General features: G+C 42.7%; 5 protein-coding genes across 10 annotated transcripts in view; 1 reads left to right on the forward strand and 4 right to left on the reverse strand.

The window, feature by feature from the left end:
* Positions 1–7768: 7768 nt before the first annotated feature.
* Positions 7769–18075, reverse strand: klf15 (Kruppel like factor 15). Of its 2 annotated transcripts, none has more exons than XM_014135694.2 (3): positions 17815–18075; positions 14417–15689; positions 7769–8869 (listed from the first exon to the last, which is right to left on the reverse strand). In XM_014135694.2, the coding sequence occupies exons 2-3, from the start codon at positions 15601–15603 to the stop codon at positions 8701–8703; spliced, it is 1356 nt and encodes a 451-aa protein (XP_013991169.1). In that variant the 5' UTR covers positions 15604–15689; positions 17815–18075; the 3' UTR covers positions 7769–8700. The 2 variants fall into 2 exon arrangements, with proteins under 2 accessions (XP_013991169.1, XP_013991170.1); XM_014135695.2 differs by lacking the exon at positions 7769–8869 and adding an exon at positions 12255–13864.
* A 24072-nt stretch (positions 18076–42147) lies between these two features.
* On the reverse strand, positions 42148–162852 carry LOC106566979 (copine-9-like). 2 transcript variants are annotated; one of them, XM_014135690.2, is made up of 21 exons: positions 162519–162852; positions 155415–155455; positions 114591–114637; positions 109651–109754; positions 93057–93096; positions 92840–92842; positions 91786–91862; positions 77904–77967; positions 68389–68492; positions 68075–68179; positions 67458–67499; positions 67293–67368; positions 65594–65647; positions 65414–65475; positions 65071–65117; positions 64723–64904; positions 49645–49772; positions 46009–46111; positions 45817–45874; positions 44786–44859; positions 42148–44434 (listed from the first exon to the last, which is right to left on the reverse strand). In XM_014135690.2, exons 1-21 carry the CDS (start codon positions 162596–162598, stop codon positions 44252–44254), a joined length of 1674 nt encoding a protein of 557 aa, XP_013991165.1. In that variant the 5' UTR covers positions 162599–162852; the 3' UTR covers positions 42148–44251. The 2 variants fall into 2 exon arrangements, with proteins under 2 accessions (XP_013991165.1, XP_013991166.1); XM_014135691.2 differs by lacking the exon at positions 92840–92842.
* A 6068-nt stretch (positions 162853–168920) lies between these two features.
* LOC106566978 (LHFPL tetraspan subfamily member 4 protein) lies at positions 168921–194540 on the forward strand. 2 transcript variants are annotated; one of them, XM_014135688.1, is made up of 4 exons: positions 168921–170002; positions 192485–192724; positions 193557–193585; positions 193809–194540. In XM_014135688.1, exons 1-4 carry the CDS (start codon positions 169597–169599, stop codon positions 193860–193862), a joined length of 729 nt encoding a protein of 242 aa, XP_013991163.1. In that variant the 5' UTR covers positions 168921–169596; the 3' UTR covers positions 193863–194540. The 2 variants fall into 2 exon arrangements, with proteins under 2 accessions (XP_013991163.1, XP_013991164.1); XM_014135689.1 differs by having other exon boundaries at positions 193557–193573.
* Positions 194541–207965: 13425 nt separating this feature from the next.
* Positions 207966–219344, reverse strand: LOC106566977 (SRSF protein kinase 1). 3 transcript variants are annotated; one of them, XM_045693310.1, is made up of 12 exons: positions 219139–219344; positions 213190–213290; positions 211741–211870; positions 211574–211661; positions 211181–211268; positions 210967–211073; positions 210659–210824; positions 210372–210448; positions 209850–209957; positions 209507–209576; positions 209294–209386; positions 207966–208566 (listed from the first exon to the last, which is right to left on the reverse strand). In XM_045693310.1, exons 1-12 carry the CDS (start codon positions 219189–219191, stop codon positions 208382–208384), a joined length of 1266 nt encoding a protein of 421 aa, XP_045549266.1. In that variant the 5' UTR covers positions 219192–219344; the 3' UTR covers positions 207966–208381. The 3 variants fall into 3 exon arrangements, with proteins under 3 accessions (XP_045549266.1, XP_013991162.1, XP_045549267.1); XM_014135687.2 differs by having other exon boundaries at positions 213190–213293; positions 219139–219327; XM_045693311.1 differs by having other exon boundaries at positions 208276–209087; positions 213190–213293; positions 219139–219328.
* Positions 219345–226508: 7164 nt separating this feature from the next.
* The window catches only part of LOC106566976 (plexin-B1), a 71530-nt gene continuing 9680 nt past the window's right edge, over positions 226509–288358 (reverse strand). The window contains exons 2-38 of the mRNA XM_014135685.2: positions 264716–264793; positions 263502–264618; positions 262425–262607; positions 261512–261640; positions 261126–261226; positions 260817–260952; positions 260567–260723; positions 260320–260428; positions 260124–260229; positions 258802–259800; positions 258198–258296; positions 257926–258048; positions 256712–256805; positions 256449–256615; positions 256199–256350; positions 255992–256097; positions 255747–255883; positions 255398–255574; positions 255069–255303; positions 254469–254711; positions 254169–254345; positions 253829–253977; positions 253609–253709; positions 253215–253432; positions 252880–253058; positions 252680–252746; positions 252443–252589; positions 252099–252267; positions 251762–251865; positions 251549–251633; positions 251197–251369; positions 250924–251084; positions 241175–241322; positions 240916–240980; positions 237233–237308; positions 231750–231824; positions 226509–231637 (exon numbers count right to left, since the gene is read on the reverse strand). Coding sequence (XP_013991160.2) covers positions 231533–231637; positions 231750–231824; positions 237233–237308; positions 240916–240980; positions 241175–241322; positions 250924–251084; positions 251197–251369; positions 251549–251633; positions 251762–251865; positions 252099–252267; positions 252443–252589; positions 252680–252746; positions 252880–253058; positions 253215–253432; positions 253609–253709; positions 253829–253977; positions 254169–254345; positions 254469–254711; positions 255069–255303; positions 255398–255574; positions 255747–255883; positions 255992–256097; positions 256199–256350; positions 256449–256615; positions 256712–256805; positions 257926–258048; positions 258198–258296; positions 258802–259800; positions 260124–260229; positions 260320–260428; positions 260567–260723; positions 260817–260952; positions 261126–261226; positions 261512–261640; positions 262425–262607; positions 263502–264608 — 6759 coding nt within the window. The 5' untranslated portion in view covers positions 264609–264618; positions 264716–264793 and the 3' untranslated portion in view covers positions 226509–231532. The remainder of the gene's footprint in view (positions 231638–231749; positions 231825–237232; positions 237309–240915; positions 240981–241174; positions 241323–250923; positions 251085–251196; positions 251370–251548; positions 251634–251761; positions 251866–252098; positions 252268–252442; positions 252590–252679; positions 252747–252879; positions 253059–253214; positions 253433–253608; positions 253710–253828; positions 253978–254168; positions 254346–254468; positions 254712–255068; positions 255304–255397; positions 255575–255746; positions 255884–255991; positions 256098–256198; positions 256351–256448; positions 256616–256711; positions 256806–257925; positions 258049–258197; positions 258297–258801; positions 259801–260123; positions 260230–260319; positions 260429–260566; positions 260724–260816; positions 260953–261125; positions 261227–261511; positions 261641–262424; positions 262608–263501; positions 264619–264715; positions 264794–288358) is intronic.

A 288358-nucleotide genomic window follows, 5' to 3' on the forward strand; every position in this document is an offset into this window, starting at 1 on the left:
CTATAACAGTTTGGGTCTAGAGTGCCCCCCCCTTTTGAAGAGGGGGATGACCGCGGCAGCTTTCCAATCTTTGGGGTTCTCAGACGATTCGAAAGAGAGGTTGAATAGGCTAGTAATAGGTGTTGCAACAATTTCGGCGGATAATTTCAGAAAGAGAGGGTCCAGATTGTCTAGCCCAGCTGATTTGTAGGGATCCAGATGTTGCAGTTCTTTCGGAACATCAGCTGTCTGGATTTCGGTGAAGGAGAAGGGGGGGAGCAAGTTGCTGCAGGGGTTGCTGAGATGTTGGCCGGGGTAGGGGTAGCCAGGTGGAAAACATGGCCAGCCGTAGAAAAATGCTTATTGAAATTATAGATTATTGTAGATTTATCACTGGTGGTGACAATGTTTCCTATCCTCAGTGCAGTGGGCAGCTGGGAAGAGGTGCTCTTATTCTCCATTGACTTTACAGTGTCCCAAAACGTTTTGGAATTAGTGCTACGGGATGCAAATTTCTGTTTGAAAAAGCTTGCCTTAGCTTTCCTAACTGACTGAGTATATTGGTTCCTGACTATCCTTAAAAGTTGCATAACGCGGTGGCTATTCGATGCTAATACAGAACGCCACAGGATGTTTTTGTGCTGGTCAAGGGCAGTCAAGTCTGGGGTGAACGGTTCTTAGTTCTACATATTTTGAATGGGGCATGCTTATTTAAGAGCAACCAGGCATCCTCTACTGACTGGATGAGGTCAATATCCTTCCAGGATACCCGGGCCAGGTCGATTAGAAAGGCCTGCTCGCTGAAGTGTTGAGTCTTTGCAAAAAATGTGCGGCACAAAACACTGCCCTGAATGACGTGTCACCACTGCATGAGAGATATACAATATTTTACAATTTCAATGAATAATAGGCTGCAATTAATTAGAAACAGGGGATTTGGAGTGGTTGGATGTCATTGTATAATACTTTGTGTGGTGCTAAGCTTTGTTGTGGTTGCTTGCTCCCATTTAGAATCAATGGAGAGTCTTCTAAGCCACTGGGAGAGAAAGGACAGCTTATACCAAACAACAAATGTTTTGTGATTTGGTCTCCTTCAAAGTCTGCTTTCCCCAAAGGGCTTCCAGTTAGCTGGCAGAGTTTGGGAGTTGACAATGCCTTGCTTTCACATTTTGTCCTTTTGTCTAATTCACTATGTTTGTTGTCTTTGCTCTCCCATGCTTTGACTTTATTCTGGGCAATCAGGAACCTACTGTAGTATTAGGTTTAGGGCATAAGACAAGAAGTATACTGTAAAGATGGTGATAACATTTATGTCTCTCAGGCGTTCCCTTATGGTTTCAGGTGTTGTTGTCAGATACACACTGAGTGTACAAAACATTAGGAACACCTGATCTTTCCATGACAGACTGACCAGGTGAATCCAGGTAAAAGCTGTGATCCCTTATTGATGTCACTTGTTAAATCCACTTCAATCAATGTAGATGAAGGGGCCAAGACAGGTTAAAGAAGGATTTTTAAGCTTTGAGACAATTGAGACATGGATTGTGTATGTTTATGTTTATGTTCTCATTCAAAGGAGGAATGGGGAAGACAAAAGATTTAAGTGCCTTTGAACGAGGTATGGTAGTAAGTGCCAGGCACACCGGTTTGAGTGTGTCAAGAACTGCAACAGTTTCCTGTGTGTATCAAGAATGTTCCAGCACACCAAAGGACAGCCAGCCAACTTGACACAACTGTGGAAGCATTGGAGTCAACATGAGACAGCATCCCTGTGGAACGCCTTCAACACCTTGAAGAGTCCATGCCCTGACAAATTGAGGCTGTTCTGAGGGCACAAGGGGGTGCAACTCAATATTAGGAAGGTTTTCCTAATCTTTTGTCCACTGAGTTTAGATATTTCAGTTGTAATAAAAAAATGAACATGTATTTAACCTTTATTTAACTAGGCAAGTCAATTAAGAACAAATTCTTATTTACACTGACGGCCTACCCCGGCCGTAGCCTAACCCGGGCGACGCTGGGCCAATTGTGCGCCGCCCTAAGGGACTCCCAATCATGGCTGGGGTCTGTAGTGACGCCTCTAGCACTAAGACGCAGTGCCTTAGACCGCTGCGCCACTCGGGAGCCCAATGAGGGATGTAATACAATCGCTGTGGCTGAGATATAACTCTATTTCCGAGTCTTCGATGAATGAAAACTGGAGGATGATGCGGAAGACTGGAGGATGATACCTCATCTCTTTCTATAACTACTAGACATAACTACACTCTAAGAGTAAGTGTAACTACAGTACCGGCCGGAATAGCAAGCTCCCCATATCAGAGGGGTGTCGTGTGCTATCAGCTGTATGTTATGCCCTCTCTCCCTTTCTCTTTCCAGGAATCCACCTGACACCATGGACAGCATGTTCCTAAGCACACTGAATATCAGGGGAGGGGGGTCCTTTAGTTGATGAGGGTTGGGCAGAGCCCCAGATGGTTTGGAATTACCAAGGAACTCAATTTAGCCCGTAATAGTTTTTTACACAATCTCTACCACCATTATTCTTTTCCTCCTATTCATCGTAACATTTATGTATGGTGTATTCTGGTCAGTTGGGACAGAGGCCATTTTACCACTAAATGTCCTCTTTACCTTTCTTTCCCACATTTAACCAATGTGTCTTGACATTAACAAAAATCCTAATTGAAACGGAAAGTAATGAATCGTAACTGTGGTTAATCAACGTTGTTTCCATGTCCTTTCAACTATAAAAAAACCAATATGATGACGTTGAATTGATGTGGAAAACGTATTGAATTTGCAAAAAGTTAACATTTCGTCTTTTTTTTCACCCAACTTTTAACCTAAATCCAATGTCATGGTGAAATGTTTTGTTGATTTCACTTTGAATTCACATTAGTTAACAGCTCAACCAAATTTAACTCAAAAGTAGACATTGTACTGGCATTTGTGGGAGAGCTATTTAAATTTTGTAAAAGATCATACTATTCAGGTTTCTATTTATGAAAAGGGTTCAATATCGCTTTCTGCTTTAGCCCCGCAGCTAAAGATGCCCTCTAAGAGCACTCATCTCAGTCCTTCTCTTTCTGTCTCCTCTCTTAAACACACAAACGCACACACACACACACTATAATAAACACACGTGCACCATTATACTTGGTAACAGTTATTTATAAATGACCTAGACTACCTGAATTCCACTGCAGATGGGACACTGCTCCTACCCCGTCCAATCCTCCTAAAATAAAGACTCATTAATCAGACCAGCAGTTGACTTTGGAAAGCCAAGGTGATATGCTGCCTGATTTATCACACTCTCGTGCACAGGTTGCCTTGTGGCTCGTTAGCACGCCCCCACAGTCCAAATCTAAACCCAGCACCGGAATATATTATGTGACCTCCATATCTATTTCACTCGCAGCAGTTTGATTGTGTGGTTATTCAACTAAATACAGTGTTTCAATGAAGCATCCATCTGTAACAGCATTATACTGACACATTTCAGGCTGGGCATGAAGCATCCGACACACTAAAATGAGTACTAATTATATGAGAGAAGCAAAAGCTGTGTATATTGCCATTAAAATCATGCCATTGATGTGGAGGGGTCATACCCCTAATTAGGTGCCTTTTGAAAAGTGTAATAAAGAGCATACGTTCAACTTAATAAAAATAAAAAACGTTTTCCCATCTCAAGAGGTTAAATAAAAAATGACTAATTGCCCATTAACTGCCAAATAAATTAACAGGGTTGACCGTAACAGGGTTGACCGTAACAGGGTTGACGATTTCTTCTTAAACAGCCATGAATCCCCTTGTGACAGGGGGAATGGAAACTTGTTGTGTGCAACAGGGATTGGCAATCGAATGCAAGCTTCACAAAAAAAATAAGAAATTGTACAAATATTTCTAGCCCGTCTATCTACGGGTAACAGTGTTGACGTGTTATGCTCAACCTGCTCAGTTTTTCACCACAAAACACCAGAAAATTGCCATAAATAGTACAACCAGCTTACTCTACTCTATGATTCGACTATTAGATTTAAAACAATTGTTAATAAAAAATTATTTTAGAAGAAATAGTTTCACCATATTAAAATGAGATTTCAGTTCACATAACAGGGTTTACCTTAAAATGAAGGACAGACGTAAATGAATCCCTAATCACATGGAATAAATACTAATCTTCAGAAATTACTTTGTTAAAGCAACAAAATAATTTGGGCTTTACAATGATGGTGAAACTTGGGAGAAATGTTGGGATTAAGTGGGTTAAAATCTTCCAAGTGACACAGGGTTGACGAAGGGACAGATTTATTGAATTCTCTATGTGGTCTATATTAAAGGACACTTCGTTTAATATAACATGCTTTTAAAATTCAATATTGGTGCATAATTTCTACATTAAATATCAAAGTACGCAAAAGGCACCCAGAAGTCTCCTATGCCTCAGATCAACACAGTGGTGTCTGAACATCAAGCAGAATGACAACACTTCCTTTGTATAGCCTGAAGACAGGAACAGGGCTGAAGATACTAGGCCTGAAATCAGAATGGCCCCCAAACAGATGTCTTGAATTAAGTCCTCCTGCATCCCAGAATGCCTCTAAACCATAGCGGCTCATAAATCAATGTGGGCTACATAAATAACAGCATCATATAGTCAGGCGTGCTCTCTGTTTATACAGAATGACTCAGCAAATGTGTGGCTGGCAAACGTGCCTGCAGTGAGACCCATCCAGCCTCCCATTAAAGAAGTAGTTAAATGCACATAGGGACAAGGAGAGAGAGCATGAGAGAGCGGGAGAAAACGAGCGAGTGCTCCATGAATGCTCGCCATATGGTGTACATCTTATTCTGGCATTCCTCGAGTTTTCCAGCTTAATACATTTTCTTGTCTAGCTTTAAAAAATGTTTTTCCAACCAACTCACTCGGAAGCAAGGATATCAAACAAACCTGAAAACAAAAGCATATTTGAGAAACCAAACGGTCCACTGGAGAGACCCATGGCCATAAAGGGTAATAAGAGCATATCACTGTACCCTTGTGTTGTTTGACTGTTTCCCCCCTGTTGGTAGTGTAATAGCAGATTATGATGAATGCTAAAGATAAAGAGTAGGCGTTACAGGGATAGAAAGCAGGGAGTCATGTAAAAATGGAATGACAACAACGGACCTTGTATCAATGGCCACTGATTATTTTTGGACAACAAAGCTCTTACTAGACCAAATATGGAAAAAAGGAACACCAAGCATAACTACTTTATGTTTTGGGTTTGGTTTATTTGTAAATGCATCTTACGTAGAACAAAGAAAAATATATCATATCTATATAATATATCATTAATTGTCATTATGTACACTTCTTTACATTTTTGCACTAGAAATTTACACAATCCCAGAAATGATAAGAATAATATTTCTGTTTCTTTTAGATGCATCTAGCGACAGTATATACATACATTCATGGGTTAAAATAACACCGTTTTTTTAAAAAGCCTTTCAAATTGAATGGAAGGAATGCATTCCTATAAGCATACTGTTCTCCCTATACCTCTTAGGTTCAGATATTGACAATACATAAAAGACATGCCATCAAAGAGTGCAGTTTTTGCAGAGGGAAAAGAAAACTCAAATACTGTGTTTACAATGGTTTTCGTTTTTTTCCCCCTACCTAAGCCAATCATGTGTCAGCTGTAGGTGAGGAGGGTGACTACGGCCACGTGCATTGGAGAGATTTCTATGACCATTTACTTTCATGTGTTCAAGAGTAAAGTAACTGATAAATAGCACCATGCAATTCCAGTTCTTATCCACCAAATTCAATACCTCAGGAGCCCTGGCTTACTTAGCGCTGCTATCAATTTGAAGTAGAAGTCACTGTTGGAAGGCTATAGGTTTGCTTCAGTACCATGTGTTGATGACATGAGTCAGACCATTGAGTTGATATTAAGGAGACAGTGAACTCAGGGTAGTGAAGCTAGAATCCCTAAAAAACATAGTTCAACTGTTTTACTGAAAACATTGATTACACCGACATTGATTTCATGGATTGGGTCCTTCATTGCTCCTACACCAGCATTGTATGGAACTGTACATTGATCGACTGTCACTGACATACACACATATGTTCTGATTGACATGCTCGTATTGGTGTAGAAGATGGCAGGGTAGACATTCAATGTTCATGTGCTATGGAGATTTTATACAGCCACCAACTAAGTGCTATAATTATGTTCAAACAGATCCTCTGTACTTAGTTGAGATATTGGCCCCAAAGGACTTGACTTTTTCCACATTTTTTCCACTTTGTTACGTTATTCGAAAAATGATAGAAATATTTTTTTCCCCTCAATCTACACACAAAACCCCATAATGACAAAGCAAAAAAATGTTATTAAAAAAATAAAGAAATTACATTTACATAAGTATTCAGACCCTTTACTCAGTACTTTGTTAAAGCACCTTTGGCAGCGATTACAGCCTCGAGTGTTCTTGGGTATGACGCAACAAGAATTGCATACCTGTCTTTGGGGAGGTTCTCCCATTCTTCTCTGCAGATCCTCTCAAGCTCTGTCAGTTTGGATGGGGAGCGTTGCTGCACAGGTATTTTCAGGTCTCTCCAGATATGTTCAATCGGGTTCAAGTCCGGGCTCTGGCTGGGCCACTCAAGGACATTCAGAGACTTGTCCCGAAGCCACTCCTGTGTTGTCTTGGCTGTGTGCTTAGGGTCGTTGTCCTGTTGGAAGGTAAACCTTAGCCCCCAGTCTGAGGTCCTGAGCGCTCTGGAGCAGGTCTTCATCAAGGATCTCTGTACTTTGCGCCGTTCATCTTTGCCTCGATCCCGACTAGTCTCCCAGTCCCTGCCACTGAAAAACATCCCCACAGCATGATTCTGCCACCACCATGCTTCACCGTAGTGATGGTGCCAGGTTTCCTCCAGACGTGATGCTTGGCTTTCATGCCAAAGAGTTCAATCTTGGTTTCATCAGACCAGAGAACCTGGTTTCTCATGGTCTGAGAGTCCTTTAGGTGCCTTTTGGCAAACTCCAAGCGGGCTGTCATGTGCCTTTTACTGAGGAGTGGCTTCCATCTGGCCTCTCATAAAGGCCTGATTGGTGGAGTGCTGCAGAGATGGTTGTCCTTCTGGAAGGTTCTCCACCGATTGCTCAGTGTGGCCAGCTCTAGGAAGAGTCTTGGTGGTTCCAAACTTCTTCCATTTAAGAATGATAGAGGCCACTCTGTTCTTGGGGACCATCAATGCTGCAGAATTGTTGGGGTATCCTTCCCCAGATCTGTGCCTCGACACAATCCTGTCTCGGATCTCTACGGACAATTCCTTCGACCTCATGGCTTGGTTTTTGCTCTGACGTTCACTGTCAACTGTGGGACCTTATATAGACAGGTGTGTGCCTTTCCAAATCATGACCAATGAATTGAATTTACCACAGGTGGACTCTAATCAAGTTGTAGAATAATTTCAAGGATGATCAATGGAAGCAGGATGCACCTGAGCTCTATTGTGAGTCTCATAGCAAAGGGTCAGAATACTTAAGTAAATAAGGTATTTCTGTATTTCTACATTTTGCAAAAATGTCTAAAAACCTGTTTTCGCTTCGCCAGTATGGGGTATTGTGTGTGTGTAGATTGCTGAATTTTTTTGTTGTTGATTTAATCAATTTTAGAATAAGGCTGTAACGTAACAAAATGTGGAAAATGTTCAGGGGGTCTGAATACTTTCCGAAGGCACTGCATTGTTACAAGGCCAGACACGTGGATGACATTATGATATTCAAATAGCATGAGCTTAAAGAGTCACGGACATAACACACATTCAACTAAATAAAAAATAACATCTCCTCCAGCTAACGTATACAAAAAGAAAACATACAATTATTCAGTACTGATCAAAAGGCCAGTCGGTTCACATATAAACAAAGCACCATAAAACAATGTGCGCATTTCCTTTTTGTTGTACGGCAGTTGGCCGTTCACTGTTAGCTGTTAACTGATCCACATGCCTTTTACCTGGCACGAGTCATCATAGTGCTCCTGTAATGAAAATAGGAGACAGCCTCCACATTTTGCCAGTAGCTTATAATGGCATGATCCTGATAATGATCAGTAGTTCAACATGAACGTTTGAGTATTAGTATAAATGTTTTGGTTTAAAGAACTACGTAGTAAAAGTTTAAAACTCCCTTGGCGATGAGAAGAAGGAATGTTGATGCATTAATTATAGGCAGGTACATCAACAACAATTAACTCAAAACCTCAGTGTAAAAATACTTGGCATAACAAAACTTGTTTTCAATTCTCAAATCTTATCTTTTAAAATTTGAATGACGACAAAACCCCCCAAATGAAAGAAAAGCTAGACGTAATGCACCTGTGAAGACGTCATGTCAAGTAAGAGTTTTTTTGTATCACCCAATAAATTACCACAGGTCCACCAACGTGCGTCACACAATCTTGCACAAACACACACACACACACATAAACAAACAAAACATTCAAACACTCTCTCTATTAACCGTTGTTTGAACGTTCAGTTCCACTGTCCCCTCTGCTACATGCCCTCTCCCACATTCATTCCTCCAACTCTTTCTCTCTCTCACAAATACCCTCTCCTTGTCTCTCTGTGTGTCACCTGACGTGGCCTCAGTCTAGCAGGATGGGGGGGTGGTGGTGGGGGTGACGGTTTGGTTGTCAGCAGGGTCAGTTTGTGGAGCGCACAGTCCTGCTGCTTCGTGGAAAGCGGTGGACTTTGATGTGTTTGGACAGGTGATCGCTGCGGGCAAACTTCTTCTCGCAGACAGGACACTGGTAAGGCTTCACTCCAGAATGGGAGCGCCGGTGTCTGGAGAGTTCGTCTGACCTCGAGAACCTGAGAGACAGACAAACCCAGAGCACAAAAGACATGAGTCCTATATCAGTGCAACTGTTTGCCATAACACCCTGAGATAAAAAAAAAAGTCCCCTCTCTCTGTCTGACTACACCAGAACACAACACAGGATAAAGGATCTTTCCAACACTCTTCAAAAAAAGAGTTCTACCCATATTATAGCTCTACCCATATTTGGGTTTAACACATCTCCACATAAAAGTCAAACAGATCTGTTTTTGGTCTTCACTCTAATCCCTGGGTAAAGGGTTAACTCATTACTTATGACAGACTCTCTGTGTGTGTGTGTGTGTGTGTGTGTGTGTGTGTGTGTGTGTGTGTGTGTGTGTGTGTGTGTGTGTGTGTGCGCGTGGCTGTTTAATCTGGAACAGGAGATTGATTTCCTAACACATCGCGAGCATGCCCTTTTCCCAGGAAGGTGTTAATTCCCAATGGTAACATACTGATTAAAGAGATTTTAAGTAATTCCTAGACATTCATTCCATTGACATTGACCATGAACCATGATGCAACTGTGCTATTGAGATTAAATAAAACGATCCCTGCAAGATATGTGGTAATATGGCTACATACACACATGGAATAGTAGGTGCTACACATACTGTATATAACATGGTAGTAAAATTGTTACGTATGACTAGGCTACATTAGCAACAGAGGATCGCCTGTATGGGCCTGTATGGGCAGAAGTAAATTTAAAACAAATACTGTATGCCACTGTATGTAAACTAGATAAGTGGTTCTGGGCATGAAGACCGTGAGGTACATTTTTCTTACTCTGACATTAGGAAACCTCATTGCAACACTATTCTATTACTTATGTACTATACGTTTTGCGTCAGTACCCTCTATACCCCAAAGCTGATATTGTTCTATAACTCCTTCATGTTGAGACATGATTGAGACAGTTCATTCAGTTGTCTCTGACCGAAACTCAGCCTCACCTTGTCCTCTAAGCTAATAAGCCTTACCTTTAGGACTGTAACTGAAGGGGCCACAAAGGGACCCAACAAACTATTATCTCTTCCTGGATGTTGATATGAAGTATTTCCCTGTAGGAAACTGTAAGGCTATTTTATATACAGTACAAGTCAATAGTTTGAACACACCGACTCATTCAAGGGTTTTTCTTTATTTTTTACTATTTTCTACATTGTACAATAATAGTGAATCATGTAGTAACCAAAAAAGTGTCAAACAAATCAAAATATTTTTTTGATTTAGATTCTTCAAAGTAGCCACCCTTTGCCTTGATGACAGCTTTGCACACTTCTGGCATTCTCTCAACCAGCTTCACCTGGAATGCTTGTCCAACAGTCTTGAAGGAGTTCCCACATATGCTGAGCACTTGTTGGCTGCTTCTCCTTCACTCTGCAGTCCATCTGGGTTGAAGTCGGGTGATTGTGTAGGCCAGGTCATCTGATGCAGCACTCCATCACTCTCCTTCTTGGTCAAATAGCCCTTACACAGCCTGGAGGTGTGTTGGGTCAAAGTCCTGTTGAAAAACAAATGATAGTCCCGCTAAGCTCAAACCAGATGGGATGACGTATCGCTGCAGAATGCTGTGGTAGCCATGCTGGTTAAGTGTGCCTTGAATTCTAAATACATCACTGACAGTGTCACCAGCAAAGCACCCCCACACCATCACACCTCCTCCTCCATGCTTCACGGTGGGAAAACCACATGCGGAGATCATCTGTTCACCCACTCTGCGTCTCACAAAGACACGGCAGCTGGAACCAAAAATCTCCAATTTGGACTCATCAGACCAAAGGACAGATTTCCACCGGTCTAATGTCCATTGCTCATCTTTCTTGGCCCAAGAAAGTCTCTTCTTCTTATTGGTGTCCTTTAGTAGTGGTTTCTTTGCAGCAATTCGACTATGAAGGCCTGATTCACCCAGTCTCCTCTGAACAGTTGATGTTGAGATGTGTCTGTTACTTGAACTCTGTGAAGCATTTATTGGGCTGCAATTTCTGAGGCTGGTAACTCTAATTAATTTTTCCTCTGCAGCAGAGGTAACTCTGTCTTCCTTTCCTGTGGCGGTCCTCATGAGAGCCAGTTTCATCATAGCGCTTGATGGTTTTTGCGACGGCACTTGAAGAAACGTTCAAAGTTCTTGAAATGTTCCGGATTGACTGACCGTCATGTCTTAAAGTAATGATGGACTGTCGTTTCTCTTCGCTTATTTGAGCTGTTCTTGACATAATATGGACTTGGTCTTTTACCAAGTAGGGCTTTCTTCTGTATACCAACCCTACCTTGTCAAAACACAACTGATTGGCTCAAATGCATAAGAAGGAAAGAAATTCCACAAGGCACAGCTGTTAATTGAAATGCATTCCAGGTGACTACCACATGAAGCTGTTTGAGAGTACGCTAAGAGTGTGCAAAGCTGTCATCAAGGCAAAGGGTGGCTACTTTGTAGAATCTCCCATATAAAATATATTTTGGTTTGTTTAACACTGTTTTGGTTACTACATGACTCCATATGTGTTATTTCATAGTTTTGATGTCTTCACTATTATTCTACAATGTAGAAAATAGTAAAAATAAAGAAAAACCCTGGAATGAGTAGGTGTGTCCAAACTTTTGACTGGTACTGTAACTGCTATATGAAACTACGTTATATAAGCAGTGGTTTGGAGGTGATGGAGGTTGGGCTTATGACAGTAAGGCTGCTTGTGGAGCTCCTGTGGGGCAGGGTGGGACACCCAGGCATGGGGAGGGGAGCCATGATTCCCATCACCTCCACAGCTCATTTAGGCTACACTCTGGCTCTGTTCGAGCTTGTCCCTGATCTCAGCCCTGTAGCATACAGTAATTACTGATAAGAGCTGGCAAAGGCCAAAAGGAGGGGACTTACTCAGGTGAATTACAAGAACTACCAGTAAATGTGTCCTAAACTCTTTCCTGTAAACATAATGTACAAACACATGAATGAACACAGATTCCAGTCCACAGTGAGGGACAGTCCAGCCACCCTTGTCATAGACTGTTCTCTCTGCTACCGCACGGACGGCAAGCGATATCGGAGCGCCAAGTCTAGCTCAAAGATGCTCCTAAATAACTTCTATAAGACTCCTGAACAGCTAATCAAATGGTTACCCAGACTATTTGCCCCCCCAGCTGGAATGCTGCTGCTACTCTCTGTTATTATCAATGCAAATTCACTTTAATAACCAAATGTACAAATGACCTCGACACCCTATAGCCCCGCTATTGTTATTTACTTCTCCTCTTTAATCATTTGTTATTCTTATCTCTTACTTTTTTTTAGGTATTTTCTTAAAACTGCATTGTTGGTTAAGGGCTTGCTTGTAAGTAAGCATTTCACTGTAATATTCACCTGTTGTATTCGGCGCATGTGACAAATAAAATTTGATTTGATTTGTTACAGTGACTCATGTAAGTCCACAGGGAGGGACAGGGTTACTGTAACTCATGTAAGTCCACAGGGAGGGACAGGGTTACTGTAACTTAGTGCATGAGTATGAAGGCTCCTCAATTTTGCTAAACGATAACAACTTCAGCTAACTACATAAGAAGTTCCAATTGCACACAACTATCCATCTCTTGGGACCTTCATTAAGCTACAATTACAGAATCCCGCACGCAGCAACCACAAAGCACTTTTGTTCAAAATTTGAAGAATGGACACTAAGGAACAATATAATCATATCTTCTTTTTTTTTTTTTTTTTTACTTTTTACTGTAAGTTGAACCGGGTACAAAAACAAGACAAACCCTTTTTTCAGAGCGTCATGGTGTTTTCACAATAAACGGTTTGGGTTCAAACATACTGTCCACTAGTAACCCCATACCAATGTTCCCCTGCAACTCTGTACCGACGTGAAAGTGTGAGTACAACAGCTTAAATGTGTTTGTGCCTATCTATGCTGGCCTGCATGCACGTACAGTATACATTGTGTGTGTGATAAAACACAAAAGGATCCACAGCTTTATAGTACATGTGTCATTTGGTTTTATGGACATGAAGAGAATCAGAGGAATGTCAAAAACACTTTCTTTCATTACAACACAAGCCACTCAAAACGCAGATGGCTGGAGGTGCATATTTCCCAAGCTCACTTCTATTTCCTGACCAGGACGACGGAAGGAGGAGGGTTCCCTCAGACAGAGAGCAGCCTCTGAAGGCCACACTGTGCCCTGAGGGAGGTGGGTGGATACAACAGGCCCAGGGCAGTCCTGTCCCAGGGCAGACTGCTGAGCACTGCCAATCTTATCAGACTGGAGAACCAGCTATTCTATGTTTAGTGTTTAGTTGTGCAACTGTGTCGGGTGAAGAAGTTAGATGAACTTGCTGCCCTTTGGTCTTAAATCCATGGTCCATACAATAGGTTGAACTTTGGTTGTTGAAGAATTAACTGGATGTTGGATTACATATCTGGCTGGTGAATGAATGATATGCAGGTTGACGTTTACTGTCATGAGTCTTGTCCTGAGTGATTTCCTCTTAGTTAGGCCAGCTGCAAAGTCAAAAATTGGCTATATTGTAAAAATTCATGAAAACAAAAATGTGTGTTTTGGTCTTAATTTAAGGTTAGGCATTAGGGTTATCAGTGTGGTTACGGTTAGGTTTAAGGTTTGGTTTCAAATCCGATTTGATAACTTTGTGGCTGTGCCAGCTCGTGACCACTCTGCAGAGCTGCCTCCAGAACAAGATTCATGACCAAAAACACTAAACTGTGAATAATATGGGACAAATGCACACCTTATGCTTGCTGAGTGAGTAGAAACAAAGAAACATGCTTAAAACTCCTTTGGCCACTTTTAGGTTATGGATTATAATCTAATTAGTATGCCAGTCAAAGTGCTGCTTGCTACCAAAACTTTTAGATCTTGATTTCTGCAAGTGTGCAACAGTGTGCAGATAGCGAGCAAACAGAGAGACAGCTACTGTAGAGGGAACAAAGTCTGCCCGCACTTCAAAGGCCTTAATCTAATCTCAAACTCTGCAAGAGAAGAAAACACACCGATATGAGACAACGAGAGAGCATGAGAAGAGAACAAATTATATATGGATTTTATATGAGGGAAACTAATCATTTTAGTTCTTCCTCATATCCAATCAAAATGACGTAAATCTTAATGATATTTTCTCGGAAGGTTCAGCTCTGTGTTTTGCAAAACAGCTGCAGGGATTGACTTTGAATGGAATCATATAACTCCCTGGTAATCAGCCAGCAAAGGAAGTTCATAATCATGTTAACTTCTGTGAAGAATTGACTCATCTCAGATAATACAGCCACAGTCAGAGATGGTTGCATACTCTGTTGCTTCTGCAACTAAAACATGGACTGGTGTCCCTAAACTGTCATACCTGGATGGACCATCACAACTGACAGCTGAACATCAACGCTGTTGCACTAACTGTCACTCCTGGACTTCACTTTGAACACACAGTGCATATAGTCACATGAATAACCCCACACTGAGTGTACCTATGAGCTCCACCTGTGAAGTCTGACTCGAACCCAACCAAAAACGTGCTTGAACCCACTCACCTCCATCCACAGCCAGGCCAGGTGCAGGCGAAGGGCTTCTCCCCCGTGTGCCTCCTCAGGTGGGCCTTCAGGTGGCTGCTCTTAGTGTACATCTTGGCACATCCAGGGAAAGTGCACTTATGCATTTTTATAAGGTCCGCTACCGAGCTCTTCTGGAACTTCTGTCCTCCCACCAGGATCCCTGCAGCCTGGCCACCTGCAAGCCCACCCTCCCCGGGACCCAGGGGCTTGGCGGCTATGGGTACGGGTGCGATGCGTACAAATTTGGAAGATGTGCCATGGAGATTAGCTGGAGACATCAGCTGGGGCACCAGGGCAAAAGTCTGCCCCTGGATGTTGACCAGGAGCTGGGCGACTTTGATGTCTGAGGTGGGCTGGGTGGTCTGCTGTGATACTGGTGTTGGTATCGCACCTGGGATTGGCTCTTGCTTAATCTGGATTGGTTGAATCTGCAGGATGACAGGCGGCACACCGGACCCCTCTACTGATGCTGGTGTCCCAGCACTGTCTTCCTGTTTAATCCCACTACAAATGTTGGAGTCTGTTATCGGGGATGTTGGTGTGTGTTTGGTCTCTGTGGTGAGGTCAGTAGCAACGGCAACAGGTACTGTTTGGTCTGAGTGCGCTAGCCCAGACACTGACCCTGTCACCTGACTGTTTACATCCAACATCCCACCCTCGCAAGCCTCATTCTTCAATGCCACCACCTCCATATTCTCCTCCAGGAACTCCTCTATCTCCTCCAGGGTGGGCTGAAACAACAGCCCTATGTGATCATCCAGGTCCGCTGGGAACTCAGGGAACTCAAAGCACTCCTCTTTGGTTGGCGGAGACAGGCGGTCCCTTTTTGACTCCCATGCTAGACCCATGGGGAGGATGGGTGGTACTGAGGGGGATAGAGAGGGAGTGACTCCACGTCTCAGTGTGGCCTGGGAGAGCAGGAAGTCCAGGAGACCGTCCTGGCTCTCTCCGCTGCTGCTGCTGCCGTAGCTGGAACCCAGCACCTGGGACTCAGGGCTGGAGCAGGAGCGAGCGCTGGACGAGTCACTCAGGTCGTCCTCGGAGAACGGGGAGGACAGCGCCTGGTAGACACCCGTATCTGTCACCATGTCCGATGCGTGATGGTCTGCCGGAGAGTTGGCGTAATACATGAAGGTCTCCTCGCCTATCGGCAAGTGATCCACCATTCCTGACCTGAGCCAGTCACAGCTCTGCTAGCTCCCCTCTGGTTTATGCTACTTATAAGTGTATGATTCAGTTTCTCCTCTTCTCCCTAGAAAAGAGGAATAGATGTTCATCATGTGTGCAAAATGGCATGGCAATGGAGAAAATGACAAGAAAGAGAGCGCATGTTATCCTCCGCTAACAACAATATCTCAAGAGTCATAAGGATAGTTATATAGCACTTCTATAACACTCCCTCTTGCACCAGAGCATGAGCCTGCCTGGGGGTTTAGAACAGTGTTTACCAACTCCAGTCCTCCAGTCCCCCCAAACAGCACACATTTTTGTTGTAGCCTCAGACAAGCACACCTGATTCAACTTGTCAGCTAATCATCAAGCCCTCCATGATCTGAATCTGGTGAGTTTGTGCAGGGCTAAAACGAGCATGTGTGTTGATGGGGGTACTTGAGGAGCTGTGATCAACTGGTTTAGACAGTAAATATTAGGTGGCCTGCCAGGAGTTAATGAGCTCTTCTTAAACCTCAGCTTGGGCATGGAGCAATGTCACTGAACTTTCTTTTTAATTCTTTTTTTCTTTTCGATTTTGAGTTTTTTTGATGAGTTGTTTTGCACGTCAGGAGTGTCCTTATAGCCGTTCCCATTTAAAGAGTATGTTTCCACTTTCACATGTGGTCGTAAACCAAGGTCGAAAATAGATGACCACCACAATTGTCAAAGCTTTTCTTCTAGATATACAGGTAACTGACAAAATAAAGGAAACACCAACTTAAAGTGTCTTAGCATTGGGCCACCACGAGCCAGAACAGCTTCAATGCACCTTGGCATGGTGGTGAAAAACTCTGTCTTGGCGCCGCTCCAGAATCTCCAATAAGTGTTTAATTGGGTTGAGATCTTGTGACTGAGACAGCCATGGCATATGGTTTACATAGTTTCAATGCTCAAAAAAAACATTCAGTGACCACTCGTGCTCTGTGGATGGGGGAATAGCCATGGTAGCCAAAATAATGGCCCAAATAATAGCCTTCCCAGCATTTTCATAGATGAACCCAAGCATGATGGCATATTAATTGCATAATTAAGTCAGGAACCACACTTGTGTGGAAGCACCTGCCCTTCAATATACTTTGTATCCCTCATTTACTCAAGTGTTTCCATTATTTTTGGCAGTTACCTGTGTATCATTGCAATACTAGCCCAGTGTAATAGTAGGCCTAGTCTAATTCCCATACGTTACTACAAGGCAGGCAACAGCTGCTGTCAACTTAACTTGTCGGCATTCAAATAATAGGCTTGCTTAACCACACATTTCAGTGCATTTTATCATCAAGTGATGGGCAACTTATTTTTCCACTATTCATTCAATAAGATTATTATATATGATAAGTGAGGATTTCCATGGTGTATTTCATCTTCCGAGTAATATCCGCTTGGTATTTTCCTTGGGCAAATGTAAGAACAAAATAGTCTGTAAAATCGAAGAGATTTTGTTGGCAATGATTCTCTGCCATTGGCTTTAATCATTATTAAAACTTAACTGTATTACACTGTACTAAATGTGGGTGCTTGAAACTAGTTGAGCGCCCCCTTCCGTAGGCCTAGAGCCTTCAGCGATTTGACCGATAATAACCTGCACATCATAAAAGCGTTGACAGCGTTGACTTGGCTACAACCAATACTTTGAATGGATCGGGCTGGGGTGCAATTAACTTCTGTCATACTAGTAGCCTATTTGAATAAACCAAAAGCATTATTTAAAAATAAAATGGTGACAACTACGGCGTAGGCAATGTTAAAGAGATGTACATTGTAGGCCTAACCACATTGATAACATGTGACGGTCTCCCTCATTCCCTTTCAGTGAGAAACCTTTTTCTAGTTGAATGCAATAACCCATGCATCTAAAATAGCCTATCCAAACTAGTGCCATTTTGATGCGCATATCCACGATGAAAAATATGTCCTTACACTATACACTGCGCATTATGTCCACATACTCAGCATAAGCCTGTTCACTCGACGTAGCAGTTTTCCCCTACTGTGTGCGCCCCATAGGCAGAAAGCATGGAGCACCATGCGTCCTCTCGACGTAAACATGTTGTAATGTCCAGCGCAGCGATGGCAGAGGGAGCGCACCGGAGGACGCACGCACCAATGCGTTTTCTACCATCACTTCCCACGTTAAACACTATTTACGGCATCAATGATGCACTTACCTTTATGTATCGAGAGAATTTTTGTCCTTTCACCAAGTCTTGGTAAGAGATCACTTCTCCGGTGGCGAGATGACGTCAATAGTCAATAGGGTTGTGGATAACCCCTTGAGAGGAGCTTCTCATCGCAATGCCGAGCGGTAGAGCTGGAGCTACGATCTACTGGGGTAGTAGTACAGCGTTACATGATTGGTGCTGTGTAGCTTATAAGTAAAATAAGGGGTTGGAAGTTGGTTTATGAAGGCTCGTCTGCTCTGCTCTTAGTATTGGTTGAAAACGCTTGGAGGCTGGGCTCCAAATTTGTCGTCAAACTCTCTGCAGACACACTCTGACCACGTTCACATAAACAGTTTTTATGATAGTAAAGTCATACGGTATATATATATATATATATATATATATATATATATAAAAAACACGACAGCTATGATGGAAACAGGAAGTGTCGGTACAATAATATAAATGCCGACAGATAATTAGTTTGTTCGACAATGGTTTTTAAATACATATTTGCGCATAAAGGCGTTTCCACCGCCATTTCTCGCAAATATTGATTTAATAACCATTGTATCAAAGTAAACTTGGAGTCATGCGATATGGTGTGTGTTTCTCCCACTACGACTCGTGAAACCCTGCAGTTTATTAGGCTACATATTAAATAAACGATGATGATGAACTTCACAAGGCGGTGAAAGTGCACGGTGATCTTGTTGCTCCTTTCCAATACATTATTCTGATGACATCATGATCGATGGTTGACTGACGTTTGACAAATAAAAATATTCTCGCTCTTATCCATAATAATTTCATCACGTAGACTAGCCTGCCTGCACAGCCTACGGGTACTGTATCTGCGAGCCGTTGGCTATAGCGGACGTGCCAAGACCAGAGTAGGCACTTTGCTATTTAGTGCAACAGTTTTTGTGAAAAAACTATTGGTTCATTCGTAAATGCATGGAAATATATTGAACTTTAGATTTTTATTAGGTACATAAACACTTAAATTAAGTAAATGTGTTCACTAAGTCATCACGTACTCTATCAATCAATCACATTTATGTATAAAGCCCCTTTTTTATCAGCAGATGTCACAAAGTGCTTATACAGAAACCCAGTTTAAAACCCCAAACAGCAAGTAATGCAGATGTAGAAGCATGGTGGCTTGGAAAAACGTTTTTGTTTGTTGGTAAGATGCCCAAATATAATTTTTGCATAGATTTTCTCATGGTGGAGCTAAATTTGGGTGAAAAGTTGCATAAACTAAGTTGAGTAAACTAATATTCAGTTGAAACAACTAGATTTGTTTTTACATTGTACATTTTAAAGTGCCTGACTGCTCCTTGAGGTCAGTGCCACATGTATGGCATAGTCCAAAGGTGTAATGAAAGAGTATAAGGCAGGCTATACTCCACAGTGGCCGGTCTATATTTCCCATACAGATTAGATCTCTCCTGATTAGTTAACCAGCTAATGGTATCTTCAGGGAGCACCAGATTACACATGGGTGATTACCGAATAACATGGGAGTAAAAGTCTCACACTGGTCGTTCTTTCTCCCACTAAATAAATTGTTTTGGACTGGTTAAGGGACATGTTGTTTCAATAGCCTACTCACAGATCCCTGCACATTAGCTTATTGATTACATAAGATATAATAACGTGTGATAACATAGCAATTGCGTGATGGACTTACATTTGAAATGGTAATCTTCTCTCTAGACAGGATTACTCTAATCTATATGTACGCCCTACATGTAAAGAAAGATCTACCATGTTGGTTGGATGTAAATAGAATAATGGCATATTGTGTATAGAATAAAGGCAGACAGGACAATAGAGCTTAGTGCTGGATACTGGGGACATGTTTACTGTCCATAAATGCATTGTCCAGCGCAACGCCAGCCCTTAAAGGGGGTTGGTGTGGTAATAGACAAGCCTGGTCCCCCATCACTCCGGTCCAACAGGAACTTAAACCTGTAGTGGCCAGGCCAGGCTGGGGTGTTGAGGTTTTTCTCCAAGCTTCTGGGTTAAGACAGGAGGAATTATTGTGGGAACTAGGGGGCAATTAGGGGAAGCGGGACACTTGACTTCACCGGCAGACAGATACTTCCGCCTAGACACAGAAAAGGATCTTTGCTGGATTGCTGTCAAGAGGTCTCACTCCCAACGAACAGTGTCAAATACAGTACTAAAACCTCTAGTTGAGAGCCCCTGAGAATTAAAAAACACAACACAGCCCCTCCTGGCTCTCCTCTCTGCCCCCTATATCTAATGCACTTATTAGACAGCTAAGAGGGCTTTTGTTGCATTGGGCTGTCACATCCTCTTTAATAGATTAGGCCCTCGCCTTTTGCCTACTTCCACACATGTTGGCGAGGATATATAGTGTATATATACATACATAAACCTGTGTTCACTTTTGCACCATTGGATTTGTGTAAATGTGTTATTGTAATTTAATGGATGAATGCATTTACTTCATGAATGGAAATTGAAATGTTGTTTGTACAGTCTAAAAGGCTTCTGATTATTACCAATACTAGGTGATTATTTTAGAGCACTTAGAGGACAATTGTGTACGATAGCAGAGTTATACCTAGACAGACAGACAGACAGACACACACAAAAGAGAGAGCAAGAAAGAGAGTGAGATAGAGAGAGATACAGAGTGAGAGAGAGATACAGAGACAAAGTGAGAGAGAGACAGAGAAAGAGAGAGAGACAGAGAAAGGGAGACAGAGAGTGTGAGAGACCTGACCTATATCCTTTGGAGGCCATGACTGAACTGGAGCTCCAACCCCAAAGCCCCCCACTTTGGAGGATTGTATGCTCTTTCTCTCCTTTCATTGGTATAACCCATAAAAATAGGAAAAGGTCATCACCTTCTCAAGGGCATGATCCCAATGTTGTGGTGAACAAATCTTAACAAATAAAACCGTTGTTTCCCCTCAGTTCATAATTCAGGAAAATAACATGATTTGGGGGGAATGTTTGTGATTTTGATTTCGAGGATGAAGGAGCAAAACACAGCTCCAGAAACTGGAGCGAACAGAACCATGAGTTAACAAGCTAACTGCTATGTTGGACTGCTAGAGAAAATCAACAGTTGTGACTTTTCTTGGGCAAACTGAATTCCTTCACAAAACACATTATGTAGTTTATGAAAGTTAAATCAGGAAGGCTGGTTTGAATGCTCGTTTAACTTAATCCAGTAAGCATAATATAATTCAATATCATTTCCTATTCTGTCCCGTGTGGCTCAGTTGGTAGAGCATGGTGTTTGCAACACCAGGGTTGTGGGTTCGATTCCCACGGGGGACCAGTACGGAGAAAACATTTTATGAAATGTATGCATTCACTACTGTAAGTCGCTCTGGATAAGAGCGTCTGCTAAATGACTAAAATGTAAATGTGTGGGAATGAATACTAACGTATCATCCTCTCCATAGCATCTTGTTTCTTCTCCTCGTTCCTATTAGCCAAATGCGGAATGTCATTTACCATATAGCCTATAAGCACGGCACAATAATGCACATTCCTCATGCTTGCTGTTCAACCGATGGCTTCATTGTCATAATTATCACCTTCCTCTCTCTCAACCAATGGGAGTCAATCTTGGGATGCATTTATGTCAACTCACCCATGTTCTCTCACTTTCGAAAACCATCCATCTCCCCACCACCAGCTATAATATTTTTATTTAACCAGGCAAGTCAGTTAAGAACAAATTCTTATTTATAATGACGGCCTACCCCGGCCAAACCCTAACTCAGACGACGCTGGGCCAATTGTGCGCCGCCCTATGGGACTCCCAGTCATGGCCGGTCGTGATACAGCCTGGAATCGAACCAGGATCTGTAGTTACGCCTAGGCTACAGTACATAAACAAATACATTAATAAAATGTACTACATATAATATTCAGATACCATTTGCAACAGCAACAGCTGGATAGGATAAGAATGTCAATGCGTATAGGCTCGAGGCATAGGAATTCAGCATTAGAGAATTCAGAACTACAATTGAAATGAGGAAGGCAACCCAAAATTAGATTTTGTGGGCAACCGCAACACAAAACTGGGGGGAAATATTTCACACCAGGGATGGCTTGAGTGAATATTCAAATACATTATCATAGGAAAAATAGAAAGTATAAAACCATACTGCCAACCATTATTTATTGAACTATAGCCTAACGTTCAACATGGTGTCACTGCCTTCAGGCCTAATTCTCATTCAACAAGTATCCAATATCCAACCTATTCATTGTAGACTACCTATTCATTGTACACTACCCGGCATGCTCATTGCTGTCTATCGGTTTGTCACAAAATAAGTCGTACTCTTCGGTGAAAATGTCAGACAGGAGAGCGCAGCGGAAGTGTGGACACTCATTCTTTTAATTGATAAATGAAAAAAAGCATCCACAGGGAAAACAAAACAATGACCGGTACTCACGATTTACACCAGTCTTGCATGCTATCTAAAATGCAGTGCAAAAACAATTCCCCACAACCCCAAAGACAAACACACACACCTATATAGGACTTCCAATCAAAGGCAACTATACACACCTGCCTTCAATTGGAAGTCCCAATCATCAACCCAACATTTAACAAACACAAACCCCCTGCCACATCCTGACCAAGACTAAGCAAAACGCCCTCTGCTGGTCAGGACGTGACACGGTTGCTGTCGGGTTAGCTCACGTAGCCCTACATCTTGATCAATTGTGACGATCCTGCTATGTCACGGTGATTGCCAAATCCGTAATAAAAAATGTGTCATAATCAATAGCCTACAGATAAGCCATTTTCTAAATAGTTATTTTTTTCAAAAAGCTAATATTCTTTATGGGAGAGTACATACAACAATGACTTCACAAGGTAAGGTAAGCTATTGTTTGCAATAAATTATTTGCATTTGGTTTTCCTGGCAAGTTCAAGCACTGAAGGTCCATGAGAAGTGCATCTACAGTCCTGGGAGGATACAAGCCAAACAGGCTAACCTGAGGCAGGAGCTGAGGCAGTGGCAGGATGAGGTGTACCCCACCTCCAGCAGAAAGGCTGTGTTCTCCCTTAAAAATGATCCAACATGGAGGAAAGATTCAATCCAGGGTGAGTGGCCATCAGACCTTCCATGACCACTATGAGCGGCAGGTAGCCTAGCGGGTTAAGAGTGTTGGGGCAGTAACTGAACGGTCGCTGGATCAAATCCCTGAGCCAACTAGGTACAAATTATGCTGATGTGCCCTTAGCCCTAATTGCTCTTTTAAGGCACTCTGGATAAGAGCGCCTGCTAAATGATGCAAAGGATGCTTCTCTGGGGCTTTTTTACTGTAGCCTCAGAGAGGTGAATCCTAACTTCACATTTTCACTGATTGTCCCATGGACATTAATGCTTGACTAAGTGAAAATTCCACTTGGAAGTGGAAGCTAGGATTTGCCCCAGAGACATTGAGGATAAGTTAATAACTTTACAAGTTATTGAATATGACATGTGACGAATAATGAAATTATGTCTGCTCTGAATATGACAATTGACGAATTATGAAATGATGTTTGCTCTGTTGTTTTCCAAGACCAGCAGTACAGTACTTAGCCACTGCTGTTTTCCAAGACAAGAGTATGTGTACATTAGTGGATTTGCTTATTTTAGCCACACCCGTTGCTGACAGTTGTATAGAATCAAGCGCACAGACATGCAATCACCATAGACAAACATTGTTAGTAGAATGGCCTTACTGAAGAGCTCAGTGACCTTCAACTTGGCACCGTCATAGGATGCCATCTTTCCAACAAGTCAGTTCGTCAGATTTCTGAGAGCTGCCCCGGTCAACTGTAAGTGTGGTGGTAGGCCACACAAGGTGGTAGGCCACACAAGCTCACAGAACGAGACTGCCGAGTGCTAAAGCACGTAGCGAGTAAAGATCGTCTGTCCTCGGTTGCAACACTCACTACCGAGTTCCAAACTGCCTCTGGAAGCAACGTCAGCACAATAACTGTTCGTCGGGAGTGTCATGAATTGAGTTTCCATGGCCGAGCAGCCGCACACAAGCCTAAAAACACCATTCTCAATGCCAAGTGTCAGCTGGAGTGGTGTAAAACTCGCCACCATTGGATTCTGTAGCAGTGGAAACGCGTTCCCTGGAGTGATGAATCACGCTTCATCATCTGGCAGTCCGACGGACAAATCTGGGTTTTGCTGATGCCAGGAGAACGCAACCTGCCTGAATGCATAGTGCCAACTGTAAAGTTTGGTGGAGGAGGAATAATGGTCTGGGGCTGTTTTTTATACTTCTAGCTAGGCCCCTTAGTTCCAGTGAAGGGAAATCTTAATGTTACAGCATACAATGACATTCTAGACGGTTCTGTGCTTCCAACTTTGTGGCAACTTTTGGGGAAGGCCCTTTCCTGTTTCTGCATGACAATGCCCCTGTGCACAAAGCGAGGTCCATACAGAAATGTTTTGTTGAGATCGGTGTGAAAGACCTTGACTGGCCTGCATAAAGCCCTGACCTCAAGCCCATCAAACACCTTTGGGATGAATTGGAACGCAGACTGCGAGCCAGGCCTAATCGCCCAACATCAGTGCCCGACCTCACTAATGTTCTTGTGGCTGAATGGAAGCAAGTGCCTGCAGCAATGTTCCAGCATATAGTGAAAAGCCTTCCAAAAAGAATGGAGGCCGTTATATCAGAAAAGGGGGGACAAACTCCATATTAATGCCCATTATTTTGAAATGAGATGTTTGACGAGCAGGTGTCCACATACACTACATGACCAAAAGTAAGCACTTAGAGTTGACTGGGGCAGCTCTAGCAGGGCAGAAATTTGATGAACTGACTTGTTGGAAAGGTGGCAACGTGACGGTGCCACGTTGAAAGTCACTATGCCCTTCAGTAAGGCTATTCTACTGCCAATGTTTGTCTATGAGTCGTGGCTGAACGACGACATTAAGAACATACAGCTGGCGGGTTATACACTCTATCGGCAGAACAGAACAGCAGCCTTTGGTAAGACACGGGGTGGGGGCCTGTGCATTTATGTAAACAACAGCGGGTGCACGATATCTAAGGAAGTCTCAAGGTTTTGCTCGCCTGAGTATCTCATGATAAGCTGTAGACCACACTATCTACCTAGAGAGTTTTCATCTGTATTTTTCATAGCTGTCTACATACCACCACAGACCGATGCTGGCACTAAATCCCCACTCAATGAGCTGTATATCGCCATAAGCAAACAGGAAAACGGTCATCCATAGCGGCGCTCCTAGTGGCTGGGGACTTTAATGCAGGGAAAAGTTTTACCTAATTTCTATCAGCATGTTAAATGTGCAACCAGAGGGAAACAAATTCTAGACCACCTTTACTCCACACACAGAGACAGCATTTTAAGCTCACGCTCACTCTCCTTTTGGCAAATCTGATCATAATTATATCCTCCTGATTCCTGCTTACAAGCAAAAATTAAAGCAGGAAGCACCAGTGACTCGGTCTATAAAAAAGTGGTCAGATGAAGCAGATGCTAAACTACAGGACTGTTTTGCTAGCACAGACTGAAATATGTTCCGGGATTTTTCCGATGGCATTGAGGAGTACACCACATCAGTCACTGGCTTTATCAATAAGTGCATCATGGACGTCGTCCCCACAGTAACTGTACGTACATAGCCCAACCAGAAGCCATGGATTACAAGCAACATTCGCACTGAGCTAAAGGGTAGAGCTGCCGCTTTCAAGGAGCGGCACTCTAACCCGGAAGCTTATAAGAAATCCCGCTATGCCCTCCGACAAACTATCAAACAGGCAAAGCATCAATACAGGACTAAGATCGAATCGTACTACACCGGCTCCAATGCTCGTCAGATGTGACAAGGCCTGCAAGCTATTACAGACTACAAAGGGAAGCACAGCCAAGAGCTGCCCAGTGACACAAGCCTACCAGATGAGCTAAATAACTTCTATGCTCGCTTCGAGGCGAGTAACACTGAAACATGCATGAGAGCATCAGCTGTTCCGGACGACTGTGTGATCACGCTCTCCGCAGCTGTGAGTAAGACCTTCAAACAGGTTAACATTCACAAGGCCGCAGGGACAGATGGATTACCAGGATGTGTACTCCGAGCATGCGCTGACCAACTGGGAAGTGTCTTCACTGATATTTTCAAACTCTCCCTGTCTGAGTCTGTAATACCAACATGTTTCAAGCAGACCACCATAGTCCCTGTGCCCAAGAACACTAAGGTAACCTGCCTAAATGGCTACCGAGCCGTAGCACTCACGTCTGTAGCCATGAAATGCTTTGAAAGGCTGGTCATGGCTCACATCAACACCATTATCCCAGAAACCCTTGACCCACTCCAATTTTTATACCGCACCAACAGATCTCTATTGCACTCCACACTGCCCTTTCACACCTGGACAAAAGGAACACCAATGTGAGAATGCCATTCATTGACCACAGCTCAGCGATCAACACCATAGTGCCCTCAAAGCTCATCACTAAACTAAGGACCCTGGGAGTAAACACCTCCCTCTGTTACTTGGATCCTGGACTTCCTGACGGCTGCACCCAGGTGGTAAGAGTAGGTAACAACACATCTGCCACGCTGATCCTCAGAACGGGGGCCCCTCAGGGGTGCGTGCTCAGTGCCCTCCTGTACTCCCTGTTGACTCATAACTGCACGGCCAGGCACAACTCCAACACCATCATTAAGTTTGCCGATGACACAACAGTGGTAGGCCTGATCACCAACAATGATGAGGCAGCCTGTAGGGAGGAGGTCAGAGACCTGGCCATGTGGTGCCAGGACAACAACCTCTCCATCAGCGTGATCAAGACAAAGGAGATGATTGTGGACTACAGGAAAAGGAGGACCGAGCACGCCCCCATTCTCATCAACGGGGATGTAGTAGAGCAGGTTGAGATCTTCAAGTTCCTTGGCGTCCACATCACCAACATTTACATTTAAGTCATTTAGCAGACGCTCTTATCCAGAGCGACTTACAAATTGGTGGATTCACCTTATGATATCCAGTGGAACAACCACTTTACAATAGTGCATCTAAATTTTTTAAGGGGGGGGTTAGAAGGATTACTTTATTCTATCCTAGGTATTCCTTAAAGAGGTGGGGTTTCAGGTGTCTCCGGAAGGTGGTGATTGACTCCGCTGTCCTGGCGTCGTGAGGGAGCTTGTTCCACCATTGGGGTGCCAGAGCAGCGAACAGTTTTGACTGGGCTGAGCGGGAACTGTGCTTCCTCAGAGGTAGGGAGGCGAGCAGGCCAGAGGTGGATGAACGCAGTGCCCTTGTTTGGGTGTAGGGCCTGATCAGAGCCTGAAGGTACGGATGTGCCGTTCCCCTCACAGCTCCGTAGGCAAGCACCATGGTCTTGTAGCGGATGCGAGCTTCAACAGGAAGCCAGTGGAGAGAGCGGAGGAGCGGGGTGACGTGAGAGAACTTGGGAAGGTTGAACACCAGACAGGCTGCGGCGTTCTGGATGAGTTGTAGGGGTTTAATGGCACAGGCAGGGAGCCCAGCCAACAGCGAGTTGCAGTAATCCAGACGGGAGATGACAAGTGCCTGGATTAGGACCTGCGCCGCTTCCTGTGTGAGGCAGGGTCGTACTCTGTGAATGTTGTAGAGCATGAACCTACAGGATCGGGTCACCACCTTGATGTTAGTAGAGAACGACAGGGTGTTGTCCAGGGTCACGCCAAGGTTCTTAGCACTCTGGGAGGAGGACACAATGGAGTTGTCAACCGTGATGGCGAGATCATGGAACGGGCAGTCCTTCCCCGGGAGGAAGAGAAGCTCCGTCTTGCCGAGGTTCAGCTTGAGGTGGTGATCCGTCATCCACACAGATATGTCTGCCAGACATGCAGAGATGCGATTCGCCACCTGGTTATCAGAAGGGGGAAAGGAGAAGATTAATTGTGTGTCGTCTGCATAGCAATGATAGGAGAGACCATGTGAGGATATGACAGAGCCAAGTGACTTGGTGTATAGCGAGAATAGGAGAGGGCCTAGAACAGAGCCCTGGGGGACACCAGTAGTGAGAGCACGTGGTGCGGAGACAGATTCTCGCCACGCCACCTGGTAGGAGCGACCTGTCAGGTAGGACGCAATCCAAGCGTGGGCCGCGCCGGAGATGCCCAACTCGGAGAGGGTGGAGAGGAGGATCTGATGGTTCACTGTATCAAAGGCAGCAGATAGGTCTAGGAGGATGAGAGCAGAGGAGAGAGAGTTAGCTTTAGCAGTGCGGAAAGCCTCCGTGACACAGAGAAGAGCAGTCTCAGTTGAGTGACCAGTCTTGAAACCTGACTGATTTGGATCAAGAAGGTCATTCTGAGAGAGATAGCAGGAGAGCTGTCCAAGGACGGCACGTTCAAGAGTTTTGGAGAGAAAAGAAAGAAGGGATACTGGTCTGTAGTTGTTGACTTCGGAGGGATCGAGTGTAGGTTTTTTCAGAAGGGGTGCAACTCTCGCTCTCTTGAAGACGGAAGGGACGTAGCCAGCGGTCAAGGATGAGTTGATGAGCGAAGTGAGGTAAGGGAGAAGGTCTCCGGAAATGGTCTGGAGAAGAGAGGAGGGGATAGGGTCAAGCGGGCAGGTTGTTGGGCGGCCGGCCGTCACAAGACGCGAGATTTCATCTGGAGAGAGAGGGGAGAAAGAGGTCAAAGCACAGGGTAGGGCAGTGTGAGCAGGACCAGCGGTGTCGTTTGACTTAGCAAACGAGGATCAGATGTCGTCAACCTTCTTTTCAAAATGGTTGACGAAGTCATCCGCAGAGAGGGAGGGGGGGAGGGGACGGGGAGGAGAATTCAGGAGGGATGAGAAGGTGGCAAAGAGCATCCTAGGGTTAGAGGCAGATGCTTGGAATTTAGAGTGGTAGAAAGTGGCTTTAGCAGCAGAGACAGAAGAGGAAAATGTAGAGAGGGGGGAGTGAAAGGACGCCAGGTCCGCAGGGAGGTGAGTTTTCCTCCATTTCCGCTTGGCTGCCCGGAGCCCTGTTCTGTGAGCTCGCAGTGAGTCGTCGAGCCACGGAGCAGGAGGGGAGGACCGAGCCGGCCTGGAGGATAGGGGACATAGAGAATCAAAGGATGCAGAAAGGGAGGAGAGGAGGGTTGAGGAGGCAGAATCAGGGGATAGGTTGGAGAAGGTTTGAGCAGAGGGAAGAGATGATAGGATGGAAGAGGAGAGAGTAGCGGGAGAGAGAGAGCGAAGGTTGGGACGGCGCAAACCATCCGAGTAGGGGCAGAGTGAGAAGTGTTGGATGAGAGCGAGAGGCAAAAGGATACAAGGTAGTGGTCGGAGACTTGGAGGGGAGTTGCAATGAGATTAGTGGACGAACAGCATCTAGTAAAGATGAGGTCAAGCGTATTGCCTGCCTTGTGAGTAGGGGGGGAAGGTGAGAGGGTGAGGTCAAAAGAGGAGAGGAGTGGAAAGAAGGAGGCAGAGAGGAATGAGTCAAAGGTAGACGTGGGGAGGTTAAAGTCACCCAGAACTGTGAGAGGTGAGCCATCCTCAGGAAAGGAACTTACCAAGACGTCAAGCTCATTGATGAACTCTCCAAGGGAACCTGGAGGGCGATAAATGATAAGGATGTTAAGCTTGAAAGGGCTGGTAACTGTGACAGCATGGAATTCAAATGAGGAGATAGACAGATGGGTCAGGGGAGAAAGAGAGAATGTCCACTTGGGAGAGATGAGGATTCCAGTGCCACCACCCCGCTGGCCAGATGCTCTCGGGGTATGCGAGAACATGTGGGCAGACGAGGAGAGAGCAGTAGGAGTAGCAGTGTTATCTGTGGTAATCCATGTTTCCGTCAGTGCCAAGAAGTCGAGGTGCTGGAGGGTAGCATAGGCTGAGATGAACTCTGCCTTGTTGGCCGCAGACCGACAGTTCCAGAGGCTGCCGGAGACCTGGAACTCCACGTGGGTCGTGCGCGCTGGGACCACCAGGTTAGAGTGGCAGCGGCCACGCGGTGTGAAGCGTTTGTGTCGCCTGTGCAGAGGGGAGAGAACAGGGACAGACAGACACATAGTTGACAGGCTACAGAAGAGGCTACGCTAATGCAAAGGAGATTGGAATGACAAGTGGACTACACTTCTCGAATGTTCAGAAAGTTAAGCTTACGTTGCAAAAATTTTATTGACTAAAATGACGAAGATGATACAGTACTGCTGGCTGGTGAAGTAGGCTAGCTAGCAGTGGCTGCGTTGTTGACTTTGTTTGAATGTGTAGCTGGCTAGGTAACCTATTTTTGTCGCGGGGGACAAAAATAGCTGGCTAGCTAACCTCGATAATTACTCCAAACTACACAATTATCAAACTATGACAAAGTCAACCAACACTGCACTAGTCAAATCGTTCCGTTGTAATGTATTCGTTTCTACAGTGCTGCTAGTCAGTAAAGGTTGGCTGGCTAGCAGTGGGTTTGATGATGACTAGGTGTGTTGACTAAGTCTGGAGTCTGGACAACGGCGTCGCGGCGCGGCTGGCTAGCTAACCTCGATAATTACTCTAAACTACACAATTATCTTAGATACAAAGACAGCTATGTAGCTAGCTAGCACTACACTAATCAAGTTGTTCCGTTGCTGGTCCAAACACACCAAGACAATCGTGAAGAGGGCACGACAAAACCTATTCCCCCTCAGGGGACTGAAAAGATTTGTCATGGGTCCTCAGATCCTCAAAAGGTTTTACAGCTGCATCATCGAGAGCATCCTGATGGGTTGCATCACTGCCTGGTATGTCAACTACTTGGACTCCGACAGCAAGGCAATATAGAGGGTAGTGCGTACGGCCCAGTACATCACCGAGGCCAAGCTTCCTGCCATCCAGGACCTCTATACCAGATGGTGTCAGAGGAAGGCCCTAAAAATGGTCAAAGACTCCAACCACCCTAGTCATAGACTGTTCTCTCTGCTACCGCACGGCAAGCGGTACCGGGGTGCCAAGTCTAGGTCCAAGAGGCTCCTAAATAACTTCTACCCCCAAGCTATAAGACTCCTGAACAGCTAATTAAATGGCTACCCAGACTATTTGCGTTGCACTAACAGAAGTTAACATAGCATTATTGTTTTCACCACTGGAATATATATTTTCTTAACCCCTTTTTCATGATATCCAATTGGTAGTTACAGACTTGTCCCATCGCTGCAACTCCCGTACTGACTCGGGAGAGGTGAAGGTCAAGAGCCATGCGTCCTCCGAAACACGACCCTGACAAGCCACACTGCTTCTTAACACACTGCTCTCTTAACCTGGAAGCCAGCCGCACCAATGTGTTGAGGTCAGTGTGCATATGCCCGGCCCACCACAAGGAGTTGCTAGAGCACGATGGGACAAGGTGTCAGTTCTCTCTACGAGTGGTGGGTGTGGAAGTCAGGCGCAGGAGAGGAGTAAATACGTAGAAAAGCGTATTTAATAAAGTTCATCCAAAAACATACAGGTACCGAACAAAACAAGTCCTTAAATCCACTAGGACAAAATACTAGTGAAAACACCTGAATGAAATAAAATGAACAAACTAACGTCACCCAAAATAACAGACAGAGAAACGCCAACAAACCCGCACGAAACAGAGTGGGTAGGGCGAGAATAAATACCCAAACTAAAACAACCTAAATAAGACACAGGTGAACAATCAAAACAGACATGACCAAACGAAAAGGAAAAAAGGATCTGTGGCAGCTAATAGACCGGCGACGACGACCGCCGCCACCCAAACAGGGAGAGGAACCACCTTCGGTGGAAGTTGTGACACAAGGACATCCCTGCCAGCCAAACCCTCCCCTAACACAGACAATGCTGGGTCAATTGTGCACTGTCTCATGGGTCTCCCAGTCGTGGCTGGCTCAAACAAAGCCTGGGATCGAACCCAGGTCTATAGTGACACCAGGTCTGTAGTGCCTTAGACCACTGCGCCACTCGGGAGGCCCCGGAATACATATTTTCTAACCCTTCAATCCACAAAGCTTCTAAGCTTTAGAGTTAATAAAAACAACAAAAGCTGTTTTATAAGCAAAGCAGTTTGAGGATGAGGTAAGTGGAAAAACAGAAAGGTGCGATTGTTGTTATTGGTAACGCAGCACATGGCTTGGTTCAGCTTCGTGTGCGTCTCCTTTTTGCTTGAAGGCTCCATTTATATTTGCCCAAAGTTTCCCTGAGCTAAGCTTGTCTGAACTATTACCCAAGCTCTGACAAAACCCGGTTTGTTTGAGTCTCTGTAAAAACGCACATTTTCGCCAGATGTTCCCCTTATTTCTTTCCACAGCCTCATAAAAATCTTTTTTAAAAAGGGCATAATTACATCAGGATATGCTTGTTGTTCTCCAGTCCTAACCGTTTCAAAGAAAGTAAATAGGTAAATGAATATGAAAACACCTTGAGGCAGTAGCTTACTTAAAAGACATCAATCCCCAGGTCTCGAGCTGCGTGTCTAATAGGTCCCCTGGCGTCACATTTCACCCTCGTAAGTCCCAGAGCCGCATTCACTTCCATTTCCTGAGATTACTCATTCTCCAGACCCTACAAACCGAGAAATACTTCCTTTGCTCAGGAGTCTGTTTGCCTCAAGGGAGAGACAGAGCTCTTTAACTGATTACATTTATTAGAATAACACAGCAAGAAGAACACTTGCAGTTCCTCAGTGCAATTGCAGCTATCTCTTTAATGTTACCTTTCCTCGTTGTATCTTCCCATTGCTATACAACACAACAATTAACACTCTCGGTCTCCATTCTTATTTTGACCTGTTGGTTTCTGTCGGTTTCTGTTTTCAACGCCAAGTCTCTCCTCTCTTTCCTTCCTGTGGTCACTGACCTCTACTCATGGTGTATTCCCCAGTACTCCCTGGCCGTGAAGAGGGAGGTGATTCAGAAGCTGTCCAAGATGGCCACCAAGGAGGAGAAGAGGCTGCATCAGACGGCGACATAGTGCCAATAATGATTGAACTACCTGTATTCAAATGACCTGTGTAGAAAAATATGTTGTTGTGTTCTGCATTCTCCCATTCTTAATCTTCCAAGAACACCTGAGAGAACATACTGTGAAGAATGCATGAATGCAAAGCACTTAAAATCTGTCAAATTTGAAACTTACTGTGTTTGTATCCAGGGAGCAGGAGACCGAGCAGCTGACCCAACAGATTGACATCATTACCCATGCTATCCAGAGAGAGAAGGACAGGGCTGGGAAACGTGAACTGTTCACAGACAGACAGCACACACAACTGCTTGCATTCATACAGTATGTACACACACATACACTACACAAAGTGAACACTACAGGGACAAAGTCATCATACAGTCCTAATCTAGGACAATGAGGTACAGTGGGAGTGTGAGGCAGTGAAAATTGAACTCACTCAGCCTCACATGGCTCTTGTACTGACGGACACCCATTAACCCTATGTGCAGGATGGGATATTGGAGGCCCTGGGCAGGAAGGTGGTGGAGGGATACAGGAGCTGTAACGGGAAGAGTGAGGCCAACCTGACCACGCTGCAGATGATGACCGACATCGAGGCCCGCTGGAGAACGTGGAGCTGGTTCCCAGGGGCCGCTAGCTCATGGCCAAGAGGGTCAAGAAGAAGGAGAAGAAACTCAGGTGGGTCAACAGTACATTCAGTCAGTGGTCCTCTGTAGCTTAGATGATAGAGCATGGTGTTTGCAATGCCAAAACAGTAGTTTAGATTCCCGGGGCCACCCATACGTAAAATGTATGCACGCATGACTGTAACTCACTTTGGATGAAAGCGTCTGTTAAATGGCATATATTATTGTTTAGCTAAAATATCAGGGTACATTTGCATGTGTGTACTACAGTAATTGGCCCACTATGCTGTAACTGTATAATCGACAGTGGTTGGCATACAGTACTATAGTTTTTCTAATTAAGTCGTCAGAGTGGAGTTAGCTATAGGACTATGGCTGGTACGGCTCTCCATGTGTTTGTATTTGCAGGCTAAGGCAGGAGAAGGGCCGTGTGCAGAAGATGCAGCAAGAGGAGCGCCTACGTAAAGCCCTGGAGAGAGCTCAGGCTGACATCAAGAGACCTGTGAGTGAAACACACAACAATACATACACAATACCAGGGTATTGTGTAAAACCACCATGACCCCCCAGTGAAAGTTGCGCACCTGCACAATACACTCACAGACAATACACAAAATGTTGGTCACACAGCTTACAAAGCGTCATACATGACAAGCCTTACCGGGTATAGGTGTATACAGTACCAGTCAAAAGTTTGGACACACCTCATTCCAGGGTTTTTCTTTATTTTTACTATTTTCTACATTGTAGAATAATAGTGAAGACATCAAAACTATGAAACAACACATATGGAATCATGTAGTAACCAAAAAAGTGTTAAACAAATCAAATTATATTTTAGATTCTTCAAAGTAGCCACCCTTTGCCTTGATGACAGCTTTGGCCACTATCTATTCACAAGCTCTACTTCTTCACATAGACCCACCATCCCCTCCTTCTACATCATCGACCTTGATGGATCTTCAGGACCTGATGTTCAGGCATTTTCAAAATGTGTTCTGTATGTTAAAACAAATGTGTTATGTATGTGCACATTCTACTTTATTGTGGAAAGTTGATACTTTGCCAGTGCATTTTCACTACCACAAGATGGCACCAAGATCCCTAGATCAAGAGTATGTAGAAGCTAAGGAAGACACCATGAACGGTCCTGTAAACTGAAAGTACAGGTCTTTAGAAATACTGAACACAAATAAACCCACACACTCTGGGACTTTGTTTGAAGTGCTTTAATGTAACCTGATGCGTTCACATAATGCTGAGTTAGGCTGGGATTCAAGTCAATCGAGGGTGATGGGCATCGCAGACCTTAAAGGCAATTCTCCATTGAGTCGACGTATGCAGCGTTTACTGTGAATGGGATCTTTGTGAACACAGGAACATTGCCTTTTAAAACCGCAATGCCTATAACCCGCGATCGGATTGAATCACGGCTTTATCGTAGGTGAAGCCAAAAACCACTGGAATGGGTTTCAAGACATTGGCTGACAGTGTGAATCTCAACACAAGAACCAAACCGTCAATTCATAGACATAATATGTGGGGAAAAAAGATTCCTTTTATAAGCATTCATTTTGCATTTTGCATTACTAAGGGCTCTCTCCTCATTTAAAATCACCCGACAGTTAACACTCACTGCACAATCTCTACAAATACGTTTGGAGTTTTCTCCCACCTTCTGTAGCCTATAAACATGTAATAACTGCTAAAATACAATCAAAATGATGAATATCCAATATGTCAAACTAAAGTTATTCAAATTAGTTGGCTGTCCTTGGTTGAAATACTGTACATTGGATAATAACAGAACCGGACATTGACAAATGCATAATCTATTTGACAGGAACAATAACTGATTACTATATGTATCGTTTGCAATCATGACACATCAAAATAAGAGGACAACCTCATAGAAAAAGTAAACCTCCAAATTCTAGCATATTACTGTAACAAGCTCTTCAGTTGATGTTCATATTACAATGGATGGACATTCAAATCCTATCAGTTGCATTATACATCTTCATTGAGATACCATTTACATGAATTTATCTATTCACATATGTTGTTCTAAACACTAACTAAATCCCATGGTACAAAACATTTAGCATTCTCGGTTTGGGGGGAAATATGTTGCTGAAAAGGAAAATGTTAAGTAACACAAGTTAAATGCATATTGCGCTGATGGAGATATATAGTTTTCGACATAGCTTTAGTGGACGGCGACGAATCGTAATCAACGAAACATTATAACCAAACACCAAAAAACAAGTATTGTATAATATAAGTCCCAGCATGCTAACTCTTGTCACTGTACAAGACAAGGTCTAACCAAATGGGGCCTACAGAGACGCACAACTAACTGTGGCACACAAATACATCCCTAGCCACACGGACAGACATGGCTTTGCAAAGTGAGGGATTGTAAAGGCCACACACCAGTCCCCATCTTAACCAGTATAGTTTGGGCCAGAGTCAACCTCACCTCACAGTACAGCAGAAATATCAACTGAACACATATCTACCAGGGAAGCATGTTGATCTGTAATATCCTTATACTGTGACTGCACTCTCTGCGGGTGTTTCAGGGGGAGTTGGAATATGCAAAAAGATACCTTTCCTATTCACAAGTACACAATAGGACAAGTATAAGCACCTAACAAATGAATATGATTAGACTCTCTCAGAAGTGCCTTAAACTATCAGTGACCACTAGGTGGTACCTCTAAGCCACTCTACAAAGGAGTCAGTTGAATTAATTATTGAATTATTGCTGCATTTTAGTGATTCATTCGGTTTCCATTCCATCTGATACTGTGCAAATACAATTAATAGTAGGATCTACAGTGTTAACTCAAAATTGGCAACGTCAAATGCTGTGGTCAACACATACTGGTGTAAAAAGTGCTTTGCCGTATTCATTTTAATGAACATTTTGAGAGCTGTCATTTGGCATATGGGGATTCCAGTATCCTGCGATGTTTTTCAAGACACTTTTTAATGATGTCACAACCAGGGGATTATTGACATTGTAATGCTGTGATGTCAGCTCTGATAGAACGTGAGTCAGAATCAAAACCATAGAAATCAAATCAGAACCATAGAAATAGAATAGGATTCTATTCCGATGATCAGAACTAAGCCTGGAGCTTCAGGTAGCAACAGGGTTCTAATTCCTAGTTCTAGCCTGAGTTCTCCACTGAATTATAATAACACAATTAGCAACAAATCCAATAAATCTCATCTCCCTCTCTCTTTCTCCTTTCTTTTCTGACAACCACACAAAAAAAACACAGGACCACTACTGTCCCACTCCTCAACCTCCCTCCCCTCCACCCCCTGTCTCCCTCTATCTCTGCAGGGGGGCACTGAGACTGGCATTTGTGTTCCAGCAGGGAGTAATGTGCGCCCAGCCTCAGCCCATGCTGGGCAGGATGGGTATGATAGAGAGCGGGATGTGACCTGGGCCCCATACCTGCCCTGTCGACACTCTCCTGGTTCACAACACAGGACCTGCTTCCTGCATCAGATCAATCAACAACAAAACAAACAACAAAACACTGAATGTCAAGTTTGTCAAGGATAACCTCTTCGTTCAACTCCCCACTGACAGTCAACTGTCTGAGCTCATGTTTTTGAATGTGGTTTGTATAATATGACTCTGTTTTTGTCATTTAGTTTCAGCAAAGCAAATAAAAGTCAAAGCATACAGATGTCTGATCTTAATTTGACCCATTTCATCCTAGGAGGAAAATAATCCTTAAACAGGATGATTTGAATAGTTTAAGAAATATTTAGAATTGCCACCAGGGGGCAGCTGGAAGCTGTGTTTGTATACAATGTAGTACCGTACCTACATTGTACACTATAAATAAAAAAGTATGTGGACTTAGTGGATTTGGTTATTTTAGCCACACCCGTTGATGACAGGTGTATGAAATCGAGCACACAGCCATGCAATCTCCATATTCAAACACTGTCAGTAGAATGGCCTCCTGTTAGAGCTGCCCCGGTCAACTGTTATTGTGAAGTGGAAATGTTAAGGAGCAACAACGGTTCAGCCACAAAGTGGTAGGCCACACAAGCTCACAGAATGGGACCACTGAGTGCTGAAGCGCATAGCGTGTAAAAAATATCGCTTCTGTCCTCGGTTGCAACACTCACTACCAAGTTCCAAACTGCCTCTGGAAGCCACGTCAGCTCAATAACTGTTTGTCGGGAGCGTCATGAAATGGGTTTCCATGGCCGAGCAGTCGCATACAAGCCTAAGATTACCATACGCAATGCCAAGCATAGGCTGGAGTGGTGTAAAGCTCGTCACTATTTGACTCAGGAGCAGTGGAAACACATTCTCTGGAGTGATGAGTCACGCTTCACCATCTGGCAGTCCGACGGACGAATCTGGGTTTGGCAGATGCCAGGAGAACGCTACCTGACCGAATGTATAGTGCCAACTGTAAAGTTTGGTGGAGGAGGAATAATGGTCTGGGGCTGTTTGTCATGGTTCGGGCTAGGCCCCTTAGTTCCAGTGAAAGGAATCTTAACGCTACAGCATACAATGACATTCTAGACGATTCCGTGCTTCCAACTTTGTGGCAAAAGTTTGGGGAAGGCCCTTTCCTGTTTCAGCATGACAGTGCCCCCGTGCACAAAGCGAGGTCCATACAGAAATTGTTTGTAGAGATCGGTTTGGAAGAACTTGACTGGCCTGCACAGAGACCTGACCTCAACCCGATCGAACACTTTTGGGATGAATTGGAACGCCGACTGTGAGTCAGGTCTAATCGCCCAACATCAGTGCCCAACCTCACTAATGCTCTTGGGGCTGAATGGAAGCAAGTCCCCGCAGCAATGCTCAAACATCTAGTGGAATTCCTTCCCGGAAGAGTGGAGGCTGTTATAGCAGCAAAGGGAGGACCAACTCTATATTAATGGCCATGATTTTGGAATGAGATGTTCGACGAGCAGGTGTCCACATACTTTTGGTCATGCAGTGGTTCAAGTAGCCTATGTAGACTATGTGCAGGTAACCGTGCATCCGGTGTGAATTCTTATGTGAATTATAATAAATGTACATCTTTGTCGGGGGTATATTTATTTTCCATTAGGGAGATTTTTTTCTCCTCTCTGCTGGTGAGTATTTTCCTCAGCTCATACAGGAGTAATAATAAAGGCCTAGTTCACTAATTTGGTGATTTTGCTATTTTATTTGTAAAAAATTTTTTAATATTGATTTGTTTTATATATTTTTTATCAGGGGAAGCTGCAGTACCGTCATCACCCCTACTTTCCGCGGATATGCCTTCTAATATCGTCCCCTTTTCAGACCCTGTTCATCTCTTCAATAAAAGCTACACAATTACAAATGGAGTGGGACTGCCACACTCCTGAAAAAATTCCTTTAAAGAAAGAATAAATAATTCGAATATAACAATTAGATTGTGAGCGCACGTCGAACATAAAACTGGATTATAAATAGTACAAGGTACAGTTGGCTAAATGAATTAATCGAACGTGTAGACCTAGCAAGCAACAATTAATGCTATGTTGTCTGATTCTACCATTGAAAGAGAAAACAAACAAAGAAATTGAAAATAAACTATGTGCTGAGATTCAGGTCAGAGATTTTGTGGTGGAAATTAAAACCGTCAGAGGACTTGTAAGTTTGTCCTTGGAGTTCCACCATTGGATCGAAAATGTGTCAATTCATTTAGATAGTCTATAGCCTACATTAGGCCCACAAGTTTATTGCATTTATTTCAATGTTTTCAAGAAGTAAAATGAATAGTCTGATCATTTACACATCAAAGAAAAGTGTCGCAGCTCAACGAAACCAAAGTCTTTCAAGATATTTTCCCCTCTGATTGGTATTATCATTGGAACAATGTAGTCCTTTTTGAAGACTAAGGGCGATTTATCTATTTGACAAGAATTCAGTACAATATAAATAACATATTTCCTTGTTTACCACGGCAAATTTACTGTGGCAATTTACCAGACACTTTGTATGAATAAAAACTAATGTTGGTTTAGCCAATTATTATTTTAGTTGTTTTCTATTTATGTTATCCATTAAATACAACTGTCTTTAAAATAAAAGCATCTGGTACAGTCATTTCTCATCAAGATCGGGATAAAATATCCCTGGACTGTCCATATTTGAAAGGTGTATCTAAAATCAAGTCAATCAGGGATTGACCCAGCTAACAACAAACGTAATGTTTCCAAGAGACCATTCCCTTAATGTCAAATAGAACTTGGAACGTTGTTAACATGTTCTCAGAACTTAGGATGTGAATGTTCTAGACGTGTTTCATGGGAACGTTGCAAGAACATTCATGTGTCCAGTTTTCTGTGGGGTAGGAGAATATTCTATCAACGTCCCACCAAACATACACAGAACATGGTTGCCATGTTCTCAGAATATAAGGTATTAATGTTCAAGACATGTTTCATGGGAACGTTGCAAGAACATTTCTGTGTATCTGTTGTCAGGACGTCGCCTGATGGTCCCAAGCCCATCAAGGCCCTGATTGGTGAACCACTGATCCATTCAAAGCTCTTTTTGTCTGTTGGCAAGGTTAGCTTGCATACAATGCCTTCAGAAAGTATTCACATACCTTGAATTTTTCAAATCTTGTTGTGTTACAGCCTGAATTTAAAATGTATTATATTGAGATGTTTTGTCACTGGTCTACACACAATACCCCATAATGTTAAAGTGGAATTATGTTTTTCGAAATGTTTACAAATTAATAAAAAATGTAAAGCTGAAATGCCTTGAATCAATAAGTATTCAACCCCTTTGTTATGGGAAGCCTAAATCAGTTCAGGAGTAAAATATAATAAATTGCATGAACTCTATGTATTTAACATGATTTTTAATGGCTACCTCATTTCTGTACCCCACACATACAGATTATTGTAAGGTCTCTCGGTCGAGCAGTGAATTTCAAACACAAAGACCAGGGAGGTTTTCCAATGCCTCTCAAAGGGCTTATTGCTAGATGAATACAAAAAGCAGATATTGAATATGCCTTTAATCATGGAGAAGTTATTAATTAAACTTTGGATGGTGTATCAATACACCCAGTCACTACAAAGATACAGGCGTCCTTCCTAACACAGTTGCCAGAGAGGAAGGAAATCACTCAGGGATTTCACCATGAGGCCAATGGTGACTTTAAAACAGACACAGAGTTTAATGACTGATAGGAAAAAACTGAGGATGGGTCAACAACATTGTAGTTACTCCACAATACTAACCTAATTGAAAAGAAGGAAGCCTGTACAGAATGCAAATATTCCTAAACATGCATCCTGTTTGCAACAAGCAACTAACATAATACTGCAAAAAGGATGGCAAGGCAATTTGGGGCAAATCCAATACAACACATTACTGAGTACCACTCTCCATACTTTCAAGCATAGTGGTGGCTGCATCGTGTTATGGGTATGATTTGAATCGTTAAGGACTGGGGAGTTTTTCAGGATAAAAAAAAAGTTAAATGTAATGGAGCTAAGCACAGGCAAAATCCTACAGGATAACCTGGTTCAGTCTGCTTTCCACCAGACACTGGGAGATGAATTTACCTTTCAGCAGGACAGTAACCTAAAACTCAAGGCCAAATCTACACTGGAGTTGCTTACCAAAAAGACAGTGAATGTTCCTGAGTGGCCGAGTTACAGTTTTTACTTGCCTGAAAATGCATGGCAAGAACTGAAAATGGTTGTCTAGCAATGATCAACAACCAACTTGACAGAGCTTGAAGAATTTTGAAAAGAATAATGGGCAAATGTTGCACAATCCAGGTGTGGAAAGCTCTTAGAGATTTACCCCCAAAAGACTTACAGCTGTAATCACTGACAAAGGTGATTCCAAGATGTATTAAATCAAGATATAGTGTTATATTGTTTTTCCACTTTGACATTATAGTATTTTATGTAGTTCATTGACAGAAAATGACAATTAAATCCCACTTTGCAACACAACAAATGTGGAAAAAGCCAAAGGCACTGTATTGTGAAGGCACTGTATTGGACATACCTGATTATATTGTGCATGTTCGTTTATACAGTAATTATTATCAAACATGTACACACCTGGGATTTGAACTCACAACCTCTTGGTTCATGGCATTCAGTTCTTCCTGCTACACCACCATGTCAGTTATCAGTTAATTTGACTATTCTCTCATCATTGATTTTATTTACTTATTTCAACACTTTAAGGGCACTCTGTATAGTTGTTTAATGTTGGTGGGGCATATTAACCTGTTTTAATGTTTGTTATTTGCCAGAAGGGAATGGGCCAGAATCGAACCCACAGCGACATGTTTGGTCTCTATTTGCACAGCCCTGACTGCTAGACCACCCCAGACTACAATTGAACATAATTTTGACAGTTGATTCATAACCCTCTTTTCGATAATATGTGACCCGATTCAGGAAACTCGGCGTATGTCGCAAGTCACGACTTCACAGGAGAGCTGTTTGAACGTAAAACATTTTTTTTTATCAAAATGCGTTTTTGGCAGAAATGCCTTCTTGAACATGTGAACTTTCATGTGCCTTAATAACAAACTTGTATGCCATCTGTAAATACAAATAAAATGGTTAAATTACAAGCCTTGTTGGATAAGCCACATAAAAAGACAGCAACCTTCCCACTAGCCATGATTGGCTGAGATAATGACTGGGCTTGATATGCCGAGAGATGAGTTCGGATTGGTCTGCCATGTAGAAGGCTTTGTCTATTTGAGCTGGTCAGTCTGTGTTGGTAATCCTGTCGAACATGGCTTTTTTGCTCTCCACTTTCTGGAGGATCGAGTTTTGAAATCAGTGGAATTAGAGTATGATAGCTAGAGACGAGAAAACACCTATTTCCGGATTATATCTTCAAACTAAGGGCATTTGTGGTATGGATCCGTGACAGGGAGACGCGTCCATCATGCATGATGATGTATACGGGTAAGATAGTCCAGCTAGCTACATTTTCAGATATTACACATTTCTAATTCTGACAGAAAGTGGTTTCATGCTAAGCTAAAGTGTACTGTTAGCTAGCGTTAGCTGGCTGGCTCCCTAGCTGACGTTAGGTGACGTGACATGATGTGTGTGATCTTACATGTTGTTTACCTAGCTTAATTGTTTACCTAGGTAGCTAGCTACATGTCTTAAGCTAAAGTGTACAACACCCGTTGAATATGGCCGGTGTCAGTAAACATCTGCAAAAAAGCATAATAAAATTATTGCCATCAGAGCTGGCTTGGTTGTTTTCATGTTATCCAGAGGTTAACAAATTATTGGCCAGAGCATCAATTGTGCACTCTGAACTCAAGGAGATGAGTGGAGCTAAAGTTTAAGAGCGTGTGAACGATGCTGAATGGGTGTAGACAAAGAAGAGCTCTCTCACAAAACACTAAATTGCCATTTTCTCAAGAGTGAGTTTACAAGTTTATCAACTTTCAAAGCAGAATTAATTTCCCATTGTTCCTCAAATGCCGTGTATGATATTCCATTTTGTAGCTCCGAGTCTCTATTTTTATCCAACATAAAAAACTGAAATTCAACTTCTGCTACATAGGAGCCAAATCCAGGTGGTGAGTCATATATATACTATACATAAAGAAAAATCATGGGCTGTTTTTTGTGTCTTTTTGGTTTTAAAATCAGTCGGTCACTTTCAAGTACCGTTGCGCTCCGTTCCGTAGGTTACCTCACTATTCTCAATTTCATCTTGTCTTTACAGCTGTTTTTATAGGCCTGTGTGTGAAATTACTTTTGATAGGCTACAGTAAGCTAGCCTAACGTACGGCCACATTTTGGATACACTTGTGTCATAGTGGAGAGCAATATCTATGTTGTGTTATTAAGCTATATAAGATGATGGTTGTTGATGTGTATGGATACATTTCAATGTTGCGGTAAAAGGACCTATAGGCCTACAGTAGCAGTAGGACATTTATTCATATTCTGTCTGGTGCTTTTAGCTTTTGAGTGAGTGAGGGATGATGATTTTGATAGCTGGCTATTGTCAGAATGATTTGACTACCCCCACATGGCGAAAAAGAGAACTGCGGGTTTTCAGTGAACATAACTGAATCACAAGGCTCATTTGAATGTCCTGATATGCAGGAACATTTTCTGTGACAAAAGAGTGATCAAATTAAGATCCAACATCTGCATGAAGTAGAAAGTCAACATAAATAAAACATATTGTTTGTTACATGAGAGCATTTATTCCTGTCATTCCAGTGGATAGGATACAGTAATTCAAGCAGATTTGATGTGTATTAAAAGAGTAACCTCATGTAAGTGGGTGTGGGTTTGGAGGTATGGGCTGAAAGCAATATATCAAGTTGTTTATGTGTTTTATCTTCAGTTGATGGCTAAGCTGCTTTGCATATACTGTATATATATATATATACACACTCCAGAAGCTGAAAGTGAAAATCTAATAGTCTTTTTGTTTCTCAGTTTCTTAGATATGTATATTCTACATCAGTAACTTTCACAGTCTGTAACTCCCCCTTCTGCATATGCATGTGAACTTTGTATTGTGTCACATCATGGCATAGTAAGTTATATTTATTCCTTCTCTTCAGAAGTCACTGTGCTTGTGGGTATTGCATTGGGTGCTATATCTACCCACCCCTATGTGTTCAAATACACAATGTACACATAGACTCATTCTATGTGTGTATGTACTGTATGTGTGCTGTAGAGTTAGGGAGAGGGGCCATCGACTTGCAATGAGATAGCATAGGGTTTGGAGAGATGAGAGAGATGTCAAGTGTGTGTGTGTATGTGCACAACAAATGTGTATAGACCCAGTTAGAGTGTTGAGAGGTGCTGTCCCACTACAGTGATAGGTATCAAATGTGCATGTGGAGCTTGGGCAGCTCTGATGAGGAGAGAGCAGGCCGGGGCTCGATGCCTCTGGTCTTCATGAAGCCCAGAAGCTGCTCGGGGATCTCAGCCAGCACGTCTTTGGCCAGCCGGGCCATGCTCAGGACCTGGTTCCCTGACTGGTCCATGTAGTCCCGGAAAGGAACAAACTGTGTGGGAGTTGGGGGATGGATGACAACAGGGACAGGACACACTACTGTAGTAGGGAACTGAACATATTGAATGTCTGGGAGAATAAACTTCTTGGTCCTACTACTGATCATGAGCATCAAATACACGAGATAGACTAAAGCAACAAATTCAAGTTTAATTTGGAGAATCTCAGTTGCATTTCCTTGATTCCTCTGCTGCTTCTCAAACCCCCTTGGATGATAAGGTCAGAGGGGAGGGACTGCTGACCTTTTCATCCAATGGCTTTTGAGAAGGAGGCAAGGAGAGAGGATGCGAGGAATCTATGATATGCAATTGAGATATTCACTTGTTGTTTGGCCACAGCCTACCTGCACAATGTCTCTTTCAGCAAAGCGCCCTCTGGAGGACACTCTGACCTCATCTCCATCCAGCTCCTCCATGGCTAGACAGAAACACAACATATGATAAGCTTTTCAGAACTAGCACTCTGGGGAACAGTTGAAGTCAAAACATCTACAGATACTAGAAGGAAAATGTTATGTGCTACTAGCAGTTATTTAAAATCGGACTAATCACTGCTAAGCACTGTGGACCCATTTATGCAGTAAGTGCTTTTGAAAAGAAAGGTCATTCTAAAAGGCTTACAGAATTCAGCTGGCTTATAGAAAATCTCATTGAGGACTCATCTCATTGAGTCTGATACTCGGACAATTCAACCCAGACATAAACAAGTATTCATAACTGCACACAATCCTGCCGCACTACAGTGCACAAACTCTTAGACACATCCACACGAATGCGCGCGCACACACACACACACACACACACACACACACACACACACACACACACACACACACACACACACACACACACACACACACACACACACACACACACACACACACACACACACACACACACACACACACACACACGAGTGCAGCAAAAGGAAAATAAACCAGACAACAAGCCTTGAAGCACACATATCAACACACATTTTCAGACATAGCTACTCCTGAAGAGTTTCTCTCCTGAAGTGCCATCAAGCGGTCTGAACTCATGACCTCTGCAATGCCTGACTGACTTCACAGCGTTCGATTGCCTAACCAAGGGGAAAATTCAGCAGAATCGAGCGCAGATGATGCCCAGAGTTACACCTCACTGGGCTGAAACAGAGATTAGCCTCCCTCCCTCCCTCCCTCCCTCCCTCCCTCCCTCCCTCCCTCCCTCCCTCCTTAAGGAGTCATTGATCTGAAGAGGGCCTGGATACTTGACACTCTGCAACACTGACTTTCTAAAGGAATACTCAAAGGAGAAAAGCACCTTAAAAATATAATAACAGCTGTGCAGGAGCAACTGTGCTTCTCTATTCTACCTTCAGGGGCGCCACACTCACCGTCAAACTTTGCAGGTCCAACCCCTACGATGATGATGGACATGGGGAGAGCAGCTGCCTGTAGGGAAAGAAAGAGGAATTACAGACAAACAGTAGTAGGCTATGCTTGGTTTGCAGATAGCCCTGACAGTGCACTGTCTGCAGATAAGATGGCCCTGCTGAAGGAGGAACTGTACTGTGTACTCCACTCACGTTGACCACAGCCTCCTTGGTCTGCACCATGTCAGAGATAACTCCGTCTGTGATCATCAACAACACAAAGTACTGAGAGCCATCTGTCACATCCTGTGCAGACCTGAGGGAGCACATGCACGCACGCGCGCACACACACACATACACACACACACACAAGAGCAATAACAAGCAGTGTTAGGAGTGTGTGCCTGAGTGAGATTGAGAGTGAGTGAGTTTATATGTGATGGCAAATGTTTACAGCCTCTCACTAGAGAGATACTGTAATTAAGGACCGTTATCCAGTGAACCATGACACTTTGACCTCTGGCATTACCCAGTTGGCACCTCTCATCTCAGAACGAGAGGAGCGAACAAAAACAAAAGAGAAAAATTACATTTTTTCCAAATCCCCTTCATTCCAATTTCACCAAGTGAGCCACAGGCACTGTGAGGAATAAAATGAACAACAGAGACAGTCGATACATTTCAGGCCCGATGTGTTATTATTTTAGACAAGCTCCAAGACGCGTCTCACAGTTGTTTGTCTGAGTCGGCGATGTTCTCCCTGGAGTGTCCTCCACCTGGTTTTGGCTCTGAGATTACATTCCTAATAAAGGTAAATAAGATGTTCCACCTGGCTGAGTGTAGCATCGATCCCTGTCTGAGACCAGAGCTATGGGGAAGTTATGACCACTATCCCCCCATGACCGAGGGATTTACTGTGCTCTGATATATCTAAAAGCCAGGCGTGTCAGAGACATATAAAGACCTACGGGATGTTAGACAGGTAACAGTGTAACAGCTGTAAGGGTAGTAGGATGACACAGGGACTAGTACACATCTCAAAGATCAAAATTGGTTGAAATTGGTTGAAAGAAGTCTTTTCAACATCTTTTCAACCCAAAATATGTACAGTACCAGTCAAAAGCTTGGACACACCTACTCATTCAAGGGTTTTTCTTTATTTTTATTATTTTCTACATTGTAGAATAATAGTGAAGACATCAACACTATGAAATAACACATATGGAATGATGTAGTAGCCAAAAAAGTGTTCAAGAAATCATAATATATTTTAGATTTTAGATTCTTCAAAGTAGCCACAGTTTTGCACACTCTTTGGCATTATCTCAACCAGCTTCACCTGCAATGCGTGTCCAATGGTCTTCAAGGAGTTCCCACATATGCTGAGCACTTGTTTGCTGCTTTTCCTTCACTCTGCGGTACAACACATCCCAAACTATCTCAATTGGGTTGAGGTCGGGTGATTGTGGAGGCCAGGTCATCTGATGCAGCACTCCATCACTCCCCTTCTTGGTCAAATAGCCCTTACACAGCCTGGAGGTGTGTTGGTTCATTGTCCTATTGAAAAACAAATGATTGTCCCCATTAAGCGCAAACCAGATGGGATGGCGTATCGCTGCAGAATGCTGTGGTAGCCATGCTGGTTAAATCACTGACAGTGTCACCAGCAAAGAAACCCACACCATCACACCTCCTCTTCTATGCTTCATGGTGGGAACCACACATGTGGAGATCATCTGTTCACCTACTCTGCATCTCACAAAAACAAGGCGGTTGAAACCAAAAATCTCAAATTTGGACTCATCATACCAAAGGACAGATATCCACCGGTCTAATGTCCATTGCTCATGTTTCTTGGCCCAAGCAAGTCTCTTCTTATTATTGGTGTCCTTTAGTAGTGGTTTCTTTGCAGAAATTCGACCACAAAGGCCTGTCTCCTCTGAACAGTTGATGTTGAGATGTGTCTGTTACTTGAACACTGTGAAGCATTTATTTGGGCTGCAATTTCTGAGGCTGGTAACTCTGTCTTCCTTTCCTGTGGCGGTCCTCATGAGAGCCAGTTTCATCATAGCGCTTGATGGTTTTTGCTACTGTACTTGAAGAAACTTTCAAAGTTCTTGAAATGTTCCAGATTGACTGACCTTCATGTCTTCAAGTAATGATGGACTGTCATTTCTCTTTGCTTATTTGAGCTGTTCTTGCCATAATATGGACTTGGTATTTTACCAAATAGGGCTATCTTCTGTATACCACCCCTACCTTGTCACAACACAACTGATTGGTTCAAACGCATTAAGAATGAAAGAAATTCCACAAATTAACAAGGCACACCTGTTAATTGAAATGCATTCCAGGTGACTACCTCATGAAGCTGGTTGAGAGAATGCCAAGATTGTGTAAAGCTGTCATCAAGGCAAAGGGTGGCTGCTTTGAAGAATCTGAAATATAAAATATATTTTGGTTTGTTTAACACTTTTTGGTTACTACATGATTTCATATGTGTTATATCATAGTTTTGACATCTTCACTATTATTCTACAATGTAGAAAAACCCTTGAATGAGTACTGTAGGTGTGTCGAAACTTTTGACTGGTACTGTATTTTCAACTTCTTGTGCTTATAGGGAGGACTGGTTATTATTCTGGTCACTTTACACAGTTGCTAGAATGGCCTTGCAATGCCCTGTTGCCCTGTCCTCTTCCCTTTGCAATCACATGGTGAGTAGCCTGAATGCTAAAACCGTTTTTCAAATTTTTTTCTTAGCCAGAGCTCTCCTGAAATTACAGCCTCCATGATTTGAGTAGCACCAAAAACGTCTAAATAACACTCTGGAGAAGACGAATGCTCTCAGTACACGTAGAAACATGCATACTACTCAGAGCAGAAGCTACAGAAGAACATCAATTGTCCGAAAGACACATTCTCCACATGGTGCTGTTGGCGAGATCCTACAATGAGCCCCAATAGACTCATACTGTATCAACCCTCCTCCAGCCAATCTGGTCCAAGACAATGTAGCACATTATCTATGCAACAGGAGTGTGTGCTCTATGTAAGGTATGAAGCCTGCCTGTACAGGGAATATTTAGAAGAATGAATAATACGTGCGCCAGCATTCTGCTCGTCAGAGGGAGAGCTTCGCTGCCTAGGGGAGAAAGAGCCTGGCAGAGATAACAGCTTCAAGTACATAGTATAGCCTTGCATCTCAAGGGGCTGTGTGTATGTGTACGTTCTAATCTAGTATAGGGGTGTACTAGATGAGACCCCTTTTCCAGCATTGGGGAAAATTCCGTGCCCCTCCACGGTGCGCGCAACACGCCTATTTCTATGGGCACGAGCAATGTTCCGGACACAAACTGTTCACACGCCTCTTGTTGGTGGAGAGAATTTTGCATGTTTAAAGCTTATTTCCTGCAATTCTATATATTTTGTCATGGGTTGCAAATAACATTTAGCAGTTTTCCATGTCTAATGTGTATTCATGTGATATTTGAGTGCCAAAAAAAAAATACAACAATATCTAAGGGCTAAAAAAACAAAATAAAAAAGGTTAGCTGACATGGGCTAGTTAATCTGGACATTTCTAACAAGTTATAAATAGCTCTCTAAGGTATGCAATGACTAACATGGCAAAAGGAATTGATGATGCACTACCCAATTTCTAAATTGCACCCTGTGTATTCTACTATTACAACTTAAAGCCAGCTTGGCTACCTACCGCCCATTAGATAGTAGTGTTGCACCTTGCATTCAAATCAAGTCCAATCCTGTATTGTCTACTGAGATCATATTATGAGTATGTAGTGTGTCAGAGGTTTCCAGAGGTCTAGTCCATTGTGGTCTCCTTACCGTGCCACCTGGTTGATGACTGGAGAGAAGTTGGTGGGTCCGTAGAGTTGGACCGTTCTGAGGCTCTGGAAGTATGCCTCCAGCACTCCCTCTATCCCCACACAGTTTGGGTTTTCATTGTCACCACTCTGCATGGGACAGGAGGAGATGCATGTCACCATGAAACAGTTGTCAGCCTTAATGTACTTAAAGACATTCAGTTATCAATAACTTTATGGTAAATTGTTTCACTGGTGATCAAAACCTCAAACAATCAACCTACCTTTATACATCCACTCCTTCTACAACAAAGCCCAGGAAAAGTAAGAGCTAAATGTGCAGCGTAATAACAATAAAACGACAAAACTGTGTAAATAATAAATAACGATCTTTTTATAATTAATATGGGACTTCAATATTCAACAGCCACTGGAGAACCAACCAGCCCAGTGTTCACAGTGCTCATGCGTTTGTTGTTTTTTTGTAGTTGTTTGGGAAGTAATGCTGCAGGTCAGAGAGACGGAGAGCTCTGTTGGCTTGACAACAGCAGCCAGTAGAGCGGATCCTGTGATTGGGGGAGGCTCCTCAGAAGGAAGTGAGGACGCTGGGAAGCCCCCCGCATGCCTGGGAGATAAGCCGGCTTCTGAGTGCGCGCGGCCAGCTGTGACCACGGTGATGAGACTCGGCCCCTGCGCCACACCCTGGTCCTCACTCAGCAGACAGAACGCTGTCACAGCTGCACTAAGACAATGAGTGGGCACGTCTACTGCTGGTGTTTGAGATGTGATGGAGTGACGAGAGAACACTCTGCCATCATACAGATAGACAGACAGCAGACACCCTCAGGGGTGACCTTGAGATGTTCACTTTTGGAAAATGTGTCAGGAAGCAAATCAGCTTTTCGGTTTGATGAACAGCAACTTTAAAGCAAGGCATACTTTCTCTGATTGATCATCTATTGTCACAATGTCCTTTTCTTCTGAATCTGAATGATCTGAGATAAATAATTTATTTTAGGCAAATGTTTAAGTGGGGGGAAAGGATATGAAGCCAAACAACGGAAAATTACTTGTATGTGTCTGCCAGTTGATTTGCGTGCTTGTTTACTTTTCTCATCATCAGCACATCTCCTCCTCATGGGGGAGAGATTCCCAGAAGCAGCGCTCCACATCCTCAAGCAGATGATCCCTTTCTCTCTCCCCCTCCCTTCGTGATGGAGGGTTGGATTCAAAAGTCTCAAATCAAACAGGCTGCATCATCACTGTGACAGCTACAGAAACACAGCAGGGGGGAGGGAAAGGTGTTCGTTCTTTCTCTCTCTCGCAGTCTTGCTGATTGGGAGAGCTTATCACTAAGCAGGATAAGACACACATTCTTACTCCAGAAACCCATCTTTTGATGAATAACAAACAAACAAAGAGAAAGAAGACTGCCTTCATTCCAATTGCTTTTTTCTTGCACAGCTGTGTGTTTGATATTCAAGTGCTGGGTGAGTCCCAGGCTTCTCTAGCTCTCAGAAGGTTCACCGCAATGCAAGGTTAACCATGAATAGCCGATAACAAGCCTCCCTGCTGACTGGCCTTGTCCACACCAACCAGTAATGTGCAGCATTACACAATATCCTGCTCTAATACAATGCATTCGGGAAAGTATTCAGACCACTTGACTTTTTACACATTTTGTTAAGTTACAGCCTTATTAAAAAATTTATTAAATATACACTACTGTTCCAAAGTTTGGGGTCAATTAGAAATATTTTTTGTTATTGAAAGAAAAGCACATTTTTTGTCCATTTAAAATAACATCAAATTGATCAGAAATACAATGTAGTCATTGTTAATGTTGTAAATGACTATCGTAGCTGGAAACTGACCATTTTTTATGGAATATCTACATAGGCGTACAGAGGCCCATTATCAGCAACCATCACTCCTGTGTTCCAATGGCACATTGTGTTAGCTAATCCAAGTTTATAATTTTAATAATGAATTATAATTGATCATTAGAAAACCCTTTAGCAATTATTTTAGCATAGCTGAAAACTGTTGTCCAAATTAAAGAAGCAATAAAACTGGCCTTCTTTAGACTAGTTGAGTATCTGGAGCATCTGCATTTGTGGGTTCGATTACAGACTCAAAATGGCCAGAAACAAAGAACTTTCTTCTGAAAGTCATCAGTCTATTCTTGTCCTGAGAAATGAGAAAATACGAGAAATTGCCAAGAAACTGAAGATCTGGTACAACGCTGTGTACTACTCCCTTCACAGAACAGCGCAAAATGGCTCTAACCAGAATAAAAAGAGGAGTGGGAGGCCCCGATGCACAACTGAGCGAGAGGACAAGTACATTAGAGTCTCTAGTTTGAGAAACAGACGCCTCACAAGTCCTCAACTGGCAGCTTCATTAAATAGTACCCGCAAAACACCAGTCTCAACGTCAACAGTGAAGAGGTGACTCCGGGAAGCTGGCCTTCTAGACAGAGCTGCAAAGAAAAAGCCATACCTCAGACTGGCCAATATAAAGGGAAGATTAAGATGGACAAAAGAACACAGACACTGGACAGAGGAAGATCGGAAAAAAGTGATATGGGCAGACGAATCTTAGTTTGAGGTGTTCGGATCACAAAGAAGAACATTCGTGAGATGCAGAAAAAATGAAAAGATGCTAGAGGAGTGCTTGTCAAGCATGGTGGAGGCAATGTGATAGCCTGGGGGTGTTTTGGTGGTGGTAAAGTGGGAGATTTGTACAGGGTAAAAGGGATCTTGAAGAAGGAAGGCTATCACTCCATTTTGCAACACAATGCCATACACTGTGGACCGTGCTTAATTGGAGACAATTTTCTTCTACAACAGGACAATGACCCAAAGCACAGCTACAAACTATGCAATAACTATTTGGGGAAGAAGCAGTCAGCTGGTATTCTGTCTATAATGGAGTGGCCAGCACAGTCACCGGATCTCAACCCTATTGAGCTGTTGTGGGAGCAGCTTGACCGTATGGTACGTAAGAAGTGCACATCAAGCAATCCAACCTGTGGGAGGTGCTTCAGGAAGCATGGGGTGAAATCTCTTCAGATTACCTCAACAAATTGACAACTAGAATGCCAAAGGTCTGCAAGGCTGTAATTGCTGCAAATTGAGGATTCTTTGACAAAAGCAAAGTTTGAAGGACACAATTGTTATTTCAATTTTTTTATTTTTATTATTTATGACCTTGTCAATGTCTTGACTATATTTCCTATTCATTTTGCAACTCATGTCATGTATTTTTTAATGGTAAACAAGGACATTTCTAAGTGACCCCAAACTTTTGCACAGTAGTGTATATTTTTTCCTCATCAATCTACACACAATACCCCATGATGACAAAGCGAAAACCAGGTTTTTATAATCTTTTTCAAATTTATTTTAAAAAAAGTATTCAGATCATTTGCTATGAGACTCGAAATTGAGCTCAGGTGCATCCTGTTTCCATTGATCATCCTTGAGATGTTTCTACAACTTGAAATTAAATTGATTGGACATGATTTGGAAAGACACAGACCTGTCTATATAAGGTCCCACAGCTGACAGTGCATGTCAGAGCAAAAACAAAGCCCTGTGTAACGCGGGTCGAATAAAGGGGACCAAGGCGCGGCGCGTAGAGTGCTCATACTTCTTATTTAATGAAACACTTAACCAACAAAACGACAGCCAACAGTTCCGTCAAATACACTTGACAAACAAAACAGAAAACAACTACCCACAAAAACCCAGGAAGAAAAACCCCTACTTAAATATGATCTCCAATCAGAGGCAACGAGGACCAGCTGCCTCCAATTGGAGATCAACCCCCAAAAAAACAACATAGAAATAGAAAACCTATAACACAAACATTGAAATAGAAAACATAGAAAAACACAAAACACCCCCTGTCACACCCTGACCTACTCTACTATAGAAAATTACATCTTACTAGGGTCAGGACGTGACACCATGAGGTGGGAGGAATTGTCTGTAGCGCTCTGAGACAGGATTGTGTCGAGGCACAGATCTGGGGAAGGGTATCATTCTTAAATGGAAGAAGTTTGGAACCACCAAGACTCTTCCTAGAGCTGGCTGCCTGGCCAAACTGAGCAATTGGGGGAGAAGGGCCTTGGCCAGGGAGGTAACCAAGAACCTGATGATCACTCTGACAGAGCTCCAGAGTTCCTCTGTAGAGATGGGAGAACCTTCCAGTTGGACAACCATCTCTGCAGCACTCCATCAATCAGGCCTTTATTGTAGAGTGGCCAGACGGAAGCCACTCCTCAGCAAAAGGCACATGACAGCCCGCTTGGAGTTTGCCTGAATGCCAAGTGTCACGTCTGGAGGAAACCTGGCACCATCCCTACATTGAAGCATGGTGGTGGCAGCATCATGTTGTGGGGATGTTTTTCAGCGGCAGGGACTGGGAGACTAGTCAGGATCGAGGGAAAGAGGAACGGAGCACAGAGAGATCCTTGATGAAAACCTGCTCCAGAGCGCTCAGGACCTCAGACTGGGCCGAAGGTTTATCTTCCAACAGGACAATGGCCCTAAGCACACAGCCAAGACAACACAGGAGTGGCTTCGGGACAAGTCTCTGAATGTCCTTGAGTGGCCCAGTCAGAGCCTGGATTTGAATCCGATCGAATATCTCTGGAGAGACCTGAAAATAGCTTTTTGACACTCCCCATCCAACCTGACAGAGCTTGAGAGGATCTGCAGAGAAGAATGTGAGAAACTCCCCAAATACAGGAGTGCCAAGCTTGTAGCGTCATACTCAAGAAGACTGGAGGCTGTAATCGCTGCCAAAGGTGTTTCAACAAAGTACTGATTAGTCTGAATACTTACATAAATTAGATTTTTTTTTTTTTCATTTAGCAAACATAAAAAAAACAGTTTTTGCTTCGTCATTATGGAGTATTGTGTGTAGATTGATGAGGGGAAAAAACAATTTAATCAATTTTAGAATAAGGCTGTAACGTAACAAAATGTGGAAAAAGTCACGGGGTCCAAATAAGTTCTGAATGCACTGTATATCTGTAGGCCTACTTCACAAGCATTGAAGCTGAAGGCCCTACTCAAAACCGCTCACAAAGTTATAGCATAACTTTTTTAAAGGTTGCCTATTAAGTGAACATTTAAGTGATAATGCCGGTGAAGATGTGACTTTGAGGATATTGGCACCATTGTTAGGCCAGAAATGAAGTGGAGGTTGTAAGTTCGATTGCAGATTGCTATGGCAAACAAAAACGGCTGCTATGGAGGCTTTCTCCCCGTAACTAACAAACATAAAATACCATAAATACACAACCACATATTTAGCCATGGAGCATGTTCTGATTGGCCAGTGACGGGCCAGTGAGGGGTCAGGCCTCGACACATCTACAATGCATTGATGTTGAACCAGCCTAGGGCTTGGGTTTTGAAAATAAGAAATGGAAAACAAGCAATTGTTACAGTAAAATAACTTATAAATACGAGGTTCACCGGTATTCACTGAGGTTCTCATCTCTCGATTTCATGATGAGCATGGACACATGTAGCCAACATCATGGAGGGGGTTTCCCAAAACGGGAGCTGCAAGGCTAAAAATATGTAGCCCTGCCTACAATACAGAGATAAAAATCGAATGTCAGCTCACTGTTTTGCTCCTCTCAAACTTGATATTTTAATAAAGCTTTGATGATTTAGTATTTCTAAGTCGTCTCACGAGCCAAACCCTTTATTACATTGGGTAAGACAAAAAAAAAGGCCTAATTGAAGACTAGGGGAGGCTGTCTTTGGTTTTTAATCGGAAAAAAACAATAGTTTTTTTTAATGTTTCTAAATACTAAGTATACAGGCACCAAAAGCTCATTACTCTTGTTCCATGTGCATATGGGCAGTGTGTGTTTTCTATTCAATACTACCAATTATATGCATATCCTAGCTTCTGGGCCTGAGTAACAGGCAGTTTACTTTGGGCACCTCAGTCATCCAAACTTCCTGTTGTAGAGAATCCAGGGACACAACTTTCACTGGGGACAGGGGGGGGGGGGGGACATGTTCCCACATTCTGAAATTGCATTTTTATCTCCCCCAGTTTTATCATTGTAATGTTATACAAAACGAGGAAATGGTGTGCTTTAGGACTATGCGGATGACTCCTAGCGGTCAGGTAGGCTGTTTGGAGTGTTTATCTGACATAATTATGTCCCCCCCACTTCCAAAACCAAAGTTGCGCCCCTGAGAGAAATATATTTTCAATAACCATCTAAACCCCTATGAAATATATTTTCAAAAACCAAAAGTATTGTATTTTCAGCTGTTTGAAACTGGTGTACAAAACCGAAAGAAAAAGACACAAAAACGAAACATGAGAACAGAAAGCATAGAAATAGCGCACATAAAACAGACCTAGAGTACTGCTTCTTAGACTTGCTTTCAAAGAGAATTACAGATCTATAATTTACTTTATATGTGAATTTAGTTGTGTCGCCCAAAAAGTTACATATTGAAGCTTTAAATATCCCTACCAGCACTGCCTGAAATGAGCACTTTGGATCATGTTTTTAAGGACACACCTCAAATATTTCCATCCCTCCCATCTGAGAGCAAGCGAGCTGACATAAGACAGGTAAATTACCAATCCTTGCGCAACAGTTTAAAAATAGCAGAGTTTGTGTTGGAAAGGAAAGGGTTAACACTGAAGACAAAAAACATCCAATCAGAAATTTTCTTTGGTGGTCTTTCAGGCCCTCAGCAGCTAGATAGAAAAGCATCTGCCATTCAACTGTATTAGGACAGTAGAATTATACCAATCACACTTTGACATTTTTTACAAAAACATATGGAAACTTTCGTCTTCTCAAAGGCCAACAGGTCACTGCGTAACAGGGAGCAGTAAGTTTTCCCATGGTCAAGCTAGCTTTTGTTGTAGGCTAGTGTGCAGCGGCTGCAGCAGGAGTCATCGAAAGGAGGTTATTGCTAAATTGTTACAGGGATTGAAACAAAAATAAATACCTTGACTGAAATTTAAGTCAATCTCAGATCAATTGTCTGCGGGGCAAAGTTAACCTCCCCTTTCATTAAAAAAGTAATGACCATCATGCTTTTAGGGAAAAGGATAATTTGAATGAAAATAATCTAAAATATAATTTCCAGCTCCACAAATGAGCTCAATAACATATTGGTAAACAATTATTTTTACATATTGGACCATGCATATAGCCTATGCATAGTCTATAGCAGGGGTATTCAACTCTTACCCTACGAGGTCCATAGCATGCTGGTTTTCTGTTCTACCTGAGAATTAAATGCACCCATCTGGTGTCCCAGGTCTACATCAGTCCCTAATTAGAGGGAAAGAATGAAAAAACACCCTAATACTGGCTTCGAGGTCTAGTGTTAAGTCTGAGGGGTCTGTAGTATAGTATCTATTAGCATCTCCAGAATCCATATGAGGGAACTCCGTCACAGTGATGGATAACTTTAACTCTGGAATAGCTTCGTCCTTTTCAAGAAAAAGTTACACTATATATTGAAAAGTATGTGGGCACCCCTTCAAATTAGTGGATTTGCTATTTTAGCCACACCCATTGCTGACAAAATTGAGCACACAGCCATGCAATCCCCATAGACAAACATTGTCAGTAGAATGGCCTTACTGAAGAGCTCAGTGACTTTCAACATGGCATCGTTATAGGATGCTGCCTTCCCAACAAGTCAGTTCGTTAAATTTCTGCCCTGCTAGAGCTGTACCGGCCAACTGTAAGTGCTGTTATTGTGAATTGGAAACGTCTAGGAGCAACAACGGCTCAGCTGCGAAGTGGTAGGCCACACAAGCTCACAGAATGGGACTGTTGAGTGCTGAAATGCATATCGCGTAAAAATCGTCTGTCCTTGGTTGCAACACTCACTACCGAGTTCCAAACTGCCTCTGGAAGCAACATCAGCACAAGAGCTGTTCATAGGGAGCTTCATGAAATTTCCATGGCCGATCAGATGCACACAAGCCTCCAAGCGTCGGCTGGAGTGGTGTAAAGCTCGCCGCTATTTGACTCAGGAGCAGTGGAAACACATTCTTAGGAGTGATGAATCACGCTTCACCATCTGGCAGTCCGACAGACGAATCTGGGTTTGGCAAATGCCAGGAGAACGCTACCTGCCCGAATGTATACTGCCAATAGGGATGTTTTTCATGGTTCGGGCTAGGCCCCTTCGTTCCAGTGAAGGGAAATCGTTACACTACAGCATACAATGACATTCTAGACAATTCTGTCCTTCCAAATTTGTGGCAACAGTTTGGGGAAGGCCTTTCCTGTTTCAGCATGACAATGCCCCCTTGCAGAAAGTTAGGTCCATACAGAAATGGTTTGTTGAGATCGGTGTTGCATATTAACGCCCATGATTTTGGAATGAGATGTTCGATCAGTAGGTGTCCACATACATTTGGTCATGTAGTGTCAGTTTAAAATGATCATCATCTAGTGAGTGGAACTGTGTTTTTATTGCAGCTCGCTTGCTGTCGTAGCTATCTCTTTGAAAATAACTTATCTGTGTGAAACACAGTTTCATTCAAACTTTAGATCACCGGTTACTTTGTGTGCGGAATGTGAAAAATATGTTTGCAATGGGAAGTAACAGTTGTACAGTTCTATTGGGAATTGCTTAGCCTAATGGTTGTGTTTGTGTATTCTTATGATTGGGACCTACTGGCTTATTATGTCTGAGTGGAATGCGCTGCGTATTACAGTCAGTGTCCTTTCAGTATCATGAGACTGTCACAATCGCATCCTTTGATCTGACACTGTTGTCACTGATAGTGGGATTTTTTATGAAGGGTTTATTGTATTATTAATGAATTTCATCTTGTAGGCTACACATTCACAGCTAAAATCTGAATTGTTGTACAGGCCTACAGATAAAGAGAAATACAGTGGGGGAAAAAAGTATTTGATCCCCTGCTGATTTTGTACGTTTGCCCACTTACAAAGAAATGATCAGTCTATAATTTTAATGGTAAGTTTATATGAACAGTGAGAGACAGAATAACAACAAAAAAATCCAGAAAAACGCATGTCTAAAATGTTATAAATTGATTTGCATTTTAATGAGGGAAATAAGTATTTGACCCCTCTGCAAAACATGACTTAGTACTTGGTGGCAAAACCCTTGTTGGCAATCACAGAGGTCAGACGTTTCTTGTAGTTGGCCACCAAGTTTGCACACATCTCAGGAGGGATTTTGTCCCACTCCTCTTTGCAGATCTTCTCCAAGTCATTAAGGTTTCGAGGCTGACGTTTGGCAACTCGAACCTTCAGCTCCCTCCACAGATTTTCTATGGGATTAAGGTCTGGAGACTGGCTAGGCCACTCCAGGACCTTAACGTGCTTCTTCTTGAGCCACTCCTTTGTTGCCTTGGCCGTGTGTTTTGGGTCATTGTCATGCTGGAATACCCATCCACAACCCATTTTCAATGCCCTGGCTGAGGGAAGGAGGTTCTCACCCAAGATTTGACAGTACATGGCCCCGTCAAATGATGCGGTGAAGTTGTCCTGTCCCCTTAGCAGAAAAACACCCCCAAAGCATAATGTTTTCACCTCCATGTTTGACGGTGGAAATGGTGTTCTTGGGGTCATAGGCAGCATTCCTCCTCCTCCAAACACGGCGAGTTGAGTTGATGCCAAATAGCTTCATTTTGGTCTCATCTGACCACAACACTTTCACCAGTTGTCCTCTGAATCATTCAGATGTTCATTGGCAAACTTCAGACGGGCATGTATATGTATTCTTGAGCAGGGGACCTTGCGGGGGCTGCAGGATTTCAGTCCTTCACGGCGTAGTGTGTTACCAATTGTTTTCTTGGTGACTATGGTCACAGCTGCCTTGAGATCATTGACAAGATCCTCCCGTGTAGTTCTGGGCTGATTCCTCACCATTCTCATGCTCATTGCAACTCCACGAGGTGAGATCTTGCATGGATCCCCGGGCCGAGGGATATTGACAGTTCTTTTGTGTTTCTTCCATTTGCAAATAATCGCACCAACTGTTGTCACCTTCTCACCAAGCTGCTTGGCGATGGTCTTGTAGCCCATTCCAGCCTTGTGTAGGTCTACAATCTTGTCCCTGACATCCTTGGAGAGCTCTTTGGTCTTGGCCATGGTGGAGAGTTTGGAATCTGCTAACCTACAAAGCATTACATGGGCTTGCTCCTACCTATCTTTCCGATTTGGTCCTGCCGTACATACCTACACGTACGTCACAAGACGCAGGTCTCCTAATTGTCCCTAGAATTTCTAAGCAAACGGCTGGAGGTAGGGCTTTCTCCTATAGAGTTCCATTTTTATGGAATGGTCTGCCTACCAATGTGAGAGACGCAGACTCAGTCTCAACCTTTAAGTCTTTATTGAAGACTTATCTCTTCAGTAGGTCCTATGATTAAGTATAGTCTGGCCCAGGAGTGTGAAGGTGAACAGAAAGGCTGGAGCAACGAACCGCCCTTGCTGTCTCTGCCTTGCCGGTTCCCCTCTTTCCACTGGGATTCTCTGCCTCTAACCCTTTTACAGGGGCTGAGTCACTGGCTTACTGGTGTTCTTCCAGGCCGTCCATGGGAGGGGTGCGTCACTTGAGTGGGTTGAGTCACTGACGTGGTCTTCCTGTCTGGGTTGGCGCCCCCCCTTGGGTTGTGCCATGGCGGAGATCGTTGTGGGCTATACTCGGCCTTGTCTTAGGACGGTAAGTTGGTGGTTGGAGACATCCCTCTAGTGGTGTGGGGGCTGTGCTTTGGCAAAGTGGGTGGGGTTATATCCTGACTGTTTGGCCCTGTCCGGGGGTATCATCGGATGGGGCCACAGTGTCTTCTGATCCCTCCTGTCTCAGCCTCCAGTATTTATGCTGCAGTAGTTTATGTGTCGGGGGGCTAGGGTCAGTCTGTTACATCTGGAGTATTTCTCTTGTCTTATCCGGTGTCCTGTGTGAATTTAAATATGCTCTCTCTAATTCTCTCTTTCTCTCTTTCTGTCTTTCTCTCGGAGGACCTGAGCCCTAGGACCATGCCTCAGGACTACCTGGTATGATGACTCCTTGCTGTCCCCAGTCCACCTAGCCGTGCTGCTGCTCCAGTTTCAACTGTTCTGCCTGCGGCTATGGAACCCTGACCTGTTCACCGGACGTGCTTGTTGCACCCTCGACAACTACTATGATTATTATTATTTGACCATGCTGGTCATTTATGAACATTTTAACATCTTGACCATGTTCTGTTATAATATCCACCCTGCACAGCCAGAAGAGGACTGGCCACCCCTCATAGCCTGGTTCCTCTCTAGGTTTCTTCCTAGGTTTTTGGCCTTTCTAGGGAGTTTTTCCTAGGGAGTTTTTCCTAGCCACCATGCTTCTTTCACATGCATTGCTTGCTGTTTGGGGTTTTAGGCTGGGTTTCTGTACAGCACTTTGAGATATCAGCTGATGTACGAAGGGCTATATAAATACATTTGATTTGATTTGATTGATTGCTTCTGTGGACAGGTGTCTTTTATACAGGTAACAAGCTGCGGTTAGGAGCACACCCTTTAAGTGTGTGCTTCTAATCTCAGCTCGTTACCTGTATAAAAGACACCTGGGAGCCAGAAATCTTTCTGATTGAGAGGGGGTAAAATTCTTATTTCCCTCATTAAAATGCAAATCAATTTATAACATTTTTGACATGTTTTTCTTGATATTTTTGTTCTTATTCTGTCTCTCACTGTTCAAATAAACGTACCATTAAAATTATAGACTGATCATTTCTTTGCCAGTGGGCAAACGTACAAAATCAGCAGGGGATCAAATACTTTTCCCCCCCACTGTAAATAAGGTAGACACAACAATTGTATAGATTAACAAAACAAAGAATTTGCTTTTAATTGTAATGGAGCCAGCTTCGGAGAGTTCTTTCCCAATGGAGTGTGCCCGCTTATGGCGGAGACTGGAGCTTCTGGAAAGTGGCAACCCACTGGAGTTAGGCAAAATTATTTGATGATGGTGATGCCAGATTATCGATGCCAGATGATGCAATTGGGTGGCTGGCTCTGATATTGTCCTCTGCCTCTGTAGCCTTCCTGTAGCCTTCCTATGATTCCAGGCAATGGAGATGGAGCTCAACCTCTTTGTAGCCTGGACTAAGTACTCCTCCACAACTAACGTGTATCATACGTTCCGGGATTCATCCAATGACATTGAGGAGTATACTACCTCAGTCATCGGCTTAATCAATAAGTGCATCGATGGCATCATCCCCACAGTGACCATACGTACATATCCCAACCAGAAGCCATGGATTACAGGCAACATCCGCATCGAGCTAAAGGCTGGAGCTGCCGCTTTCAAGGAGTGGGACACTAGAAATCCCGCTATGCCCTCAGACGAACCATCAAACAAGCAAAGTGTCAATACAGGATTAAGATTGAATCCTAATACACTGGCTCTGAAGCTCGTTGGATGTGACAGGGCTTGAAAACTATTACGGACTACAAAGGGAAACACAGATGTGAGCTGCCCAGTGACACAAGCCTCCCAGATGAGCTAAATGCCCTTTATGCTCGCTTCGAGGCAAGCAACACTGAAGCATACACGAGAGGACGAGCTGTCCTGGACGACTGTCTGAAAACACTCTCGGTAGCCGATGTGAGTAAGACCTTTAAACAGGTCAACATTCACAAAGCTGCGGGGCCAGACAGATTACCAGGACGTGTACTCAAAGTATGTGCGAACTAACTGGCAAGTGTCTTCACTGACATTTTCAACCTCTCCCTGACCAAGTCTGTAATACCTACATGTTTCAAGCAGACCACCACAGTCCCTCTGCCCAAGGAAGTGAAGGTAACCTGCCTAAATGATTACCGCCCCGTAGTACTCATGGCTGATCATGGCTCACATCAACAGCATCCTCCCGGATACTCTAGACCCACTCCAATTCGCATACCGCCCCAACAGATCCACAGATGATGCAATCTCAATCGCACTCCATACTGCCCTTTCCCGCCTGGACAAAACGAACACCTACGTGAGAATGCTGTTCATTGACTACAGCTCAGCGTTCAACACAATAGTGCCCACGAAGCTTATCACTAAGCTAAGGACCCTGGGACTAAACACCTCCCTCTGCAACTGGAACCTGGACTTCCTGACGGGCCGCCCCCAGGTAGTAAGGGTAGGCAACAACACGTCTGCCATGCTGATCCTCAACACTGGGGCCCCTCGGGTGTGTACTTAGTCCCTTCCTTTACTCCCTGTTCACCCACGACTGTGTGGCCAAACACGACTCCAACACCATCATTAAGTTTGCTGACGACACAACAGTGGTAGGCCTGATCACCGACAACGATGAAACAGCCTATAGGGAGGAGATCAGAGACCTGGCAGTGTGGTGCCAGGACAACCTCTCCCTCAATGCGAGCAAGACAAAGGAGTTGATCGTGGACTAAGGAAAAGGAGGGCCGAACAGGCCGCCATTAACATCGACGGGGCTGTTGTGGAGCGGGTCGAGAGTTTCAAGTTCCTTAGTGTCCACATCACCAACAAACTATCATGGTCCAAACACACCAAGACAGTCGTGAAAAGGGCACGACAACACCTTTTCCCCTTCAGGAGACTGAAAAGATTTGGATTGGGTCCCCAGATCCTCAAAAAGTTTTACAGCTGCATCATCGAGAGCATCCTGACCGGTTGCATCACCGCCTGGTATGGCAACTGCTCGGCATCTGACCGTAAGGTGCTACAGAGGGTAGTGCGGTGTCAGAGGAAAGACCAAAAAATTGTCATACACTGTTTTCTTTGCTACCTCACGGCAAGCGGTACCGGAGCGCCAAGTCTAGGACCAAAAGGCTCCTTAACAGCTTATACCCCATGCCATAAGACTGCTGAACAATTAATCAAATTGCCACCGGACTATTTACATTGATACCCCCCCATTGTTTTTGTACACTGCTGCTACTCTCTATTTATTATCTATGCATAGTCACTTAACACCTACCAACATGTACAAATTACCTTGACTAACCAGTACCCCCGCACATTGACTCGGTACCGGTACCCCCTATTGCCCCCTCAACCTATAGCCCCGTTATTGTTACTTTATTGTGTTACTTTTTATTATTTTTTAATTTAGTTTATTTGGTAAATATTTTTTTAACTCTTCTTGAACTGCACTGTTGATTAAGGGCTTGTAAGTAAGCATTTCACGGCAAGATCTACACTTGCTGAATTCGGCGCATGTGACAAATAAAGTTTTATTTGATTTGTTAGTGGCAGACCAAAGCGTGGCTCAACCTCAGGCCTGTTAGATTCAGTTGGATGCATTAAGTGATGCTACGTTTCTGTAATTTTTGTTGTTGTTGGTACAACGTGTTGGAAGATTTTGTTTCTCCCACTAGGTCCAATAGCCATCGTTCACCACTGCTGGTCTGATGAGACAGTGGATTGCGCAGTGAGATGGAAGAGTAAATAGGTTTTTCGCCGTCATAGCCTTAGCCGATGGTAAGAAGTGGAATAGAAACTGTCTGGAACACGGTTTTAACCAATCACCATCCATGATTAAACCCAGCCTTTGTATAATTGAATTCATAGACTTCACTGTGGTGCTGCTATGCTAAAGACCTCTTCTGCCGCAATGCCAGACTCCTTCCAGCACATTCCTAGCCCGTGATTGAGTCCTGCTTTGGCTCTTAGGCCATGATTGGCTGCACAATCAGCCCCAACCCTTGGAAGTAATGCTCTTATCCTTGAAATGCAGGAGCTGATTTTGAGTTAATAGGGCCCTGGGACAGTGGTCTCTAACCGCATTTGCTCCCACTCTCCTTTTTTTTGCCTCCCTTCTCTGCCTCTCCCCCACATGAAACACAGATTAGCCCACATATTCACACCTAAAGATACTAACACACATACACCTACTACTATAGTTGTATTAAAGGTACAAATGGGCACAAAATGGAGAAGCACACCATGAGAAAGTATCTGAGATATAGCTAGAGGTTTCTTACTCCAATCTGATACAAAATATGTGTATGCACTTCTGGGTTTGGATCTATCAGAGTGTGTCTAGTAGCAGTGTTTGTGTATGTGTGTGTGTGTCTAACCAGAGGGAAGGCGTGGGAGATCTTTCCGTCGGGGGGCAGCTTGGCTCCGAAGCCATAGGCTGGGAAAAGCTTGTCACTGTCATAGTCCTGGATGATCTCCCCCACAGCTTTGAGTGCCATGGCGTAGGCGTTCATCTGGTACGGGTTCATGTAGTGGAGGGAAGTGGGCTGAGACGGATTACCTGTCAGAGAGCACAGACAAACACACATAGAGACACAAATGAAATGAAGATAAATGAACGTCCACTCACTGCTGATTCCTGTCGTGACCTATTCCACTGTGTTATATAATATGTGCATAAATATATTTTTGATATGGCCTATGACAGCGCTAAGCTCCAGACTTACCATTAGAAGCAGTGAAGTCGATGGCTACTGTGAAGTTGAGTTGTGTCCTGTTGGGAAGAACATAAAATAGATCAACTTGATCCAAATTAGAATACTGGCGTCCGAGAGGACCAAACATCTTCGACCTGGACATTGATCAATAGTTTATTGAGTAGTTATATTACTCTGGCCCTGGTCCTATAGGCCAAATTGACTAACTGGTTAGATGTCGTAGTGTGGAGCAGTGTGAATGTGATGCAAATAACTCCATGTCCAAGACCTTTAGTCTGGGGGGGGTTCTCAAGCTGTTTATCCACATAGTGACGGGCCGAATTAACACTGGGCTAATTAACATTCAACTCACCCGCCTCGGATGAAATCCACAAATGTATACTCTGACTCCACTTTGAAGGACAGCAGTGTTACCTGATGATCGTAGTGAGGGTGGGGGGGGATGGGGAGAAGGATAGTATGATAATAATAATTACCCCTATGAATCAATACAGTCGTGAAGCTGACAGGCAGATATGAGGAAGGTACTTACCGTGCCAGAGTTGATGTATTTCTTTTTCCTGCCCTTCTTTTTTGGATTTAGAACCTGGTTTGTGGAAAATAAACGAATGGATAAGAAAACGATTACAGTCAATTATTAATGCAATATGAACTGAAGATGCTTGTGGTAAATATTGTGCATAATGTGGATGTACATATCTATTCAAGGGACAACTGAAAGGATATGCCTGATAATAGTAATCACACACAGTATATACACTGCCATTCAAAAGTTGGGAGTCACGTAGAAATGTCCTTGTTTTTGAAAGAAAAGCACATTTTTTGTCCATTGAAATAACATCAAATTGATCAGAAATACAGTGTACACATTGTTAATGTTGTAAATGACTATTGTAGCTGGAAACGGCTGATTTTCAATGGAATATCTACATAGACGTACAAAGGTCCATTATCAGCAACCATCACTCCTGTGTTCCAATGGCACGTTGTGTTAGCTAATCCAAGTTTATCATTTTAAAAGGCTAATTGATCATTAGAAAATCCTTTTGCAATTATGTTAGCACAGCTGAAAACTGTTGTTCTGATTAAAGAAGCAATAAAACTGGCCTTCTTTAGACTATCTGGAGCATCAGCGTTTGGGTGTTCGATTACAGGCTCAAAATGGCCAGAAACAAAGCCCTTTCCTCTGAATTCGTCAATCTATTCTTGTTCTGAGAAATGAAGGCTGTTCCATGCAAGAAATTGCCAAGAAACTGAAGATCTCGTACAACGCTGTGTACTACTCCCTTCACAGAACAGCGCAAACTGCCTCGAACCAGAATAGAAAAAAGAGTGGTAGGCCCCGGTGCACAACTGAGCAAGAGGACAAGTACATTAGAGTGTCTAGTTTGAGAAACAGACGCCTCACAAGTCTTCAACTGGCAGCTTCATTAGATAGTACCCGCAAAACACCAATCTCAATGTCAACAGTGAAGAGGCGACTCAGAGATGCTTGGATTAGTTAACACAACATGAAATTGGAACACAGGAGTGATGGTTGCTGATAATGGGCCTCTGTACTCCTATGTAGATATTCCATTGAAAATCAGCCGTTTCCAGCTACAATAGTCATTTACAACATTAACAATGTGTACACTGTATTTCTGATCAATTTGATGTTATTTCAATGGACAAAAAAAGTTATTTTCCTTCAAAAACAAGGACATTTCTAAGTGACCTCAAACTTTTCAACGGTAGTGTATGTACACTGAGTATACAAAACATGACATAGACTGACCAGGTGAATCCAGGTGAAACTATGATCCCTTATTGATGTCACTTGTTAAATCCAGTTCAATCAGTGTAGATGAAGTTGAGGAGAGGTTAAAGAAGGATTTTTAATCAATGAGACAATTGAGACATTGATTGTGTATGTGTGCCATTCAGAGGGTGACAAAATAATTAAGTGCCTTTGAACGGGGTACTCTCAGCAGTTTCCTGTGTGTATCAAGAATGGTCTACCAACCAAAAGGACATCCATCCAACTTGACACAACTTTGGGAAGCATTGGAGTGAGCATGGGCCAGCATCTCTGTGGAAAGCTTTCGACACCTTCTAGAGTCCATGCCCCAACGAATTGAGGCTGTTTTAAGGGCAAAAGCGGGGTGCAACTCAATATTAGGAAGGTGTTCCTAATGTTTGGTATACTCAGTGTATATGCTTCTGAAAATACACAAACATTTGTGGCTCACCTCATAGACATTAAACTGGTTTTGTCCACGCGAGAAATCTCTGTAACTTGTGGTAAACTCACCGATGAAATCATGGCTGAAGGGAAGAATAACTGAAGGTTTGACACACATTCACAAAGCCTTCCAGACATTCATGTGTTCATCAAAAAGAGCACAAAAAAGTACCTTCCATCTCTGTCCCAGTCATAGACATCCACTTTAACCGTTCTAGTAGGGAAGCAGAAAAAACAATTCAAGAAACGTATTTAATTTGTTCAACATGACCTTAGACACAACCACCACAGACCTACTTACTCTAAGGAAAAAGTGTCATGCTGATACATGTCCAAGAGAGGTAGGCTGATGTCCTGTCAACAGTACACACTGACTCAGAGACTCCGTCAGCATCGTTGACATTGATTGGTGTGAAATGTAGTGTAAAATCCTCTGAGTCAATTCCAATAACACCAGTGCTGGCCCCTGGGACACCACGGCCGACTGCTGGCATTATTCTGAATGCCCCAGTGACTGACAGGTGGCGTCATCATCTGGCTTTGTACTGTAGAGCAGGTTTCCCAAACTCGGTCCTGGGGCCCCCCCTGGGTGCACGTTTAGTTTTTTGCCCTAGCACTACACAGCTGATTCAAATAACCAAGTCATCATCATGCTTTGATTATTTGAATCAGCTGTATAGTACTAGGGCAAATACCAAAATATGTACCCGGGGGCCCGAGGACAGAGTTTGGGAAACCCTGCTGTAGAGGTTCCCCATTGGCTCCCCCCAGACAGTGTCTTTCTCTAACCTGTCATAGTCCCCGTTACACAGGGCCCTCACTGCGATGGTGAAGGGCTGCCAAACAGGGTTCAGGGTGTTCTTAACCACCTCCGTCTTATGACAGATAGTGAACCTGGAACAGAGTAGTAGAGAAAGTTACAGAGAGGAACTCACAATGCACGTATCTGTGAAACTAGGAAATATCACAAGCATTGAGAGAATCCCAAGAAAAGGGGATACTGAGAGCTAGATACTCAGTCCAAGTACATGACAAACTGTGGTAGAACATTGAAAACACAGATGGAACTAGACATTGGATGTTCCCTCGGCAGGTACACTCACGTTCCATCTTCGTTACTTCGGTAGAATACCAGGAAGGGGTCAGACTTCCCAAAAAAGTCCTTCTTGTCCAGCTTGTTGGCACACAGCTGCATGGTAGCAATGTCCTAGAGAGGAACATCAACAGAGAACTTTTGGATAGCTTCTCACTGTAGCACATAAATCAACATATTACTGTAGTCTAACCCTAAGGCAGGTTTTTCTTTTTACTTTTCTTGCCCGGGGTCCCCCACCCAGGCAAACCTGTGACCCAGGGAGCTCCAACCTATGTTCGCACCAAACATTTGACATCTCGTCTTATCATCAGGTGAATGATAATGGCAATTTGGTAGACAGTTTCATTATTTTGACCTTCCCATTTTGACCTTCCCAAAGTTCATTGGAAAAGGAAGTGTAACCTTTAACATAGTCTATTAGCTAGAAAGGTATCTTGGCAGTGTATAGAACATTTTCTATTAAAGGTATCTTTACTTTTACTCAAGTATTATATTTGAGAACTTTTTCCACTACTGCCTACTCTATGAATTCCTTTCATTAGCCATAGATTCTAGTTTTTTATTTTATTTTATTTCACCATTATTTAACCAGGTAGGCCAGTTGAGAACAAGTTCTCCTTTACAACTGCGACCTGGCCAAGATAAAGCGAAGCAGTGAGACCCAAACAACAACACAGAGTTACACATGGAATAAACAAACGTAGAGTCAATAACACAATATAAAAGTCTATATGCAGTGTGTGCAAATGAGGTAAGATTAGGGAGGTAAGGCAATAAATAGACCATAGTGGGTAAGTAATTACAATTTAGCAATTAAACACTGGAGTGATAGATGTGCAGAAGTTGAATGTGCAAGTAGAGATACTGGGGTGCAAAGGAAAAGAAAAACAAATAACAATATGGGGATGAGGTATTTGGATGGGATATTTACAGATGGACTATGCACAGGTGTAATTATCTGTAAGCTGCTCAGACAGCTGATGCTTAAAGTTAGTGAGGGAGATATGAGTCTCCAGCTTCAGTGATTTTTGCAATTCGTTCCAGTCATTGGCAGCAGAGAACTGGAAGGAAAGGCGGCCAAAGGAGGAATTGGCTTTGGGGGTGACCAGAGAGATATACCTGCTGGAGCGCGTGCTATGGGTGGGTGCTGCTATGGTGACCAGTGAGCTGAGATAAGGCGGGGCTTTACCTAGCAAAGACTTAAAGATGACCTGGAGCCAGTGGGTTTGGCGATGAATATGAAGCGAGGGCCAGACAACGAGAGCATACAGGTCGCAGTGGTGGGTAGTATATGGAGCTTTGGTGACAAAACGGATGGCACTGTGATAGACTGCATCCAATTAGCTGAGTAGAATGTTGGAGGCTATTTTGTAAATGACATCGCCGAAGTCGAGGATCGGTAGAAGTCAGTTTTACGAGGGTATGTTTGGCAGCATGAGTGAAGGATGCTTTGTTGCGAAACAGGAAGCCGATTCTAGATTTAATTTTGGATTGGAGATGCTTAATGTGAGTCTGGAAGGAGAGTTAACAGTCTAACCAGACACTTAGGTATTTGTAGTTGTCCACGTATTCTAAGTCAGAACCGTCCAGAGTAGTGATGCTAGATGGGCAGGCAGGTGCGGGCAGCGATCGGTTGAAGAGCATGCATTTAGTTTTACTTGCATTTAAGAGCAGTTGGAGGCCACGGAAGGAGAGTTGTATGGCATTGAAGCTCGTCTGGAGGTTAGTTAACACAGTGTCCAAAGACGGGCCAGAAGTATACAGAATGGTGTTGTCTGCGTAGAGGTGGATCAGAGAATCACCAGCAGGAAGAGCAACATCATTGATGTATACAGAGAAAAGAGTCGGCCCGAGAATTGAACCCTGTGGCACCCCCATAGAGTCTGCCAGAGGTCCGGACAACAGGCCCTCCAATTTGACACACTGAACTCTGTCTGAGAAGTAGTTGGTGAACCAGGCGAGGCAGTCATTTTAGAAACCAAGGCTGTTGAGTCTGCCGATAAGAATGTGGTGATTGGCAGAGTCGAAAGCCTTGGCCAGGTCGATGAACACAGCTGCACAGTATTGCCTCTTATCGATGGCGGTTATGATATCGTTTAGGACCTTGAGCGTGGCTGAGGTGCACCCATGATCAGCTCAGAAACCAGAATGCATAGCAGAGAAGGTATGGTGGGATTCGAAATGGTCGGTGATCTGTTTGTTAACTTGGCTTTCGAAGACCTTAGAAATGCAGGGTAGGATAGATATAGGTATGTAACAGTTTGGGTCTAGAGTGTCTCCCCATTTGAAGAGGGGGATGACCGTGGCAGCATTCCAATCTTTGGGGATCTCAGACAATACGAAAGAGAGGTTGAAAAGATTAGTAATAGGGGTTGCAACAATTGCGGCGGATAATTTTAGAAAGAGAGTGTCCAGATTGTCTAGCCCAGCTGATTTGTAGGGGTCCAGATTTTGCAGCTCTTTCAGATCATCAGCTATCTGGATTTGCGTGAAGGAGAAGCTGGGGAGGCTTGGGCAAGTTGCTGTGGGGCGTGTAGAGCTATTGACCGGGGTAGGGGTAGCCAGGTGGAAAGCATGGCCAGCCGTAGAAAAATGCTTATTGAAATTCTCAATTATTGTGGATTTATTGGTGGTGACAGTGTTTCATAGCCTCAGTGCAGTGGGCAGCTGGGAGGAGGTGCTCTTATTCTCCATGGACTTAACAGTGTCCCAGAACTTTTTGGAGTCTGTACTACAGGATTGTTACATTGGGTGGGCGTTCTATGTGCATTTTTCTATGTTGGTTTGTTTCATTGATTTTGGCCATGTGGCTTCCAATCAGGCACAGCTGTAGAGTGTTGTTGCTGATTGGGAGTCACACATAAGAGTATGTTTTTCCTTTGGGTTTTGTGGGTAATTGTTTCTGTTGAGTGTTTTGCACCTGACAGGACTGTTTGGCTGTCAGTTTTCTTGTTTTTGTATAGTGTTCACGTTGTTCAATTAAAATCTCCACTGCGCCTTGGTCTACTCTCTCTCCCGACAGCCGTTACAAGGATGCACATTTCTGTTTGAAAAAGCTAGCCTTTACTGTCCTAACTGCCTGTGTATATTGGTTCCTAACTTCCTTGAAAAGTTGCATATTGCGGGGGCTATTCGATGCTAATGCAGTACACCACAGGATGTTTTTGTGCTAGTCAAGGGCAGTCAGGTCTGGAGTGAACCAAGGGCTATATCTGTTCCTGGTTCTATATTTTTTGAATGGGGCATGCTTATTTAAGATGGTGAGGAAAGCACTTTTAAAGAATAACCAGGCATCCTCTACTGATGGAATGTCAATATCCTTCCAGGATACCCTGGCCAGGTCGATTAGAAAGGCCTGCTCTCCGAAGTATTTTAGGGAGCGTTTGACAGTGATGAGGGGTAGTTGTTTGACCGCTGACCCATTACGGACGCAGGCAATGAGGCAGTGATCGCTGAGATCTTGGTTGAAGCCAGCAGAGGTGTATTTAGAGGGCAGGTTGGTCAAGATGGTATCTATGAGGGTGCCCGTGTTTACGGATTTGGGGTTGTACCTGGTAGGTACATTGATAATTTATGTGAGATTGAGGGCATCTAGCTTAGATTGTAGGACGGCCGGGGTGTTAAGCATGTCCCAGTTTAGGTCACCTAACATTACGAATTCTGAAGATAGATGGTGGGCAATCAATTCACATATGGTGTCCCGGGCACAGCTGGGGGCTGAAGGTGGTCTATAACAAGGGGCAACGGTAAGAGACTTGTTTCTGGAAAGGCGGATTTTTAAAAGTAGAAGCTCGAATTGTTTGGGCACAGACCTGGATAGTATGACAGAACTCTGCAGGCTATCTCTGCAGTGGATTTCAACTCCGCCCCCTTTGAAATTCTATCTTGTCGGAAAATGTTATAGTTAGGGATGGAGATTTCAGGATTTTTGGTGGCCTTCCTAAGCCAGGATTCAGACACGGCTAGGACATCCGGGGTGGCAGAGTGTGCTAAAGCAGTAAATAAAACAAACTTAGGGAGGAGGCTTCTAATGTTAACATGCATGAAACCAAGGTTTTTACGGTTACAGAAGTCAACAAATGAGAGCACCTGGGGAATGGGAGTGGAGCTAGGCACTGCAGGGCCTGGATTAACATCTACATCACCAGAGGAACAGAGGAGGAATAGGATAAGGGTACGGCTAAAGGCTATAAGAACTGGTCGTTTACTGCGTTCGGAACAGAGAGTAAAAGGAGCAGGTTTCTGGGCGCGAAAGAATAGATTCAAGGCATAATGTACAAACAAGGGTATGGTAGGATGTGAGTACAGTGGAGGTAAACCTAGGCATTGAGTGGCGATGAGAGAGGTTTAATCTCTAGAGACACCATTTAAACCAGGTAAGGTCACCGCATGTTTGGGAGGTGGAACAAAAGGGTTGCTGAGGCATTTTGAGCAGTACACAGACTTCTTTCTAATCCGTAGCCTACAATTGTGCTACAATGATGAACATCGTTGTTCAGATGTGAAATTCCACATATCTTGTGTACTGTTCTCCACACCTCAATACAAGTGTAAGACAATTGGGTTTGGTAGTTTCAACTGACCTCTCCACTGTAAGACTATGTGACTGAATATCAACAGGGGTGAAAGGATAACTTAGTTCCCGTTCTATTATTATCAAATACAAACCAGCATCCCCTTTACCCCAATGCTTCGCCAATTTAGACATTTCAAATGGTAAATTGTACAATTTAACATCTGGTAAAGCCAAGCCTCCTACATCACTTGGTGAGCACACCTTCTTCATATTAATCCAGTTTTTTTCCTGTCCCACAAAAAAGTATTATAGCCTCGTTATTGTTATTTTATTGTGTTACTTTTTATTATTTTTACTTTAGTTTATTTGGTAAATATATTTTTAACTCTTCTTGAACTGCACTGTTGGTTAAGGGCTTGTAAGTAAGCATTTCACGGTAAGGTCTACAGTTGTTGAATTTGGCGCATGTGACAAATAAAGTTTTATTTGATTTGTTAGTGGCAGACCAAAGCGTGGCTCAACCTCAGGCCTGTTAGATTCAGTTGGACGCATTAAGTGATGCACGTTTCTGTAATTTTTTTGTTGTTGGTACAACGTGTTGGAAGATTTTGTTTCTCCCACTAGGTCCAATAGCCATCGTTCACCACCGTTACTATAGGACACTGGAGATTGAATTTCAATATTGAAACAATGTTGCAAATATCGGAGATACAGTACAGACAGCAAAGTTGATACAAATATCTGCTGTTGAAAACCAAATGCTAGTCTAAATGAATGAGGATATCATGTCTAGATGCGTTTTTACAGCTTACAGTATCAATTGCCTGGCTGGTCTGATGAGACAGTGGATTGCGCAGTGATATGGAAGAGTAAATAGATATTTCGCCGTCATAGCCTTAGCCGATGGTAAGATGTGGAATAGACACTGGCTGGAACGCGGTTTTAACCGATCAGCATCCATGATTAAACCCAGCCATTGTATAATTGAATTCATAGACTTCACTGTGGTGCTGCTATGGCTAAAGACCTCTTCTGCCGCAATGCCAGACTCCTTCCAGCACATTCCTAGCCCGCGATTGAGTCCTGCTTTGGCTCTTGATTGGCTCTTAGGCCAATCAAGGGCATGATTGGCTGCACAATCAGCCCCAACCCTTTGAAATGCTGCTCTTATCCTTGAAATGCAGGAGCTGATTTTGAGTTAATAGGGCCCTGGGACAGTGGTCTCTAACCGCATTTGCTCCCACTCTCCTTTTTTTTGCCTCCCTTCTCTGCCTCTCCCCCACATGAAACACAGATTAGCCCACATATTCACACCTAAAGATACTAACACACATACAGCTACTACTATAGTTGTATTAAAGGTACAAATGGGCACAAAATGGAGAAGCACACTATGTCCCACAAAAAAAGTATTTATTTAGTTATTATGTCATATAGTTTAAAATATCGGTCTGGAATATTCATAGGTAACATTGCAGAGATATAATTAAATTCTGGGACCACAACCATTTTAATCACGTTGATCTTTCCGCATAAAGAAAGTTTTATCTCTTCCCATTTTTCTATATTGATCTTAATCTTGACTAGCAGTGGCTCAAAATTTAGTCCCATCACTTCCTCCAAATTTGAACTAAATTTAGAACCCAAATCTTTCATCCCAGTAGGAACCCATTTCACGTTAAATGGGGTAACATTTCCAGAGTAACATATGGCATTAATTGACAGTGCTTTCGACTTATCCCCATTCATTTTGTAGCTTGACAAACTAGAATATGATTCAATACAAGTAAGTAATTGTGGAACAGACTGAAGAGGATCAGAGACCAGCAGTAGAATATCGTCTGCATACATAAGCAGCTTGTGTTTTTTTCCTCCTCCATGGACACCCCCAATTTCCGTATCTGTACTTGTCATTGTCGCAAGAGGCTCTAAAACTATGGTAAACAGGAGAGGGGAAAGAAAGCAACCCAACCTTGTGCCTCTAGAAAGACTAAAAAAAGGACACATAATTCCATTTGTAAGAACTGTTGCTTTAGGATTGGAATAAAGGACCCTTATCCCTTTATAAAAGTCAGGACCAAAAACACATTTTCCTAGGGTTCTTAGGAGAAAAGCCCACTCTACCCTATCAAATGCCTTCTCAGCAGCTAAGGAGACGGCAACGGTAGGAACTATATTTGAGCGGTTTAACCACATGAGGTGTAAGAGCCTACCTGTTCATAATAAATCCTACTTGGTCACTATGTATGATCTTAGGTAGTGCCTTCTCTAAGCATATTGCAAGTGCCTTAGTCAGAATCTTACAATCCACAATAAGAAGGCCATCCAGACCAGGTGACTTCCCTGCTTTCAAAGATAAAATGGTGGCTGTTCCTGTTCTTTTATAGTACAGTCTAGGTCCTCTACTTTGCTATCTGATAATCTAGGTAATTCTATACCAGATAAAAAAGTATCCATATCTATGGGGCTCGCTGAACAGGAGGATGTACTGTATATAAATCTTCATAAAAACATTGAAACATTGTTTATCTCTTTGGATGATGTCACCATTTTATTGCCCTTCTTAAATGCTGGGATTACGTTAGAAGTGTTCTGCATTTTTAGTTGTCTTGCTAGTAGCCGGCCTGTCTTCTCACCTCCCTCATAAAAACTGGTTCTAAGCCTAAACAGCGCATATTCTCTCTTTTTTGTTATACATTTTGTGCAACTGAAATTTCAGTTTGCAGGCAGTTTGAAACGTGCTATCTGTGCAATGTATTGCCAAATCCCTTTCCAATACACATGTCTCTGTTTCTAATCTTTTTACTGCTTCAGTCCCTTCCCTCTTCTTTTTGGACGCATATGCTATTATTGTCCCTCTAATATATGATTTAGAGGTTTCCCATACTGTGGAAATCCTTTCAGGTGAGCCTACGTTGATCTCAAAAAAGGATCTAAGATCATGTGCTAGTGATTGGCTAAATATCTAATCTTGCAATGGTGTTGAGTCTAAATCTACCCGTCCTTACATTTTCAGAGTTTATATCAATATGTAACTCTACTATAGCATGATCTGTTAGGGCGATGGGCCCAATCTTGCAATCAATCACATTATTAAACATGAAATTAGATATTAAGAATACATCTATTCTGGAGTGTGTCTCACGACAGTGGGAGAAAAAAGTATATTCTCTATCATTAGGATGGACTAATCTCCATATGTCTGTAAGGGCCATATCTTCTGCTAGCATATGTATTGCAAGTCTATCTTTTGGCGTGGAGTTACCTGTAAATTTACTTCTATCAATCATATTGTCCATCACTTGGTTAAAGTCTCCAGGAAGGACAATCTTCCCCTCCATATTTCCCAGTAACTTTGACCTCATGAAAAAAATCTGGGTCCTCCTTGTTGGGAGCATATATGTTGCATAACACTACCTTAATCCCATTTATAAGAGCCTCAACTGCATAAGTGTTGCTAATGCTCTCCACTTTCTGGAGGACCGAGTTTTGAAATCAGTGTAATGCTCGTTGGAAATAGGGGATATATCATCCCCTATTTCCAATGAGCATTACATCTAAGGAGATGGAGAAAATACAGCCGTTTGATTGAAAATAATGTGGAGGGAGTTGAAAATAGAACACACAGTAGAAGGCTGTTGTATAAAACACCTGTCTCTGAGATTATATCTTCAAACTAAAGGCAACCATGGCATCCATGACAGAGAGGGAGAAGCGTTCATCCATGTATACAGGTAAGAGAGTCTAACAAGCTACATTTTCAGATGTTATACATTTAAAATATTTTCAGAAAGTCGTTTTCATTGCAAGTTAAATCATACTGTAATGAAACAGGCAGAGAGCAGGCCTCGAACCCTCAACCTTCTAGCCTGAAGTCCAGGGCGCTATCGTGTGAAGCTAGCCGTTCAACATGTGAAGCTAGCCGTACAGCATAATAACCACAGAAAACATGTTTAGCTTTAATAGTGACATCGAGCCAACCCCTTTTACCTCGAGAGGAAATTAAAAAACAACACCGTACAGAATTCATCACATGGAAGCTATTATTCAGTCTGAGGGCTTAACAATATGTATGGCTGTTTATGGTCTGTCAGTGGTTGCATCCATTGGTTGGTCCGCTGCTCTGTTTTGGGTAGAAGGACTAGTAGGACAGGTCCCTGTGGAGACGCCCCGGGACTGAAGCATCACGCATGGAGCAACTGTAATGAGCTCGTCTTCTCCAGCGCAGTGCAACGCAGGGGCAGACTCAGAGGTGGCTGATAACAGGAGAGGGGCATCATGGGAAATCTCTTAGCAGCCAGTTCCACAGTGACAGAGTGGCGAGCTCCGCCCACGCTCATCTGAATTTCTAAGCATTGTCTCTCTCGCTCTCTGAGAAAAATCCTCTCAGTTATTTCTGGGGTAAACAAACATGGAGATCAACTCTCCCTCTCCTTTCTCTCCTAGTCTTGTTTTTGTAAGAAGTGTTGACATGCTGAATGCACTGAGGTGTCTGTTTAAACTACTAGCAACCAGCTCGGACACCCATGCATACCCCACAAGACATACCACCAAAGGTCTCTTCACAATCCCCAAGTCCAGAACAGACTATAGGAGGCGCACAGTACTACATAGAGCCATGACTACATGGTACTCTATTCTACATCAGGTAACTGATGCAAGCAGTAGAATCCGATTTAAAAAACGGATAAAAATATAACTTATGGAACAGCGTGGACTGTGAAGAGACACACACACACACATGATAAGACACGCACTCTACACACACGTACACAGGGATTTCGTATTGTAGATATGTGATACTAGAGTAGTGGCCTGAGGGCACATACTTAATGTGTTGTGAAAAGTGTTATGAAATGCAGTTTCATGTAATATTTTAAATTGTATATACTGTAACTGTTGCTGGACCACAGGAAGAGTAGCTGCTGCCTTGGCACAACAATGGCTGAAACATAAGCTGACTTTCGTGGCCCCAGAGGGGAAAAGGTGACTTGTCAGGTACTGACCCTACAGTTACTGAGCTCCTCCGCCGCAAAGATAATGGCCCCCAACTTCTTCCCAGGAATCCCACTGTGAAAGAGAAAAAGAGAAAATGATGGAAGAGAGAGGGGGAGAGGGAGAGTGACAGAGAGAGAAACAGAGTGAGATATCTTGTAATACTAATGACAATATGATACATAGTCATATAGCCACAGTCCCGCTTTTCCTCAGAATATTGAGTCAGAATTCATTAACCATGCAACACATACTGCATAGCACGTTCACACAGCCATCTTTCCTATCTTGTTCTGCTTTAATGCAGTTGCCATCACATCAAGGTTAAAGCGTTTGTTTTTACTTCATTTAAACTTACTTTCACTTTGTCGATTCAATTTATTCCAATTAAGGCACGATTCAATGAACTGAAAGGATAGCAAGCGAGAGCGAGGGTAGAGAAAGCCAGAGCAGACAAGCCGAAGAAGTGCGAGAGAGGGTGAGCAAGAGGCTGTGTGACAGTAAGGGGCTTGCGAGGTCAAACCTGCAAGCTGGTCAATTACTGTGCAGTGGGTAAATCTGGGTAACTCTGGGCCAGCTATAGCTCGCTCCACTCCCCTCCTCCAGTCATTAGTAGAGTGAACTCCTGGGGAGAATCTCAATTGCATTGCTCTGATTCCTCCCGTCCTCTCTCCTTGCCTCTTTATCAAACCCCATTCGATGAGAAGGTCAGAAGGGAGGGACCTCTGATCTTCTCATCTCATGAGGTTTGAGAAGGATGTGAGGAATCAAGGAAATGCAATTGAGATTCTCCCGTGGTGCAGCTCATCCTCTCACCACATCCAGCACGTCACTCTCTCTGACAGGGGCGACCTCCTAGCACATCACCTTATCACCTACACTGAGCAGAGGCCTTGTCTCACAGTGGTACAGGGTGCTGATGGGTCACCTATCCAGGTATCCACCATGTCTCATCTTCCACCTTGACACACATTTTTCTATTGGTATTTCCTGCATAACAGAGCTGTCCAATCAAACCATGTCCAATCTCATAGCGTGCTCACTGAGTTACAGAGGTGGTACCGTGCAAGACTATTACAGTGTGCAAGTCTTACTGCGTTTGGGCATCCCTCATAAAACCCTCTGTTTTTACTATAAGGTGTTATATCTAGGGTTGCAAAGCTATCGGTAATTTACCAAAATGATCGTAATCTTTTGTAATTTTGGTAATTAATAGACAATCTATGGCAATCTATGATAACTTTGGTCATTTATACATGAATAACTTTTACTAAATGTATTCATATATAGTATACATTTTTATATCCGTATCCATATTGTCCATGAGTTTCTAGTGGATAGACCATAAGGTTCAAGAGAAAATAGCGTAATTAATATAAAAAAAACATCTAATGAACAATGACATTATTTGTTATTAACTTTGCAACTCTTCCAACTATTGACTTTTTTTACAACTGCCACCAGTTTGATGCCAAAACATTGACAACAAATATATACTGACATAGTTAAATAAATAAGTGTGTAAAAAAAAATGTATACAAGATATTTCATGTTGAAATCCTCATATTAAACACCAATTGTATTCACTAAGTTGATGGTTAATATTTAGGATAATGTTTTATGGCTTTGATATTCAATATTTTATTTAAAAATCATCTTATTTAATTATTTCATATTTGTACATGTGATACAGCCACACAGAGGGCCAGATATAATTACAGAGACCTGTGGTAATCTGAAGTACCCCAAAAGGTCACTAGATCATCTTATAAATTTCCATATAAACCTTGAAAGTGACCAAAACTCTGGTAGTTTACTGGTAAACTTTGAAAGTTTCCAGTAATATACCCTCCCTTTTGTAACCCTAGTTATAGGACACATTGTGAGTAATCACAGTAAATTAGGGAGGAAATGGGAAATGAAGTGGAAAACAGAGTTTCCGTCTTCACCATCCTGAGATAATATACGATGATGTTCTGGACATGGAGAGAAAATAACAAATTACTGTATGTTTCCTTGGTAACTGAAGTCACAGTATCAGCAGCAATCAGGACACGTCGTCTAATTACGTCATAGAAACAGCCATCGAGGCCCTTTAGCAGACAACTTGAGCACTAGGGCAGAAATCCTGTTAGCTAGAGGCCCACTACGTCTCAATGTGATTAGACCTTGGAGAGAAGGATGCCCTTCAGAAACCTTTCTCCTCCCTGTCACTCCCCTCCCCTGTCTGCAGGCAAATGGGATGGCAAGAGTAGCGACAGGTAAGCAACCTATACTTGAGCTGAAGAGTCCAGAGATTTCTACACTATATATACAAAAGTATGTGGACACCCCTTCAAATTAGTGGATTTGGCTATTTCAGCCACATTCTCTGCTGACAGGTGTATAAAATCAAGAACACAGCCATGCAATCTCCATAGACAAACATTGGCAGTAGAATGGCCTTACTGAAGAGCTCAGTGACTTTCCAACAAGTCAGCTACCCTAGTCAACAGTAAGCGCTGTTATTGTGAAGTGGAAATGTCTAGGAGAAACAAAGGCTCAGCCACGAAGTGGTAGGCCACACAAGCTCACAGAACAGGACCGCTGAGTGCTGAAGCGTGTAAAAATCATCTGTTCTCGGTTGCAACACTCACTACCGTGTTCCAAACTGTCTCTGGAAGCAACATCAGCACAATAACTATTTGTCGGGAGCTTCATGAAATGGGTTTCCATGGCTGAGCAGCCGCACATAAGCCTAAGATCACCATGCGCAATGCCAGGTATCGGTTGGAGTGGTGTTAAGCTCACCGCCATTGGACTCTGGAGCAGTGGAAATGCATTGTCTGGAGTGATGAATCACACTTCACCATCTGGCAGTCCGACGGACAAATCTGGCTTTGGCAGACGGCAGGAGAACGGAACGCTACCCGCCCGAATCCATGCTGCCAACTGTTCCAGTGAAGGGAAATCTTAATGCTACAGCATACAATAACATTCTGGACGATTTTGTGCTTCCAATTTTGTGGCAACAGTTTGGGGAAGGCCCTTTCCTGTTTCAGCATGACAATATCCCCTGTGCATAAAGTGAGGTCCATACAGAAATGGTTTGTCAAGATCGGTTTGGAAGAACTTGACTGGCCTGCACAGAGCCCGACCTCAACCCCTTTGAACACCTTTGGGATGAATTGGAATGCCGACTGTGACTGCCCTTCCTCACCAATGCTCTTGTGGCTGAATGGAAGCAAATCCCCACAGCAATGTTCCAACATTTAGTGGAAAGCCTTCCCAGAAGAGTAGAGGCTGTTATGGCAGCAAAGTGGGGACCAACTCCATATTAATGCCCATGATTTTGGAATGAGAAGTTTGACAAGCAGGTGTCCACATACTTTTGGTCATGTAGTGTATTTCAGAGCTGCATTTCTATTGAAACGTATTGTGTATACCGTGCAGATCAAAGTTAAAAACATGTATTTGTAATAACAATGCACTTATAATAAGGGAATTATGGCGAAACAAAGCCCTATGTATTTTGAATTGCAGTCCACAAGAACTAGAGAATGACAGACAGATCTGGACACATTAGAAAGTAGCCATTAAAAGAAGAAAGAACACCTAGTTCATTATGCATGTATTTGGCTGCCTTGTTCTATCTTTGCAGCTGGCCTTACCAAAAGGGGTCGAATACAACATTCAGGATGTGTCAGCTCAGCTAGCGCCAACAGTCCTCAATATTTCAGGACCATGGCACAGATTCAGATGGGTTGAGCCAGAGGTGGAATAAAGAACAATACTGGAACAACTTCATGAGACAAAGATTCAGTTGGCCAGGCAGAGAAAAGAAAAGGGATGGTTCCTGCACTCTGTGTCTGACATGGAGACAGTGGGCCGTCTGTGATGCACTTTGGGAGAACATAGTTCCTTACCTTCCATGTACGTGACACATTGACAGCTGAGGAATTATTTATGACAAAAGTAAAATCCATCTTTACCCAGCGCTATTGTACTGTCTGGATTTAGACTGGACGAACCGCCCTTGCTGTCTCTGCCTGGCCGGTTCCCCTCTCTCCACTGGGATTCTCTGCCTCTAACCCTATTACAGGGGCTGAGTCACTGGCTTACTGGTGCTCTTCCATGCCGTCCCTAGGAGGGGTGCGTCACTTGAGTAGGTTGAGTCACTGACGTGGTCTTCCTGTCTGGGTTGGCGCCCCCCCTTGGGTTGTGCCGTGGCGGAGATCTTTGTGGGCTATACTCGGCCTTGTCTCAGGATGGTAAGTTGGTGGTTGAAGATATCCCTCTAGTGTTGTGGAGGCTGTGCTTTGGCAAAGTGGGTGGGGTTATATCCTGCCTGTTTGGCCCTGTCTGGGAGTATCATCGGATGGAGCCACAGTGTCTCCTGACCCCTCCTGTCTCAGCCTCCAGTATTTATGCTGCAGTAGTTTATGTGACGGGGGCTAGGGTCAGTCTGTTATATCTGGAGTATTTCTCCTGTCTTATCCGGTGTCCTGTGTGAATTTAAGTATGCTCTCTCTAATTCTCTCTTTCTTTCTTTCTCTCTCTCTCTCGGAGGACCTGAGCCCTAGGACCATGCCTCAGGACTACCTAGCATGATGACTCCTTGTTGCCCCCAGTCCACCTGGCCGTGCTGCTGCTCCAGTTTCAACTGTTCTGCCTGCGGCTATGGAACCCTGACCTGTTCACAGTGATTACTATTATTTGACCCTGCTGGTCATTTATGAACATTTGAACATCTTGGCCATGTTCTGTTATAATCTCCACCCGGCAAAGCCAGAAGAGGACTGGTCACCCCTCATAGCCTGGTTCCTCTCTAGGTTTCTTCCTCAGTTTTGGCCTTTCTAGGGAGTTTCTCCTTGCCACCATGCTTCTACACCTGCATTGCTTCCTGTTGGGGTTTTAGGCTGGGTTTCTGTACAGCACTTTGATATATCAGCTGATGTAAGAAGGGCTATATAATACATTTGATTTGACTTAGTGTCCTGAAAAGTCTGCCACAAAAATGTTGAAAATAAAATCCCCAAAAATGACCAAAGAAATTAACTAATGATGAGCTGTAGCCAAAGTAGCCCACAAAGTTGTGCTGTAGACATCCTAAACTGGCTGCGCATGACTGCGCATGACAGACAGGTGGTATCCTCCCAGTAACTAAATATCATCTGCTAGAGAATTACACTTCCCTTATCATCCAATACCTCCCATCTCCTCCACACATCTAACACCCCCCATTCCCTCCACACTTCCTACCCCCATCCCCTCACATCTGGAGACACACTGCTCTCCCAGGGAGCCTCTGAGCTGCCTCTGAGAGGCACACACAAACTACACTCACCCATAAACTCCACTCCCTGTAGCTATGGATCCAAAATAATGCATTGTTGTTTCATGAATACATGTAAAGCCGATGAACTAAAATAGATTAAACAAGAGCACAAGAACAGGAAGACACCCAAGTCTTGCAAACTGCTCATGACTGCTTAAGAAATACAAGAAGACTTGAGGAAAAGTAGCTTAGGCAGAAATTGGTAATGTCACAGCAGAGGTAGCTAGAAGGAACATATGGCACGTTGTTTAGTTGCACACTGCCTGCCTGCCAGGATCTCAAAACATTTATCATGTGAACCTTGATCGTGTATCGTTTCACACTTTTGACAGCATCGAAATGTGATCCTCAAGAGGTCTGACCATGTGGGAGATTTGACATTGAGCTGAAAGGACAGCAGAGCACTTACCGAAATGTGCATCTATACACAACCTGTCATATGACATGTGATTTGATTGACTGATGTCTGCAAGAGAAATCCCAAAGTGTAATTTCACAATGTGTGCCCTATACATTTCTAAAATGAACAATATATCACCCGTGACAGCTTATTTAGCTGTGTTTCCACCTCATATATCTCCATCTACTCTTGTGGCGGTTGCTTTGATAATGGACTGAGGGTGTATTTTCTATGTCCTCTATCTATAAACACTGAATCTTCTATGAGGTTTGACTTTTTAATTTCTCTCTCCGACAGCACATTGGAAAGGACTTTTGCTCCGGTTTTGTAGAAACTAAATGATTATTTTCAATATGGGCTGATTTGTCATAGCAAACTAAGAACTGGGTTTTTGTGTCAATCGACTTGAATTAGCTGGAGTCTCTCCCATTTAGTTTTATCACAAGTGAATTGCATGGGATGTTCAATATAGTAACACTATATTGAAGTAACACTATATTGAAGGTAGATGCTTCATTAACCTTATAGCAGAGAGAAAATAGCTCACCATGAGCTATTATGCATCAATAGCTATTAATTGCATTATAGGCAACCTATTATTTGCTCATAACACACTGCTAACTTACAGTATATCCACATGAATATTGAGTGAAATTGTGGAAGCATGAGTGAAATTGTGGAAGCATGGGGTATGCTCTCCACACCAAATCATACAGATAAAAATACGACCAGCATGCAATGTCACGTAGAGCACATATCTGATCTTCTAAAAGGGGAAAATTAAGTGTATTCACCCAATCATGCTTTTACACTATGGGAGAGCTTACAGTCCTTCTCAGTTACCATAGAAACCAACAGGTAAGTGGTAGAGAAGTGCTTCTTCCTCCACAGCATGATACCCCATTCTCAAAACAGTGACCTACAAAAAGACGCCCACCGCCGCGTGGAGGCCATCGCCAGGCATTTCGGATTGGCTCTCCTCCGCCTCTCACTCTAGGGGGTGTGTGTGGAATAAAGGCAATGCTGGGGGTATGTGTTTTTTATTTTAAACAATTAGTATGTGGATCAGCTTTAATATTGCAAATAGATTTTGGCTTCTATCAATCTAATAGTCTGCATAATTTCCAATCCAGCCATATATATATATATATGTTTTATAAATATATACACATATATATATATATATATATATATATATATATATGTTTTATAAATATATATATATATATATATATATATATATATATATATATATATATATATATATATATATATATATATATATGGCTGGATTGGAAATTATGCAGACTGTTAGATTGATAGAAGCCAAAATCTATTTGCAATATTAAAGCTGATCCACCTACTGATCCACCTACTATATTTTCCTTTATTATTTTCCCCTAACCCTCCCACCCCTCCCCTAATTGGAGTAAACTAACGGACAACAACACTTAGGCTTCTACTTCCAGCTTATACATACTATATAGTGCATTCTGACTTCTTGAAGTATTCAGACTTCTTGACTTTTCCACATTTTGTTACGTTACAGCCTTATTCTAAAATGTATTAAATCGTTTTTTTTTCTTAATCAATCTACACACAATACCCCATAATGACAAAGATATTTACTTTTTCAGAAATTTTTGCAATGTATTAAAAATAAACAAACTGAAATATGACATTTGCATAAGTATTCAGATACTTTACTCAGTACTTTGTTGAAGCACCTTTTGTCGTAATCGTCGTAATGATCGGACCAAATTGCAGTGGGGATGTGAATCATCTTCTTGATTTTTTAAAGAAATGAACACTGAACAAAAGAACGACGAAAAACAGTCCTGTAAGGTACTAAGACTATACATGGAACAACCACCCACAAACACAAGAGAAAATAAACCCACTTAAATATGGCCTCCAATTAGAAGCAACGATAACCAGCTGCTTCTAATTGGAGGTCGTTCCCAAAACTAACATAGAAATAGACAAACTAGAAAACCCACATAGAATCCCCACTCTAACCTCTCCACCCCTGCTGAAGGCTCAGGGCTGTAGCTCATCGCTGAAGGCTCTGGGCTGCGCCGGACTGGCGGGCGACTCTGGCTGCGCCGGACTGGCGGGCGACTCTGGCGGTTCCGGACTGTGGGCCGTCTCTGTCGGTTCCGGACTGTGGGTCGTCTCTGTCAGTTCCGGACTGTGGGCCGTCTCTGTCGGTTCCGGACTGTGGGCCGTCTCTGTCGGTTCCGGACTGTGGGCCGTCGCCGGAAGCACTGGACAGGGAACTGTCGCCGGAAGCTCTAGACGGGGCACTGTCGCCGGAAGCTCTAGACGGGGCACTGTCGCCGGAAGCTCTAGACGGGGCACTGTCGCCGGAAGCGCTAGACGGGGACTGCGCACTGAAGGCCTGATGCGTGGGACTGGCTTTGGAGGCGCCAGACTAGTGACACGCACCACAGGGCTAGTGCGAGGAGCAGGAACAGGACGTACTGGACTGGACAGGCGCACTAAAGGCCTGGTGCGTGGGGCTGGCTTTGGAGGCGCCAGACTAGGGATGCGCACCACAGGGCTAGTGCGAGGAGCAGGAACAGGATGTACTGGACTGGACAGGCGCACTAAAGGCCTGGTGCGTGGGGCTGGCTTTGGAGGCGCCAGACTAGGGACGCGCACCACAGGGCTAGTGCGAGGAGCAGGAACTGGATACACTGGACCTTGACTATGCACTGGAGGTCTGGAGCACACAGCCTGCACAACCCGTCCTGGCTGGATTGTTACTGTAGCCCGGCAGGGGCGGAGTGCTGGCACAGGGCGAACTGGGCTGTGCTGAGGCAAGATGGCTGCCGTGCGTAGAGCAGGCGCAGGGTAGCCTGGGCCCAGGAGACGCACTGGTGGCCAGATGTATTGTGCAGGCATACTTCTCCCTGGCTGGATGCCCACTCTAGCACGGCACCTGCGGGGGGCTGGTATCGCTCGCACCGGACTGTGCGTGCGGATGGGCGAGACCTTATGCACTTCCGCATAGAACGGTGTTCTCACCGCCAAACGCTCCCCATAATAAGCACGGGGAGTTGGCTCAGGTCTATTGCCTGACCTAGCCAATTTTCCCGTGTGCCCCCCCAAAAAAATGTTTGGAGTCTGCCTCTTGCACTTGCCACTCGGTGCGTATAACGCCTCGTAATGGCGCCGCTTCGCCTTGGCTGCCTCCAGCTCCTCCTTAGGGCACCGGTACTCCACAGCCTGGTGCCATGATCCTGCCCCATCCAGGATCTCCTCCCAGGTCCATGACTCCTTATACTCCTCCTGGTGCTCCTTCCTCCGCTGCTTGGTCTTCTTATGGTGGGTGGTTCTGTCATAAGCGTTGTAATTATCGGAACAAACTGCAGCGGGGATGTAAATCATCTTGATTTATTAAAGAAATGAACACTGAACAAAAGAACGACGAAAAACAGTCCTGTAAGGTACTAAGACTATACATGGAACAACCACCCACAAACACAAGAGAAAATAAACCCACTTAAATATGGCCTCCAATTAGAAGCAACGATAACCAGCTGTTTCTAATTGGAGGTCGTTCCCAAAACTAACATAGAAATAGACAAACTAGAAAACCCACATAGAAATAGAAGACATAGAACATAAACCAAAAACCCCGAAACACACTAAATAAACACACCCCTGCCACGTCCTGACCAAACTACAATAACAAATAACCCCTTTTACTGGTCAGGACGTGACACCTTTGGCAGCGATTACAGCCTCGAGTCTTCTTGGGTATGACGCTACAAGCTTGGCACACCTGTATTTGGAAATTTCTCACATTATTCTCTGCAGATCCTCTCAAACTCTGTCAGGTTTGATGGGGAGCATTGCTGCACAGCTATTTTCAGGTCTCTCCAGAGATTTTCGATTGGGTTCAAGTCCGGACATTCAGAGACTTGTCCCGAAGCGACACCTGCATTTTCTTGGCCGTGTGCTTAGGGTCGTTGTCCTATTGGAAGGTGAACCTTCACCCTAGTCTGAGGTCCTGAGCACTCTGGAGCAGGTTTTTATCAAGGATCTCTCTGTACTTTGCTCTGTTCATTTTTCCTTCGATCCTGACTAGTCTCCCAGTCCCTGCCGCTGAAAACAGCCCCACAGCATGATGCTGCCACCACCATGCTTCATCGTAGGGATGGTATTGACCAGGTGATGAGCAGTGCCTGATTTCCTCCAGACATGACGCTTGGCATTCAGGCCAAAGAGTTCAATCTTGATTTCATCAGAGCAGAGAATTTTGTTTCTCATGGTATGAGAGTCCTTCAGCGGGCTGTCATGTACCTTTTACTGAGGAATGGCTTCCGTCTAGTCACTCTACCGTAAAGGCCTGAATGGTGGAGTGCTGCAGAGATAGTTGTCCTTCTAGATGGTTCTCCCATCTCCACAGAGGAACTCTGGAGCCCTGTCAGAGTGACCATCGGGTTCTTGGTCCCTTCTCCAGATCTGTGCTTCGACACAATCCTGCCTCGGAGCTCTACAGACAATTCCTTTAACCTCATGGCTTGGTTTTTGCTCTGACATACACTGTCAACTGTGGGAACTTATATAGCCAGGTGTGTGCCTTTCCACATCATGTCAAATCAATAGAATTCTCCACAGGTGGACTCCAATCAAGTTGTAGAAACATCTCAAGGATGATCAATAGAAACAGGATGCACCTGAGCTCAATTTTGAGTCTCATAGCAAAGGGTCTGAATACTTACGTAAATGAGGTATCTGTTTTTTATTTTTAATACATTTGCAAACATTTCTAAAAACCTGTTTTCGCTTTGTCATTACGGGTTATTGTGTGTAGATTGATATATTTTTTAATTTAATCAATTTCAGAATAAGTCGAGGGGTCTGAATACTTTCCGAATGCACTGTACATTTTATGGACACAGTATATTATGCGTTAGTTATCTTCTTGTTATTTTTAGTCCCACCTTTCAGCTCCCATCAACCCCTCCAATCTATCACTGAACACCATCCAGTTTTGATTTATATTTGCCAGATATTTTTCAACTGTGCTGTGATGTTTCACAAGTTCTGAACCTTTCTATTCTCATAGTTTCTACAGACTGTAAATTAAAGATACCATTTTTTGCTAAGAGTATTATTATATTATTGATCGATTGTCTATGACTTTTCAGACCACCCAGCAGTGCTATTTGCAGAGTTAACTCCAGGTAAATGTTGCAGGGAGGATGTGTTTTTGGGTTTGTTTTGACAGCCATGTGAAACACACTAAACACATAGAGGAGTTGTCTCCAGGCTTTGTCATTACAGATGCCCTCTGGGATGGCAGGCTCTGTCTGCTGTTGGTTCTTCTGTACCCGTCCCCCTCTCACTCTCTGTCACAGCTTGCTACATGTCCCCCAGGAATGTGGCCTTCTAAATGCCGGAGAGTCAAGGAGGGAGAATGGCACATTTTGGAACAAAACCCACATCCCTTTCCTTCGATGCTCTCGGCATCTTTGTAGCTTCATCCATTGTCGGTTTTAAATAGCGGTCTTTTGAGTGACCAACCAGACAGGCTGAATGGCGATTGTTTTTATTGTTGAATGCAAGGATTTTCTTCAGGGTGAAGCATTTTTTTTAAGGCTTTTCTAAAGGATTCTCAAAATGATGTGTCGTGCAAATAATTGCTGTTTGAACAAGACTTTTAGTTTGTGATGGGGGATGCAACTTGCATGCTTTACTTTTCAGAATGTGGCGGTACAGTATGTGAGCAGGACCATTGGTGAGTGTGTGTGTGCCTGCGTGCATGCATGCATGTGCGCTTGTGCATAAGTGTGTGTGCACAGGCACAGGGGAAGGTAACGCTTCACTCTGGTAACGCCAAGAAGGCAGAGCACATTTTTATCTCGCCAATAGAAAAAGTGCAGCAGGCCCAAACCCAGTGGCATCCTCCAAAGGCTACACACATCTCTCTCTCTCTCTCTCTCTCAGCTCAGCTCAGCTCAGCTCAGCTCAGCTCAGCTCAGCTCAGCTCTGCTCTGCTCTGCTCTGCTCTGCTCTGCCAAGGCTATGTCATTTGAACTGGGAGATACACAGTGCTGGCTGCATGGGGACGATAAGCCTGAAAACGTATAAATAGAGAAATGGATGAAGATGTCCAACGGGATCTTTTATGGTAATCGAGAACATTCGCTCCCATGGTCATGTGTAAAGTCAATGACTGGCCTCTGTTTTAGGAGTCTGTTCCTGAGGAATAAAACATGATTGGTATTTACAAATATTGTCGCTCCTTATGCCCCCAAAATAAGAACATGCATACCTCTACACGAACACACAGACAAAAAGCTAAGGACACTCAGTCTGAGAGAAAATAGCGCTCAATAGTTCATCTCCGTTTCTGCAATTACAATATTTTCCAGCTGACGAACTCATAACATACATGCACACTGCACAAACAACACCTTATTGTCGATTTCTGAAATCGGTAGGAAATAAAAAATTATGCTTCACATTACAATTTCTGGACAAAATTACCCTATCAAGAAGTTGATTCCAAGATGTTACTATGTCGTGCACCAGAGGTGCTTTGGCAATCATTGTTTTTTCACTAGTTTCTTTCTGAGGCTATAGAGTATGGAATATTGCCACGGGTTTATACCATAATACATTCTCAACGTTTACAGCTCACCTACAGTGCTGTGCTCCGTTTCCAATCTACAGACAGATAGTCCCTCCCTCAAGACCAAACCAACATTTGCCAATCACATGGGCCATGACATCCAGCCAAAGCTTTTGATATGGTAAACCATTCCATTATTGTGGGCCGGCTAATGAGTATTGGTGTCTCTGAGGAGTCTTTGGCCTTGTTTGCTAACTACCTCTCTCAACGAGTGCAGTGTATACAGTCAGACCATCTGCTGTCTCAGCCACTGCCTGTCACCAAGGGAGTACACCAAGGCTCGATCCTAGGTCCCACACTCTTCTCAATTTACATCAAGAAATAACTCAGGCAGTAGGAAGCTCTCTCATCCATTTATATGCAGATGATACAGTCTTATACTCAGCTGGCCCCTACCCGGATTTTGTGTTAAATGCTCTACAACAAAGCTTTCTTAACCTTGTTCTGAACACCTCCAAAACAAAGGACATGTGGTTTGGTAAGAAGAATGCCCCTCTCCCCACAGGTGTGATTACTACCTCTGAGGGTTTAGAGCTTGAAGTAGTCACCTCATACAAGTACTTGGGAGTATGGCGAGATGGTACACTGTCTTTCTCTCAGCACGTATCAAAGCTGCAGGCTAAGGTTAAATCTAGACTTGGTTCCCTCCATCGTAATTGCTCCTCTTTCACCCCAGATGCCAAACTAACCCTGACTCAGATGACCATCCTACCCATGCTAAATTACGGAGACGTAATTTATAGATCGGCAAGTAAGGGTGCCATTACCATTCTGCCATCAGATTTGCCACCAATGCTCCTTAAAGGACACCTCACTGCACTCTATACTCCTCTGTAAACTGGCCATCTCTGTATACCCGTCGCAAGACCATGGTTGATGCTTATTTATAAAACCCTCTTAGTCCTCACTCCCCCATATCTGAGATACCTACTGCAGCCCTCATCCTACACATACAATACCCGAAATGCCAGTCACATTCTGTTAAAGGTACCCTAAGTACACACATCCCTGCCTCGCTCCTCTTTTCAGTTCGATGCAGCTAGCGACTGGAATGAGCTGCTAAAAACACTCAAACTGGACAGTTTTATCTCTTCATTCAAGACTCAATCATGGACACTCTTACTGACAGTTGTGGCTGCTTCGATGTATTGTATTGTTGTCTCTACCTTCTTGCCCTTTGTGCTGTTGTCTGGGCCCAATAATGTTTGTACCATGTTTTGTGCTGCTACCATGTTGGGCTTCTGCCATATAGTGCTGCTACCATGTTGTTGTCATATTGAGTTGCTACCATTCTGTGTTGTCATGTGTTGCTGCCATGCTATGTTGTTGTCTTAGGTCTCTCTTTATGTAGTGCTGTGGTGTCTCTCTTGTCGTGATGTGTGTTTTGTCCTATATTTTTATTATTATTATTAAATCCCCGCCCTCGTCCCCGCAGGAGGCCTTTTGCCTTTTGGTAGGCCGTCATTGTAAATAAGATTTTGTTTTTAACTGACTTGCCTAGTTAAATAAATAAAATAAAAGACTTACGAGAGGCTCTTCTCCAGCCGTCCACCCGTGGAGCCAATGATCTCCCCCAGAGTGCAGAAGGTCTGACCCAGGAAGTCCTGGTGCAGAGAGCCTGGGGTTAGTCATTTGACACGTCTGACAGCCAGGCAGTTCACAGTAGTACATTACATACAATGCTTTATCATACATCCCACATGGCAGGTTGAAAGCTAAGTGATACAAATCAAATCAAATGTTATTGGTCACGTACACATATTTAGCAGATGTTATTGCGAGTGTTACGAAATACTTGTGTTCCTAGCTCCAACAGTGTAGTAGTAACTAACAATTCACAACAATACACACAAATCTAAAAGTAAAAGAATGGAATTAAGAAATATATAAATATCAGAACGAGCAATGTCGGAGTGGCATTGACTAAAATACAGTAGAACACAATATATACGTACATATCATATACAAAGTGGCTGAAGACATTGCAAACTATTGTGACACTGAAACCTCAACAATTAAACATGGGCATACAGTGTGTTATCAAAAAGGTTAAAATACTCAAATCTAGTAGGTGTATCTTATAAACCCGATACATCTCATTGTCCAAAGTTGTTTTTTACCAAGCTAACATTTCAAGCTGGGGTTACATCTGTCCACACCACACAGAGAAGCAGGTGGGTACATTGAGAAGCACAGACATGGCAAGGCACATAAAAACACCGGCACAAGAACAACAACAGAGCTCTGTCTGCAAGTTCGCTCTCTGACACACACCATTATGCTGTTTCAAAAAGCAACTAGCCTACGGTAGCTTTGGCTTTGAAGTCGTCTCTCAAAGTGCTTTAGCTGAGCATTTGATATAATGGGATGGCTTAATGATACTATGGTTGACACTATGGTTGATTGGAGCAACAAAACAAAACACAGATATTGGACAAGTGACAGCAGAAGTACAGAAAAACACAACAATCTCACATCATGAATGGCTGTCTCTAAATGCAAATAAGGAGACGATACATAACATGCCATAATGACTGACATTACAGCTGTAAATGTATTTACTAGTTGCATCAATACTAACCTTCTGCGCTCCCGTATTTTGTTGAGCAGAAAGGCAATAGAACACAGTCAGAGGTCAAATCTAGAATATAATATTGTAGACTATTGTATTCATACAAAGACAACAAGCTTCCTTCTGATAATTATCCTTCATCTGTACTGTCAGTATTGAGTCACGATGGCATAATTAACAACACAACATTAACAGCATGTCTTACACTGTGTGGGGAGACACTTACAAATTTAGAAATATTTGAACTTCTGGAGTCCACATTGTATCTGCAAGAAACCAAACATAGTTAGGTATAAATCACTTAAAATGACAAAATCCATGTGAATAACCAGTGAGCTAGGGAGGTATGTCCTTACCTAACAGTTTAGGTATTGGATACTGTACGTGTCGTCCTGAACTAAATGAGCAAATCAAATTATCTCTAAATTAACCTTAACATTTCACAGGGCCGTTTCTGCATGAAGGAGGGATACACAGTAGAGGGGCTGAGAGTATTTTCTTTGGTTGCGTCCCCAAATGGTACCCTATTCCCTTTATAGTGCACTACATTTGACCAGAGTCCATAGGACTGTGGTCAAAAGTAGTGCACTATACAGGGAGTAGAATGCAATTTGGGATGCAGCACTTGTCTCCCAACACGAGAACATCCGTTGACTGTTGGACTAGTCAACATCCATTAACTGTTCCTGAATCCTATTCACTGTGGATATGAAGCCAATCCTCCACCTTGGGCTCAGGGCTTCGATGCTTGCTTAACCATTCCCTTGCTCAAACTTGCTTGTTTTCATTGGTTCAATGTTATAGAACATTATTGAGTCCCATCATTTGGGAGTTATCTGTTTGTCTGTAGCATGACTGTTATGCTGGAGTAGACTGATTGATTATTTGCCCTTTGTAAATTAAAAATGAATATTGACCCTCTTAACACCTGAGTCACACTCATTGTTTGTAAGAACTTTGTCACAGCGCAGAACAATTGTTTTTCCATGGCATATAATCAGACATTTCAAATTCATACAATGTCAATACATATTCACTACCATTCAAAAGATTGGGGTCACTTAGAAATGTCCTTGTTTTTGAAAGAATAGCAAATTTTTTGTCCATTGAAATAACATCAAATTGATCAGAAATACAGTGTACACATTGTTAATGTTGTAAATGACTATTGTAGCTGGAAACGGCAGATTTTTTACGGAATATCTACATAGGCGTACAGAGGCCCATTATCAGCAACCATCACTCCTGTGTTCCAATGGCACGTTGTGTTAGCTAATCCAAGTTTATTATTTTATAAGGCTAATTGATCATTAGAAAACCCTTTACGTTAGCACAGCTGAAAACTGTTGTTCTGATTAAAGAAGCAATAAAACTGGCCTTCTTTAGACTAGTTGAGTATCTGGAGCATCAGCATCTGTGGGTTCGATTAGACTCAAAATGGCCAGAAACAAAGGACTTTCTTCTGAAACTCGTCAGTCTATTCTTGTTCTGAGAAAGGAAAGCTATTCCATGTGAGAAATTGCCAAGAAACTAAAGATCTCGTACAACGCTGTGTACTACTCCCTTCACAGAACAGCACAAACTGTCTCGAACCAGAATAGAAAGAGGAGTAGGAGGCCCCGGTGCACAACTGAGCTAAAGGACAAGTCCATTAGAGTGTCTAGTTTGAGAAACTGATGCCTCACAAGTCCTCAACTGGCAGCATCATTAAATAGTACCCGCAAAACACCAGTCTCAAAGTTAACCTTGAAGAGGTGACTCCGGGATGCTGGCCTTCTAGGCAGAGTTGCAAGGAAAAAGCCATCTCTTTCCAGTATCTGTGTTCTTTTGCCCAATCTTAATCTTTTCTTTATATTGGCCAGTCTGAAATATGTTTTTTTCTTCACAATTGAAGAATAGTGGGACAACATTCCACAGGCCACAATCAACAACCTGATCAACTCTATGCGAAGGAGATGTGTCGCGCTGCATGAGGCAAATGGTGGTCACACCAGATACTGACTGGTTTTCTGATCCACGGCCCTACTTTTTTTTTTAAGGTACAGTATCTGTGATGAAAAAAATGCATATAGTGGCAAGAAAAATTATGTGAACTCTGGAAATACCTGGATTTCTGCATAAATTGGTCATAAAATTTGATCTGATTTTCATCTAGGTCACAACAATAGACAAACACAGTCTGCTTAAACTAATAACACACAAACAATTATACGTTTTCATGAATTTATTGAACACATCGTGGAAACATTCACAGTGAAGGGTGAAAGAAGTATGTGAACCCTTGGATTTAATAACTGGTTGACCCTCCTTTTGCAGAAATAACCTCAACCAAACGTTTTCTGTAGTTGCGGATCAGACCTGGACAATGGTCAGGAGGAATTTTGGACCATTCCTCTTTACAAAAACGTTTCAGTTCAGCATTATTCTTGGGATGTCTGGTGTGAACTGCTCTCTTGAGGTCATGCCACAGCATCTTAACCGGGCTAAGGTGAGGACTCTGACTGGGCCACTCTAGAAGGCGTATTTTCTTCCGTTGAAGCCATTCTGTTGTTGATTTACTTCTGTGTTTTGGGTCATTGTCTTGTTGCATCACCCAACTTCTGTTGAGCTTCAATTGGCGGACAAATAGCCTAACATTCTCCTGCAAAATGTCTTGATAAATTTGGGAAATAATTTTTTTGTTGATGATAGCAAGCGGTCTAGACCCTGAGGCAGCAAAGCAGCTCCAAACCATGATGCTCCCTCCACCATACTTTACAGTTGGGGTGAGGTTGATGTTGGTGTGCTGTGCTGTGCCTTTTTCTCTCCACATACAGTGTTGTGTGTTCCTTCCTAACAAAACTGTAGTGTCATCTGTCCACAGAATATTTTGCCAGTAGCGCTGTGGAACATCCAGGTGCACTTTTGCAAACTTCAGACGTGCAGCAAGGTTTTTTTTGTACAGCAGTGGCTTCTTCCATGGTCAATTAAGGTCACAGTTATAAAAACTTAGGACACTAAAGAGGCCTTTCTACTGACTCTGAAAAACACCAAAAGAAAGATGCCCAGGGTCCCTGCTCATCTGCGTGAACGTGCCTTAGGCATGCTGAAAGGAGGCATGAGGACTGTGCATGAGGACTGACTGCAAGGAGGCATGTCCCTACTGTGAGACACCTAAGACAGGGAGACAGGACGGACAGCTGATTGTCCTCGCAGTGGCAGACCACGTGTAACAACACTTGCACAGGATCGGTACATCCAATCACACCTGCGGGACAGGTACAGGATGGAAACAACAACTGCCCGAGTTACACCAGGAACGCACAATCCCTCCATCAGTGCTCAGACTGTCCGCAATAGGCTGAGAGAGGCTGGACTGAGGGATTGTGGGCCTGTTGTAAGGCAGGTCCTCACCAGACATCACCGGCAACAACGTCGCCTATGGGCACAAACCCACCGTCGCTGTACCAGACAGGACTGGCAAAAAGTGCTCTTCACTGATGAGTCGCGGTTTTGTCTCACCAGGGGTGATGGTCGGATTTGCGTTTATCGTCGAAGGAATGAGCATTACGCCGAGGCCTGTACTCTGGAGCGGGATTGATTTGGAGGTGGAGGGTCCGCCATGCTCTGGGGCGGTGTGTCACAGCATCATCGGACTGAGCTTGTTGTAACTGCAGGCAATGTCAACGCTGTGCATTACAGGGAAGACATCCTCCTCCCTCATGTGGTACCCTTCCTGCAGGCTTATCCTGACATGACCCTCCAGCATGACAATGCCACCAGCCATACTGCTCGTTCTGTGCGTGATTTCCTGCAAGACAGGAATGTCAGTGTTCTGCCATGGCCAGCGAAGAGCCCGGATCACAATCCCTTTGAGCACGTCTGGGACCTGTTGGATCGGAGGGTGAGGGCTAGGGCCATTCCCCCCAGAAATGTCCGGGAACTTGCAGGTGCCTTGGTGGAAGAGCGGGGTAACATCTCACAGAAAGAACTGGCAAATCTGGTGCAGTCCATGAGGAGGAGATGCACTGCAGTACTTAATGCAGCTGGTGGTCACACCAGATACTGACCGTTACTTTTGATTTTGACCCGCCTTTTGTTCAGGGACACATTATTCCATTTCTGTTAGTCACATGTCTGTGGAACTTGTTCAGTTTGTCTCAGTTGTTGAATCGTGTTATAGTCTTACAAATATTTACACATGTTAAGTTTGCTGAAAATAAACGCAGTTGACAGTGATAGGACATTTCTTTTTTTGCTGAGTTTATGACAACAGATTAAATAAATTAAGTAAAGTATCACGGGGAGAAAGGTGGAGAATGGGTGAGTTGATGAGCGAAGGGGAGAGAACGATGCATAATTATGTAATCACTAATTGTGAATGAAGAACATGGTGGGCCATTCTATTGTATTGATCTCGCTATTCTAATTATAATCTAAAAATAGTGTACCCTATATCAGTCCACTAAATCCAAGCAGTCTTATCAGTCTACTCTGGCCTACTTGGAGTATACAGGGAAAGTGTGCTTAATTTACAATGGAGAGAGGAAGGGACGACAAGCCGGTGACAATACTACAGGCCGATTATCAGCACAAAATGTCATCACAGAGAGAGCAGACCCTACATCTCAAGCAAAAAACTACATTAGCAACGCACTCACCAACTTTCGATGTTTATGTGACATGGACATGCTCTATAACTGATGCCATTGCATCAAGACGCACACCATGTGAGCACGAGCTGACAATAATTGACTATTTTTGACTGCTGTCACATTGACACTTCTATTCATTATAATGGCAGCATTGCTTTTGTGGTGATTTTCACTATTTATCAAGCACACTTGGTGCTTCTAATGATGTTTAGGCTGCTGATGTTTTCATCAAGTCTTGCTGACCATGCATCTTGGTGGTTGGGGTATTTGTGTGTGTGTGTGTGTGTGTGTGTGTGTGTGTGTGTGTGTGTGTGTGTGTGTGTGTGTGTGTGTGTGTGTGTGTGTGTGTGTGTGTGTGTGTGTGTGTGTGTGTGTGTGTGTGTGTGTGTGTGTGTGTGTGTGTGTGTGTGTGTGGGGGGGGTCGTTATAAAAATAAGCTGCTACCGCTTTCCGACACATATGCTTTCTATTTCATAGTTGTAACAAAGGCACTCCACTAATAAAATGTATTGAACAGTTAAATGTTGGTGATTTTAGTGGCTTTTTGTTTTTACATATAGCCTATATTAACATAAAGTAATGACAACGCTATTGTGTTATTTGAAGAAGAAAATAAAATGTATTCTAATGTTACTTAAGACCTTCATGAACACAACCAAAATTATTATTTTTTCGATAGCATACATGAAATGCATTAATTACACTGTTAGAACGTTGCAGTCAGAATGACTGCTCATTAGCTTGAAGGGGGTCCCTTGAGGTATAGCGGTTAGAGTGTTAACTAATTCGTTTCAATATAATTGTCCAACAAAGACCTGGAAAGAATGCCTGAAAGGTGCAAATTTTACGCTTTGCGCACATAACCCGCTTGCTCTTTTATGAACTCGGCAGTTGCTCATGTTTCTTTGACATTAATTTAACCAAAATCATTAACATTATTCACTGTATTTTATATGGTAGAATAAAAAGAAAAGGATAGTCGACACGTGAAGATATCATATTGCCCACATTGATAACACAGATTTTTCAATTCATAAATACATTTCTCTGTTATGAGAGAGAGAGAGAGAGAGAGAGAGAGAGAGAGAGAGAGAGAGAGAGAGAGAGAGAGAGAGAGAGAGAGAGAGAGAGAGTATGCAGTGCATGCTTACAATTTCAGCATCTTAGTCTGTATGACATTTTTTCTCTTCACATATTGGCCATTAAAATTCTTCCATCCCACTCAGGCCTTTGTAGCCTAACGGCTGGGGAGCATTCAAAAATAATTGTATGGAGCAAAGCAATCAGGATGTTGTCTTGTTCACTTGTCAGTTTGTTACCTAAACAGATCATATCTATAGTCTACCAATTCATGGGTTGTCATTTAGGCTGCATAGCCAATAGTTATTTAAGTGTTCATTCATGCTGTGGTGCTGTGATTGTCTTTTCAATAGGCATGTGAGTGAAGGTATTAACAACACATACAGTACCTTTTCTCTTCTGTGTCTTTGATGTGGTGCAGCATTCCATCGTTCACCTAATTTCAGCAGCCTTAACAGTTCCATTGCCCTATCTGTCGTACCACATTTGTTGAGAAGCTGTCCCGTAATCTATAGAATTTTTTTCATTGCCATTTCCACCGTTCTCCTTTTCCTGGTTATACAGGAATCGAGTAGCTTCTTTTGCTGATTTTAGAGTGATGTCGCTTTCCTTCCATTTAACCTGTAGCTATGCAGGGTACACCAGAGAGAACGGGATTCGTTTTTCACATAGCTTTTTCTTTATGGGGGTCGAATTCTCTGCGTTTCATGTAGTTACAGATTGTACACCAAATAATATGATATAACCAAAGATTTTTGTTATCGATTACTGGACTTACCAGATTTGCCTACACAAAACGTTGCCATAGATTTTTCAACTAACCTGGAATTGGCGATACTATCTTCGTTCTCGATTCGGCCAAACATGTATCTTTTAAAATGTCTGGGTCCAGTTGCAGGTGGTTCGTTTGAATTTAGAAAATGCTCTAATATTAAAATAAATGTTTTGCTCCATGAAGTAATCCAACAATGTGTACGCCGCCATCTTGTCTATTTAAAATCTTCTCTCATTGATTGAGACAGGTGGGTCCACCCCAAAGTGCCGCATGTCATGAAATAGAAGAGATGGCTGCATACACAATGTTAGATTACTTCATGGAGCAACATCAAACGAAACCCCCTCAACTGGACACGTACATTTTAGAAGATACATTTGGCAGAATCAAGAACAAAGATAGTATTGCCAATACCAGGTTAGTTGAATAATCTATGGCAACGTTTTGTATAGGTAAACCTGTAGTGCCCAGTAATGGATACCAAATATCTTGGTTTATATCACATTATCTGGTGTACAGTCTGTAGCTATGTTTCATGTAGAGGTCTCTGCTCATGTTGGCATTGATGTAGGTCCGATGGCCCTCATACATCAAAGGTCGGACTCCTGACTTTTTGGCTTGGATGACCAGTTGTAGAACTCCATCTTTGTCCCTATAGTTAAGGAACTTTGTGATGATGCCCCTTGGTTTGCTGCTCATGTCCCCTCTCGGGCCAACCGTTCAACGTGCTTGTTGGATTGTGGGACCCTGTGTGAAGTTCTCCTGTCTAAATAGTTGTGGTATTACCTTTTCCAGGAATTCTTCCATTCCGCTTGTTCCACAGCTTTCTGGGAAATTTTGATTTGAATTGCAACTGAAGTCTTCCATCCCGTTTAATCTTTCAGTAACGATGTATTTTTGTTCATCCGCGGTTTTGTTTACGCGGTTAACCCAGTTTCGGCCTCCACATTTTGAGGTTCAATCATACAATTATGCAGTTGTATAATTCTGCCATGAGCAGCAATGCAGATATTGGGATGAGCGAGATGTAAGATTTAGCTCTCACACAGCCACACAGTTTAGACGATGTTCAGTTTAGAAAGAAAAAAAACAAAGCCTACTGTATATCGTTGACTACATTAAAGCTATAATGGCACCTAAGTAATGTTTATCTAGATCTGGAATAAGATGTGGGGTGGCTTACCAGCAAAGCCAAGTGGATGTAATGACAGCACATAATCAATGTGATAAATTAAAAGGCTTGAGCTGGATCTATGATTGGCCAGCCCGTTATGGTGGCTCCCAGAATGACAACCTGTGAGAAGGACTGAGGGACTTGGCTACCCTGTGATCTGAAAAAATAACAAGGAAGCAAAGAAAATACTTGAAACAGATCATTATAAATTGGTCCTATGTATAAATTAAAGGTTTATTTTAGCTTCTAGCCTAGCCAGAATTATAATATTTTAATCAGATATGAAATTAGAAGATAGAATTGAATACAACATTACAGTATATAATTGAAAAGCATCAATCTGGTCGTTTTTACTAAAATATACACTTCTAGACACATGATGCCTACAGTGCCTTCGGAAAGTATTCAGACCCCTTGACTTTTTCCACATTTTGTTACGTTACAGCCTTATTCTAAAATTGATTAAATATAATTTTTTCCTCAGCAATCTACACACAATACCCCCGAATGACAAAGCAAAAATATATATTTTTTTTTTTTGCAAATTTATTACAAATAAAAAACAGAAATGCCTTATTTACATAAGTATTCCCTACCCTTTACTATGAGACTCGAAATTGAGCTCAGGTGCATCCTGTTTCCATTGATCATCCTTGAGATGTTTCTACAAATTGATAGGAGTCTGCCTGTGGTAAATTCAATTGATTGGACATGATCTGGAAAGGCATACACCTGTCTATACTAGGTCCCACAATTGACAGTGCGTCAGAGCAAAAACCAAGCCATGAGGAATTGTTCGTAGAGCTCTGAGCCAGGATTTTGTCGAGGCACAGATCTGGAGAAGGGTACCAAAAATGTCTACATCATTGAAGGTCCCCAAGAACACAGTAACCTCCATCATTCTTAAATTAAGAAGTTTGGAACCACCAAGACTCTTCCTAGATTTGGCCGTCCGGCCAAACTTAGCAATCGGGGGAGAAGGGCCTTGGTCAGGGAGAACCCGATATTCACTCTAACACAGCTCGATGGTCACTGTGACAGAGCTCTAGAGTTCCTCTGTGGAGATGGTAGAACCTCCCAGAAGGACAACCATCTCTGCAGCACTCCATCTATCAGGCCTTTATGGTAGAGTGGCCAGATGGAAGCCACTCCTCAATAAAAGACACATGACCACCCACCTGGAGTTTGCCATGAGAAACAAGATTCGCTGGTCTGATGAAACCAAGATTGAACTCTTTGGCCTGAATGCCAAGCTTCACATCACGTCTGGAGGAAACCTGGCACCATCCCTACGGTGAAGCATGGTGGTAGCAGCACCATGCTGTGGGGATGTTTTTCAGCAGCAGGGACTGGGAGACTAGTCAGGATCGTGGGAAAGATGAATGGAGAAAAGTACAGAGAGATGCTTGATGAAAACCTTCTCCAGAGCACTCAGGACCTCAGACTGGGACAAATGTTCACCTTCCAACAGGACAACGACCCTAAGCACACAGCCAAGATATTGCAGGAGTGGCTTCGGGACAAGTCTCTGATTGTCCTTGAGTGACCCAGCCAGAACCCGGACTTGAACCCGATCAAACATCTCTGGAGAGATCTGAAAATAGCTGTGCAGCAACGCTCCCCATCCAACCTGACAGAGCTTGAGAGGATCTGCAGAGAGGAATGGGAGAAATTCCCAAATACAGGTGTGCCAAGCTTATAGCGTCATACCCAAGAAGACTCGAGGCTGTAATCACTGCCAAAGGTGCTTCAACAAAGTACTGAGTAAAGGGTCTGAAGACTTACCAGTCACAGTACCAGTCAAAAGTTTGGACACACCGATTCATTCCAGGGCTTTATCTTTATGTTCACTATTTTCTAGATTGTAGAACAAAAGTGAAGACATCAAAACTATGAAATAACACATGGAATCATGTAGTAACCAAAAAAGTGTTAAACAAATCAAAATATATTTTATATTTGAGATTCTTCAAAGTAGCCACACTTTGCCTTGATGACAGCTTTGCACACTCTTGGCATTCTCTCAACCAGCTTCACCTGGAATGCTTTTCCAACAATCTTGAAGGAGTTCCCACATATGCTGAGCACTTGTTGGCTCAATTGGGTTGAGGTCGGGTGATTTTGGAGGCCAGGTCATCTGATGCAGCACTCCATCACTCTCCTTCTTCAAATAGATATGTAAATGTGATATTTCCATTTTTTATTTTTAATACATTTGCAAACATTTCTAAAAACCTGTTTTTGCTTTGTCATTATGGGGTATTGTGTGTAGATTGATTAAGGAAAAAAAAATATTCAATCAACTTTAGAATAATACTGTAATGTAACAAAATGTGGAAAAAGTCAAGGGGACTGAATACTTTCGGAATGCACTGTATGTGAATGCATTGCATTCAATGGGGGAGAGATTAGTGTCACAATATTGATGCCTAGAGATAAGCTTCACAGACATGATGCTTAAATTAATACATTGCATTCAATGGGGGGGAAGATTAGTGCCACAATATTGATGCCTAGAGATGAGCTTCACACGCATGACGCGTAAGTGAATACATTGCGTTCAATGAGATTGATGCATAGATATGGATCGAGTAGTTGACACAAGTCAATTGCATTCATGTCTGTCAGTTCTCTCTCTCTCTCTCTCTCTCGCTATTCTGTAATCCCCATATCCCTCTCTTCATCTCTCCATCCCTGCCCCTCTCTCTCTGTCTCTCTCTCTCTACCTCTTCTTTATCCCACCTCCTTCTCTTCTCTCTCCCTCCCTCTGCCTTCTTTCACCCCCTCCACCCTCTCCCACCTCCCTCTTCCCCTTCCTGTCGCTCTCTTCTAACTCACTCTCTACTTCTCTCTCCCCCTCTCTCTCCTGATTCTCTAATAATGCCTATCCCTCTCTCTCTCTCTCTCTTTCCCTCTATCTCTCTCTTCTCTCTTTCCCTCTCTTTGCCTCCCTTTGTCTCTCTCTCTACCTCTTCTTTATCTCACCTCTTCTTCTCTCTTCCTCCCCCTTCTTCCATCCCTTTCACCCTCTCCCCTCTCTCTCCCTCCTCTCTCTCTTTCTCCCTCCTGTCTCTCCATCTCTCTATCTATCTATTTTCTAACTCCCACTCTCCATCTCCCTCTCTCTTCTCTCTCTCCGTCCCTCATTCTCTCTCTCTCTGTGCCTCCTTCTGTCTCTCTCTCTACCTCTTCTTTATCCCTCCTCCTTCTCTTATTTCTGACTCCCACTTCCCTCCCTCCCTCCCTCCGTCCCTCTTCTGTTAATTATTTTACCCTCTCCCCTTTTACCCTCTCCCCTTTTACCCTTTCCCTATTTCCCGACTCACTCTCTCTCTGTGTCCCTCCTATCCCCCGCTCTCCCTTTCTTTCCATCTCTCTCCCCCTCCTTCCTTCACCCTCACCCCCTTTCTCTCCCCTTCCCTCACTCTCCCTGTATTACGGGGGCTGAGTAAATGGCTTGCTAGTGCTCTCCCATGTCATCCTTAAGAGGGGTGCATCACATCCTGCCAGGCTTTTTTCCTGCAATACTCAACTTGAGTGAGTTGAGTCACCGACGTGATCTTCCTCTCCGGTTTTGCGCCCCCTTGGGCTCTTGCGGTAGGGGAGATCTTTGTGGGCTATACTCCACCTTTTCTCAGGGTAGTAAGTTGGTGGTCTTTTGATATGCCTCTGGTGGTGTGCTTTGGCAAAGTGGGTGGGGTTATATATACCCTGCCTGGTTGGCCCTGTCCGGGGGTATCGTTGGACGGGGCCACAGTGTCGTCACAGTGTCGTCACCACCCCGTCTCAGTCTCCAGTATCTATGCTGCAATAGTCTATGTGCTGGTGGGGCTTGGGTCAGTCTGTCTTATCTGGTGTCCTGTGTGATCTTAAGTATGCTCCCTCTAGTCCTCCCATATCTTTTTCGCTTTCTCTCTTTCCCCTCCTGGAGGACCTGAGCCCTAGGACCATGCTTGATGCCAGCCCTAGGACCATGCTTGATGCCAGCCCTAGGACCATGCTTGATGCCAGCCCTAGGACCATGCCTGACGACTCCTCGCTGTCCAGTCCAGCTGGTCATGCTGCTGATCCAGTTTCTGCTTTTCTAAATGCGACTATGGAACCCTGACCTTTAACCGGGCACAGCCAGAAGAGGACTGGCCATCTCTCAGAGCCTGGTTCTTCTCTAGATTTCTTCCCAGGTTCTTGCCTTTCCAGTGAGTTTTTCTTAGACACCGTGCTTCTACATCTACATTGCTTGCTCTTTGGGGTTTTAGGCTGGGTTTCTGTATAGCACTTTGTGACATCAGCTAATGTAAGAAGGGCTGTATAAATAGATAGAATCAATCAATTAAATGTATCTCTTTCCCTCCTTCTTTTGTTCCCTCCCCCTTCCTCTCTCCCGCCCTCTCTATCTATTCTCTAATCCCCCCTCTCCATTTCTCTCTAAAGGAGGTAGAGCGAGAGAGACAAAGGAAGGAAAAGAGAGGTAGAGAGGAGGAGGGAGGGAGGGAGACAGAAAGAGAGAAGAGAGAGGGAGAGGGGGATTAGAGAATAGAGAGAGTGAGAGAAAACCGACAGACATGAATGCAATTGACTTGTGTCAACTACTTGATGCATATCTATGCGTCAATCTTATTGAATGCAATGTATTCACTTGGGCATCATGTCTCTGATACTTATCTTTAGGCGTCAATAGTGAGACACGAATATTCCCCCCATTGAATGCAATGTACTACCTTATGCTTCATGTATGTGTTGCTTATCTCTATGCATCAATATTGAGACACTAATTCCCAACTACTGAATGTAATCTTTTCACATAAGCATCAAGTTTCTTTATTCGTATTGTTTTGCAAAATGGCCGTAAGTGGGTCGTAACTCTACTACGTCCAATGTAAAATGTACTCTGCGCAGGACATAAAAATGATGACCGTTGCAGCACCTGGGCGTGAGCCCTTCAATGAGCTACTCCTGGGCATAGATTCCACGCCTAATAGGGAACAGGCAGAGGGTGTTAAATTGGGACCTTTTCATGACATGCACAGAAAATAACAGCAATCTATATTTTCAAAAGAATGTGAGCCTCGTGTTCATACAGTTGAAGTGGGAAGTTTACATACACCTTAGCCAAACACATTTAAACTCAGTTTTCACAATTCCTGACATTTAATCCAAGTTAAATTCCCTGTCTTAGGTTAGTTAGGATCACCACTTTATTTTAAGAATGTGAAATGTCAGAGAAGAGAGAATGATTTATTTCAGATTTTATTTCTTTCATCACATTCCCAGTGGGTCAGAAGTTTACATACACTCAATTAGTATTTGGTAGCATTGCCTTTAAATTGGTTAACTTGGGTCAAATGTTTCGGGTAGCCTTCCACAAGCTTCCCACAATAAGTTGGGTGAATTTTGGCCCATTCCTCCTGACAGAGCTGGTGTAACTGAGTCAGGTTTGAAGGCCTCCTTGCTTGCACACGCTTTTTCAGTTCTGCCCACAAATGTTCTATAGGGTTGAGGTCAGGGCTTTGGGATGGCCACTCCAATACCTTGACTTTGTTGTCCTTAAGCCATTTTCACCCTTTCTTTCTAAAATTATCTGCCGAAATTGTTGCAACCCCTATTACTAGCCTGTTCAACCTCTCTTTCGTATCGTCTGAGATTCCAAAAGATTGGAAAGCAGCTGCTGTCATCCCCCTCTTCAAAGCAGGGGACACTCTTGACCCAAACTGCTACAGACCTATATCTATCCTACCCTGCCTTTCTAAGGTCTTCGAAAGCCAAGTCAACACACAGATTAACGACCATTTCGAATCCCACCTTACCTTCTCCCGCTATGCAATCTGGTTTCAGAGCTGGTCATGGGTGCACCTCAGCCACGCTCATGGTCCTAAACGATATCGTAACCACCATCGATAAGAAACAATACTGTGCTGCCGTATTCATTGACCTGGCCAAGGCTTTCGACTCTGTCAATCACCACATCCTCATCGGCAGACTCAATAGCCCTGGGTTCTCAAGTGATTGCCTCGCCTGGTTCACCAACTACTTCTCTGATAGAGTTCAATATGTCAAATCGGATGGCCTGTTGTCCGGGCCTCTGGTAGTCTCTATGGGGGTGCCACAGGGTTCAATTCTTGGGCCAACTCTTTTCTCTGTATACATCAATGATGTCGCTCTTGCTGCTGGTGAGTCTCTAATCCACCTCTACGCAGACGACACCATTCTGTATACTTCTGGCCCGTCATTGGACACTGTATTAACAACCCTCCAGACGAGTTTCAATGCCATACAACTCTCCTTCCGTGGCCTCCAACTGCTCTTAAATACAAGTAAAACTAAATGCATGCTCTTCAAACGATCGCTGCCCGAACCTGCCCACCCGTCCAGCATCACTACTCTGGACGGTTCTTACTTAGAATATGTGGACAACTACAAATACCTAGGTGTTTGGTTAGACTGTAAGCTCTCCTTCCAGACTCACATCAAACATCTCCAATCCGAGGTTAAATCTAGAATTGGCTTCCTATTTCGCAACAAAGCATCCTTCACTCATGCTGCCAAACATACCCTTGTAAAACTGACCATCCTACCGATCCTCGACTTCGGCGATGTCATTTACAAAATAGCCTCCAATACCCTACTCAATAAACTGGATGCAGTCTATCACAGTGCCATCCGTATTGTCACCAAAGCCCCATATACTACCCACCACTGCGACCTGTATGCTCTCGTTGGCTGGCCCTCGCTTCATACCCATCGCCAAACCCACTGGCTCCAGGTCATCTACAAGACCCTGCTAGGTAAAGTCCCCCCTTATCTCAGCTCACTGGTCACCATAGCAGCACCCACCTGTAGCACGCGCTCCAGCAGGTATATCTGGTCACCCCCAAAGCCAATTCCTCCTTTGGCCGTCTCTCCTTCCAGTTCTCTGCTGCCAATGACTGGAACGAACTACAAAAATCTCTGAAACTGGAAACACTTATCTCCCTCACTAGCTTTAAGCACCAGCTGTCAGAGCAACTCACAGATCACTGCACCTGTACATAGCCCATCTATAATTTAGCCCAATCAACTACCGCTTCCCCTACTGTATTTATTTCTTTATTTTGCTCCTTTGCACCCCATTATTTCTATTTCTACTTTGCACTTTCTTCCCCTACAAATCTACCATTCCAGTGTTTTACTTGCTATATTGTATTTACTTTTCCCCCATGGCCTTTTTTTTGCCTTTACCTCCCTTATCTCACCTCATTTGCTCACATTGTATATAGCCTTATTTTTCTACTGTATTATTGACTGTGTTTGTTTTACTTCATGTGTAACTCTGTGTTGTTATATGTGTCGAACTACTTTGCTTTATCTTGGCCAGGTCGCAATTGTAAATGAGAACATGTTCTCAACTTGCCTACATGGTTAAATAAAGGTGAAATAAAATAAAATAAAAATATGTTTTGCCACAACTTTGCAAGCATGATTGGGATCATTGTCCATTTGGAAGACCCATTTGAAACCAAGTTTTAACTTCCTGACTCATGTCTTGAGTAGTTGATTCAATATTTCCACATAATTTTCCTGCCTCATGATGCCATCTATTTTGTGAAGTGCACAAGTCCCTCCTGCAGCAAAGCACCCCCACAACATGATGCTGCCACCCCCGTGCTTCATGGTTGCAAGCCTCCCCCTTTTTCCTCCAAACATAACGATGGTCATTATGCCAAACAGATCTATTTTTGTTTCATCAGACCAGAGGACATTTCTCCAAAAAGTACAGTCTTTGTCCCCATGTGCAGTTGCAAACCATAGTCTGGCTTTTTTATGGCAGTTTTGGAGCAGTGGCTTCTTCCTTGCTGAGCGACCATTCAGGTTATGTCGATATAGGACTTATTTTACTGTGGATATAGATACTTTTGTACCTGTTTCCTCCAGCATCTTCACAAGGTCCTTTGCTGTTGTTCTGGGATTGATTTGCACTTTTCGCAACAAAGTACGTTCATCTCTGGGAGACAGAACGTGTCTCCTTCTTGAGCGGTATGACGGCAGTGTGGTCCCATGGTGTTTATACTTGCGTACTATTGTTTGTACAGATGAACGTGGTACCGTCAGGTGTTTGGACATTTCTTCCAAGGATGAGCCAGACTTGTGGAGGTCTACAATTTTTTTCTGAGGTCTTGGCTGATTTCTTTTGATTTTCCCATGTCAAGCAAAGAGGCACTGAGTTTGAAGGTAGGCCTTGAAATACATCCACAGGTACACCTCCAATTGACTCAAATGATGTCAATTAACAGAAGCTTCTAAAGCCATTACATAATTTTCTGGAATTTTCCAAGCTGGAATTGTGATACAGTGAATTATAAGTGAAATAATCTGTCTGTAAACAATTGTTGGAAAAATGACTTGTGTCATGCACAAAGTAGATGTCCTAACCGACTTCCCAAAACTATAGTTTGTTAAGAAGAAGTTTGTGGAGTGGTTGATAAACGAGTTTTAATGACTCCAACCTAAGTGTATGTAAACTTCCGACTTCAACTGTATTTCACAACCTCCGCTTTTCAAGTCAATCGCAAAATAATACACTTGTGTCTGATCAGATATTAGCAAATGAATAGATGAGCTGCCACCTCCACGTATTTTCCCAGCCAGATCTCAAAGAACCAAATATACAGACGGAGATTCAATGAAACAAAAACAAAACGGTTGGATGACTTTGGTAGTTTCAGTAAGCAACATAATGATAAATGCCTACAATAGCATTAGCCTACTTAATTCCAATATTTTTGATATTCATTCCCACAGTAATTATTGATTGATCCATCCAGTTGTGGTTGAGAAAACATGCATGCATAGTGGTGGGCTTTGCAAAGTGATGGGACCTGCCTCGTAAAGTTTAGAACTGCTACAAGGATGGTAACAACCTAGTAATGTGCACTACCAAGCAACCATCATTATGAAGCATCACATCTCATGAACCCGCATTGCTTAAGCCAGACTTAGCTACTACGAGTCTTACTTTTGGTTGGTGCAACAGGTGTAAATTCTGATCCCAAAGTCAGATGAAGCTACCCCCGACCTAGCATTTAAGATCAATTTGTTTACACCTAACTGGTGCAACCGGCTCCAAGTGTCTAGAAGTAGGTATTTCCCAGTTGGCATGGAAACTGAGAGGTTGGTCACTTACACATCAAAGCGGAGGTTCTGCTTCTCTTCAAAGAAGAAGTCCAGGAAAAACTTCCGCACAAAGTTTGGATTCAGCGTGTTGTCAATCACCTCTGTTCTGCCAAACTAAAACAGCAGCCAGGGAAAGGAAATACAGAGGTGACAGAGTGACGCTACATGTGACAGAAGCTCCAATTTCTGTTTAATCCACCAGAAAAGACAGAACAAATATTACAACAAACATGAATGGTTAAACTCAAATATACTAATTGATACAAAACTATTATTTTTGGATATATACTACCGTTCAAATGTTTGGGGTCACTTAGAAATGTCCTTGTTTTTGAAAGAAAAGCACATTTTTTGTCCATTAAAATAACATCAAATTATCAGAAATACAGCGTAGATGGGCAAAAGAACAGAAGAACTCTGCCTAGAAGGCCAGCATCCCGGAGTCGCCTCTTCACTGTTGACATTGAGACTGGTGTTTTGCGGGTACTATTTAATGAAGCTGCCAGTTGAAGACTTGTAAGGCGTCTGTTTCTCAAACTAGACACTCTAATGTACTTGTACTCTTGCTCAGTTGTGCACCGGGGCCTCCCACTCCTCTGTCTACTCTGGTTAGAGCCAGTTTGCCCTGTTCTGTGAAAGGAGCAGTACAGCGTTGTACAAGATCTTCAGTTTCTTGGCAATTTCTCACATGGAATAGCCTTCATTTCTCAGAACAAGAATAGACTGGCGAGTTTCAGAAGAAAGTTCTTTGTTTCTGGCCATTTTGAGCCTATAATCGAACCCACAAATGCTGATTCACCAGATACTCAACTAGTTTAAAGAAGGCCTGTTTTGTTGCTTCTTCAATCAGAACAACGGTTTTCAGCTGTGCTAACATAATTGCAAGAGTCTTCTAATGATCAATTAGTCTTTTAAAATGACAAACTTGGATTAGCTAACACAACGTGCAATTGGAACACAGTAGTGATGGTTGCTGATAATGGGCCTCTGTACGCCTATGTAGATATTTCCTTAAAAATCTGCCGTTTCCAGCTACAGTAGTCATTTACAACAGTAACAATGTCTACACTGTATTTCTGATCAATTTGATGTTATTTTAATGGACAAAAATTAGCTTTTCTTTCAAAAACAAGGACATTTCTAAGTGATCACAAACTTTTGAACTGTAGTGTATATATATTTTTTACTGTATAATATTTGTAAATGATCTCATAAAAAGTTCTGGTGGAGTTATGTCACACATGCAGCTAAAAAAAATATATGGAAATGTCTGCTCTATCCAACATACAACCAACTGATTGCAGCATTACCGTAAAAATGTAGGAGGCACGTGAAAGTGGGAGAAGGTGATGAACTTTTCTTTATCCAAAATTGATTAAAGAATATTGTGATAAATAAAGAAGTTTACCTGTTTCATTTAAGGACCAAATGTTTTTTACAGCTGCGCCATACATGTTGCAAAATAGTTGGGAAGAGATTTCTGATGTACCAATTCAATGGCACAGGGTTTATGACCTGATACACAAAACATCACCGGATTCAAAACTTCTAGTTTTTCAATTGAAATAATTATACAAAATTCTTGCAAACCAATAGAATGTTATGTATATGTGGGATACCACCATCCCAGCTCTGCAGAATCATTACTAGATCACTTGTTTTGGTACTGCCCATATGTACAGTGCCTTGCAAAAGTATTCACCCCCTTGGCATTTTACCTATTTTGTTTCATTACAACCTTTAATTTAAATGGATTTTTATTTGGATTTCATGTAATGGACATACACAAAATAGTCCAAATTGGTTAAGTGAAATGAAAACCATATTTCTGAAAAGTGGTGTGTGCATATGTATTCACCCACTTTGCTATGAAGCCCCTTCGGGAAGTCACATAATTAGTTAAATAAAGTCCTCCTGTGTTCATTCTAAGTGTCACATGATCTCAGTGTATATATACACCTGTTCTGAAAGGCCCCAGAGTTTGCCACATCACTAAGCAAGGGGCACCACCAAGCAAGCGGCACTATGAAGACCAAGGAACTATCCAAACAGGTCAGGGACAGAGTTGTGGAGAAGTACAGATCAGGGTTTGGTTATAAAAAAATATCTGAAACTTTGAACATCCAACGGAGCACCATTACATCCATTATTAAAATATGTAAAGAATATGGCACCACAACAAACCTGTTTCAGTCTTCCAGAGATTTCAGGCTGGGACGGAGGTTCACCTTCCAGCAGGAGAATGAGCATACTGCTAAAGCAACACTCGAGTGGTTTAAGGGGAAACATTTAAATGTCTGGGAATGGCCTAGTCAAAGGCCAGACCTAAATCCAATTGAGAATCTGTGGTATGACTTAAAGATTGCTGTATACCAGCGGAACCCATCCAACTTGAAGGAGCTGGAGCAGTTTTTCTTTGAAGAATGGGCAAAAATCCCAGTGGCTAGATGTGCCAAGCTTATAGAGACATACCCCAAGAGACTTGCAGCTGTAATTGCTGGAAAAGGTGGCTCTACAAAGTATTGACTTCAGGGGTGAATAGTTATGCACGCTCAAGTTTTCAGTTTTTTTGGTCTAATTTCTTGTTTGTTTCACAATAAAACATATTTTGCATCTTCAAAGTGGTAGTCATGTTGTGTAAATCAAAAGATACAAACCCCCCAAAAATCTATTTTAATTCCAGATTGTAAGGCAACAAAATAGGAAAAATGCCAAGGGGGTGAATACTTTTGCAAGCCACTGTAGCTTGTTTTTGGTCGCAGGTTCAGGAATAGCTGAAGAATTGCAACATTTACCTGGAGCTAACTCTGCAGATTGCACTACTGGGTGACTTGAAAATCCATAGTCAATTGATCAATGATATTATAACACTCTTAGTGAAAATGTTCATCTTTAATTTACATTCTGTAGAAACTATGAGAATAAAACATTACAGTACAGTTGAAAAATATATGGCAATTAGAAATCCAAACTGGATGGTTTTTAGAGATAGATGGGAGGGGCAGATGGTAGCTGAAGTGTGGGACTAAAAACAAATAAAAAAGAACTCATGTAAATTATACTGTGTCCATAAAGTGTATATAGTATGTTTAAGCTAGAAGTAGAAGCCTAAGTATTGTTGTCCATTAGTTTACTTAAATAAGGGGAGGGGTGGTAGGGTTAGGGGAAAATAATACACATCAGGGATTGGAAATTATGCAGACAATTACATTGATAGAACCCACATTCTATCTGCAATATTAAAGATGATCTAACCCCTATTTTGTTATTTAAAAAATAACAGAACCTCAATCAAAACATAATCTCCGTGATAGATAATCATTTGATAATCAATGACACAATGTCACGATAAATCTAAGCATATGAAAGTTTACATCACTAGCAATAACTGCATATGTTATCTGCCTGGCAATCAGACACTAATCCCCATTGGGCAGAGTGTCTGGCTGGTATGCTCCTACAGCTCAGAGTAATAAACTATTGATCCCTGCACTGCCTCAATACCCAGCTCATGTCCTTAGTGCCCAGTGCACATCATCCCAGCTATCAACTCTGTCCCTCCCAAGCCATTATTTGGCCTGGGAGGGTAGTTTATTGTAACCCTACCAGCCTACCTGGTATCCATCGACCAAGGAACGTCCCATGATACACATCCACCTGTTCTATTTTGGGCGGCGTTCTTTGAGGTACAATTGGTTAACGGGTAGTGGAGCCTTGCTGGGAATGTTAGAATATAAATTGTGTTGTTAAGGGGAAAGGCTTTCAATTATTGTGAAGTGACTGAAACTAAGAGGTCTTAGTGACAGTAGGTCAACGCTACAGTACAGAGGAAACAAATAGATTTACTCAACACCATTTTAATCTTAGTTTACACTAACACTTAAGTGCGTATCTTTTTCAACCCTTAGTGTTGGTGTCTCAGTGTATGTGGTAGTGATCAGAAATAGAGAGAAGGGGAATCAGGCAAGGTGCTTTGGCTTGTGAGTCTTCACTAAATGAATGGCGCAAATATGTCTGCAGTTGGTTATAGAAAGTTTACTCTGCTGATTGCGTTACAATAATTATGCCCTCTCATTGATTAACCCTGCCGCATTGAATAAGCAGGTGGAAGACGTCTTGCTGTAAGGGGATCCACTCAGACGAAGCCCTTACTTAATGACATTTTTTGTCAAGCAGTGTTGACTTTGAGAGAGAGAAAGAGAGAGAGATGTTGTGGATGTGAATATTTAATGAGCCCCTCTAGAGCTCTAGACATTTGGGAAAATGAGGCTTGTTCACTACCTGAACCTATCTTATCCTGTCTGCTTCTTACCCCAGGCCATTCTACACTAATAAGAAGGATGGTAAAATCCATGCCAATTACTGATCATGGCTAGTGGTGCCTTATCCCACTAGTTAGTTAGGGAAATGTGCTGGACAGTGCAGAATGTTTGGACTTGTAGCATTCAGACAAGTGACACTAATGTCTCAAATGTTTTCTAATTAATTCTGCTCATTGATATACAAATGCAACCACCTTCGGCATACTTATGTGACTTTGGAACAATCCGAATAGAATAATATCAGGAAATAATTTCAGTGTCAGTGGCTCAGCTACCTACTGGGCACAGGGCGTCAGTTCAAAGTCTAGTTTTGATTGACATTTAGGTTCAAAGTTAGGTGAAAAAAAGACTAAATGCCTTTATGTTGATGACTTATTGCAAATCCAAAGAGTTTTCTACGTTGATTCAACATCATCACATCAATTTTGGGGGGTTGAAATGATGTGGAAATAACGTTGATTCAACCAGTTTTTGCCCAGTGGGAAAAGAAGATGGAACACATGAGTCTCACTCGGGAGGGTTCTTACATTTTTCCCCAATCATAGAAATCAGTACCTGTAAGTTAGCAGAACAGTAACTAAAGACCAAAATGCAAAAAGCTGAAAATAGAACTTAATTTTCCACTCACCTCCATCCACTCTTTGGTCCCGATACCCTGAACATACAGCACAACCACTGCATAGAAAGAGACAGAGTAGAAAGAAGGCCATAAGAGAACTTCTGAATGTAGAGTATTCAATAATGGGCCAGTCGTCAACAAACTAAAACCAAAATTTCAAAACATTAAATTACAAGAGAAAACTCATTTGGTAGAATAGGTTCAGGTTGGTCACATTCATTTAAAACAGCTCATCAGCGGTTGAATGTTGGGCATTAGTGGTATAATCCACTTCACTCTGGCTTCGTGCAGGCAATTAAAAAAAGGATCTCTTCTAATGACCAATTAAGAACATTGAGATAACCGCATCGGGGCAAGTGTCCGGGTACCTTGGCAACGTTACTGTATTTGCAGATGCTGTTCACTGCATTCATGGTAGGTTTGTCACGCTGAGGATTTTTGCTAGCTAATGCAACTAGAAATCACTTTGGCAACGATTATGCATAATTATGCCGACGAGCTGCCCAGATACAAACCACTTGTGAAATGCCACACTAGAAAGCAAAATATTTATTTTTATTTTTTATGAAACCTTTATTTAAGCAGGCAAGTCAATTAAGAACACATTTTCCTGTAGGGACGGGGGTTAAAAAATAAAATAAAATATGTAAGACAAAACGGACAACACAGACAGAAGACACTGGCAACAGCACAAATACAACAGGAAATAAACGTGGATTTGTGTGTGTGTGTGCGTGGAGGCATGTGTATGGTGTGTGTGATGTAAAACAACATGCTTCCTTACATAAGGCAACGCAAATTAGTGACATCGGGTGATACTAGAAACATTTACAGTACATGTCTCAATAACCTGTTCATCAATTTATGCTTTGAACTCCAGAACACAATTTCAAGACTAGGGGGCTGAGTAATGAAAGGACCTTTTTCCATGCTCGGTTAAAACTTTCGGGACTCTTAGTCTAAAACAAGATTGAGATCTGAGCTTGTATGTGTTTTCATTTCGAGCTGGAAGAGAGGATAGACAAAATGGCAATTTTCCTAAAATGGGCTTATAAATAAGAACGTACCAGTGTTTGAGCCTACATGTTGCTAGTGATGTCCACCAAACAGCACAGTAGAGATCACAATGGTGAGTTAGACATCTCTGATTGGTGACAAAAGGGCTGCATGATACACAGAGTCAAGAGCTTTCAGTGTAAAGCTTGAGGCTTGCAACATAAATAGTATCACCATAGTCCAATACAGAGAGAAAAGTACAATGAATCAACTCCTTTTTGGCAGCAAAGTAAAAACTAACTTTATGCCGGGAATAAAACCCAATACGCAGCTTAAGTTCTGGGTGGTGGAGCTCAACTTGTCATCCACCTACACTTGCTCTATAGAACGTCCTTCCAAGGTAGTAATTACATGGTTTTCTAAGAATTTAGTATTGGAACATTCAACGCATTTTGTTTTAGAGGAATTCAGAACAGGCTAGAAATCATACAGATTATGTTGAATGATGTTTTTGTTTTTTCAAAAGCCCAACTGCTGCCACTTGAATAAAAGAACAGTGCCATCTGGGTTCGATTTGACAGGTTTGACCAGTAATCCCAACGCACTTCAATCTCTGCACCAAGACATTATGGTCCACAGTGTCAAGTCTATGAAAACAGATAAACAATGCAGCTTCCTATCCAGGGCATAGTGAATATCATAGAACATTTTCAAAGTTTGAAACCCACCAAGCCAGTAAAGAAAACAGTGAGGAAATAAACTAGTGAGGCCATAGAGGAGTTAAACGGCTGCCTGGCCTCCACTGATTGGGCCATTTTTAAAGATGAAAACACCAACATTCACAATTACACAGACAGTATCACATCTTGCATCAGTGTCTGTGAGGAAAACTGAATTCCAACCAGCACTTTTTTTAAATTCAACAACGACAAACCCTGGTTCACTGCTGAACTCAGAGTACTGCGCTCAGCCAAAGAGGTGACACATAGGAGCAACAACAAAGAGGACTATATAACTGCTAAACTGCTGCTCAACAAGTGGCCAAAAGTCGTTACAACAATTCGCCACCAACGACTGCTTGTCTGTCTGGAAGGGTTTCTGAATGAGTTCTAATGAGTTCTAATGTCGTTTTGAATCACAAAGAGCCCTCAGCCATCAAGAGTCTCCTCAGCTATCTTGCCCCTCAGCTGACAACACCCTCAGCCATCAAGAGTCTCCTCAGCTATCTTGGCCCTCAGCTGACAACACCCTCATCCATCTGGACTCTCTCTCCCCGCCCTCCCCCGCCCCCTACCAACTACTTTCTTCCCTGTCACCCCGCTCCCTCCCTCCCCCCTTACACCCCCTCCCTCCTTCCCTCCTTACACCTCCCTCCCTCCCTCTAGCCTACCCCAGACTGCCCTCCTCCTTGTCATCACAGAAAAGGAGGTGAACAAGCTCTTCAGAAGGCTGCAGGTCCAGACTGGATTTCCTCAGCCACACTAAAGAACTGTGCTGACCAGCTTTCCTGTTTTCACGCACATATTCAATCAGTCTCTAGAACTATGCACTGTACCTGCCTGCTTCAAATCCTCCACCATCATCCCATTCCCGAAGAAACAAAAGGTGACCGGCCTGAACGACTACAGACCTGTAGCGCTCATGAAAACCTTTGAGCACCTGGTCCTGTTCCATCTCAAAACCACCACCGACGCCCTCCTTGACCCCATGCAGTTCGCCTACAGAGCCAATAGGTCTGTGGACGATGCCTTCAACATGGGCTTCTCTACATCCTTCAACACCTCGACAACCCAAGGACATACGTGAGAATACTGTTTGTGGACTTCAACTCAGTGTTCAACACAATCATTTTGGACCTGCTACAGCACAAACACACCAAGCTGAACATTTCGGACTCCATCTGCCGGTGGCTCACCGACTTCCTGACCAAGACTGACCAAGAGAACAAAGCACGTTAAGATGGGAAAACATCTTTCAGACTCCCTGTCTACCAGCACGGGGCGCCACAGGGTTGCATGCTCTCCCCCCTCCTCTACTCGCTCTACACCAATGACTGCACCTACAGCGACGCATCTGTCAAACGACTAAAGTTTGCTGATGACACCACACTAGTCAATCTCCGACGACGACAAGTCCAAGTACCATGGAGAGGTTGACCGCCTGGTGGCCTGGTGCAGTCACAACAACCTGGAACTCAACACAGTCAAAACAGTGGAGATGGTGGTTGACTTCAAGAAATATACGGCCAAGGTATTACAATTCCTGGGGACTATCATCTCCCACAACCTCAAGTGGGAGGACAACATCACAGAGGTGACCAAGGAGGCTTGGCAGAGAATGTACTATCTGCCCCAGTTGAGGAAACTCAAACTCTCTGACAATTCTGGTTCGGTTCTACACGTCCATCATTGACTTCATCCTCACCCCTTCTTTCAGCGTCTGGTTTGGGTCTGGGTCTGCCCGCTGTAAGGGCAAACTTCAGTGCATCGTCCGGTCTGCGGAGCAGGTCATCAGCTGTACCTGCCCAACATCAAGGACCTGCACACCTCCAAGATAAGGAAGCATGCAGGTAAGATCATCACCGGCCCTGCCCTCCCCAGACACCCCATCTTTCAAAGACACCGCTTTGGCAGACGGTTTAGGTCAGTCATGACCAAAAACGCTCACCACCTGAACAGTTTCTTCCCCCATGCTGTGGCCCTCATCAACCGGCTATCAGGGTCATAAGGGACTAAGTGACTTTGAATTGGGCCGATTACTGCACCTTGTAATCAATGACATCAAATACTAATCTGTATTATACTGCATTTACACTATGTACACCTCGCACAAAACTGTATATATTCACCATGGCAGCATCCCTCCCTTTGCTTATATAGAGATATCCCCTCTCTAAATGGTATATTCCCACTGAAACCAGCCTATACTGCAGAATGTTATGTTTTATGTTTCCTGTACTGATATGATATATTCTGTATGATATCAATGTGGACTTGTGTCTGTATTCTCTTTGTATATTGCATATAGCTGGCAGCACCTTCACAGTAAGACAAATTCTGGCTTTGTGTACTTGGCTAATAAAGGTATTCTGCTCATGTAAATCACTGGTAGTGCAATGAAGAAGTCTACCAAATAAAGTCTACCAAAGTTGACACTGTGTTTGTAAGCATGCCAGGTAAAGGAAGTGAGATTGAGACAGACAGGACAAGGCAGATATATGAGAGCTCCCAGTAGTGCCCTGTTGTCTGTTAAGTAAAATAAAAAGCTGTAATAAATGACTAAAATAGTCTAATTCCAAAATGCTACAGGGCCTGTTTGAGCACTTGTTAGCGCCTAGCAATGCAGCCCATCAAAAAAATGGAACTCTGTCAGGTATTTCCCAGTCTACAAAGTAAACAGCTTCAGTGGATATCAGGGGTGCCTTACAGAAACAGCCATTAAAGTTTGAACCACAACATGGAGCGAATCATTCTGAGAAGATGAGAAGTGCATCCCCATGCTATAGGAATCCTCCAGGATGAGAGAGAAACTAGTACTTCTTTAGATGAATCTAAATTTGGGGACAGATGAGAGAAACCCATAGGCTGGCTCCCAGCATCAGACGGATAGTCTGCTTTATGGAAAGTGACTGTTAGAGGATACCCCATCTGGTGGGAAAGTGCAGAGTCAAATCTAAAGGAGCTGCACGCCAACTTTTCTACTCTGGCTTCATGGCCAGGTAACCAGGTGAACTGAAATTAAATTCAATCAATCTTATACGCTTAGAAAAAAATATGGTATCTACAGTAGAACCTGGGGCACTGAGGGGGGCGCGTCGCTTCTTGCCTGTTCCTGCTCGACTTAGCTTTTTTATAGCTCTTTTTGCATTAATTATTAATTTGTTTTCTCAGAATGTTTGTGCAATCATTTCCTATGATCGACAAACACTTTTGGAACATGAATCGGAAGCTATACATTGATCTCTCAGCCGCCCAGATCTGGAATACTACATCTACTCCTTTGTTTCCCGCACAGCGGGCTTACTTGTTGCTCCTGACCGAGATGACCAAAGGCAGAGGAAGACAAAAGCTAGGCTGACAAGATGGGCTACACCTCCTCCTCTTACTAGTATCCTATGTTTTTTATATAAATTCAGCAAAAAAAGAAACGGCCCTTTTTCAAGACCCTGTCTTTCAACGATAATTCGTAAAAATCCAAATAACTTCACAGATCTGCATTGTAAAGGGTTTAAACACTGTTTCCCATGCTTGTTCAATGAACCATAAACAATTAATGAACATGCACCTGTGGAATGGTCGTTAGTTAAGACACTAACAGCTTACAGATGGTAGGCAATTAAGGTCACAGTTATGACATCTTAGGACACTAAAGAGGCCATTCTACTGACTCTGAAAAACACTTGCATGCTGCAAGAAGGCATGAGGACTGCAGATGTGGCCAGGGTAATAAATTGCAACGTCTGTACTGTGAAACGCCTAAGACAGCGCTACAGGGAGACAGGACAGACAGCTGATCATCCTCGCAGTGGCAGACCACGTGTAACAACACCTCCACAGGATCGGTACATCCGAACATCACATCTACGGAACAGGTACAGGATGACAACAACAACTGCCCGAGTTACACCAGGAACGCACAATCCCTCCATCAGTGCTCAGACTGTCCACAATAGGCTGAGAGAGGCTGGACTGAGGGCTTGTAGGCCTGTTGTAAGGCAGGTCCTCACCAGACATCACCGGCAACAACGTCGCCTATGGGCACAAACCCACCGTCGCTGGACCAGACAGGACCGGCAAAAAGTGCTCTTCACTGACGAGTCACAGTTTTGTCTCACCAGGGGTGATGGTCGGATTCACGTTTATCGTCAAAGGAATGAGCGTTACACCGAGGCCTGTACTCTGGAGCGGGATCAATTTGGAGGTGGAGGGTCCGCCATGGTCTGGGGCAGTGTGTCACAGCATCATCGGACTAAGCTTGTTGTCATTGCAGGCAATCTCAACGCTGCGCGTTACAGGGAAGACATCCTCCTCCCACATGTGGTACCCTTCCTGCAGGCTCATCCTGACATGACCCTCCAGCATGACAATGCCACCAGCCATACTGCTTGTTCTGTGCGTGATTTCCTGCAGGACAGGAATGTCAGTGTTCTGCCATGGCCAGCAAAGAGCCCAGATCTCAATCCCATTGAGCACATCTGGGACCTGTTGGATCGGATGGTGAAGGCTAGGGCCATTCCTCCCAGAAATGTCCGGGAACTTGCAGGTGCCTTGGTGGAAGAGTGGGGTAACATCTCACAGCAAGAACTGGCAAATCTGGTGCAGTCCATGAGGAGGATATGCACTGCAGTACAGATACTGACTGTTACTTTTTTCAGGGACACATTATTCCATTTCTGTTAGTCATATGTCTGTGGAACTTGTTCAGTTTATGTCTCAGTTGTTTAATCTTATGTTCATACAAATATTTACACATGTTAAGTTTGCTGAAAATAAACGCAGTTGACAGTGAGAGGACTTTTACTTAAATCATACTTCATTAACATATTTTAAGTATATTTAAAAGGATCTAAATCGGAACAATTTGAAATGCATTGAATGGATTTAATTTCAATTTTATTCGTATTTTATTAGCATGTAAGTATATTAAACGCATTTAAAATGATCTAAATTCGGTAATTTGTTTTGAGTTCGGGAAAAGCTGGTGTATTCGAAAAAGAGCAAAACAAATATATCTTGAATACACCTTTAGTATATTTTATGTATATTTCTCATAAATTTGAAATATACTTAAACAGTATTTGAATTAGAATTACTTTCTTTACAAAAAAAGTGTATTTTTGATGTGTTTCATGTATACTTTTACAAATACACTTCTACTCATTAACCACATTAGCTATTGCATGTAGAGGTTACCTTGATTAACCAAGGCATCTTCTCAGCCAATGTTAACATGCTATTTAAAAGCAGTTGTGGATGGAGCAGCAATTTACAAGTAACGCTTTTGAGAACTGTGCACCACTGGCATTTCACACTTTAGTTGTTCACATTACGGTAAGAAATGTACGTTCCAATAAAATGTGAAATAAGTCATATGTAATGTGTAATTAAAAGTACATCATTATTCAGTTTTAAAATGAACATCAAAACATTTGTAAACATGTATAAATCAAAACTTCAGCTGCATAAAAGGATGATGTGGAATATGTACATTTTTGTGCACATGCGTTTTTGAAAGTATATTTTAAAAATATTTTGTGGACATTTAAATATAAATGTTTTGAAAGTATATTTACGTATTTGAAAAAGTACACTCTCAGGAAGCATGTTCCTCAGCTGTGCATGTTTCCTCATGTGGAATAAACAATCGTTATCATTGTCAACTTTCTCTGCACTGTTCTGAACAGGAATTCAGAAAGTACTTCAAAACTCCTTATTAGGACTGAAACTACAGTGCCTTGCAATAGTATTCATACCCCTTGTATTTATTCATATTTTGTTGTTAACAAAGTGGGATTAAAATGGATTTAATTGTAATGTTTTGTCAAAAATCTACATAAGATACTCAAATGTCAAAGTGGAAGATTTTTTATTTTTTGGGGAAAAGATTGATCAAAATTAAATAACCAAAATATAGTCGTTGCATAAGTATTCAGCTCAGAGTCAAAACATGCTAGAAACACCATTGGCAGCAATTACAGTGGTGAGTGTTCTTGGGTAAGTCTCTAAGAGCTTTACAGACCTGGATTCTGCAATATTAGCTCTTCATTTTTTTCATAATTCTTCAAGCTCTGTCAAGATATTGGTGCTGATGGCTAGACAGCAATTTTCAAAACTTACCATAGATTTTCAAGTAGATTTAAGTCATAACTGTAACTTGGCCTGTGGTTAGCTCCATCCCATTTCTTTTCATCTGGAAAAACTCCCCAGTATTTGCGAATGTTAAGCACACCCCTACCATGATGCAGCCACCACCATGATTGAAAATAAGGTGTCAGTTACTCAGTGATGTGTTCTGTTGGATTTGCCCCAAACATAAGCCTTTGCGCTTAGGACATTATTTTAGTGCCTTGTTGCATACTAGATGTATGTTTTGGAATATTTTTATTATTATTTTCACTCTGTCATTTAAATAATTATTGTAGAGTCACTACAATGTTCTTGAACCATCCTCAGTTTTCTCCCATCACAGCCACTGAACTCTGTAAAATGTTTTACAATCACCAATGGCCTCGTGGTAACATCCCTGAGCAGTTTCATTCCTTCAAATATATTAATGAAGTATGATTTAAATATATTTAAATATTTATTTAATTTGGGATTGTTCATGGGAGATTTTAATCAAGCAGGTTAAAAACTAATTCTTCCAAAGTATCACCAACATGTATCCTGCCCAACGAGAGGAAACAACGTGCTGGACCATGTGTACACAAACATCAGCCAATCAGACCATGTCTCTCTGTCAATCTATTCAAGCTGCAACTCAAGAGGGAGTCATCAACACAGAGAATAGTGAGGCGCTGGACAGAGGGAGACAGACTCCTTGCTGCAGGACTGTTTTGAGAATACTGATTGGAATACAGGAATATAAATTGTCAGTCACAGGCTTCATTAGGAAATGTGCTGATGGTGTTGTACCCACAATAACAATCCAGACATACTCCAACCAAAAACCCTGGATGAAAGGAGAAATCCATACCATGCTGAGAGCCTATACAATACAAACTCAAACTTGTATTGATGTTTGACAACTCAGACTCGCAAAGCATGTGGCAAGGACTACAGGCCACCACGGACTACAAAGGCAAATCCAGCTGTGTGGTACCCACCGAAGCCTCTCTCCCAGATGAGCTTAAAACACATTCTATCGTCGCTTCGAGGCAGACAATACCAAGTATCCAGAAAGGCTCTCGCTGTTCCGGACGACCAGGGGCTTTCACTCTCCGAGGCTGACGTGAGGAAAACTCTCAGGTGAATATTCCCAAAGTCATTGACGCGGAGGGCCGCGTCCTCAGAGTGTGCGCTGACTAGCTGGCGGGCATCTTTTCAGACATCTTAACCTGACCCTGTACCAGGCAGAAGTAGCAACTTGCTTCAAGGAGAACCCATCGTCCGAGTACCCAAGAAAACCAAGGTGACATGTCAAAACGACTAACGCATCACACTCACACCTGTTATCAAGAAGTGCTTCGAGAGGCTGTTCATGGCCCAAATCAAGGCCAGCATGCCAGGCCCAGTGGACCCACTTCAATTTGCCTTCTGCTCCAACAAATCTCAGAGCCCTGGGTCTGGACACCACCGTCTGCAACTGGATCCTGGACTTCCTGGAGGGCAAACCACAGTCTGTGGGGATTGGCAAAAATACCTCCTCCGCACTGACTTTTAATACAGGGTCCCCCCAGGGTTGTGTTCTCGGCCCTCTGCTGTACTCCCTGTTCACTCACGACTGCATGACTATGCCCAACACCAATTACATTATGAAGTTGGCTGACACCACGGTTGCAGGCCTGATAACCAACAACGATGAGTCAACCTATAGGGAGGAGGTAAGTGAACTGGCAATTGCAGTGGTACATAACAACTAATAAAACGTAAAACTCTTCTGGCTCTTCCCATAGGAGAACCCTTTGAATAACCCTTTTTGGTTCCAGGTAGAACCCTTTTGGGTTCCATGTAGACCTCTTTTCACAGAAGGTTCTACATGGAACCCAAAAGGGTTCTATCTGGAACCAAAAAAGGCTCTACCTGGAATCACAAAGGGTTCTCCTATGGGGACAGCCTAAGAACTGTTTTGGAACCCTTTTTCCAAGAGTATACTAATTAATCAATTATGCTTAGTGTTGCGGTAGCCAATCCCAAAATTATTTAAAATGTTGTCGTACTGTAACCACTGTGTTCTTGGGGACCTTCAAATCATTTTATGGTACTCTTCCCTGGAGCTGTGCCTCGACACAATTCCGTCAACCTCATGGCTTGGTTCTTGCTCTGACATGCACTGTCAACTGTGGGCCCTTATATAGACAGGTGTGTGCCTTTCCAAATCATGTCCAATCAATTGAATTTACCACAGGTGGACTCCAATCAAGTTGTAGAAACATCTCAAGGATGATTAATGGAAAGAGGATGCACCTATGGTAGGAAAATTACAAACTTTGTTATGCACATGCTCTGTATAAGCCTTAAACCTGTACATTTCCACTGTCTATATCTCTCATGTAAGAAGAAGCCAGTGTTTTTCTTCTCTTGTTTTTGAGTAACTTAGACACGCGGCCAAAGACAATGGGTGACCAGTTTTTGGTCGATCCTGTTCTTTTCGTATCTTCCAAGGGCACAGCTGTGTGGAGATATCAAGAGAACAGAGGCTAGCTTGAGCAGCAGCGACAATTCTATCAGCAGAAAGGAGTAACAAAACTGGAGTTATCACTTGTTTGTACACTATGTTCCCACCATGATCTCACACACCTGCTAAACTGCCATGTAGACAAAGGTTATTAATGTGATTGTTAACCACTACAGAATTGCAATTCTTATAATAAAAAGTTGTTGTTTGGAGAATCTACAGTCTCTCTTCCATTCTGGTTAGAATTTCCATGACACACACAAGCTCAATTTTGATTCTCATTGCAAAGGGTCTGAATACTTAAGGTACATAAGGTATTGTTATTAGATTTTTATATACATTTGCAAAATGTATAAAACCTGTTTTTGCTTAGTCATTCTGGAGTATTGTGTGTAGTTTGTTACGGTACAAAATGTGGATATACACTGAAGAAAAATATAAACGCAACATGTAAAGTGTTGGTCCCATGTTTCATGAGCTGAAATAAAAGCTTATTTCTCAAAGGTTTTGTGCACAGATTTGGTTACATCCCTATTAGTTAGCATTTCTTCTTTGTCAGGATAATCCATCCACCTGACAGGTGTGCAATATCAAGAAGCTGATTAAACAGCATAATAATTACAGTGCACAATAAAAGGCCACTCTAACTTGTGCAGTTTTGTACACAACACAATGCCATAGATGTCTCAAGTTTTGACGAAGTTGGCGTGCAATTGGCGTGCTGACTGCAGAGAATTTAATATTCATTTCACTACCATAATTTGGCAGTACGTCCAACTGGACTCACAACCACAGACCACATGTATGGCGTTGTGTGGGCAAGCAGTTTGCAGATGTCAACATTGGGACCAGAGTGCTCCATGGTCGCGGTGGGCTTATGGTATGGGCAGGCATAAGATACAGACAATTGTCATGACGTTGGCCTGTGGGTAAGTTTATGACCCCCCCCCCCCCCATAAATACCTTTCTCTCTTCCCCTCTCTGAATCTACTGAAGGACGTGAATAGCCTGTGTTAAATATAGAGAGTCTGGGAACATCAAACAAATGGGGAAAAGGAACCATATTTTGTTAATAAAACCAGTTGGAAATATGCTTGATAACATAATGAGTATGGATTTCATTTCAGTTGTCATCTGAGACATTATGATTGATGACAGGACGACATAAACTGTACCTGGGAAAGTATCCACCCTCTAGTTATCAGAGTCACATGGAATTGTTATGCAATTGAAATGTTTGATATTGAAAATGTTTGTTAGGAGATGAAATGTAATTTTAGCTTCCAAACGAGAGAATTGGGTTTTCATAAGGAAAGTACCCTGCTCGATCAGTGGCCCAACCCTGTGAAGAGACAGCGGTTATAAACGATGAAACACCTCCCTCCCCCTCTCCACTATATAATCCTTTGACGAAAAGATAACCAGGTTATTCCAGTACGGGAGGTCTGCAGCCTCTACGTTAGAAGGACACACATGTCAAGGACAGAACTAAGCCAACCTCGGCGTGAGCTATGGTATGAACTGGTATGAACTTTGAGCTTATTCACTACAGAAGTGCTACTTCCTAGCCGTTGAGTTACATTTACATTTATATTTAAGTCATTTAGCAGACGCTCTTATCCAGAGCGACTTACAAATTGGTGCATTCACCTTATGATATCCAGTGGAACAACCACTTTACAATAGTGCATCTAAATCTTTTAAGGCGGGGGGGAGGTTAGAAGGATTACTTTATCCTATCCTAGGTATTCCTTAAAGAGGTGGGGTTTCAGGTGTCTCCGGAAGGTGGTGATTGACTCCGCTGTCCTGGCGTTGTGAGGGAGCTTGTTCCACCATTGGGGTGTCAGAGCAGCGAACAGTTTTGACTGGGCTGAGCGGGAACTGTGCTTCCTCAGAGGTAGGGGGGCCAGCAGGCCAGAGGTGGATGAACGCAGTGCCCTTGTTTGGGTGTAGGGCCTGATCAGAGCCTGAAGGTATGGAGGTGCCGTTCCCTTCACAGCTCCGTAGGCAAAGAGTTAGCAGCGGCCGTTGCTTACGTGGGCTAGGAAAGGACGGACGACGGATCCAGTCTAACAACCAGACGAAGATACCACGACGCATCCAATCGACCACCATTGACATTCTTCCGGCCAGGAAGATCTGTTGGCCAACCCGGCCAGCATCTACGACCAATCTACCGAAGCGCAGCTCAGAGTAAATATTTATTGCATTTTCCTTTTCCAAATGGGCGGTAATTTAGAATGCATAAGATAATGTATTTACGATAGCATAGCTGCTGTTTCTCTGTTCCTAAATCTTCCCACTCTTTCATTCAAGCCCAACCCCCTTTCCTTTGTGTAACCAGCCGTCATATCTGTTCCGTCTACCGGGACGTTTTCTGTATGACATCATTGTATTCTGTGTATTTGTAATTCTGTGTGATTAGTTACGTATTTAGTAAATAAATAATTAAACCCAATTTTGTATTGCTGATTCAACTTGTTAGCCAGGGTTCGTGAAGATAGCCAAGAACTTACAACTTTCATTATGAGACTGAAAATAAAACAATGGTTAATATTGACTGCTATCGATGTAAAATATTACAAAGTATTTTAAGAGTTTATTCGGAAGATAACGGCTCTATAAACGTTCTTCCATGGTGCCCCGACTTTCTAGTTAATTACATTTACATGATTAGCTTAATCAGGTAATATTAATTACAGAGAAATCATTTTATAAGTTAGCATGTCATATCACTTAATCCGGCATAGCCAAAGACACGACACAATGAACACAATTTTTTTAAGGTATCGGTGACCAAGATATGCATATCTGTATTCCCAGTCATGTGTAATCCATTGATTAGGGCCTAATGAATTTATTTCAATTGATTTATTTGTCACACCCTAATCTGTTTCACCTGTCTTTGTGCTTGTCTCCAACCCCCTCCAGGTGTCGCCCATCTTCCCCATTATCCCCAGTGTATTTATACCTGTGTTCACTGTCTGTTGCCAGCTCGTTTTGTTTGTCAAGCTGACCAGTTTTTTTCCCCTTGCTCCTGTATTTTTCTAGTTCCTGTTTTCTAGTTTTCCCGGTTTTTACCATTCTGCCTGCCTTGACCCTGAGCCTGCCTGCCGTTCTGTACTTTGTCACCCCACAATGGATTATTGATACCTGCCTGCCCTGACCCCAAGACTGCCTGCCGTTCTGTACCTTTTGGACTCTGATCTGGATTACTGACCTCTGCCTGCCCCTGACCTGTTGTTTTGCCTGTCCCCTGTTCAAGTAATAAACTTTTGTTACTTTGACACTGTCGGCATCTGGGTCTTCCCTGAAACGTGATATTATTATATTATATGAACTGTAACTCAGTAAAATCTTTGAAATTGTTGCATGTTGCGTTTATATTTTAGTTCAGTTTATACAGTATATCGTATCTCAAATAGTCAAAAATAGTTAATTTTTCTTTGAGTTATAATTTCCATACTATACAGTTGAAGTCAGAAGTTTACATACACCTTAGCCAAATACATTTAAACTCAGTTTTTCACAATTCCTGACATTTAATCAGAGTACAAATTCCCTGTCTTAGGTCAGTTAGGATCCCCACTTTATTTTAAGAATGTGAAATGTCAGAATAATAGGAGAGAATGATTTATTTCAGCTTTTATTACTTTCATCACATTCCCAGTGGGTCAGACATTTACATACACTCAATTGGTATTTAGTAGCATTGCCTTTAAAATTGGGTCAAATATTTCAGTTAGCCTTCCACAACCATCCCACAATAAGTTGGGTGAATTTTGGCCCATTCCTCCTAACAGAGCTGGTGTAACTGAGTCAGGTTTGTAGGCCTCCTTGCTCGCACACGCTTTTTCAGTTCTGACCACAAATTTTCTATAGGATTGAGGTCAGGGCTTTGTGATGGCCACTCCAATACCTTAACTTTGTTGTTTTTGCCACAACTTTTGAAGTATGCTTGGGGTCATTGTCCATTTGGAAGACCCATTTGCGACCAAGCTTTAACTTCCTGACTGATGTCTTGCTTCAATATATCCACATAATTTTCCCCCCTCATGATACCATCTATTTTGTGAAGTGCACCAGTCCCTCCTGCAGCAAAGCACCCCACAACATGATGCTGCCACCCCCGTGCTTCACATTTGGGATGGTGTTCTTCGGCTTGCAAGCCTCCCCCTTTTTCCTCCAAACATAACGATGGTCATTATGGCAAACAGTTCTATTATTGTTTCATCAGACCAGAGGACATTTCTCCAAAAAGTATGACCTTTGTCCCCATGTGGAGTTGCAAACCGTTATCTGGCTTTTTTATGGTGGTTTTGAAGCAGTGGATTACTGGGCGGCCTTGCTGAGCGGCATTTCAGGTTATATCGATATAGGACTCATTTTACTGTGGATTTAGATACTTTTGTACCTGTTTCCTCCAGCATCTTCACAAGGTCCTTTGCTGTTGTTCTGGGATTGATTTGCACTTTTCGCACCAAAGTACGTTCATCTCTAAGAGACAGAACACGTCTCCTTCCTGAGCGTTATGACGGCTGCGTGGTCCCATGGTGTTTATACTTGCGTACTATTGTTTGTACAGATGAACGTGGTACCTTAAGGCCTTAGGAAATTTCTACCAAGGATGAACCAGACTTGTGGAGGACTACAATTTTTTTCTGAGGTCTTGGCTTATTTCTTTTGATTTTCCCATGATGTCAAGCCTGAGTTTGAAGGTAGGCCTTGAAATACATCCACAGGTACACCTCCAATTGACTCAAACGATGTCAATTAGCCTATCAGAAGCTTCTAAAGTCATGACATCATTTTCTGGAATTTTCCAAGCAGGTTTAAAGGCACAGTCAACTTAGTGTATGTAAACTTCTGACCCACTGGAATTGTGATACAATGAGTTATAAGTGAAATAATCTGTCTGTAAACAATTGTTGGAAAAATTACGTGTGTCATGCACAAAGTACATGTCCTAACCGACATGCCAAAACTATAGTTTGTTAACAATACATTTGTGGAGTGGTTGAAAAACAAGTTTTAATGACTCCATCCTAAGTGTATGTAAACTTCCGACTTCAATTGTACATAAACACGAACCGGTTCAGCATGTCCCGGAGCACATCGTTGACCAGGGCCTGGAACACAGTTGGTCAGCCCAAATGGCATAACTAAGTACTCATAGTGCCCACTAGCCATGTTAAAGGCAGTCTTCCACTCATCTCCTTTCCGTATCCGAACCAGATGGTAGGTGTTCCGAAGGTCCAACTTGGAGAAGATGGTCGCTCCCTGAAGAGGTTTGTAAGCCGAGGAGATGAGTGGTAGAGGGTAACGTTTTTTTACTGTGATGTCATTAAGGCCCCTGTAGTTGATACACAGATGCAGGTTTGGTCCTTCTTCTCAACAAAGAAGAACCCTGCGCTATATTACCTTTCAATGTACTCCTCCATAGCCTTGGTCTCCGGCCCTGACTGGGAGTAAAGGTCGCCCCCGAGGGGGTGTAGTGGCTGGGAGAAGTTCAATGGCGCAGTCGTAGGGTCGATGTGGAGAAAAGTAGCACGGGTCTTGTTGAAGACTGCCCGGAGGTCCAGATACTCCGCGGGAATGGCGGAGAGGTTTGAGGCTTCTTTCAAGCCTGTAGGGAGACGTCCCGAAGCAGGCTGGGCCGACTTGAGACCAACCCACGATAGCACCAGTAGCCCAGTCGATCAGGGGATTGTGCTTCTGGACCCATGAAAATCCCAAAACCTCGGGTACATATTTTTTAATTGTATTTTTTTCATTTTTTATTTCACCATTATTTAACCTGTCTGGGCTAGGGGGCAGTATTTTCACAGCCGGATGAAAAATGTACCCAATTTAAACAGGTTACTACTCTGGCCCAGAAACTAGAATATGCATATTATTAGTAGATTTGGATAGAAAACACTCTGAAGTTTCTAAAACTGTTTGAACGGTGTCTGTGAGTATAACAGAACTCATATGTCAGGCAAAAACCTGAGAAAAATCCAAGCAGGAAGTGGAAAGTCTGAGAATTGTAGTTCTTCTTTTGATTCTCTATCGAAACTACAGTGTCTGTGGGGGACGTTGCACTTCCTAAGGCTTCCACTGGCTGTCAACAGCCTTCAGAAAGTGGTTTGAGCATTTTCCTGTCACTGGGCAGATAATAGGAGCTCAGTTACTGAGTGGTCTGCCTGGCAACAAAGGGATTGGATATGCGCGGTCACAAGAGCACTCCGTTCCTTCTTTTTCTTCTTGAATGAATATGCTATTGTCCGGTTGGAAAATTATCGCAATTTTACGTAAAAAATACCATAAAGATTGATTTTAAACAGCGTTTGACATGCTTCCAAGTACGGTAATGGAACATTTTGACTTTTCATCTCTGGTTCCTCGCTCGCGCGTTATGCCTTTGGATAGTGATCTGTACGCACGAACAAAACGGAGGTATTTGTACATAAATATGGATGATTTCGAACAAAAACAACATTTCTTGTGGAAGTAGCAGTCCTGGGAGTACATTCTGACAAAGATCAGCAAAGGTAAGAGAATATTTCTAACACTAATTCTGAGTTTAGGTTGCCCCGGACTGAATAGCTCGCAGTGATGACTGAGCTATGTACTCAGAATATTGAAAAATGTGCTTTCTCCATAAAGCTATTTTAAAATCTGACACAGCGGTTGCATTGTTATATATATTGTCAACGTTTATGATGATTATTTTTGTAAATTGATGTGCACATTCACCAGGCATTTTGGTGGGAATACATTTTCTGAACATCACGCGCCAATGTAAAATGCTGTTTTTGGATACAAATATGAACTTTATCGAACAAAACATACATGTATTTTGTAACATAATGTCCTAGGAGTGTCATCTGGTGAAGATCGTCAAAGGTTAGTGCTTCATTTAGCTGTGGTTTTGGGTTTTATTGACATGTCCATGCTTGGAAAATGGCTGTATGATTATTCTTGTCTATGTACTCTCCTAACATAATCTAATGTTTTGCTTTCGCTGTAAAGCCTTTTTGAAATCGGACAATGTGGTTACATCAAGGAGAAGTGTATCTTTAAAATGGTGTAAAATAGTTGTATTTTTGAGAAAGTTGAATTATGACATTTTGTTGTTTTTGAATTTGCCGCCCTGATATTTCACTGGCTGTATCCCGCATGGGACACAGCTAGCGTCCCACGTAGCCCATAGAAGTTAACCAGGTAGGCTAGTTGAGAACAAGTTCTCATTTACAACTGCGACCTGGCCAAGATAAAGCAAAGCAGTTTGACACACACAAAAACAAAGAGTTACACATAGAATAAACAAACATACAGTCAATAATTCAGTAGAAAAAAAGTAAATATACAGTGTGTGCAAATGAGGTAAGATAAGGGAGATAAGGCAATAAAATAGGCCATAGTGGTGAGGTAATTATGATATAACAATTAAACACTGGAGTGATAGATGTGCAGAAGATGAATGTGCAAGTAGAGATACTGGGGTGCAAAGGAGTAAAATAAATAAATAAATACAGTATGGGGATGAGGTAGTTGGATGGGCTACTTGCAGATGGGCTATGTACAGGTGCAATGATCTGTGAGCTGCTCTGACAGCTGGTGCTTGAAGTTAGTGAGGGAGATAAGAGTCTCCAGCTTCAGCGATTTTTTTCAGTTTGTTCCAGTCATTGGCAGCAGAGAACTGGAAGGAAAGACGACCAAAGGAGGAATCGGCTTTGGGGGTGATCAGTGAAATATACCTGCTGGAGCGCGTGCTGAGGGTGGGTGCTGCTATGGTGAACAGTGAACTGAGATAAGGTGGGGCTTTACCTAGCAAAGACTTGAAGATGACCTGGAGCCAGTGGGTTTGGCGAAGAGTATGAAGCGAGGGCCAGCCAACGAAAGCGTAAAGGTCGCAGTGGTGGGTAGTATAAGGGGCTTTGGTGACAAAACGGATGTTACTGTGATAGACTGCATCCAATTTGTTGAGTAGAGAGTTGGAGGCTATTTTGTAAATGACATCGCCGAAGTCGAGGATCGGTAGGATAGTCAGTTTTACGAATGTATGTTTGGCAGCATGAGTGAAGGATGCTTTGTTGCGAAATAGGAAGCCGATTCTAGATTTAATTTTGGATTGGAGATGCTTATTGTGGGTCTGGAAGGAGAGATTACAGTCTAACCAGACACCTACAGTGAGGGAAAAAAGTATTTGATCCCCTGCTGATTTTGTACGTTTGCCCACTGACAAAGAAATGATTAGTCTATAATTTTAATGGTGGGTTTATTTGAACAGTGAGAGACAGAATAACAACAAAAAAATCCAGAAAAAAGCATGTCAAAAATGTTATAAAAGGATTTGCATTTTAATGAAGGAAATAAGTATTTGAGCCCCTCTACAAAACATGACTTAGTACTTGGTGGCAAAACACTTGTTGGCAATAACAGAGGTCAGACGTTTCTTGTAGTTGGCCACCAGGTTTGCACTCATCTCAGGAGGGATTTTGTCCCACTCCTTTTTGCAGATCTTCTCCAAGTCATTAATGTTTCGAGGCTGACGTTTGGCAACTCGAACCTTCAGCTCCCTCCACAGATTTTCTATGGGATTAACCTGTTAGGGCTAGGGGGCAGTATTGACGCGGCCGGATAAAAAACGTACCCGATTTAATCTGGTTACTACTCCTGCCCAGTAACTAGAATATGCATATAATTATTAGCTTTGGATAGAAAACACCCTAAAGTTTCTAAAACTGTTTGAATGGTGTCTGTGAGTATAACAGAACTCATATGGCAGGCAAAAACCTGAGAAGATTCTGAACAGGAAGTGGCCTGTCTGACAAGTTGTTGTTCATCTTGGCTCTTTTTATTGAAGACTGAGGATCTTTGCTGTAACGTGACACTTCCTACGGCTCCCATAGGCTCTCAGAGCCTGGGAAAAAGCTGAATGATATCGAGGCAGCCCCAGGCTGAAACACATTATCGCGTTTGGATAGTGGCCGATCAGAGTACTCTGAGACTCAGGCTCATGCACGAGGGCACGAGATGTTTTTATTTTCTCTCTTTGTACGTATACACGCTTTCCCGGTCGGAATATTATCGCTTTTTTACGAGAAAAATTGCATAAAAATTGATTTTAAACAGCGCTTGACATGCTTCGAAGTAGGGTAATGGAATATTTAGAATTTTTTTGTCACGAAATGCGCCATGCTCGTCATCCTTATTTACCCTTTCGGATAGTGTCTTGAACGCACGAACAAAACGCCGCTATTTGGATATAACAATGGATTATTTGGGACCAAACCAACATTTGTTATTGAAGTAGAAGTCCTGGGAGTGCATTCTGACGAAGAACAGTGTCATGACGTTGGCCTGTGGGTAAGGTTTATGACCCCCCCCATAAATACCTTTCCCCCTTCCCCTCTCTTACTGACCCTACTGAAGGACTGCTGTCCTGTTAAATATAGAGAGTCTGGGAACATCAAACAAATGTGGAAAGGTACCACATATTTTGTTAATAAAACCAGTTGGAAATATGCTTGGGAACGTAATGAGTATGTATGTCAGTTCGGTTTTCATCTGAGACATTATGACTGATGACAGGACGACATAAACTGTATCTGAGAAAGTATACACCCTCTAGTTATCAGAGTCACATGGAATTGTTATGCAATTGAAATGTTTGATATGGAAAATGTTTGTTAGGAGATGAAATGTAATTTTAGCTTCTGAATGAGAGATTTGGGTTTTCATAAGGAAAGTACCCTGCTCGATCAGTAACCCAACCCTGTGAAGAGACAGGGGTTATAAACAATGAAACACCTCCCTCCCCCTCTCCACTATATAATCCTTTGACGAAAAGATAACCAGGTAGTTCCAGTACTGGAGGTCTGCAGCCTCTACGTTAGAAGGACACACATGTCAAGTACAGAACTAAGCCAACCTCGGCGTGAGCTCTGGTATGAACTGGTATGAACTTTGAGCTTATTCACTACAGAAGTGCTACTTCCTAGCCGTTGAGTTAGCAGCGGCCGCTGCTAACGTGGGTTAGGAAAGAACGGACGACGGATCCAGTCTAACAACCAGACGAAGATACCACCACGTATCCAATGGACCACCATTGACATTCTTCCAAAAACAGGGAGATCTGTTGGCCAACCCGGCCAGCATCTACGACCAATCTACCGAAGCGCAGCTCAGAGTAAATATTTATTGCATTTTCCTTTTCCAAATGGGCGGTAATTTAGAATGCATAAGATAATGTATTTACGATAGCATAGCTGCTGTTTCTTTGTTCCTAAATCTTCCCGCTCTTTCATTCAAGCCCAACCCCCTTTCCTTTGTGTAACCAGCTTTCATACAGGTTCCGTTCACCAGGGGTGAATTCTGTATGACATCATTGTATTCTGTGTATTTGTAATTCTGTGTGATTAGTTAGGTATTTAGTAAATAAATAATTAAACCCAATTTTGTATTGCTGATTCAACTTGTTAGCCAGGGTTCGTGAAGATAGCCAAGAACTTACAACTTTCATTATGAGACTGAAAATAAAACAAGGGTTAATATTGACTGCTATCGATGTAAAATATTACAAAGTATTTTAAGAGTTTATTCGGAAGTTAACGGCTCTATAAAGGTTCTTCCGTGGTGCCCCGACTTTCTAGTTAATTACATTTACATGATTAGCTTAATCAGGTAATATTAATTACAGAGAAATCATTTTATAAGTTAGCATGTCATATCACTTAATCCGGCATAGCCAAAGACACGACAACAGCAAAGGTAATAACATTATTCTTATAGTAAATCTGACTTTGGTGAGTGCTAAACTTGCTGGGTGTCTAAATAGCTAGCCCTGTGATGCCGGGCTATCTACTGAGAATATTGCAAAATGTGCTTTCACCGAAAAGCTATTTTAAAATCGGACATAGCGAGTGCATAGAGGAGTTCTGTATCTATAATTCTTAAAACAATTGTTATGTTTTTTGTGAACGTTTATCGTGAGTAATTTAGTAAATTCACCGGCAGTGTTCGGTGGGAATGCTAGTCACATGCTAGTCACATGCTAATGTAAAAAGCTGGTTTTTTATATAAATATGAACTTGATTGAACAAAACATGCATGTATTGTATAACATAATGTCCTAGGGTTGTCATCTGATGAAGATCATCAAAGGTTAGTGCTGCATTTAGCTGTGGTTTGGGTTTATGTGAAATTATATGCTAGCTTGAAAAATGGGTGTCTGATTATTTCTGGCTGGGTACTCTGCTGACATAATCTAATGTTTTGCTTTCGTTGTAAAGCCTTTTTGAAATCGGACAGTGTGGTTAGATTAACGAGAGTATTGTCTTTAAAATGGTGTAAAATAGTCATATGTTTGAAAAAGTGAAGTCTTTGCATTTTTGAGGTATTTGAATATCGCGCCACGGGATTACACTGGCTGTTGAGTAGGTAGCGTCCCACCTAGCCCATAGAAGTTAAGGTCTGGAGACTGGCTAGGCCACTCCAGGACCTTAATGTGCTTCTTCTTGAGCCACTCCTTTGTTGCCTTGGCCGTGTATTTTGGGTCATTGTCATGCTGGAATACCCATCCATGACCCATTTTCAATGCCCTGGCTGAGGGAAGGAGGTTCTCACCCAAGATTTGACGGCATATGGCCCCGTCCATCGTCCTTCTGATGCGGTGAAGTTGTCCTGTCACCTTAGCAGAAAAAACCCCACAAAGCATAATGTTTCCACCTCCATGTTTGACGGTGGGGATGGTGTTTACATTTACATTTACATTTGAGTCATTTAGCAGACGCTCTTATCCAGAGCGACTTACAGTAGTGAATGCATACATTTCATTTTTTTCATTTCATACATTTTTTTCGTACTTGGGGTCATAGGCAGCATTCCTCCTCCTCCAAACACAGCGAGTTGAGTTGATGCCAAAGAGCTCCATTTTGGTCTCATCTGACCACAATACTTTCACCCAGTTGTCCTCTGAATCATTCAGATGTTCATTGGCAAACTTCAGACGGGCATGTATATGTGCTTTCTTGAGCAGGGGACCTTGCGGGCACTGCAGGATTTCAGTCCTTCACGGCGTGGTGTGTTACCAATTGTTTTCTTGGTGACTATGGTCCCAGCTGCCTTGAGATCATTGACAAGATCCTCCCGTGTAGTTCTGGGCTGATTCCTCGCCGTTCTCATGATCATTGCAACTCCACGAGGTGAGATCTTGCATGGAGCCTCAGGCTGAGGGAGATTGACAGTTTTTTTGTGTTTCTTCCATTTGTGAATAATCGCACCAACTGTTGTTACCTTCTCACCAAGCTGCTTGGCTATGGTTTTGTATCCCATTCCAGCCTTGTGTAGGTCTACAATCTTGTACCTGACATCCTTGGAGAGCTCTTTGGTCTTGGCCATGGTGGAGAGTTTGGAATCTGATTGATTGATTGCTTCTGTGGACAGGTGTCTTTTATACAGGTAACAAACTGAGATTAGGAGGACTCCCTTTAACCTGTTGGGTCTAGGGGGCAGCATTTGCACGTCTGGATAAAAAAAATGTACCCGATTTAATCTGGTTACTAATCCTACCCAGTAACTAGAATATGCATATACTTATTATATATGGATAGAAAACACTCTAAAGTTTCCAAAACTGTTTGAATGGTGTCTGTGAGTATAACAGAACTCATTTGGCAGGCAAAACCCTGAGACATTTTCTGACAGGAAGTGGATACCTGATGTGTTGTATTGACTTTAAACCTATCCCATTGAAAAACACAGGGGTTTAGGAATATTTTGGCACTTCCTATTGCTTCCACTAGATGTCACCAGCCTTTACAAAGTGTTTTGAGTCTTCTGGAGGGAGATCTGACCGAACAAGAGCCATGGAACGGTGATGTCCCATTAGACACCTGGCGCGCTACTTCATGTTGGGTACCCTCGTTCCAATACGTTATAAAAGAGTATGCATTCGTCCACCTTGAATATTATTCATGTTCTGGTTAAAAAGGCCCTAATGATTTATGCTATACAACGTTTGACATGTTTGAACGAACGGAAATATATTTTTTCCCCTCGTTCATGACGAGAAGTCCGGCTGGCTTACATCATGTGCTAACGAGACGGAGATTTTTGGACATAAATGATGAGCTTTTTTGAACAAAACTACATTCGTTATGGACCTGTGATACCTGGAAGTGACATCTGATGAAGAGAATCAAAGGTAATGGATTATTTACATAGTATTTTCGATTTTAGATCTCCCCAACATGACGTCTAGTCTGTATCGCAACGCGTATTTTTCTGGGCGCAGTGCTCAGATTATTGCAAAGTGTGATTTCCCAGTAAGGTTATTTTTAAATCTGGCAAGTTGATTGCGTTCAAGAGATGTAAATCTATAATTCTTTAAATGACAATATAATATTTTACCAATGTTTTCTAATTTTAATTATTTAATTTCTGACGCTGACTTGACTGCCGGTTATTGGAGGGAAACGATTTCCTCAACATCAATGCCATAGTAAAACGCTGTTTTTGTATATAAATATGAACTTGATAGAACTAAAAATGCATGCATTGTCTAACATAATGTCCTAGGAGTGTCATCTGATGGAGATTGTAAAAGGTTAGTGCATCATTTTAGCTGGTTTTATGGTTTTGGTGACCCTGTCTTTGACTTGACAAAACATTACACACAACTCTTGTAAATGTACTGTCCTAACATACTCTAAATTTATGCTTTCGCCGTAAAACCTTTTTGAAATCGTAAAACGTGGTTAGATTAAGGAGATGTTTATCTTTCAAATGGTGTAACATAGTTGTATTTTTGAAAAATTTGAATTTTGACATTTATTTGGATTCAAATTTGCCGCTCTTGAAATGCACCTGCTGTTGATGGAGTGCACCACGGGTGGCACGCTAGCGTCCCACCTAGCCCCAAGAGGTTAAGAGAGTGCTCCTAATCTCAGCTCATTACCTGTATGAAAGACACCTGGGAGCCAGAAATCTTTCTGATTGAGAGGGGGTCAAAATTTATTTCCCTCATTAAAATGCAAATCAATTTATAACATTTTTGACATGCGTTTTGATGGATTTTTTGGTTGTTATTCTGTCTCTCACTGTTCAAATAAACCTACCATTAAAATTATAGACTGATCATTTCTTTGTCAGTGGGCAAATGTACAAAATCAGCAGGGGATCAAATACTTTTTTCCCTCACTGTAGGTATTTGTATTTGTCCACATATTCTAGGACAGAACCGTCCAGAGTAGTGATGCTGGACAGGCAGGCAGGTGCGGGTAGCGATCGGATGAAGAGCATGCATTTAGTTTTACTTGTATTTAAGAGCAGTTGGAGGCCACGGAAGGAGAGTTGTATGGCATTAAAGCTTGTCTGGAGGTTAGTTAGATCAGTGTCCAAAGAAGGGCCAAATGTATACCGAATGGTGTCATCTGAGTAAAGGTGGATCAGAGAATAGCCAGCAGCAAGAGCGACATCATTGATGTATACAGAGAAGAGAGTCGGCCCGAGAATTGAACCCTGTGGCACCCCCCATAGAGACTACCAGAGGTCCGGACAACAGGCCATCCGATTTGACACACTGAACTCTATCAGAGAAGTAGTTGGTGAACCAGGCGAGGCAGTCATTTGAGAAACCAAGGCGTTGAGTCTGCCGATAAGAATGTGGTGATTGACAGAGTCGAAAGCCTTGGCCAGGTCGATGAATTCAGCTGCACAGTATTGTCTCTTATCGATGGCAGTTATGATATCGTTTAGGACCTTGAGCGTGGCTGAGATGCACCCATGACCAGCTCGGAAGCCAGATTTCATAGCGGAGAAGGTACGGTGGGATTCAAAATGGTTGGTAATCTGTTTGTTAACGTGGCTTTCAAAGACCTTAGAAAGGCAGGGTAGGATAGATATAGTTCTGTAGCAGTTTTGGTCTAGAGTGTCTCCCCCTTTGAAGAGGGGGATGATCGCAGCAGCTTTCCAATCTTTGGGGATCTCAGACGATACGAAAGATAGGTTGAACAGGCTAGTAATAGGGGTTGCAATAATTTCGGCAGATAATTTTAGAAAGAGAAGGTCCAGATTGTCTAGCCTGGCTGATTTGTAGGGGTCCAGATTTTGCAGCTCTTTCAGAACATCAGCTATCTGGATTTTGGTGAAGGAGAAATGGGGGAGGCTTGGGCGAGTTGCTGTGGGGGGTGCAGGGCAGTTGACCGGGGTAGGGGTAGCCATGTGGAAGGCATGGCCAGGCTTAGAAAAATGCTTATTGAAATTCTCAATTATCGTGGATTTATCGGTGGTGACAGTGTTTCCTAGCCTCAGTGCAGTGGGCAGCTGGGAGGAGGTGCTCTTATTCTCCATGGACTTTACAGTGTCCAATAACTTTTTGGAGTTTGTGCTACAAGATGCAAATTTCTGTTTGAAAAAGCCAGCCTTAGCTTTCCTAACTGATTGTGAATATTGGTTCTTAACTTCCCTGAAAAGTTGCATATCACAGGGGCTATTTGATGCTAATGCAGTACGCCACAGGATGTTTTTGTGATGGTCAAGGGCAGTCAGGTCTGGAATGAACCAAGGGCTATATCTGTTCCTGATTCAATTTTTCTTGAAAGGGGCATGCTTATTTAAAATGGTGAGGAAAGCACTTTTAACCTGTTGAGGACAGACGTTCCGCTAGCGGAACCCCTAGCCAACAGCCAATGGCATCGCACGGCGCGAAATACAAAACCAAATAAAATACCACAATTCAATTTTCTCAAACAATCAACTATTTTACACCATTTTAAAGATAAGACTCTCGTTAATCTAACCACATTGTCCGATTTCAAAAAGGCTTTACAGCGAAAGCAAAACATTAGATTATGTTAGGAGAGTACATAGACACAAATAATTACACAGCCATTTTCCAAGCAAGCATATATGTCACATAAACCCAAACCACAGCTAAATGCAGCACAACCTTTGATGATATTCATCAGATGACACTCCTAGGACATTATGTTATACAATACATGCATGTTTTGTTCATGTTTTGTTCAAGTTCATATTTATATCAAAAACCAGCTTTTTACATTAGCATGTGATGTTCAGAACTAGCATACCCACCGAAATCTTCCGGTGAATTTACTAAATTACTCATGATAAACGTTCACAAAATACATAACAATTATTTTAAGAATTATAGATACAGAACTCCTTTATGCAATCGCTATGTCCGATTTTAAAATAGCTTTTCGGCGAAAGCACATTTTGCAATATTCTGAGTACATAGCTCGGCCATCACGGCTAGCTATTTTGACATCCGCCAACTTCGGGGTCACCTAAACTCAGAATAACCATTAGAAAAATTGGATTACCTTTGCTGTTCTTCGTCAGAATGCACTCCCAGGACTTCTACTTCAACAACAAATGTTGTTTTGGTTCCAAATAATCCATAGTTATATCCAAATACCTCCGTTTTGTTCGTGCGTTCAGGTCACTATCCGAAGGGTGACGCGCGAGCGCATTTCGTGACAAAAAAAATCAAAATATTCCATTACCGTACTTAGAAGCATGTCAAACGCTGTTTAAAATCAATTTTTATGCTATTTTTCTCGTAAAATAGCGATAATATTCCAACCGGGCGACTTTGTTTTCATTCATAGGCTGAAAGAAAAAAATTGAGAAGTCTCGTGACCGCATATCTCCAGTCTTACTGTCCCCAGGCTGACCACTCACAAACAGAGCTGCTGTACTTAGCCCAGACAGCAGACACCCCATTCCACTTTCTGGCGGCTTTAGAGAGCCAATGGAAGCCTTAGAATGTGTCACGTTACAGCACAGATGCTGTAATGTCGATAGAGATGCAACAGAAGGACAACAAATTGTCAGACAGGGCACTTCCTGTATGGAATCTTCTCAGGTTTTGGCCTGCGATATGAGTTCTGTTATACTCACAGACACCATTCAAACAGTTTTAGAAACTTTAGAGTGTTTTCTATCCAAATTTTTATCCGGCCCTGAAAATACTGCCCCCTATCCCAATGAAGTTAAAGAATAACCAAGCATCCTCTACTGACAGGATGAGGTCAATATCCTTCCAGGATACCCGGGCCAGGTCGATTAGAACGGCCTGCTCGCTGAAGTGTTTTAGGGAGCGTTTGACAATGATGAGGGGTGGTCGTTTGACCGCAGACCCATTACAGATGCAGGCAATGAGGTAGTGATCGCTGAGATCTTGGTTGAAGACAGCAGAGGTGTATTTGGAGGGCAAGTTGGCTAGGATGATATCTATGAGGGTGCCCGTGTTTACGGACTTGGGGTTGTACCTGGTAGGTTCATTGATCATTTGTGTGAAATTGAGGGCATCAAGCTTAGATTGTAGGATGGCCGGGGTGTTAAGCATGTCCCAGTTTAGGTCACCTAGCAGCACGAGCTCTGAAGACAGATGGGGGGCAATCAATGCACATATGGTGTCCAGGGCACAGCTGGGGGCAGAGGGTGGTCTATAGCAAGCGGCAAAGGTGAGAGACTTGTTTCTGGAAATGTGGATTTTTAGAAGTAGAAGCTCGAATTGTTTGGGTACAGACCTGGATAGTATGACAGAACTCTGCAGGCTATCTCTGCAGTAGATTGCCACTCCGTCCCCTTTGGCAGTTCTATCTTGTCGGAAAATGTTATAGTTAGGGATGGAAATATCAGGGTTTTTGGTGGTCTTCTTAAGCTAGGATTCGGACACGGCTAGGACATCTGGGTTGGCAGAGTGTGCTAAGGCAGTGAATAAAACAAACTTGGGGAGGAGGCTTCTAATGTGAAAATGCATGAAACCAAGGCTTTTACGGTTACAGAAGTCAACAAATGAGAGCGCCTGGGGAAGAGGAGTGGAGCTAGGCACTGCTGGGCCTGGATGAACCTCTACATCACCAGAGGAACAGAGGAGGAGTAGGATAAGGGTACGGCTAAAGGCTATAAGAATTGGTCATCTAGTACGTTCGGAAGAGAGAGTAAAATGAGCAGGTTTTTGGGAGCGACAGAATAGATTCAAGGCATAATGTACAGACAAAGGTATGGTAGGATGTGAATACAGTGGAGTTAAACCTAGGCATAGAGTGACGATGTGAGAGATATTGTCTCTAGAAACATCATTTAAACCAGGTGATGTCACGGCATGTGTGTGAGGTAGAACTGAAGGGTTAGTTAAGGCTTAAGGCATATTTAGCAGGGCTAGAGGCCCTACAGTGAAATAAGATAATAATCACTAACCAGAACAGCAATGGACAAGGCATATTGACATTAGGGAGAGGCATGCGTAGCCGAGTGATCATAGGGGTCCAGTGAGTAGTTAAGCTGGCTGGAGACACGGCGATTCAGACAGCTAGCGGGCCGGGGCTAGTAAGCTAGCAGAAAGGCCTGTGAGGTACGTCGCGACGGAAGAAGTCTGTTGTAGCCTCCTCGTGCGGTTCGGTCGGCAGACCAAGCGTGGTGGATTAGTAGGGTTCCGTGTAGTAAAGCTGCCCAGTCCAATTTGCAAAATAGGTATAGTGGTCCAAGAATTTGGCCGATGGACCTATACAGCTAACAGTCCGATATGCTCTAGATAGCTAGCGGGCCGCGGCTAGCAGATGGACATTCAGGGGACGTCGCGACAGAGGGGCCTGTTGCAAAAAGAACCCTCGGGCAGATTACGTTGGTAGTCCAGTCATGATGGATTAGCAGGACTTCGTGTAGTAAAAGGGGTCCATAATAGGTATTGTAGCCCAAGGAGTGGCTGATGGACCTCTTCAGCTAGCCGGGAGATGGGAGTAGCATGGGCTAGCTCCAGGCTAATTGGTGCTTGCTTCGGGACAGAGACTTTAGCTAGGAGTAGCAACTCGGATTGCAGCTGGCTAGCTGCGAATATCCAGGTGAAAAGGTTCAGAGCTTGCGGTAGGAAACCAGGGATATGGAGAGAAAATAAGTCCGGTATGCTCTGGTTTGAATCGCGTTGTGCAAACTGGTGAGAGATTTTTGAGTTAGAGGTTAGCTGATGACCGCTAGCAGTGTTTAGCTGACTACTAGATAGTAGCTAGTTAGCTGGCTAGCTTCTGTTGGGGGATTCCGGTTTGAAAGTAAAGAAAAATACTTTAGAAAATAGCAGATCCATACCACATTGGGTGAGGTGGGTTGCAGGAGAGTATATTGAAGTTGAGGTTTAGGAAAAAAATATTAAAAAGATATGCAATGAAAAAAGATATATACACGTGACACGGGACACTATGAGGACAAAGACGTCTGACTGCTACGCCATCTTGGAAAGAAATATGGAGATTAGATGAGCAGGAACTGCATACACTCACTGTGATACCCTGATACCGTAGGTCGATAGGAATCGTATTGCGGGTGACTCGGCCAACTGAGCGCCCATCCAGCGCTCTGACGTCCATGGGAATGGAGAGGGGCTGAGTTGTGATACCAAGCTCTGACACCAAGGTAGCATCAATAAAGCTTTCATCGGCCCCAGAGTCAATGAGCACCCGGAGTGATTTGGCCTGGTCACCCCATAACAGGGTGGCATGGAGATGGGTGCGAGTAATGGGAGATTGGAAAATCCCCGTACAACTAGCCAGAGTACTCGTGCCTACTGACGAGCATGGTCTTTTCAATGGACAGGTGGAAATATAATGTCCTGTAGTCCCGCAACACAGACAGCACCTGGTGTTCAGTCTGCGTAAACGTTCCTCCGGAGACAATCAAGCTCTCCCCAGTAGCTTGGGCTCTGGAGGAGGGGAGTCTACCACCCTCAGCGATTCTCGTGAGCACTCGGTAACGTCGGAGTCTCTCGGAAATGCCTTCGGGGGTTTCGGGGATTCCTCTGAGTCGAGTTGGGAATCGAGGGCAAGCAAAGGCGACAGGGGACAGATTCCCTCACCCTCCTACATTCTCGTAACCGCCCATCGATCCGGATGGTCAAGGCTATGAGGGAGTCGAGGTCCATTGGCAACTCCCGAGCTGCGAGCTCATCTTTGATCATCTCTGATAATCCGTGAAGGAACATCTCGAACAATGCTTCCGGGTTCCAGCCATTCTCAGCCACCAACGTGTGAAAATCCACCGCGTAGTCTGCCACTCTATGGGCGTCTTGACGTAGCTGGAGCAGTTTACGAGCAGCCTCTCTCAGAGTTCCTCTGTGCAGTGTCTGTGTTCTTTTGCCCATCTTAATATTTTCCTTTTATTGGCCAGTCTGAGATATGGCTTTTTCTTTGCAACTCTGCCTAGACGGCCAGCATCCCGGAGTCGCCTCTTCACTGTTGACGTTGAGACTGATGTTTTGCGGGTACTATTTAATGAAGCTGCCAGTTGAGGACTTGTGAGGCGTCTGTTTCTCAAACTAGACACTCTAATGTACTTGTCCTCTTGCTCAGTTGTGCACCGGGGCCTCCCACTCATCTTTATATTCTGGTTAGAGCCAGTTTGCGCTGTTCTGTGAAGGGAGTGGTACACAGCGCTGTTCTTGGCAATTTCTCGCATGGAATACCCTTCATTTCCCAGAACAAGAATAGACTGATGAGTTTCAGAAAAAAGGAATTTGTTTCTGGCCATTTTGAGCATGTAATCGAACCCACAAATGCTGATGCTCCAGATACTCAACTAGTCTAAAGAAGGCCAATTTTATTGCTTCTTTAATCAGAACAGTTTTCAGCCCTGCTAACATAATTGCAAAAGGGTTTTCTAATGATCATTTAGCCTTTTAAAATGATAAACTTGGATTAGCTAATGCAACGTGCCATTGGAACACAATAGTGATGGTTGCTGATAATGGGCCTCTGTACGCCTATGTAGATATTCCATACAAAATCTGCCGTTTCCAGCTACAATAGTCATTTGCCACATTAACAATGTCTACACTGTATTTCGGATCAATTTGATGTTATTTTAATGGACAAAAAATTTGCTTTTCTTTCAAAAACAAGGACATTTCTAAGTGACCCCAAACTTTTGAATGGTAGTGTAAGGCTGCCAATGAAAGGGCGGCGTAGGTGGCTAGAAAGGGTACATTATAGCTGTGTCAGGATTCTAAGAGTGGAGGAGTCAATAGAAATGTTATAAATATAAATTACCATGCCTGCACCCTTCAGTTTCATAAAAGCTTTATTCCCACTTAAGAGCCATGCAAAACAGAGATGAATGATGGAGTCTGTCTGGGTGAAATTGCAGATTTTATATTATTCTGCAGGGGAGACCTATCCACTATAATTTCAAATATTACCTTTTGAAAAGCACCTTGAGTGACTTAATAAGATTTAATAAATTAACGCACATCATTACCATCTCAAATTGACTCACGCTAGAGGGACTAGCGTTTCCAAGCTTCGATCAGAGTGTATAACTTAATGAATGGAATTATAGGTTTGTGATAGGAAACAAATACAGCATTGGACCTCCTTAAATTACCTTTAATTTATTTTGGGCAAGGATCTCAGCAGGGAAGCAGTCCTTGGGTAGCTCACCTTCTAAATGGACTGAGGTGGTCATGCACATTGGGGGCAATAGGGTTTTCCACACTGCCTACTCCCTTCATATTCAAGAGGCCGGCGGTTCTGCATCAGTGTGGGAGACCAATTACTTGAGTCATACAGATCAGCTTTTGTAAGCAATAAAAAGCAATTGACTCATTCTGGCCAATTTACAATATGCAAAATTAGAAATCTTTAAATCATTGTTATAGAAACGACTCATTCCAAAATGGACAAACAGGTAGCTGACAGAAACGCTGTTTGTGGTCCCTGACGTGGAGTAAAGAGAAAAATCTCAACATTGTTCCTTTAAAGCTTTGACTCGTTCTTGACTGTCATAGTGATTAACTAGTTTGGACAGAGATGAAAGTGATATCATAAATGAGGCCTTTTAAATGCAAGGAAGTACAATGGGACAAGTACGAGCAATATACAGTACAGTGAAGAGCTCTCAAACAATGACATCAAATATCTCAAACATCACATTATGTATATCTCATTCCAATGAAAGAAATTATACTTGGCACTCAATTTTCTTTTCAGGATCCCAACTCCTCTAAGAAGCAATCACAACGCAGAATGAATTTCAGTCAATTAGAGGAATTTGGAAGAGCAAATTCCATGCTTGGGTTAAGTGTATGCCTAGGGCTGTGACGCTCATGGAATTTTGGATGACGGTTGTTAGCCAAATAACTGTGGTTACCATAATAACCGTTTGAATAGCGTTTTTTTAAGACGCACATTTTCTCCTCTCCTCCACTACTGACTGCATGTGCTGGCATAGAAATAGAATAAAATAAACGGGAGTCCAGATTCAAGTCAATGATGGCATAATGGGTGGACTGGCGGCCATTGCGTGTGTACCCATAGAGCAGTGGTCACCAACCGGTCGATCGCGTTAGCCTTCCTAGTCGATCACCAAACACTTCTGTAAAAAAGCCAACGATTTTTTATATTTCTGTTGCGCAATTGGCGTAGGCGCACTTTATTTATTTTTAAATGTTTACATGTTTTAATTGAACCTTTATTTAACAAGGCAAGTCTGTTAAAAACAAATTCTTATTTACAATGACGGCCTACCCAACCAAACGCTGTGCCAATTGTGCGCCGCCCTATGGGACTCCCAATCACGGCTGGATGTGATACAGCCAGGATTCAAACCAGGGACTGTAGTGACACCTCTTGCACTGAGATGCAGTGCCTTAGACCGCTGCGCCCCTCGGGAGCCCGCTTGATTCAGAAGCCCTGCGCACTGAGTAGGAAAAGTGTTCCCATTTTGAAACTTTTAATAAGTATGAAAAGACAAACTCCACCTTTCTGGCAGACGGAGAGATCTGTGGCTAAATGGAATGTGCCTACTGTGCTGGCCAATCGGATATCTCAAATCATCAGCGCCTACAGCTTCCAGCTAAGTTTCATACTAGCCTACATAAGATTTCATAACACTTACCATGACCAGAGAGAGTGTCAAAGAATACAGCAAAGAGCTGGTGTTTTTATGAATGAGTTCATGTTTAAGTTTTTATTCAGCACTGTCAACACTGTTTCTATTCAACACTATTACAAAACGCGCTTCTCTGTACTTCCACTCGTGCTGCACCTACTATGAATTAGTAGCCAAGTGTCGCGATAGCCCTGCGCAACTCGAGTTTCCCCATCAGGTGGAAGACGGTGTCCCCTGTCTCTGGTCAGTCTCACCGGAGGAAAGGAAGAGACCGTGAGAGGCGGACCATCTGCTTCTCTCTCCATCCCTCCGCCGAGACAAATGCCACGTTAAAAACAACTGAGAACTTGGAACTGGGAAATCTCCGACTTGTAATGTTAAAAAAACATCTGAGCAGTGATCTCGGCTTGCTTTTTGACTGCCAAAGTGATCTTGACTCAGAAAAGGTTGGTGACCACTGCCATAGAGGGTTGCCAGGTGACGTACGGCCATGTTGGTGGCTATGTTGGAAGACCACCGCATCAATTCTTCCAGCAACAGCTGAGTGGCTACCCAAAGCTGCATGATAACAGTGCCTAAAACTAGTTGATTCATCACCATGGTAAATTTCTGTGTAGTATTTGACTGCTCTAACAAGGCAGGAAAGACAAGAGGGAAACAAATATTTTTACAGATTACCCGCAATCATGAAAAACCAAGGAAATAAGACTCAAGAACTGTCAGAAAAGTGAAGAAACATTTTTGCCTGTAAAGACCTGAACACTGTCAGTACAGGGTCTGCACCGATCACTTCATCACTGGTCAGTCTGATCAATTTTGAGTTTAGCTGTTAGCTGTTTTGCTAACCAGGTGTTAACAACAAGACTAAGTTAGCCAACATTAGCTAGCTAAATAGCTTGTAGTCTAGCATGCGTCTCTCTCACCATGAAAATACTACTTTATAATAAAGCAATGCATGCATCTATCATCACATTTGCAGACATTTAATCCTACTATTCCTAATGTGATAAGCAGATTGGCTAGTCATCATTTATTAAGCTATTAATATAACTCGATCTAATCACTGTGCATGGCTGATCGTCTAGTGGCATAGACCTAGAGGCTATATCAGAGATGTCTCTTTTCTTTCCTTTGCTCTCAAAAAATGTGGCCTTTGATAAACACATTTCATAATTCTACTACACTTTATACGACTGGAGACGTTAGCAGAATCTTTTTTGATCCGGCAAATCAAGGGGTAGCCTGGGCCTACTCTACTGGCAACGACAAACAGATAAATAAAACCGACCTTGTCTTCAACGCAACTATCTCATCTAGGCCTACGAAAAGGGGAGACACAAATTGTACAATACGACGTCCATCTAGCCTGGAAGAGGACATTATCGTCCCAAAAAAACTCCAGTCGCACTCATCCAATGATCATTTGTGTAGAACTTAATTCATAAGGAGGTAAAATGTATGGACATTACAGCGTAGTACAAAGGCCTCAATGGGATAAAACAACCTGCTGTGTTGACTATTGGTTGTTCCCAGCCCAACAACAGATGTAATCTTCATATGACACTAAAATACCTGAATGAACCAAACATTCAAGAGCCCTGATGGTATAGGTGACCATAGGAAGGGATATTTTAACATCAGGTGTACTTTGTATTTGTTTATGTACTGTAGGTTCACCAGCTGACCACTATCAAAACACCCATGTCGACTGGATTCCCACCGTGAAGATGAGCAATGCTGCAGCAGCATCAGTTTCTACTTCTACTACTTCATCATTTTCTAGATATGAAAGGAGACGTCCCTCAGTTAGACAAAATGGTTTTCATGTGCTGTGCCTTGGTCAGTCTGAATGATTCTGTTGTGCCATTTCAGTAGACAGCAACTTCTCCTTGTCGTCATGACAAAAGTGCCCCCTGAAACCGAATGAAGGGTTTCAAAATAATTTACAACAACATGTAAAATACTATTGTTTATTATATTAGAAACATACCGTACTTTAATAAGAAGTTATATTTTTGTATGGGTGAAATGAAAAGTATTTGTTCTGTCATCCCTGCTTTGCCTTGCCCCATTGAATTTTTTTTTTTTTATAGCTAACAATTCTTTCTTTCTTTTACAATTTAAACACATTTAGCAGAGACAATGTAATTGTTGTGGTAGTCTTAGGCAAACAATCTTCATTATCACAGTGGCACATCCAAGTGCCACTCAGACCTCAGTATCTGGCATATGTTTTCAATCAGGTATGTTTGTCCGGGGTTACAACAAAAATGTGTGCTGTTGGGGGTACCCGAGGACTAGAGTTGAGAACCACTGCTGTAGGCCTATGACTACATTGCCGTTGACTGCCATTATCAGCTGCCAAATGGGTTCACATGGCTGATATCCTGAGAAAGAGTGACTAACAAATAAAACTAATTGGAGAGTTTTCAACCAAACAAAAAGGTCATGTTCATTTGAAAATACAACACAGAAACAGAAATTCAAATTAGAGACAGATTCCCTTCCCCTTCTTATTGCAGGATTGTGATCTGTGATTAATCAACATTGACACTAGTTCATCTTGAATAATATATTTCTATTCTCTACCATAAGCCGCCTCCAACGTCATTTTAGAGAATTCCAACCGGCCTCATAACCGCAGACCACGTGTATGGCGTTGTGTGGGCGAGCGGTTTGCTGATGTCAACATTGTGAACAGAGTGCCCCATGGTAGCGGTGGGGTTATGGTATGGGCAGGCACAAGCTACAGACAACGAACACAAATGCATTTTATCGATGGCAATTTGAATGCATAGAGGTACCGTGACGAACCCAACGTGAGGCCCATTTTTTTAAGGTATCTGTGACCAACAGATGCATATCTGTATTCCAATGTGAAATCCATAGATTAGGGCCTAATTTATTTATTTCAATTTACTGATTTACTGATATGAACTGAAACTCAGTAAAATCTTAAAAATTGTTGCATGTTGCGATTATACTTTTGTTCAGTATAGTTATCCTTATTGGCTTGGTGGATGGCACATAACTGACGCAACATAACTAATGTTATTATGACAGAAGTAGCCTACTAGTAGGCCTAGCTAACGTTAGCAAACTTGAATGAAATAAATATAAAATTACACTTATACACTTACACTTGTTTACATGACTTTAATACTCTATAAATGGACTCTCAAATAATTTACTCTGGCAAGTTTGCCACAGGAGAACTGCAGAATGGAAGTCGAATCCATCACTTTCGTTCTTTGGCTGTGCCCACAGCAACATTTAAAAAATTAGGTGGATAGGAGCAAAGCAGGAAGTAAAAGCAAGAGACATGTACCCATCAATATGTGCTCTGCTTTGTTGATTCAACTCAACTATTAAACAAAATACATTCCATTGCATGAGCCACATCAGTTAATATCATTTGAATGCACATTCTACATTACATATGGAAATTATTGCATCACAATCCCAGGCAGCCATTGCGAGTGTACCCATGAGTTTACCAGTCAAATTGCCAGGTTTAGAGGTTGCAAGCACGTTCTATTCATTATATTTCTATTTGTGCTGCTGCTGCAGGGAGGGGGGCGCTGCGTAGTTCATTCCACCCCAAGAAAAGTTGTATTATTTTCATGGCAGTCATCAACCATAACAGTCGGTTACGTGGTTATATGGTAGAAATGTGCCAGCACTTAGTGTGACAATGGGTTAATTGGATATGTTCTCACCATGGAGCATCAACCCCTAGGTGAGTTAACCAGACAAATTCATGAACATCTTAGTGGAATTTATATGACACTTTGACAGCACTGTCCATGACAAAACAAAGTCCATGGCCAATAACGTCCTGTAGGTTACTCTGTATAGTTAAAATTCAAGAAACTAAAACAACTCATGAACACAAAATTATACAGCATCAAACACACGCATTTCGCTACACCCACAATAACATCTGCTAAATATGTGTATGTGACCAATAAAATTTGATTTGGCACAAACACAACATGAAGCTCTTAGACACATGGGTAATTGGACATGTACATAGACAAGGCATTAAGTTGTGAAGTAATTTAATCATGGACACACACACCACAATCTATTTACTTTTCACAGAAAAGTACAAGGATAAAGTACTTTGATGTCTGAGCCATCTTTAAATTAGATAAGGGGGAGGAAGCTTACTATATATTCAGAAAATATTCGTCCATATTCACAAAGCCTGCACACAAATACACAAAGTGAATCTAATCTAAGTGATTGGCTATGTAGATAGCACAAACTAGAAGAGGTAAAACATCCATATCACATTTCTTCATCACGGAACTTGTTGGAGATTAGGCAAATCATGCAGATGAATATAATCAAACCAAGTAACTACCTAAATCAATTAAGGACCAAACTCAGAATCCCAGACCCCCAGCTCTGAGTAATGAGTACTTTGCGGGGCTGTTGCTCAAATCAAATCAAAGTCTCCTGAGGGGGAATAGGTTTTGTCGTGCCCTCTTCACAACTGTCTGGGTGAGCTTGGACCATGTTAGTTTGTTGGTGATTTGGACACCAAGGAACTTGAAGCTCTCAACCTGCTCCACTACAGCCCCGTCGATGAGAATGGGGGCGTGCTCGGTTCTCCTTTTCCTGTAGTCCACAATCATCACCTTAGTCTTGATCACATTGAGAGAGAGGTTGTTGTCCTGGCACCACACAGTCAGGTCTCTGACCTCCTCCCTATATGCTGTCTCGTCATTGTTGGTGATCAGGCCTACCACTGTTGTGTCATCTGCAAACTTAATGATGGTGTTGGAGTCGTGCCTGGCCGTACTGTCATGAGTGCACAGGGAGTACAGGAGGGGACTAAGCACGCACCCCTGAGGGGCCCCTGTGTTAAGAATCAGCGTGGCGGATGTGTTGTTACCTACTCTTACCACCTGGGGGTGGCCTGTCAGGAAGTCAAGGATCCAGTTGCAGAGGGAGGTGTTTAGTCCCAGGGTCCTTAGCTTAGTGATGAGCTTTGAGGGCACTATGGTGTTGAACGCTGAGCTGTGGTCAATGAATGGCATTCTCACATAGGTGTTCCTTTCGTACAGGTGTGAAAGGGCAGTGTGGAGTACAATAGAGATTGCATAATCTGTGGATCTGTTGGGGCGGTGTGCAAATTGGAGTGAGTTTCTGGGATAATGGTGTTGATGTGAGCCATGACCAGCCTTTCAAAGCACTTTATGGCTACAGACGTGAGTGCTACGGGTCGGTAGCCATTTAGGCAGGTTACCTTTGTGTTCTTGGGCACAGGGACTATGATGGTCTGCTTGAAACATGTTGGTATTAGAGACTCAGACAGGGAGAGGTTGAAAATGTCAGTGAAGACACTTGCCAGTTGGTCAGTGCATGCTCGCACTATACGTCCTGATAATCCGTCTGGCCTACCCTTTAGCTCTACCCTTTAGCTCAGTGCGGATGTTGCCTGTAATCCATGGCTTCCGGTTTGGGTATGTACGTACAGTCACTGTGGGGACGACGTCATCGATGCACTTATTGATGAAGCCAGTGACTGATGTGGTGTACTCCTCAATGCCATCGTAAGAATCCCGGAACATATTCCAGTCTGTGCTAGCAAAACAGTCCTGTAGCTTAGCATCTGCTTCATCTGACCACTTCTTTATTGACCGAGTCACTGGTGCTTCCTGCTTTAATTTGTGCTTGTAAGCATGAATCAGGAGGATAGAATTATGGTCAGATTTCCCAAATGGAGGGTGAGGGAGAGCTTTGTACGCGTCTCTGTGTGTGGAGTAAAGGTGGTCTCGAGTTTTTTTCCCACTGGTTGCACATTTAACATGCTGATAGAAATGATTTTAAACAGATTTAAGTTTCCCTGCATTAAAGTCTCCGGCCACTAGGAGTGCCGCCTCTGGATGAGCATTTTCCTGTTTGCTTATGGCGGTATAGAGCTCATTGAGTGCGGTCTTAGTGCCAGCATCGGTTTGTAGTGGTATGTAGACAGCTACGAAAAATACAGATGAAAACTCTCTAGGTAGATAGTGTGGTCTACAGCTTATCATGAGATACTCTACATCAGGCGAGCAAAACCTTGACTTCCTTAGATATCGTGCACCAGCTGTTGTTTACAAATATACATAGACCACCACCCCTTGTCTTACCAGAGGCTTCTGTTCTATTTTGCCGATGCAGTGTTTAACCCGCCAGCTGTATGTTAATCATGTTGTCATTCAGCCGCGACTCAGTGAAACATAAGATATTACAGTTTTTAATGTCCCGTTGGTAGGATATACGTGCATTTAGCTCGTCCAATTTATTTTACAGCGATTGTGCGTTGGCTAGTAGTACGGATGACAAGGGCAAATTAGCTACTCATCGGCGGATCCTCACAAGGCACCCCGATCTCTTTCCGCAATATCTTTTCCGTCTCTTTCTCCTGCGAATGATGGGGATGAGGGCCTGTTCGGGTGTTTGGAGTAAATCCCTCTCGTCTGACTCATTAAAGAGACATTTTTCATCCAGTTCAAGGTGAGTAATCGCTGTTCTGATTTCCAGAAGCTCTTTTCAGTCATAAGAGATGGTAGCAGCAACAATATGTACAAAATAAGTTACAAAAAATGCGAAAGAACAAACAAAATAGCATGGTTGGTTAAGAGCCCATGAAACGGTAGCCATTCTCTCCAGCTCCATCTTTAGACGGCTGTTGCTATTGTGAAGTTTCATCAGAGCCCTGGTCTCTCTGTCTCTGTGGGACTGCAGTTGTGATAGTAGCCTTAACACGAGTCACTCTGAGCCTGGCTCTGTTTGTCCAGCTGAATCCCATTTCTCCCTGCCTTCAACTCAGAGACCCCTGAGCCCTGTCCTGACAGCTCAAAGCTTTCACCCTGGTATGACTTCAACCTGACAGACTTTTGACAAACACATAGTAGAGCTCTCCAAACAACACTATAGCAATAATAATTTGTGTGTTGTATAAAGTATTTGAAGCACGGAACAAAATATAGGCCAAGTGGAAGGTGATTTCATTCCTGTGCTCCAAAGTGACCTGTGCATTTTAGAAGTCCAGTTTGGAGAGCAATAAGACATACTCAAAACGCAGTGAAATGAGAGGCCATGAACAAATGTCTACACATGAAATAGATCTGATCAAAAACTCTTATTAAGGACTCAAACAGATAACACTGCAGCTGTGGTTGTGTGACTGAGACTAAATATTGGAGACAAGCAGAAAAGAGTGACAAACTGAGATGTAGGGAATAGATGAGGTAACCTTTGTGACTTTGGAAACCAAAATATAGGAGAAATGCTGAGTAAAACAGCTAAAACTGACTATGAACCTGTGATGTGGAATCTCTACAATTTATCCTGTGTCATCATATTCCAAATCTCAGAATCGTCCTTAGAAATTTTCACAAATGTCTGTATCCGGATAAAATAAACTGCTTTATAAAAGAAACGAATGCAGTTTAACTGCATAACGGAATGTTTATAACATCCCTGAGGTTTTTGTAAAAATGACGAAATCAACTCTCTAGAATTTACATGAGTACATTCAGGACAGATAGGACAAATGCATGGAATTTCACACATTCTGATAAACATTCACTCAAAAAGAGAGGCACATACCAGGATCAGACTTGGAAAATGTGTCCACGTCCAGAAGATCCCTATGGAAATAATATACAGGGAAAATAAAATAATAATAATTTAATCAGGCTGTTATTCTTTCCATAGAATGTATTCAATGTCACTGCAGCACCCACTTGAACATATTTCAATGTAGTCTTTGTTCAATTGTTAGTACATCATTTCTCATGGAAAACACTAGGTAGTTTTCCCTCTTCAAAACAAAATGTATTGTAAGCATCATTTCAAATGCTGTTGGCTATCATTGAAGAGCTGGAGGCAGAATTTAAGAGAGAAAACAACAGCGCTAAACAGACTGAACTGATTATCATTAACATTATTGTCATTATGTGAGATTCTACTTAGCCAGAGTCAGATGAACTCATGGATACCATTTTTATTCCTCTGATTACAGTATGAAGGAAGTTAGATGTAGTTTCCAGAGCCAATGCTAACTAGCATTAGAACAATAACTGGAAGTCTAGTTACGTAAACTAAGTTCAGAGCTATTGTTTTCTCTCTTGAATTCTGCTTCCAGTTCTTCAATGATAGCCAACAGCATCAGTAGAAAAATGGCTTAAATGCCAGAATCGCAGTATCGTTTTAACATTTTGCTTATGTTTAGTGTTTTCCTCTGTTGTAGAAATACATTTATTCTGTGAGGACAACACATGAACAATACTTAATGTAATATTCAGCACAACTGAAAAAATGTATTGTTAAACAAAATACATAACAAATCAGCCAGTGTGCATAGGGTGACACCAGAACATTTTGGGCTATATATTTGTGTAAGACTGAAGTGACAAACATAATCATTTAGATCACACAGCATCGTAATCAGTGGGTCGAACTTCCTGATAAGGAACATGAACAACTGTTTCTACACCAATTTTGGCCCTGTGCATGAATAATAACAACCTTATTTCATATTACACATCTAAAGAAAATGTCAGTAAAATAAGGCATTTACAGGCCAAAATAGACTAACAACCCAATCTAGAGGCACACAAAGTGTATACCTCCATTACTGACAGTCCCAAGATAATAGGCACTAGTTTGGTCCATTTACAGGTACTGTATCCTGATTAAGGTCATCACCTTAGAGTAGGAGATAAGATTTTGCTGTCACCACTATAGTACAATACTTGGTCTGAGTTCAACATCATCCCCCATGTATAGGATAATATGCATGGTGCGATAAGTGTAAAATGATCAGTCACAGTAACCAACTCTTTCCTCCGCAGATGAGGACAGTCTCGTGGGACCATTTCTATATCGTCAGTATTTGAGTCACTGCCATTGGGTTCAAGGTTCATATTATATCAAATGGGAAACAACTACTCCCAATGACAGAAATGGCACAAACACTGAGTCTCTCTGAGGAGCTCTGGACCACTGAGCTGAGGTACATTTGCACCCCCCAGTTGACATGTTTTTCAGAGAAGGGAACTGTCTGTGCTTGCTGGTGTCTGTCTCTGTGCGTCTGAAGAAGGTTGTGAAGCTGAAACGTCTGTGTATGTTATCCCTGATGCTGTGAAAATATATATTTTTAAATGAAGTAAGCTTTATGTGACATATTTTTGAATGCGAACCTATTACACATTTTTGTTCGGCTGCACTATTTTACCAGGTCAGTGAGTTGACAATCCCTTGACTCTTTTCCATTTTTTTTGTACTCATACCTCAGGTTCATTTTAGGTTGTCAGTTTGCCAGATGCACAACACATCAAGGAAATGGGTTGTTGAGAGGCAGACAAATGAAATCAATGTTGTGGCTGATTGTGTAGTCCGCTTGAGACTTGCAATGTTTTATTAGCTGTGATAAGAGAAGTTGCAGATGTGTCTCACAGAGAACCACCCAGAGTTAAAGCTTTGTAACCTCCAAGGAGGCACCATCAGCCGTTCCATTCGTTATTCAGAGGCAGGGAGGATTATTGTTTGGTGCCAGTGGTGGCTGGGTTTGTGACCATGGATTTCTGACCATCCCAGTGACTCTTTTCTTTGGACAGACAACACGAAGGCCACTCAGCCAAAAGTGTATAATCCCATCCCACTGGGGGCACCATGTCATTTTTTTTGTGGGTAATATTTGGTTAAGGCATTGATCAATGCGATTTCAACCTTTATTCAACCACTCGAAACGTCTACCAGAAGTTTGTTGAATTCCCTATGTGTTATCACTGCGCTTTCAATCATTTAAAAGCACAACAAAGATAAAATGGGAATACAATGTCAGATGTTTGTATTTATACAACAACTTCATGTGTTATCACTGTGCTTCATGTAATAGCCCAACCAAATGATCTGGATTGCAGAAAGTGCAAGTGATCCAAGCTGTTTTAAGATTCTGCACAGATTATTTAAGCAATTGTGAAGATCTCCACAGACCTGCAACCTTTGCATGGTATCCTGAACATGCCCAGCTTTCTATGATTACATAAGAAGACATTTATAGTTACAGTAGGCTAACCTCAAAATGTGGCCATGGTTACTCGTTTTAAGGTTGAATCCTGTTTCATACATTTGTAAGATATCCTTAAATGTAGGCTATTTACTGAATTACAAAAGTATTATTACGTTTTGTTTGTCTGACAACACAGCCAAATATCAACATTTAAAGGATATCTAATGCTTGGATAGTTTCATCTGAGCCACTGGCTTAATCCTATTCTTTAACTTTTATTTATGGTTTAGTTGGAGACTATAATTTGTAATATAGGCAGTTAACTGTATTTCAAAAGTGTAACTGAACTGTGTTTGGGTGTCAGCACAAACAAATATCAACATTTGAAGGAGAAGTATCTTTTGTGCCACTGACTTTGTCTAGAAATGAATAAATGATGTGATGGGTTCACATCGCCATCTCCACCAACAATCAAAGTCAAAGTATAGGACTTTAAAGTGCCTTTAAAGATTGATTTGATTTAATTTAGTCCTATTCTTTAACTTTGGTTGAGATGGGGATATGAATCCATCATATCGTTTATTAATTTGTAGTTTAACTGGAATTAAAGCCAGACTAAGTCAGTGGCACAGATGGAACTATCCAAACAGAAGTTCTCCTTCAAATATATTTGCTATGTTGACAAAAAAACACAATTCAATATCCAGTTTGTCTACAAATTAATAATTGATGTGTTGGATTCACGTCGCCATCTCAACCTAAAATCTTAGTTTAAGAATAGGACTAAACCTAATCTAATCAAGCATTATAAGCACTTTAAAAAAAAGTTTGATTTGATTTAGTCCTATTCTTTAACTTAGATTTTTGCAATGGACATGTGAATCCAACATATTAAAGATTAACTTGAAGATTAAATTTGAAATCAACCAAAGCTTGAAACCCTAGGACTATACGTATTGTCTATTTTTAGTTGAACCCTGGGTTAAATTGAAACAATAGCTGTTACAAATGCTATACAGGCCTAAATAGTCTCATTGATGATATATGAATCATAAAGTATGGTTACATTTATTTGCTCTGTTAAACCTACCCTTTGGAATTACTTCAATAGCAACAGTGAATATACATTATTTAGTTAATACAAGATTTCTAAATAATCATTTTCCTGATAGCCCATTGGTAATAGTCAGTGACAAATATAAAAGCTAAGCAGGGCTTGGCTTGGCTTGGTTATTACATTAAGTGATGAGAGAACAAATTAATAGTTGTAGATCAACTCTCCAGTAGGAGGTCCTGCCAGCCTATTGTTTTCTTTTCTGATAGTGGATATAACGTTAAAGATCTGACGTTGTTTGAAAGGTACAAATTCAACATACAGTGCATTCGGAAAATATTCAGACCCCTTGACTTTCCGCATTTTGTTACATTACAGCCTTATTCTGAAATGGATTCAATATTTTTTCCCTTTATCAATTTACACACAATACCCCAGAATGAAACAAGTTTTTAATTTTTATTTAGCAGATTTACAAAAAATAAATAACTGATATCACATTAACATAAGTATTCAGACCTTTTATTCAGTACTTTGTTGAAGCACCTTTGGCAGCGATTACAGCCTCGAGTCTTCTTGAGTATGACGCTACAAGCTTGGCACACCTGTATTTGGGGAGTTTCTCAAATTCTTTTCTGCAGATCCTCTCAAGCTCTGTCAGATTGGATGGAGAGCGTCGCTGCACAGCTATTCTCAGGTCTCTCCAGAGATGTTCGATCGGGTTCAAGTCCCGAAACCACTTCTGCGTTAGGGTCGTTGTCCTGTTGGAAGGCGAACATTCACCCCAGTCTGAGGTCCTGAGCACTCTTTTCATCAAGGATCTCTCTGTGCTTTGCTCCATTTATCTTTCCCTCAATCCTGACTAGTCTCCCATTCCCTGCCGCTGAAAAACATACCCACAGCATGATGCTGCCATCACCATGCTTCACTGTAGGGATGGTGCCAGTTTCCTCCAGACATGACACTTGGCATTTAGGCGAAAGAGTTCAATCTTGGTTTCATCAGACCAGAGAATCTTGTTTCTCATGGTCTGAGAGTCCTTTAGGGGCCTTTTGGCAAACTCCAAGCGGCCTGTCATGTGCCTTTTACTGAGGAATGGCTTCCATCTGGCCACTCTACCATAAAGGCCTGATTGGTGGAGTGCTGCATAGATGGTTGTCCTTCTGGAAGGTTCTCCCATCTCCTTATATAGACAGGTGTGTGCCTTTCCAAATCATGTCCGATCAATTGATCAATTGAATTTACCACAGGTTGACTCCAATCAAGTTGTAGAAACATCTCAAAGATCATCAATGGAAACAGGATGAACCTGAGCTCAATTTCGAGTCTCATAGCAAAGGGTCTGAATACTTATGTAAATAAGGTTTTTCTGTTTTTTACTTTTAATACATTTGCAAAAAAAAGTCTAAAAAAATGTTGCTTCGTAATTATAGGATATTGTGTGTAGATTGATGACTTTTTATTTTATTTAATCAATTTTAGAATAAGGCTGTAACGTAACAAAATGTGGAAAAAAGGAAGGGTTCTGAATACTTTCCAAATGCACAGTCTGTTATACAAGGTTTGTCTATGTTGAACATTGGTTACAATGATGACATAATCTTGTGGTTTTCACCCTCAAAACAACAGTTTATGTTGATGACTTTTTTCAAATCCAATGTATTTTCCATGTAGTATGACATTCTATGTCACTATCAGATATGAGGAATGTAACCTGGCTAGTAGGATATGAGTAGCTACAGGTTAATGATTGTGAGCTCAGCAGTGGAGGCTAGCGGGAAGACAGGCTCACTGTAACGGCTGGAATGGAGTGGAGTCAAACATGGTTCCCATATGTTTGATGTTTTTCAATACCGTTCCATTCATTCCATTCCAGCCATTACAATGAGCCCGTCCACCTATACCTCCTCCCACCAACCTCCTCTGGAGCTCAGGGACCCTTGAACAGCTTATAGGGCCAATACAGAATACCTACCTGCTATCTCTTTTTTATTTTTGTATGTAGGCTTAGTTGAAAGTTCATGAACACACGTCACCTGTTAAAGTGTTATTAGAGGCCCTTATAAACACATTATTTTGTCATATTGCAGATCCCTTGTGAAACCTCTATAAGTGCTGTTGGTTTTGTACAGTAGCATTGTAGGTTACGGTACATACCGTAAGTTATGCTACAACAAATTGTATCTGTGGTTGATTAATCACAGTTCGCAGTGTCTCAGTGCGATTATCTGATGACCTTTCCGGGAAATAACATGCGTCTGAAACCAAACACATACTTCTATGGAAAACACTGGAATGGCTGAGACCCAGGCAGCAGAAAATGTCAATATTTTCTCCCAAAAAAACTGTTATTCCATTTGTTCCTGAGCTTTAGCGTACTGTACTGTACTGTACTGTACTGTACTGTACTGTATACAGGCCCGGCCCTCAGCATGAATGTCATCAGCAATTACTCACTTTTTTTCCCTCCAGAGAACTCGTTGGTATCCGGTTGCTAAGCAAACTTATTTTGTTTGTCTAGATGAAACCAGTCTGTCAAAATTTGCTAGCTCATGTCTAAATTCTCAAATTATATGCATACTGCAATTCCAACTCCAAAATGTACTAGCTTTGATTTTAAGCCTCAAAATACAAGAACTTGCCTAACTAACAGCTAAATGTTTGTTTTTGACTTTGTTAAAATTCAAATTCTATTCTATTTTGAGGCTCCACATGATTTCATGGAAAATATTAATGTTATTTCCAACAACCAATTAACAACTCTGCCATAAATCCTGGGGGGGGGGCCTTAGGGCCTGCCATTGTATGAATATAAAAAGGCTTAGGGCCTGACTGTATAGATCATATTGGACCTGCCAATGTATGAATATATTTCTAAATCGATTGCTGTGTCAATTAATCAACCGATTTTACAGATTATGTACAGTGCCAGGGTTTTTTAATCACATGCACGCTCACTGGAAACTGATGGGATTAAACATTTGACCGTGAAAAGGTTGTCGAGGGGGCAACAACAGGCACATTTGATACTGAGGGCTGCATAGAGGCAGAGGAGTCTGCTTTCTATGAAGTACTATATTACGAGAAAGACATAATGTGACAAAAGTTTTCATGAAGACAATTACGTGGACAATGTGGGTATACTGTATACTCCACACATGTAATGGTTTGTTCACAGGTAGCCAAGGTCTATTGTAGACATGGTTCTACATAGGCTACACCTACACCTGCTCGATAGCCATACCACAACACTATCCAGTCTTAGTGCCTGAAAATTATGTATTAGCGCTGTTGACTACACCGGGCTGATGCACTGCGGTCAGGCACGTCTCGGCGCACCTTTGAAGGTGTATCAAGAAGGAGGTGAATGAGAATCCATGCATGAGGTGAAACAATGGTTATATCATATTTCTACTCTATGCTTGGTATTCTAAAACAATACGAACGTTGCCTAAATTAAGATCAATATTTAACTTGGTATGCACACTTATTTCATATGAATACAGAAAATGTGCTTTAAATAATTGAAATATTATATTAGCACACATAAGTGTCTCATCTGCATACTTTCAATACAATATGTTTCACTTATAGAAGATCTAATCATGCCATTTAACATTTTATCATACATTCATGACCTTACCTGCATGACACGGTTACTTCAATTTTAGTTGCAGGAACGATGTTGTTCAGCGGATCGAACTCCCCTATTGATGCCATCATCTCTTTAAATGTGCACGTTTCAAGATCTTTTGGTGAAATATCTCAAGTATATTCTCGACCATTAAAAACTTAAATCAAACCACATGTTAGTTGTAGAGCCATATCCGTCTTCATTGAGTTTTGGAAAGAAGCGAGTCCTAGAGTAAAATACATTGCATTGGAGAGGAAAGCAATTAATCCTTCACAGTGTAGCCTACAGGAGAACTGAAGCGCGAGCGTCTCAGTACAGAGGGATTCCCTTCCCACCAACTTCTATTTTTCCAGTGCTTTCGACAGGTGGTGATAGAAGCACGGGATACACTTCTGTAGAAGGATTTTTGGGGGGCAAAGATTATACTATTTGTTTCTTTCTCTGATACTATTTCAACCTTCAACCCATTTGTTTGTTTTATCTATTTTTATTTTATTTTATATTATTATTGGCTTGCTTGACACAAATATACAGGATACATACATTGCATCCTGCAATTATGCAACAAATCAAAGCATATTTAAATGTACACCTTATTTGTACAAATGTACAAACAAACAAAAATAAGTCTATATCTGAAACCCATTCGTTCATTTGAGAACTTATTCTTGAGTATCTTGAATTGTTTATAATTTCCCTCCTCTAAGACAGGCCACCTAGTAATGCAGACCTTGTGCTTTGTTTATTGAAATATTTGTATTTGATTTCATGGATTGTTGTTTCTCTTCCAATCACCTCTTTTTAAAATATATATATATTTTATTTAAGCTTTATTTAACTAGGTAAGTCAGTTAAGAACAAATTTTTATTTACAATGACAGCCTACTCCGGCCAAACCCTAACAACGCTGGGCCAATTGTGCACCACACTATGGGAATCCCAATCATGGCCGGTTGTGATATAGCCCAGGATCGAACCAGGGTCTGTAGTGACCGCTCTTGCACTAAGATGCAGTGCCTTAGACCGCTGCGCCACTCGGGAGCCATTTTGTAGGCCTACCTGTACTTTTCACAGAATGCAGTACTGTTGAGGCCGATCGGTCACAAAAAACTTTATCTGTGATTGATCAAGCTAAAGAATACTGAAATGTAGGTACGTTTATGGCTAAGATTTAATTAAGAAAATTAAAATAAACTAAATTCAGGTGCAAAGTCTCACAGGCAGCCTAGTCTCAGAGGTAATCAAAGTTATGGATCACAGAGGCATTTACTATAATCACATTTACGTATTTTCTGCTCACACCAAAGCCTTTCATAAACAAATAGAAACATTGCTCAGTAAGACAGGTTTCATTGAATCCAGCAACGTCTCCCTGTAGGTTGTTTTTATAATCTGGTAAGAAAGCCACCCTACGTGACTTGGTTTGCATTAGTAAGGGGTGCGTAACTGGTGGCAGAGAAGTCAGACGCAGGAGAGCAGAACTGGGTAATAACCGGAGCAGTTTAATATACAAAACCACCGGCATCCAGAATAACAACGTATGGGTACAAAACCCGTCGCGCACCAGACAACAATGTGCACAAGCACTTACAACAAACAATTCCGCACAAAGACATGGGGGGAACAGAGGGTTAAATACACAACACGTAATGAGGGAATGAAAACCAGGTGTGTGGGAAAACAAGACAAAACAAATGGAAAATGGATCGGCGATGGCTAGAAGACCGGTGACGTCGACCACCGCCCGAACAAGGACTGGAACCGACTTCAGCAGAAGTCGTGACAATGATACATCAACTGATGCAAGGAGGGGATGGAACTTGAGTTGAGCGAGGATGGCTGGTAGAGAGAAGGCTCAGTTGTGTGTGTTTTGGTTCTTATCACACCGTTTGCTCCAAGGGAACCCAGAGGGAAGGGTTTGGGAATGAAGATAAATGTTTCCAGAAGCACTGTATGAGGGGAAGAAAATTAATCACATCCATCATTAGAGGAAATACATTTCCCTTTATGAGTTATTTATTTTCCAAGTAAAAGAGTTCCAACAAGGTACACAACTACAATTTAGTTTCACTTAATCATTTACAGAGAGAGGTATGGAGCAGGATTGTTGAGATGAATCACTTGCCTTTCACTGCTACAAACAATCAGACATAAATAATCAATTAGACCTTACTAAAATAGAAACAGCCAGAGAAATGAGAGTGAAGCTAAACCTCTGAAACACCCGGACCATTTAATGACTTACACACACAAGAGGACCAATTGTTGTATTGATCCATTAAGCGTAATAGACTCCCTCATCCTTAGTCCACTTCAGCTCTAACTGACAGTGAATGTGATGGTATCTTTGCTCCAGTCGCCGACTAGAACAAATGAAGACGGATAAATGTTATTTATACCTGCTGGCTATGTGTATTGTTCTGGAGGCACACTCAATTTGGCAGCTGATCAGGCAGAAATTGAAATTCTTCATGCAGGAAAAATTAATTGAGAGAGAGAGCGAGAGCAAGAGAGGGAGAGAAGGGTAGTAACAGAGGAAGAGGGTATAATTATCTGCCCATTTTCCACTCCTCTCTTTTTGGGGAGCCTCTATATCTTCTTGGTGAAAGAATGATAAACTCTGCTTTGGCCTCACTGGCTGCATCCATCTGCTGGAATATTTAATTGCCCTCAGGGTGAATTCCTGTTTAGTTTTCCTGTCACAGACCAGGGGCTAGCCAGGGAAGAGAAAATGCATGGGCTGGAAGTTATAGTCATTACACCTGCAAACAAAGGACTTGCAGTGTCTTTATACCCTTGAGATGCCAATGCACCAGCTAGTTCCTAACCCTGATAGAGGAGGTAAACAATGTTCCAAAGAAGCCTAATTCCCTATCGAGACAGCATGGGAGAAAGACTATCCCTGGTCCTTATTGTCCTCATCGTCCTGTGCACTCGTACAATGCAACCACACAAGTCTTGCTGAGGTCAAATGATAGCATACTGGCAACATGAGCAGTTGTCAGCTCAGAGGATAGCCTGGAGCACATTACAGTTACTAGTCATCACATTATATCACAAAACTGTGCCCAAACAATAACCCACAGATGTTTTAGGGCTTTAATACAGCTTCATTTCTAGTACCGTTTAGGTCAGTTTGGATGCTCAAAATAAGGCACTCCACTACAATCTCCACAGGGTAGATAATGAAGCACACACACAGACACACAGACACACACACAAAACAAGATAAAGTGCAATCAGGCATGAAGAGTATAATGAGCAGGACTAAGTTAGGAGAGTGGAGCTTGTGAATCAGAGTTAATGAAGTAATGTACAAACACAAAGTTCTATTGGCTGCACTGGCTGCACTAGGTTCTGTTGGGTGCTTTCCTGACTTTAACTTATTTATTCATCAGATTGAAAATGCTGATCAGGTCCCATCAAGTGCCACAGGCACTGCCACACAGAAGCTAGATGCAAATGTCCACTCAAGTCCTCTAAGCACGGTCTCAAGATGCCTTTGTTTCCCCTAATACATCACTGACAACAAGTTTGTACTATGATCCATTTCTAGAATGATCTGCTGCTGTCAAGGGTGTGTACTGGTGGCAGAGAAGTCAGACGCAGGAGAGCAAAACTGTGTTTCCAACGGCTAAGTTTAATTATCAAAACCCACCGGATACAGAACAATAAAATACCTGGGTACATAACTCGATGCACACCAGAACATAACGTGCACAAGCACTGACAACAAACAATTACGGACAAGGACATGTGGGGGGGGGACAGAGGGTTAAATACACAACATGTAATTGATGGAATTGGAACCAGGTGTGATGGAAGACAAGACAAAACCAATGGAAAATGAAAAGTGGATCGGCGATGGCTAGAAGGTCGGTGACGTCAACCGCCGACCGAAAAGGAGAGGGACCGACTTCGGCGGAAGTCGTGACAGATGCAATTCACAGCATGATACTGAAATGGACTCTGAAACCTTTGACGGTATATATATATATATATATATATATATATATATATATATCTACAATCAATTACCTTTTTTACATTGGTGTTCCATACCATACAAGTAATCTGATAAGCAGTGCACATCTCTGGGGAGGAATTCAGACAGCCCAAGTGTCTAGATGATCTCAGATCTACTGTGGGTTGTTTCTGAAATCAGCCACCAGTTCTAGGGCACATAAGAGTTGGAGGGGACTGCATGGGAATAAGGCAACAAGACAACGTGTCTGATAGTGGGCCTACCTCTGTCACTTCAGATTCAGCATCACCAACATCACTATCCCCTCAGACAGCATCTGGACTGGCATAGTCAAACACATGGATAACAATGACTCACCATGCCATCTGTTGTCCGAACTACAGAAACTTGACTGTGATTTTGAGGAAAGTGTGCAATGTATGATACATTATTAAGGATGGCAACAAACGCTGCCTGAATGCTGCCTTAGAGGAAGCAATATTCTGATGGCTGGCTTCTTGGAAGTAATAATGTTTCAGAGCTTAAGGTCAGAAGTGGTATGAGGAAAGAGTCTACAGCTCCATCAAACAGATCCATTTGTACAGCAAAAAAAAAATGGAGATTGGACATTATCTAACGGTTCAATACTTCTGTCATGCATAAAGACAACATGTCCTTGCTTTTGTTGTGCTAACTTTTTCTTCCATCAAGCAGTTCAGTCTGAGTCGTGAACAATCAAAGAAAAGATACCAGACAAATTGCAGACTCTGATCACAGCCTTGTTCTTGTTGTCTGGATTAAACCAATTGTTACCAGACATTTACTGAAATAGAAGTTATGAAATACTGCCCCCTGGTTTTATAAAACACAAGCTTCTCTTTTTTGTATCTCTGTGGCAGAATATTCTTGCAATTCGTTTTGTATCCAACAGATGGCAGCGTATGTCAAGACTAGTGTGAATTCACACTGAGGGAACTTGTTTCAGATGTAGCTAGCTCGAGAACATTTTTTTTTTAGAATGAGACCCCAGAGTAGCCACAGACAAACGTAAAGACACACACAAATATAGTTCACAGATAACTCAAGGATAAACATGTACATACATACTAACACTGACACTCAAGACAAAAACCTGAGCACAGCACACACAAATGTACCAAAAACATATATATACAGACAATATCTCATATTAGATGCTGTTAAATGTTGTATGGTGCATAGTGGCACAGAAACACAAGTGGGTGTTGCAGTTGGATCTCTCTCTGTTCTGCACAAAAGTAGTAACAACCTCTGTGAAGGATGAAGGCATCCCACCACTCTATGTGTCCTGTCCTTAAATCAACTGCTGTGCTGCAGGCCTCTCTCACACTGGCTAGCAAAACTCCCCTGTTATTCCCCTGTGTGTGTGTGTGTGTGTGTGTGTGTGTGTGTGTGTGTGTGTGTGTGTGTGTGTGTGTGTGTGTGTGTGTGTGTGTGTGTGTGTGTGTGTGTGTGTGTGTGTGTGTGTGTGTGTGTGTGTGTGTGTGTGTGTGTGTGTGTGTGTGTGTGGTGCAGTGGAACTCCATTGGCTATGTCCTGTTTGTTTGTTAATAAACCGTGTGTGTGCTGTCTCAGAAGGGGCAGCCTTTGACCAATTCTTGTGGGGTGGCAAGTAGCCTAGTGGTTAGAGCATTGGACTAGTAACTGTAAGGTTGAAAAATCAAATCCCCGAGCTGACAAGGTAAAAATCTATTGTTCTGCCTCTGAACAAGGCAGTTAACTCACTGTTCCTAGGCTGTCATTGAAAATAAGAATTTGTTCTTAACTGACTTGCCTAGTTAAATTAAAAAAACATTCTAGGCTTTTCCAAACACAGAGATTCAAATTATTGTGTGATGGATATGTGTAAGTGAGTGCGTTTTTTTTTTGCCTTGTCCTTGTTGTTGTATCTCTTAATATGGGTGAAAATTGTGAAACTCCAATAAAAATACTGTTACAAAAAAAAAAAAAATTATTGTGTGATTATCTTATTAACCCCTGTGTGTAGGCCTACTGAGGCATGATCTCTTGACCTAGATATTCATGAAAATGTTAGTGCCAGGTTAATTTTCGTTAGCGAGTAATAGATTAGCGAGAAAACAACTATTCAATCACCAACGAGATTAAAACAACATTCAATTCAATCAATTCCCATATTACTTGCTGATGGACAGTTGATATGGACCAGTTGATAGGGTCATCTTTAGTGGGATCATCTTTAGAAAATAAACATTCTGTCTTCTGTGGGTAGGCCTATGTCTAATCAAAATGGTTAACCTAAATCTGCATACAAACAATCGTTATAATTGTAGTAAAATAATAAGGAGGGGAGAATACCATTTTTCATGCAAATCTCTGTTGGTTATTGTGCGGTACGTGAACGCGCCGCAATCAACAGTGCTCAGCGTCTTCTGAGAGCGCGCGAGAGATCCACGGAGAGACAGGACGACGAGGGGAGAGGCAGGAAGAGGGCGCGAGACAAATAGGGAAAATCCCAATAATGGAGTGGCGGCGGAGGAGGTCGGTTTCGCGAGCTCGGACTGGTCATAGTTGACGTTTTCATTTTCTCAAAATTGGATGTAAATTCTATAATTAGGGACTGTGCGCCGATATCTCCAGCTCAAAGAAGCCCTCCACGGATGCCTCAGATGCTACACGTAAACGGGGGATCCACCACTGGCACTAGGCAAAAGCTTATCATTTCTGGTGGGCTTGGATGAGGATACTAAAGGACATATTTTTAAGATAGCATTGGTTGAGGATATTGCAAACACGTTTTACTGTGAAATATCCTATTTCGGACTCCACTTCTCTTTTCTAAGGAACGATACATTATGAATTACCTTTATGATACATACATGTATCTATTCAACAATGTGTAGGCTTGTAGGTTCGCAGGTTGAATCTACAATGATATGGTAGCCAAAAATAAATAAATAAAGGCTAGTCAATAAGAATAATAAATCAACGTATTTTAATAATGGATTTATTCTGAATAGCTACACTGCTACCACATTTACAATCACAGCTTTCACAAACGGAGACGCGCAAAGACTGAGTGAGTCATTAAAATAACGAAAAGAAAGCTACAGTATAGTGGAAAACATGTTGCCTTCACAAGAAGCCGCCAAGATTTACCATGATAACTACATGCGGAACTCCCGCGCCATCGGGGTACTCTGGGCGATATTCACCATATGCTTTGCCATCATCAACGTGGTGGTCTTCATTCAGCCCTACTGGATCGGGGACAGTGTGAGCACGCCGCAGGTGGGTTACTTCGGCTTGTTCCACCAGTGCGTTGGAAGAGGACCGCCCAACCGAGAGCTCACCTGCACGGGTAGCTTCGCCGAGTTCAGCTCCATCCCCTCCGGCGCCTTCAAAGCGGCGTCGGTCTTCGTGTTTCTGTCCATGGTGCTGATTCTGGGCTGCATCGCCTGCATGGCGCTCTTCTTCTTCTGCAACACCGCTACCGTCTACAAGACTTGTGCCTGGATGCAGCTCCTATGTGGTACGTAAAACCATTGGAAACTCAGTTACACAATATTGTTTCCGTACATTAATATATTGGGGAATTTGATTTTCACTGGTATGTCACAGGCGACTGAAAACACATGGATCTGCTGGTTACAAGTTACATGCAAACAACCTTGTCAAAAAAATTGCAACATGCTGCTTGTGCTGTTGCTATTGCTAAGGATGATGGGTTATATCTACAGGCAGATTAGATTCACCTCGCTACAAAATCATTTTCACTCCACATTCCTACACAGATTCCAAACTCTCCGGGCTTACTGGGAGTGGAAGTTGGATGACTTCATGTAATTTTCCATTGTCACTCAGTCATGAGTCATGGAACTGTGGAAGGAAGACACATATCCTATAGGCTGCCACACTGACCCACATTGAGCTCTAGCGATTGCAGATGAAGCATTCATTTGCTCAACAAATCAGTCTCAAAAACAACCAACACACTACAAAAGGCCTCCTTCTGTTGGTTGGATGCATTCCTTCAACCATGACCTGACCACATAGAGAGTTGCCCTCTTGATAAATAGAAGAAACAAGTAGGGGGAAATGAAAACAGGTCGTTTATGGAACTTAATTCACTCACTCCCACTCAGATCTATACCTCAAGGACCTCCCAGAGTGGATTATAAATTCATCAATGCGGGTCGTTCCATTTCATTTCAGCAAGACACCCACCATCTCAGATTGTTTTGAAATGGTTTATGTAGTTAGAAAAATATAAGATAAGCATTCCTGCAACATTCTTTTGTTGAAAGACAATTTTAACTCTGACACATTTGGACAGTTCAATTTTTATGATTCATACAGTGCCTTCAGAAAGTTTTCACGCCCCTTGACTTTTCTGCATTTGTTGTGTTACAGCCTGAATTGAAAATGGATTACATTTAGATTTTGTGTCACAGATCTACACACAATACCCCATAATGTCAAAATGTCATTCTATTTTTATAAATGTTTAGAAATTAATTCAAAATGAAAAGCTGAAATGTCTGGAGTCAATAAGTATGCAACCCTTTTTTTATGGCAAGCCTAAATAAGTTCAGGAGTATAAATGTGCTTAACAAGTCACATAATAAGTTGCATGGACTCAATAACAAAAGTGTTAAACATGATTTTCAATTACTACCCCATCTCTGTGCCCCACACATACAATTATTTCTAAGGTCCCTCAGTCGATCAGTGAATTTCAAGCACAGATTCAACCACAAAGACCAGGGAGGTTTTCTAATGGTTCGCAAAGAGCACCTATTGGTAGAGCGGTAACAACAAAAAACAGACATTGAATATCCCTTTGAGCATGGTGCAGTTATTAATTACACTTTGGATGGTGAATCTGTGCTTGAAATTCACTGATCGACTGAGGGACCTTAGAAATAATTGTATGTGTGGGGCACAGAGATGGGGTAGTAATTGAAAATCATGTTTAACACTTTTGTTATTGAGTCCATGCAACTTATGTGACTTGACACCCAGTCACTACAAATGATACAGGCAGGGGCGAAAATCTGATATCAACTTTGGAGGGGACAATTACATTACATTTTCTCAAGAGCAATTCCTGAGGGGGACACCAAAAGTAGTGCTGTAACACATAGCCTACGTTTAATATGGTAAATGTATATTGAGGAACCAAAGAAATAAGGTGTTTGCCGTACTCCTAACTACCGGTACCCAAAACTACACAACTAATCACAACAGCAATACCATTGCCTTTAACAAATCTTAGTTCAGTCACCAGTTTAAGTTGAGAGTGGGGGTATCCATGGCATTTTCCAATTATGTTCCTATTTTACAAGTTAAAAAAATTGAGAACCTTTCATAATGTTGCCAAACAAAGACTCAACAAACTTACCTGAGACTCCCTGTCTCTGCCAGTCTGTCCCTGCATATCTGTCCCCAACTCTGCTGTCTGTGTGCCATCTGTTGCCTGCTCTGCCTAATGACATCATTGTGAAACATTTCCATTAGAATTTCATTTCTTTCTTATGAACATTTTATCAACTAGTCTTTGAGATATTAGGCTACTAGGGTTCTTACTTTGCGTTTTGGTGTACTGAAAAATACTCTGATGTCCGTCTTTTTTCTGCCATTTTTCTGCCATTTCTCTACCTGGTTGGCTACACACACACAGTATGTAGGTTATTTACAGTAGGAGATGGGCTTCTATCATCTTATCTTCTATCATTCTATATGGGCTTCGATCTAAAAGGTAGCTAGCAAATGTGAAACGGATTGCAGTGACAAGAGTTGACAGCTGTATGAGTTCACCATTTACACAACATATGCTGCAACCTTTTGTAATTGTAATCGTTTGTTTCATATTGGCTGGCTTCTAACAATAGCTGAATTTGCAAAGCTAGCGAGCACCAATTCAGTGGTGTTTGCTATAATCTTTGCTACCCGGGTTAAATAAAGGTGAAATAAAATATATAAATAAAAGTTCCCTTGCGACAATTTAGCTTTTGCAACGAGACCATTAAATATATTTAAAACAATGGTAGAAGAGAGTGTAGTTCTGTTCAGTTTATCGCTAACCTTATCACAGGGACTTTGAAGCACTAACTTACATGCATGCTGATCTTGGAATAAATTGACGATAGCAAAGATTCCATCTTTGACGACGCCACATAAATGGAATAGGTACTAGCTAGCTTAATAGTTAATATTTTCGCGCTAGCTCTGCATATTCAGCTAGTGTGTGTGCGCGATTGACTGGATTAACCTCACGTCAGTTACGTGCATTGAGTGCCTTTCAGACAGTAGATACGACCTCTACGTTACCTCGCAAGCTAAGGAACTGGCAGTGGATCAAACCATTGTGAGGCAAAGAGGGGGGGGTCGCAATCTTTTGAAACTTAAAAACGAGCTATTAAGTGTCTATAATCAGCACAATTGCTTTCATTGTGTATTATTAATATTATTTAAATTACATAGTTATGTTTCAGTGATATATTGGGGGGGACAAATCAGATTTTTCCCAGGATGGGGGGGTCGTGTCCCCCCCGTCCCCCCCGGGATTTCCGCCCCTGGATACAGGCACCCTTCCTAACTCAGTTGCCGGAGAGGAAGGAAACCGCTCAGGGATTTCACCATGAGGCCAATGGTGATTTTAAAACAGTTACTGAGTTTAATGGCTGTGGTAGGACATAACTGAGGAAGGATCAACTAATATAAATTACAGATTGAAAAGGAGGAAGCATGTAAAGAATAAAAATATTCCAAAACATGGATCCTGTTTGCAATAAGGCACTAAAGTAATACGCAAAACATTTGGCAAATACATGACATTTTCCTGAATAGAAAGCATTATGTTTTGGGCAAATCCAACACAACACATCACTGAGTACCTCTTCATAGTTTCAAGCATGGTAGTGTCTGCATCATGTTATGGGTATGCTTGTCATTGGCAAGGACTCAGAAGTTATTTTTGATAAAAAGAAATGGAATAAAGCTAAGCATAGGCAAAATCCTAAAGAAAAACTTGGTTCAGTCTGCTTTCCAACAGACACTGGGAGACAAATTCACCTTTCAGCAGGACAATTACCTAAAACACAAGGCTATAACGTCACAGGATGTGACCAATATGCAGACACAGGAGGCAGATGGTCCGAGTCTCTGATATTTATTAATAGGCAAGGGGCAGGCAAGAGGCAGGTTGAGGACAGGCAGAAGTTCGTAAACCGGGTCAGAGTCAGATGGGTACAGGATGGCAGGCAGGCTCGAGGTCAGGGAAGGCAGAATGGCATGGCAGGCAGGCTCAGGGCAGCCAGCAATGGTCAGAACCAGGAGGACTGGAAAACAGGGACCAGAAAAACAGGAGTACGGAAAAACATGGAGGCTTGACGAGACAAGACGAACTGGAAACAGACAAACAGAAAACACCGCTATAAATATACAGAGGATAATGGGGACAAATGGGAGACACCTAGTGGGGGGTGGAGACAAGCACAAGACAGGTGAAACAGATCAGGGTGTGACAAAGGCCAAATATACACTGGAGTTGCTTACCAAGACAACATTGAATGTTCCTAGTTACAGTTTTGACTTAAATCGGCAAATCTATGGCAAGACTTAAAAATGGCTGTCAAGCAATGATCAACAACCAAGTTTGAAGAATATTTTAAAGAATAATGGACAAATATGGTACAATCCAAGAGTGCAAAGCTCTTCCAGACTTAATCAGAACGACTCACAGCTGTTATAGCTGCGAAAGGAGATTCTAACATGTATTGACATTACAGAGTATTTTGTGTAAATCATTTACAAAAAAATTACAATTTAAAATCACTTTTAATCACACTTTGTAATAGAACAAAATGTGGAAAAAGTCAAGGGGTGTGAATACTTTCTGAAGGCACTGTATAATATTCATTAAATATAATACTCAACATCCGATTTGGACCAAACCACATCTTAACAATGACTAAGATGTCAGGGATCCAAATAAATGGTCGAAAGCCACCCGTGGATGCCCCAACTCCACACCAAGCCCACCCCAATGGCCAGTATACAGTATCAGTTCTCTATGTTTGACAAGTTATATGAAGCTGTGGCTTGGAGTATTGTTTATTCATACTATGTAATGTATTCTTTGTGAATTAGTACCAGGTTTTGCCCACTACATGCTGCTGTTCTCCTATTACTGCCACATCCTTTTATCCATGTATTAAATGGAACCTTTTGCAACTTTGGGTAGAAAACCCATAGCTTTTGCTCAAGATGGAAATAAATGTTGTGATCATCCTTTCAATTCAAGCCAGTCCTCCATGAAAGCAATTCAAACACATACAAACTGTCCTTCTCTTGAATCTAATCTGCTCAATGAAGTCAATCTGTGTAACTAGCTGCACTCTTAGAAAAAAAGAGTTCCAAAAGGGTTCTTTGGCTGTCCCCATAGGATAACCCTTTTTGTTTCCAGGTAGAACCCTTTTTGGTTTCAGGTAGAACCTTTTTGGGTTCCGTGTAGAACCCGACATGATACCCAAAAGGGTTCTTCAAAGAGTTATCTTATGGGGATAGCCGAATAACCCTTTTAGGTTCTAGATAGCACCTTTTTTTCTAAGAGTGTGCCCACACACCAACAGAGATCTGCTAGTGTTGGGTTGACAGCCTAAGGCTTAAGCTGTATCTGGGAAATGGCCCAAGTGTGTGTAGTTTATTCCCTTCAATAAAGGTTTTGATTAGTTAGACCATTCCTTGTGAACAAGCAAACCAATTGGCTACAGGAGTTCTAATGGTTTAAATGTTATGGTCTTCAATGGTAAAAATCCCAAATGCAATGCCTTCAGAAAGTATACTGAACAAAAATATAAACGCGACATGCAACAATTAAAAATATTTTACTGAGTTACAGTTCGTTTAAGGAAATCAGTCAATTAAAATAAATTAATTAGGCCCTAATCTATGGATTTCACATGACTTGGCAGGGGCGCAGCCATGGGTGGGCCTGGGAGGGCATAGGCCCACCCACTTGGGAGCCAGAACCATCCACTTGGAAGCCAGGCCCAGACAATCAGAATGAGTTTTTCCCCCCAAAAAGGGCTTAATTACAAACAGACATACTCCTCAGTTTCATCAGCAGTCCTGTTGGCTGGTCTCAGACGATCCCTCAGGTGAAGAAGCTGGATGTAGAGGTCCTGGGCTGGCGTGGTTACACGTTGTTGTCTGCGGTTGTGAGGCCAGTTGGACGTACTGCCAAATTCTCTAAAATGACTTTGCAGTCGGTTTATGGTAGAGAAATTAACATTAAATTCTCTGGCAATAGTTCTGGTGGACATCCCCGCAGTCAACATGCCAATTGCATGCTCCTTCAAAACTTCAGACGTCTGTGGCATTGTGTTGTGTGACAAAACGGAACATTTTAGAGTGGCTTTTTATTGTCCCCATTACAAGGTGCAGCTGTGTTCTGATCATTCTGTTTAATCACCTTCTTGATATGCCACACCTGTCAGGTGGATGGATTATCTTGGCAAAGGAGAAATGCTCACTAACAGGGATACAAACAAATTTGTGCACAAATTGTGAATGGAAAATTCCTGGGATATTTTATTTCTGCTCATGAAACATGGGACCAATGCTTTTCATGTTGCGATTATATTGTTGTTCAGTATATTTATACCCCTTAACTTATTCCACATTTTGTTGTGTTACAGCCTGAATTCAAAATTGATTAAATATTTTTCTCTCACACATCTGCACACAATACCTCATAATGACAAAGTGAAAACATGTTTTTAGACATTTTTGCAAATTTATTGAAAATGAAATACAGAAATATCTCATTTACGTAACTATTTACACCCCTGAGTCAATACTTTGGCAGCGATTACAGCTGTGAGTCATTCTGGGTAAGTCTCAAAGAGCTTTCCACACCTGGATTGTACAACGTTTGCCCACTATTCTTTTCAAAATTCTTCAAGCTCTGTCAAATTGTTTGTTGATCATTGCTAGACAACCATTTTCAGGTCTTGCAATATATTTTCAAGTTGATTTAAGTAAAAACTGTAACTATGCCACTCAGGAACATTCACTGTCTTGGTAAACAAATCCAGTGGAGATTGTGTTTTAGGATATTGCCCTGCTTAAATGTAAACACATCTCCCAGTGTTTGGTGGAAAGCAGACTAAACCAGGTTTTCCTGAAGGATTTTGTCGTCGAAAGGAGTAGACCAAACGATAGATAGCTGCCTCTGATTGGAAACCATACTCAGCCAAAACAAAGAAATACAACACATATAATGCCCACCCCACACCCTGACCTAACAAAATAGAGAAATAAAACGTCTCTCTCAGGTCAGGGCGTGACAGCCTGTGCTTAGCTCCATTCTGTCATTTTTGTCAACTGAAAAACTCCAGTCCTTAAAGATTACAAGCATACCCATAGCAGCCACCACTATACTTGAAAATATGGAGAGTGGTGCTCAGTAATGTGTTGTATTGGATTTGCCCCAAACATACTGTAACACTTTGTATTCTGGACAAAAAGTTAATTGCTTTGCCACATGTACTGCAGTATTACTTTAGTGCCTTGTTGCAAACAGGATGCATGTTTTGAAATATTTTTATTCTGCACAGGCTTCCTTCTTTTCACCATTCAAAGTGTTAATAATAACTTCACCATGCTCAAAGGGATATTCAATGTCTGTTTTTTGTACCCATCTACCAATAGGTGCCCTTCTTTACGAGGCATTGGAAAACCTCCCTGGTCTTTATGGTTGAATCTGTGTTTGAAATGCAGTGCTCATCAGAGGGACCTTACAGATAATTGTTTATGGTACAGATATGAGGTAGCCATATCCTGCAGTCAAATGACCAAATAGCCCTCTAGTGGCCTCATGGGTGGAATGTTATTAATGTTTTTAATAATTTCATAATTAATACAAATGATTTAAATAAACCCACCAAAAATCTGGTGTTTCTATATGAAAAGGTTTTGTTATATTTCAGTCTCAACTCAACATTGAATACATTTCAACTCTATATCTGACATGGTACAGATGTCTTCTTTTTTTAAGCCCATAACCATGTGTGTGAGGTGAATACTTTTGTTTCAAAGTAGATGTGCTTAAGACTACCAAGAAACACTCTGTGTGAGCCTGATTTAGCCCACTGCAGGAAAAGGTTCAACACTATTATTGCACACAGAGTGAGTCCAGACAACTTATTATATGACTTATTAAGCACATTTTTACTCCTGAACTTATTTTGGCATGCCATAACAAAGGGGTTGAATACTTATTGACTCAATACATTTCAGCTTTTCATTTTTTATTAATTTGTAAAAATTTAGAAAAACATAATTCGCTTTGACATTATGGGGTATTGTGTGTAGGCCAGTGACAAAACAAATGCTCAATTTAATCCATTTTAATTGTTTCTGTAAGACAACAAAATGTGGAAAAAGTCAAGGGGTGTGAATACTTTCTGAAAGCACTGTAATGGTAATGTATTGGGCTGGGTTTAATGGTAAATGTCACTAATCATTTTATTGAAAAACACAAGACTGCTTTGTAATGGTTTATAATTGTATTGTTTTATTAGGGTTTTCACAACATTTTAGTCACTAGCCCATTTCTCCATCCCATTTTAGGTCTTGTAGGAAATGTCTTAATATGATAATTGCGTCATAGGGATAGCCCTCTCTGAGAGCTGTCATTTGTTGGACTATTCGAGAAGAGTGGGTTAAAGCATTAGGTTGCTAAGAGAATGACAAACTGAATTGCTTTCATGGAGGACTGGCTTGACTTGTGCGGATGACCACACAATGTATTTTCATCATGAGCAAAAGCTATTGGTTTTCTACCCAAAGTTGAAAAAAAATATTGTGATCAATTTAATAAATACAAGAGACCAGAAAACTGTATAAAATTGTGTGGCAGTAACAGTCGGAAGAGCAGCACATAGTATGCAAAACCCGGTACTTTCACAGTGATTTATGGAGGGAAATGCATTCAAACTTGAATGGCTAATTTCTCTGAACAGAGGGGAAAAAAACATCTCAAAATTCCCAGAGAATACATGACATCGTATTAGTCATTGTTAAGAAAATGTTTGGTCCAAATCGGATGTTGGGTACTATATTTATTGAATATGATATGAATCCTATGAATTGAAATGGACAATTTGGGTGCAATCAATAAGCTTAATATCTCAAAGTTCAAATAAACTTTCAACAAAATAATGTTTCAGGGATACTAATCTTATCTGTGTCTAACCACATAAATGTTTTCAGAACAATTTGAGATGGTGGGTGTCGAAAACGACTCATGAGATACGCACAAACGTATGGGAGTAAGAATACCTCAACAGTCAGCAGACTGAGAGCAGAAAAATATCAGCAGTTTTTTCTGTTTGTATTGTTGTTTTCTTCATCTGTCCGCTCTCCTTTCTGATCAGCAGAGTCAGTTTGTTTGGTTGGAAGAATGTTCAACCATCAGCAAGATGGAGGAACAGAGAATCCATTAAATAATATTTCCATACTCTTAGGATGACAGGACACTCACTATGCACTTTTATGAAATTAGAAAAACATGCATGCAGCTATCAATGCTGGTATTCATCCAGAAGTGCACACATAAAGCGGGATTAAAATTGATTTAATTGTAATTTTTTTGTCAACGATCTACACAAAAAACTCTGTAATGTCAAAGTGGAAGAAATATGTTAACATTTGTAAAAAATATATATATATAAAAATAAAACATATCTTGATTAGATAAGTATTCAACCCCCTTATTCAATACATGTCAGAATCATCTTTTGTAGCAATTACACATGTGAGTCTTTCTGGGTAAGTCTCTAAAGCTTTTCACACCTAGATTGTGCAACATTTGCACATTATTCTTTTCAAAGTTCTTCAAGCTCTGTCAAATTGTCACGTCCTGACCAGTAAAGGGCCTATTTGTTATTGTAGTTTGGTCAGGACGTGGCAGAGGGTATTTGTTGTACATGTTTTTGGTTATGTGTTTATATAGAGGGTTATTTTGTGTAGAGTGTTTCTGGGTTTGGTGGTGTATCTATGTAGAAAGGGTATTTGATTTAAGTGGTTCGGGGTTTATTAGATATGTATTTATGTAAGATGGGGTGTTTGATTTATGTGTGCCGGGTAGTTGGGTATGTTCTTGTATTGTATTTCTAGGGGGCTGGTCTAGTGTGGTATTTCTGTTGGCCTGGTGTGGCTCTCAATCAGGAACAGCTGTACATCGTTGTTGCTGATTGAGAGTCATACTTAGGTCGCCTGTTTTCACCTGTTAGTTTGTGGGAGATTGTGCTGTGTATAGCTTTGTGCCTTACCGGCCTGTTATTGGGCGTTGTGTTTTCGTATACGTGTTTGATTTGTTTTCCTTCTTCACCAAAAAAAAGAAGATGAGTGTACATTTTCCCGCTGCGTCTTGGTCTCTACCCTACGACAACCGTGACACAAATTGGTTGTTGATCATTGCTAGACAACCATTTTCAGGTCTTGCCAAGTCAAAACAGTAAGGCGGCCACTCATGAACATTCACTATATTCTTGGTCAACAACTTCAGTGTTGATGTGGCCTTGTGTTTTAGTTTATTGTCCCACTGAAAGGGGAATTCATCTCCCAGTGTTTGGTGGAAAGCAGACTGAACCAGGTTTTCTTCTAGGATTTTGCCTGTGCTTAGCTCCGTTCCGCTTCTTTTTTATCCTGAAAAACTCCCCAGTCCTTAACGATTACAGAATACCCATAACATGATGCAGCCACCACTATGTTTGAAAATATGGAGTGGTACTCAGTATTGTGTTGTATTGGATTTGACCCAAACATAACACTTTGTATTCAGGACAAATAGTAAATTGCTTTGCCACATTTGTTGCAGTATTATTTTAGTATCTTGTTGCTAACAGGATGCATGTATTATGTACAGGGTTCCTTCTTTTCACTCTGTCAATTAGGGGTTTGTATTGTGGAATAACTACAATGACGTATATCCATCCTCAGTTTTCTCCTATCACAGCCATTCAATTCTGTAACTGTTTTAAAGTCACCATTGGCCTCATGGTGAAATCCCTGAGCGGTTTCCTTCCTCTCCGGCAACTGAGTTAGGAATAATGCCTGTAACTTTGTAGTGATTGGGATATTGAATATCTACTTTTTTAACCCATCTACCAATAGGTGCTCTTCTGTGCGAGGCTTTGGAAAACCTCCCTAGTCTTTGTGATTGAATCTGAAGGCACTGTATGTATTTGCAATTGAGGCCCTTTCCCATTCCCAGTGGCTGCTGGATCAGCTCCAACTCAGTACAGGGTATAGCCTTGCGATGAGGCTGCATCTGCTACACTGTGTACAGGTGAGTGGCCTGATAGTGTTGGCTATGGGGCTAACGCTCTCACCACTGAGGAGATGATAGTTTAATCAGCTGCTGTATCCTGGGCCGTGGCATAGTGCTTTGGCAGAGCGTGGTGCCAACAGCGGGCCGGCCCTGGGAAGAGGACAAAGAGGACCAGCTGCTCTTCTCAGTGCCCATGACCTTCCTCATGGGGAGTACCATCATGATTCTCCTCTTCAGTCAGGAGAGCTCAATGTTATATGTTGTACTATACAAAACCATAAACTGTACTGTTCTCTCATTATCCCTACTGCAGTTACATCGTGGGCAGAAAAGTTGGATGACGAGAGAAAAGGAATACACATCTTTTCTCAGTTTTTCTTAGTGAGTTTTTGACAGGATCTCTGAACTGCCTGTCTTGCTCCACTCTGTCTCCGGCGAATGCTCCTTTAAAGTGCAACTGAATGCAAAAACAACTTCTCTGGTTGAATACGGCCTATGTTGCATCAATATTCGTCCCAAAAGTTTCTTTCTGTGCCAAAATGTACTAACATGTGTAAGTAGGATCATTTCATATAGTCAATATATTCTAAAACAGAGTTTTGTGAGATTTGTGGACCTGAGGATGTGACAACTTAATGAAGGTTGGGTTTTGATTTCAATCCTGCCCACACGGGACCACTGCCTGGCACATTCTAATCACGGCTGGCAGTAATCAAATCATCCGGATCACAGCTGCCCGATGTGCTGCAGTGCACACTCTCCAATCGCTCACCAGAATCAACCTGAAACCTAATTTATTTACAGACAGCCGAACTAACCATTAGCATGAAGCGCCTCAGACGTTTTTAGACAATAATATATGCAAGACTTTGTCGCAAATGTTATGTGGAAAGAACGAGATTCATTTTTCATATACGGCTTGGGTTTTTTCTCCAACTGAAATATCCTCACATTCGTGTGCTAACGTTAGCACAAACACAACCTTCATCAAAGATAAAGTAGCTACATCTAGAAAGCAGGAAATGCAGTACGCTCGAAGCAGGATTCCCTGACTAACCACGTTCAGGTTTGTCATGCTGGGTCACGCGGTTGCTAAGCTATTCAGTGCGGAGCCAGAAACGGAAGAAGAAGCGAGACATCTCTCTCCCTCAATTTTTCTGGTTCATATACAGTCGATGAACTAAGCAGACCAGACCCAGCTGCTAATGCATTGGTGCTTCTGGGAGAGCAACCCTGTTAAGCAGACCGGAACTGGCCATTTTTTCCCCCAATGGTAAACAGCCTGAGTGGGACATCTTCATTTATCCACCATCTTTGCGGTGGCCTGTTCTGGACGGTGACTGAAGAGGGACAAATGACATTACTGCCAGTATACGAAATAGCAAACATAACACACCCACATAGAATAACACCCCCAAGACACAAGTCTCGTTTTTCTTAATGAGTATCAGAAAAGCCCAGGTGGAATCGGTAAGTTTAGCCCCTCTTTGTCATTTTGCTGGTGCTCTGCAACTGTGTTAGACAGAAGGAGGAGAAATCAATCACACACTCCATCCCAAACACATCGAGAGAGGAATGGATAGCATACTGACCAAAATGGAAAAAGACAGACAGTGGCAAGAAAAAGTGTGTGAACCCTTTGGAAATACCTGGATTTCTGCATAAATTGGTCATAAAATGTGATCTGATCTTCATATAGGTCACAACAATAGACAAACACAGTCTGCTTAAACTAAGAACACACAAGCAATTATACGTTTTCATGTCTTTATTGAACACACCGTGTAAACATTCACTGTGCAGGGTGGGAAAAGTATGTGAATCCTTGGATTTAATAACTGATTGACCCTCCTTTGGCAGCAATAACCTCAACCAAACATTTTCTGCAGTTGAGGATCAGACCTGCACAACGTTCAGGAGGAATTTTGGACCATTCCTCTTTACAAAACAGTTTCAGTTCAACAATATTCTTGGGATGTCTGGTGTGAACTGCTCTCAAGGTCATGCCACAGCATCTCAATCGGGTTGAGGTCAGGACTCAGACTGGGCCACTCCAGAAGACGTTTATTAAGACATTCTCCTGCAAAATGTCTTGATAAACTTGGGAATTCATTTTTCCATCAGTGATAGCAAGCTGTCCAGGCCCTGAGGCAGCAGAGCAGCCCCAAACCATGATGCTCCCTCCACCATACTTTACAGTTGGGATGAGGTTTTGATGTTAGTGTGCTGTGCCTTTTTTTCTTCACACATAGTTTTGTGTGTTCCTTCCAAACAACTCAACTGTAGTTTCATCTATCCACAGAATATTTTGCCAGTAACGCTGTGGAACATCCAGGTGCACTTTTGCAAACTTCAGACGTGCAGCAATGTGGCTTCTTCCGTGGTGTCCTCCCATGAACATCATTCTTGTTTAGAGAGATGTTAGCATGTTCCAGAGATTTCTGTAAGTCTTTAGCTGACACTCTAGGATTCTTTTTAGCCTCATTGAGCATTCTGCACTGTGCTCGTGCAGTCATCTTTGCAGGACACCCACTACTAGGGAGAGTAGCAACAGTGCTGAACTTTCTCCATTTATAGACAATTTGTCTTACCGTGGACTGATGAACATCAAGAATTTTAGAGATACTTTTGTAACCCTTTCCAGCTTTATGCAAGTTAACAATTCTTAATCTTAGGTCTTCTGAGATCTCTTTTTTTTAGAGGGATGGTTCACATCAGGCAATGCTTCTTGTGAATAGCAAACTTACATTTTGTGAGTGTTTTTTATAGGTCAGAGCAGCTCTAACCAACATCTCCAATCTCGTCTCAGGGATTGGACTCCAGGTTAGCTGACTCCTGACTCCAATTAGCTTTTGGAGAAGTCATTAGCCTAGGGATTCACATACTTTTTCCATCCTACACTGTGAATGTTTAAATTATGTATTCAATATAGACAAGAAAAATACAATAATTTGTGTGTTATTAGTTTAACTTCTCTAGGGCCAGTGGGACGATTTCGTCCCACCTACGTAACAGCCAGTGGAATCGCGTGGCGCGTTATTCAAATACCTTAGAAATGCTATTACTTCAATTTCTCAAACATATGACTATTTTACACCATTTTAAAGACAAGACTCTCGTTAATCTAACCACACTGTCCGATTTCAAAAAGGCTTTACAAGCAGAGTACCCAGCCAGAAATAATCAGACACCCATTTTTCAAGCTAGCATATAATGTCACATAAACCCAAACCACAGCTAAATGCAGCACTAACCTTTGATGATCTTCATCAGATGACAATCTTAGGACATTATGTTATACAATACATGCATGTTTTGTTCAATCAAGTTCATATTTATATCAAAAACCAGCTTTTTACATTAGCATGTGATGTTCAGAACTAGCATACCCCCCGCAAACTTCCGGTGAATTTACTAAATTACTCACGATAAACGTTCACAAAAAACATAACAATTATTTTAAGAATTATAGATACAGAACTCCTCTATGCACTCGATATGTCCGATTTTAAAATAGCTTTTCGGTGAAAGCACATTTTGCAATATTCTAAGTAGATAGCCCGGCATCACAGGGCTAGCTATTTAGACACCCACCAAGTTTAGCCCTCACCAAAGTCAGATTTAATATAAGAAAAATGTTATTACCTTTGCTGTTCTTCGTCAGAATGCACTCCCAGGACTTCTACTTCAATAACAAATGTTGGTTTGGTTCAAAATAATCCATAGTTATATCCAAATAGCGGCGTTTTGTTCGTGCGTTCAAGACACTATCCGAAAGGGTAAAGAAGGGTGATGCGCCCGACGCGTTTCGTGACAAAAAAATTCTAAATATTCCATTACCGTACTTCGAAGCATGTCAACCGCTGTTTAAAATCAATTTTTATGCAATTTTTCTCGTAAAAAAGCGATAATATTCCGACCGGGAATCTGTGTTTTAGTACAAAGAGAGAGAAAATAAAAACATGGGGTCGCCTCGTGCACGCGCCTCAGTCTCATTGTCCTCTGATAGACCACTTACCAAAGGCGCTAATGTTTTTCAGCCAGGGGCTGGAATTACATCATTCAGCTTTTTCCCGGGTTCTGAGAGCCTATGGGAGCCGTAGGAAGTGTCACGTTACAGCAAAGATCCTCAGTTTTCAATAAAGAGAGTCAAGAAGAACAAGAACTTGTCAGACAGGCCACTTCCTGTAAGGAATCTTCTCAGGTTTTTGCCTGCCATATGAGTTCTGTTATACTCACAGACACCATTCAAACAGTTTTAGAAACTTTAGGGTGTTTTCTATCCAAAGCCAATAATTATATGCATATTCTAGTTTCTGGGCAGTATTAATAACCAGATTAAATCGGGTACGTTTTTTTATCCGGACGTGTAAATACTGCCCCCTATTCCTAACAGGTTAAGCACACTATATTTGTCTATTGTTGTGACTTAGATGAAGATCAGATCAAATTTGATGACCAATTTATACAGAAATCCAGGTAATTCCAAAGGGTTCACACACTTTTATTTGCCACTGTAAGGCCATGCAAGTGTATACGATAGCTGGTCTCCCAGAAATACAAGATATGCTAATTGTTATGTGTCCCTCCAAAATAATAGCACATAACTTAAAAAGGGGAAAGCCTGATTTCTACAGGCCAGTGGTTTCTAACTCTACACCCCATCTCCTATAGGACCTCCATCAACTCATCTCTCACTCATGTCCTGACCCTGTCTCCCTGAAATGTTAAACAGAACTAAGCATGACACGGTCTGGCACTCTGCTCCGCTCTACTCAGTTTACAACTAGCTACTCCCGCAGCAGCATACTACATTCCTTTTAAAGAGACATTTCACTCAAACACGATCTTTTGGTATTTATTTTTCATTAGTCCACTGTTGACACGGTTCCAAAATGTTTTGCATGTCAGCAGTAAAGTTATCAAGATATTGGACTTTTAAGAAGCAAAATGTCACTAGCCTCATCATGATGATGATGTGTCTGGTGACACTCTGCTTCTTAAAAGTCCAATATCTTGATAACTTGACTGCTGACATGCAAAACATTTTGAAACTGTATCAACAGTCGACTTATGAAAAAAAGACCAAAAGGTAGTTTTTGAATGAAATTTAACTGTAAGTTACATTAGGGCTCTTCTATTGTTTCCGTCCCTGAGCAAGGTCCTGAGGCTGAGAGGCTGACAAAAACGAATCAGCAGTTTCTACAGGAAATGTACATTGTAGTATTTTATTGATCACAAAAGGCCAGACAATATACATGTGTTTATCCAACTTTAATGCAAAGGTAGAAGAGCTGTGAATATAATAGCAGGAACAAGCTTTAGTGCTGTATATTACTGAATGGTACCAACAAGCATTCATGGTTTCATGTTTAATTAAGTTGACCTCTAATCAGATAGAAAACCAGTTCAAGCGTCGACCCCATGGAGAGTGGAACAGAATGAAACCAAATACGGATCTGCTTCCACATACCTTGGATGAGATGAGAAGCTCTGAACTAACAACTTGTTGTATAATGGGATTCCCTTCACCTGTGGTCATGCTTGCGCTGTAGGCTACCAGGGGGGTTTGAACATCAAATCAAAATACATTTTATTTGTCACATGCGCCCAATACAGCAGGTGTAGACCTTACAGTGAAATGCTTACTTACAAGCCCTTAACCAACAATGCAGTTAAGAAAAAAAAAGGGAAAAAAAGTAATAAAAGTAACAAATAATTAAAGAGCAGCAGTAAAATAACAATAACTAGGCTATATACAAGGGCTACCGGTACAGAGTCAATGTTCGGGGGCACCGGATAGTCGAGGTAATTGAGGTAATATGTACATGTAGGTAGAGTTATTAAAGTGACTATGCATAGATAATAACAGAGAGTAGCATCAGCGTAAAAGGGGAGGTATGGGGGGGGGGGGCAATGTAAATAGTCTGGGTAGCCATTTGACTAGATGTCTTATGGCTTGGAGGTAGAAGCTGTTTAGAAGCCTCTTGGACCTAGACTTGGCACTCCTGTACCGCTTGCCGTGCGGTAGCAGAGACTAGGGTGGCTGGAGTCTTTGACAATTTTTAGAGCCTTTCTCTGACCCCGCCTGGTATAGAGGTCCTGGATGGCAGGAACCTTGACCCCAGTGATGTACTGGGCCGCACGCACTACCCTCTGTAGTGATTTGCAGTCGGAGGCCGAGCAGTTGCCATACCAGTCAGGGATGCAACCCGTCAGGATGCTCTCGATGGTACAGCTGTAGAACCTTTTGAGGATCTGAGGGCACATGCCAAATCTTTTTACTCTCCTGAGGAGGAATAGGTTTTGTCATGCCCTCTTCACGACTGTCTTGGTGTGCTTGGACCATGTTAGTTTGTTGGTGATGTGGACACCAAGGAACTTGAAGCTCTCAACCTGCTCCACTACAACCCGTCGATGAGAATGGGGGCGTGCTGAGTCCTCTTTTTCCTGTAGTCCACAATCATGGCACTGAGCCACTGCGTTTGATAGCCGACGTGTCCCCCCCCCTCTCTGTGGTGTTGGATGTGCGTCAGCCTCGTGTGAGATGTTATATAACAAGAGAGGCAGCTTATTATGATGATCTTATTCCTCTGGTCCCCTTCAGGGAGATGTCTTCCTCACTTTAAACCCCCATTCATTCAGTACCAGAAGGGGCGTTTTGTTTTTCCCTGTGTTAACATGTTTTTTTGTTCTACCTGTGTTACTGTAAAAGTGCTCTTTGTTCCTCTACGGTAATGTGTGTGGGGGGGGGGGATTTGCCGAATTGATGAGGAGGTTCCATTTAGTTTATTAGTAGGCCCCTTTTTTGCTGTTTCTGAAAAATGTTTTGCGTTGCTTTTGTGTGTGTGTTTGTGTGTGTGAGAGTATGCTCATGTGCATGTGTGTGTGTGTGGATAAGTGCATGCACGTGCAAGTGTTTTCCATAAGCTTGCAAAAGGAGATGTAGCAAGTCGATACATTTATAGAAATAGAAATATCTATCCCAGGAGATCCCATGCTTTCTCTTTGCCCTGAGATTTCTGCCCAGGCTTCCCTGAAATGCACATGATTTAATCATCAGATGCAAATAAATAATTCCAAAGTCAACAGTGCGTTACTAAAAATAATCTGCAGAGTGAATAATGTATTCTTTTGACCCGTATTTGAATTGTCCCTCCTGACAGAGAGAGGCAGAGAGAGAGAGGCAGAGAGAGAGAGGCAGAGAGAGAGAGGCAGAGAGAGAGAGGCAGAGAGAGAGAGGCAGAGAGAGGCAGAGAGAGGCAGAGAGAGGCAGAGAGAGGCAGAGAGAGGCAGAGAGAGAGAGAGAGAGAGAGAGAGAGAGAGAGAGAAATGAGAGGATTCACTTGCTCAGGCTTTATAATCATTCTGGGGCTTTTCCTTAGCATCACCGAAAACCATTCTCAAAAATCAGGGGGGGAAAATAACTTGGTTCCTTATAGCTAAAACAGAGGGAGTTGTGGTTTTGGGATGTGTCACTGAATAGTTAGGGTAACCTTAGATTGCCCACCCTGACTTTTCCCACCTTGCTGGGTACCTAGGGGACTGGAGCTGGGCACCAGACGATAAATGCACTTGACAGCATATGTGTTGCGACATTGACTTGGAATGGTGGAGAGCTGGGCACAGGGGTTTGAATGAGTTGACACCTCAGGTCCAGACGTAGGAGCCACTTTGAAAAAAGGGAACGCCAGCCAAGTGGAGCAACAGACGGACCAATAATGAAACAGATTGCTCTCTCAGCGTTGATGTAAGGTTTGCCAAGGTTTGGTGCTGGGAATGGCCAGTGGCAGAGGATAGATGATTTATTGCATTATGTTTGTCAGTGATATCACACAGATGATACAGACCCAAACCACTGTTTTCCCACTGCTGAAAACCTCACACACTCTCAGGAGTTAGTTTAGTTTTCAATACCGTTTCTTAAAAGTAACTTGTGAGTGTGACCTGAAAAAGTGTAATAATAGTTATTAACAGTGTAATAATGCTCGATTCCTGAGTGATTTAAAAGTTGTAACTCAACTGTAACTCAACCCCCCCATGTGAGTCTGTCTAGTTCGCCAGTGTGCTTGTCCAGTCTGACAAAATAACACAGAAAGCGAAGAGAAAACAACAATGGCAAAGTCTGACAAAAGGGTAACAGAACTGGGCTTCTAGCCTCATTGCCAAATCACAGAAATATTTGATAGTAATTGAATTACCCTCTTGGAGAAGAATAGAAACAGTTGTCCTTATCCCCCTTAGAGGTGTTTCTCTATTGTCTCCTGAATTAAAACTGTACTAAGGTCATTCACACCAACAGGGCAGACTGCATTTTCATTTGCCCTCCTGTCCTTCTCCTTTTCTGCATTTATTTGTGTTCAGAGTGACATTGTAGCATGTTTTAAAAGCTCATGTAACCCTCTCACCAGGCTCGAATTTGACTCTCACGAATCCCTATTGTAAACTCGCTAGGGGGATGACAACTAGGGTATTAACGTTAACTTCTGATAGAATGATATGCTTTCCCATGCATTTAAATGGCACTGAAACAGTAAATGACTCCACCAAGGCAACAGACATAAGGTTCAATATGTATATTATCACATTTTCAATGTACCACATCAAAATAAATGAAAATAATAACCCCCAATGATTTTCCACAACCCATGTCCAAATTACTGGCAAGTTTGCTTAAACCCGTTGGCGTGCGTTGGAGCTAAAAAAAAAAATGACGACACACATGAAGTCCCGAAGCACCCCACCGTTGTGGTTACTCACTACTCGTAGATATTTCCTCAGCGAAGTATAGCAGTTCCGTGCAGGTGCCCTTACAAGATCCACACCAAGCACCGCTATCAATGCAGACAGTACTCCTTAGCAGCAACAGATATCCCATGGGAACATGAACTTGTTAATCTTCCACAAGCAATTCTCTCCAGGTCTCGCACGATGCTAGGCTAACCTCGAGGCTGTCAAATAGCTCCACAATGAGACAGTAGCTTCAGTCTCTACTAAGTCTTTCTTAACAAAATAATAATAACTCTCTTATAAAATCAAATCAGTATTTCCCTTCAAAACTCGGTAGGTATGGGTTTTCTTCTATTTTTTTTATCGTCTTCTTTCATAGTTTTTCTTCACCAACACTGATAACGTCTCTCCATCTCTCTTTCAACGTCTCTTTCTCCTAGGCTTCCTGTTAACCAGGTCAACTCTCCCATTGGCCTCAGTTTAACAAGATACCTTATTGGTCAAAACGTACACTAAAAAGTAAACCAACCTATTCACTTGTACATTAAAGAAATATTTCTTCAAAATAAATGCATTAACAACGTTGCAATTCAAACACCTTTTAAATCTAATACCAATTAATTATAACAAATAAACTAAATAATTGCTTTTAACAAGGGTATTACACTCACATCAAAGCAAATGGTATAAGTTTGAGATTATTCAAGTACAGCACTTGACAGACTGGTTGACACTTTCATTTTACTTATTGTAGCCCTGGGGCCACACAACATTGTGTTTGCATGGTTAAGAGAAGAATACAACTACAGAGTAATTATGGTCAAATGGGGCCCAGAGCTCTCATCATGATAATGGGACTAGATGTATAAAGTGCAGCACATATTTTATTTACAAACACATTAAACACATGCCCACAACATGTTAGCCATAATCTACTCATTCTTTACCAGAAACATCTTCTTTTCTTTCTTTTTTTTCTTCTCACATTGGCCTCTTCAGCCTCGTGAACCATGGTGCTCCAGGATATTTTGAATGTTCCAGATCTGGCTTACCAACATTACTGTCCTCAATTGTCAAAAAGCATCAGTCTGATGGGTGTGAGAATAAACCCCATGGTGCTGCTAGGCCCACAGCTCCCACAGCTCCCACAGCTCCTAGTGATCTTCTCCGTTACACAGCCTGAGCTGCTTCAAATGCTCATATCTCAACTGAACTGCCCAGGTCTACTACACATGGTAGCATACAGACACTAAAGGCTCTGAAATGTTTCTTTGAATTGGGGTCTTTTGGAGTTTATTATTTAGCTGTGAGAGTAAGCGGTGAGGTGGGGGAAGGTGAAAAAAAAGAGAGCGGAAAGAGAGAACAGGAATGTGTGTGTGTGTGTGAGAGAGAGAGAGGGAGAGAGAGAGAGAGAGAGAGGGGGGGGGAGAGTGGGAACTAAAAGTGGGCCAGCTCTACCGCTCTACTCTGTAGCTCTGTCTCCTCCTCGCTCCTCTCCCTGGCTGCTGCCTTTGAAGTTCTCTGTACAAGTTCAGAAATATCTTATGAGAGGGGAGAAACAGAAGGGAAAAGAAGAGAAAAGACAACTTCAAAGCGCTTGGATTTTGTTTCTCAGAACAAGATATTTGTGGTGCAATGATTTTCAACCTGGAGGCCATATAAAAATAAAAGGGGGGTTAGTAGGCCTGAAGGTCAGCAGGCCAGCAAGGCTGGGGAGGGATGTAGTGCACACTGCTGAGTGTTACTCACCAAACCTCAGGGGAAGCTTTACAGGGCCAACTGAGGAGAAAGACCCTTCCAATAGAAAATTAGAATGTCTATTATAGTCCAAATTTAGCACAAGCATTTCTACATTTAGCTGCACAATGAAACATTGTTATTATTAGAGCATTTCAGGCTTGTGTCTTTTCATCTGTGTGTCTATGTTTGCAGTTGCATAATGTCATCGTTATCAACTGGACTGTCTGAGCTCAGTACCGTTGATGGATGAGCTGCTTGGGAATAATGGGAAGCCGTGTGTTTGGCGCTGCTCACCAGTATTGGGAATATCATCAGGGAGGCCATCTTACAAGCTCATTAGTATGGGATCAGCAGAGAGGTTGCAGTGAGCTCAGCAGCAGCGAGGCAGACGAGGGGGAATCAGGGACCCCGGGACAGAAGAATGAGCGAGAGTTGGGGACTCAGAGAGACCCAGAGGCCCAGAGCTGAAAGATAAGCAGCAGCAGGAACATCAGCAGAAAAGACCCTGTTCCACCCCACCAACCCCCTGAGAGCCAAGCACAGGGATCTTACTTACTCTCTCACTCAAAGAAAAGTGACTCATGACTTCTATGTGATTTTCCATACCAATGCTAATGTCTCCTTCATGTCTCCTCTAAAACATTATAGCAATTACAGCAATTATGGTTTGCATTTTTTTATCCAACCCCCCATTGCCTATACTGTATTTGTCCCATAGAGACCTCAACGTTGTATCTGTGCCAATTATGGCATCTGTGAAGTTATGGACAGTGCCATTGTGGCTATCTCCATTTTAAAGTAGTTTAAAAAAAGGTGTAAAGCTAATATCTGCAATGCTGGAGTCTGGAATCAAATCTTGTGTCATTCATTTATTGTGGCCACAAGATGGCGGTCATATAGCTTAAAGCCATGTACAAAGTAGGCAAACCAATTTGAAGAAGACAACGCTCTGATCATTGGCTGATCACTCTCAACCCATAGGAATCCCCACTCAGATGACTACTTTAAAATGACGGAAACCCTCAATGATAATGTCCATGCAAAAAACGCTTATTTACATGTAATGATCTTTATACATCTCTATGATTTTTACTGGTCTTTTGATGACAATGTAATAAAAGTTTAGCTTTTGAATCATGCATCCATGTTTTCCATAGACTCTAGCTCCTAAACATCCTCTCTCTCTTCTCTCTCCCCCAGCTGTATGCCTGGTGTTGGGCTGTATAATCTTTCCAGATGGCTGGGATGCAGAGGTGGTGCGGGACCTGTGTGGGGAAGAGACGGGGAAGTATACCCTGGGTAACTGCTCTGTCCGCTGGTCTTACATCCTTGCTATTATCGGCATCCTGGACGCCCTGATCCTCTCCTTCCTGGCCTTCGTCCTGGGAAACAGACAGAACAACATGTTCCTGGAGGAACGCAAGGCTGACAACAATAAAGGTGAGGGGTGGATTAGACCAAGACAAGACTGCGTCTGAAATGGCCCCATTTTCTCCATATAATGCACTACTTTTAACCAGGACCCATTGGGTTCTGGTTAAAAGCAGTTCAGTCGGGAATAGGGTGACATTTCAGACGCAAACAAGCAATAACCAAAACATATCATATCTATAATTAATCAACATGTATCAGATAGATTTTCCTGTATACAAATAAAATAGATTGCAGAACCTGTTCTGATAGTTGACATGATTTCTGAATGATAAATAATACATCTGGTATTGTTATTAAGTCGATCAGTCTAGCCTATTGCGCTCACTGTGAAACTGCATGAATGAGGGTAGGAATGTCCACCAGTCGGTTCCCACTGTTTGCACAGGATTGCATCAGACTGGTCTGATCATATTGAGTAATCAGAACGGAGAGACGTTCGTTCAGGGGACCTTTGAAGAGATTGATGTCAGAATCTTATATGAAGTGTTCTAAAACTCACTGTCGCCATTATGACAGAAAAGTAATAGACCCCTCGTGAAGTTGTTAACTGTCAGATCAGAGGATTACACTGTTTGGTAGGGAAATGCCAAAGTATCGTGATTTCTTTATACTATACTTGCTATGGTGGTTTCCATGGTTACTCACCAGCTTTCAGTGGGATATGCCAGTATCTATATATCATCTGCAGTGTCTCTCTCACCACTCGTCTGATTAACCCTGCACTAACTCACTGATAGAGATTATACTGTGTGTAATATTGTATGTGCTGTACAGGGCTTCAACAGAATGTATATTTTTGACACTCTGTTTACAACAATATTTTACTTTGTTCTTGCAGATTTTGCTGTGTCCGGGGTAAGTGACTTCGTAAGTGAACAGTACACAGTGTCATGGCTTTGTGCATGGTGCAGTTATTGTCTAAATTGATCAGTGTGTTTGTCCCATTAGTCCCGTCTTGTATAATATGTGTTTGGCTGAATGAGTTCAAAGCACTGTTTTGTTCTGTATTGTAATACATTGCTATATAATTTGTATTATTTCAATATCCTTGCATGATGCGCTGCTGTGATACTTTTTTTCTTGCCTTTAGATTGAGGTCAAAAGAAGCGACCCAAGGTATGTTGGAGTCCAGCGGTTGTACTGATGGGATCTTTACCGTGGATGACCACCTCTCCTCTACTCCCTGCCATCCAGTCATCCGGCTATATGTGCAGACCACATGCATAGATGTAGGATCTTAATTTGAGCCAGTTTGCTACAGTAGGGAAATGTGAATGATTATGTGGATAATAAAAAAATGACATTTTTGTAGGGGCTGATCCATTTTTTTTGTAAGGGAAAATCAAGTCGGAAATTTCAACGTGGAAATAACAAACTTCAGAAGTCTTTTTAAACCTCAGATACACTACAAGTTTAACATTTACTGCATTGCAAGAAAGTTCTCCTGCAACAAGGTGATCAAATGAAGAGCCTACATCTGTACAGCATTCAGAGTTATAAATCTGGGAGAAACCATATTTTACAAAGGCGCTATGATGTTGTAAAGTGCATTAACAATACTTTAAAAAAATGACAATATTTGTAAATATTATGTGTCCAAAAGGAACTATATATTGCAGCTTTACAGAAATTGACATCTCTGGGAATCTATGTACTGTACATACAAAGTAATGTATACAGTATATTGGTACTGGATCATCCAACAATGAAAATGCTGTTCAGTGTATTTCTACACTTTGCATAACGATTTGAGTAGAAAGGGTAGAATAAAGTAGAACAAAACAAATATTTTGTAAACATTTAATACACGCTATAAAACTAAGCTTTTGGTGTTTCTTTTTGAAGGTATTTACTGTAAAAAGTGAACATTTGAGAATCATTTTTGAAATGATAAAACTGAAACAGGGTAGATTAAAGAAATGATCCGCTAGAAAGATGACAGGAAAACGTAATATTTGGCATTAATCTCTCAGAAGGAAGCCCTGTATGCTGCATTCTCTCGGCACTGAGACACTCGGGCCACAGGTCTCCACCATACCGTCCAAACAGGCCTTCTACGGCACATTGCAGTGACCAACACATACTGCGCCAGGCTGCCAGCCCAGATGGGCTTTCATTGGGCCTGTGTGTAATTAACCTTAACACCCCACAATGGGAAAAGTATCATGGTAAAAATCGATGTAGAGGCAGCATTTCTACTAACTTTTAAAAGGAATATTTTCAAATGGTGTCTAGTGAAGGACTACACATTTGTACTTATTGTCCATAATCTTTGCTACACTGTATACAGTTATTGTAAATTGAGAAGCTAAATGTATGTTTTTAGGTGGCAGCCGATTCTCAGGAAGCTGTACTGTAAGACAGCAATTACTGTACACTGATTCAAACACTATTGTTCCTCAAGAATAGAGCCTTGGGTCTGATGAGACACTTCAAGATTTCAAGCATAGCTTTTGTGACCCAATGAGCACACAAACCTTAACCCAATGAGCAAACTACTGTACCTTTAGGTGCACATGGAACTCTGTAATACAGATGGGATACATAACCAGTGACTCAAATGTTTTATTCTGGCTCCAAAGTACCTCTGTCCTGTCTTTGTCCCATCACTTAACTCAGTGGGAGGCCTCTTTAAATAACAGGCAACTAACAGAGTCAAGGAGAAGAGTAGGCTTCTACAGACACTCACAAAAAGAGACACTGGAGATAGATACAGTAATACAGATATACATAATCTAAAAAGATTTTTAGATATCAAGATTGTAGATATTGGTCTCAAACAGTTCATACTTTTTAAAATGTCTTACCCACAAAAATGTTGCCAAAATATGTTGGCATCATTTGAAAAATATATCAATGATAACCGGCGGATTGTTTTTGTATATTGAAGTATAAAACTGTATATGTGATTGTTGAGTATTTCTGCTCACATTTTAGTTGTATGTGCTATTGAATGAAGCAGTAATGTATTGTGAGATTTTCACCGAAAATGTGATGATGATCATTCAGTCGCTCACTTTGTAAGGCAACACTTATTGATAGAGTGATGGTCCAACAACAAAAACAACAGCTACAACCGCATCAAATAAGAGTTTCCCATTGTCTAATGACTGTCCAATTATATAAATGTGTCAAAATCCTGTAGCCTGCATTTGGAAAGTATTCAGACCCCTTGACTTTTTCCACATTTTGTTACCTTACAGCCTTATTCTAAAATTGATTTAATAGTGCTTTGTCAATACCCTGTAATGACAAAGCAAAAACATGATTTTATACATTTTTGCAAATGTATAAAAAATGAAAAGCTGAAATATGACATTTACATACAGTTGAAGTCAGAAGTTTACATACACCTTAGCCAAATACAGTTTTTGACAATTCCTGATATTTAATCCTAGTAAAAATTCCCTGTCTTAGGTCAGTTAGAATCACCACTTTATTTTAAGAATGTGAAATGTCAGAATAATAGTACAGAGAATGATTTATTTAAGCTTTTATTTCTTTCATCACATTCCCAGTGGGTCAGAAGTTTACATACACTCAATTCGTATTTGGTAGCATTGCCTTTAAATTGTTTAACTTGGGTCAAACGTTTTGGGTAGCCTTCTACAAGCTTCCCACAATAAGTTGGATTCATTTTGGCCCATTCCTCCTGACAGAGATGGTGTAACTGAGTCAGGTTTGCAGGCCTCCTTGCTCGCACATGCTTTTTCAGTTCTGCCCACAAATGTTCTATGGGATTGAGGTCAGGGCATTGTGATGGCCACTCCAATACCTTAACTTTGTTGTCCTTAAGCCATTTTGCCACAACTTTGGAAGTATGCTTGTGGTCATTGTCCATTTGGAAGACCCATTTGCAACCAAGCTTTAAGTTCCTGACTGATGTCTTGAGATGTTGCTTCAATATATCCACATAATTTTCCTCCCTCATGAAGCCATCTATTTTGTGAAGTGCACCAGTCCCTCCTGCAGCAAAGCACCCCCACAACATGATGCTGCCACCCCCGTGCTTCACGGTTGGGATGGTGTTCTTCGGCTTGCAAGCCTCCCCCTTTTTCCTCCAAACATAATGATGGTCATTAGGGCCAAAGTTCTATTTTATCAAAAAAAAGTTGGATCTTTCTCCCCATGTGCAGTTGCAAACCGTAGTCTGGCTTTTTATGTTGGTTTTGGAGCAGTGGCTTCTTCCTTGACTAAGACTGGTTTTACTGTGGATATAGATACTTTTGTGCCTGTTACCTCCAGCATCTTCACAAGGTCCTTTACTGTTGTTCTGGGATTGATTTGCACTTTTCGCACCAAAGTACGTTCATCTCTAGGAGACAGAACACGTCTCCTTCCTGAGCGGTATGATGGCTGCGTGGTCCCATGGTGTTTATACTTGCATACTATTGTTTGTACAGATGAACGTGGTACCTTCAGGCGTTTGGAAATTGCTCCCAAGGATGAACCAGACTTGTGGAGGTCTACAATTTTTTTTTCTGAGGTCTTGGCTGATTTCCTTTGTTTTTCCCATGATGTCAAGCAAAGTTTGAAGGTAGGCCTTAAAACACATCCACAGGTACACCTCCAATTGAAACAAATTATGTCAATTAGCCTATCAGAAGCTTCTAAAGCCATGACATCATTTTCTAGAATTGTCGTGTATGTAAACTTCTGACCTACTGGAATTGTGATACAGGGAATTATAAGTGTAATAATCTGTCTGTAAACAATTGTTGGAAAAATTACTTGTGTTCTGCACAAAGTAGATGTCCTAACCGACTTGCCAAAACTATAGTTTGTTTAACAAGAAATTTGTGGAGTGGTTGAAAAACGAGTTTTAATGACTCCAACCTAAGTGTATGTAAACTTCTGACTTCAACTGTAAGTAACACTTTGTTGAAGCACCTTTAGCAGCGATTACAGCCTCAAGTCTTCTTGGGTATGATGCTACAAGCTTGGCACGACTGTATTTGAGGAGTTTCTCCCATCTCTGCAGATCCTCTCAAGCTCTGTCAGATTGGAAGGGGAGCGTCACTGCACAGCTATTTTCAGGTCTCTCCAGAGATGTTCAATCGGGTTTAAGTCTGGGCTTTGGCTGGGCCACTCAAGGGCATTCAGAGACTTGTCCCGAAGCCACTCCTGTGTTGTCTTGGCTGTGTGCTTAGGGTCGTTGTCCTGTTGGAAGGTGAACCTTCTCCCCCAGTCTGAAGTCCGGAGCGCTCTGGAGCAGGTTTTCATCAAGCATCTCTCTGTACTTTGCTCCGTTCATCTTTCCCTCGATCCTGACTAGTCTCCCAGTCCTTGCTGCTGAAAAACATCCCCACAGCATGATCCTGCCACTATCATGCTTCACCGTAGGGATGGTGCCAGGTGTCCTCCAGACGTGATGCTTCGCATTGAGGCCAAAAAGTTCAGTCTTGGTTTCATCAGACCAGAGAATCTTGTTTCTCATGGTCTGAAAGTCCTTTAGGTGCCTTTTGGCAAACTCCAAACGGGCTGTCATGTGCCTTTTACTGAGGAGTGGCTTCCACCTGGCCACTCTACCATAAAGGCCTGATTGGTGGAGTGCTGCATAGATGGTTGTCCTTCTGGAAGGTTCTCCTATCTCCACAGAGGAACTCTGGAGCTCTGTCAGAGTGAGAGTGACCATCGGGTTCTTGGTCACCTCCCAGAACAAGCACCCTTCCCCAGATCTGTGCCTCTGCTCATTCGTGTCTCGGAGCTCTTCAGACAATTCCTTTGACCTCATGGCTTGGTTTTCCTCTTGCATGCACTGCCAATTGTGGGACCTTAAATAGACAGGTGTGTGCCTTTCCAAATCATGTCCAATCAATTGAATTTACAACAGGTGGACTCCAATCAAGTTGTAGAAACATCTCAAGGATGATCAAAGGAAACAAGATGCACCTAAGCTCAGTTTTGAGTCTCATAGCAAAGGGTCTGAATACTTATGTAAATAAGGTATTTCTGTTTTTTATTTTGAATTATACTTGCAAAAATTTCATTTAAAAAAAAAATGTTTTATTTAATCCATTTTAGAATAAGGCTGTAACGTAACAAAATGTGAAAAAAGGTAAGGGATCTGAATAGTTTCTGAATACACTGTACAGTGCCCTCTGTAATTGTTGGGACAGTGAAGCATTGTTTTCTTCTTTTGGCTCTTTACTCCAGTACTTTGGATTTGAAATGATATTTAGTACAAATTGGGAATGTATTGGGTTGGTTTAATAGATTATATTTATTAGTCTTCTGTGAAATGTGTAAATATCTTGAGATATACATGTTAAAGTGCAGACTGTCTGCTTTAATTTGAGGGTATTTAAAACGTGAATATTTGAATATCTCAGTATTTGAATACTGAATAAGGATGAGTGAGAACGTTCCAAACGCACAAATATCATAACCCCCCCCAAAAAATGCTAACCTCCCTGTTATTGTAATGGTGAGAGGTTAGCATGTCTTGGGGGTATGATATTTTTGCATCTGTAACTTTCTGACTCATCATTATTCACGATTCATTCATGACTATCCGTAATCATGGTAGCATCCACATTAATGTACAAGTGTTAAGAACGTATTATATTCTTATTTACAATAAAAGTGATTCCAAAATGACACAATACATTATTTACCATTCACTTCTATTGGGCACAAAATCTGAAACACAACTAAAACAAACAGCAAATGCATCCAACAAGTTTGTAGAATCACAAGCTTGGTGTAATCATTGCGTGCTAGGAGTTTGGGACCATTTTAGGGGACCAATACTAAACTTTTGACCACTTAAATAGACATAAGTTAATTTGTCCCAATACTTTCGGTCCCCTAAAATGTGCTGTAATTTCTAAACGGTTCACCCGACATGGATGAAAATACCCTCATGTCAAAGCTGACAGTCTGCAATGTAACCTCAGAGGCATTTTATAATTAAAATCCAAAGTGCTGGAGTGCAGAGCCAAAACAACAAAATAAATTGTCACTGTCCCAATAATTACGGAAGGCACTGTATCTGAAATGTTCAAGTCAAATGTGTGAATAAAGTTCAAATTCGCCATCTGACATTACTGTTATAAAGTATTTGGAGAAGGTCAAATAAATATGCTTTACTTACAGAGGAGGCTAGTCTTGATTTGTTCAGGAGCAGCTGATCCTTATCCTGATAACAAGTGTTGGACAGGGCAGTGTATAGAGCATCCTGTGCCCCTCTAACAGAAAGTGAGTCACCAAGGAGGAATTCAAGGCCATAGAGCATGGAGTCTCCTAGGATGGCATTGAAATTATCTCTTTCATAACAGTCCATCATCAGTCTGGTCTTCACTGTGGGGTCCATCATCAGTCTTAACATGTGTAAATGACCTACCTACCACAGTTGGCCTACTATCAGGGATAAATAGGACAAGTCAACACAGCCCTCCCACATCAATATTGGCAATTGCACAATAGTTGGAAGCAGAGAAATCATAGTCCCATTTACAATAGGCAAAACAAGACGATGTTTGCCTCACATTCTAGCATGACTGACAACGAAAACCACCAGCCTGACGTTGATGTGACCGCAGCAGTTGTCTTAGCGGTTGTGATGTTGGTTGGTCTGGCACTGCGAGGATGATCAGCTGTCCTTCCTGTCTCCCTGTAGCGCTGACTTAGGCGTCTCACACGGGCATTGAAATGTATTGCCCTGGCGACATCTGCAGTCCTCATGCCTCCTTGCAGCATGCCCAAGGCACGTCCACGCAGATGAGCGAGGACCCTGGGCATCTTTCTTTTGGTGTTTTTTGGAGTCAGTAGAAAGGCCTCTTTACTGTCCTAAGTTTTCATAACTGTGACCTTAATTGCCTGTAAGCTGTAAGCTGTTAGTGTCTTAACGAACATTCCACAGGTGCATGTTCATTAATTGTTTATGGTTCATTTAACAAGCATGGGAAACAATGAAGATCTGTGAAGTTATTTGGATTTTTATGAATTATCTTTGAAAAACAGGGTCCTGAAAAAGGGACGTTTATTTTTTTGCTGAGTTTACATACAGACAGGGAACCTTCTAAGACAACAAAGGTCTGCAAAACTCACTGTATAGGCCTACACCTCTTAAACCCTCCCGCTTTGTGTCTGTGAATGTGGGTGCACATAATTGTATATGCGTAATAATGTGGCTAAAGGCTTTACAACAATACAGTTCATTGTACATGAGTGGAAAGAATAAGACATTATTTAGTAGGCCTACATTCTGACATGTTTTTTTTCTGGAAATGACCTCAAAAGCGTATACAGTACATGAATTGTATTGTTTCATTATTTCCTGAATTGATTTCTCGCCTAGCATAAATGTTGAAGCCTATGACAATGAAGTGTCTACCACACGCATTATATTTTTATTGCAGTCTCAAGCCATATGTACTGTAGCAAATATACACAGATAAGTACAACATTTTCCCTTAGAAATCATACTGTGCTTACAGTAGCCTACATAGTGTTGATCCACTAATTTATGCAAGCCCTTACAATTACTGTAATAAGTGCAATAAATGCAACACAGCTCTATAAACTACTTCCTGACCATTAAACTGTTTCAGACAAGTGAGGTAACTTATGTAGTTCTCACTCCAATCAAACCCACTCTCCCATTTCTTAAATGTCTCTGAACACCCTCAGTATCCATGACCATTAAAATGTTATGGAGGTTTAGTTTTCCTCAACAACGTAACCCAGTCTCTCCTTAGCGAAGTCATGACTTCACTCCCAGATAGCTTCTCCGTGTAATTAAATGCGCCGACTCGAGACGTTCTCATCCAGAAAGACCTACGCAGGCTGCCTCTGTCACCAAGTCATAATGACGCACCTACAATCGTATAGTAGACATTGCTCCTTGTGTGGGTGTAATGTGCTGTGCGTGTGTGTGTGTGTGTTTATCTGCACGTGCGTACGTGCATGTGTGTGTTGCGTGCGGGTGTGCATGTGCATGCAATAAAGTGGGAAAGAAAGAGCAAAAGACAAAGAGAAAGAATCTCCATCCTAGAAAGACTCTGTGATGAACCACAGTATGCCATGACAGCAGGAAGGATAGCCACAGGAAACCCAGATGGCCAGAGGAAACCCAGTATGAAAAAAGTATGAAAATGTATGCACTCGCTCTGGATAAGAGCATCTGCTAAATTAATCAAATGTAAATGTAAAATGTAAATGTAATGACCGACGTTTCACTTATATATGTGCTCCTGTCGTGGATGTGGATTAAGGCAGACCCCGCACCTCACTGATTCAGAGGGGTTGGGTTAAATGCGGAAGACACATTTCAGTTGAAGGCATTCAGTTGTACAACTGACTAGGTATCCCCCTTTCCCGTTCCCTTCACCCAAACAGAGCAGAGCAGAGGGGACTTGTAGACACCACATGGGCCAATATTAATATTTACAGGGATGCTTTGTTAGCCAGCCAGCCAAACCCAAATACCCTGAAACAAAAGGTGGAGGGAGAGTGGAAGAAAGAAAAGCAGATCAGCGGCTGTAATGAAAAGAGGAAAAAACAAATTGTCAGAACGCCTCAACCCATTTTTTTGTAGAGTTCACGGGTGGGAAGCAGTCTATAAATACAGACTGTAGAGATGTTGGGTTGTCACTAAGAAATTACAGTAGCTGCAGGTGGATGTGCTCCCAAGTTCTCTTCATAGGCACCATCCCATCTGTCTTGGTGTGAAGAGTTAGTTGAAGACTTTTCCAAACAAAACATTTTAATAATTGAAAATCCAGCTTTTGTCAGTGGATGTCAGTGGATGTTGCGTCTGGGGAGTGCGGTCACCCCATCATGGTCATGCTCATTGTTGTGGACTGCGTGCCTGTCTCTCATCCTCCTATGGAGCTGTGGTCTGTCCCAGGCCTCCATGTATTACTCCAGAGGTATGACCTGCTCGCACACTCTCCCGACAGCTGCTGCTAATTCTGATAACAACAGTGATACTGAATGTTTAATGGAATGGGATCTGATAAAAACATGATATTTTGAAAGTGGATTGGGTTTTTTTTTGTTTTCTTTTGTAGCTTAGTGCTATTCTGCTTACAGTACTTGTACCACTGGCACCTGTAAGTTTGCAAAATCATGGAATCAAACTAGATTTTTTTTTAACACAGCCTACCTTAGCTCCATATGTTGTCCCAGTGGGTTGGCAGAGGAGCCCTGCCTGCCCAGGGCTAATGTATGTCTAACACTTTCACAGTGACTGGTGCTGCAGGTGATGATGGGACGACTTGCCCCTCTTCTCTACTTCTGAGGGTGTTTGTGTTTATCTGACCGTTATCTGGCCTAAAGGGCTCCTCATGTTAGATCTGCTTCTCTCAAGGTGAAAAATGTGTTCCATGAGGCTTTTTGGTGCCAGCCTATATTCTGTAGGGACAAGGGGAACTCAGCCATGAAGTGTGATCTCAACACTGGAGGGCAAATACAGGATCAAGCCTAAATGTTTTAAACACATCTGTCCTGTCTGGCATATGAGAACAGTCACTTACCCTTTTTATCTGCAGGTTGACATGTATTGTCATGAATCTTTACTACCTGGAGGCAGAACTGAGCTTGCAGGGCCAGCTGCAAAGTCAACATGGTCTATATCGTAAAAATGAAAACCAAAAATTAGGTTTTTGGTCTTCATTTAAGGTTCATGTTAGGAATTAGGGTTAGCGCTGTGGTTAAGGTAAGGGTTTAGGTTAGGGTTAAGTTTAAAATCGGATTTTATGGCTTTGTGGCTGTGGCAGTTAGGGACCACTCTGCAGAGCTGCCTCCAGAACAAGATTCATGACAATAAATGCCAACCTGCTTTTTATCTCCATTTCATGTCAACAGGTAAATGCACGTACAAAGACAAGCTCTTCAAGGTGGGAGCATCCTTCCAAAGAGGCTGTGACAAGTGCGTTTGTCATGAGTTTGGCTTCTTCTGCTTTTCGTGAGTAAAACTGTGCCAAATCATGAAAATGTTGTCACATTTGTACATATCAAGAAATCAATCATCCTGAGCAATGGTTTATCACATCCGGCACATGTTAATGTTGCATAAAAACTCATGTCTTGTGTATGTTCTGTGTGGCTACAGGGTCGTCTACAAGCTCAGCCCAGAGCTGGAGTGACGGGCCTATAGCTGGATCGGTTGATTATCCAGCATTCCATGCCTCTGTCTGCAGAATATAGAGAGAGCGAGAACTGTCAATATCACCTTCAGAGATGGTCAATCTATTGTACAGCTTCACATTGATACAACATCTTTCCCTAATGAAATAAGTGTAATATAGTTTTTCTTCCAGGACCTAATTGCTGTACTTGCATACAGTTCCAGTGTATTGGGTTCAATCTAAGTTCATTCAGATAGTGATCTTATCTGTTCTGATGTTCACACCCAAGGGCTCTATTCATTTGTTAATGCTTGCTCAAGAATGAGATTGCTCATAAATGGTTGGTTGTTGTAAAAACATCAACATCTTTTTGTCTTAAAAACATTTTTATATGTATATGCTTGTAAAATAAATGTTATTATTATTTTTCCATTAGAGCTCCCTCTTACATAACCCTGACGTTCTTATTCCATACACAATATTGTCTTCCAACATATCTTCTAGAATGTCATGACCTACTTCTATTGAAAATCAGACAAAAACAAACCTATTTTCTTAACAGATGGAAAACCATACCTTATAAATAATACTATCAATTTAAAGGTACATTTAGTTGAAAGGTACAGTACATTTAGTTTGGATCAAATTGTATTTAATGTGCTCTACTATCACTGACTTTTCTGATAAGTTCTTTATAGAGGAAAATGTACTACAACTTGTGATATGTGGTTGTCTCACCTAGCTATCTTGTCTCACCTAGCTATGTAAGTCTCTCTGGATAAGAGTGTCTGCTAAATGACTACAATGTCATGTAAATGGAATTCAGTATGAGCCAGTGAAGCTTGATCATTATTCTGTTAGCATAGAACAGATCTAGTGAAACAAATCCGACATCTGGCAAGCAAACACATTACATTTACTCTAGCCCTGATCAGAATAATCAACTAACCTAAATCACATTTTATTAGTCACATACACATGGTTAGCAGTAGTTAATGTGAGTGTAGCGAAATGCTTGTGCTTCTAGTTCCGACAGCGCAGTAATATCTAACAAGTAATCTAACAATTTCCAACAACTACCTTAATACACACAAATCTAAAGGGGTGAAAGAGAATATGTACATATAAATATATGGATGAGCGATGGCCAAGCGGCATAGGCAAGGTGCAATAGATGGTATAAAATACAGTATATACCGTACATATATGAGTAATGTAAGATATGTAAACATTACTAAAGTGGAATTATTTAAAGTGGCATTGTTTAAAGTGACTAGTGATCAATTTATTAAAGTGGCCAGTGATTGGGTCTCACTGTGTAGGCAGCAGCCTCTCTGAGTTAGTGATTGCTGTTTAGCAGTCTGATGGCCTTGAGATAGAAGCTGTTTTTCAGTCTCTCAGTCCCTGCTTTGATGCACCTGTACTGACCTTGCCTTCCAGATGACTGCGGTGTGAACAGGCAGTGGCTTGGGTGGTTGTTGTCCTTGATCTTTTTGGCCTTTCTGTGACATCGGGTGCTGTAGGTGTCATGGAGAGCAGGTAGTTTGCCCCCAGTGAAGCGCTGTGCAGACCGCACCACCCTCTGGAGAGTCTTGCGGTTGAGGGCGGTGCAGTTACCGTACCAGGCTGTGATACAGCCCGACAGGATGCTCTCAATTGTGCATCTGTAAAAGTTTGTCAGGGTTTTGGGTGACAAGCCAAATTTCTTCAGCCTCCTGAGGTTGAAGAGGCGCTGCTGCGCCTTCTTCACCACACTGTCTGTGTGGGTGGACCATTTCAGTTTGTCTGTGATGTGTACACCAAGGAACTTAAAACTTTCCACCTTCTCCACTGCTGTCCCTTCGATGTGGATAGGGGGTGCTCCCTCTGCTGTTTCCTGAAGTCCACAATCATCTCCTTTGTTTTGTTGATGTTGAGTGAGAGGTTGTTTTCCTGACACCACACTCCGTGTGCCCTCAACTCCCCCCTGTAGGCTGTCTTGTCGTCGTTGGTAATCAAGCTCACTACTGTTGGGTCGTCTGCAAACGTGATGACTGAGTTGGAGGTGTGCATGGCCACGCAGTCGTGAGTGAACAGGAAGTACAGGAGGTGGCTGAGCACGCACCCTTGTGGGGACCAAGTGTTGAGGGTCAGCGAAGTTGAGAAGTTGTTTCCTACCTTCACCATCTGGGGGCGGCCCGTCAGAAAGTCCAGGACCCAATTGCCCAGGGCCTCCAGCTTGATGATGAGCTAGGAGGGTACTATGGTGTTGAATGCTGAGCTGTAGTCAATGAACAGCATTCTTACATAGGTATTCCTCTTGTCCAGATGGGATAGGGCAGTGTGCAGTGTGATGGCGATTGTATCATCTGTAGACCTGTTGGGGTGGAATGCAAACTGAAGTGGGTCTAGGGTGGCCGGTATGGTGGAGGTGATATGATTTTTGACTAGTCTCTCAAAGCACTTCATGATGACAGAAGTGAGTGCTATGGGGCGGTAGTCATTTAGATCAGTTATCTTTGCCTTCTTGGGTACAGGAACAATGGTGGCCATCTTGAAGCATGTGGGGACAGCAGACTGGGATAGGGAGTGATTGAATATATCCGTAAACACACCAGCCAGCTGGTCTGCGCATGCTCTGAGGACGCGACTAATGATGCCATCTGGGCCAGCAGCCTTGTGAGGGTTAACACGTTTAAACGTTTTACTCACGTTGGCCACGGAGAAGGAAAGGGGGGGTGCAGTCCTTGTTAGCGGACCGTGATGGTGGCGCTGTATTATCCTCAAAGCGGGCAAAGAAGGTGTTTAGTTTGTCTGGAAGCGTGACGTCGGTGTCTGTGACGTGGCTGGTTTTCTTTTTGTAGTCCGTGATTTCCTGCAGACCCTGCCACATACGTCTCGTGTATGAGCCGTTGAATTGCGACTTCACTTTATCCCTGTACTGGCATCCACGGTTTCTGGTTAGGGTAAGCTTTAATAGTCACAGTGGGTACAACATTTCTAATGCACTTCTTTATAAACTCACTCACCGAGTCAGTGTATAAATCGATGTTATCTATCTCTTGGGAGATAATATGGCCGGCATTTGATTGTAAGGAATTCTAGGTCGGGTGAGCAGAAGGACTTGAGTTCCTGTATGTTGTTATGATTACACCATGAGTCGTTAATCATGAAGCATACACCCCTGCCCTTCCTCTTCCCAGAGAGGAGTTTATCTCTGTCGGCGCGATGCATGGAGAAGCCCGGTGGCTGAACAGATTCCGACAACATATCCCGAGAGAGCCATGTTTCCTTGAAACAGAGAATGTTGCAATCTCTGATGTCTCTCTGGAAGGCAACCCTTGCTCGAATTTCATCTACCTTGTTGTCAAGAGACTGGACATTGGCGAGTAGTATACTCGGGAGCGGTGGGCGATGTGCACGTCTACGGAGCCTGACCAGGAGGCCGCTCCATCTGCCTCTCCGTCTGCAGCGCCGTTGTTTTGGGTCGGCTTCTGGGATTAGGTCCATTGTCCTGGGTGGTGGTCCAAACAGAGGATCCGCTTCGGGATTGTAATGTTGGTAAATTGACGTCGCTATTTGTCACGGCTGTTTAAAGGATCGGACCAAAGCGCAGAATGGTTGTAGTTACACATTTAATATTACCCTGAAATGTTGCAATACACCAAATACTTGAAACAACAAAACAAACCGTGACGCAGAGAGAAATACACACTACTAAAAAAATGAACAACCTACAAACACAGGTGGAAAAACCCCCTACATAAATATGATCTCCAATTAGAGACAATAAGAACCGGCTGCCTCTAATTGGAGATCATCCCAACAACCCCAACATAGAAATAGAAACCTAGAAAACCACATAGAAACAGATAACAAGAAAACCACCCCCTGACCTACTCTACTATAGAAAATGACATCTTACAAGGGTCAGGACGTGACAATATTGTATCCAATAGTTCTTCCCGGCTGTATGTAATAAGACTTAAGATTTCCTGTGTTAACAATGTAAGAAATAATACATAAAAAAATAAAAAATACTGCATAGTTTCCTAAGGACTCGAAGCGAGGCGACCATCTCTGTCAACGCCATCTTGCACTAAGTATCTACCATCATCTTGGGGAAACTACAAGTAGACGAAAAAGAGAAGGCATGCAGATGTAAGCCCAAAAGAGACAATGGAAACAATACATTTCTAGCAAAACATGATTTATTGTATGCTGTAAAAAAGAACTACAAATATACAGTAGTACCATTGGCGCAGTGCACTGTGCAGCACAGCTGTGGAAAGTCTTGAGCACAAGTACTACATTTCAGTAAATCATACAACACTTATATAAGTTTGTACTTCATACATTCATTACACTACAGATAATCAAGTGCCCCATACGTTTATCAGAAGAGACAAATCTAGTCTTACTTAATGAATGAACATAAAATAGTACATTTCACCCGGAACATTGGCATCGAGCCAATTGGCAAAATGTATACTGTCTATCCTTCCCGTAGTCTTAGTGACTCAGCACCACTGTGTTTGTCTCTGCATAACACATTTATATAACACATTTATCTACTAGCTTGGTATCAAGTTGGCTCCAGGGCCAGGGTTCAGGAGCTAAGCCATGGGTGCAGGAGACACTGGGCAGCACTAGCCCTCCTCTCCGGCTGGAAGTCCAACATATGCAACAGGAAGTCAGAGAACAGAGAGGCCTCCTTCAGCATGAAGTGGTATTTCTCCACCAACACCTCATATAGACCCCAGGGCCGCAGCACTCCGATATGACGCATGTCACCTGGGAGAACACATGATAGAGAGGAGGAAAGACAGTGGAGGTAAATAAAAGAGAGCTTTGTGACTTGGAAAGAAAATGCATTCTTTGTAGGTTTGACTTCACAAAAAAAGTACACTATGATTTGTCAAAATGAGCATCTGCAAGGGGGCCTCCCGAGTGACGCAGCGGTCTGAGGCATCACTACAGATCCTGGTTCGAACCCAGGCTGTGTCACAGCCGGCCGTGACCAGGAGACCCATGAGGCAGTGCACAAATCTCCCAGCGTCGTCCAGGTTAGGGGAGGGTTTGGCCGGCCAGGTTTTCCTTGTCTCATTGCACTCTAGCGACTCATGGTGTCGGGTGGGGCGCCTGCAAGCTGACTTCGGTTCCCAGCTGGACGGTGTTTCCTCCGACACATTGGTGTGCTCCTTGACTTGGCAACTTTCCCAGGGTATGGACAGCAGTGTGTCAAGAAGCAGTGCGGCTTGGCAGGGTCGTGTTTCAGAGGACGCATGTCTCTCGACCTTCGCCTCTCCCGAGTCCTTAGGGGAGTTGCAGTGATGGGACAAGACTAACTACCAATTGGTTATCACAAAATTGGGGAGAAAAATGGGTAAATTACCACAACAAAATAAATAATAATAAAAAAATATATATAAAAAAAATGAGAATCTGCAACATTTACATCAAAAAGTCCTTTCTCTACATTGTAACAATTGATCATTTTCAAAGCAAATCCTTCACTCACCTTTGCGATTGAAGTACTCCATGGAATACTTGCCAGACAAGGCTACTGCTGCTGGGACTTTGCCAAGGAGCTCTATTATGTGAGCGATGTGGTCTGGAGGGAACAGAACCAAAACCCCACTGGATAAACAATTATGCAAAAGTCACAAAGTGGACACAATGTTATCTCCATTGAATCCTATGTCAATATTTGTCACGCCTAATATCGACATACCTTCCTCTAAAGAAAAGGTCTTCCCAGCTTTGGGCTCAAATAATGAATCCCCAGTGACCAACTCAAAAGCCTAGAATAAAAAGAAGAAGAATTGAATTGCCTGGAACTATTCTGTAGTGGCATCTATCTATTAAGCTTAGTGCTAAAGAAGTGGGTGAATTTGTCTTGATGTAAAGCGTGCTGGTAGACTGGAAGGGTAACTGAACGGCACAAGAGTTAAGTGATGCAAGTGAATCAGAGGAGACAGGAGATAACATGGTTTTACTTCAGTGAAGCTGCAAACAGATTCAGACTATAAGTGTTGTTGCTGATGTGTTGGTTGTATGGTGGTTGTCTCTCTTACCATGCAGGCTACACTCCAGATGTCTGCTGGTGGGCCATAGTCAGAGCCCAATAGAACCTCTAGTGAGCGGTACTGACGGGTCTGGATTTCCTCACAGAAATGTTTGTACTGGAATGTCACACAGAGCAAAGGCAGCGTGTGAAATACAGTCCTGACCCCAGGGCGGTATCCCACATTAGTTACTCTTATTTTGTAACCAACTACTGAATACGAATGGCAACGGTTCATAAAGATGTCGGAATTCAGATATGACGTCAATGTTTTAGCGCTATCCACTGAGTTTTTAAACTATGGCGTGCGACATGGTTCCACGCACCAATAAATCAGCACAATCTACTTTTGCGGTTTTTGAAATTGGCTGCTTCTTGGAGCTAAAATTGGGTCATGTTTACTGTGCTAATGACTATACAAAAAAAAGAGTAACAGAGAGCAATGTACAACATGAAATTAGTAAATGAGGTATTTGTAGTAAGTGCTTGGGGGACGCTATTTCACAACCGATGACTGACTGATCATACCCACCACCCAACAGGAGCTTCCCAGGTCAGCAATCTTTACTGTGATTTCCTTCAGACTGATGGGAGTGACCAGGTCCTTCTCTGAATAGACAGTAAGAGATAAACAACATACAGTACAGGGTTATGATCTGATTTAAACACTTCAACAGCATACTGGACACAGACAATCTGAAGTGACATAGAAACAGAATACTAGCCTTAATGTACAGTAAACAGATTCATTTTCTGGTCCACTCAGTCATATGACCTTACAGAGTTCTATAACATCTGTAGCTGGACAGTGAACACTACCTGCTGTGCTCCTTGACTTGGCATCTTTCCCAGGGTATGGACAGGCACTGCCCCCTGCTGTCTGTTTTGGGTTCTGCTCCTCCAAACATAACAGTACATTCTCAGGCTTGATGTCCGTGTGGATGATTTTACATTGAGTGTGCAGGTAGTCCAATGCCTGAAGAACCTACAGGGAAAGAGTGATGGCACTGTGAACTCCAAACAACTCCTGCATCAAACTAAAGATGCATTCATTAATGTAGTGATTCGATAATGACAGCCCAGCTGTTTCTACTCATCTCATACTATGAACTCTGTCACTCTTTTACCTGAGCAATGACCTGTTTGACCCAAGACAGCGATAGCCCTGGGTTTCCAAAACAGACTTGCCAACACCGGAGGTCTGGTCCCAGCAGCTCCAGCACTAGGCATACATCTACACACAGGAGGTCAAGGAACCAAACACACTCCCTACGGCGTCAGATTTTGCTGCAGGTTTGTGTGCGTGTGTGTGTCATGACTATGCAGTCTGAGAAAGGATACGAACCCCGTTGACCCCAGCTATCTTAAACTCATCCAGCAGTTGGACTATCCTCCGGCTTTGGAGGTGACGAGCAGTGGGACCACTGGCCTGCGGGGGTGAGAGGCAGAGGCGGGTGAGAGAGGTCAGAGTCAGGGTCCGGACTATACTGGTCGAGTACTTGTTTAAATAGAGAGAGATGGGTCTGTATGAGACAAGGAAGAAAAATAATGAACCATGAAAGCATGGGTGGATGTGAATAAGTGGTAGTGACAGAAAAATAACATGTGGACTAAGAGCAAAAAGTGTTGTTCATGTATGCCCTATTGCCCTTAGAGAAGAGTTAGGGGTGAGGATGAGAAAGTGATAGAGGAAGCAGAGAAAGACAAAGAAGAGAGACAAAAAGGGAGACTCACACAGCGTAGCAGAGTCAATTCGTCTTGCCCAGCCTGTGTGAATCCTTCTCCACTCTTCAAAACCTTCACGGCCACTCGCCTGCCCAACCTGCACATACAGAGACTGTTTAAATCACACTGGAGCTTTTCCTATATGACAAGAAGAAGATATTTGAGTAAATCCTCACACAGCAACATAGTGAATGAACCTGAGGTCCAAGCAGAGCCATACAGTGGAGAAGTATCCCCAGCCCAACTTAGACAGAACCTTGTATCTCCTGTTGAAGGTGTCTCCAATGTGAACAGGGTGGTACCCCCCTATTGAAACATACAGGATGACAGCAAATAGTTATTACTACAACTTTTTATTTTTTTATTTTATTTCACCTTTACTTAACCAGGTAGGCCAGTTGAGAACAAGTTCTCATTTACAATGGCGACCTAGCCAAGATAAAGCAAAGCAGTGCGACAAAAACAACAACACAGAGTTACACATAAACAAACGTACAGTCTATAACACAACAGAAAAATCTATGTACAGTGTGTGCAAATGTAGAAGAATAGGGAGGTAAGGCAGTAAAAAGGCCATAGAGGCAAAATAATTACAAATTTAGCATTAACACTGGAGTGATAGATGTGCAGATGATGATGTGCAAGTAGAGATACTGGGTTGCAAAAGAGCAAGAGGATAAATAACAATATGGGGATGAGGTAGTTGGGTGTGCTATTTACAGATTGGCTGTAACAGCTGATGCTTAAAGTTAGAGAGGGAGATATAAGACTCCAGCTTCAGTGTTTTTTGCAATTTGTTCCAGTCATTGGCAGCAGAGAACTGGAAGGAAAGGCGGCCAAAGTAAGTGTTGGCTTTGGGGATGACCAGTGAAATATACCTGCTGGAGCGCGTACGACGGGTGAGTGCTGCTGGTGACCAGTGTGCTGAGATAAGGCAGGGCTTTACCTAGCAAAGACTTATAGATAACCTGGAGCCAGTGGGCTTGGCGACGAATATGTAGTGAGGGCCAGCCAACGAGAGCATACAGGTCACAGTGGTGGGTAGTATATGGGGCTTTGGTGACAAAACGGATGGCACTGTGATAGACTACATCCAGTTTGCTGAGTAGAGTGTTGGAGGCTATTTTGTAAATGACATCATGATAGTCAGTGATAGTCAGTTTTACTAGGGCATGTTTGGCAGCATGAGTGAAGGAGGCTTTGTTGCAAAATAGGAAGCCACATCTAGATTTAATTTTGGATTGGAGATGCTTAATGTGAGTCTGGAAGGAGAGTTTACAGTCTAACCAGACACCTAGGTATTTTTAATTGTCCACATATTCTAAGTCAGAACCGTCCAGAGTAGTGATGCTAGTCAGGCGGGCGGGTGCGGGCAGCAACCGGTTGAAGAGCATGCATTTAGTTTTACTAGCATTTAAAAGCAGTTGGAGGCCACGGAAGGAGAGTTGTATGGCATTGAAGATCGTCTGGAGGCCACGGAAGGCCTCCAACTACTGTATTTACTGTGTAAACACAGTACTCAACACAGTAAATACTATGTTGAAACAGACTATGTGTATGCTGAAAGGGAGTGAATAGGACAACAAGACATGTAAGGAGAAAGACAGAGTAGACCCATATCAGACCATGGCAGTATTCTCGGGGGTCCTCTCTGTCCAGTGACTCCTCTGGCTCTAGCTGTTCCAAACGACTCAGCTTATCAAGTCCATTGGATGTCCCAGGTTTACTGCTGCAACAAACACACACATGCTAATACACTTACACAGACACATACTGTCTACACACTGTACACACTGTCAACCTATCTGATCCCACACAGGGCAGAGATGTGACCCCTCTGTGTCTAATTCAGTGTCGGGTTGCTGGGAGCAGACAGGGTGAGACTACTTTTAGACACTTCCCTGGCTGTTCACATGGATACCCAGCCGACAGAACTCAGAATGGGTCTCAGATGTTTAATAGACGTGCCACTATAGTCTACAGCCAGATGGAGTAGATGCGGTGGCAACCCGTCATTCAGGGCAGGTGGGGTAGAGCCCCACCTGTTTTGAGCGGCACATTTTTTGCAAAACAAATTCAAAATAAATTAATTAAGTTGACAATCTACTGGAAAATACTGTTTAATCCATGTCACATGAAGAGAAATTAGAGTTAAAATGATTCGGTGCTCATCGGCCATTGGACATAAACAGGGTAGAAATCGCAAATTCAACAATGAGTGGTTTGGAAGGAATCAGTGACAGTGGCTAACTGCAAGCGTAGCAAATAAATCACTAGCCTGCTATTCAGTGCAGTGGCTGTGTGGTCCCAACTCTGGGATTAAGTGTCTATTTTCCAAGTTTAAAATTATAAACATTCAACATTGGCCATGCTGTCAATGAAGCATGATTTGTGCTGAGCGCAAAACAACTGTTAACTCGCAACTGCGAAAACTTGACTTCAGTGAGTTCAAGACAACTGGGAATTCCGGAAAAAAAAAAGACCGCCGACTGGGAAATACATTTTGAACCGTCATCCAACTTGGAACTCTTTCTAGAGCTACAACCTAAAGATCAATGATGTCATCATGATTCAACCCAGTTGTCTTGAAAGCACCATAAAGCCAGACTTTGATGACAAAATTTGCCCACGAAAGACCGCCGTGCCACCTTCCTGTTCAAGTGAGCACAGCACAACAAGGTGAGTCCAAAAATGTCTTGTATGCTACTGTAAAAATTACATAATATACCAGGGAGATGTATACTGTAGCTAGGAAAGTAATACTAAGTGTATGTTGTGTAGTAAGCTGTTACTAGCCCATGTGCTTCACCCTGGCAGTAAATTAGGCTGAATGAACGGTTTCGCTGCCAGACAAGGCTCCGCTGATACCACTGCTACACCTGGCTAAGAAGTTGGGACAGCTTTATGTAGGACCTAACAGTTTGTGGGCACCATGTAACGGTTGTCAGGTATAGAGGACCAAAACACAGCAGGAATGTGGATGCTCATCTTGTTATTTATTTTAAATAAAAAGAACACCAAAATAACAAAACGAAGAACTCACAAACAACAAAACAGTCTTGTCATGCTCACACATGCAAAACAAGAAATAATCTCCCACAACACTACACCAAACAATTACCCATATATAGGACTCTCAGAGGCAACGAGAAAGCACCTGCCTCCAATTGAGAGTCCAACCCCCCCATTAACCTACACAGAAATACCACAAACCAGAAAGAACATAGAAGTACAAAACATAGAACATAAAACCAAAACCGGGAAATAATAAATCAAACACCCTACTACAAAAATCACCACAAACAAAAATACCCTCTGCCACGTCCTGACCAAACTACAATAACAAATAACTCTTATACTGGTCAGGATGTGACAGTATTCCCCCCCCCCCAAAGGTGCAGACCCCGGATGCACCTCATAAATAAAAAATTAAAAAATCCCCCTAAACTAAAGGGAGGGTGGCTGCAGTCACCGACGGCACTTGTGCTACACCCCCCCTCCCCAACCCACCTATACAGGAGGTGGTTCTGGCTCCGGCCTACTGTCCTCCAGAATGCAGACAGACTAGATCAGTTTCGGGCCGTAGGCAGACCTCTTCCGTTCCACACTGTAGGCAGACTCATTTGAAACAGTTACTCATATTTAGTTCCGGGTCACAGGCACACTGTTGCCGGATACTCTGGACTGCACACTGTTGCCGGATACTCTGGACTGCACACTGTTGCCGGATACTCTGGACTGCACACTGTTGCCGAACTCGCGAGGCTGGGCTGACGCACTGGAAGCCTGATGCGTGGTGCTGGAGGTATCAGCCTGGGAACATGCACCTCAGGGCTAGTGCGGGGAGCGGGAACAGGCCGAGTCGGACTGGGTTGACGCACTGGAAGCCTGATGCGTGGTGCTGGTACTGGAGGTATCAGCCTGGGAACACGTACCTCAGGGCTAGTGCGGGGAGCGGGAAAAGGACGAGTCGGACTGGGCTGCCGCACTGGAAGCCTGATGCATGGTGCTGGTACTGGAGGTATCAGCTTGGGAACACGCACCTCAGGGCTAGTGCGGGGAGCGGGAACAGGCCGAGTCGGACTGGGTTGACGCACTGGAAGCCTGATGCGTGGTGCTGGTACTGGAGGTATCAGCCTAGGGGTTCGCACTTCAGGACTAGTGCAGGGAGCGGGAACAGGACGAGTTGGACTGGGCTGACGAACTGGAGCTGCTACTATCTTCACCAGACAGCTAGCAGGCACCTCAGGACTAGTATAAAACATTAACTCAGGTGATATCATTAGGACACGCTCTGTAGGGCGAAAGTCATGCCTAATACACCAACACAGTAGATCTCTCATCCTATCAACTCCTTTATAGTCTGTTTCTCTCACCTCCAATTTTACCCCGACTAGCTCTGGTTCCATCCTCGGCTCCGCCGATCTGTCCGTGTGCCCCCCCCAAAAAAAATTATTGGGGCTGCCTCTCCGGTTTCCTCGCCAGTCGTGTACCCCGGTAGCGTTCCCAGTCCTCACCAGACTTCCTCCATGGGCCCTCTCCGGCCAGAATCTGCTCCCATGTCCATTTCTCCCGCCAGTCCATATCGAATTCCCCTTGCTCCTTACTCCGCTGCTTGGTCCATTTGTGGTGGGAGATTCTGTAACGGTTGTCGTCAGGTATAGAGGACCAAAACTCAGCAGGAATGTGGATGCTCATCTTGTTATATATTTTAAATAAAAAGAACTCACAAACAAAACAAAGAACTCACAAACAACAAAACAGTCTTGTCATGCTCACACATGCAAAACATGAAACAATCTCCCACAACACTACACCAAACAATTACCCATATCTAGGACTGTCAATCAGAGGCAACGAGAAAGCACCTGCCTCCAATTGAGAGTCCAACCCCCCATTAACCTACACATAGAAATACCACAAACCAGAAAGAACATAGAAGTACAAAACATAGGACATAAACCAAAACCCGGAAATAATAAATCAAATACCCTAATACAAAAATCACCACCCCGAACCACATAAACAAAATACCCTCTGCCACGTCCTGACCAAACTACAATAACAAATAACCCTTATACTGGTCAGGACGTGACACACCATTTGTCACCGTTATAGTGCAATTAATGTATTGTTTAGTGTTGTGTTGTGTAGTGGTTTTGCTGGCAAGCATCCCACGTATTATTATTTTTTTGCCCCACCAAGATTTACATGCTAAAATCACCACTGACTACATGTACCTCACTGTGACCCTCCGTAAAAGAGGTAAAGGTCAAATTCATTAGGATATGCTGTATCAGGTTAGTGTACTATAAATATTGTCTTGTGTAGATCTGTCAATTATTGCTCCTTTTCTGAATCATTTATTTATAGTCAAATATCCTCTCCAGGACAGTCTCTGAATGTTGTGGCTCCAGTTCAGAGCATGGACATTGACAGACCCAGTGAAACTCTAAACTGTCATTCACCTCCACAGGCACTAAAATAATGCACACATTCTCATTGTGTGCCAGGCAAGCTATACATGGAGCCCCTGCCTCTTTGGCCATGGAAAAAAAGGTTAGGGTCAAGCTATAAATTGGTTTCCTTTTACTGAGGCCAACAACTAGTCTGGGTACAAGTCTTTTTAGCTAACATTCAACTTCTTGCCTCTCCATGTCATTGTCAAAGAGACTGGCCTTGAGGCAATGTCAATGTTCAGTTATGCAGCTGGGTTTATGGCGGAGTTGCTCATTGGTCGATGGAAATAATAACATTAATATTTTACATGAAAAAATGTGGAACCTCGAAAATAGAACTTTAATTATAACAAAGTCAAAAACAAACATTTAGCTGTTAACTAGGCAAGTTATTGTATTATGAGGCTTACAATCAAACCAGACAGGTTTTGTGGTTGGAATGTATTTAGTTTGAGAAGTTAGACTTCAGCTAGCGACTTTTGTCAGATTGGTATCATCTGGACAAAAAAAATGGTTGCTTAGCAACCAGGTACCAACATGTTCTGTGGTGAAAAACAGTTATCCAGTACCAATTAAGTGATGATGTCCTTGAAGCCGGTGTTTGGAGGATAGGTTGGCCCGGTTGTTGCCAATATATCCTCCAAACACCGGCTTCGAGGGCATTATCACTTTTATACAACGGGTTACCAACATATTCAAATAATGATTGACATATTTTCATTAAAAACATTTTATGAATTTATTCATACTATTTAATCCTTCCACAAGATATAGTCCCGAAGATAGAGTCCTGTCACAAATCTAGGCCTGGTCGTTCATTCTATCGGTTCAGTTGCTAGAGACGCGACACAGTCATTCAGTCTTTTTGTTCTGTATCTATGGACGCGACCCAGTCGTTCGTTCGAGATGTTCCATTGCCATACTGGCTGGCAACGTTCTTATCTCTTGATTGCTATATAGTCAACTACGGCTAATTTACAGTCACGTCAAAAAGCCAGAATAACAGCAAAGTAGCTTCATTTGCATTTGTTGAAGCTGTTTTCTAGAGACATTTATTTTGATACATCCCTAACAATGAGTTAATGAGGTGTGATTTTGCCTGGCATAAAACATGTGCTCACTCGTCAGGACACTGTTGTTCAAAAGAGCTAGCCAACAACACAGCTAACACAATCACTTCAAACTGAAGCTGGAAAGACGGCAAACTTGCTGCACTTTGTTTCTTTTGACCTTTTTTCAATTTACATTTCTTTGTATATATCCATAAAAATGATGCCAGCTGATTCATGATTTTGACTGGTTGAGAAACGCTGCCTGCCTGTCTGTCTTGTCCTGATTCCAGACTCGTTCATTACTATGGTACAAGTGGAGATCAAATTTGAATATTGAAATAATGTTGCAAATGTTGGAGAGACAGAAAGCAAAGTTTATACAAATATGTTGAAAACGAAATGTTAGTCTAAAAGAAATGTTAGATAATGTCTAGATGATTTTTATAGTTGAGATCATGTTTATAAATAGCTGATGAGACAGTGGATTGCACAGTCAGATGGAACAGAGTAAATAGGCATTTTAGTGTCACAGATTTAGCCGGTGGTAACTTGTGGAATAGACACCAGCTGGAATGCGGTTTTAATCAATCAGCATTCAGGATTAGACCCACCCATTGTATAATATTTGGATAATCGTTGTGATTGGAGGATAGCTGTGAGGGTTATCGAATCAGGATCAGCTCCTCTGTTCTCCTCAATCTCAGTAATGATAGAATGTTCATATTTGAAGATGGCAGAAAGGCTGGTCTCCTTGTTAATGACAAGGAGTGGCAAGGAGTGTAATGTTAGCTAAAGAGACTGGCACCAGGCTAGCTAACAAACCACACACAGGGTTAAAGTCCTCTGGTTAAGACCTGTTCCTCAAAAATATTTCTTAATTAAAAAGATACAAAGCTTCCACTCATTGACTATGTGACTTGCTATGAGTAACAGGTGAGTCTCACTGACAATTTAGTGGGCAGTCAGGTTACAGGTTGAGAGCTGCACCTTTCAATTAGTAATAATCATGTCAGTGTACTGTTCTAGATCTGGCATACTTAAAGTGAGAACAGATGATACTTACGTTTTTTGAGTCAACTGTACAGAAGTCTGAGCTGAGCACGTATTCCTCTCCATGACTGAGTATACAGAGCCTGTATACAGTAGGACTCTGGTTGCCTGTGACCAGTCAGCAGTGTTTATGTATGAGGAGCCGGCCAGGTCTAAACATGGAAATCCCCAACCCCCCAACTCTCTCTCTCTGTCCTCTTCTTTTGCTCTTTCTTCCCTTCACCCCCCACTCTGTTGTATATCTCTCCACAGCTGTGAAAGGGGTAGAGGGAAGAGGAAATGGCAGCTGTGTGGGGTTACTGGGGAGTTTAACGACCCCAGGCCAACAGTTCATGATCTCACAGGAACGCCAGGGCACCCCTTTTTCCACCATGTACAAATACCTGTACAAAAGTACTAACAAAGAAACAAAGACAGGAGGAAGGAGAATGAAAAACATAAATTGAAATCATACATGAAAAGCATCTTTATAAAAGTGTGTCTTCAGCAGGGATTTAAAAAGAGGCACAAGCCTGATCTCCTCTGGCAGACCATTGCAAAGTCTAGGGGTCCTAATGGAAAATGCCCAGTCTCCTGTCATTTTCAACCTAGACTTTGGAATGGTCAACAGTGCCCTGCCAGAGGATCTCAGGCTGTGCACTGGCTCATAGGGAGATAACATATCTGAGATATAGGATGGGGCTAAACCAAGCCTTAAACATGATTACTAAAATGTTAACATCTATTCTAAAAGTGACTGGTGGCCAGTGTAGAGAAATAAAAATAGTTGTGTTTAAACACACACACACACACACACACATCATATGCTGCTGCTACTCTGTTCTTTACTTCACTCTTATTATTATCTCCTGATGTCTAGTCACTTTTCCACGCCTTCATGTACATATCTACCTCAAATACCTCATACCCTGCACATTTACCTGGTACTGGTACTCCCTGTATATAGCCCCATTCTTGTGTATTTAGTTTTTTTAAAGTATTATTAATTTTAAACTATACATAGTTGGGAAGGGCTAGTCAGCAAGCATTTCACAGTTAAGTCTACACCCGTTGTATTCGGCGTGCATGTGACAAATACAATTTCATTTGATTTCATATGGTTACATTTTCTGGTGCCTGGTAAAAACCAAGCTGCAGAATTTTGAACTAAGAGTTACAGTAATCTCGGCATGAGGAAATAAAAGGTAGCTCAAGAGTATTGCACTGGACACGTGCTGTACGCTGCATTAGATTTTTCCTTCTATGGTGAAGTCATAAAAAGCTTTATCTAATTATATAATATGCTATAATCTGATTTGATCTAATTAGGAACAGTAAAAGTAGATATATGGGCTATATCATATGAGTCTTGTGTCATTGAGTTCACTTCTGTCAGTTGCTTGATGGCCACCGTGGGAAGTCAAGTCAGTGGGAAGCTACACTTCTTACACTTTCATCAGTGTTTCTACACCACCCATGGAATTGGAGAGAGGGTAAAAATATCCACGGTCACGATACAGAGGAGAGCAGGGTGAGGTCTCAGGCTTGGCTCTGCTCTTTGTGATTAATACTGGGCTGTTAACACTCTGCTCCAACACGCCACCCCGAAGACACTTCAGAAACCGCAAGGCGCACAGCGATAAACTGAAAGAAAGTTGATAGATCGGAGAGAAAGAGGCCCCAGCTTGGTTTCACTAGCCTACACGACAGGCGTGACTGTTTAATTGGTCCAAGGTGATTTATGACCTTACTTATTGGTACATTTCAAATCAAATTGTATTTGTCAAATGCGCCGAAAGCAACAGGTAGACCTTGCCGTGAAATGCGTATTTACAAGCCCTTAATCCTTAATTTATGTGTCCTGCTGTAGACCTAAATCAGGTCGAGAGAAATTTTTTTAATAATACAGTGCCTAGATATTATAGGCACGGGAGGTGAGATGATTCATAGGTGCAGGATTTATTGATAAAGTTGCAGAGTAATCCATGTGCGTAAACAATATTAGTTTTTTTAATGAAAAGGTACAGTGTTATAACAATAGAAATATAATATATGTGGTCAAAGGCAGGGACATTTTCAACAACAACGTTGGTGAGCTACAGGGGATATGGCTGGGATATGAATACGTTGCCAAATTGCAGACAGCTCACCATGTTTCTGTCCGAGCGTTATGAAACGCTTTTGTTAAATCAATGCGACATTATCGGCAAGAAACATTTCAAAAACACTCAACGTGTTTTAGTAAGGGGCATGAGAACCCGGGAGTAATCCTGTGAATAACACCCCACTAACAGTCCAGATATCGAGCGATGAAACAACGGAACACCCATTCGTTTTCAATAGAGATAAGCGAAGTGGACGGGGGCATTGAGCGATGCATGCATGGGCGAGGAAGCGTGAACAAGGCGGGACCTAAATTGCGGAAAGCAAATACTCTGCTATATCTCAGTGCGATTGACCAATCAAAGTTTAATATAGCTGTTGAGCCTTAACAGGCTTGCTTGTCAGCGCCCATATGAGGGCAAAGCTAGTGTGGCTGTCCAAATTATCAAGGTTAGTGGATCATGGTCGTAAGGGCTGTTCTTAGGCCCGACATAAAGCAGAGTCCGGGCAAAAGCCAGTCATTAGTTCTGAGATTCTGAAGTTGCCAGCCAAGCGGACTGGTCGTCCATTCCCAAGCAAATTATGTTGCTATGCTGGTTAGCTCCTCCTTTGCTATCATGCAAACTAAATATAATAGCACACAAGCAGCTGAAATTACAGCAAACTATGAGCATTTTTGTTAGTATCACATTTGTTTCTATTGCCATTTCTTTGGATAGATCCATTATAATGATCCTGATAAATGAATTTGCCTGGCTCAGAGAAGCTGTCAGTCTCACCCAGACAAGTTCATTCTCTATGGCACAGTGGAGATTGCAACAACAACAAAAATGCAACATTGTTGCACAGGTTGGAGAGGCAGGCAGCAAGGTTTGGACAAACACCAACTGTTGCAAACCAATATATAGGCTAGAAGTATGGGGAATACTGTATTTTGTCAAGGTGAGGTGAAGTTTATGAATTGCCTGGCATGGCTGTGGGGGAGTGGAACGATAATTCAAATGGCCTGTTAATATTACCTGGGGATTGTGGTGAATAACTCCCTGCTATCAACCAATCAGCATTCAGGATCCAAACAGTCCGTTTTATATAAAACAACCACTCCTGTCTTTTGTTTAAATGAAGAATTTAATAGCAGAGTATTTTAATGTTATTTGGGGAGTAGCTGGTTTAATGTAGCCCCATATAAGGTTATGTGGCAGCCTACATCTGGCCCACTTCTGGACCGGGGTCCTATAGACAGGAACTCAGCCATACCTTTGTGCAGTATGTGGGCCAGACTGGTACCACACCTTTTTATTTTACAATTGTTTTGCACAATATGGCCCAGATCTGGGCTACATCGTTTAGAACGAATACTTTTACACTGTGTGGGCCAGAGCTGGGCCACGCATTTGTAGTTTATCAGTGTGTGGGCCAGATCTGTGCCTCTCCTTTTTAATCTAACGGTGATGCAGTATGTGCACCAGACTTGGGCTGGGAACCCAGGCTTATACTGGGCCAGAAAAACACAAAGTATGTGGCCTACAGTTGCCCAGGAATAATTCTGCTAACTGGGCAAACATCTTTCTAGCACTAGACAGATTTGTTTGAGGGGCCATCATAACCTCTTTGTTTCATTCTGTTACCCTGGGTGAATTTTCTTTAGGCTGAATATTCTTGTTCTACTGCAAACAGAATCCACCTCCTATTCAGTCTTTATAAGTGAATTACGGCCTAATCTTGGCACGGCATACGCTGTAAAGCCTCCGTTAGCCATTAGTGCTGCTGTTCCAATGTGTGGTAACACGAGTAGCACACCCACAGGGGCTCAGCGGTAGCTTTTCTTGGACTGAGACGCAAACGTGATGAGGAGAGTTTGAAAAACAGAGGTAGGTATCGCATAAACCTTTTTACTAGCCATGTTAAAAGATGAACTGAAACGGAGATAAATGTTAAGCTCCCATAAAGACAGGGGAGTGATCCTCAGTACTTGGTAGGAATTCAAATGTTCCCTGTAAACCTTGGGAGGCTACACTATAACTTTTTTATAATGATCACTTGTCTTTAGATGTGCTGCCACAGCTACTGTGACTGTACTACAAATGCTACTGGACTAAATCCAAACATGGTACGGCAACTAGAGAGAAGCTCGGTTACTTCTCATAGACACGAGCAGGGAGTACAACAGGCCAGGCCCCACTGACTTATTTGACCCACCAACCTTCCCCTCTAAACCCCAAGGTCTTCATTAGCACAACCTCACTGACTTGCATTCATTTGACGTGGCACTGTTTCCGCTTTTGAACACACACAACCTCCTGGCCCTTGTTAGAGGGGAGTGAAGCACATGGCACTGAGGACTTTCTGCCAAGGCTATCTGGTTTTCATGAGCTCCTCTTAAACCTCTTCATCACACCAGTCACCAGACAGGCATACTGTAAATATCTCACAATACCTTGGCTTCAACAGCAGAATGATTGGCTGGAAGTACAGCATAACAAATAGAGCAATCTGAACATTATTGGAAAAACACCATTTACTGTAAACCATCTGCCGACATGAAGCAACACAATTCACATTTTGAGTCAATGGCATAAGTAGTGTGCTGCAGTACCCTGTGGTTCCCTTTAAAACCACCCTGTGGTTCCCATTAAAAAGTCACTGTGTGAGCCACTTTCCCGGATTTAGATTATGCCAGCTCCTGGACTAATACGCATGTTCAATGGTAAATCTGTGTCAGACAAATTAGACCTTAATGATGTGAAGATGCTTTTAATGATACAGTTTACTCTTCATAAGTCAGTACCTCTACACAGGGTCGGATCCAGGCATAAGCGACATAAGTGGTCTCTTAGGGCCCCCGACCAAATAATTATTTTTATTTTTATTTCACCTTTATTTAACCAGGTAGGCAAGTTGAGACAAGTTCTCATTTACAATTGCGACCTGGCCAAGATAAAGAAAAGCAGTTTGACACATACAACAAACAGAGTTACACATGGAGTAAAACAAACATACAGTCAATAATACAGTAGAAAAATAAGTCTATATACAATGTGAGCAAATGAGGTGAGATAAGGGAGGTTAAGGCAAAAAAGGCCATGGTGGCAAAGTATATACAATATAGCAAGTAAAACACTGGAATGGTAGATTGCAGTGGAAGAAAGTGCAAAGTAGAAATATAAATAATGGGGTGCAAAGGAGCAAAATAAATAAATACAGTAGGGGAAGAGGTAGTTGTTTTGGCTAAATTATAGATGGGCTATGTACGGTTGCAGTAATCTGTGAGCTGCTCTGACAGCTGGTGCTTAAAGCTAGTGAGGGAGATAAGTGTTTCCAGTTTCAGAGATTTTTGTAGTTCGTTCCAGTCATTGGCAGCAGAGAACTGGAAGGAGAGGCGGCCGAAGGAGGAATTGGATTTGGGGGTGACCAGTGAGATATACCTGCTGGAGCGCGTGCTACAGGTGGGTGCTGCTATGGTGACCAGCGAGCTGAGATAAGGGGGACTTTACCTAGCAGGGTCTTGTAGATGACCTGGAGCCAGTGGGTTTGGCGAGGGCCAGCCAACGAGAGCGTACAGGTCGCAGTGGTGGGTAGTATATGGGGCTTTGGTGACAAAATGGATGGCACTGTGATAGACTGCATCCAATTTATTGAGTAGGGTATTGGAGGCTATTTTGTAAATGACATCGCCGAAGTCGAGGATCAGTAGGATGGTCAGTTTTACGAGGGTATGTTTGGCAGCATGAGCGAAGGAGGCTTTGTTTGCGAAATAAGAAGCCAATTCTAGATTTAACTTTGGATTGGAGATGTTTGATGTGAGTCTGGAAGGAGAGTTTACAGTCTAACCAGACACCTAGGTATTTGTAGTTGTCCACATATTCTATGTCAGAACCGTCCAGAGTAGTGATGCTGGACGGGCGGGCAGGTGCAGGCAGCGATCGGTTGAAGTGCATGCATTTAGTTGTACTTGTATTTAAGAGCAGTTGGAGGCCACGGAAGGAGAGTTGTATGGCATTGAAGCTCGTCTGGAGGGTTGTTAACACAGTGTCCAAAGAAGGGCCAGAAGTATACAGAATGGTGTCGTCTGCGTAGAGGTGGATCAGAGACTCACCAGCAGCAAGAGCGACATCATTGATGTATACAGAGAAGAGAGTCGGCCCAAGAATTGAACCCTGTGGCACCCCCATAGAGACTGCCAGAGGTCCGGACAACAGGCCCTCCGATTTGACACTCTGAACTCTATCAGAGAAGTAGTTGGTGAACCAGGCGAGGCAATCATTTGAGAAACCAAGACTATTGAGTCTGCCGATGAGGATGTAGTGATTGACAGTCGAAAGCCTTGGCCAGGTCAATGAATACGGCTGCACAGTATTGTTTCTTATCGATGGCGGTTAAGATATCGTTTAGGACCTTGAGCGTGGCTGAGGTGCACCCATGACCAGCTCTGAAACCAGATTGCATAGCGGAGAAGGTGCGGTGGGATTCAAAATGGTCGGTAATCTAATAATAGAAAAGGTGGGATCTTTTTGTGTCTAAAATGAATCATGCGAGAAATGGCAGTGGAAACCTGTTTATGTGCACAAATTTATATAATAACCATCATATCGAAGTAAGCTTGGAGTCACGCGGTGATATGTTGCGTGGTCCTCCCACTACAACTCGGGAAAGCATGCAGTTCATTTTGTTTGTCATTCTCACTCAGGCCATCATAACATGGCATAAGTCAATACAAAATGTGTAGAATTGCAGGAATTTGGCTATCAAACAGCAAAGAAATTCTCTCCAACCCTTGGCAAAATGTGTAGAATTGAAGAAAATGTTACAATTTTAAAGCAAGTTCTCTATGCCCTATGGCAACATTTTTTTAAGTGCAGGAAGTGAACTTTAATTTCTCTCCACAGTCAAGAGGGGGGCCTCTAAAATGTTTTGTTGCAAGGTGGGGGGCCCCCAAAAGTACATGCAGTCCTGTTTTTTCTGCATATCCGGAGACACCCTCGGAGAGTGGGGTCACGGCCAGGGATCAGCCATTATTGATGGCAACCCTGGAGCAATTAGGGTCAAGTGTCTTGCTCAAGTGCAGATCGACAGATTTTTCACCTTGACGGCTTGGGGATTTTAACAAGCAAACTTTCGGTTACTGGCCCAACGCTCTAACCACTAGGCTACCTGCAGCTCCATATAGGGTAGGCTTAACTCCAGCTTGAAGGGTCTTGCTGTAGTGCAGTTGATGGAGGGCACAACAGAGGTACTCTCAAAGACCTAAACTGGCAGCAAATTTCTATAATGATCACTTTAAATACAAAACCACAAATTACATTGACATTTGGACAATTTTATTGCATCACATGAAGTTACATTTCACCTATCAAACAGTTAGAGAAAGCTAATGGTAGGCTTACTTACAAGTCGTTAAAGTATTTACAAAGAAGTCCAAATAATGTTTGAATTTAGCAAGGAAAACAAACAATGATTACTTTTGCTATGTCCATGGCAAGAGATGACAAAAATGTACTTTAAAAATCGCCAACATAACTTGCTCTACATTACTAACAAACAGATATTCCCTTATTATAGCTTGACATCTAAAAATGTATGTAAAAACTGACATGTCAAAAAGCAGTAGTCCCAGAATGTAATGCGAGTCGTAATTTTGATACTCAGATTATAAAGTATACCCTTACCCAACCCACAAACACACAGTAACGGAAATCAAAAAGGGTCAAAAGTCAAAACATGACCAGTATAGGCCTACATAAAGCTTCTACTGCATTTATAAAAATAAATAAATAAAGAACAGTGTAATTCATTCCTTCTGGACCATGTCATCAGTACCAAAGAAGAATATGACCGGTGTTTGCATGAAATCGCATCTCCCTTTCAAACAATGGATTTCATTGTAATTCCATTGATTATTTGGTCTTCGTAAATAGATAACGAACCAGCAGCCAACCAGACAGGAAAATAAATAAATAAATAAAACTTTGAAACCTAAAAATATTTTAACCCTCAGGCTACCAAAATATTTTCATACATCGATTACCATCTGGGTTCATTGTTACCCCAAGAAGAAACTATATTTGAAAAAGCAACAGTCATAGCAAAATATCAACATATTTCTTAAAACATTAGACATGTAATTAATGTAATCTGAAAAAAAGAGACCAAAACAGACTTATTTTAGCTAAATTTGAGTTAATTTGCATATTCTGTAAAAACTAAAATATAAATGTTTCTTTCATTCAATTTGCAGCCTTTTCTCCCAAATTCTATCCACATTACTACAGAAAAAGCTTATTTACCATAGTATCATTTCGTTTTCAGAATTTTGAAAATATAAATGGTCATATTTTATGTGATAAAAAGTACTGCCATTTAAAGGGACGGTACACAATTTTAAATATTCTACATTTTATTGAAAAGTAATGATTAAATTCACTTCAAAAAGTGATCCTGAAAGAAATGTACCAAATGTATGGCTTAGTTTACTTTATTTACTAAGCCCACAGACAGCATTACCATCACTGTTAGTAAAACAATGGGAGTGGAAGAGGCTATGGCAGGAAGCTTCAAAAAGCATGCCCAAAGTCACCTCAAAGCAAATGGTATAGCATCCAAAATATCACAAGTTGCTTGCACCTATAGAATATAGGAATTTATATAACATTTACCGTAGAGAATACACAGCACTATGTGTTCATTTTAGAGGGTAGTGGGTTTCTGTATTACAGTTTTACCAAGTATTAATACGACCAACAGACTGTTCTGAGCTGTTTTGACTGCAAATTGGCATATATCTAAGGTAAATTTAGATTTTGTACACGGTCATACCTAGTTATAGCCATCAAGGACCTCTATACCAGGCGGTAACAATTGTCAAAGACTCCAGCGACCCAAGCCACAGACTGTTCTCTTTGCTACAGCACAACAAAGCGGTAACAATGCACCAAGTCTGGAACCAAAAGTACCCTGAACATCTTATATCCCCAAGTCATAAGACTTTTAAACAAGACTGCTACATACCTAATTAAAATGGCTACCCGGACTTCCTGCATTTAGCCTTTATTTTTTACTAACTCTCTTGCACTGACTATGCACACACACTGACACTGCCCCCCCCCCCCCACAGACACCACACACACTGCAGCTACCACTACTCTTTATTTTTACTTATTTATTCCTCGTGTCTATTTTTTAAAGTCTTTAACTGCATTGTTGGAAAAGGACCCGTAAGTGAGCATTTCACTGTTAGTCTACACCTGTTGCCTAAAAAGCATGTGACAAATAAAATGTGATTGATTTTATTTATAACCATAGGCGAGTACATAAGCTGTTCCATCTCTGCAGGTGATCGGTCTATTTGGTCAAAATCACTCATACAGGTCCCCCTCCACCCTCTGATGATACGTATAACTTAATATTATGTCTCCAGAGAAACCTGGATTCAAATAAATACTTTTGGGGGGGGATTTGCCCTAGAATAACAACTTTTCAGAGAATACATACCAGTACAGCTCTCTATGTAGAGGGAGTGTATCGGAATTCTCTATTGCAGTTCTATCAAGTATTTATAACACTGGCAAACTTTATACACTGTTGTCAAATTTTTATATGCACAAAAATAAGGTCATTTTGGTTTTGAAGTACAGTCATACGATACGTGGTAAAGAAAAGTACAATGTTAGGCAAGTAAGTTACATGGGGAGCTGTATCTCTGCTGAGGATCTGTATTGGATCAAAATCACTGATACAGGTCCCCCTCCACCCTATGGATAACTTGTATTTATCTCTCGGGTAACCTAGATTCAAATAAAAAGTCATTTTTTAAATCAAATTACTATAGACAAAATTAAGTGTTTTTAGCTAGGGTCAAAACTATCCCAAAAGGAATTGAATTTCTGAATAGTCCATGGGTTGTTCCACGAAATAAGTACCTTTTGCGTCCTTTTGACATTTTAAGTCAAATCTTTGCGCCAATATTGAATTTTAAAATCCTGTTATATTCAATGAAGTGCCCTTTTAATATAGATCACATGCACAATTCAATAAAGCATATTTTTTATATAAATAAAGACTTGCTAATGTGCCAAAAATCAGCATTTTGACATGTCCCTCCGTGCATCATCTGTGACTTCCCAAAAAGTTCTCACATGATTGTGTAGTCCTGGTTATTTTGTTGCTTTGACAAAGTAATTTCTGAAAAGTATTTATTTAATTAATTTAGTGATTAATTTTAAGGTAAAAAAACCAAACAATCCCTCATTTTAAGGTGAATGCTGTTATGTGAACTCAATGTTTCAAAAGAAACATTGAACATCGGTGACAGGTGAGATGGTTCTACTCTTTTTGGCCATTTTATGGTGTTTTGTGGTGGGAAACTGAATGGGTCGAGCATAACATGTCAACCCTGTTACCCATAGATAAACAGGCTAGAAATGTTTAAAAAAAAAAAATTTAATGTTGAAGCTTGCACTCAAATTGCCCCTCCCTGTTGCACACAACAAGCTTCCATTCCCCCTGTCACAAGGAGATTTTATGACAGAATGTTAAAATGAGGTGAAATCAACAAAACAATCCCACCAAATTCCACATCCCAAAAGGCATCGAATTGGTGGAATGACCCCCATATTGATACAGAAACACTAAAAACATGGATTTAGATTTGTCATTACAAATTTGAAGATTTTAATAAACCACCTTTGGGCTATGATAAATATACCTATGGGGTCAAAATGACTCGTCAGTAGCTTGAGGGTTAAAATGTTGTATTAGTGAAAATCAAACAATAGGGCTACCGTTTAATTTCAGTCAGAAAAAGGCCTTGGGCTAAAGGATTCATTGATGAGACTAAAAACATGTCATGCTGCAAGTTTTATGAGACAAACAATATTATATTGCCAATCTCAAACTCCTTTCGCTCAACCTTTACAACTATACTTAATCTCGGATACCCAGAACTAAAATCTTACGTAATTGCGTCAGATACTCTTTCATGTTCTGGGGGGGGGGGATATGTATGAGAAAAGATACTAGAATGAGGAGCGGAAGCCGAACGTTAGCTCCAACCCCCTTTCTCTGCAAGTTTCTTTTAAGTCAGAGGGACAAATGTCATCTCCCCCCCTTCCGAAATTCGAAAGAGACACACCCTGCTAAATCGTGATTTGTTAAAATAATCAGTGTCGGAAAAACCCGCGAACAGGAACAACTGTTGCTTGTTAGTCGTCGCATCCCACAGTGTTGACAGAAAAGTTCATATTGGTCACATAACCAGCCATTTTCTAAAACAAACTGTTCGATCACATTCACTTCTGTGAATTGTTGTGTTTGATTACTAGCTCCTGCTGCTCACAAAATACACCTTTTTGAGAGCACCTTCTAGTCTGCCATTGAAAGATAATGTGTAGTGAAGTCTGGCACAAGGCTAAGAGAAGGAAACGTTCTGCAGATTGAACATTAACTAGCTGAGATTTCTCTGGAGGTTTAAGCTAGAGATGTCTATCATTATCACAGCATTAGGACGGAAAATATCAGCTTGGCTACTGCAATTATAGGGAACCGTAGAATTACCATCAGAAATGCACTAAAATGACTTGTACATCATACACGATTTTGGAAAGGAACATTCTCTATGATTTGAATGTCAAAGCTGGGTGACCATAAAAGCCAGCACATGGAGTACCTAACATTTTCACAATGTATTGAAAGCAGTCTGTTCTTTAGTGTCCAACTACATGAAGCAGAAAAACTTTGTGGATCGACAAAATCATTGATGGGGAGTGAAGATAATACTACCTCACACATTGTCTGCAAAGGATAGTTATACCAGAAAAGTAAGACTTTGAAAATGTGATTCAGGGAAACAGAAGGCATTAGCAAGTGAATGACAATAGCATAAATGCAATAAGTGCTATTCAATTAATTTTAGTGCTGTAAGCTTTATCCATCCATTTCATCCCAGTAAGACGTTGTTTGTGTTGCAGAAACTCTGCAGCAGTCCAGAGAGTTCAACAGGGCTTTGCTCATTTACTCAGGATAATGTCTATGTATGTACACACTGAGTAGCAGCGGGTAAATGCAGTCAGGTTGCTATGGAAATCTCCTGTGCAGCTTGTCAGGAGAATCTACGCACAGTAACTCTACACAGATATGGCAAAGAGAAGGGCACCACTGAGTGCACCTCAACCTTCTTTACTTCCTTCAGTCTGCCAAAAAGAGAGGGAAATCACACCCTGTATGCACAAGGTCTTTTTCCTTTTCACACATTCTTTTCCTTTCGGACTACTCCTCTCAGCAGGTGTCTTTTCCTCAGGGTCTCAGCCTGTCCCGTCTCAGGGCCACTCTTATCATAGGTCAGTGACTTTATTTTCCACGGCAGCCGCAATCTGCTGGAGCCTGTATCCCAGCTGCATCTTCTGAGCTGTAGGGTCCTCCTCTAGAGCGGTGATGATCTGGGAGGAGACAATACCAATAACAGGTTAAGTTCATCTCAACTAGCTTAACATCAAATAGAAATTACAAGTATGGGCCTCAAAAACCAATGGATTGAAATGTTGGACTCACCTGATCGTAGTACTTGTTGATATACTTGTACAGCTCATGCAGGGCTACAAGGTAGTTCACCTCACCAGCATAATTCTGCAAAGAAAGGTGGAAATACAAAAACTTTGGTTCATAACTTCTAAGTGCTCTATGCAAAAACAACCAAGATTTTTTCCTGTTTCCGGTCACAACTTGCAGACTTGTTTACGCTGCTGTGCGGTTTGTTGCCGATCTTACTTTGCTACCTGACGGTTTTTTACTTTTTCATTACCGTATATTTTTACTTTTTCCGTCACTCAACTTTTTTCATTCATATTTTTACTTTTTCCCTCACTCAACTTTTTTCATTGAACTTTTTCACCCCGGAGGTTTTATCTGGACATGGTTCGTCAGGACTTCAAACAGCCGAAGCTAAGTAACATTAACATGATGCCTTCTAATTGCAGTCGTTGTACTTATAATATACAGGAGAACGATCGCCTTACGGCAAGGATAGCTGTGCTGCAAGCCCAGCTTCAGACGCAATCGTTAGGCAAGGGCAATTTCAGTGTAGGAAAGGATGAAACAGCGTCTGTGCCACCAGTAAGTACAGATAGTAACGTTAGTATAAACCCCCTCGCACGGTCCCCGCAGCCGGACAACTTTCTCATGGCTTCTGGAGGGAAACGCTGTAGGAATGCTCAACCGGTGTCGCTTATTCAGCCGACAGAAACTTTCAACCGGTTCTCCCCATTAAGCGAGTCGGAGTCGGAGGCCGAGACTTCTCTGGTCTCTACTCCTCCCGTTGTGGGGTCTGAGACGCCGACGGCTCCCACCATTAGCTCTGACAAATTGAAAACCCTAGTCATTGGCGACTCCATTACCCGCAGTATTAGACTTAAAACTAATCATCCAGCGATCATACACTGTTTACCAGGGGGCAGGGCTACCGACGTTAAGGCTAATCTAAAGACGGTGCTGGCTAAAGCTAAAACTGGCGAGTGTAGAGAGTATAGAGATATTGTTATCCACGTCGGCACCAACGATGTTAGGATGAAACAGTCAGAGGTCACCAAGCGCAACATAGCTTCAGCGTGTAAATCAGCTAGAAAGATGTGTCGGCATCGATGAATTGTCTCTGGCCCCCTCCCAGTTAGGGGGAGTGATGAGCTCTACAGCAGAGTCTCACAACTCAATCGCTGGTTGAAAACTGTTTTCTGCCCCTCCCAAAAGATAGAATTTGTAGATAATTGGCCCTCTTTCTGGGACTCACCCACAAACAGGACCAAGCCTGGCCTGTTGAGGAGTGACGGACTCCATCCTAGCTGGAGGGGTGCTCTCATCTTATCTACGAACATAGACAGGGCTCTAACTCCTCTAGCTCCACAATGAAATAGGGTGCAGGCCAGGCAGCAGGCTGTTAGCCAGCCTGCCAGCTTAGTGGAGTCTGCCACTAGCACAGTCAGCGTAGTCAGCTCAGCTTTCCCCATTGAGACCGTGTCTGTGCCTCGATCTAGGTTGGGCAAAATTAAAAATGGCGGTGTTCGCTTAGCAATCTCACTAGTATAAAGACCTCCTCCATTCCTGCCATTATTGAAAGAGATTGTGATACCTCACATCTCAAAATTGGGTTACTTAATGTTAGATCCCTCACTTCCAAGGCAGTTATAGTCAATGAACTAATCACTGATAATAATCTTGATGTGATTGGCCTGACTGAAACATGGCTTAAGCCTGATGAATTTACTGTGTTAAATGAGGCCTCACCCCCTGGTTACACTAGTGACCATACCCCCCGTGCATCCGGCAAAGGCGGAGGTGTTGCTAACATTTACGATAGCAAATTTCAATTTACAAAAAAAAACAATGACGTTTTCGTCTTTTGAGCTTCTAGTCATGAAATCTATGCAGCCTACTCACTCACTTTTTATAGCTACTGTTTACAGGCCTCCTGGGCCATATGCAGTGTTCCTCACTGAGTTCCCTGAATTCCTATCGGATCTTGTAGTCATAGCAGATAATATTCTAATTTTTGGTGACTTTAACATTCACATGGAAAAGTCCACAGACCCACTCCAAAAGGCTTTCGGAGCCATCATCGACTCAGTGGGTTTTGTCCAACATGTCTCTGGACCTACTCACTGCCACAGTCATACTCTGGACCTAGTTTTGTCCCATGGAATAAATGTTGTGGATCTTAATGTTTTTCCTCATAATCCTGGACTATCGGACCACCATTTTATTACGTTTGCAATTGCAACAAATAATCTGCTCAGACCCCAACCAAGGAGCATTAACAGTCGTGCTATAAATTCTCAGACAACCCAAAGATTCCTTGATGCCCTTCCAGACTGCCTCTGCCTACCCAAGGACGTCAGAGGACAAAAATCAGTTAACCACCTAACCGAGGAATTCAATTTAACCTTGCGCAATACCCTAGATGCAGTTGCACCCCTAAAAATTAAAAACATCTGTCATAAGAAACTAGCTCCCTGGTATACAGAAAATACACGAGCTCTGAAGCAAGCTTCCAGAAAATTGGAACGGAAATGGCGCCACACCAAACTGGAAGTCTTCCGACTAGCTTGGAAAGACAGTACCGAAGAGCCCTCCCTCACTGCTGCTCGATCATCCTATTTTTCCAACTTAATTGAGGAAAATAAGAACAATCCGAAATTTATTTTTGATACTGTCGCAAAGCTAACTAAAAAGCAGCATTCGCAAATGGAGGATGGCTTTCACTTCAGCAGTAATACATTTATGAACTTCTTTGAGGAAAAGATCATGATCATTAGAAAGCAAATTACGGACTCCTCTTTAAATCTGGGTATTCCTCCAAAGCTCCATTGTCCTGAGTCTACACAACTCTGCCAGGACCTAGGATCAAGGGAGATACTAAAGTGTTTTAGTACTATATCTCTTGACACAATGATGAAAATAATCATGGCCTCCAAACCCTCAAGCTGCATACTGGACCCTATTCCAACTAAACTACTGAAAGAGCTGCTTCCTGTGCTTGGCCCTCCTATGTTGAACATAATAAATGGCTCTCTATCCACCGGATGTGTACCAAGCTCACTAAAAGTGGCAGTAATAAAGCCTCTCGAAAAAGCCGAATCTTGACCCAGAAATTATAAAAAAACGAATCGGCCTATATTGAATCTTCCATTCCTCTCAAAAATTTTTGAAAAAGCTCACTGCCTTCCTGAAAACAAACAATGTATACAAAACGCTTCAGTCTGGTTTTAGACCCCATCATAGCACTGAGACTGCACTTGTGAAGGTGGTAAATGACCTTTTAATGACGTCAGACCGATGCTCTGCATCTGTCCTCGTGCTCCTAGATCTTAGTGCCGCTTTTGATACCATCGATCACCACATTCTTTTGAAGAGATTGGAAACCCAAATTGTTCTACATGGACAAGTTCTGGCCTGGTTTAGATCTTATCTGTCGGAAAGATATCAGTTTGTCTCTGTGAATGGTTTGTCCTCTGACAAATCAATTGTAAATTTCGGTGTTCCTCAAGGTTCCGTTTTAGGACCACTATTGTTTTCACTATATATTTTACCTCTTGGGGATGTCATTCGACAACATAATGTTAAATTTCACTGCTATGCGGACGACACACAGCTGTACATTTTAATGAAACATGGTGAAGCCCCAAAATTGCCCTCGCTAGAAGCCTGTGTTTCAGACATAAAGAAGTGGATGGCTGCAAACTTTCTACTTTTAAACTCGGACAAAACAGAGATGCTTGTTCTAGGTCCCAAGAAACAAAGAGATCTTCTGTTGAATCTGACAATTAATCTGGATGGTTGTACAGTCGTCTCAAATAAAACTGTGAAGGACCTCAGCGTTACTCTGGACCCTGATCTCTCTTTTGAAGAACATATCAAGACTGTTTCAAGGACAGCTTTTTCCCATCTACGTAACATTGCAAAAATCAGAAACTTTCTGTCCAAAAATGACGCAGAAAAATTATCCATGCTTTTGTTACTTCTAGGCTGGACTACTGCAATGCTCTACTTTCCGGCTACCCGGATAAAGCACTAAACAAACTTCAGTTAGTGCTAAATACGGCTGCTAGAATCCTGACTAGAACCAAAAAATTTGATCATATTACTCCAGTGCTAGCCTCCCTACTCTGGCTTCCTGTTAAGGCAAGGGCTGATTTCAAGGTTTTACAAAGCATTACATGGACTTGCTCCTACCTATCTTTCCGATTTGGTCCTGCCGTACATACCTACACGTACGCTACGGTCACAAGACGCAGGCCTCCTAATTGTCCCTAGAATTTCTAAGCAAACGGCTGGAGGTAGGGCTTTCTCCTATAGAGCTCCATTTTTATGGAATGGTCTGCCTACCAATGTGAGAGACGCAGACTCAGTCTCAACCTTTAAGTCTTTACTGAAGACTTATCTCTTCAGTAGGTCCTATGATTAAGTATAGTCTGGCCCAGGAGTGTGAAGGTGAACGGAAAGGCTGGCGCAACGAACCGCCCTTGCTGTCTCTGCCTTGCCGGTTCCCCTCTTTCCACTGGGATTCTCTGCCTCTAACCCTATTACAGGGGCTGAGTCACTGGCTTACTGGTGTTCTTCCATGCCGTCCATGGGAGGGGTGCGTCACTTGAGTGGGTTGAGTCACTGACGTGGTCTTCCTGTCTGGGTTGGCGCCCCCCCCTTGGGTTATGCCATGGCCGAGATCGTTGTGGGCTATACTCGGCCTTGTCTTAGGACGGTAAGTTGGTGGTTGGAGACATCCCTCTAGTGGTGTGGGGGCTGTGCTTTGGCAAAGTGGGTGGGGTTATATCCTGGCTGTTTGGCCCTTTCCGGGGGTATCATCGGATGGGGCCACAGTGTCTTCTGATCCCTCCTGTCTCAGCCTCCAGTATTTATGCTGCAGTAGTTTATGTGTCGGGGGGCTAGGGTCAGTCTGTTACATCTGGAGTATTTCTCTTGTCTTATCCGGTGTCCTGTGTGAATTTAAATATGCTCTCTCTAATTCTCTCTTTCTCTCTTTCCGTCTTTCTCTTGGAGGACCTGAGCCCTAGGACCATGCCTCAGGACTACCTGGCATGATGACTCCTTGCTGTCCACCTGGCCGTGCTGCTGCTCCAGTTTCAACTGTTCTGCCTGCAGCTATGGAACCCTGACCTGTTCACCGGACGTGCTTGAAGCACCCTCGACAACTACTATGATTATTATTATTTGACCATGCTGGTCATTTATGAATATTTTAACATCTTGACCATGTTCTGTTATAATATCCACCCTGCACAGCCAGAAGAGGACTGGCCACCCCTCATAGCCTGGTTCCTCTCTAGGTTTCTTCCTAGGTTTTTGGCCTTTCTAGGGAGTTTTTCCTAGGGAGTTTTTCCTAGCCACCGTGCTTCTTTCACATGCTTTGCTTGCTGTTTGGGGTTTTAGGCTGGGTTTCTGTACAGCACTTTGAGATATCAGCTGATGTACGAAGGGCTATATAAATACATTTGATTTGATTTTAAAAAAATGTTTATGTAACATACTCGAGACAGTTCAGCAAGAGCAGAATTCATTTCCTGGTCACTGGCAGAAATGGTCTGCCTGATGTCAGCATAGTATCTGAAAAGAGAGAAAGAAGTAGAGATTGAATAGAAATCTGAGATTAGGGCACCCTTCATAAAACCCATATGCTATACACTCATAAACCACTCATTCATAAAGCGAAGCCGGTTCAGACGGGAAACCCAGGTATATGCATCAGCTAAGATTGGCAAGTTGATGTTTATTGGGATTAATCTTGTCCTGGAGGCAGATCTGAGCGATTTCCGCTAGATGGAGCCAGCTATATTGTACAAATTAATGAAAACAAAAATGTGCTTAATTTAAGGTTAGGCATTAGGGTTAGCAGTGGGGTTAGGTTTAAAAATCCGATTTTATGACTTTGTGGCTGTGTCAGCTAATGACCACTTTTGGTCCCTTAAGTTGCCTCCAGAACAAGATTCATGACCAAAAATGCTAACCTGTCAGATTGGTGCAGATCAGATGCTAACACTTCATACTTAATATGGCGGTCTATTTAAACTGACCAGGTTCTGCTCACACATCCTCTGTCACTTTCTGCTACTGATAGTATGAGTTTGCTTGTTCTTGCTACCCACCACCACCCCAGCCTCCACCTGTTTGGTTCCATTTTCCTTCCTGCAGGGGGAGTTGTATAGAATACTGTGCTTGCTCACTGCCTGTCGTTATTTTATTATACAGTCAGGTCCATAAATATTTTGACATTGACCAAGTTATCATTTTGGCTCTGTACGCCACCACAATGGACTTGAAAGGAAACAATGAGCTGAAAGTGCAGACTTTCAGCTTTAATATGAGGGTAGTCCCGTGTGGCTCAGTTGGTAGAGCATGGTGTTTGCAACGCCAGGGTTGTGGGTTCGATTCCCACGGGGGACCAGTACAAAAAAATGAAATGTATGCATTCACTACTGTAAGTCACTCTGGATAAGAGCGTCTGCTAAATGACTAAAATGTAAATGTATTTCTAAAAATCGGGTGAACAATGTAGGAATTACAGCACTTTTTATGTCGTCCTCCGAATTTTATGGGCTCAAAACTAAATTGGACAAACTAACAATCATACATTAAATTGTGAGTTTTAATACTTGGTTGCAAATCTTTCAGTCAATAACTGCCTGAAGTTTGGAACCCATAGACATCACCAGATGCTGTGTTTCTTCCCTGGTGATGCTCTGCCAGGCCTTTACTGCAGCGGTCTTCAGTTCCTGCTTGTTCTTGGGGCGTTTTGCCTTCAGCAAGTGAAATGCATGTTCAATTGGATTCTGGTCACGTGATTGACTTGGCCATTGCAGAACATTCCACTTCTTGGACTTAAAAAAAGTATTGGGTTGCTTTCGCAGTATGGTTCGGGTCATTGTCCATCTGCACTGTGAAGCGCAGTCCAATAAGTTATGCAAGTCTGTATTTACTCTGGTGAAGTCTTCTCTTGAATGTTGACTTTGACACAGATACGCCTACCTCCTGGAGGGTGTTCTTGATCTGGCCAACTGTTGTGAAGGGGTTTTTCTTCGCCAGGGAAATAGCCGATCAATCCAATTACTTTTGGTCCCTTAAAAAAACGGGGGGACCATATATAAAAAGTTCTGTAATTCCTACACCGTTCACCCAATTTGGAGGTAAATACCCTCAAATTAAAGCTCAAAGTCTGCACTTTCAGCTCATATTCATTATTTAATTTCAACTCCAATATGCTGTGGAAGACAGCTAAAATAATAATAACTTGGTCAATGCCCAAATATTTATGGACCTGACTATATATTGAAGCTTTGCTCTGGCATTGAGCTACCTGAAGGAGCAGAGCCAATCCCCAATACCTAATGTATTGTTAATCTTTTCTAATAAATGGTTAAACGAATACATGGCATTTCCTTTCTGAAATCCATTGCATGCTAATGACTACAGTCGTGGCGAAAAGTTTTGAGAATGACACAAATATAAATTTTTCACAAAGTCTGCTGCCTCAGTTTGTATGATGGCAATTTGCATATACTCCAGAATGTTATGAAGAGTGATCGGGTGAAAGTCCCTCTTTGCCATGCAAATGAACTGAATCCCCAAAAAACATTTCCACTGCATTTCAGCCCTGCCACAATAGGACCAATCCATGTCAGTGATTCTCTCGTTTACACAGGTGTGAGTGCTGACGAGGACAAGGCTGGAGATCACTCTGTCATGCGGATTGAGTTTGAATAACAGACTAGAAGCTTCAAAAGGAGGGTGGTGCTTGGAATCATTGTTCTTCCTCTGTCAACCACGGTTACCTGCAAGGAAACACGTGCCATCATCATTGCTTTGCACAAAAAGGGCTTCACAGGCAAGGATATTGCTGCCAGTAAGATTGCACCTAAATCAACTATTTATCGGATCATCAAGAACTTCAAGGAGAGCTGTTCAGTTGTTGTGAAGAAGGCTTCAGGGCGCCCAAGAAAGTCCAGCAAGCGCCAGGACCGTCTCCTAAAGTTGATTCAGCTGCGGAATCGGAGCACCACCAGTACAGAGCATGCTCAGGAATGGCAGCATGCAGGTGTGAGTGCATCTGCACGCACAGTGAGGCAAAGACTTTTGGAGGATGGCCTGGTGTCAAGAAGGGAAGCAAAGAAGCCACTTCTCTCCAGGATAAACATCAGGGATAGCCTGATATTTTGCAAAAGGAACAGGGATTGGACTGCTGAGGACTGGGGTAAAGTCATTTTCTCTGATGAATCCCCTTTCCGATTGTTTGGGGCATCCGGAAAAAAGCTTGTCCGGAGAAGACAAGGTGAGCGCTACCATCGGTCTTGTGTCATGCCAACAGTAAAGCATCCTGAGACCATTCATGTGTGGGGTTGCTTCTCAGCCAAGGGAGTGGGCTCACTCACAATTTTGCCTAAGAACACAGCCATGAATAAAGAATGGTACCAACATATCCTCCGAGAGCAACTTCTCCCAACCATCCAGGAACAGTTTGGTGTTGAACAATGCCTTTTCCAGCATGATGGAGCACCTTGCCATAAGGCAAAAGTGATAACTAAGTGGCTCGGGGAACAAAACATTGATATTTTGGGTCCATGACCAGGAAACTCCCCAGACCTTAATCCCATTGAGATCTTGTGGTCAATCCTCAAGAGGCGGGTGGACAAACAAAAACCCACAAATTCTGACAAACTCCAAGCATTGATTATGCAAGAATGAGCTGCCATCAGTCAGGATATGGCCCAGAAGTTAATTGACAGCATGCCAGGGCGGATTGCAGAGGTCTTGAAAAAGAAGGGTGAACACTGCAAATATTGACTCTTTGCATCAACTTCATGTAATTGTCAATAAAAGCCTTTGACACTTATTTACAAATGCTTGTAATTATATTTCAGTATTCCATAGTAACATCTGACAAAAATATCTAAAGACACTGAAGTAGCAAACTTTGTGGAAATTAATATTTGTGTCATTCTCAAAACTTTTGGCCTCGACTGTACAGTAGAACTTGTATGACTGAGTTTCCTCAACCATAGTGTATAGCTACAGAAATGGTGTGTGCATCGTGCTGCCAGACAGACTCTCCATAGAAGAAGCCCTGCAGGCTCAGTGTGGCTGCTGCATGGCACTGATACAGTGGCGGTGCCCTCTCTGCTCTGCCAATCAGGAGGGCAAGAGCCTGGTGTATTCTCACCTCTCTACCATCTGCTTGTACCGTGGGATATCTCTGGCATACAGCAACTTGTTGATAGGAGAGTCCTAGAGGGGGGAAAACATTTACATTTTATACTCGAAACACAGTATGGTTACATGAATGTTGAGAACCTGCATGCTCTCATTCTCTATCTAGTATTCTTTCTTTCTTTCATCTCTACTCTCCCTTAATTTCTGCTAGACCTTCCGTTCCCCCTTAGCATCCTCCGTAAGGTCTCCTCTCCCTGTGTTTGGCTCACCCTGCCCAGCTTGTGCTCTGCGATGGTACATGAGTCCATGAAGGTCTGGGCTATGACAGACAGCACAGCATCCACATGGTCCGATGCCTGAACATCAAAGATGAACTGGGGGTTCTTCAGGATGTTGATCCAGAACCTCAGGGGTAAACTGGTGGGAAAACAAATCAACAAACAAGTCGCACCATATAAAATGCAGAAATAACTTAAGTCTATTCAATGACAAAGCCCTGGGCCCAGATTCCCAAAACACTACACAAAAAATATAAAACATGAAAGAAATTAAAAATAAATAAATCCAATGTAGCCGTTTATTTTTTTAATTTTTCGTTGTTGTACTTTTTTACCCCTTTTTCTCCCCAATTTCGTGAAATCTAAATTGGTAGTTACAGTCTTGTCCCATCGCTGCAACTCCAGTACGAATTCGGGAGAGGCGAAGGTCGAGAGCCATGCGTCCTCCGAAACATGACCCTGCAAAGCCGCACTGCTTCTTGACACTGCTAGCTTAACCCGGAAGCCAACCGCACAAATGTGTTGGAGGAAACAACGTACAACTGGCGACCAGTCAGCATGCATGCACCCGGCCTGCCAATAGGAGTCGCTAGAGCGCAATGAGAAAAGGACATCCCGGCTGGCCAAACCCTCCCCTAACCCGGATGATGCTGGGCCAATTGAGTCTGTAGTGACGCCTCTAGCACTGCGATGCCATGCCTCAGACCGCTGCGCCAACTCGGGAGGCCCCAATGTAGCTGTTTTTATTTCAATATCAAATCATTTCTGGGTAACTATTAAGTACCTTACTGTGATTTCTCAAGCAAGAACTTTGCTAGGACTGTCTGGGAGTGGTCTGAGTGGAGAGGGGGAAAACTGAAAACTAGCTGTTATTGGCAGAGAGGTTTGGAACTCTTTCTTATTGGTCTATTAGCTAATTTACCGTATGGAAATGTCACCATGGAAAGGCCATAGCTCCATCCCACCAAAATAGGGTTACATTTATTTTATGCAGTCTTTCCAAACAGGTCTTAGACTAAAAGGCCATTATCATAATTTGCACAATTTTACAGTATTATTCCAACCTCAGTGTTGACTGCACTGGGCCTTTGAGAAAAAATAAGTTCACAAGATAGTTCGTAAGTACAATTCCTCAACAATTGACCCTTCGCTAAGCCCCACCCTCCTTTGTTACTGTTTCAACCTCAGACAACATTTTCCCGGGAAGCCCAATTCCCCATTCAACCACTGGCGAAATCTGCACACAAATGATCTCAAACTGTGTTTCTAATACACAACGAAATTAAAACACAGACTACCCCGTGCTGATCAGGAAACTGTTTAGTATGTTGTGGTGGACTCATTACAATTGCTTCACGGAGTCTGGCAAAAGTATGTTTGTAGTGTAGTTAGACACTGACTGGCTCTGAATTCACTGTCAACATGCAGTCAACGCTATAACCACGTTTGGAGTTAACTACATTGGTTGCTCAATTAAAAGTTTTGAGCTTATGCCGCGACCATTTGTGGTAGATGGTGGCAGATTGTTGTAAATTGCGTCATTCTGTCATTGCATCACACTATCACAAGGGAGAGTAAGAACGCTGATCTATCGGTAGTCTGAACTGTGGAACAAATTGACTATATTTTGGTAAATTAATGGAGGTGTGAATGTTTCAGTCCAAGAGTCTCTCTTCTCTGGCATTAGAGTCCTGCAAAATTGCTGGCGGGTGGTCCCAGAGTTGAGAGATAACTTGGGTAAATACAATGGTGCAATTACACTCGACATGTGGACAGACGATTTTCGAAAAATAGGTACTGTGGGCTTTTGGTTTCTCTCCCTCTAAAAAGAGACAGAAAAAAATTCTAAATAACAAACTGACTTCATTTACCACAGTGTGAAAGAGTGATAGCCCCTCTATATGAAGTGAGTTTCTCAAACGGAGACCTTCTTTGCTGATGTGAAGAATATACTGAATGAAAGAGTCCAGCGAGGATAGGGAGGGGTAAAACGTTGGTGATATTTTTAAGACCCAAGTTACTTTTTTATCTATGAAATGTACTAGTTTATTTAGGCAATTTAATTAATTTAGGCTTAGCCTATTTAGTAGGCTATGCCACAGCATAACACTATATTTGTCAGCAAAGCTGAGTGATCAAAATAAATATGTACCGACATTCTTTCTGATAGTCTTTAAAAAATAAATGTTTTGACAAAGTTAATCTGTTGTGTGGGTTCAATTATTTGTGACGTTGTGGTTACAATAAAGAATGTAAACAAAATAAATCTTATTCATAATGAATAATCAGATGCGTGTTGCAAGCTTGTCATTTTTCCTTATTTAAAATATATATATTTTATTTTTTTAGACAATACATACACACAAACGACATCTACATCACACCTGCCCAAACCCACCTGCTAACACCCCCATCTCCAGCGCCCACCTCACTCTCCGCCACATGGCCTCAAACTGCACCATTTTCTCTCCGTCGCCCACTTGCACATTGAACATTTGGATAATAAAGCATTTAAAAAGGCTTACATTGGTGGATTATCATTCAAGTATTCGTTAAAAAAAAAAAGATTAACGAGAAAAGTATCTCACCGCACCCTTATACAGTGCCTTCGGAAAGTATTCAGACCCTTTGACTTTTTCCACATTTTGTTACATTACAGCCCTATTCTAAAATGGAATAAATAAATAAATACAAATCCTCAGCAATCTACACACAATACCCCATAATGATGAAGCAAAAAAAAAGCTTTAAGAACTTTTTGCTAATTTCTTACAAATAAAAAACAGAAATACTTTATTTACATAAGTATTCAGACAGAAATACTTTATTAACATAAGTATTCAGACCCTTTGCTATGAGACTCGAAATGGACCTCGGGTCCATCCTGTTTCCATTGATCATCCTTGAGATGTTTCTACAACTTTATTGGAGTCCATCTGTGGTAAACTCAATTGATTGGACATGATTTGGAAAGGTACATGAACTCAGCAAAAAAAGAAACGTCCTCTCACTGTCAACTGCGTTTATTTTCAGCTAACTTAACATGTGTAAATATTTGTATGAACAAAACAAGATTCAACAACAGACATAAACTGAACAAGTTCCACAGACATGTGACTAACAGAAATTGAATAATGTGTCCCTGAACAAAGGGGGGGGGGCAAAATCAAAAGTAACAGTCAGTATCTGGTGTGGCCACCAACTGCATTAGGTACTGCAGTGTATCTCCTCCTCATGGACTGCACCAGATTGGCAGAACACTGACATTCCTGTCTTGCAGGAAATCACACACAGAATGAGGGTCATGTCAGAATGAGCCTGCAGGAAGGGTACCACATGAGGGAGGAGGATGTCTTCCCTGTAACGCACAGCGTTGAGATTGCCTGCAATGACAACAAGCTCAGTCCGATGATGATGTGACACACCGCCCCAGACCATGACGGACCCTCCACCTCCAAATCGATCCCGCTCCAGAGTACAGGCCTCGGTGTAACGCTCATTCCTTCGACGATAAACGTGAATCCGACCAACACCCCTGGTGAGACAAAACCGCGACTCGTCAGTGAAGAGCACTTTTTGCCAATCCTGTCTGACAGGGTCCTCAAAAAGAGACGTTTATTTTTTTGCTGAGTTTACTTGTCTATATAAAGGTCCCACTGTTGACAATGCATGTCAGAGCAAAAGACAAGCCATGAGGTCGAAGGAATTGTTCGTAGAGCTCTGAGACAGAATTGTATCGAGCCACAAAAACAATTCTGCAGCATTGAAGGTCCCACAAATCACAGTGGCCTCCATCATTCTTATATGGAAGAATTTTGGAACCACCAAGCCTCTTCCTAGAGCTCGCCGCCCGAACAAACTGAGCAATTGGGGGAGAAGGGACCAAGAACCTGATGGTCACAGAGCTCTAGAGTTCCTCTGTGAAGATGAGAGAACCTTCCAGAAGGACAACCATCTCTGCAGAGCTCCACCAATCAGGCATTTATTGTAGAGCAGCCAGATGGAAGCCACTCCTCAGTAAAGGGCACATGACAAACCGCTTGAAATTTGTCAAAAGGCACCTTAAAATTCTCAAAAGATTCTCTGGACCTGAGCTTCATCAATAAGTGCATCGATGACGTTGTACCCACAGTGACTGTACGTACATACCCCAACCAGAACAGACTACAAAAGGAAGCACAGCCGAGAGCTGCCCAGTGACACGAGCCCACCAGACGAGCTAAAGTACTTCTATGCTCACGTCGAGGCAAATAACACAAACATGCATGAAAGCACAAGCTGTTCCGGAAGACTGTGTGATCACGCTCTCCGCAGCCGATGTGAGTAAGACCTTAAACAGGTAAGCATTCACAAGGCCGCGGGGCCAGACGGATTACCAGGACGTGTACTCTGAGCATGCGCTGACCAACTGGCAAGTGTCTTCACTGACATTTTCAACCTCTCCCTGTCTGAGTCTGTAATATCAACATGTTTTAAACAGACCACCATAGTGCCTGTGCCCAAGAACACCAAGGTAACCTGCCTAAATGACTACCGAACCCTACCACTCACGTCTGTAGCCATGAAGTGCTTTGAAAGGTTGGTCATGGCTCACAACACCATTATCCCAGAAACCCTAGACCCACTCCAATTTGCATACCGCACCAACAGATCCACAGATGATGCAATCTCTATTGCACTCCACACTGCTAAGGACCCTGGGACTAAACACCTCCCTCTGCAACTGGACTTCCAGACGGGCCATCCCCAGGTGGTATGGTAGGAAACAACATCTGCCACGGTGATCCTCAACACAGGGGCACCTCAGGGGTGCGTGCTCAGTCCCCTCCTGTACTCCCTGTTCACTCATAACTGCACGGCTAGGCACGACTCCAACACCATCATTAAGTTTGCCGATGACACAACAGTGGTAGGCCTGATCACCGACAATGATGAGACAGCCTATAGGGAGTAGGTCAGAGACCTGGCCGTGTGGTGCCAGGACAACAAACTCTCCCTCAACGTGATCAAGACAAAGGTGATGATTGTGGACTACAGGAAAAGGAGGACCGAGCACACCCCCATTCTCGACAGAGCTGCAGTGGAGCAGGTTGAGAGGTTCAAGTTCCTTGGTGTCCACATCACCAACAAACTAACATGGTTCAAGCACACCAAGACAGTTGGTAAGAGGGCACGGCTAAACCTATTCCCCCTCAGGAGACTGAAAAGATTTGGCATGGGTCCTCAGATCCTCAAAAGGTTCTACAGCTGCACCATTGAGAGCATCACTGCCTGGTATGGCAACTGCTCGGCCTCCGACCGCATCACTGCCTGGTACGGCAACTGCTCGGACTCCGACCGCATCACTGCCTGGTACGGCAACTGCTCGGACTCCGACCGCAAGGCACAACAGAGGGTAGTGCGAACGGCCCTGTACATCACTAGGGCCAAGCTTCCTGCCATCCAGGACCTCTATACCAGGCGCTGTCAGAGGAAGGCCCTAATCAAAGACTCCAGCCACTCTAGTCATAGACTGTTCTCTCTGCTACCGCATGGCAGGCGGTACCGGAGCGCCAAGTCTAGGTCCAAAAGGCTTAACAGCTTCTACCCCCTTAACAGCTAAGACTCCTGAACAGCTAATCAAATGGCTTCCCAGACTATTTGCTAAATTAACAAGTTGATGTCGAAGCAATAAAGCCTCCACTACTAAGCACAGTTAAAAATAAAAAGGTTTCACATATTTTCAAGACCTGAGCTATTTAATGTAGGTGTTTCATTTACTTGTGGAATGTTACCGAATAGATAACAACAATATAAATAATAATCTGATGGCATTGGTAGAGAGTCAGGCGGAGAATGGAGTGAAAGTGCACTGTAAGTAAGCAACAACGCTGTGGGCAATGTGTAAATGGTTTAGCAGCCTTTCCAATAAATTGGAATACAAAAGAAGCCATCCACTCTTGATGGGCTATCAGCAGGACAATAGACTCTTGCTGAGTTTAGGGACTTTAAAATGTATTAATGGATGTTTGCGAGGCATGTCACTTCACCCAACTCTTTGCAAAGCCCACCACATGCACTGTTTTTTAACCACATCTGGATCATAACAAATTACTATGGGTATAAATATCCCTGAATGACAAAAATATTGGCATAAAGTAGGCTAATACAATTGAAGGAAACAAATTGTTGCTTACTGAAACACCCAAAGTCATCCAATTGTTATAATAGGATTTGAAGCAATAGCCTACCCGTGTGTACAAACAAATTATAATCAATCCCTTATGGTCTGTTATAACAAAACAAAAAAGGTTTTAAAGTCTCTAGTACAGCCAATATTAATTCAATCGCTTTTGCTGACATGTTGCAGTTAATTGTTTAAATTATTCAAGGCTCCCTTTGTTATTTGGTTTTATAACTAAAATGCTTGACTGTATTTAAAGACATGGATGACTTGTATGCTGTGTGATGAGATGCACAAATGAATGAATGATTGATACTGTATATGGCAACAATGGCTGACAGTAAAATACTATGAGGTCATGCACAACATGCCATACCATTCCGCAGCAACCCACAAGCTGTGCTGTGGTATGACTCAACTTTTAAAGGAAGAACCACTGTAGTCCTCTAAAATCGTATCCTGATGTTGACAGCAGATGGGAGTTGTATTGGAAGCACTGCTAACAAACATACATTTTTAGAAAACACGTTATATTAAGTGGCGAGCTAGCATTCGCAACGTTTGGTGTTCAATGAGAGAGCCAACTAACCAGCTAAGCTAGCAAACAATGTAACAAAACTATAATTTTGGATTAGAAAAATACTCCAAAAGGAGTAGCAAGTACCCCCGCTTCAATTTAGCCATTTAAACATGTATAAAAAATAAAAAGTACATTTTTGTCATAGGCTTTCTTGCGATTTAAATGTGAGCTTGTCCGAGGTGTAGTGGTGGGGAGTTGACTCCAAAAGAATCGATTCCTCGACTCCTTGCCCGTCGACTCCAAGTGTTGACGCCTAAGATTTTTTTTTCTGTATTTTTGCAAGAGGAAACTTTTACGTAGTCTACTTCAAGAACCAACTCTCGAATATTTCACAGAACATAAAAAGCGAGCTAGCGAGGGATAGAGAGATGGGAGGGGCACAGCCATGCATGTCGGCCACCAGGCAGACCGTCAGAACTGTGCATTGGTAATCAAAATATGTAGGCTATCGCAATGCTGTATTTCGCAAGTTATTGACTTGCGCAAGTTCACTAAAGAAGGGGCTATCAATGATTAGGCTGAGCTATTCTACACGCAACAGACCGAAGAACTGTATTGAAGAAAGAAGCACCGCATACTCATTATTTAAACCTTAACTTCAAGGTGTCAGACTCCCTTCATAAGGGTATCGACTTTTGCTTAACTCCCAAAACACACTGAAACGGCTGCGCACAAACCATAGAGTCCTACTAGGAACTAGGAAGACTAATTTTGCGTTCTAGGGAGGACTGGCATGAACCTAATGCTGCCCACTTACTTATCAAGATCTACAAAGGCTTATTTTGTTTGAATACAGTGCAGGAACTAGAATATTGCAGTGATATTTCTGCTGTACGCACCCTTGACATGGGATCATGGGATGATGCGGCGCCAATAAGCCAATTCTTCGCCATGTTATATAGCCCTATTCGGATATTACTAGAGAAGTCTTTATGTAATTATTATCCAAGCACGTGCGTATTCCAGAAGATGAATCGCACAGGATAATTTTGGCCCACTGTAATTATATATATTTTCATTCAATTGACCTATTGAAGCTTGGAGTGGAGGTTTGTATTCTTGGCGTGAAGATATTTCAACATCTAGACGATAATAAGCTACACTGATAACTTGTGCTTGGTTGCCAAATCTATAGGTGTCCCTAGGGCTGTGGTGGAATTTTTTTCAGCAAACAGGATGCACCTGAGTTCAATTTCGAGTCTCATAGCAAAAGTACTTATGTAAATAAGGTTGTTCTGTTTTTAATAAATTTGCACAAATTTCTAAAAACCTGCTTTTGCTTTGTCATTATGGGGTATTACGTGTAGATTGATGAGGGGATAAACATTTTTTTTAATCAACTTTAGAACAAGGCTGTAATGTAACAAAATGTCGAAAAAGGGGTCTGAATACTTTCCGATAGCACTGTGCGTGAAATAAGTTTGGATTTAGAATGGGCCATTATCATACAGCTGTCGGAACAGGGGCAGGGTAACAAAATATATCCGTATGAACTTGAATAACGAATGGAGGAAAGCGAAGCAATGTGCTTAATATTAGGAAAGTTGAGAAATAAATATAGTAGGCCTAGCCTATAGAAAGCTGATGGGATCCTGCTCTTTTTAACAGAGGTCATCAAAACTCTTTTCTCACACAATTGCTTAGCATACTCTATAGAAATGTTGCACAACACGGCTTAACACTTAGTGTACAAAACATTAGGAACATCTGCTCTTTCCATGACAGACTGACCAGGTGAATACTATGATCCCTTATTGAAGTCACTTGTTAAATCCACTTCAAAATCAGTGTAGATGAAGGGGAGGAGACAGGTTAAATTAAATATTCCAACTGCCCCTTGCTCTCCCTCGCTGGCTTGCCTGCTGTTTCTCTTCGCTATGAAATATGCCAGTGTCTGTTGCGTGTAGAAGAGCCTACTCATTGATAGCCCCTACTTTCATGAACTTTGGAGACATTGCAAGCCAAGAAATTAAGAGATATAGCTTTTGATTACCGATGCTATGCATGATTTTGACTGTCTGCCTGGTGGCCAACCTTGCCTACCTATGCCCCTCCCCTGGCTCTACCATGAAAGATATAAGAGTTTGTGTTCTTGGAAGTAGCTTATGGCAACTACTCAGACTCTGTTGCAAAAAAACGGAATCTTAAGAGTCGGGGAAAATGGGAGCCGACGGGGAAGGAGTCGAGGAAGCAATTATTTTGGAGTCGACTCTCCACCACTATCCCTTCATTCTTCTTACAATACCATATCCAGATCAGAAGGTTTAAGATGGTACACTACACTACTAGATCATGTGTGTTGTGGTTTTTCGCTATGAGCTAAAGGGGTTTAAGAGGGTACACTAGGCCTAAGCTTTGCCACTGCAGAGCGAGAAGTCAATGTTGCATTATGTGAGGACCATAAATTACTACATTTCTGGTCACTTTACCCTGAAAAATGGTGGGACACAGAACATCATGATAATACAACTACAATGCTTTCATGGTTCACATGCGGCTAGTACAAAAAGATGGCTTTTTTTCATTGTACTACCACAGTACATTTTTGGTAGTACAATGAAAAACAATACTTTGGTACCATCATGTTTTTTTGTTGATAAAAAAATGTCATGGTACTATCATTGTTTTCTGGTCAACTCCATGGCAGGAAAATACCATGGTACTGGTGAAAATACCATGGTATTTTCCTGCCATGGAGCTGACCAGAAAACAATGATAGTACCATGACATTTTTTAATTGTACTACCATGGTACATTTTGGTAAGGGCCAGACAGTCCTAGCAAAATTCTTGCTTGAGAAATAGTTTTGTTAAAAAGCTATTTTTGCCCATTTCAATGGAAATCGATTACAGTAAGGTACTTAATTGTTACCCAGAAATTATTTGATATTGATATAAAAAATGAGCCCAGGTCTGTATTGGTTACTGTAATTACAAAGGACAGGAAACACTTTGGTGTTCAAAAGCAAATGAGCCAATAGTAGTAGTACCGAGTTACCTGTTAGTCTTCCAGATGTGGATGGTCTCAGGGTCTGTAATGTTGTGCTGCAGAGCCTGCTCATCCAGCAGGTCAAAGAAGTACTTGACAGCCATGGGAACTGGCTGGTTTGTGCTCAGGATCACTGTGAACAAGTCATCCACAAACTTCTGCAATGTGCCCTGGGAGAGAGAGTAGGAAGATATGGGAATAAATATATGCACATACTGTTTGTGTGTGTGTGTGTGTGACTGCTTGTTTTTTGCGTTGTGTTGTGCATGTGCGTTCTGGCACCTTCATGGAGAGTAGGCGTGTGAGGTAGATCTCGGGGATGGCCTTGGCCCTCTCTCTCTCCCTCTCTCTCAGACTGCCACGCCTGTGTTTGGGCAGGTCTGGCTCCTCATTGGCTTTCACCAGGTGCCAGAGCTTCACACCTCCCTCGTCCCCATCGTCCAACATGGGAGTCTCTGATAGAGGAACACACACGGTCAGATATCTCTGATATAGTCTAGGTACAGTGTATAAGTTTATGTTTCAAATGCAGCTCTTGTGCATTGTCCAAATTTGGTAGCAATATAGTATGGATGCTGAACAATATCCTATGACCATGCTGCACTTATGTGCCATAGATTAGTTGAGACTCAACTCTCTCCAGGAAAGTAGTCATGGTTGTCATTGTGGATGTGTTTGGAGTTCCGGGGTACCAGTGCAACAGTGGCTCCATCCGGAACCTGCAGACCATTTGTGAAATCATTCAATCAAATTAACAAAGTAAACCAAAAAAATACATCACAGTCATGTAGTTAGTAATTCTAGTTAAAGGGGATAGGGATGGGATGTGTGGCCTGCCGTTTCTGACCTTGTAGTGCTGCAGGGTGTTGAGGCGTTTCCAGGAGCCCTGCACCACCGACGTTAAGTCCTCGTCTGACAGGATCAGGTGACCTGCCATGCCCGCACGCCACTCTGATCAAGGACACAATGCAAAAGATTACCTATCAAAAAAGTTAATTATAACTGATGACCAGGGAAGGATTCTGTTGGCTTTGTCAATTCTAGAGTGTTTCAGGTTTATAGTACGCCCATTAACTTGGATAAATGTTCTTTGGCTTCATTTCTACCTGGCATGCCAGAATGGACAAAGATGTCACCTTTTCAGATTGAACAGTGAATGATAGAGAGCTGTAGTGGAGGCTCACCCAAGTGGAGAGAGTCTGTGTGGGGCCTCTGGGAGAAGGACATGCCCTTCCATGCCTGCTCCAGGACCTTCTCCTTCACCTGGGTTATGGTGTCACAGTCCAGCACCTTGGCAGGAGCGGTCTGGGGCATGCCACCGTTGCCTGTCGCTGGCATGAGGACATTCAGCGTCTGGAAGGTTAATGGTAGTTAATTAAATCACTACACAAAAAAAACGTGACTACTTCACCATGTTGCACAGCTCCTTTATTCCAGCCCCTGCTTTATAATGATAAACAAAGCCTGAATGTAGATGTGTATTTATGGTAAAGGGACATCGGGGTTTGTGTGTGCTGTTCTCTCTCACCAAGGTTTTATACTCTATGTCCTCGCGGAGCAGCCTGTTGTCGTTGAGTGTATACTTGGCCTTTCCCGTCACGGCGTCCACCGGTCCCTTGTCCACCTGGTGTTTAATGGCTCTAAACAGCATGTAGAAGGACTCCCCTGCAGTGTCCTAATAACACAGCACAGATGGGACATGTTTCTTTAACGGCCTCTTTAGTGAGGGGGGGTGAATGGGGAGAGGGCAGGCTGAGCTACTCACCCTCAGGAAGGTGAACAGACAAATGGACATCCAGTTGGTCAGGAGCTTCTCGACCACCGATTCAGTTCTGAAACAGAATATGTTCCACGTGAATGTGTCCGACACGGATAAGAAAACCACAAGAGACTTTAAAAAGATACAGGAAGAAGCCTGACATTACCCAAGACTGATGAGAACATATACTGATCAGCCCCCCTCACCTTCGGAGCATGAGTTTGGGGTTCTTGGCCACGTACTGCACCACCAGGTCGTTTAGCAGAGTCTTGAGGATGTCGGTGAAGTACTCCAGCTTCCCATGCAGGGCCACGGTGAGCAGGGAGGCCACATAGGCCCGGTCCCGAGGGGAGAAGGTCCGCTGCACCTCCAGGGTGTGGATGAACTGGGAGAGAGTGGCACAAAGGGGTCAAAACAGTGACGCACTGAAAGTGAAGCATAACGTGCATGCATTATATATTACCGCTGACGTTTTATAGTCTGAATGGTATTGAGAGGTACGGTAGATCAAGTTCACTTCTTCAGAGTTGGTTAAGGTTACCTTGGTGAGGAATAGTTTGCTGTTGAGGAGGTTGGACAGTTGAACCAGTCCCTGCTCCACCGTCTGTCTACGGCACTCCGGCACGTCCAAATCTCGCCTCAGTGGCGACTCCCGGTGGCCAGGGAAGAAAATGCGCTCTGCATACGCCTTGTAGTCCAGGAAGGGAATACCGGAACCCACCAGGTCACTTGAACAGTCCATCATCTCAGTCATCAGGTCTACACAGAGGAGGGAGGAAAATAGACCACATTGAGATCGTGAGAATCTTTTTAGCAAAATCATATATAACCTACACCTGAAAAAACCTTACTTATTTGAAGCCACTAAAAGGTTTTTGTGATATAAAGATGCGGTTTTGTGAACTTATGTTGAACCTTATGGCACTTTCTCTCACCTGTGAACTCTTTCTTGCAGCGGTCCCTCACACTGGTCTCCAGATTCTCCAGCTGAATCTGGACCTTCTTGTAGTCCCTCACTGCCTGTTTGCTTTTCCTCCTGACAGAGATGCACACGGACAGACAGAAAAGCTCACATCCAGTATACTGTACCAAGCATTACTTTGAACAGATGAAATGGTGTATACTTGGCAAAGTAGAGTGACTGTAGGCACCCACCTATATATGAGCACTATGATGACAACGATGAGGGCTACAATGGAAGCCCCCACCCCTACGCCCACCTGGGCCTCCAGGGGGAAGGTGGACTGGCCTTGGGTGTCATACTGCACTCTGCCCAGGGAGAAGTTCAGGTTCCCCATCTGGACCTGGGACAAGACAGCAATTGATTTTAGAGTGGAAGGATTAGATTGAACGTTCAAGTGTTTTACACTTGTCATCCCTACAACAACTAAATAATATTCAGAATTACTCAGATGTGACAAAACTTATTCACAAAAGACATGTGCCCCTTTGATTTCCAATTCCAACAGTGGTGACGCAAGGAGTGAAGACGTACAGTGAACTCGGGGAGAGAATCCATGCCCTCCTGCTTCTTGCTGGCCATCACAGAGGGCTGCTGGGATGGAGGCTCACAGTAGAGGTGGTTATGGGTCAAGGTTTTCACAGAGCATACCCCTTCCCCGATCAGAGCCACCACCTCCTCCTTAAAGATGGCCAGGTCCAGGTTCTCCCCCTAGATCATAACAATAATGATATTGGAGAAAGCCAACTGGACAGGAAACAGACAAACACTCGCAGGTTCTGAAAAACTGTTGGAGAAACTGTTATGGTAGCAGAAATGGGATGTAACAGAGACCTCCACAGAGATGATGCTGCCAGGTTTGTGGTGGTAGGGTTTGCTGGGGTCATTCTGGTTCAGTGGGTACAGCCTGGGGTTGAGCTCGTAGCTGAAAGCCCCGCTGCCCACAGAGTTGAAGTCAAAGTGCAGGTTATCCAGTAGGAAGTCCACCTTGACCCGAGCATGGTGGGCCTCCGTCCCCACGGCAGGCGTAGGGCACAGCATCAGAGAGGAGCTGCTCACGGCACAACTCGTCTCAAACTGGAGAGCAAGAGATGAGAGGCGTATTTATAGATATTTATGGAAAGCAATAGCAGTGATTGATTCTCGACTTGACCTTTAAAAAAGGTGATACATCACACTACGTGATCAAAGAAAAGAGAGCTTATCCCTCAAACTCAGCCAGAAGACATCTGAACACCCATGTTAGAGGACTCAACATACATTTCAGTTGAATATAATAATAAATAAGCCATTTAGCAGGATGTTTTTATCCAAAGCAACTTAGTCATGCTTGCATATATTTTACGTAAGGGTGGTCGCGGGAATCAAACCCACTATCCTGGCATTGCAAGCGCCATGCTCTACCAACGGAGCTACAGAGGACCACCAGTTTACCTGTTTTACCACACAGAGTGCGTCTTCAAGACAGTCTGGCTCAGGAACTATCCGTCTTTGCCTCTTGAGTGGGATTTCTCTGCGTCTCACTCTACTCTCGCCATCTCTGCTGCTCCTCCTCGTCCTCCTCTTCTTCCTCGGCGAAAGGGACTCCAGAGGACTAAGGGTCACCCGGATTCTGGGCTCCTGCACTACATCTAGGTTTTGCCCAGACACACGGATCATTCTTCCACCACTGGACACACAGAGAGAAGAATCATTTATTACATGAATATTTTTTTTTTTTTTTAAATATGACAATTCATTGCGAGTGACATTGTGACACCCACCTGAGGAAGCTTTTTGAGGGTGCAGCCATGGTTATGTTAGGGTCTGAGGTGTAATGATAGATGGCTCCCTGTAGATGGCGTTGTGCTCTACCAAACCGGACCGTGATTCCATGCTCTCCAGTTCTGTTGCTGCCCCCTGTCATACATGTAATCTGGTCATCCACGACTTCAGAGGAGCTAAAAAGAATGAATTTAACAAGATATCACAACTACTGCTACAGCAAGTTACAGGACTTTATTAAGGAAATTCACAAATTATGTATGAATTCTCATATGCAGTGCTGACTCCACTTGCTTTACAGTGGTTGATCTGGTGACTTTGAATGTAACAGATGCGTAAGAGACTTACATGAGGCATGAGACTCCTCCAATAAGCACGCTGACCTCACTGGGGTGTCCAGTCTTCAGGCTCTGGCCCATTATGGTCAATGCTGAGCCCCCGGCCTTGGGCCCCTTCTGAGGGGATATCCCCATCAGAGCCGGGTCCTGAGGACAAGAGGAAGGGCATTAAGAATACATTATCAGACTGAGGGCAAGTGTCCATTTGGCTAGAGCAAGATTTTAGTAGAGTATAATAATGTCTGTTATAGATACCTGGAAGCTGAACCTTTGACTGGAGAGTCCAAGCCCTCCTCCTCTCACCTCGACTGAGGCCTGACCACTCTTCTCTCCCCCACTGGCTGTGGTCTCACACACAATCCTACAGGGGAAATGGAGAATTACCGCAGGTTCTTACTCTGAATGCAGATACAACTAGAGCTGCAGAAGATGGAAATAAACGTTGCACGAGAAGAACGTTACCTTGAGGAGATCTCATATCTGCTGTTGATGACCGTGCAGGGGACACCAGCTATAGTGACAGAGTTCTGGATGTCTTCAGCTTTCTGTCCAAGATTGGAACCTGAGATGGTCACAACAGTACCACCTTCTACTGGTCCAGAGATGGGCTCCATCTGCAACGCACAGTCACGGAGAAGTTCAAAAACGAGTCCATGTCACTGTCTGAAGACACGTCAACCATAAAAAGACAAGGACCCAAATCAAGCCTCACTAAGTGGATGACGGGTGCTGGGCAGGACTGCTTGATTTCGCCAGCGCAGGAGTCCCGGTAACTGCATTTGGAGCGAGCTCCCCCGCACCACGCACAGCCGTACTTCTGATCAGCTGTACGACACCGGCTGCAGTCTGACCGGCCCACAGAGCAGTTAAACAGCGTCACTGGAACAGAGAGGATACCGGGAGTCAATAACACCGCATAATCTGAAGAGAGAATCTCAATGAGATCTATATCAGTAGCTCTCTTGTCTAACCTACCATGAAGGTCGTCCGCACTATCAATCTGAAAGGTGTTTCTCCTCCTCACATTGATCATGGCATTGTACTCCTCCACAAAAGCAGTATAGGCGTACTGCAACATGACAGAAATAAGGTAGTCTTAGCAGTGACCACAATCACAGCTGCCCACATACAGTGCCGTGAAAAAAAAAGGTACTTGCCCACTTTCTGATTTTTGATACGGAACGTTATCAGATCTACAACCAAAACCTAATATTAGGTAAAGGGATCCTGAGTTTACAAATAAAAATAAAAAATTGGACTCAAGTTTGCCAAAAAGCACCTGGATGATCAAGACTATTGGAAGAATGTTCTAAAGACAGGGGAGTCAAAAGTATAACTTTTGAGACGACATGGGTTCCCTCATGCCTGGCGGAAACGAAACACTGCATTCTACAGTAGGAACCTTATACCACCGGTCCAGCATGGAGGTGGTAGTGTGATGTTTTAGGGATGCTTTGCTGCCTCAGGACCTGGACGACTTGCCTTAATAGAAGGAACCTTGTATTCTGCACTGTATCAGACAATTTTACAGGAGAATGTCTAGCCATCCTTCTGTGAGCTGAAGCACAGCTGGGTCATGCAGCAAGACAATGATCCAAAACACAATCAAGTCTACATGAAAATGGCTAAAAAGGACCACATTTTAAGTTTTGGAATGGCCTAGACAAAGTCCAGACCTAATCCCAATTGAGATGTGACAGGACTTGAAACGAGCAGTTCACGCTTGAACACCCACAAATGTCGCTGAGTTAAAGCAGTTCTACATGGAAGAGTGGGCCAAAATTCCTCTACCGTGACTAATCAACAACTACAGGAAGCATTTGGTTGGAGTCATTGCAGCTACAGGTGGCACACCCAGTTATTGTGTGTAAGAGGGCAATTACTTTTTCACAAAAAGGTATTGGGTGTTGCATAACTGTTTATGAAATAAATTAAATATGTATGTAATTGTTATTTGTTCACTCAGGTTCCCTTTATATAATATTAGGTTTTGGTTGAAGACGATAACATTCAGTAAAAAAAAATATGCAAAAGTTGAGAAGATTTTAAAGCGGGCAAATACTTTTTCACAGCACTATAGTTGAAATATCACTCTTCAAAAAAAACATGAAACACCATGCAGACAAACGCTGTTCAAATGAACAGCACTGTTGCAATACCACATAGGCTGATATTGTATGAAGACTGACCTGGTGTAGCTGGCAGGTGATGAAGTAGAGAGAGGGCTGGGTGTCGTCTGGCTCCACGTACGCGTCGACCACCACTGACCGCCCTTCGATGGTCAGCACACACTCATAGTCCAGATCCTCATCCTGAACACACACACACACACACACACACACACACACACACACACACACACACACACACACACACACACACACACCACGTTTTACACACCACGCATCTTGGGTAAAGTAAACCATCAGCCATTTTGGTTTTGCAAGCATTCCTCACACACCTGGAAGAGGTGAAGGTGGCGTCCCACCAGAGTGATCTTCCGCTCCACATTAACAGGAAGTAGAGAGGAGCCCTGGACCTTCTCCACACACGGGCAGTCCTGCTCATATTATAAAAACATACGTTGCAGGACATACACACATGGGACATATGACCTCAAACAACACACCAGCTTACATTTTCAGGTGAGGTCTCACCAATTTCAAATCATTAAACTAGACTGACTGTGTGAACAATTCAGCAAATCCCACACCAAAATGTAGCTCTACAGTCTAAAAGTGTATTATATGCGACTGAAGTGAAGAATAAAAACACTGACAAAGCGTAAAACAAAAAACAGCAGGTTTAGTGCAAACTGAAGACAGCCATTTTTGATGGTTTGATATCCAAAGTATTGACAGTTGACCACTTCAATGACACTCAAAACATAAAACGTAATGGCGATGCAATGTTTGCACACATCAGACATAAATAAGGGTAGGAATTTTGAATCAAATTAAGAGTAACCTATTTTACACGATGCCAATGCAACTGCACTTATCCGATTCAGTGCATGTGTTGTACTGGGTGCATCAGCTAGACTGCCACTGAAAGACCCCACTCACCGGCAGATCCATTTCAGAGGAGTCAGACTGGTAGTCTGCTGAAGAGTCAGGGTCAGGTGTGAGGGTAAAGGATTGAGAGGGCTGGCTTGGGTCATCATCTTCAGAGGGCACTGTGGCAGAGGATGTTGGAGGGTCCGTCTCTGTCTCTCCCTCTCCCTTCTCCCATTCCTTTGTCCAGGGGGGTGAGTCTGTACCTTCAGAGGGGGCCAGGCGGACTTCATCCCCGTCAGAGCCAGTGGGCAGGTCCATTAACAGGGGGACTTCATCCCCGTCAGAGCCAGTGGGCAGGTCCATTAACAGGGGGACTTCATCCCCGTCAGAGCCAGTGGGCAGGTCCATTAACAGGGGGACTTCCTCCCCGTCAGAGCCAGTGGGCAGGTCCATTAACAGGGGGACTTCCTCCCCGTCAGAGCCAGTGGGCAGGTCCATTAACAGGCGGACTTCCTCCCCGTCAGAGCCAGTGGGCAGGTCCATTAACAGGGGGACACCACTAGCAGTGGTTGAGGTAGTGTCAGAGGAGGGCTCCGGCTCAGTGTGGTCAGTGTCGGTGAGTCCATCTGTACTACTAGGAGCCACAGTTTCTGGAGACTCGGGCCAGTCTAGCAGCTCAACCCGAGTGACTGTTGTCTGCTCCGTCTCCCCTGTTCCAGCAGTAGTCCTGGGGAGGCTCCCATCTCCATCCACTGAGGTCTCTCCAGCGGTGGTCTGTGTCCCTGCCTGCAGACTGGTTGTCACCTCTAGTGTTGCAGTGGTAGCCTGAGTGGCCAGTGTGGTTGAGGGTGTTGTGGTGGCAATGGTTGGTGAGAGGGTGGTGGGGACTGCGGTTGGCTTGGGGGTGGTGGTGATGGGGGTGGTGGATGGGGGCACAGGTGTGCTGGCCTGGACTGGGGGAGAGGTCCTAATGGATGTCTCTGTGGGTGGGAGTGTTGGAGCAGCCAGGAGAGTTGGAGTTAGAGTGTCAGATTGTTTGGTTGCTGGGGGAGTGAATGTTGGTTTGAACTTGAGATGGTAACACAATGAGCAGAGAGGGGGAGAGGAGGGAGACGATGGTAAAACAAGAGGAATAGCAAGAAATATATGCAAATAAATACATAAAGACTGAAATCACAAAAAAACTAACCGTTTACTAAAAAAAAGTAAAATTTAAAACAAAGACAATGGAACACGACAAAACATAAATAGACAGGACACGTACAAACTAACAGCTACCTAGGAGGCAGATACACTACAAAGCAAACCTGAATACACTGGTTAGTATATATAGTTTGTACCAGCTAGCAGTCCTGTAACTGCACTGCCTGATAACCTGCAGGTAGACTTACGTGTTTGTTGTAAATTGTGACTCCCTCATCACAGATTTTATTGGTGCACATGTGCTGGTGAATACACCAGTTACAGCCCCAGCGACTGCTCACACACCCTCTGCACCTGAAAACAGAGAGAAGACAGAGACAGAGAGGTTAACAGGGGGAGATATACAATTGCATTGTGGCTAGAAATGTCAGCCTTTTAACTCACGGCATGAGTCCAGAGAGCTGTTGGACCACACCACAGTCAAAGAAGGTGAACTCCCGAGCAGCCACAGTCACATTGAGGAAGCGAAGGGACAGGGGGATGGTGACTGAGTCTGAGCAGGAGAGAAGTCAGAACATCCCTAAATTACAGTACACACCAAAAGGATAGTTAGCTTTGGTGATCATTAAGAAAGAGAGAGGAATCATTCTGCTTTGTAGTGTCAAATTGGACTCGCACAGATGTCACTCACCTTCTCCCTGGCCAATGGGAGGCAGCCTGCTGGCGTCGGGAGTAGAGCAGGTCACACCAGTGTCTGTGACGGTGGCCAGACGTTCCACATCCTGGTAGAAACAGCTGTATGCTTCGCCTTGCACTAGACTAGGCAACCCCTTCACTGACACAGCAATCTGAGAGAGAGGAGAGAGAGGACAGAAATGCATCATTTCTTTTTTCTTTCAAGCTCGAAACAAGTACTGCATCTCCCTCCTCTCATGTCTTACGTCTGTCTCCTCTCCACGGCTGATGTTATACAGGCTCAGGGATTGGATACCGAGACACTGCTGCTGCTGGTGGTCAAAGCTCCACAGCCACTGGCCCTGCAGAGCCCCCCGACTGCACTGTGAACGCTGGCCACACCTGCCATCACAGGGGGAAGTGGGGTTGACGGGTTGAGCACAGGAGAGGAACAAGTGAGAAATGGGGAAGGTGATCATTCGTTAATGTTGACATTTTCCTTTGCTCTTCCTATATTTTCGAGCTCTTAACTTCAATTTTCTTTGGTATAGAATAGTCAGTTGGTGCTTCCTCACCTGCCCTCCAGAACACACCAGCCACAGTAAGGGTCTCGGGCTGAGAGACAGGACTGACAGTCCAGGTGATCTCCACACTCTGCCACCGGTCGCTTCTCCACCTGAAAGGTTACCCACATCTTTTTCTTAAAAACAGCTGTACTGTACAATGAAACCGTAGAGGTGCTATAATTGTGCTCGATCAATTATATATTTTTCCTAGCCCTCGCCCTGAACTACTATCAGTGAACTGCATGGTCAATAATGCATAACACGCCTGTACAGTACCTACTCTTGATCCTCTTCACTGCATTCCTGCACCAGCTGAAGACCCTAGACTGTATTAGGGGAGTCAAGTAGCTAGCTAGCGATGATGTGTTTGAGCGGTGTTGTTTACTCAGACTAACCATTGCGCTGGTCATGACGTAGATGTGCGTCTCCGTCTGGTCCAGCAGGAGGTCACTGCTGATGGGCGAGTTGGGCTGGATGAGCATGGAGGAGTACATCTCCACCCTGCCTCCAGAGCCTAGGAACACCTAGAGAGAAGCAGATGGTTTACGGTCAGAAACCGTCAACCATTTCCAAGTGTGAAGGTTATAAAACTCAGCACATACAGTACATATAAAAATGGAAAAAGAGAATTGAAAAGGCTAAAGAAGTCTTGGCTAGAATGTGTCTAAAAGCAAATTGAAGGTGCATTTGTACTGTCTGCAGGATCGTATTGTGAAGAGAACAGTTAATTTGATTGGCAGTCAGTAAATCTAATCTGGAGGATACCAAGACACCTTTGCCTAAGTGATTCATGAGCCCTCAAACTCTCAAGTTACCTGAGTTTAATGAGATTAGCATAGATTTTTATGTCAGACTCCATAAGCCTGTGCAGTGATCTCAGTGCTGTACGCAGGAATCAAATGGCTTGTCAAGTGCAGTTTCTGTCAGCACATCTTAGCAAGCTGACAAAATAAGACACTCGATTTAGAAACCTGCATGTTGTATCCACATTGTATGTGTGTGTTCAGGCATGCATGTGCACGTGTGTGTCTGAATGGTGGTTGTGGAATTTGGTGTGCAGTGATGAGATAATCCCTTTATAATGGGTAACTTCAGTCAGCTGCATACTAAGGGAGCTTTGATCAGGCACCTCAAAGCCCTCTGTTCTGTTCTGTCTGAGAAGGTCTCTCCCACCGGCTCGGACCACAGCTTTAACAAGGCTATCAGTCAATGTCCAGAGTAGAAGTACGTCTGAAACACTGCTATCTTGATCTAGATCTCAAGTATTAGCAAAGAAAATGCATCATGACCTACTGTAACTTGGCATACCTTGTGCAAATTCCCTTTAGAGTCTCCTAAAAAGGCAATGGTGTGCCCAGCCCTCATACCGACAGCCACAGCAGTGAGACGGGCAGATGGGCTGTCCAATACTGCCTCAGCTTCCATGGGTACCCTGCTGGCCATTGGACTGGGGGTGTGGTCAGAGCCACAGGGATACGCCTTTAGGGTGTTCTGGAACACAGAGAACAAACAAAAACACATCTCTCAGAACGTTCCATTCACATTATCACAGGAACTTGGTTATTCATTTTAAGTCCAACAGTATAACTTTAATTTAGTCATATTTCATGTGCAGGTCTTTCACAGTCCAACCAATCCTCTTAGTTTTTATATGAGGATTAAACATTATACTAGATGGGACCATACTAAGAATGCAATCTTGTGCTTTTGCGTAACCCCTTAAGCCTACCAATAAGTCTTCAGCCCAAGTCCAGTAAATTGGAAAGTGTTTTGTTACAGGGCTTGTTTACTTTAAAGCAAATTGTTTACCAAATTAACTTTGTGTTCCAATCCATCTGTCAGTCTCGTTGGACTTCAAAGGGCTCTTCCCCATCCGTGTCAGCCTTCATTTACCAGTCTGATAGCGGAGTTGGGACAGTTAGTTTTATTGATCCTAACGATCCCATTAAACCGCTCGCGGCTGCAGGGCAGGCAGGCCTGACGAGCTCCGGGGCTCCAGGTCACCCCGGGGTCGTAGGCCTGCAGGGCTACTTCCCTCCCAGGCTTCAGGGATCTCTTGGCTCTTTGGCACAGTGCTCATTAAGGCCTTTCATGAATCACAGGCCTTCCTCTGTCTACGGCTGCTCTGAGCTGAGGCTGGATCTACTCCTCTTCCAGACTGCTGAAGCCAATAAGCCATTACAGCAGCGAAGGCAGAGAATAAGTAGGATTTAACTAGATAAGGCACTCCATTGGTAGTAGCCTGACGTTAGGAAAAAAATAGGGCAAATGCTTGGCATTGAGCAGAGGAAACCTACATTGAAATGTGTTTAATTCCGATGAAGCAGAGGACTCATGTGGAAGGTGCATGTATTGTTACAACAGCTGCTCCTCCGAACACCTTACCGTAGGTAAGTTGGCACAGCTGGACTTGACCTCATACTCTATGTAGGCCACCTCGCCTCCTCCCTTCACCCGGCCATCCAGTGTGTAGCACAGGTCCCGTGTGGAGTCGATGAGTCTGTCCAGCTCGTCCAGAGGGTACACACACAGAGCGGAGTCCTCGGAGGGCCCGTTGGAAGAGCTGACCCGGGTGGAGAAGACCCCCAGCAGGGTCTCCCCCTCTCTGCCACCCCCTTGACCCACCTGGGCTGCCTGGAGGAGGTTGTAGTTCCTCTCTGGGGAGGTAGAAGAGGAGTGACACACCAGGGGTACCTCTACATAGGAGTAGTAGGAGGTGTCATCCAGACACACGCGGGCAGCATACGTACGGTATTCCCGCGACACAGCCTTAATGTCACGGCGATAGAACAAGAAGTACACATGCCCCCGGCGAGCGAAAGCGGCTACAAAATGGTGGTCGTACTCCGAGAGCCTTCCCGCCACGGCCAGTTTGGCCGTCTCCTCGTAAGAGAACACAGGCTCGTGGGCCAGATGGCGTGTGGAGATGGGCGGATGGCTGCTTGTGTAACCACGCCCCACGTAGAGCACGGCCCGCTCCCCGCCTCGGGGCCCCACCACCAGCCCCACTGTGGACACCTCCGGGTCATTGGCCGCCACGTACTGGGTATCCACTGGCCTCTCTGTGGAGAACAGGACCTCCTTCACAGAGGTCAGGCTGCGCTTCTGGCAGGTGCCCTGGTGGACGTTACCACAGGTGATGAGCTCCATGGCTGAGGGGTCCACTAGGAGCAGCTTGTTGTGGTTGGAGGTGCGCTGGGCCTGGGGGCAGTTGGCCTCGGTGACAGGGGGAAGACACTCCTTACTATCAGTCACAGGGCCGGTCCTCTCCTCATGCTCCAGACGCAGGCCGTCTAGCCCGTCCAGCTGGAAGAGGTGGTCCCTGGCCCCCACGTAAACCGTGCCCACAGAGGGGTCCGGGTGTAGGACCAGGTGCTCAAAAGAAGTGTCATTTCTGGAGAAGCGTGGGTAAGTGCGGACAGCGAGGGAGTACGAGGTGGTGATCAGTTGGAGGATGAACAGGGCTGAGATCAGAGCCATCCCAAGTGGCATGGCAAATATTCTGCAAACACAAGAATAGTTTAAAAAAAAACACTCAACATCCAGTTTGCTATACAAATACTTACAGTATTAATAGATATCTATACAATATGTCTAACCATGTGTCCGACGATAAGCTCAAGACGCCAGTCTCCTCTTGATCATCCGCAAACATAACCCATTATTGTTCACTACACCTGTAGAGAAAATAAAATATGGAAATATTATTGCAAATCTAAATGTTAGCCAATAATCCATCAGGACTTCCAACATTGGTTGGATCATGTTCTAGAACCTGCCACCCTGCCACTTTTCTACATCACATGAGCCTTAAAGCGATGTTGCTCATTCTCCATTTAGGACACTTGTCACTCGTCACCTCACTACCCCAGCGAATCAATTGGCCAGTGGGAGTCCTCTATTACAGCTGCAACCCCTTTAATAATTGAGCAGCTCTTCCCCGTCCTCACCCTCCACCCTGGTGAGAGGTCAAGAATGGCTAAGTGCAGTAGTCCTACAGTACGTGACTGTAGCCAGTGACATGAGGATGGGGCATAAGAGGGTGAAGAGAGCCCTAGTTGGTGGTCCTGGAGCAGGTGCGTCCAGTGTGTAGCTCTGATACAGTAAGTGTTTCAGTCAGACCCCTCTTTACTTATTCATGGAGGGATAAGAGGTCTGTCACTTCTTGGACGGTAACTTCCAGGCCCACTGCCACAGGGTTGTCCATGAAAAATACATGGATACTTCCATGTGCATCATGTTTTATTGAGTCAAACCTATGTCCAGAATAGGGGTGCGTCGAGAGATAAGAATAGTATGGGGGAATAAAACACTTTCTAGAGCCATTAGCACTATCCACAACATGTCTATTTGTGGGCCTCTATTCCTGTCACTGTTGTCCTTGATGCTCAGTCTCAGTCTAGACCAATTGGCCTGTGATACACAGCTGCACTGTGAGGCCTGGAAACAATGGAGAACACAGCCATGCTACTGGTCTGCAGTCCTCACCAGCTCTTTGAACGGCTGACATCCCATTGTCAATATTTATAGTGCATGGGGACCAATCGTCATGGGAACTTCCTCTTAGTAACTGGAGCTGCAGTATAGGACTGGGAAACCGATAGTCATTCTTTTTATAATTTTTTTTTTTTTAAAGTAGCCTCATTTTCAATTATTTATTTTACATCCATCACGTTTCCCCTTCCTGATCATGGCTGTAGTGACCTTTCACAAGATTATTCAGCTGAATGTAAGTACTTCTGGAAAAGTAGAGTCTGCCAAATGGCCAAATTGTAATTAGTAATGTAGCACTTTGTTACTACTGCTGCTACTACTGTAAAGTGTAGTGGTTGTAATGATAAAACAATAACTTGGGAGGAGAGGGGGCTCTGTAACAGGGGCATGAAGAGCCAACAATCTCCAGAGTTCATTGGCCTTGTCTGGAATGCATGGCTCTGCCCTGGTGCAGTCCAAGGAACCTATAAATAAACTACTGCTAGGCTATTAGCCTGTCAGCATCACTGGGGGTCTGATCGGGGCTTTACAATCCCACTACACTACAGCCAAGTCCGCTGAGCTCCACAGCTCTATGAGACTCCCCTCTATGTTTATCAATCATTGAAAGTGGTTGCTGTGCATGTTTAACGTTCAACTCTTAATGATCCGTGACAGGGGTCTGAACGCTAAGACCTCATAAAAATGTGAGGTCAGCAGCGAATCCCTCCAAAAAGACAAGGGTGCGATTCTTCATGCGGCGTCTGAATGAGAGACGGCCTCAGGCTCGGAGGCCTGACATTGTTCTGCTGCTCCTGGCATCTCCCCCTCTGGAACACGGCCAAATGGTACTGTACCCGTCTGCTTGAGTTATGACAGGCTCCGGGGAACACACAGCCACCATAGTTCATCGTTTTATGACTACGAGGCAGAATCCAACTACAGTACAGTTAATCTTACACATAGATTTTCTGTTTTACAACACATGAAATGTCACAGCATAGGGTGTGATCGTCAGACTTTGAGGGTATTTTTGTAGTGAATAAAAACAGTCACGGCCAGTCACAGATGTGATTTCTACAGTATAGAATAAAAATGTTTGTAGACAAAGAAAATGTTAATAACAAGCTAATATCAAAGGCGGATGTACACACACACACACACACACACACACACACACGTCGGCCCTCTGCCAGATCCGTCCACTTCTTTAGGTCTATAGCAAACCACTCTAACAAACGCACAGAGGGTCTCTCTTCCCCTCTTTTTAAAAATGTCCCCGGTGTTGAAAAGGGAGTCTGTGTGTAGCCGTTGGTGGGAATAGTGTCCCTTTCAGTCCTCTCTGACCAAGTGGCTTCTCTGACCGGGTGGAGAATAAAGCCACTTCCTTGTAAAAAGAGCTTCACACAGTCTGGCTTATAACGGGACCCTTCATGTAGGCCTAGACCTTTCTGAAGGTGGTTTGTCAGCGGGAAGCAAGGTGCAGAAAAACCTGGTACAGTTGACAGTAGAGTCTGAAATCAACCCAAACAACATGTGTGACGCAATATAGATACAGCACGGAGTCTGTTGTATGCACAGTAAAGAGACAGCATTCCGCAAGAATGATGGATGGAAGCAGCTGAAATGCTTTCCAAGGGTTTCTGGAGGGGTTGACGATTATGTATTCATACATAGGCTATATCATACATATATATAGTAGTGTGTAAAACTTAAGTATATGGTGAATTAAGATTGGATCAAATAACACATTTCAAACCCACACTACTGTAAAATAAGGACCCTTCAGAAGAATGGTAGTGAATGATGGGAGGAAGAGAGGCCAGTAAGTGGCTGGTGGTCAGGTCCTGCTGACTGCTGTGGGTACAGGACCAGGGCAGAGTCCAACTGCTCCAACTAAATTACAGGCAAAACTACTGAACTGGGGATTCCTCTGGGATTGATGTGAGCAAAATCTGAACACAGGAAGAGCGTGTGAATGCAGAAAAGAACAAAGGCAAAACTCAAATCTCTTCCTCTATTTCTAGCTTGCTTTCTTTTTACACTCTTTCCCCATTTCTGTGCCACAAACTTTTGCCAAGTGGCATTTAGCGGTTCGGTTCTGTCGAGCAGAAGTAGCTACAACAGAAACGTGCGATTAAGGATTGTTGTGATGGCGTCAATATGTTTTATTCGGACCATATGGTGCTTTAAGCGTCACGCCAATAGGATATTGATAATGCATGTCTTTGTGTTGGCATCACAGGAGGCTGAAGCGGTGGCGAAACATGCTTATTCATGTGTTTGTGCCCTGGCTGCATACATTACCACCCACTGCATGTGCTATCACATCTCCATCACACAAAACAGCCTCTCTTTCATATCGCTGAATAGACTGAGAAAACCCTTTGTCATTTGTGGTTGTCTTGACGACGTCCCGTGGTTGGATGAAAAGGAGAGCTGAAGTCTAGCGTCAACTCATAGGCATTTGAATTAGTAGAAACTGTACAACCACTCACACTCCCTGACAAAATAATTCATGGTTAGGTGCTTGGTATTATCATTTAAGAATATAGGTCATGGTAAGAAACGCTCCCTAATGCTGCACTGAATTATTCCCCTGACTTGCCACGAAAATAGTATCATCGAAACCAAAAAAGGTACACCAGTAGGAATGATTTCCAACATGCCGTGCAGGCAAAAGCTATTTGTTTCTAAAGAGATGGATGGAAAACAACAAGCCTCATCTTAAAAACGATTCGAAAAGCTTTATCAAGAGCAGAGGTATTTTGTTTCATTTAAAAAAAGAGTAGAACATTTTTTCGAAAAAGCTGTGTATTTTTGCTGATCCCAACTAGGCTTTGACCCCCTAACAGCAAATAGAGGAGTGAGGAAACTAAATGAACCAGAAGCTCTTAGCACTTCATAAGAACACATAGGCAACAGCACAGCCCCCCCCCCCAAATGTAAGCCTATAAGAACATAGATACACTGCACTACTCACTCTCCTCTTCCTTCAGGGACTGGTATCACAGTCACTTATCAGAATGCCAAGCATTTTCTGAATGCTTGGCAGGGAGGGCTTCTCCCAAGCTCTGGCCTAGAGCAGTGTGGAGGAGCGTATACCCTAACAAAACACTCCACTACTGGGGAATGGAAAATGGAGAAGCTTTAGCTTATCTGGGCAATATAGGCCTCAATGACTGATGTGGTATTGTAATAATCATATTTATTAAGCACTTATAATAGGCCCTTAAGTAGTCTGTGTAGACATGCGCCAGTCAGCCCAAAGGCCAGTCAGCTTGGCGCATTTCTATTTTCATGTAGAAACATGCACATCTCTGCTTAGTATCATGCCAGGTTGGGCTTGTACAACTTTACCGTCCAACTAGACATACAGTCTAGGTCTACATTAGCCGATTTCCAAGGAATTGTTCTTTGAATAGAGTGATGTTCATCACTGTAGACCGTTTCAGAGGGTCAATTTGGTGAAGCTGTCGTTAGTACACATTTCATCATTGCAGAGTAAATCAAGTCAGAAAAACAGTGAAGCCTTTCCATGACTGCATTTTGAAATCTGAAAAAAAATGGGAGTTTATTTTTCCTCCCTTATTTATTTATGCCTGCTTTTTCCCCTGAGCATCACCCAGCAAGAGCTGGGATTGGTCCTCTTAAATGCTGTGCTGACTGAACTGGTGTTCCCCCTGGCAGTCTCATAGAGGGGCTCTTGTGAGGCCAGCGTCGTTACACACAGTGTGTCTTTTCTGTCCTCCTCCATTAACAAATACAGGCTGTTGGTCAGGGAAATATTAGTGTGGTAGTCTGCAACCTTTGATCTTTAAGCTGTGTGTGTGTGTGTGTGTGTACGCGGTGCACATGTACCTTCACTCATTACAGGTGTTCAAATCTGTTATCTCTGTCAAACCACAATACATCTCCGTTACCTTCAGTATGGGTTTCAATGTTCGTTACTGGTCTGACATTTTATCCAGGACACATGTAAAACCAGTCATTCTACTTGGGTTGCCAAGGTTAACCAGAGCAACGTATTTAAGGCAGTGTAATTAAAGCTTCTGTTTGAATCACATACCGTACCAAAGCAATAACTTATGCTGGTGGACCTAAAGTCAAATCTCTTTAGTAGTCTGTAACTAAGCCAAAAGAGAGAGAACTTGGCAAGATTACCTCATTGGCATGATTGTTCAGGACAAGTGTATGCAAAGACTGTTACTTTCATCACAAATGTGTTTCATCGGTTGCCAGAGACGTCATGCAGAAATAATCACTCTGAAATGGTTAAAAGGTACTGTGAGAAGCATTCCAAATTAACTTTTCACTTTGGACCAGAGAAAGACCGCAATCAGTCCAACTCATAAAGGGTCGTTTTCCTTTCCCAGAGTGACAGATGTACCAGGTATTTTGGTCAAACTACACTGCTCAAAAAAATAAAGGGAACACTTAAACAACACAATGTAACTCCAAGTCAATCACACTTCTGTGAAATCAAACTGTCCACCTAGGAAGCAACACTGATTGACAATAAATGTCACATGCTGTTGTGCAACTGGAATAGACAACAGGTGGAAATTATAGGCAATTAGCAAGACACCCCCAATAAAGGAGTGGTTCTGCAGGTGGTGACCACAGACCACTTCTCAGTTCCTATGCTTCCTGGCTGATGTTTTGGTCACTTTTGAATGCTGGCGGTGCTTTCACTCTAGTGGTAGCATGAGACGGAGTCTACAACCCACATAAGTGGCTCAGGTAGTGCAGCTCATCCAGGATGGCACATCAATGCGAGCTGTGGCAAGAAGGTTTGCTGTGTCTGTCAGCGTAGTGTCCAGAGCATGGAGGCGCTACCAGGAGACCGGCCAGTACATTAGGAGACGATGAGGAGGCCATAGGAGGGCAAGAACCCAGCAGCAGGACCGCTACCTCCGCCTTTGTGCAAGGAGGAGCAGGAGGACCACTGCCAGAGCCCTGCAAAATGACATCCAGCAGGCCACAAATGTGCATGTGTCTGCTCAAATGGTCAGAAACAGACTCTATGAGGGTGGTATGAGGGCCCGACGTCCACAGGTGGGGGTTGTGCTTACAGCCCAACACCGTGCAGGACGTTTGGCATTTGCCAGAGAACACCAAGATTGGCAAATTCGCCACTGGCGCCCTGTGCTCTTCACAGATGAAAGCAGGTTCACACTGAGCACATGTGACAGACGTGACAGAGTCTGGAGACGCCGTGGAGAACGTTCTGCTGCCTGCAACATCCTCCAGCATGACCGGTTTGGCGGTGGGTCAGTCATGGTGTGGGGTAGCATTTCTTTGGGGGGGCCACATAGCCCTCCATGTGCTCGCCAGAGGTAGCCTGACTGCCATTAGGTACCGAGATGAGATCCTCAGACCCCTTGTGAGACCATATGCTGGTGCGGTTGGCCTGGGTTCCTCCTAATGCAAGACGATGCAAGACCTCATGTGGCTGGAGTGTGTCAGCAGTTCCTGCAAGAGGAAGGCATTGATGCTACTGGCCCGCCCGTTCCCCAGACCTGAATCCAATTGAGCACATCTGGGACATCATGTCTCGCTCCATCCACCAACACCACATTGCACCACAGACTGTCCAGGAGTTGGCGCATGCTTTAGTCCAGGTCTGGGAGGAGATCCCTCAGGAGACCATCCGCCACCTCATCAGGAGCATTCCCAGGCTTTGTAGGGAGGTCATACAGGCACGTGGAGGCCACACACACTACTGAGCCTCATTTTGACTTGTTTTAAGGACATTACATCAAAGTTGGATCAGCCTGTAGTGTGGTTTTCCACTTTCATTTTGAGTGTGACTCCAATTCCAGACCTCCATGGGTTGATAAATTGGATTTCCATTGATTATTTTTGTGTGATTTTGTTGTCAGCACATTCAACTGTGTAAAGAAAAAAGTATTTAATAAGATTATTTATTTCATTCAGATCTAGGATGTGTTGTTTAAGTGTTCCCTTTATTTTTTTGAGCAGTATATATATATATATATATATATATATATATATATATATACATACATACATACATACATACACACACATCTTTACATTTACATCTTTTCTTCGCATATCTTTTTATATTTTTTTCTAAAAACTCAAGTTCAAAACACTCTCCTGCAACCCGCCTCACCAATTTAAAAAAAAGTATTATTTACCTCAAATCTGAAGTCCACAACAGAAGCTAGCCAGAAGTTAGCCAGAAGTTAGCCAGTTCACTAGCTAACGTTAGAATTCAGCTAACCACGGTTGGCGGTCATCAGCTATCCCTTAGCTCGAAAAGTTATCGCCAGTTTTGTACAATGCGATTCAGACCAGAGCAAACCGGACCTATTTTCTCTCCATATCCCCAGATTTCTAACGCAAGCTCTGGACATTTACACCTGGATCTTACAGCTAGCTAGCTGCTATCCGAGTGACTATTGGCTAACGTCGGTCCCGGAGCTAACATAAATTATTCCGGAGCTAGCCAGCTGAAGAGTTCCATCAGCCACTCATGGGCTACAATCACCTACCCGGACCCGTTTTACTGCCGATGCGGAGCCCCATCGGGCCTTCATGACTGGACTACCGACGTTATCTGTCCGAGGGAGTTATCCAACTTGCCCCTCCGTTGCGACGTAACCTGAACGCCCATCTGCGGCCAGCTAATCGTTAGCCGTCTTATCGGCTGCTATCTGAATAGGTCTATCGGCCAATTTTCTTGGGCCACTATAACCATTTCTGCCAATTGGATTGGTCCCCTCTACCACACGGAACCCCACTAATCTACCGACGGAAACGCACGAGGTGGCTAAAAACAGACCATCTTCTGTCAACTTGCTACCCATGGCCCGGCTAGCTGTCTGAATCGCCGTGACCGCAACCGACCTCACTACTCACTGGACCCTTTTGATCACTTGGCTAAGAATGCCTCTCCTTAATGTCAATATGCCTTGTCCATTGCTGTTCTGGTTAGTGTTTATTGGCGTATTTCAATGTAGAGCCCTGCTCATTATACCTTATCCAACCTCAGTTCCACCACCCATACATGCAATGACATCACCTGGTTTCAATGATGTTTCTAGAGACAATATCTCTCTCATCATCACTCAATGCCTAGGTTTACCTCCACTGTATTCACATCCTACCATACATTACATTACATCCTACCTGTACGTTATACCTTGAAGCTATTTTATCACCCCCAGAAATCTGCTCCTTTTACTCTCTGTTCCGGATGTCCTAGACGACCAATTCTCATAGCTTTTAGCCATAGCCTTACCTACTCCTCCTCTGTTCCTCTGGCAATGTAGAGGTGAATCCAGGCCCTGCAGTGCCTAGCTCCACTCCTATTCCCCAGGCGCTCTCTTTTGATGACTTCTGTAACCGTAATAGCCTTGGTTTCATGCATGTTAACATTAGAAGCCTCCTCCTTAAGTTTGTTTTATTTACTGCTTTAGCACACTCTGCCAACCCGGATGTCCTAGCCGTGTCTGAATCCTGGCTTAGGAAGACCACCAAAAACTCTGAAATCTCCATCCCTAACTACAACATTTTCAGACAAGATAGAATGGCCAAAGGGGGCAGTGTTGCAATCTACTGCAGAGATAGCCTGCAGAGTTCTGTCCTACTATCCAGGTCTGTACCCAAACAATTTGAACTTCTACTTTTAAAAATCAACCTCTCTAAAAACAAGTCTCTCACCATTGCCGCCTGCTATAGACCACCCTCTGCCCCCAGCTGTGCTCTGGACACCATATGTGAACTGATTGCCCCCCATATATCTTCAGAGCTCGTGCTGCTAGGTGACCTAAACTGGGACATGCTTAACACCCCAGCCACCCTACAATCTAAGCTTGATGCCCTCAATCTCAAACAAATTATCAATGAACCTACCAGGTACCACCCCAAAGCCGTAAACACGGGCACCCTCATAGATATCATCCTAACCAAATTGCCCTCTAAATACACCTCTGCTGTTTTCAACCAAGATCTCAGTGATCACTGCCTCATTACCCGCATCCGTAATGGGTCAGTGGTCAAACGACCTCCACTCATCACTGTCAAACGCTCCCTGAAACACTTCAGCGAGCAGGCCTTTCTAATCGACCTGGCCCGGGTATCCTGGAAGGATATTGACCTCATCCCGTCAGTAGAGGATGCTTGGTTATTTAAAAAAATGCCTTCCTCACCATCTTAAATATGCATGGCCCATTCAAGAAATGTTCGAACCAGGAACAGATATAGCCCTTGGTTCTCTCCCGACCTGACTGCCCTTAACCAACACAAAAACATCCTGTGACGTTCTGCATTAGCATCGAACAGCCCCCGTGATATGCAACTTTTCAGGGAAGTTAGAAACCAATATACACAGGCAGTTAGGAAAGCCAAGGCTAGCTTTTTCACGCAGAAATTTACTTCCTGCAACACAAACTCAAAAACGTTCTGGGACACTGTAAAGTCCTTGGAGAATAAGAGCACCTCCTCCCAGCTGCCCACTGCACTGAGGATAGGAAACTGTCACCACCGATAAATCCACTATAATTGAGAATTTCAATAAGCATTCTTCTACGGCTGGCCATGCTTTCCACCTGGCTACCCCTACCCCGGTCAACAGCACTGCACCCCCCACAGCAACTTGCCCAAGCCTTCCCCATTTCTCCTTCTCCCAAATCCAGTCAGCTGATATTCTGAAAGAGCTGCAAAATCTGGACCCCTACAAATCAGCCGGGCTAGACAATCTGGACCCTTTCTTTCTAAAATTATCTGCCAATATTGTTGCAACCCCTATTACTAGCCTGTTCAACCTCTCTTTCGTGTCGTCTGAGATTCCAAAAGATTGGAAAGCAACTGCGGTCATCCCCCTCTTCAAAGGGGGGGACACTCTTGACCCAAACTGCTACAGACCTATATCTATCCTACCCTGCCTTTCTAAAGTATTCGAAAGCCAAGTCAACAAACAGATTACCGACCATTTCGAATCCCACCGCACCTTCTCCGTTATGCAATCTGGTTTCAGAGCTGGTCATGGGTGCACCTCAGCCACGCTCAAGGTCCTAAACGATATCTTAACCACCATCGATAAGAAACAATACTGTGCAGCCGTATTCATTGACCTGGCCAAGGCTTTCGACTCTGTCAATCACCACATCCTCATCGGCAGACTCAATAGCCTTGGTTTCTCAAATGATTGCCTCGCCTTGTTCACCAACTACTTCTCTGATAGAGTTCAGTGTGTCAAATCGGAGGGCCATTTGTCCTGGCCTCTGGCAGTCTCTATGGGGGTGCCACTGGGTTCAATTCTTGGGCTGACTCTTTTCTCTGTACACATCAATGATGTCGCTCTTGCTGCTGGTGAGTCTCTGATCCACCTCTACGCAGACGACACCATTCTGTATACTTCTGGCCCTTCTTTGGACACTGTTAACTACCCTCCAGACGAGCTTCAATGCCACACAACTCTCCTTCCGTGTCCTCCAACTGCCCTTAAATACAAGTAAAACTAAATGCATGCTCTTCAACCGATCGCTGCCTGCACCTGCCCGCACGTCCAGCATCACTACTCTGGACGGTTCTGACTTAGAATATGTGGACAACTACAAATACCTAGGTGTCTGGTTAGACTGTAAGCTCTCCTTCCAGACTCACATCAAACATCTCCAACCCAAAGTTAAATCTAGAATTGGCTTCCTACTTTCCAACAAAGCATCTTTCACTCATGCTGCCAAACATACCCTCGTAAAACTGACTATCCTTCCAATCCTCGACTTCGGTGACGTCATTTACAAAATAGCCTCCAATACCCTACTCAATAAATTGGATGCAGTCTATCACAGTGCCATCCGTTTTGTCACCAAAGCCCCATATACTACCCACCACTGCGACCTGTACGCTCTCGTTGGCTGGCCCTCGCTTCATACTTGTCGCCAAACTCACTGGCTCCAGGTCATCTACAAGACCCTGCTAGGTAAAGTTCTCCCTTATCTCAGCTCGCTGGCCACCATAGCAGCACCCACCTGTAGCACGTGCTACAGCAGGTATATCTCACTGGTCACCCCCAAAGCCAATTCCTCCTTCGGCCGCCTCTCCTTCCAGTTCTCTGCTGCCAATGACTGGAACGAACTACAAAAATCTCTGAAACTGGAAACACTTATCTCCCTCACTTGTTTTAAGCACCAGCTGTCAGAGCAGCTCACAGCACCTGTACATAGCCCATCTATAATTTAGCCCAAACAACTACCTCTTCCCTTACTGTATTTATATATTTATTTATTTTGCTCCCCATTATTTCTATTTCTACTTTGCACTTTCTTCCACTGCAAATTTACCATTCCAGTGTTTTACTTGCTATATTGTATTTACTTTGCCACCATGGCCTTTTTTTGCCTTTACCTCACTTCTCACCTCATTTGCTCACTTTGTATAGAGACTTATTTTTCTACTATATTATTGACTGTAGGTTTATTTTACTCCATGTGTAACTCTGTGTTGTTGTATGTGTCAAATTGCTTTGCTTTATCTTGGCCAGGTCGCAATTGTAAATGAGAACTTGTTCTCAACTTGCCTATCTGGTTAAATAAAGGTGAAATAAAAATAAATAAATAAAATACACCTGAGCTCAATTTCGAGTCTCATAGAAAAGGGTCTGAATACTTATGTAAATAAAATATTGGTTTAGAAATTTGTATAAAATTTGCTAAAATGTATAAAAACCTGTTTTCACTTTATCAATATGGGGTATTGTGTGTAGAATAAGGCTGTAACGTAACAAAATGTGGATAAAAGTCAAGGGGTCTGAATACCTTCTGAATGCACTGTATACGTGTGTTGTTTTTTGTTGTCAAACTCTCAACAACAAAAAATCACTACAAAAACAACACCCAAAGGGTGTTGGGCAGAGCCAGGCAGGTGGGAGCTATCATGGCCTTCTGTTCGTGTGCTGAATGACAGACAGCTTCATTTAAAAGATAATGGGAGAGGGAGAGAATCAGAGCAGGTCTCTACGAGTGGGAGGTCTTCAATTGTCAAATGGTTAATAGAGTGTACTCTTTCTCTCTTAAGCAGAAGTGCATGCATGTGACACACACAACCCCTTTCTCTAAACCCTGACAGAAAATCATTAATGATTGATGTGCAGAGCTTGCTGTGTTGAAAGCAAAGGTGTTTAATTGTGACCTGAGGACAATAGGGTGGTGAAATTTAGGATGGAACCTGCAGGAGGAGGCAGTGAAAAGATCTTAACTGAAATCCATGACATCTTTCAACACAAATAAAACCAAAGATTTTCTGATGCAATTTCGATACAAGATTAGTAAATTGTGACTAGATGGGGTTCTAAAACAGACTGAGCAGACTAATTATGGATGAGCCGCACCACAGAGCATTAGAAAGTCTTTGTTTAAGAGGGCCACAGTCATGGACCCAACACTAATATGGATAATGGCTTAGGGAACCCCGCCGCGCCTTTAATTGAGGCAATCTTTCTGATGCTGGAGATCGAGCGAGACAGAGAGCGAGAGAGAGAGAGAGCGAGCGAGACAGACCGCAAGCAACAGACCGCGAGAGACGGACAGCGAGCGAGAGAGGGACAGTGAGCGCGAGAGGGACAGCGAGCGCGAGAGGGACAGCGAGCGCGAGAGGGACAGCGAGCGCGAGAGTCTCCTACAGACAGCCTTGGGAAACACAGCATGGGGGTTGGGAGGAGTCAGACCAGGAACTCACTCCCCTGAGGTCCTGAGACAGTCTGCTAACAGGACTGACACCTGGGGACTGCATTAATCATTGATCAGGCCAGTATGAGGGAGTGGATGGGCTTCAATGGGTTTCAGCCAGACTGACTGAGGGTTTAACTCAGCGTTGGTGTATTAACCATCAAGTCAGTGAGTTAAGTTCACCCAAACAAAACGTACATGGTCAGTTCCAGTCAGCGACAGAAAAGCCCTGCATACTGTAGATACTAACATCAAAGCATAGCCGTAAATACTGCAGTGGCCGGCTGTGCGTCAGGTTTTGGCTGTGCCCAGATCAGTGAAAGAAAAACAGAGCATTAAAGTGTTCCACAGGGACTGAAACGTGATGGTTAGGTACACTCCTCTTCCACACCACTACTCCCTCTTCCCCACTGCCCCGGCCAGCTCTCTCACCTACTGTAAGCAACATATTTGCTCAGCAAGACACTCTTTCTTTTATGCCTTTACTGCCCCGAGAATCTATAGCCTACTGTATGACTCACTGTAGAAAATATGTAGATAAACACCGAAATAAAAAAAACTGACATAAGCCTGTGTTCATTCAGCTTTATTTTTCAGTGCAGCTAGTCATGCAACCTGGCATTCCAGGGAAAGCCCAGCAGTAGATACCAGTGTCTGGACTTATTAGCAGAGAGGGAGCTGACGGAGAGTTTTTGCCACGGCTATTACAATACAATAGAGGGAGGTCTGTGCTGGCATCACTGCTGAATCTCTGAATAATTATCCAAATCCCCAAACTGTGCCGTGACCCAGACCGAAAGCTTCATTAAAAGAGGATGCTCAGACTGCTGACTGAGATTAATTAGCTTAGTAAGCAGAGCCACAATCCCTCCTCCCCAGGACACTCGGAGCTAATCCACACAGATCTTTACTGGCAATCCATAAGCATTGTTCCTGAATAGAACAGCCTTCAGGGAATACCTTTCCCTTGATGTAGTCAAATAGGCTAATGTTTTGATGAGGAACCTGTGCTTTCAAATGTGCCTGAGTTGTTAGTTATCAGACATTAGCTAGCTACCCAATTTAGCCGAGTACTAATGTTAGGTTCACGTTAATCTTGCTAGCTAGCTAACCTTAGCGAAAATTAGCTAACTAGCTAACATTAGCTAGCTGTTTTGGCCATGCCCTCCCAGTGGATCTGACTGATTAACCAAAATTAGAGGTTGTTTGAATTACTTAAAACCACGTGTCTTGAACTAGATGGTGACATTGAATTTCACAATATATTTCTCTCTCCAGAGGGATTGAGGATTCACCTTATGGGCAATTCCACGGTAACAGAATTGTGCAAACGGAATTTCATCATGGGTCCCTGATCTGTACTACACAGAAATGCATCATTATAGATACGAGTGTAATTCGCTTCATGATGATGTATCCTAAATAATGTTGGTAAAACATATATATTTTTTAAAAGGTATAAATATGCAATATCCTCCTTTTCATATTTGTTTATTATTTAAATGGAGCTCCCACGCCCCCAAACAAGACCAAATTTGGTTGGTCTGAACCAATCAATCATAGATGTCTGTTTCACAAGTTTGCACAACAAAGTACACCATAGTATAGCTCAGTAGAGTGTAGTAAAGCACAGAACAGTAGAGTTCTGTACATTACAGAACAATATAGTATACTCAACTCGTGTGCTCTACTGTGTACTGTACTTTGTGCTCTACTGTACTCTGCTAAACTTTTTTTAAACTTTACTGTACAGTGCTTTCCAAATGTCTATGTCTGCTTCAAATGTGGTCCGGTTCGAACCAATCATGGATGTCTGTGTTTTGGCCAAATCAAGGCCGGTCCAAAAATCAACATCTGTGGACATTGAAATTAAAGCCGGTTCGGACCGTACCAAAAAATTACGTCTGTGGACATTGAGATGAAGGGAAGGGTGGAATGACCAAATTGTAACTACTTTTCAACGTCCATGGACGTCTGGTGTCGGTGGTTGCTTAGTGGGTAATGATGCTGGTTTCAGTAAATGGAATGACAGGGCTCATGAGTAGGGTTGTGGTGGTCATGAAATTTTGTCAGCCGGTAATTCTCATGCAAATTACTGCCGGTCTATTGGTAATCGACTGTCAATTAGCAAACACATTAACCATCTCAAGGCCTCCACGCATACATGCCATGCCGCGTGCCTTTGGAACATCTACATTAAAACAATTGTAAATCCATTTAATATACACCATCAGAATAAATCCATTATTTTAGTCAGGTCTAAAGAAACATGATATGAAGAAAATGTATTTCAGAAGAACAGAATATGAGTGGGTCTACTGCATGTTATCTGGCTATACGCCATGCCATATAGGCTGTAGGCTAGTTCATTTAGCAGACGATAGGTTTATAAGTCCTGTGCCATTATTTTCTAATATATGATTTTATAGTAAGAAGAATATAATTAAATTTAGCTGAATCTCATTCTGGAGCGAGTGCGCATATGAAGATAGGCGGCAGGTAGCCTTGTGGTTAGAGAGTTGGGCCACTAACCGGAAGGTTGATGGATCGAATCCCAGAGCTGACAAGGTAAAAATTTGTCATTCTGTCCGAGCAAGGCAGTTAACCCACTGTTCCCCGGGCACCAAAGACGTGGATGTCGATTAAGGCATGACTAGGTATTTCCCTTTGTTGAGCGTAAAAGTGATCATTTGAAACAAGTCGTATATGAGAGTTAATTGGCAACTTTAGTTGTGAATGATACAAACCCCCTATAATGTCTTAGAAATCCAAACATATATGGGCTGCATGATCCGACTGTAGACTATTGATGAGTTGAAAAAGTAGCAAAAAAAGCTTGCACTCGGTCCCTTGCCTGAGGCCGCACACGCTGTTCTCTCATCACGTGAGCATATTTTCACCCATCAGACTATTCTCAATTTAATCTAGTCTTTACTAATATATGAAGTTTGTTTCAATTTAAAAAAGGCCCATTATCAAATGGGAAGGAACAGAGGCAGGGGGAAAAAAAAGACATAATCCATGTGCACTCGAATAGCGAATGGAGGCCGGAGATTCGTTTTTAAATCATTCCGGGTTGGCTACTCTGGTTTTATAGCAATGCAATGCTTAATATTTTAGCTGAGAAATAAAAAAATCAGCAGTAGAAGGTTGGGAACTTCCTCTTTTTAGTGGCAACCATCAGAGCTCTGCTTTCACACGGGATTGCATATAGAAATGCCTGGACTTATAAACACACTAATTTCACTCCATGCATCAACCACTGTTTGAGAAGCATGCAGCCTCTCGCTGGGCGACAGTTGATATTACACCCAAACTCTGTATGCCATGGGCTCTGCAACACTGTTCCTGCAGCTACCCAGTGCTTAATTTGGAAAACAAAAGTGAAATCTGCTCGGAAACATCGATACATCACAACAAAACATATTTTTAATTAAACTATTGACAGCCCCCCCTCTCTCTCTAAGCTCTCGAGAAAAGAATGAAGGAGAGAGAGGAGATGGAAACGCATGGTGGTGAGAGTCTGTAGCTAAAAAGGTCATGTGAGTCAGGCTATGAATTATGAAAATATATTTAAACAAAAATGCAAATTCACTATAGAATTGTGGGCTAACTGTGTAATAAATTGTAGGCCAACTCTGTAAGCCGCCGTGCACAATCTATGAACTGCAAAAGGGTTTTCTAATGATCAATTAGCCTTTTAAAATGATAAACTTGGATTAGCTAACAACGTGCCATTGGAACACAGGACTGATGGTTGCTGATAATGGGCCTCTGTACGCCTATGTAGATATTCCATTAAAAATCAGCCGTTTCCAGCTACAGTAGTCATTTACAACATTAACAATGTCTACACTGAATTTCTGATCAATTATGTTATTTTAAAATTGACTTTTTTTTTTTCAAAAACAAGGCCATTTCCAAGTGACCCCAAAGTTTTGAACGGTAGCGCGCACACACACACACACACACACACACACACACACACACACACACACACACACACACACACACACACACACACACACACACACACACACACACACACACACACACACACACACACACACACTTGAAGTCAGAAGTTTACATACACTTAGGTTGGAGTCATTAAAACCGGTTTTTCAACCACTCCAAACTTCTTGTTAACAAACTATAGTTTTGGCAAGTCAGTTAGGACATCTACTTTGTGCAAGAGACAAGTAATTTTTCCAACAATTGTTTACAGACAGATTATTTCACTGTATCACAATTCCTGTGGGTCAGAAGTTCACATACACTAAGTTGACTGTGCCTTTAAACAGCTTGGAAAATTCCAGAAAATGATGTCATGGCTTTAGAAGCTTCTGATAGGCTAATTGACATCATTTGAGTATATTGGAGGTGTAACTGTAGATGTATTTCAAGGCCTACCTTCAAACTCAGTGCCCCTTTGCTTGACATCATGGGAAAATCAAAAGAAATCCACTAAGACCTCCAAGAAAATAGATTGTAGACCTCCACAAGTCTGGTTCATCGATGGGAGCAATTTCCAAACACCTGAAGGTACCACGTTCATCTGTACAAACAATAGTACGCAAGTATAAACACCATGGGACCATGCAGCCGTCATACCGCTCAGGAAGGAGACGCGGTCTGTCTCCTAGAGATGAATGTACTTTGGTGAGATAAAGTGCAAATCAATGCCAGAACAACAGCAAAGGACCTTGTGAAGATGCTGGTGGAAACAGGTACAAAAGTATCTATATCCACAGTAAAACAACTCCTATGTCGACATAACCTGAAAGGCTGCTCAGCAAGGAAGAAGCCACTGCTCCAAAACCGGCATAAAAAAAGCAAGACTATGGTTTGCAACTGCACATGGGGACAAAGATCATACTTTTTGGAGACATGTCCTCTGGTCTGATGAAACAAAAATAGAACTGTTTGGCCATAATGACCATCATTATGTTTGGAGTGAAAAGGGGAAGCTTGCAAGCTGAAGAACACCATCCCAACCGTGAAGCACAGGGGTGGCAGCATCATGTTGTGGTGGTGCATTGCTGCAGGAGGGACTGGTGCACTTCACAAAATAGATGGCATCATGGGGAAGGAAAATTACGTGGATATATTGAAGCAACATCTCAAGACATCAGTCAGGAAGTTAAAGCTTGGTCGCAAATGGGTCTTCCAAATGCACAATGACCCCACGCATTCTTCCAAAGTTGTGGCAAAATGGCTTAAGGACAACAAAGTCAAGGTATTGGAGTGGCCATCACAAAGCCCTGACCTCAATCCTATAGAACATTTGTGGGCAGAACTGAAAAAGCATGTGTGTGCAAGGAGGCCTACAAACCTGACTCAATTACACCAGCTCTGTCAGGAGGAATGGGCCAAAATTCACCCAACTTATTGTGGAAAGCTTGTGGAAGGATACCTGGAACATTTGACCCAAGTTAAACAATTTAAAGGCAATTCTACCAAATACTAATTGAGTGTATGCAAACGTCTGACCCACTGGGAATGTGATGAAATAAATAAAAGCTGAAATAAATTACTCTACTATTATTCTGACATTTCACATTCTTAAAATAAAGTGGTGATCCTAACTGACCTAAGACAAGGAATTTTTACTAGGATTGAATGTCAGGAATTGTGAAAAACAGAGTTTAAATGTATTTAGCTAAGGTGTATGTAAACTTCCGACAACTGCCTGTATGTACGTACACACAGTCAAAGGTTGACACACCTACACATTCCAGGGTTCTTTATTTTTACAATTTTCTACTTTGTAGAATAATAGCGAAGACATCAAACTATGAAATAACACATATGGAATCATGTAGTAACCCCCCCCAAAAAAGTTAAACAAATCAAAATATATTTTATATTTCAGATTCTTCAAAGTAGCTACCCTTTGCTTTGATGACAAATTTGCACATTGACACCGCCTGACTCTGCGAGTTTTATTCTCTGAAATAAAATAAACATCTTCCCTCTGTTCACAGGTCAGCAACATTCAGGCTCCAAACAAATTATTCTATCCACTTTTTGGAATTAAGTTGGAGACATTTTAGAAATAGCTTAGGCCTACTGTTTTATGTCCCCAAACCAAAAAGTCCAAATCAAAACAACAATGCTGCATATTAGCCTATAGCCCCTCCATTCATGCATAAACTGAAATGTTGAATTCAATTAGTGAGCGGAGACATCTGACACTGGACCCTGAGAGCCATATTGATTGGTTCAGCCTTTAGAGGCACATGTGTCAAGGGCAACCAGGGTCAAACTGCACACCCGGAAAAGGAAAGATACAAAGAGAGAGGAGGAGAGGAAAAGGACCGAGGGAGACAGACAGACATGGCCTTTGGACATGCCACTGAGTGAAGGGGGAAAATGGAACCCATTTTTGTCATGACAAAGGGCGATTGGAAAACTCTCAGCAAGTGTGTGTGCACGTGAATGCGTGCACGTATATTTAAAAAGAGAATAGGGAGGGGGAGATGGGGGGGGGGGGGGGGTAATCCAGCAGCTGGACAAACAGACCTGGTTAGACTGCAGCACGTCTCAGAACAGAAGAGAGAGGAGAGGCCACTGAATGCCCTGGAGCGCCCAATTAAAACAGCCACCATGTGGGCCGTGCTCCTTCTCAAATTGCCATTACACATGGAGCTGAAAGCGAGATATTAAAACAATATGCTGCCAGGGCTGCTTGTAGGGAGCGCAATGCGGGGAGGCTCATCTGTATAAACAAAGAGAACACTCCCCCTGGTTAGCAGACTGTTGCCACAATGGATGGATTGTATGGAGCTACTGTGTGGTCACAATGCATGCAGGCTACAGCATCGGCATGTACAGTAAATGTACTATGGAAAATCTGATTTCTTTGGGGCGTCTGGCAACATATCCTCTTGCTGGAGGTGTGATTTCACGTCGCCAGCTATGCTTGTCCAATAGCAAACATGGCAAAGTGGAGCCTAACGTCAGACATCTCCAAAATGTAATTCAATGTCTAAAAACGGCGATACACAGCAAGCTGTGGAAAAGTTTAAAGTTAAATCTGTTACCATGTGTGAAATTAGTGCTGCCTCAAAGTGATACGGAAACTCTTAGCTCGGGTTACATGTTGTAGAATCAGACCTGGGTTCAAACACAGGTATTTGAGTATATAGGATTTAAAATACTTTCTGTATATTTGAGTATTTTTTAAATTTTTGTTCCGTGTATTTAGATGAAGTTGAATTGCCGATTCAATTGAAATTTTAACAGTTGCAATCAATTATAAGTATAATTACAGAGGTATATGAAGATGAGCAGATGCAGTATACCACTTAATTATGTCCTTGGATCATATTTCCAACTTCATAAGCTCTGAAGCATCCAGACAACATGACTGTACATCAAGAGGACAGGCCAAGACAGACTTAAAAATGCCTGCTCCAGTCTTTAGTAGTGTTGTGGTAGTAAGCCTATATAATTATTGTGCTCAGAAAAAACAGTAAAAGCTTCAAATGCTGTCATCTTAAACCCAAATTGATGGTTTGAGGCGAGCCTCTTTCTAAACAGCAGCAATTAGAAAGGTAAATAACACACACTATTCCCTGAGCTAACACTGCGAGTCTCAAAAAGAGAACACATAGGACATAGAAAACATCCATGTCAATGAAAAGACTAACTAATGACTTAAGTTATTGCAAACAACTCAGTTTGACCCATATCACATCCTCACAGAAAACACAATGTTGCAGGTGAGAGCTGACAGGGTTAAGGTCCCTGGAGTATGTTGCTAGATCACCAGAGAGAGTTGTAGCAATGCCAAGTTCTACACTAAACAAAAATTTAAATTGTTGCATTTATAAGATTTTACTGATTTATATAAATAAATTAGGCCTTAACCTAAGGATTTCACATGACTGGGAATACAGATATGCATTGGTTGGTCACAGATACCTTTAAAAAGAAAAGGTAGGGTCGTGGATCAACACATCTCCTTCACATAGAGTTGATCAGGCTGTTCATTGTGACCTGTGGAAGGTTGTCCCACTCCTCTTCGAAAACGTCGACGTAAACGTCGATCCAGAGCATCCCGAACATGCTCAATGGGTGACATGTCTGGTGAGTATGCAGGCCATGGAATCAGCTTCCAGAAATTGTGTACAGATCCTTGTGACATGGGACAGTGTATTTATCATGCCGAAACATGAGGTGATGGTGGCGGATGAATGGCACGACAATGGGCCACAGGATCTCGTCACGGTATCTCTATGCATTCAAATTGCCATCGATAAAATGCAATTGTGTTCGTTGTCCATAGCTTATGCCTGCCCATACCATAACCCCACCGCCACCATGCTCACCCACACGATGCCATACACGCTGTCTGCCATACTGCCCAAGACAGTTGAAACCGGGATTCATCAATGAAGAACATACTTCTCCAGCGTGCCAGTGGCCATCAAAGTTGAGCATTTGCCCACTGAAGTCAGTTATGACGCCGAACTGCAGTCAGGTCAAGACCCTGGTGAGGACAACAGATTGTGCAAAAATTCTTCAGTTGTGCAAACCCACAGTTTCATAAGCTGTCCGGGTGGCTGGTCTCAGACAATCCTGGGCTGGCATGGTGTCACGTGGTCCACTGTTGTGAGGCCGGTTGGACATACTGCCAAATTCTCTAAAACAACGTTGGAGGTGGCTTATGGTAGAGAAATTAACATTCAATTCTCTGGCAACAGCTCTGGTGGACATTCCTGCAGTCAGCATGCCAATTGCTCGCTTCCTCAAAACATGGCATTTTAGAGTGGCCTTTTATTGTCCCCCAGCACAACGTGCACATGTGTAAGGATCATGCCATTTAATCAGCTGCTTGATATGCCACAACTGATGGATTATCTTGGCAAAGGAGAAATGCTCACTAACAGGGATGTGCACAATTTAAGAGAAATAAGCTTTTTGTCCATACGGAACATTTCTGGGATCTTTTATTTCAGCTCATGAAACATGGGATCAACACTTGACATGTTGCGTTTATATTTTTGTTCAGTATACATGGAAAAGCAAGCAGCAAAGCTGTGACTGAACAATGACAGACAGAGGAGAGAGGCTCAAAGTATTAGACTGAGCTTGAGGATCTGTTTGCTTTGTTTGTCTCACTTTCCCCACACAAAGACTGTGTGGTCTACTCTAATACTGTAGGTTCTAAGGAAAATGTGTTTTTTCTAGACCTAGCTACCGAATTAGAAAAAACAATCTCCTTCGTTTCTTTACCCCACTACCACAACTTCACTTCCGCTCAAGAGTCCACAAGAAGTCTTTACAATAAAAGGGTAGACTGATGAATGAAGGTGCTGTGACTGAGTAGATCCCTGGACAGAGGCATACATAGACAAGACTCTCAGGAACCAATGACAGGCAATGCATACAGAACATAATGCAAATGTATGCTCACAAGCGCACAGAAATAGAATACATGTTTGTGTTACCGAGATCTGAGTGAATTGGCTGTAGGCCTACAGAGTCGCTTGCAGTGGTCAAAACAACTCTACATTTTTTTACTCTGCTGACTATAGAACTGGAACAAACAGCACAGGTCTTCTTGGCCAAGATCCTCTACTAAATTACAAAGTTCAACAGACAGCAATTCCAATACTTGCCATTTGATAGAACACTAAGCAGTCAGTCTCAGAGCCCACTAAGTAGGGATGCTTGGTTTCGTAGCTAGGTTTCAACCAGAGATTGAAGTAATTTAAAGCCACTCCTCAGGTTCAATACAACCATCCAGATAAATGTCTGCAAAGAAAAGGACTCCGCATCTGCTTATTCACCACGGTCTGAGTGAAACTAACCTTTAACACAATTTGAAGAATAGGCTAAATATAATGCAGAATGCTATGCTACCTCAGTTTTTGTCTAAGGCCTACTAGTTAGTTGAATAACTTTAGTTGAATTTAATGACATCTGGTAAACATTAAACAAGCATCTTGAATTTTGGGATCAAGATACTGTGAGCTTCTTTATTGGAATTAAGATCTAATTCTTCGATTTTGAGGGTATTTACTGTCAATGTAAGTACAAGCATCTCGTGACATCCGCTCTACTCTGCTCCTACCATAATGGCTCTGGTTCGGTCTCTGAATGTGGCCTCTGAATACACGCCATTACTGCACATTCATGTGCATTACATAGATAGTTAAACAGACCAGGGACGATAATGCTGATATCTATGTGGACATTTCAGAGCAACCATGTCATTCATTATTTTGAGATCAAAAAGGGAATGTTTTGTGAAGCCTTTCCTTTGACTGAGGCCTAAGGTCAACATCGTTCAAAGCACAAAAATATTAAAAATTAAAAAGGTTGACTTCAAATAACCAAAAATATTTATCTTGCTTTCCTTGTTGCCGTGTTTTCCCTTCTAATGTCTAAACAAACTGGCACGGCATACTCTAAAAAAGGCAGTTCTTGGTGACCCAAATGTCCTAGAGACGGTAACCAGTTTGGGACATACACGCTATGCAAAATGACACAGCAAGTAGCCTTTCAGTGTTTTAACGTTTGTAGGCTTTTTAAAAGGGTCTTCAGTGCCAAAACTAAGGCATCTGGCAGAAGTAAATTCATAAACAAACAAGAACATAATTGTTATATTATATGACTGTGTTTTCATGAAATTTATGAGATCATCGTCAAGCCCATTCAAAAAGACAAGGGACATGAACACGGAACTATGACTTAGGAACGCGTCACTTGCATTGCGTATGGTGCTGAGCATCAAGACTGGGAGGCCAGCCCAGGTCTGATCTTTAAAGTCAAGGCTGAGTTCAACTTTAATGAATTACTCTTCTTTAGCATTTTCCTTAAATCAAGGGACAAGGGATTTAACTAACATCCAAACAAGAAACTCTTGAGAATCTAAATAGCAATGACGATACTAAAACAACCCTCCAAAACAACTTAGGAGAAACAAGGTAGAAAGTTACATTTGAATATTAGCATTTTATTCCGATATCGAGCCACAGGGCACATAATTGATGAGGAGGATCTAACAGAACTGTCAATGTGTTTCAGGAAGTTAGATATTGGAGGTAAAAAAAA

The sequence above is a fragment of the Salmo salar genome, chromosome ssa13 (genome assembly GCF_905237065.1).
Source record: "Salmo salar chromosome ssa13, Ssal_v3.1, whole genome shotgun sequence".
In the NCBI taxonomy this organism is placed as follows: domain Eukaryota; kingdom Metazoa; phylum Chordata; class Actinopteri; order Salmoniformes; family Salmonidae; genus Salmo; species Salmo salar.

What these genes read in the sequence shown, in the direction of transcription:
- klf15 (XM_014135694.2), bottom strand. Translation starts at nt 15,603, where the DNA reads ATGGTGGATCACTTGCCGATAGGCGAGGAGACCTTCATGTATTACGCC. An exon ending in TGGCCTGGCTGTGGATGGAG is followed by an intron (nt 8,870 to 14,416) that starts GTGAGTGGGTTC and finishes TCTGTCTCTCAG; the next exon opens with GTTCTCGAGGTCAGACGAAC.
- LOC106566979 (XM_014135690.2), bottom strand. Translation starts at nt 162,598, where the DNA reads ATGATGGCATCAATAGGGGAGTTCGATCCGCTGAACAACATCGTTCCT. An exon ending in CAGAACCTCCGCTTTGATGT is followed by an intron (nt 93,097 to 109,650) that starts GTAAGTGACCAA and finishes GGTTTCTTGCAG; the next exon opens with ATACAATGTGGACTCCAGAA. An exon ending in TGGACCTGCAAAGTTTGACG is followed by an intron (nt 44,860 to 45,816) that starts GTGAGTGTGGCG and finishes GTTTCTGTCTAG; the next exon opens with CCATGGAGGAGCTGGATGGA.
- LOC106566978 (XM_014135688.1), top strand. Translation starts at nt 169,597, where the DNA reads ATGTTGCCTTCACAAGAAGCCGCCAAGATTTACCATGATAACTACATG. An exon ending in CAAGGCTGACAACAATAAAG is followed by an intron (nt 192,725 to 193,556) that starts GTGAGGGGTGGA and finishes TTGTTCTTGCAG; the next exon opens with ATTTTGCTGTGTCCGGGGTA. An exon ending in TGTCCGGGGTAAGTGACTTC is followed by an intron (nt 193,586 to 193,808) that starts GTAAGTGAACAG and finishes TCTTGCCTTTAG; the next exon opens with ATTGAGGTCAAAAGAAGCGA.
- LOC106566977 (XM_014135687.2), bottom strand. Translation starts at nt 219,191, where the DNA reads ATGGAGAGGAATACGTGCTCAGCTCAGACTTCTGTACAGTTGACTCAA. An exon ending in AGCTGGGGTCAACGGGGTTC is followed by an intron (nt 211,074 to 211,180) that starts GTATCCTTTCTC and finishes TCCTGTGTGTAG; the next exon opens with ATGTATGCCTAGTGCTGGAG. An exon ending in CAAGTCAAGGAGCACAGCAG is followed by an intron (nt 210,449 to 210,658) that starts GTAGTGTTCACT and finishes CTGTCTATTCAG; the next exon opens with AGAAGGACCTGGTCACTCCC.